Source organism: Phocoena sinus, chromosome 5 (genome assembly GCF_008692025.1).
Source record: "Phocoena sinus isolate mPhoSin1 chromosome 5, mPhoSin1.pri, whole genome shotgun sequence".
Lineage (NCBI taxonomy): Eukaryota > Metazoa > Chordata > Mammalia > Artiodactyla > Phocoenidae > Phocoena > Phocoena sinus.
In genome coordinates this window covers 98,847,535-99,069,814 of record NC_045767.1, presented here as the reverse complement: position 1 = coordinate 99,069,814, position 222,280 = coordinate 98,847,535, and the positions used below count along the sequence as shown (strand labels likewise).

At 43.5% G+C, this 222,280-nt stretch overlaps 1 protein-coding gene across 1 annotated transcript; it reads left to right on the top strand.

The window, feature by feature from the left end:
* Window positions 1–9,730: 9,730 nt before the first annotated feature.
* Window positions 9,731–167,006, top strand: SCD5 (stearoyl-CoA desaturase 5). The gene is made up of 5 exons (XM_032633620.1): window positions 9,731–10,346; window positions 93,880–94,010; window positions 112,624–112,829; window positions 161,227–161,459; window positions 165,521–167,006. The coding sequence occupies exons 1-5, from the start codon at window positions 10,106–10,108 to the stop codon at window positions 165,709–165,711; spliced, it is 1,002 nt and encodes a 333-aa protein (XP_032489511.1). The 5' UTR covers window positions 9,731–10,105; the 3' UTR covers window positions 165,712–167,006.
* The last annotated feature ends 55,274 nt before the right edge of the window (window positions 167,007–222,280 follow it).

Sequence of the window (222,280 nt, the reverse complement as noted above, 5' to 3'; positions counted from 1 at the left end):
GTCGTAAAAAGGAGTGGCTCCTCCGTAGCACTGGTTAGCGTCTGTGCATGCACGCCCTGTAGTGATTATTTGATCCCTCTCTGCCTCCCTACCGGGCTGTGAGTTCCTGGAGCACAGCCGTGCACTCCTCTGTCCGTGGAGCTGAGCTCGGTGCTTCTAGAGGAGGCTAAATCAATAGATGCTTAAGGAAGGACTCTTAATTGATTCAAACTGAAGATAACTTGGAAAGATGCAGGGGGCAGCATGTCACTGACAGGTGGTATCAGAGTCAGGTTTGGCTTGGGTTTTTCAGTAAGTAGACCCTCTCTTGTCTATGAATTAGGAAGTAGGGTCTTCAGATCTGGCTATTTCCAGTGCCCATTTTCCTGCTGCCAAATTGGAGCACTCTATGAAGAGTGGTCAGGAAATGGGGGGGAAGAATCTTAAGCAGTAAGGCTGGGGTTTTGTTAAAAGAAAACCCCTTCCTCTCTTCACATCCAAAGCAATAGAAGCATTCCTTTCAGAGGAACAGCTTCCCCTCATCCACTGCTATAAAATCTTAATGGGGAAAATGTTCCAATCCATTTAGTACAGAAGCAGGGATGACAACTCTTCTGTGATCGAAGGAAGCTGAGAAGACTAATTTTCTAGTATGCCGTGGCATTGCTGTATCTCAAAACTGATCCTCCCATAGTCTTGGAGGCTAACTTCCCAACTTTATGCTCCCCTGAAATCACTCTAATCTAAAGCCTATGAGTGGTTTTCTTACTCTGGGAGCAGAAAGAGGTTTACATTTGAAATTGCTGTCATCCAATTGCTGTCATTCCATGCATCTCATCCAAGAGGCAACCCCCCGACCTTTAATCCACAAGAGCTGCAGAGCTCATTCCTTCCTGAGCCAAAGGAGTTGCCTTAAATGATTACCTCTGATAAAGTAGAGCAGGAGATTTTATTTTATTTCATAGTTCCCTTCAGAGCAAACGAATCCTGGTGCAGCCAGAATTCCTTCCTTCAAGGTCTGAATCCCTCCAGGCCAACCAGGGATGAGTCTCTTCCCAAGTCTGGGGCCCCCAGAAGCATCCTGGTGTCCTGGCCAGGCAGGTTTCGTAACTGCATGGAGTCTATCTTTCTGGTATGATTAAAAACCGATAAAATACCAACATTATTCAGCACTTAAGTAGGTATTAGACATCGTCCTGAGCTCTCTTCCTGTGAGGTAAGGGGTATCTCCATTTAGCACAAGAAAAAAACGAAGTTAGATTATTAGGTAAATTGCACAGAGAGTATTGCCAGCGTGGAGCTGTCTTAATTCTTACGTTATGTAGGATGAAACTGAAGATCTAAGAGGCTGTCATGGTCCCCAAATCACAGAGTACTCAGACTTGCTAATTCAGAGTGGTGCAGCCAAACTGAAACCCAGGTTTTCAGATGCCAAACCTGGATCATTTTCACAACACTGTAGTTCCTGTAGCCAAAATCTAAATTTCCTTAAGAAAACCATAAGCATGAAAATCACTGTAAATCTCTTACTTCAAGAATGGATCTTCGCGGGCTTCCCTGGTGGTGCAGTGGTTGAGAGTCCGCCTACCGATGCAGGGGACGTGGGTTCGTGCCCCGATCCGGGAAGATCCCACATGCCGCGGAGCGGCTGGGCCCGTGAGCCATGGCCGCTGAGCCTGCGCGTCCGGAACCTGTGCTCCGCAACGGGAAAAGCCACAACAGTGAGAGGCCCGCATACCGCAAAAAAAAAAGAATGGATCTTCGCAAAAAATAAATAAATAAATAAAAGAATGGATCTTTTCTTTCTCTTTCCTTTCTCCCCAGAGCTTGCATTTTCTCCCACAAACTTTTTTTTAATTTAATTTATTTACTTATTTATTTGGCTGTGCCGGGTCTTAGTTGCGGCATGCAGGACCTAGTTCCCTGACCAGGGATTGAACCAGGGCCCCCTGCATTGGGAGTGCAGAGTCTTAACACCACTGGACCACCAGGGATGTCCCTCCACAAACATTTCTTATACAATTTTTAAAAATCTTGTATTAACGCTTTAGCTAGATACATTGCCAGGCTCACTCCCATCTCTGAGACTTCTCTGGCACAGTGTTCCAACTGGGAGTTGCTACCAGGTCATTCTATCTTTCAGGGCCTTGTTTGCTGCCACCGTCTCCACGAAGCCCTCCTGACCACATCAGCCCACACACCTCACAAGCAAGTCTCACACACAGCTTTTTTTTTTTTTTTTTTTTTTGCAGTACGCGGGCCTCTCACTGCTGTGGCCTCTCCCGTTGCGGAGCACAGGCTCCGGACGCGCAGGCTCAGCGGCCATGGCTTACGGGCCCAGCCGCTCCGCGGCACACGGGATCCTCCCGGACCGGGACACGGACCCGTGTCCCCTGCATCGGCAGGCAGACTCCCAACCACTGCGCCACCAGGGAAGCCCTCACACACAGCTTTTATAGGTAGTGTTGCCATCCAACATTTTCATCTTCTGTCTCTTTCTCTCCCTACCTGAAGCAACTTCTACTCCGAGGCACATACTATTGGCCAGAACCTAGGCATTTTGGCTATGATGGTTTTCTCCCAGTACATCTCAGAGCTGCCCTTTTGTAGTTTGTGTCTGTAAACTTGTTAACTGTTCATTGACATTCGAGGACTGTTACCTTGTTTAGGAAGCCTCCCCACAGCCCTTGGACACCTGGCTCACAATCTTCTCCAGCTAAACCCATAGGCCTCGCTGTGGGATTTCAGTCTTCTGTGGAGGTGCTGTCCAGATACCTCAGCGTCCTCAGCTCCAGCGACCGCCACCTCCTATATAACTCTGTGGCCTCACCTTGGAGTTTATCATTGGAAACTCTTCGACCACTATAGGTCCTAAATTCTGAATCCCACTCTTGGTGCACAGTGGCCATTGCTTCCTTTATTCTCATTCCCTGACAGATAGAAATCTACCCTTCAACTTCCTCAAAACCTCAATGCCTTTGCTTCCTCCACTACCTGTGAGTCCTTAGCTTCCTTCTGATCACATTTCCTCCCCCTTTCCCCAGCCTGGACTCCTCACAAACTTCTGTCTCACCAGCACCTCAGTTACCTGGCTCTCTCTCCCATCAAGCCCCCATCCCCACTTCAATCTGGAGATCCCAGCCAACTGCCGAGTGAGGCTGTGTCAACATGACTGTGCAGACTGGCGCCTTACGAGCCTGTGGCTTCCATTCTTACTTGGGCCCTTAATTTGGCTCTACAACCTTTTAGGGGTCCTGGTCAGCTTCCTCTCTCATTCTGCTCAACAGCTCCTGGAATCTTTCATCACTTTTCCCCAGCTTTCTACCAAATTCCCACTCTGCTTACCTAGCAGGTGATCTGACCTTCCCTTCAGAGCAAACCAGCCATCACAGCACCCTGCCTCACTTTACTGGCTCACTCTGCAAGCTAAATCCGCCCTCATCCTCATTTCCTTCCAGTGTCAAGAAAAAGCTGTCCCTCTCTTCAAAGTTAAGCCAACCATCTGATCACCTGATCCCATCCTGTCTAACCCCAAACCCTAGGAAAATAGTTCCATCAAGCATCCTCTTTCTTATATTTTTGACCTTTGACCTTTCATTATCATTCCCTAACCCAATAGATATATTCAGATTCCTCAGAAACACACTCAAATTCACCTCTCTGTCCTTCGCCTCTTCATTGCCAAGCTGCTTGCAAATTAATTTACATAGGTATGCCATGCTTGTCTCCTCCTGCTTATTCTTTTTTTTTTTTTTTTTTGCCAAGCCCCACAGCATGTTGGATCTTAGTTTCCCAACCATGGTTCGAACCTGACCCCCCTGCATTGGAAGTGCAGGGTTAACCACTGGACCACCAAGGAAGTCCCCCTCCTCCTCCTCATTCTTTTTTTTTTTTTTTTTTTTTTTGCGGTACACGGGCCTCTCACTCTTGTGGTCTCTCCCGTTTCGGAGCACAGGCTCCGGACGCGCAGGCTCAGCGGCCATGGCTCATGGGCCCAGGCGCTCCGCGGCATGTGGAATCTTCCCGGACCGGGGCACGAACCCGCATCCCCTGCATCGGTAGGCGGACTCTCAACCACTGCGCCACCAGGGAAGCCCTCCTTCTTATTCTTAAACACACCTCTGTGTAAGGTCTGTTCCCATCACTCAATGAAAAGGCCTTGGCAAAGGTCAGCGATGACCTCTGTACGAGGTGGTCTCTTCATTCCCATCCTCCCCAGCCTTTCTGTAGTATTCAAGGTTGCTCCCCCACACTCTGCTGCTTCTTCCCCATCTCTCATCAGTCCTTCTTTGTCCACACCACTGGCTTCTCTTTCTTTGATATTCTCACAAATAGCAGTTCACTAGATGGCTGTCCTGAGTCCTTTTCTTACCTTCCCTGGGCAACTGCTTCCACTGCCATGGATTTTACTAAATTGAACTACCACTAAGTTACTCTCTCCAGCCTAGACCTTTGCTGGGCTCCAGGCCTATATGTATATTTAACAAATGTTGAATATACTGAATATTTCTTCAGTCCCTTCTCAAAAATGATGACCCATGTGATGATGACCATGGTGACTAATATTTATGGATTCCTTACTACATGCCAGATACTGTTCTAAACTTTAGTCACCATAGAAATACCGTACGGAAGGTATTATTATCCCCATTTCACAAAAATGGTAATAAACACAGTACGATTTAGTATCTCAGTAAGTGACATTGTTTTTCACCTGAATATCCAACCCAGAGACCCAAAAAGGATCCTGTACTTTTAATTTCTCCTCCTTCATTTTCAGTCAAGCATCAAATCCTGTTGGTTCTTCCATTTGAGTTCCTCTGGCTTTATCTTCTCCTCTCTAACACATCTTTTCCAGAATCTGTACCTTTGTCTTACTTGATCATCTTATTATGCTGCATAAAGCCAGTCAGTGACTCCCCTCACATGGCTACTTCTGCTGGGCATGAAAGGCACCCACCTACCTTCATGGGCTGCCCACCCCATGACATTTCATCTTCATCTCTCACCATTTCTCTACTTTCACTTTGGATATTCCAGACATCTCTCTAAGTGACAAATGAAAAAGCTTTTGCTCACATTATTTTCTCTGCCTAGGTTGCCCTCCTTCATTTCTTTGTCTAGTAAACTACTCATCCTTCAAAACTGTGCTCTCTAATAGGTAGCCAGTAGCCACATGAAGCTAACCTGAATTAAGATGTGCTGTGCTGTAAGTATAAACACTGGATTTTGAAGACAGTGTGTGAAAAAAAGTATAAATGTCCCAGTAATTTTACATTGCTTACCTATTGAAAAGATAATATTTTGGATATATTGGATTAAGTAAAATATTATTAAAATTTATTGTTTCTTTCTATGTGGCTATTAGAAAATTTAAATTTACACAAGTGGCTTGAATTTGTGGCATGCATTATATTTCTCTTAGACAGTACTTCTTCAAAATCCTTACCCTGTAAACTTAACTGAAGAGGCAAAAGACTTGTACACTGAAAACTACAAAATGATGCTAAGAGAAATTAAAGAAGGCACAAATAAATGGAAAAACATTCCATGTTCATGGACTGGAGAATTAATACTGTTAAGATGTCAATACTAACCAAAGTGATCTCCAGATTTAATGCAATCCTTATAAAAATCTCAGTGACATTTTTTGCAGAAACAGAAAAAAAAACATCCTAAAATTCACATGGAATTTCACTGGACCCTAAATAACTATAATAATCTTGACAAAGAAGAACAAAGTTGGAGGTCTCATACTTTTTGGTTTCAAAACTTATTACAAGGCAACAGTAATCAAAACAATGTGGTACTGGCAAAAAGACAGACATATAGACCAATGGAATGAAATAGAAAGTCCAGGAATAAACCCTCAAGTATATGGTCAAATGATCTTCAGCGAGGATGCCAAAACCTTTCAATGGGGAAAGGAGAGTCTTTTCAACAAATAGTGTTTAAAAAACTGGTATCCACATGCAAAAGAATGACATGGACCCTTACCGTACACCATATACAAAAGTTAACTCAAAATGGATCAAAGACCTAAACATAAAAAATAAAAACTATAAAACTCTTAGAAGAAAACACAGGGAGAGAGCTTCATTGGATTTGGCAATGATTTCTTGAATATGACACCAAAAGCACAGGGAACAAAAGTAAAAATAGGTAAATTGGACTACATCAATATTTAAAACTTCTAAGCATCAAAAACACAACAGTAAAAAGGCAAACTATGGAATGGGAGAAAGTATTTGCAAACCATTTATCTAACAAGGGGTTAAGATCCAGAATATATAAAGAACTCCTGCAACTCAACAACAGAAAACCAAGCAACATCTAATTTAAAAATGGGCAAAGACTAGAATATACATTTCTCCAAAGATGACATGAAAAGCTGCTCAACATCGCTAATCAAAAACCACAACGAGATATCACCTCACACCCATTAGGATGGCTGTAATCGAAAAAAATTAAAAAACAGAATATAACAAGTGTTAGTGAAGATGTGGAGAAATTGGAACTTTTGTGCACCGTTGGTGGGAATGTATAATGGTGCAGCTGCTATGGGAAACAGTATAGAAGTTCCACAAAAAAATTAAATATAGAATTACCATAAAATCCAGCAGTCCTACTTCTAGGTATATATCCAAAACAATTGAAAGCAGATATAACAGTACATCCATGTTCATAGCAGCATTATTCACAATAGCCAAAAGGTGGAAGTAACCCGAGTGTCCATTGATGGATGAGTGGATAAGCAAAATGTAGTGTGTGTGTGTGTGTGTGTGTGTGTGTGTGTGTATGTGTGTGTGTGTATAGAGAGAGGTATATTATTTGGCCTTAAACAGGAAGGAAATTCTGACACATGCTACAATATAGATGAAACTTGAAGACATTACGCTAAGTGATGTAAGCCAGTCAGAAAAAGGCAAATACTATATTATGAGATACCCAGAGTAGTCAAATGCATAGAAACAGTAAGTACAACATGGCGGATGCCAGGGAGTAGGGAGACAGAGAAATGGAGAGTTGTTTGATGTGTATAGATTTTCAGCTTTGCAGGGTGAAAAAGTTCTGGAGATTGGTTACATATCCATGTGAATATATTTAACACTATTGAAGTGAACACTTAAAAATGATTAAGATGGTAATTGTTATGTGTATTTTACCACAATTTAAAATTTTTAAAAATCAAGTCCCCAAAAAAAGAAAAAAAAAAACCCTTACCCAGATATCACCTGCCTCCTCCCCTCTAGTGTGAATTAACTACTCCTTCATGCCTCCACTTAATTCCTGCACATACCTCTAATAGGGTCTTATCACATTTTCGGTAATTCTTTGTTTGACAGGATAAGGGTTACTGTCCCATGAGTGAGATGAATACCCATCCACTTCTAGGGTCTTGACCCGAAGCTAAGAAAATATACTAGGGTCTTTTGTAAGATGGAGAAAAGAGACAGTAGCCCTGACTGCATAATATGCTACAGGGGATATTCAAGCGTATACCTTGTATGTGTAGAGGTGTCACCCTGAGGCTAGATCTGGAGGGGCTAATGTCCTTCAGCCATCCTTCTGGAAGCAGCATCGGAAAGGCCTGAAGAGCATGTCCTCCCACCTCCAACAGATGAATACATCCCCTTCTCTATCATGAGTCCAACCAACTGAAATGATTGGCCACCCCCAGTCTGACCTGTTGGCAGGAAGAGAGGAAGATATTCATTTAAGATAGAGCCAAGATAAAGTAGCTTATGTAACAGATAAGGTACTCTGGGGCCACATAAAGGACTATTTTGCTGCCTCCCCTGAACGCTTTGCCTGTACACTTGATGCCTAACAAGAATATTTTTTTTTTTCTGATAACGGACTGGACCTTCCTGTCCTTCCCAGTTCATAGCCAAGAGGTAACATTTGTTTGATCTTTCATCCCTCCTAGATGAGGAGCTCCTTCAGGGCATGGACCACACCTTATTCGTCCTCGTATCCCCAGTGTGCACCAGTGCTGGCACATAGCAGGACTGGTGCACACTGCCTGCCCAACAAATGACTGAATGGTTAGCGTGAGGGTGCGGTGGGTCATTACAATAACCCAGAGAGAGGCTTTTGACAGAACAACTACTCCACCCCTAGAGAAAGGACAGTCTGAATAGAGAACCACAGGGAATATGTGGGTCTGGTGGCTGTGGGGAGCAGAGGGAACATGAGAAGAAAAAGTGGTTCGTTCTAAAGCCAAGGATGAGCAGGCTGATGAAGTTTATGCCCTCATGTTCTGTTGTCACTGGTCTAACGACAGGGCCGACGTTTATCTGGTGGCTGGGCAAGTGTCCCTTCATTCTATAATTTCAGCTCCAACTGAAGCAACACCACAACACTGGCTCAGTGGCCACCATTCCACAAGCCACATACATTGCTTCAGTTTTAAATTAGGTATTGTTTTTTCTGGCTGATTGGGCTGATTCTGGTCTGCTAACAATGAGATGCTCATGTATGGCCCTTTCATGTAGTCAATTCTTGGTAATTTTTTCCCCTCTCCTGTAATGCTGGAAAGGATTCCTAACAACAGTTGATCCAAAAATCAGCTTTCTTTGTCAACATAATGTTATCCTTTCAAACTCACATTTATAGACTTTGCAAGCTGGAAAGAAGAATAAAGCTTAGTTCCTGGTAAGGAAATTTGTCGCCAGAGGACTGAGTTGGGTCACAGTGAATTAGAAGTAGAATGCAGAGCCCTTAGCTTCCATTCCTTTGCTTCTGCTATCCGCCGCAGGTGCAGCCACAGCTGCTTGGGACACGGCCAGCTCGCCCTCCTCTGCGCTTCTGTACGATCAGGGCTCCCTCTGGATAGTTCTAAATTATCCGCGTTGGGAGGGGAGGAATGAGCAGACACGATTCTTCTGAGGTTAAGTTTCCTTGGAACGTTCCAGGTGATGTTTTTCTAAAGCTCCATCTCAACGGTGCTGACTTGGAGGCTTAGGAGACAGTGCTTGCGCGCACTGGTTAGCAGAGAATTTGCCACAAACAGTTGCGTGGCTGATGAGCCGCGCAGTGGCAGCGCACTACCGTATACTAACAGCCCCCAAATCATTTATTCATCATCTAATAGGCATTATTTGAACACCTACGTTGTGTCTGGCTGCAACCTGTCCAATAAGGAGTTGAGCGGCTCGGGGCTTTGTGACCACCTAGAAGGGTGGGTTAGGGAGGGTGGGAGGGAGAGGCAAGAGGGAGGGGATATGGGGAAATATGTATACGTATAGCTGATTCACTTTGTTATACAACAGAAACTGAAACACCACATTATAAAGCTATTATACTCCAATAAAGGTGTTTTATTAAAAAAAAAAAAAAAGTTGAGCGGCTTCCTGCAACCCCCCACAGGCCCAAGGAGCCATAGAAACCGGGAGACACAGGGACTTGTGATTCTCAACTCAGATTTGGCCTTAACTTGTGTAGCGACCTGGGGCAAGTATTGTAAATCCTCCAGCCCGTAGCTTCAAAGCAAAAAGAAGTCTTTTCAAAACGGAAGGGTATTTCTGGGAACCGTAGAAACACACAACAGTTGCAGAAGTGCTGTGAGCCCCTCTGCAGGCTCCCTGACCTGGGAGCCACAGCTCACCCACCCGCGGGCGGAGGCTGCCCACTGTCTGCCGACCAGGATGCCCCGTCCGGCCCCGGGGAGCCCGGGCAGCGGAGGCCCAGGGGGCGCCTTTCTCTTTAAGAGCCCCACAGGCGATCCTGATTGGCTGTAGCTATGTAGGTCTTTCTTCCCAGCTCCCTCGGAGCGCTCCCTCCTCCGCCGCTTTCTCGGCTCTTTCCACACCCCCTCCCCCCACCGCCCTGCGTCCTCTCCAGCCCCTGGCGCTTGCCTCCTGTTCCTCGCCGCAGAGTTCAGCCCCGGCAGCGGTAAGGGTGACTCGCCAGCAACAGATGCCGGGCGCCAAGATTTGCATCCTTAAGCCACGCTGAACGCCAGAAGAAGAGAGAAGGAAGCAGAGAAGGGTCGGGAAGGCGGGGACGGGAGGTGCGGAAATCCCCTCCTAAAAGGCAGAAGCCGTCGCCCGCCCCGGAGAGCGCCGCGCCGGCTGATCGCCAGCTTGCTGCCGCTGCCACGAGCGCCCGCCTTTCCCCAGCCATGCCAGGCCCGGCCGCCGGCGAGGGGAAGGTCCCCTTCCGCAACGCCAAGGAGGAAATCCGTGTGGGCTTCGGGGTCCAGGGCTCGGAGGGCGGCGGCGGCGGCCGGGAGAAGCCCGGCGCGCGCGGGCAGCGGCAGGACATCGTCTGGAGGAACGTCTTCCTGATGAGCCTGCTCCACTTGGGGGCCGTGTACTCCCTGGTGCTCATTCCCAAAGCCCAGCCGCTCACTCTGCTCTGGGGTAAGTTCCGCCGGCGCCCCCTGCGCCCCGGGCACCGAGGCGAGGCGGCGCCGGGTCGCGCGGGGTCGCGGGTCGCCGCTGGCTTCGGGCGGTGCGGAGCCCCCCTCCGCTCTCTGCTCGCCTCCCCACCACGCGCCCCGGTCCCCCGGCCTGCAGTCGTCCGGCCTTTGGGACAGGCAGGTATTTCTGTGCTGGTATTTTCAACTTCTGCCTCCCCCGCTGTCAGCTTGAGTAGGCGCCTTTGGCGGCGCCTGGATGGACTCGGGGTCCTTCGGCGCTACCGCTGTGCGCAGAGGCACACAGGCTGAACCCGGGTTCCAGGGCGGGGAGACCGATGGGATGATTGTGTCGCCCAGGCGGGTCCCAGGGGCACTCCTTTCTGCGCCCTTCGACTTCTCAGTCTCCTCTGTGGGCCACGGACCTGGGGGGCGAGTTGAGGACAAGAACGGGAGTTGGAGCGGGGGTGGAGAGACCCGGCACCGGATCAGTCTTGATGTTCGCGCAGGAGATGGAAGACACCAGTTCCCTTCCTGCCCCTGCAAGGCCCCCATCCCTGCCCTCTCCGTGATCTTTTGTGCCCAGTTGCACTTCTAGGGTCCCAGAAGTTTCTCGGCGAGCACACCAACCCCGCGGCGAGAGCGCTCTGCCCCCGGCACAAAGCTCAGACCGTGGCCGAGCAGATCCCCTCCGGGACCTATCCCTTCTGACCAGTGCCTGTCTGTCACCGCACCTGTAGCTCTCCCTCTCGCCACCCTCTTTCCTAGCACCCCCAACCCTGCCGGCATGGGAGGGAGCCCAGGACCAGCCCCCTCCAATCCCCCCCCACCTCCCGGGGCCCGGGGGCCGAGTGCCTGCCCTACGTGACTCCGGTGGCTGACCTCAGAACCACTTCCAACACCCCCTGCCCCAGCAACTGGTTTTGGCCTCAGTCCCTGCAGTGGCCACGTTAGCCGAGACAAAAGGCGCTGGCCTTGATATCCTGGGCTGAGAATTGGACGAGGTGATCTAAGAAGCCCTTTCAGCTCTCCTTTCCGAGATCGCCAAGGAACGGGGGCAGGAGAAACACAACCTACTTTTATTCCCAGAGGGAAAGAGGAAGGAAGAAAATAAGAAAACCTCTTTCTGCAAGGTGTCTTATTTAGCACAGTGCCAGCTCCAAATGCCTGGGTTCATAATGGGGCCACTCGGTTCCAAGCCTTCCCCTGAAACTCTGCAGTCCCTGCTCTCGGAAGCAAACTCTTCCAGTAGATGGGTGCCTCTTAGGGGAGTGTGGCTGAGCAGAGCTGAGGAATGATGAGAGGGGCGGGGCGTCTTTGGGAATCTGTGAAGCCTCCCAGAGCCCCCTAAGCTTTGGGTAACCTCCCTGCTCAGCCCTCCCCTGCTCAGTACACCTCCTCAATTCAGTGTCCTTTTCACCATCTTCTTTGCTGTTATGTGTTGGTTTCAGTCTCCCTGTCCTCTTTCTTCCTTTACCTCCAGATGACTAGATTGTGAGATGCTCAGTCATTGCTTCATGGACACACTCCCCCCCACCTGCCAACCAAAACCCTTATTGCCCTGGATCCTCCAGGGAGCTGCTCCCTCTCCACCCCACTCCTCCCTGCAGGGGCAGGACTGTGCCTTTGGACTTCAGAGCTCACCTGCCTCCAGGGGATTGGGGCTTAGCTTTAATAGCTGCAGGGAGAAGTGAGCACTTAAAATATTGTCTTACATGTCTGGAGCTCCACAGACCCACAGGCTCCATCCCTTACAGCCACCCACCCGCTGGTTCTGGCATCCCACCAGGAGCCACAAGGACAAGGCCTCCTCTCCAGGTTTGCCACTCACCTCTGCCCTTTCCAGGCCACTCACTGTGGTGGAGACAGAATCTTTCTTCTGAAAGACCTTGGCCAGAAGACACCGTCCTCGGCCTCAAACTCCTCCAGCTTCCCCGGAGAAGTCAACACACCGCAGGACTCTGGGTTCCCCTTTGTGGGTGATGTTGCCAAGCCCATCCTTGTGCCTTCCTGCATAGTCTTCTGCCGTAGCTACTTTTCATCAGTTCCATTCTCTGAATCTTGATTCACTCCCTACCTGGGTTTCATTGCTCCCCCGCTCCAAAAAAACCCAAACAAACAAACAGAAAAAGAGCCGACAGTGGTGGATATTGTAGTTTCAAGATTCAAACTTATGACTTAGAAACATTCCAAGTAAGTGAATGTTATCTGATGGATATCTTGTGAGAGAAGAAGTGAGGGAGAGAGACAGCTAAGATCAGTGTGCTGATGGCTAGAATCTTTAGGGAGACTGTTGATCAGGGTTATTTTCATTGAAAGCCCTGGTGCCTTGAGCTACAAGTTTCTTCCCACTGGATGCCCTTTTCATCATCTCTCCCACTGGCTCTGTCTAGTGTTAGGACTGAGTTCATGCACCAGTGGGCTGTTCATCCACTTCAGGGACCTGAGTTGTCAAGGCAGTAGGCTTAACTAGCCCATCTATTATTGCTTGCCACCCTCCACCCCAGGTATGGTTGCCCTGGAAACAGGAGGCATCCATGCAGAGCACCCAGCAGAGGATGTTTTAGGTGTTCAGTTGTGCGAAGAGTAATTTGCGTGGCAGTAAAATGTCATCCATGAAAGATCCCATCAAGTTGTTCAGTCCAGACCTCCTCCACTGCCTCGCTCCCCACCTTTTTATGACTCTCCTTGGGCCCAGAGCAAGTTGTTTTCTCTTCTTATCCTTGCAGTTTTCTGAGTGGGCAGGCTGTTAGAACGGAATGCTCTTGGTGCCCACAGGTCCTGAGGGATGAGTTTATGACTTTTGAGGACAGAACACAACCTCCACCTGGAGGAAGGATCTTCACCTGAAGCCTTGAGCTCAAAAAAATGCCTGCTTTGAGGGTTTTTGGCCAAAGGGGCAGTTGTTCATGCCCTGAATCCCAGGATGAGCAGAATAGGGGAGTGAGAGGCAGCAGTTGTGGTGTCGAGGTCAAAGTCCTGTGCTCCTTCCCAGCAGCTTTGCCCTATCTCCAGGCATTCTGGCCATTGGTTTCCAAAAACATGAGGGACTTTTCTAGTTTTCCTTGAAATGTCATCCGAATCCCCTAAATATGTCTTGGTGACATCCTGACAATTTCAGTGACAGTATCAGGTATGCAAAACAGTAATATGCCCTGCTCCCTTCCATCTTGCCCCAGGGCAAATATGACCATTGCTAAGGTAAATACAGGATTCTCTGGTGCCCTTCAGGTTGCTGGAACACAGCCTATGGCGAGGAATCTGAGTGGTGGCAGGAATTGACAAGGCAGTCTAGCAGGAGGGAGGATCAGGAGAGGCTGGGGTTTGGAAGGTACTGGTCCATCAGTCAAATTCTGTCCAATTCTGGGCTTCCCTGGTGGCGCAGTGGTTGGGGGTCCGCCTGCCAATGCCAGGGGACACGGGTTCGTGCCCTGGTCTGGGAGGATCCCACATGCTGCAGAGCGGCTGGGCCCACGGGCCGTGGCCACTGAGCCTGTGCGTCTGGAGCCTGTGCTCTGCAACGGGAGAGGCCACAACAGTGAGAGAGGCCCGCGTACCGCAAAAAAAAAAATTCTGTCCAATTCTGAGAGTTGCCCAAAGATGAGTTGTCTTCGGTCAGGCCTTGGGTAACCTGAATCCACACCTTCGATGGTCCTGATGTCTTTGTTGCGCTTCTTTTTCCATCAAATCCCTAACATTGTTGAGGCGCTCCAAGAATGCGTGGCCATGGACTTCTGTTTTACCTCTGGGTTTTCTAGGGTGAGCACAGCTCGGAAGAGAAAGAACTGAGAATGTGAATCCTTGCTCTCCTACTTACTTACCAGCTGGCCTTGGGCAAATGAACATCTCCAGACCTCAGCTTTCTCACCTGTAAAATGGGTATATCAATACTTCTTGCTCATGAGGTTGTGAGAATTAAATTCAATAATAGGTGTAAACTACTTAGCACAGTGCCTGGACCTTGGCTGATGTCCAGTAATTGTTAGCCACTCTTATTATTGTTGGTCCTGATACTGGCTTTTTTTCTTTAGTAGAAGGAAAAAAGGCCCTCTTGCAGCACAATCAATTCTACAAAGCTGGCACACAACATGGCTTCGTTGCCTCTCTTGCATGGAAAAGGTTGCTTTGGCTTGGGAAACAAGGGTTCTTTCTCAAAGTCTCCAAAGAGAAATGAACACAGATCCCCCGTCCCTCCTCCCTCCCCCATTCCCTTCTCTTTCATCCTCTCTTCCTCCTATTTTCCTCCAGAAGGCCACTATTTTGTAAATAAGAATCTTTTTGTTCAGCTGATAACTCACCTGGTCTTCAGTGTTTTCTTTGGGGCTTTTTGAGCGGAGCCCGTTGCAACTGCTGTAAAAACAGGGCCAAATCATTTCTCCTAAATGTCTTAGGGTCTCAGTTTTGACTTTTTTCCCCTGTTTCTGTCTCTTTGAATCATCTTTTTTTTTTTTTTTAATCTTTAATGCTCAAACTACTAAAAAACTGAAAAACATAAATGAATCTTCCTTTTAAACCTTGTAATTCCCAGCCCATTGTTGTAACTCTTGCATTTTTAATAACCAGGCAAGCACTAAGAGCCCTACCCAAGGCTGGGTGGAGTGCCACGAAACCTGAGAGAATGGAGTGTGCTTTTGCTGGCTTAATAGTCTAAACAAATATAAATATAGGTTGAGGTTAACATTATTAACTCGTTTTTTTTCTAACACTGGTCAAGGTCACTGCCAACTGCACTGTCATCCTGAAATGTGAAGTCGCTCTGCAGAGTAGAAACCAGAGCTGGAATCCCAGCATTGCCACTTAGTTCAACTTCAGGCGGGTCCCTTTCCAGTGTGTGAGCCTCCGTTTCCTGGTCTCTGAAATAGGGATGATAATACTGAGCTGAAAGTTGTTTTAAGAATCAGGGAAAATGTCAAACTGGTGCCAGAGGATGGACACGCAATGGTCTCTGTTACTACCAACCCTACCGTGGGCCAGGCATCAGGGAACCTGCAGGGCTTCCGTGTCTGTTTGTCTGGGACTTCTTGTGGCTCAAATATAAGGCATAGCCTTTACATCCAAATAAATGATCCTGACCTCGTGTAACATTTAGTTCTCATATTATCCTGATTTGTGTATTGTATAAAATCATAATAATTGCTTGGAAAAGTCACTGAGAGATTTACAAAAGGATGACACAGTCATGGCGGTTTCTCTAAATTTTTATAAAAGGCAACATCGTATTTGGTTGGCATTATTCCTGTTGAGCATTTATTATGACGTTCTGTAGTCTCTGGTGTGCAGTCTCGCCATCCCTCTGCTGTGACGTGTTCTGCTTCTGTGGAAGTGCCACCCTGGGGTTAAGAGTATGGATGTTAGAGTCAGAGGATGTGGGTTCAAGGCCTAGCCCCCCAGCTATAGCCTTGGGCAGATCGCTCACCCTCCCTAGCCTCAGTGTCCCCAGCTGCACAGTGAGAACAGCAGTACAACCAGCGGCATGTCGCAGCTGGAGTGAAAGGAAGGAGAGAAAGGAACTTGGCCCTTGGTGCTTCCCTTCACTCCTTCCCTTCCTTTAGCTCCCCCTGTGGTGGCTGGGACTTGTTCCGGCTGTCCCCTGGTTGTCAGAAAGCCGTGGTCAGGGGTAAAGCGGTTGGTTTTCTGACTTTGTTTTCCCTGGCAATGGGTTGGTGGCCACCCCAACAGGGACCCGCTATCCTCCCTCATAAATGTCTGCCGTTTGTTCACTCTGAGTGTGAACGGCCACGAGAGAGAGCCTCACAGTTGCACGTGTAGTCACATATACATTTGTCCACTAATTCATTCATTTTTTTCCTTTTCAACTATTGTCAAAACATATCAGAATCACTTGGAGATCCTTTGAACTATTCAGAAGCCTGGCGCCCCCCCACCCCACCCCGCCGCCAGACCTACTGCACTGGAATCTGTAGGAGTGGGGTCCTGGCTTTTTTATTTTGTTGAAAAAGGCATTAAGGTGTTTCTGATGCACAGCGGGGCTGAGAACCATTATTTAATTCCCTTATCCATATTCAGTTATGCTTATTACTCACCCATTACATGCCAGGCACCGACACCATCCCTGACTTCGAGGCACTTAAGGCCAGTTGGAGAGACAGACAGGTGCACAGGTGAGAACCGCCAAGGCAGCATTAGCTGCAGGTGCCAGCCTGGGGGAGTTGGGGCGGCTTCCCAGAGGAGGAGGTGGCTGGACTGAGCCTCCAGGAGGCCCGAGGCTGGCTGGCCGAGGGGTTTGGGTGAGATGGCATTGTAGCCACAGGCTACAGAGCTCCCGAGGGGAGAGAGGAGAGTCAGTCAAGGACCTGATGGTTCAGCAAGGCTGAAGGTGATCAGGGCCCAGATCCAGGGCAGGAAGATTCAACAGGAACACAAAGACTGGGAGGAGATCAGGCTTTCGGGGAGGCTGCCCTTCAGCCTCTCCCTGCCTCGCACCTCCTCTCACCCACCTCACACACCAGTGGCTCTTGGTGTATAACTTCAAGACCAGACACATGGCAGTGGGATGAGTGAGTCTGAAGATTTTCAGGAAAGACCCTGAGACCTTGCAGCAGGTGTGCAGTGGGACCAGGCACCTCCCTCAGGCTGGCCAGAGCTGAGGGAGAGCTAGAAATAATGTCTCAGCTGGGCCTTTGATCTCACAGATTCAGGGGTATTGTCCCAGGACTAAATTACTAAAAAGCCCCAAGGGTATAATAGCACAGGCACACCAGACCCAGGGCTCTCTCCTCCTCCTGTGTTCCTCTTTCCTCTGTTTCTCAGAGGTACAGGTGTGTAGGGGAGTTCTTCTCACCTCACTTCCTCCCTTGAACCTGAGCTTAAACAGCTGGTTCTCACTACCCTCCTTCTTTTTTTTTTTTTTTTTTTGCGGTACGTGGGCCTCTCACTGCTGCGGCCTCTCCCGTTGCGGAGCACAGGCTCCAGACGCGCAGGCTCAGTGGCCATGGCTCACGGGCCCAGCCGCTCCGTGGCATGTGGGATCTTCCCAGACCGGGGCACGAACCCGTGTCCCCTGCATCAGCAGGCAGACTCTCAACCATTGCGCCACCAGGGAAGCCCCACTACCCTCCTTCTTAATGTCCTGCTTCCCATTTCTGCAGCTTATTTCAGAGGGCTCTGTGGTCCCTGCAGGCTGTGGTCCAGCAACATCACCTGGGAGCTTGTTATAAAGAAAGACTCTCAGACCCCACCCTGGACCTATTGAATCACTACCTGTACTGATAAGGTCTCCAGGTGACCCATCTGCACTGAACTTAGAGAAGCACTCCCTCAAGTCAGGCCACAGGCCGACGGGTCAGAGAAGCTGCTCACGATTGGGAATCGGCAACTCTTTCTTTTTCCGTTTAATGGCCTCCTCCCCTTTGCCTTCCCTCCTCCCCTCCTGCCTCCTTGTAGCTTATTTTAGAACATGTCGGGATCCTGCTTCCCTTGCCAACAAAATGCTGTTGCTAAAATTTTTCAGCTGGCAGCAGTGATGTTTAATTCATGGACTAGAAAATTAATTTTATTTTCATGAGTAGAGCTGGAGGAAAATAACAGGAAGCCTCTGTGCATGGCCCTTGGGAATTCAGCTTGTCTATTTAATAGATGAACTGGTAAAGGTGAGGATGCCTCAGGAAAGGGCCACCTTCCACAAAGGATGCTTTTGGCTGCAAGTAGCACAAAACTCAACTTAGGATGGCATAAAAGATAAGGAAAATTTCTAATTTCACTGGTAAGTAATCCCAAGGTAGGGCACTTGTGGGATGACTCAGTAATAACATCAAAGAGCGGGTTTCATTTCTGCCGTGGTGGCCTTGTGGAGTTTAGTTTTCCTTGTGGTTACAAGATGGCTGCCAGAGTTCCAGGAGTTACAACAATGTCCTACAGAAGAAGAGAGAGGCTGCCCCTTCCTGAAGTCTCATCAGAGAGAAACTCTCTCCTGGTCATCTCACAGCTGATGTCTCCTCAAGTCTCACTTGCAGGATTGTGTCCCAAGTCCCTTGTTAAACCATCGTTGGCAAGGGATTCAGGCTAATCAGGGTTAGCCACTGAGCCACATGCCACATGAGGCGGGGGTTAAGAGCCAAACAAAACCCAGGCTCTGGGGGAAGGGAGAAGAGGGCATGGCTGCTGGGACAGCCAACACCTCTGCTCCAGGGCCTGCCTTTACTCCCTCCCATGACTTTCCCTCTTTGGTGTCACCTCCATTTCCTGGAAAGGCTCTGATTTCATACTTTAGCACGCTCTTCCCCTCTACTCCCTACCCGTTCAGCTTGTCTCCAGTCCTGCTGTCATTTCAGTGAGTTGTAAATGTCTGCCTTTTCCATGAGGCTGTAAGCTCTCCCATGGCACATCTGCCTCCCCAGAACCTGGCAATGGCCTCTGCTCAGCGTACACTGTGCTGGGGGAATGGATGAAGGAAGAGACGAATGAATGAGTTTAATCTTTGTGTGGCCTTTCTTTCTAAGGAAAGTTTTCATGTTGTTTCATAACTTTAAAGATGTTTCTGCCCCTGTAAAAGAACTTTCCATGTGATTTTGGGGAAAGGACTTGGGAGAGAGAAGCCTTTCTCAGTGCCCCAAGAATCTGCATGCCCCTCTGCACCCATGTCCACCTGGGAGACACCCTGACCTCAGTGGGGAGCTTGCAGAATTCTTTATCGCTCTTCTGGGTTTTTATGGGGTGAGACGGGGCTGGAGAAGGTTGCTCTGGGTACAGGGAAGTGTTAAATGCCTTGTGGGAGAATTGAATTAAAAAGAAAAAGATGGACAATGAGTGACTTAGAATGTGTTCTTTTTTTTTTTTTTTGCGGTACGCGGGCCTCTCACTGTTGTGGCCTCTCCCGTTGCGGAGCACAGGCTCCGGACGTGCAGGCTCAGCGGCCATGACTCACGGGCCCAGCCGCTCCGCAGCATGTGGGATCTTGCTGGACCGGGGCACGAACCCGTGTCCCCCGCATCGGCAGGCAGACTCTCAACCACTGCGCCACCAGGGAAGCCCAGAATGTGTTCTTTACCAAGGTTTTCCGTGGACACACTTTCTTCAGACTGATGAATGGTTTTCTTGGCTGGTCATTGTCTTCATTGTTCAGGCGACACAGAACGTCAGTGATGACCTCATGGTCAGATTTCTGTTCTCTTGCCTCAAATTTTACTTAAAAGGGCATTTAAAAGTCCACTTTAAAAAAAAAAGTCCACTTAACCTCACCCAACAGGTACTTTTTTTTTTTTTTAATAAATGTATTTATTCATTTTTGGCTGCGTTGGGTTTTCGCTGCTGCGTGCAGGCTTTCTCTAGTTGCGGCGAGCCGGGGCTACTCTTCGTTGCGGTGCGCGGGCCTCTCGTTGCAGTGGCTTCTCTTGTTGTGGAGCACGGGCTCCAGGCGCGCGAGCCTCAGTAGTTGTGGCACACGGGCTTGGTTGCTCTGCGGCATGTGGGATCTTCCTGGACCAGGGCTCGAACCCGTGTCCCCTGCATTGGCAGGCGGATTCCCAACCATTGCACTACCAGGGAAGCCCTGCCCTTGAAATGGAAAAAAAAAAATCAAATACCAGTGGACTTGGAAATGAAGAGGTACAAGAATAGAGTTTAGAACTCAGGTTTAAATTTGTTTTCTTCCTGTATCACTGTCTGTTGTATGAATACCATCATGCACTCGCAATTTGACTGTATTGGTTTTAGCTTGGTTCCCTAAAGAGACAATGATTGTAAATGCAACCTGTGACCTAAATGAGCAAGGCCATCTCCCAAAGCATCCTCCACTTCATCATCAAAAAACATTTATCAAGCAAGCAATTAATTTCCTATGGTCTTGAACCAGGCACTGTGTACAAAAACAGAGACCTGGTCTCTACCCTCCTATTTTTTTTTTTTTTTTTTTTGTGGTATGCGGGCCTCTCACTGTTGTGGCCTCTCCCGCTGCGGAGCACAGACTCCGGACGCGCAGGCTCAGCGGCCATGGCTCACGGGCCCAGCCGCTCTGCGGCATGGGGAACTTTCCGGACTGGGGCACAAACCCATGTCCCTTGCATCGGCAGGCAGACTCTCAACCACTGCGTCACCAGGGAAGCCCCCTCCTACCTTTTATAACTCAGAGAACAGCTGTAATTTTCCCCAAGTAGTGTATCCAACTTCATGTTCTCTTGGCATGAGTAGAAGTGGAAAATACTCTTACTTCTTTAAAAGTTCTGTGCATGAAATTATAAATGAATTTCTAAAATGTAACTGTTTCCTGAAGTAGTTTGTCGATTCCCTCCTCTAATAAATACATTCATAAGAAGCTTTTGCAGATGGTTACAATGAAGATCGTCTCTGTTCTCAGACTGTGAGTCACTGGAGTGTCCCTGAAAGCATTTGTTTTGCCCTAGAGTCTCTATAAGCAAAAGAAGGTATTTATTAACAAGTGTGAATAATGCCCACATATCTCCCCCTCCCATCTCCCACCCCCAAATCCATTGTGTTTGGCTCCCTAGCTCCTGACAAGTGGGTGAGTCATTAACATTTTTGAGCTCTGCTTGAATTACTCCAGGGTCTTGACTCTATCTGGAGCTCTGGGGAGAGTTGTCACTACCCTCTGAGCATAGACTGGGTACGAACCTAAACTTGGCAGAGCTCCCAGGAAGGTTGGAATAAACCACAGTTATTAGTGCTAGTATTCCTTCATGCACAGAGCTGGTAGTCAGTCAGTGTTCACCCAGTGGTTAAAATCATTGGATAACTGTGCCTTCCCTGGTACTCCTGGAATTCCCAACAATCCAAGAGCTAAAGGGTCAATACCTGGCTCAGCTGCAGGGCTTAAATCTAAAAATAAATCTGTTCTCGGGCTTCCCTGGTGACGCAGTGGTTGAGAGTCCTCCTGCCAATGCTAGCGGACATGGGTTCGTGCCCCGGTCCGGGAAGATCCCACATGCCGCGGAGCCGCTGGGCCCGTGAGCCATGGCCGCTGAGCCTGCATGTCCGGAGCCTGTGCTCCACAATGGGAGAGGCCACAACAGTAGAGGCCCACGTACCACAAAAAATAAATAAATAATAACAGCAAGATATAACTTAAAAAAATAAATAAATAAAAAATAAAAATAAACCTGTTCTCAGTGGTTTTGGTTGGTTGGTGCCCTTGTGGGTTGTCAGTTGTTTTTAATTGAAGTATAGTTGATTTACAATATTGTGTTACTTTCACATGTATAGCAAAGTAATTTGGAGGTGTATATATATATATATATATATATATATATACACATACTTTTTTTGATTCTTCTCCATTATAAGATATTGAATATAGTTCTCTATGGTGTACTCAATTTTTTTTTTTTTTTTTGCGGTACGCGGGCCTCTCACTGTTGTGGCCTCTCCCATTGCGGAGCACAGGCTCCGGACGCGCAGGCTCGGCAGCCATGGCTCACAGGCCCAGCCACTCCGCGGCATGTGGGATCTTGCTGGACCGGGGCACGGACCCGTGTCCCCTGCATCGGCAGGCAGACTCTCAACCACTGTGCCACCAGGGAAGCCCTCAAATATTTTTAATATCATCTCTGCATATGCGTTTTCTTGTTATCATATGATTCATATAATCTTCAGCTTCTATCCTTTTCTGTTTTAACTGAATGAGAACTTTGAAAAAATCAGTCAGTCATTCTGGCTTAAATTTATATCCTAAATCATGCAAGGAAAGGTACTAGGGCCCAACCTAAGTTCTGGGGTTGAAAGTAAATCACCTGTCCTAATAAAAACTTCTTTTTTGATAGAGGCAATGTGTGTCTAAAAGGTGATTTTTATTTTCTAGTTTATAATTGTCTTTATGTAAGATTCCCCCCAAAAGATTTGATATTAATCATCAGAAAAAAATAACATTGGAGAAGTCAGATTGTGAAGGTGTATCGTTAAGTGTTGAGAGTTGGGAGGACAGAACGTGGAGGACCTTATCACTAATCCAGGTGGTACTCCTAGCTCACAGGTCATTGCCTGTGATGTTGTGGATGGTGTCTAGGCTCCCAGCAGCCCAGGGTCGGTGCCACTCAAACCATACCTGAGGCTTGGTACAGGGAATTGTTTTAATGATAGAAAATTTGAAACATACATAAAAGTAAAGAGAACGGAGTCTCTATCCCCACACCCACCCCTCACCTGGGGATTTTTTTTTGGTAACTTTTTATTTTGATATATAATTTCAGATACATAGAACAGTTGTAAGAACAGTACAGGGAACTCCCATATACTCTATGCAGACTGAACAATCTCCATCATATTCTCTATGTGTATATGTATACATATGTGTGAGTACTATTTTTTCTGAGCCATTTAAGAATAAGTCAGAGATATTGTGTCCTTTTATCTCTAAATACTTCAGTATGTATTTCCTAACAGTAAGAATACAACCACAGTACAATGTTCAAAACCAGGAATTTAACCTTGATATTATCTTTTTTTTTTTTGGCCACGCCCAGCAGCATATGGGATCTTAATTCACCCACCAGCAATGGAAGAGGCCCCTGCTGCTTTGGAAGCACAGAGTCTTAACCACTGGACCACCAGGGAAGTCCCAATCTTGATATTATCTAATCCACAGTGGATAGCCAAATGTCATCAGGTACCCTAGCAATATCATTTATAGCTTTTTCTTTTTCCCCTTTCGGATTAGGTTGAAGCAAATTCAAGACAATTGCATCTGTAAATACTTAAGTATCCAGTATTAGTCGGGGTAATTCTGGCTACATCGTCCACATGGAAAACCTCAGGGGCCACCTTTCCCCTATCAACTGCCCCCAGCTCTTTGCGGGAAAACATTTGTGAGGGGCAGTTTTCAGAAGTGAGAAGGGGTAGAAACTGGGAAGCAGACATAGGTAATGAGCGAGACAGTAGTTCTCAGACTGATCTGCAGACTGTGTATTGGGGGTCATCTGAGTTGCTCGTGCAATGTGCAGAACAGGGGGCTCTACCCAGACAGGAGCTCTACCCAGGCCCTACAGGATGAGAACCTCGGGGAGCGACCAGAACTCTGCATTTTAACAGGTGCCACGGGTACCTCTTATACCCTGTGGGCTGGAGGTGCTCTGACCTGGAGGCAGGTGACCTGGGAGTGATGCTGTGTCCCTAGCAGTTTAATGTCACATCCCCACACACCTGCCCCGTCTCAGAACAGGTGCAAGGCTTTTACATTGCCTCCGATTCCACTAGCCCGAGACTCCTTAGGGTTGATAAGAGGCAGCATTTGGGGAATGGGAATACCTGCAGGGGCTCCTTTCTCAGCACACGGCTTCTTACACAGGGCTGAAACCTTTCTTAGGACTGCGGAGGGGACTCAGGTGCGGCAGCCAACTGCGCAGCCTCGGCGCCTCCCTGCCCGATCTTCCCCTCCAGGAAGGCAGCACCAGTATGAGTAGCGGTGGCACCATTATTATCGTTCCCAGGACCAGACAGCGAGTTGGTGCTGGAAATCCACTATATAGATGTGACCGCGTTCAGGAAACGTGTCCATTCAAAAAATGGAGGTCGGTGGAGCCCTTCTCTCGGGCCCCTTTCATCTCTGAGGGTCGGGGCTTTCCAGTCATCTTCATTTGCTGAGGAGCAGATACTTCTTCGACCATGCAGGCGGGGACGCAGTGCAGCTCTGCCAGGGACAAGGCATACTTTAGGGGCATCCTGGACCCAGGCTCCTCTGCTACCTGAGATACAAGGACCCTTGTAAACGATTCTGACCCACCAAGAGATGACGACCACTGGGTTCACTGTGCATCCGATGGGCGGCAGTGGGCTTAATTCTAACCTGCATCCTGTCAATGTGGCCACGTGACACAGGTGACCCCCCCCCTCACCTAGGACAGTAATCCAAGTGGCTGTTTCAGTTCCTCCCGCTGTTGAGTCTTCCTCTCCGTTCTCCTGAAAAGGCGCTGTGCTCTCCAAGTCCTTTTGCATTTTAGCACGAGTGTTTCTCAAGCTGTAGCTCGTGCCAGTTTAGATCTCGGGGCTCATTCAGCCTTGCTCAGGGCAGCCGGGCTGGGTTTCTCTCATTCAGAGATAAGTGTGAAGAGAGCCTTCCAAACCCAGGCAGGCTTGGAGTCTTCACAGAGAAAGAGAGACGTAAAGTCCTGAAAGCAGAGCTCGCGCTGGCGCTGTGCCCAGACTGCGCGACGTGTGGGAGCAGCTCCCAGAGAAGCAAACAGACAAGTGGGCCTCCTTGGCCCCCTGGGGCTGCCAGGTGCTTCTTCAGTCTAAAGGCTGGAGGCAAGAGTCTGGAGTCAGATACAGCTTTGCTGATTAGCAAACGTTCTCATCTCCCAAGTCTCCCCCTGGTCAGGGCCATTCCTAGTGGACATGAATTGGGTTTATGAAAAAAGTATTTGAAAGTGCCAAAGCGGTTCCCGCACCATCGTGATGATGCTGACGAGGCAGATTGATGTTCTGATGTCTACCCGGGCTCAGGAGCAAGTGAGGGAGCACTTCTGGGGTACGCTTTTCCACCTGCTTGGAGACAGGCAGGTGGAGAGATTTAGATGACTAATTAACTTGTATTTTGCACACATTTATGGACATGTGCCCATCATGGGCCAGATGCTGGGAATACACAGGTGAGCAAGCTATCATTCCTGCCCACAAGATGCTCGCGATCTAGAAGAGGAGACAGACCTAGGAGAATTGTAACTCAGTGTGATGGATGCCAGGACCGAAGTGGGCCTGAGGTGCAGGGATGGCTAGAGGAGGTGGGTGTTGTAACTGTTTTAATCCACACAACAATAATCCTACAGGGCCTAAATGTCTTCACGGCTGTTCTGAACAACAGCAAAACTTTGCAAACAAAATTATTTCATAGCTAATGTAGAGGGGAAGCTTAACCCAATGAATGCATTTGGTGGCAAAATCTGACCTAAACTGTTTATCCTTTTAAGTCTGAATGTTCGTATTGATGTGTTTGATGACAGACCCACCATGGGTATTACCATAATGCGTAGGCACTCTATTACCTTTATCACGTCTGAAAAATTCTGAACCTTGAAGCACATCTGACCCTTGGGTTTTGATGAGGGACTGTGGACTTGTCCTGGTATCGTCTGCATTTTGCATCTGCGGAGGCAGAATGCAGGGCGGACTCATTTGCCCAAGATCCAGAGCTGGTAAGGGGCAGTCAGGGCTTGCGGGAATGTCCTTCTGATGCCTGAGCCCTGCTGGGCACCCTCAGGTGACACTGCCTTGAAAGGCACCGACTTACACAGCAGTGGTTTGGGCACCGGACTCGTGGGTGGCTCTGGAGTGGGGATGGATTGGATAGCATTGCCCAGGGATGTACCCAGGTGGCCGTGACGGGGATGTGGGTGTCAGTCTCCCCCTTGGCCCAGGCTCATCCACCTCACGCTGGTGGTAGTCCCTATTTAACAGGGAATGGGGATTTTGTGCCTCTCTGCCCACAAGATATGCTGTTGCCGTGTCAAAATCTGTCCACTGCCACCCCCCGCCCAGGTTATCTCTCACTGCTTCTTGTCTTCATTCCTTGAACATTTTGTTCCCATCACTGGCTTCTGGTCTGTTACCCCTAAGGTCTCTTCAACCAGTGGGAAAGAGGTACTTGTTAATAATTCTGGTGTTTTGTAGGTTGGCCCCAGGATCAGCTTTGTGTACAGGCAGGAAGTAGCCAACAGGGATAAGTGATTTTAGGGACACAGGCCTTTAACAGCCTTCAAACTACCTTCCTTAGCTGTCCTAGCAATTGGAGCAGGGGTTCTGGGCTGAGGCTGGATGCTTCAGCAGTTTCATGAGCCCCCGAAATAGGTTTTGTGTGTGTTGACATTTTTCTTTCATTGGATTCTCAGCAGAGCCTGTGACTTTAAAAAGGTTAAGTGCTGCTGGGCTGGAGTGAGGCTCATTAAACATGTCAGCATTTCCCAAAAGTATAAACAGTAAATGAGTGTTCATTTATATACTCTCTTCCATTATCCTTTCGTGTATCTATAGTCAGTATGATCACTTTCATGCTTTAGTTAATAGCTAGGATAGTTAAGCCTTGATAGGCTGAAGGGAAAACTTGGGAGCTTCTGGATTCAATAGGCCTTTATGGGGTAGGTCTACCTGGAATCTCCCAAATGAGGGATCCCTTTGGATTGTGGCACAACCCAAGGACAAAAAACAAAAGATGTTTTTCATCACTTTGCTTACTTCATAATTTTGCCAGGTCTTCTCATCACGAGGGAAGCAGTGACGGTTCCTCCAAGGGCCTTTCCCTGCCTCAGCTTAGCTCTGCTTGTTAAACACACCCTGGTGATAAGAATCTAAGGAGGTAGTGCATGATTTTCCTCTTGCTGCTGTAACAAATTATCACAAAGTTAGTGACTTACAGCAAAACAAATTTATAAACTTACAGTTCCATAGGTTAGAAGTCCGACACAGTTCTCACTGGGTTACAATCAAGGTGGCAACAGGGCGACATTCCTTTCTGGAGGCTCTAGGGGGAGAATTCTGTTCCCTTGCCTTTTCCAGTTTCTGGAGGCTGCCTGCATTTCTTGCCTCATGGCCCCTTGTTCTGTCTTCAAAGCCAGGCTCTATCTTCGACCTAGAGGGTCAAGTCCCTCTCACATAGCATCACTCTGACCTCCTCTTCTGATTCTCTTCCACTTTTAAGGACCCTTGTGGTTACATTGGTCCCACTTGGACAATTCGGGATAATCTCATCTTTGAAGTCAGCTGATTAGCAACCTTAATTCCATCTGTAACGTTACTTCCCCTTTGACATGTAATGTAACATATTCGCAGGTACCAGGACGTGGACATCTTTGGGACATCATTATGCCTACCACACCCAGACACCAAAGAAAACTAATCTGCATTAATTCCTTTGGTTATTATAGGTACCACCTGGACAGAAACGCTCAGTTATGTATAACCTTCCTTTGAGGAGAGCTTGTCCTTTTGAGAGGCATATCAGAGGGTCACGACATCGCAGGTTCTCTGACCTCATCAGAGATGACGTGTTGATGCTAATGTTTGACTGCCCACCTCTGGCTAGTCCCAGGGGTGACGTATGTTAGCAGAAATTGTCTGGAGGCAGCTTAGGGTCTTGAAACCATCAGATAAACATTTTATTAGGGATGTGTGTGAGGAGAGATTCCTGGCCTGCTTGGAATATAATTTATGATTGTGTGTGCAGTGTGTGAGCAGGGATGAGAGGACAGAGATGAGAAAACAGACCCAACAGTAACATTAGCCACAGAAACAGGTGCAAGTCTATGCAGGAAAATGCAGAGGGGAGAAAAGCCCCTGGTCATTTGACTTGTGTCACACAAAAATGGCAGCAAGACCTTGGAGGGTAGGATGTTCATGGGGGAAAAGGAGTCTCAAGCCGGTAGCAGCAGCTTTCTGGGCAGAGGGGCTTTGTCTTGGTGAGGAGATATTGGCCAATTGCATGGATCTGGGGCTTTTGTTGGTTTTGTTTTGGTTCCAAACGGTGGTCAGAAAAGCGTCTCTTACAGTGACTGTGTGCAGCCCTGGCCCTGCACGAAGTCCTGAGATTGGGGACAGGGAAGGTAGGGAGAAGGTGACCAAGAAACTTTCCCAGAAGCAGGACCAGCTACGTAATTTACAGGGCTGAATGTAAAATAAAAATACAGGGCCCTTGTTCAATGATTATCAAGAATTTCAAGATGGTGGTGGTAGAGTATTTAGCCAAGCATGGGGCCCTCCTACGGCCTTGCGTTCTCACAATGGTCACACACCATGAAGCGTGAAGTGGCCACTGCCCAGGGCAGCATTCCCTGTGTGTGTCCTTGGCTCTGTCTGATATCACGAGTGATGTTCGAGGCCTCTTTCCCAGGGAGTTAGCAGTACCGTGGGCCTTGGCCCCGAGGACTTGCTTTCGTATCATAGAACTTGTCTTGATTGCACTGGATATTTGATGCTGCTTGACAGGTACTTTGCTCCATCTGGGGGGAGCCCACATTCCAGGGGCAGGAAGTAGAGGGGCGAGGAAGAGAAACTTGGACTCTCAGAGCCTTCCCTTCCGATGGTGTGACCTCAGACAAGCAACTTAGATCGTCCCCATCCCGTTTCTTCATCTGTAATGTTACTGACTCCAAAGTGACTTCATGAGGCCCATTGGTTAAGGTGCTCTGAGAGGGGCCTCCAGCCCCCCACCCATCTAACAGGTCTCTGGCCAGAACTAATGGCCACAAAGTCTGCAGAAGAGCGTGGACACAGCCGCTGAGGACCGACCGCATTCAGTGCGGCTGACCTGATGTACTTGCCCCCCTGCTTCCCTTTATCTGCCCTCAACACATGCACACCCACACCTACACCTGTGGAGGTGCTTTCCTCTGCAGGACCAGGGAGCTGCTGAGCCGCTGGCCTGAGCTTCCGCAACCCCAGCCTGCCCAGGGTCCATCCGTCCCAGCCTGAACAAGATGCCCGAGGGAGACTTGGAGTGGACAGGAGAGGGAAGCTGCGTGGGAAGAAAGAGACAGTTGTGGCCCAGTGAACTGGGGGATGGCGCAGACGCATCCCGACCAGTGCTTGCTCCCTCTTTCCCAGCAGTTGGTTCACTGGCCCTGCTGGCGAGAAGCAGCAGCAATGGCTGGGCGTGTCGTCTCTGCGGCCCACCCAGCCCCGGCCGAGCCCAGGCGCTAATTAGCGGTGAGGATATGGGAGGAAGTGGGGAGCCCAGAGTCTGAACTCCTTGGCCTAGAGAATTTGGAACGTGCCAGAGGAAGTATCCACTGCTGCAGAGAGCCGACCGTGGAGAGCCCAGGGCAGCCAGGGCCCGGCCAGGGGTAGTTGGGGCACCTCTGAAGCTTTGCTGGTGGTTGAACGGGCAATTCCTCTTTTCTCCAAGCTGGTAGCCCCACTTTTAATTGGCACCCTGGGAGGACAGGGTGGGTGGAGAAGTGAGCAGGGTGGGAGAGACGCAGCATAGAAACACTTTGCGTCTGGTTAACAGCTTTCCTCAGGCAGCATGGTCCTTTCACCGAATAGGGGAAACAAAGAGTTGGGGCGTGGGGTGAGACCTGAGGCTGCTCTCTTTCTTTCTGAAGACTTTTATTTTACAACTCGTAAATACTTATTCATCGTACACAGGCTAGAAAATACAAGCATGCAAAAGAAAAAAACACTTGTAACTCCCCATTTTAGAGATGCCTGTTGTTAACATTTTGGGCTATGTCCTTCTAGACTTTTTTCTCTGTGCATGACTGTAGTCTTACTGTCTGCAGTTATACTACAATCCTGTTTTGTTACTAGCTTTTGTCACTCGTTGACACATCAGAAACATATTTCATGCCTACAGATGTGGATTTTGGGTTTTATTTTTTGTTGTCTTTTTTAATGGCAGTGGAGTTTTGCAAAGTTTGGATGGACTTAACCCCCGATTGTTGGAAATTTAGGTGGTTCTTTTCTTGCTATTGTTGCTCTTATTAACAGCACTCCATCCTAGTAACTTCATCTTCATGCACATCCTTGTTTTCTCAAGAGACATTTCTGGATGATTTCCATAGGATATGTTTATTTTTTTAATTATTTATTTATTTTTAAAATTGAAGTATAGTTGATTTACAGTATTGTGTTAGTTTCAGGTGTACAGCAAAGTGATTACATTTTATATATATATATATTTTTCAGATTCTTTCTATTATAGGTTATTACAAGTTATTGACTACAGTTCCCTGTGCTGTACAGTAAATCCTTGTTGTTTATTTTATGTAGAGTAGTGTGTATCTGTTCATCCTGTACTCCTAATTTATCCCTCCCCCCTCCATAGAATACATTTCTATATGCATTTTTAAGGCTTTAGACCAGTGGTTCTCAATGAGGGTTGACCCCTCCCTGGCAAGGGGCATTTGGCAATGTCTGGAGACATTTTTGGATGTCACAGCTGGAGCGGAGGTTGCTACTAGTATCTATTGGCTAGAAGCCACAGTACTACTAAACATCCTACAATTAGAGAACAACTCCCACATCAAATAATTATCAAGTCCAAAATGTGAATTAGCATTTCTCAACCAAGGTCTAGAAACTCTGCTTTGGACACATGGCTTTCCGTCTGCCGCCACCCCCCCACCCCACCCCACCAACTTTACTGAGATACAGTTGACACATAAATTGTGTAAGTTTAACGTGTATAATGTGTTGATTTCATCCATCTATATCTTGCAAAATGATCACTGCCATAGCATTAGCTGAGACTTCCATCCTGTCACGTATTTACCATTTCTTTTTTGTGGTGATGACATTTAAGATCTACTTTCTTGGGACAATGAGTTGCCGACTGGAGCGATGAGCAGCCTTGCTGAGCATCAGAAGAGTGACCTAATAGAGCCAATCTGCAAGGACTGGAAAGGAAGGGCCAGATACAGCAACTTATTCATGGCTATAAAAGGAGAGCTTGACATGCCCACACCACTGGACCTCTAGAAACTCTCCTGAGTGAATTACAACAGGAGAAAATCAGACTTCTATGCAGTGGTTCCTTGATGCATTTTTAGAAGCCTGAGGTTGCCACCCAGAATTTAACGAGAAACCAGCAATTAATGGAAGGGCCAACTGTAAAGCAAAAGAGCTGAACCTGACTCTTTTACCAAGATAAAAGATGTACTTCAGAGTCTACAACAAATGCTTCATTGTGGAGAAGACTGTGCTGTATCACTTCCTCTGAAGCAAGCCCAAACACCGAGTTCTTGTCTATCAACACATCCCAGGGAGAGGGAAGCTTCATAAAAATAAAAAAATCTATTCAGAACATCAGAGAGTCCAGGACTCTACAAGACCTGGTGGGACTCCTCACCCAGGATCTCCCTTCCCTTGCTTATGCTTGAAGCCGTGTGGCTCACAGGGTCTTGGTGCTCTGGCCGGGTGGCAGGCCTGAGCATTTCAGGTGGGAGAGCCGAGTTCAGGACATTGGACTACCAGAGACCTCCTGGCCTCACGTAATATCAATCGGCGAGAGCTCTCCCAGAGATCTCTGTCTCAATGCTAAGACCCAGCTCCACTCAATGACCAGCAAGCTCCAGTGCTGGACACCCTATGCCAAACAACTAGCAAGACAGGAACACAACCCCAGACATTAGCAGAGAGGCTGCCTAAAATCATACTAAGTTCACAGACACCCCAAAACACACCACCGGACATGGTCCTGCTCACCAGAAACACAAGATCCAGCCTCATCCACCAGAACATAGGCACTAGTCCCCTCCACCAGGAAACCTACACAACACATGGAACCAACCTTACCCACTGGGGGCAGACACCAAAAACAACGGGAACTACGAACCTGCAGCCTGCGAAAAGGAGACCCCAAACACAGTAGGTTAAACAAATAGGAAAACAGAGAAATATGCAGCAGATGAAGGAACAAGGTAAAAACCCACCAGACCAAACAAAGGAAGAGGAAGTAGGCAGTCTACCTGAAAAAGAATTCAGAGTAATGTTAGTAAAGTTGGTCCAACATCTTGGAATTAGAATGGAGAAAATCAAAGAAATGTTTAACAAGGACCTAGAAGAACTAAAGAGCAAACAAACAATGATGAACAACACAATAAATGAAATAAAATAATTCTCTAGAAGGAATCAATAGCAGAATAACTGAGGCAGAAAAACAGATAAGTGACCTAGAAGATAAAGTAGTGGAAATAACTGCCACAGAGCAAAATAAAGAAAAAAGAATGAAAAGGATTGAGGACAGTCTCAGAGACCTCTGGGACAACATTAAATGCACAAACATTCAAATTATAGGAGTCCCAGAAGAAGAAGAGAAAAAGAAAAGGACTGAGAAAATATTTGAAGAGATTATAGTTGAAAACTTCCCTCATATGGGAAAGGAAATAGTCCATCACATCCAGGAAGTGCAGAGAGTCCTATACAGGATAAATCCAAGGAAAAACATGCCAAGACACATATTAATCAAACTATTAAAATTTAGATACAAAGAAAAATTATTAAAAGCAGCAAAGGAAAAGCAACAAATAACACACAAGGGAATCCCCATAAGGTTAACAGCTGATCTTTCAGCAGAAACTCTGCAAGCCAGAAGGGAGTGGCAGGGCACATTTAAAGTGATGAAAGGGAAAAACCTACAACCAAGATTACTCTACCCAGCAAGGATCTCATTCAGATTTGACGGAGAAATCAAAACCTTTACAGACAAGCAAAAGCTAAGAGAATTCAGCACCACCAAACCAGCTTTACAACAAATGCTAAAGGAACTTCTCTAGGCAGGAAACACAAAGGAAGGAAAAGATCTACAATAACTAGGAAAATGGTAATAGGAACATACATATCAATAATTACCTTAAATATAATTGGATTAAATGCTCCAACCAAAAGACAGAGACTGGCTGAATGGATAGAAAAACAAGACCTGTATATATGCTACAAGAGATCCACTTCAGACCTAGGGACACATACAGACTGAAAGTGAGGGGATGGAAAAAGATATTCCATGCAAAGGGAAATCAAAAGAAAGATGGAGTAACAATTCTCATAAAAGACAAAATACACTTTAAAATAAAGACTGTTACAAGAGACAGAGAAGGACACTACATAATGATCAATCCAAGAAGAAGATATAACAATTGTAAATATTTATGCACCCAACATAGGAGCACTTTAGTACATAAGGCAAATGCTAACAGCCATAAAAGGGGAAACTGATAGTAACAAATAATAGTAGGGGATTTTCACACCCCGCTTTCACCAATGTGCAGCTGATCCAAAATGAAAATAAATAAACACAAGCTTTAAATGATACATTAAACAAGATGGACTTAATTGATATTTATAGGACATTCCATCCCAAAACAACAGAATAAACTTTCTTCTGAAATGCTCATGGAACATTCTCCAGGATAGATCATATCTTGGGTCACCGATAAAGCCTTGGTAAATTTAAGAAAATTGAAATTGTATCAAGTATCTTTTCTGACCACAACACTATGAGACTAGATATCAATTACAGGACAAAAACTGAAAAAAATACAAACATATGGAGGCTAAACAATATGCTACTAAATAACCAGGATATCACAGAAGAAATCAAAGAAGAAATAAAATAATACCTAGAAACAAATGACAATGAAAACATGACAGCCCAAAACCTATGGGATGCAGCAAAAGAAGTTCTAAGAGGGAAGTTTCTAGCAATACAGTCCTACCTCAAGAAACAAGAGAAATCTCAAATAAACAACCTAGCCTTACACCTAAAGCAATTAGGCAAAGAAGCACAAAAAATCCCCAAAGTTAGCAGAAGGAAAGAAATCATAAAGATCAGATCAGAAATAAATGAAACAGAAATGAAGGAAACAATAGCAAAGGTCAATAAAACTAAAAGCTGGTTCTTTGAGAAGATAAACAAAATTGATAAACCATTAACCAGACTCATCAAGAAAAAAAGGGGAAAAGACTCAAATCAATAGAATTAGAAATGAAAAAGTAGAAGTAATAACTGACACTGCAGAAATATAAAGGATCATGAGAGATTACTACAAGCAACTATATGCCAATAAAATTGGCAACCTGGAAGAAATGGACAAATTCTTAGAAAAGCACAACCTTCCAAGACTGAACCAGGAAGAAATAGAAGATATAAATAGACCAATCACAAGCACTGAAATTGACGCTGTGATTAAAAATCTTCCAACAAACAAAAGCCCAGGACCAGATGGCTTCACAGGAGAATTCTATCAAACATTTAGAGAAGAGCTAACACTGATCCTTCTCAAACTCTTCCAAAATATAGCAGAGGGAGGAACACTCCCAAACTCATTCTATGAGGCCGCCATCACCCTGATATCAAAACCAGGCAAAGATGTTACAAAAAAAGAAAACTACAGGCCAATATCACTGATGAACATAGATGCAAAATTCCTCAACAAAATACTAGCAAACAGAATCCAACAGCATATTAAAAAGATTATATACCATGATCAAGTGGGGTTTATCCCAGGAATGCAAGGATTCTTCAATATACGCAAATCAATGTGATACACCATATTAATAAATTGAAGGATAAAAACCATATGATAGTCTCAATAGATGCAGAAAAAGCTTTCAACAAAATTCAACACCCATTTATGATAAAAAAAAAACTCTCTAGAAAGTAGGCATGGAGGGAACTTACCTCAACATAATAAAGGCCATATATGACAAACCCACAGCCAACATCATTCTCAATGGTGAAAAACTGAAACCATTTCCACTAAGATCAGGAACAAGACAAGGTTGTCCACTCTCACCACTATTATTCAACATAGTTTTGGAAGTTTTAGCCACAGCAATCAGAGATGAAAAAGAAATAAAAGGAATACAAATCAGAAAAGAAGTAAAACTGTCATTGTTTGCAGATGACACGATACTATACATAGAGAATCCTAAAGACACTACCAGAAAACTACTAGAGCTAATCAATTAATTTGGTAGAGTAGCAGGATACAAAATTAATGCACAGAAATCTCTTGCATTCCTATACACTAATGATGAAAAATTTGAAAGAGAAATTAAGGAAACACTCCCATTTACCACTGCAACAAAAAGAATAAAATACCTAGGAATACACCTACCTGAAGAGACAAAAGACCTGTATGCAGAAAACTATAAGACACTGATGAAAGAAATTAAAGATGATACAAACAGATGGAGAGATATACCATGTTCTTGGATTGGAAGAATCAACATTGTGAAAATGAGTATACTACCCAAAGCAATCTACAGATTCAATGCGATCCCTATCAAATTACTGATGGCATTTTTCACAGAAGTAGAACAAAAAATTTCACAGTTTGTATGGAAACACAAAAGACCCCGAATAGGCAAAGCAATCTTGAGAAAGAAAAATGGAGCTGGAGGAATCAGGCTCCCTGATGTCAGACTATACTACAAAGCTACAGTAATCAAGACAGTATGGTACTGGCACAAAAACAGAAATATAGATTTGTGGAACAGGATAGAAATCCCAGAGATAAACCCACGCACATATGGTCACCTTACTTTTGATAAAGGAGGGAAGAATATACAATGGAGCAAAGACAGCCTCTTCAATAAATGGTGCTGGGAAAACTGGACATCTACATGTAAAAGAATGAAATTAGAACACTACCTCACACCATACACAAAAATAAACTCAAAATGGATTAAAGACATAAATATAAGGCCAGACACTATAAAACTCTTAGAGGAAAACGTAGACAGAACACTCTATGACATAAATCACAGCAAGATCCTTTTTGACCCACCTCCTAGAGAAATGGAAATAAAAAGAAAAATAAAGAAATGGGACCTAATGAAACTTAAAACCTTTTGCACAGCAAAGGAAACCGTAAAAACGACAACCCTAAGAATTGGAGAAAATATTTGCAAACAAAGCAACTGACAAAGGCTTAAGCTCCAAAATATACAAGCCGGTCATGCAGCTCAGTATCAAAAAAACAAACAACCTAATCCAAAAATGGGCAGAAGGTACTTCCCTGGTGGCGCAGTGGTTAAGAATCTGCCTGCCAACGCAGGGAACACGGGTTTGAGCCCTGGTCCGGGAAGATCCCACATGCTGTGGAGCAACTAAAGTTGTGCACCACAACTACTGAGCCTGTGCTCTAGAGCCTGCTAGCCACAGCTACTGAAGCCTGTGGGCCTAGAGCCCATGCTCCACAACAAGTGAAGCCACAGCAGTGAGAAACCCACACACTGCAACGAAGAACCAACACAGCCAAAATAAATAAATAAATTTTAAAAAACCAAAAAAACAAAAATGGGCAGAAGGCCTAAATAGACCTTTCTCCAAAGAAGATATACAGACTGCCAACAAACACATGAAAGGATGCTCAACATCACTAATAGTTAGAGAAATGCAAATCAAAACTACAGTGAGGTATCACCTCACACCAGTCAGAATGACCATCATCAAAAAATCTACAAACAGGGGCTTCCCTGGTGGGACAGTGGTTGAGAGTCCGCCTGCTGATGCAGGGGACGTGGGTTCGTGCCCCGGTCCGGGAAGATCCCACATGCCACGGAGCGGCTGGGCCCGTGAGCCATGAGCCGCTGAGCCTGTGCGTCCAGAGCCTGTGCTCTGCAACGGGAGAGGCCACGACAGTGAAAGGCCCGCGTACCACAAAAAAAAAAAAAAAAAAAAAAAAAAAAAAAATCTACAAACAATAAATGCTAGAGAGGGTGTGAAGAAGAGGGAACCCTCTTGCACTGTTGGTGGGAATGTAAATTGATACAACTACTATGGATGTTCCCTAAAAGACTAAAAATAGAACTACCATATGACCGAGGAATCCCACTACTGGGCATATACCCTGAGAAAACATAATTCAAAAAGAGTCATGTACCACAATGTTCATTGCAGCACTATTTACAATAGCCAGGACATGGAAGCAACCTAAGTGTCCATCAACAGATGAATGGATAAAGAAGATGTGGCACATATATACAATGGAATATTACTCAGCCATAAAAAGAAACGAAATTGAGTTATTTGTAGTAAGGTGGATGGACCTAGAGTCTGTCATACAGAGTGCAGGAAGTTAGAAAGAGAAAAAAGAAATACCGTAGGCTAACATATATATATGGAATCTAAAAGAAAAAAAAAAGTTCTGAATAACCTAGGGGCAAGACAGGAATAAAGATTCAGATGTAGACAATGGACTTGAGGACATGGGGAGGGGGAAGGGTAAGCGGTGACAAAGTGAGAGAGTGGCATGGACATATATACACTACCAAACGTAAAATAGTTAGCTAGTGGGAAGCAGCCGCATAGCACAGGGAGGTCAGCTCGGTGCTTTGTGACAACCTAGAGGGATGGGATAGGGAGGGTGGGAGGGAGGGAGATGCAAGAGGGAAGAGATATGGGGACATATGTATATGTATAACTGATTCACTTTGTTATAAAGCAGAAACTGACACACCATTGTAAAGCAATTATACTCCAATAAAGATGTTAGAAAAAAAAAAGATCTACTCTCTTTACAACTTTCAAGTTTACATTAGATTCCCCAGAACTTTTTAATCTTATAACTGGAAGTTTGTACACTTTGACCAACATCTTCCCATCTACCCCAATCCCTGGTAACCAACACTCTATGTTTCTCTGAGTTTGACCTTTTTAGCTTTCACATGTACATGAGATCATCCAGTGTTTGTTTTTCTCTATCCTACTTCACTTAGCACAATGCCTTAAGTGTTCATCCAAGTTGTCGCAAACAGCAGGATTTCCTTGTTTCTCATGACTGGATAATATTCCCTCACACACACACGGATATTTTTATTCTTGGTAATATGTGTCGTGCTCGAGCTTCCAAGCCCCCAAGGAAACCAAGGTCAAGGTATTCAACTTAATTGGCTCTCAACGCAAACCAACCCAATCCCATCCTGTCTCCCACTTGCAGAAGGACCTGAGTGCCCACTCCGTTTTGGAGCAGGGAAATGACTAATGTGAGCCACGTGGAGCCTGTCCTTGCATCCAGGAGAGAAAGAGGGGCAGGATGCCCTGGGAGGATGTGCACAAGAGAGAGAGGCAGAGAGAAGAAATGGGGAGGTGGGGAGGTGGGGAGGTGCAGTGTAGACAATGCCATCCTTTTTGCAATGAAAAGAGGATTTGTATGTATTCTTTAGGGGCCTGAAGGCCAGTTCCTGGCACTGAGGACCCAAGCAGGGAGAACACACGGCATTGCAGAGTGCAGGAGCAGGGAGCAGATCAGAAAGCCTCTACTGTCTCTCTGAAGCTGGCATGGGGGCAGTGTGAAGTCCTGTGTCCTGGGGCGGTGCCCAGGGCCCACCCATCAGGAATGGAAAATACCAGCACTCTCCATACCATATATTATGAGGCTGTGAGACCCGAAATGTTATCCTATCATATCCTTTTCAGGCAAACCTGTGACACTCATGGAAACTGGCTACTTCATTTATTCATCTTTGGAATGTGTTACAGTCATCCGTTCATAACAGATATTTCCTGAGCACCTTTAGATGCCAGGCACCATGAGACCCAGTGAATAAAATAGACACAGTCTCTGTTCTCATGGAGCACAGAACCTCTAACAATGTGTCAGGCAGGGTAAGTATTATGAGCGGGACATACAGGGTGGAGCCCAGGGTGGGAGCACCCCACCTAATGGGGACATGGAGGTGGATGAAGGGGGCCTGGTGTTAGGAAAACTTCTCGTAAGAAGTGGTGTCTTGGTAGATACAGGGAACAGAGTAGTGGTTACCAGAGGGGCAGGGGTTGAGGGTGAGGGTGATTTACTGTATGGTGACGGATGGAAACTAAACTTTTAGTGGTAAGCACGCTATAATGTAGTTGTAATACATGAAACATATAATGTTATAAACCAATGTTTACTCAATAAAAAATAAATTAAAAAGTAGTGATGTCTAAGTCAAGAACAGAAGGACCGAATGGAGTTCACCCTAAGCAGAGGAATATAGACTTTTCTCTGGAAGGCTTTGAAAATACAGCGGGTTCTGGTCTCCCCAAGGCCATTTCAGTGCGGTCCTCCATGAAGGAATGCAATTGGACTAAATATGCCTTCAAAAATCAAGCTTCTTTTAAGTCATCTTTTAAAACTATGAATATTTCCATCATATAGAAAAGTGAGTGGGATAATATAGCAAACAGCTTTACTGCTACCATCCTGGTCCAAGTTACCCTGAATGAGTCTCCTCCCACAGAGTCTCCCAGCTGCTGCCCTTGCCCCCTAGTCCATTCTCAACACAGCATGCAGAGTGGTCCTGTTAACATGTACCTCTGATCATGCCTCTTCTCTGTTCAAAACCCTCCTATGGCTGCCATCTCACTCAGTGTATGTGCTGGTCCTGCATGATGCCCCTCCCTGCCCCCATTACCTCCCTGAGCTCATTTCTGCTCCATTCCACTGTTCTCCTTTCCCTTCCACAGGCACGGTCCCATGCGAGGCTGTTCCGCCTACCCTATGATCACTTTGGATGGGGGAGATCTCTAGAAATTCAATAGTTTTCTTACTATACTCTGGAAGTATAGTAAGAGCAGCTGAAGAGCTTTGAACATTGGTTAAGCAGACTCTCAGCCACACCTCTTCAACCTTTAGTTGTTTCAGGCAATAAAGACAAACACAATTAGGGAGGAGAAAGGGGATACTCAAGAGAAAATGATGTGGAGAAAAATGCCAAAAATATCCTCATTTATATTTGGATATGACAGAAAGTTTACAGGAAGAGTATAGGAGGTAAATAAACAAATACACTTTAGTTAGGTATTTTTCTGAGCAGTTTTTTGCTTTTGTAACTATTTTGATATAATTTCAAATTTATAGAAAAGTTGCAAAAGTAGTACGAGGATCTCCTGTGCACCCTTTACCCATATTAATCATGTGTTTACATTTTACCTCCCTCCCTTGTCTCCCCATAATACATATGTATAAATATGTATTTTTAAAAACCATTCAAGGGTAAGCTGGAGACGTTGAGTGCCTTTACCTTTAAATACTTCCATGTTTATTTCCTAAGAACAAGGATGTTATCTTATACAAACATAGTCAATTATTTCTGGGCATTTTAAATCACTTTTGCAGTATTTTCAAGTGACTTCCTACTAAGGATACCCTTTACTAAAAAACATGTACCAAAATGGGTTGAATTGATGCCGTTGTTTTACCCAGTGAGATACTGAAACACAGGTTAAGACTCACAGACCTTCCAAAGTCTACTGATTTTATTTCAGTCTGGAAAAAAAGATCTAATCCTCAGTAAAGTGGTGAAACATTTATTGGCCTTGGAAAACACTGCCTACTTGGCTAATATCCTTTTCCCTTAATAGTCTGCTTCAATGCAATGGTATTTTATTAATTTATTAGCCATCAGAATCCTATTAAGAGACAGTGTTGGAGGTGGAAGGGATATTAGAGATTCTTCCAGCCCTACTTTACAGTTAAGCAAACTGGGGACCAGAAAGACACAGCCCACTGTCTCAGGGCAGTGCTTGGGACTGGAGTCCAGAGATCTAACTCTAAACTTGGAAGGCCCTTCAGAGAGGACCAGTCTAGTGTGTGTGAGGGGGAGCCCATGGTGCTCTTGGGAACCCACAGGGCTCTAGAGGTGGTATGGTGAGTGAGGGGAGCCAGACCCCAGCCTCCAGCCCCTGTCTGAGAACCCTGCTTTCTCCTTTGTTTCATATATTGAGCTTCTGCATAAGATTTTCTGTGAAGAAAGGCCTTACTACTTAAAAAAATAGGACTTAGTGAGGTTTAAAGATGGGCTCAGTATTACCCAGCAAGTGGATGTCAGAGCCAGGGTGAGGACCTGAGCCTCCCCTCTCCATCCAGTGGGTGTCCTGTTCCACCCTCACACCACAGAGCTGCCTCTCAGCCATCTTGCTTCGCTTCTTCTTTTCAATCATTGCCCTGGGGGAACAAGGAGCAAAACATTTTAGAAAAGGATTCATCTTATCAAAGGATGACTTCACTTCTCCAAAGCCCTCTCGCTACCATTCATTCCTCTCCCACATGTACCTTTACTCTGACACTGATCAAAAGTCCCAGGACATGCTTCTTACTCCCCCAGATTATCACAATGTTTCCATAATAATACATTTCATTGCAGATCACTCACATAACTACTACTCTGATTTTTTTTAATATAAATTTATTTATTTATTTTTGGCTGCATTGGGTCTTCGTTGCTCTGCATGGACTTTCTCTAGTTGCAGTGAGCGGGGGCTACTCTTCATTGTGGTGTGTGGACTTCTCCTTGCAGTGGTTTCTCTCGTTGAGGAGCGTAGGCTCTAAGCGTGTGGGCTTCAGTAGTTGTGGTACTCAGGCTTCAGTAGTTGTGGCTCGTGGGCTGTAGAGCTCAGGCTTAGTAGTTGTGGCACATGGAGATTGGTAGCACAGCAATGTGAATGTACGTCATGCTACTGAACTTTTACTAAGATGGTAAATTTTATGTTATGTGTATTTCACCACAATTAAAAATAAAATAGTCCCCACAAGAAAAGGAAACCTCAAAAAGACTAAACTATTTCCAAGTAATGTAACTGCATCCTAGAACAAAGCTCAAGAGTATAATTATAGCGTGTAATTTTAGAATTATAGGATATAATTTATAAAATAATAATTTCTATGAAGAAACACAAAAATATCTAGCACCGAACAAGGAAATATTCACAATGTCTGACATCCAATCAAAAATTACAAGGCATGTAAGAAGAAGGAAAAATACAACCTATAATGAGGAGAAAAATCAATCAAAAGAAACAGATCCCCAAATGACACTTATGATGGAATTAGTAGACAGGAACACTAAACCTATATCCCATATGTTCAAGAATTTAGAGAAAAGAGTGAACATGAAAAGTAAAGACATGGAAGACATTTTAAAAGACCCAACTCAAACTTTTAGAGGTGGAAAATACAATATCTGAGATAAAAAAAATACACTAGGTGGGAGTTATGGCAGACTAGATGCTGCAGAAGAAAAGATTAACAAATTTGAAGACACCACAATAGAAATTATCCAAAATGAAGCATACAGAGGGGGAAAAAAAAAAACTGAAAGAAAAGTAAATAACAGCATCAGTGAGCTGTGAGACAACTTCAAGCGACCTAATATAATTAGAGTGTAATTAGAGTCCAAAAAGTGGGGATGGGAAAGGAAATATATTTGAAGAAATACTGGCCAAATTTTTTCAACTTTGATCAGAATGAAAAATCCACTGGTTCAAGAAGTTCAGCAAAGCCCAAGCACAAGAAATATGGGGGAAAAAAAACCCAAACTACATAAGCATCACAATGAAATTGCTTAAAACCAGTGATAATGAGAAAATCTTAAAAGCATCCAGAGGGAAAAAAGCACATATTACATACAGAGGAACAAAAACAAGGATGAGAGCATATGTCTTGTTGGGAACAATGCAAGACAGCAGACAGTGGAGCATCTTTAAAACACTGAAAGAAACAAAACAAAACTGTCCATTGAGAATTCTGTATCCAGCAAAAATATCTTTCAAAAATGAGAATAAAATGAAGGCTTTTTCAGACATACAAAAACTAAGAGAATTCATTGCCAGCAGACCTGCATTAAGAAATGTTAAGGGCTTCCCTGGTGGCGCAATGGTTGAGAGTCCGCCTGCCGATGCAGGGGACATGGGTTCGTGCCCCGATCCAGGAAGATCCCACATGCCGTGGAGCGGCTGGGCCCGTGAGCCATGGCCGCTGAGCCTGCGCGTCCGGAGCCTGTGCTCCGCAACGGGAGAGGCCACAACAGTGAGAGGCCTGCGTACCACAAAAAAAAAAAAAAAAGAAAGAAATGTTAAAAGAACTCCTTCAGTTAGATGGAAAATCTACCAGTCTGAAATATTGATAACATAAAGGAATAAATAGCATCAGAAGTGTAAATATGTTTATAAATCTAAAAGATTTTTCTAATTCTAAAAAATCTTTAAAAGATAATGACTATTTAAAGCAAATATAATAACAATGTATTTGGGGGTTTAAAACATATGTAGAAGTAAAATATATTAAAATAATCACACAAAGGCCAAGAAGTAGACTGTTGTAAGATTCTTATATGATATGTGAAGTGGTATAAATAGTACTTGAAGGTAGATGATAAGTTAAAGATGTATACATACTATTAACCCTAAAACAACCACTAAACAAAACAATTATCACTAGTAAGCCAGCAATGGAGATAAAATGGAATCACGAAAAAATGCTCAAGTAATTCAAAGAAGACAGAAAAAGATGAAAAAATGAACAAAGGGCAGTTGGACAAATAGAAAATAAATGGCAAAATGGTAGATTTAACCAGCTATAATAGCACCAAATGTAAATGATCTAAAGCAGGCTGCCCAATAGAACCATCTGTGATGATGGAAGTGTTCTTTATCTGTATTCACTAATACTCAGTCACGTGTGGTTATGAAGCACTTGAAATGTGGCTTGTGAAGTGAGTTTTAACTTTTATTAAATTTTAGTTAAGTTAAAATAGCCACATATGTCTAGTGGCCTATTAGACAGCATAGTTTTAAATACCCCAATGGAAAGGCAAAGATTGCTAGTTTGGTAAAAGAGCAAGCCCCAACTATATGTTGGCAAAAGAAACTCTTTACATATAAAGAAACAAATAGATTAAAAGTAAGAAGATGGAAAAAATATATCATGCAAACATTAGTCAATAAAGGCTGATATATTTATATCAAAGTAGTCATCAAGAGGACATAACAACTCCTCTGAAGACAAAAAATTTATTTTGTATTACGTTGTTGCTGGTGGGGGCAGCTGAGGAAAGAAGGATGGTATATTAGTTTGCTAGGACTGTTATAACAAAATACCACAGACTGGGTGGCTTAAATCAGTGGTCCCCAACCTTTTTGGCACCAGGGACCCGTTTCGTGGAAGACGATTTTTCCACGGACCGGGGAGAGAGGACGTTTTCGAGATGATTCTAGTGCATTACATTTATTGTGCACTTTATTTCTATTATTAATAATAGAAATATAATAATATTTATAATGTAATATATTATAAGTATACAACTCACCATAATGCAGAATCAGTGGCAGCCCTGAGCTTGTTTTCACTTGCCACTCACTGATAGGGTTTTGATATGAGTCTGCAAGCAGTTGATTTATTATGGTCTCTGTGCAGTCAAACCTCTCTGCTAATGATAATCTGTATTTGCAGCCGCTCCCCAGCGCTAGCATCACTGCCTCAGTTCCAGCTCACATCAGGCATTAGATTCTCATAAGGAGCACACAGCCTAGATCCCTTGCATGCTGGGTTCACAGTAGGATTCACACTCCTATGAGAACCTAATGCTGCCGCTGATCTGACAGGAGGCGGAACTCAGGCGGTAGTGCAAGCGATGGGGAGTGGCTGTAAATATAGAGAAAGCTTTGCTTGCTCGCCTGCCACTCACTTCCTGCTGTGCAGCCCAGTTCCTAACGGGGCTGGGGGCCCCTGGCTTAAATGACAGAAATTTATTTTCTCACAGTTCGGGATGTGGAAGTCCACAGTCCAGCAGGGTTGGTTTCTCCTGAGGCCTCTCTCCTTGACCTGCAGCTGGCCTCCCTCTTGCTGCCTCTTCACCTGGTCGTCCCTCTGCACATGCACCCCTGGTGTTGCTTCTTTGACAAGGACACCTGTCATATTGGATTAGAGCCCACTGTAATGGCCTTATTTTAGCTTAATCACCCCTTAAAGGTCCTGTCTCCAAAAACAGCCATATTCTGAGGTAATGTGGATTAGGGCTCAACATATGAATATTGGGGTGGGAGGGAACACAATTCAGCCCATAACAGGCAGGGACATTATTTATCACAGCTGTCCTCACAAGAACAGTGTCTCCAGGCTTCCATGGTGCGGTATAATTGTCTGGGAACAGACAGTGCCCTCCCCCTTGTGATGACCATGAGTCAGGGACAAACCCAAGAGAGAGGAGGGCCCAAGGTTGGGGGGCTGTGGCTCACCTCTTAAGAGAGTCATGGAGGAAGATAGACTGGGGAGGAAGAGAACCCTTGTCCACCCAGACTCTTGTGTGACCTCTATTGTTTTTATTTTTTTTAAGGGATGGGAGTGGGTTTTTTAAAAATAAATTTATTTATTTATTTTTGGCTGCATTGGGTCTTCGTTGATGCGCACGGGCTTTCTCTAGTTGTGGCGAGCAGGGGCTGCTTTTTGTTGTGGTGGCTCCTCTTGTTGCGGAACACGGGCTCTAGGCACGCAGGCTCAGTAGCTGTGGCTCGAGGGCTCAGTAGTTATGGCGCATAGAAGAGTCCGTGGCATGTGGGCTCTTCCTGGACTGGGGAATTGAACCCGTGTCCCCGCATTGGCAGGTGGATTCTTAACCACTGTGCCACCAGAGAAGTCCCATGACCTCTATTCTCTATGACCTTCTGACAACAAATTATGCTTCTCAGATATATCTTTTTTGTTATTTGAAATGTTACTCTATATTTTTTCATTTTGAATTAATGAAAGGAAAACTTCAGTTAAACAATGTTGTTGCTTCTGACGTCAAGGAGAAGAAACAGCTGAAAATGCTGACCCTACCTTAAGCCCACCAACTCTCCTCACCCACAACAAGCACCTTTGGTTGCCATGGCGACATTCATGTGGCGGTGCTAGTTCTGGCTTCGCTTTGTTAATGTTAGGAGACTGGAGCTAGTTCATCAATTTAGCCCCTAAGGTGCAAGGTTTCTAGGTAAGGCTTGAAATTTGGAAGAGAGGAAAGGGAAGGAGGCTGCAGGTAGGTCCTGTGGGAGTGAAGGCTTTAGGGGCTCTGCTACATGATCTGTGAAAGAAGTTAGAGCAGGTCTCTAGAACAATTTGAAAACAGATGGATTTCCTGAGATCACCACTGTGTTTCCATGGCAACATCTCAGCTGACTCTGTCAGTTACTATAAAGTGTTCTCCCTCTGTGTGGATAGAATCTGGGTGTCAGTTGGAGGGAGGGGCCCCAGAACAGGATAAATTGGAGTAAGCTTAGAAGGGTTAGAAATTTGGGTTAACTATTAGGGCCTTGGGAAAATTCTCCTGAGAGTCCGGCCTCATGTCACCAGGGAAGATGAGAGAAGTCTCCTGCCCTAATGGTTTTTATGGGAATGGTGGCAGCAGTTCTTGGGTGGAATGGTTGTGGCTCCTTCCTGCCTGCCTCTAGGCTTTGTTAACCAGAGGATACTCATCAACCTGTAATTTGTTCATTTGGTAAGATATTTATAGAGTGTTCCTCATTGAATTCTGCCAAAAGCATCCATCACACTGGTGAAAGGCATGCCCATCATGATGAGTGTCAGTTGCCTATATCCCCCTGTGATAGATCTGCAACAAATAAAGGCTAATATTTTAAATCCTCCAAACAGTCAGCTGCTTCTTTACACCCACACTTGTGTGTGTGTGTGTGTTATGCTTAGGGCACCATGTTAGGTGTTCAAGTTACAGAAAGGAATGAAACCAGGCACAGGCCCTGCCCATGGGAGGCTTACAATCTAGGTGGGATGACAAATATTTTCATGACAAGACAGGGTGGCATATGAATGGTGCAGACAGTAGGCTCCATAGGGATTCGAAAGAGGAGCCTTTCTTCCAGGGCTGAGGTGATCAGGGAGAAGTTTACAGAGCGGGTGGGACTTGAACAGTGTTTGAATAAAGGGCAGTACTTGGGTAACAGGAAAGATCTTGAAAACAAATAAGCAAGGGGAATGGCAGGAAAAGAAATACTGAGACAGGAGTCAGTGTGGGTGGTTGTTTAGGGGAAGGGAGCAGACTTATTTGAGAAGAAGGGTTCATGGCACAGAGGGTGGAAAATAAGATTGGCAAGGGAAAGTCAAGGGCTCCAGTTGTCAAGATTCTGAAGGGCATGACAGGGTGTTTAGACTTTCTTCTATAGGCAGTGAAGGGTTTTCAAAGGTTTTGGAGAAAAACAAACAAACAAAAAACTGTAATAATGTAGTAGGATGCTTAATCTGGTAGCTGTGTATAGGATTAAGGAGGGAAGAAAGAGCTAGAAAGATTGAATGGAAAACTGATTGAAGGGTTAGGATGGCTGTTGAGGAAATGGAAAGAGAGGGGATGCTTGGATGCATGGGTGGACTGGATGGATGGAATAGAGGGACCCCAGAGATAGAGAAGGAATAGACTGTAACTGATTGGCTCTAGCAGAGCAGGCGAGACTGTAAGGTTTGGGCTGTAAGGTTTGGGTCAGTGGAAAAGCAGTTTATACCTTTAAAAGAAATGATGCTTATGAAGCCCTGTGTTAATCAAAAACATAAGAGGAAAATTCTTGCCTAAGTAACAACCAAGTAGAAGAAGACAAGTGTGATTAGAGGCGCTAGGATGGCAACATGTACAGAGTACAGGGAGAGGCTCACAGGAAGGAGTGGCCCTCGATTCTGGGGAGGAGGAGGGGGGTTGTCAGGAAAAGGTTTATAGGAGATGCCCTTGAGCTGAGGGTTGAAGGGGAGTTTGAGGAAGAAATATGAGGCGTTAAGGGTTATATTTGACTTCACAGTTAATGTTGAGGTGAAGCAGAACATCTAAGTGGGAAGCGTTCGCTCATTCTATTTATTGTTACAGAGGGACCTCTGTATGAGGCTGCCCTTGGGCAGGAATAAAGAGATGAGTAAGCCTTGCTCCCCACCTTCGAGGACCTGCCCGTCCAGTGGGGGGAAGGAGCATTCACTGTATCATTCAAAGTTATGTGTGAAGACCCTGAACCAAGCGGGTGCTACCGGGCTGCTGGGAACGCAGGAGTGAACAGAACGGACTAGATTCCACCTCTCACAGAGGCCACGTGCTAGTAAAGAACTTTCTCATAAACAGGCAGAATTAGGCTAAGTAGGAAAGGACAGGTTGAAGGGAAGTGCTGGGGGTGCAGAGAAAAGGAGTAGTGAGTTCTGCCTGGACCATTGCCATCGCGCGGAGGCTGGGGCATCAGGACGTGAGGGCCGACCGATGGGTGCTCTCATTCATAGCAGCCGGAGCCGTCAGTCTGTCAGTTGGGGCTGAGGTTGGGGCGGGAGGGACCCCAACGTTGTGTGAGCCTCCTGGTTGCGAGGATGGGGTTGTTTCCCCGCGGAGACAGCTTTGTAGCTGTGACAGCTGAGCTAGGCATGCGTGCCCTGTGTGTTTTGTGCCAGCTGGGACGACCCACCACCACCCAGTGAGCAGTGTGTTCACCTGCTCCAGGCCCACGTCCACGGAGCCCTGCCACCAACGCCCACAACTGTCACACGATCCGAGGCTCACTTCCTAGTTACAGAGTGGTCTCTGGAGAGAGAGTGGGTGTTATGGGTTCAGTTGTGCTCTCCCCGCCATTCACATGTTGGAGTCCTAATCCCCAGGGCCTCAGGAGGTGACTGTATTTGAGATAGGTCTTTACAAGTTAAGTTAAAATGAAGTCATTAGGGTGGACCCTATTCGAGTAGAATTGCTGTCCTTATAAAAAGAGGACATTTGGGCGTAGACGTGCTCACAGGGAGACGCCAGGTGGAGAAGAAGGCAGGGGTAGGGAGTGGTGCGTCTATAAACTGAAGAGCACCAGAGGCGGCCAGCAAACGAGTGGCACGGGGAGAGCCCTGGAACCGATTCTGCCTCAGAATTCTCAGCTGGGACCTACCCTCCCACACCTTGATTTCGGGCTTCTAGCCTCCAGAACCATGAGAATAAATGTACATTGTTGAAGCCACCCAGACTGTGGGACTTGCTATGGCCACCCTCGCAGACTCATACAGAGGGTCAGTCACTCTGAGCTCTGTCAGATCAGGAGCCTGTGGGACCCGGTCCCCTGGGGACCGAGGCCACGCTGTCACAGTCCCTGAGGTCCCTTCCCCACCCAATGCTCTTGAAATCCATGTATTCCTTACGTGCTCAGAGAGTCTCTGTCAAAAGTTTTGTTGTGACTGACTGGCTTCAGCCCCTTCAGAGAAGCAGTCAACATATGTGCATGCCCATCTTTCCTGACTCGTTTATTTTTCTGAGGATTCTTATTACTAAAAGCGGCTAAGCCTCTGGGTGTGCTCTGTGGGACAAGTGTTAGATTTGTGAGGAGGTCAGTTAACAAAGAAAAAAATTAATACGTGTTTGTGGTGGCGTTTGGCAGGAGTTACAAGGCTATATAGCATTTTACTGAGCTGAGAGGGTTTCCACTCCAATTCCTGGCATGAAGGGCAGGGAATCATTTCCGATCACCTTCATCAGCCAGTGGCTCTGCTGGAGCTGAGGCACAAGGAAGTCATGGAAACAGAGATTGGTTAAGAGGGTCCTCTGGGCAGCGTGGATCAATAACCTGTTGTTAGAAAGAGTTTTGGCAAAGCTCAGCTCTGGGGAGTTTATCTGCTCCTGCAGAGACTGGCAGGAGGGTCTGATGTTCTGTTGGTCTCCCCTCCCCTCCACTCCCTGGCTTCTCCTGCAGGGGGTGAGCAGCTTGCTCAGGATTCACCATCGTCCTCCAGAATTCTTCAGGGTGTCTCTACTGATTCCTCACAGCGCTGCTCTCACTAACCCAGTCTCTCAGGAAGGGGGCATAATCACTCCACCTGCTGATTCAACTCTTTTCTCTCGCTTACTTTTTTGAAGTCTCAGAAGCAGCCGCATGAACATCATATCCAAGATTATCTTGGCATAGCCGTTAGTGAGTTCTGCCTAGGAAAGTGTTTGAAGCTAGTGGCCATACTTTTTTTTTTAAACTTGCATTCTATTGCTGTTTTTCATTTGTCAGGACTTTCCTCTCTTGAAGTTTATACATGTCTTTAGGATGTGCCAGTCACCAAGCTAAAGACTGTATGTTAATTTTGCTCTTTCTTCACAATACCTCTGTGAAGGAGGTACTGCAGTCATCCCCGTTGTACAGAGGGGCCATCACAAGGTAAATGACACGATCAAGGTCGTATAACCAGTAAATGCTGGAGCTGGGATTCATGCCCGGCACTCGGATTCTAGAGTCCCTGCCCTTAACCGTCGCGTCACACAGTAATCTATTTGGGCCCGAATGGCCGTGTTGGGGGTATAAAGGTGCTTGGGATGAGTCCCACTCTCAAGGTCTGGAGAGTTTCAGTACGACTTGGTGGCTGCGGAGCAGGAGAAATGCACAGGACTTTGGGAACCCAGAAGGAGGAGTTCGCCCAGGCTCAGGGTCCTGGAAGACTGTCTGAAGGAAATGATGACTAAATTGGAAGCTAAAGAACTTTTCCGTAGATGAATCACACAAACAAAGGCATGGAGGCTTGGGTCAGCAAGATGGGGGATGAACAGCAGCTCAGTGTAATGGGGGTGAAAGGAAAGGAGATGGGAGAGGAGTGGCTGAAATGGAGCTGGAGAGAAGGGGGAGGGGCAGGCTGGGGGAGGCGCAATCTGACACACCAAGAAGTTTGGATATTCCCCCTGTGTAGGGCGAGGTGCTGCTGAAGGGTTTTGAGAATGGGTGAAATGTTTAGTTTTGTGTTTTAGATAGATCAGTGCTGTGGTTCTGTGGAAGATGGATTTGAGGGAACAAGAGTACAGACAAGGAGACCAAGGAAGGCTACGTACGACAGGAAAGGGGATGGGGATGGAGAGGATTTTGAAATTGGCAGGTCCTGACAATTGAGTCCATGTGGGCTTGAGGACCAGGAATTTTAGCCAACACTGAGCGCTGAATATGTACCAGGTCTGGTTCTAAGTGTTGGACATATTTTAACTGAGGGGTCCCCAACTCCCCCACCACAGACTGGTTCTGATCCATGGCCTGTTAGGAACCAGGCCGCACGGCAGGAGGTGAGCTGCAGGCAGCAAGCGAAGCTTCATGTGTATTTACAGCCGCTCCCCATTGCTTTCATTACCGCCTGAGCTCCGCCTCTTGTCAGCATTATGGTGAGTTGTATAACTATTTCATTATATATTACAATGTAATAATAATAGAAATAAAATGCACAATAAATGTAATGCGCTTGAATCATCCCGAAACCATCCCCACCCACACCCTGGTCCGTGGAAAAATTGTCTTCCACGAAACCGGTCCCTGGTGCCCAAAAGGTTGGGGACTGCTGTTTTAACTCATTTATGCCCACCACAACCTTCCGAGGTTTTACGGATGAGGCCACTGAGGCACGGAGAGGCTGGGTGACTTGGCCCAAGGGCGCTCTCATGACCAGTAAGTGACAAAGTGAGATTCACATCAGGTGGTCTGGCTCTGTCACCTCCTCTCTTCATGACCATGCCGCACCTCTCCTGAGTGAGCTCGGGGGCAGAGGAGGCATCTAGCTGACCCTCCCTTCCCCTCACCATCGCCTCCCCTGCCGACGACCAAGTGCACAGAGGTGCCATTGACCAAGGGCTCTGGAAGGGAGAGAGAAAGATATGGGGCTCCGTATTACATGTTTTTAGGGGGCGGTGCTTGGGGAGCATTGAGTGGAAGCATCCAGCTTAGTCCCTTCCTCCTGGAGCCTCTTGTCACTGAGCCCTGGGGCTTCTACACCTACACTAAATCCTTACACAGCTTTACATCTAGATGACAGATAGATAAGAAAAAAAAAATTGGTGGTGCAGGGTCTAAAGTCTCTCAGACTCTGAAGTGATTCTTCTCTGTTTCCAGTTCACTGACTGGATGGCAGATTATAATGTGAAGGCTTGACAAAAACATAACGTAGCTGTGCCAACCTTCAGGGTCTGAGGCATAAAACTAAATTTAACATTGTATTCCCGTTTGAAGACTTGTCATCATACGGCTGGCCAGACAAATATGATTTAGAGGGTTAGGTTTTGAGAAATGAGTAGGAGAAATAAAATATGGAATAAAGGGATAGTGGAGATAACACATTTAAAAAAAGCATATCCGATGGTAGTAAGCAGTCCTGTCTGATGGCATTGTTTAATATCGCTTCCTCTTTTGCCTGTTTGACCAAGGGATTCTGCTATGTTGCACAGGTTCTCCTACTGAAGTCTGGAAATTCAGTCACCCCTTTACCTCATCCTGACCACCTTTTTCATCTCCGTCTCCTCTCCTAATTCTCTGTACACCTCCTGCTAATTCTCTCCTTTCCTGGGCTTTTGGTCCCTGCCCCTATATTTTTCTTGCCAGCTGCACGGTTCAGTCCGGCTGTGGACTAATTTCCAAGCTCTGAAGGTAAAGCTAAGATGCAGATCTCTCCCTCCAATCGACCTGAGTACACCCCTTAGATACCACAGCCCCTTCTGTTTTAGCCCTGGTCTCTGTCCATGGTGGGGTCTGGTGTCTTACTGCCGGTGCTCCTCTGTGAGAAGTCTTCAAAGGGCATCTGCTGGGTCTGTGTCCTGGCCTTCGAGGCTTGTCATTTCTGTCAGTATTAGAAGTGAAATATAGGTCAGCCCCACAGCTCCCACTGTTAAAAATAAAAGCTTTCTCCCCAGGCTCTGCGCGTTTGTAGATGGGCACAGGTTCCCCCCTTCCCAGCAACCCCACTTCTCAGTTGCTTCTTGGAGCTTGGTTGATGCTGCCCTCCATATAAGAGGGAACCTGAGAATAGAAGAGGAGCTGAAATGATCTCCCTCGCAGACTCCTTTCCACAACGTGAAGATTGCCTGATGGGAAGTTGTGAATAGAAGCACTGAGCAGGCTTCCTCCCAGTTGTGGGGTGAGGCGTGCTGGCTGCTGGTAATCGAGGAGAGAGGCTTCCGTCCCATTTTCTGTAAAAGTAGGTCTTGGGGTGGAGCCTGGCAGGAGTCCCTCTCCCTCCAGGGCCGCCCAACACAGCTCTCCTGCCGCAGCCACGTGACTGGGCAGTGGGCTGCCTCACGATGTTGCTGCCAGGACCTCCCATCTCACCTTGCTCATTCGTAGTGCCTGCATTTGCACCATCTCAGAAGACTCAGCCCTTTTTCTGTGATAATCTGAAAATTGAGGAGGTGAAAGCAGAGCCTTTTAATTTATTGTTAATGACTGCACACTTCTCTCCTCCTGCACTGTTTTCTTCTTCTGTCTCTCCTTCTAGTCTGATTTGCCCCTGATGTCCTTTCACCTTCATTCCATTTTGCCCTTCAACTCCTGCAAAACTCGGAGATAAGTTTTCATCCACATAAAAAGCCACGGGCCTCTGAGACTCCAACTCTTTGAATAGATCCTCACCACCCCCCACCACTGCTGTTCTCCGCTCTCATTTCTCAGGCTAGTCTGTGCTTGACGAGGGACTACAGTATCTGCAAGGGGACTCTAAAGAGAAGGATGCTTCGACTTGTGGGGTTTTCCTAAACCGTGTCTGCAATGTCCCAGCAAATCTTGAAACTCACTCTTGCCTTCCTGCCACAGCTGGTAGCAATGTTGCTTTTCTGGTGGAAGCTGGAAGGCCTGCATCAGCCTCGGATCTAAGCATTTTCCAGGGCTTCAAGGAAGTGGCACATATCCTGACTTGTCTTTTAACCCTTCTGAGTTGGATTTTCTCAGAGATTTCTATTGGGGTGCTGTGTGTGTTGGCTGCTTTCCCTAGAAATGGGAGTGAGGGGAGGGGGAGAGGAAAACAACTAGGAGGGGAGACAGGCAACTATGAATGCATTTAACGCACATACGGTGGTCAAGCAGAAATGTTATGGTTACATAACATTTCTAAAGTGTACTCCAGGCCAGATTGAATGATTCCTTACGGAGTAGAAGAGGGCTTCAAAAAGAGTGATTTGGAGGACGCTCTGCGAACATAGCCTTCTTGCCAGCCCAAGAAGAGCCAGACTCCTGAGGGCACAGGGAACAGACACGCCCACTGTTGGAGTCCACCCTCTGGAGGAACCCCAGGGCACATCACTTTATGGGTTCAGCCCAACCACTGATTTACTTTGTGACCTTGGCAAATCACTAGGCCTTTCTGCAATTCCATTTCTTCATCTGTGAAACAGGAGGTTTGGCCGGGAGCAGTGCTACTCAACTCTGGCTGCAGAACAGAATCGCTGGGGAGCCTTTAACCACCACAGCATCCACAGATGCCTGATTAATTTGCTCTCAGGTGAGGGAGGTCTGGCTTGGCTAGCTTTTAAAGCTCCCCAGGTGATGCTCCTGAGTAGCCAGGCTGAGAAGCGCTGCCTAGCTCAGTGTCTCTCAGATTGGATCATGCATGTGAATTACATGGGTCTTGTTAAAATTCAGACTCTACTTCTGCAAGTTCTGGTGGGGCCGGAGGCCCTGTCCTTTTAGCAGGCTCCTGGCAGGGCTGGTCCTCAGGCCATGTTCTGAGCAGCAAAGGCAGGGATGGTCTTCAAGGTCTTTGCCTCTCTGATATTATAGACTTCCTTAATTATTTTTTTTTCAGGGAGAGGGCTGGCAGTAAGTGAGACATATATTGATGGTGTAGCAGGGGTAAGTTCCCTTTCTTCACTGGGGCAAAGTGATGTCTTTGGGAAAATGTGACAGTATTTGGTGGGTAGGGTTCAATTTGTATCTGTTTTCAACACTGAAGTTGGCTTAATTAGGGAGAAAAAGGAAAACAGATGTACCTGTACGTGTGTGTGCACGCATGAGAGAGAGAGAGACAGAGAGACAGAGACAGACAGAGAGAGAATGAGGGGGAATGAATGAATGCATGAGTGCTCATAGGGTGAATATTCTGAATAAATGAATCTTAGGGAGGATCAAAGGGCAACACATGTGTAGCTTCTCCAGGTCCAGTTATGGTGAGGAGACTAGAAGAGGGGGCAGATTTTTTTTTTCTTTTTTGCGGTACGCGGGCCTCTCACTGTTGCGGCCTCTCCCGTTGCGGAGCACAGGCTCCGGACGCACAGGCTCAGCGGCCATGGCTCATGGGCCCAGCCGCTCCGCGGCATGTGGGATCTTCCCGGACCAGGGCACGAACCCACATCCCCTGCATCGGCAGGCGGACTCTCAACCACTGTGCCACCTGAGAAGCCCTGGGAGTACTAATTCTTCCTCACCTGTTGTGAGGATCAGGCGAGTAAAAGTTCTGAAACCGATGCTAAGGCGTCAAGTATTATTCACGCCTTCTCCTCCTTCTTCCCTTCCTCTAATTCTTGTTTCTTTCTTTGCCTCAAATACATTAGCTCCTGGCCTCTTTGGCACTTGGATCAGTCATTAGGTCATTCAAGAAACAACTTCCAAGCACTTATGAGAGCGGCCTTGTGCGAGGCACCGAGAATGGAGCTGAAAGACCATCTTTGTCCCCCAGGAGGACATGTGGGAAGGTGACCAGGATATTAAGTACAGGATAGCAGGTTGGATTTTAAAGGAGGGGTGCCCAACTAAGCCTGGCTGAGGATGGGAGGAGGTGGGTGTGGAGGGCTGGGCAGTCAGGGAAGGCGTATAAAGAAGAACAATAAGTAGGAGTTAGCCAGCCAGAGTGAACATGTGGCTTCAGCAAACCAAAAATAGTTTGGATGGTTCTTGTGGGAACCAAACAATCAATAATGTGATTTCTTGCAGGTAGGATTGAGTTTGTCTTTCATGTGATATGAGTGATTTTCTGACCCACTGTGGCAGGATGAGTATTTTGAATTATTCTTTTTGCAAGAATAAGGGATTTTCTCATTCCCATGGACGTACCTCTGTGAGAGGGCTGCCAAGAGTTAGCCATTCACTCATGGCTCAGAACATCAGAGCTAACGGACCTCGGTGGGGAGCGAGCCCCTGACTGTGGTTCCATTAGCCCAGTGCTCTATCCAACTGAGAAAGCTCATGCAGGCTTCTCATGTTGTTTTCCATGACCTTAGAATTTGATATTTGCAAAAGGTAATCCTTTATAGCAAGATCTTTCAAACTGCAGGTCACAACCCATATTTCATATTATGTGGGTTAGAAAATCAGTAGGTTGCAAACAGCATTTTAAACAATGAAATAGAAGGGGAATAGAATATCAGGATACATCTCACAAATAAGGGCTAGCATTGTTTAGTGAAACCTTGTGCATGTACTTGATGCAAAAGGCCTTTTTTTTTTTTTTTACTGTGGATCATGGAAAGGAGAATTTGAAATACTTTAGAGTGTATACTCATAGGCCAAGGAGGCAAAGATATTTCATCTTGTATTCCAACTCAGTTGATTTGTAGTGGCTGGCTGGGGTACTGTATTTGAAAACAGTTCAGAGGTGGCTAGACTCAGAGAGAAGGTGTCATTATGGATCAGCAGTGTTTAATGTGGACTTACAGCAGGGGCCGTGGGCCATGTCGTCTGTGCATTGGCCATCCCTGTGGAAGGCTCTATATAGACATTAAAAGTAGCTGCCAGTAGGTGAATTACAGTGCCTGGTTGTAACTAAATGGCCAGCAGGCATGGCTTTCCTGGGTGTGACTAAACCTCCTCCAAGAGATGGGAGATATACATATGGGTGTGTTTATGCATGTGTGTGTGTGTGTGTGTGTATATACACATATACATATATATGTAGGTACATATACATGTATACATACACAGATATATGCATATACTTTATTATGTTTCCTTTAACAAGAAATCTCATTATAATAAATAGTGTAAATAGTTATTATTTACTAATGACATAGCTTAAAACATTTTAGTCTATTAAATGGTTTGGAAAGATAACTTTTGGGCTAATGTAGTTGATTTCCTCTTAGAAAGTAAAAAATTCAAAAGTTTGATTTGGTTAACCCATGTGCCCTGAGGCAGACGTTTGTAACTTGACAGTTGAATATATAGGGAAGCTACCTCCCTGACTGGTGTTCATAGGGTCTGGCTTTTCTCAGTCCTATGAAACCCAAAGGCTTAGTGAAATATAAGGAAACGTTTAAAGCCGTACCACCAATGGCCCATGAAACGCAGAACCAAGCATTTGGTCCTCCAGCTCCTGCTCTCCTGCACTTGTTCATGGGCTCATTCATTTAGTCCACAAATATGTATGGTGGGTCTGCTGTATGCTTTGTGCTGCACTCACAGAGCTCTTTGCTAAGCACTCGAGATAGAGCGGAAGCTGAAAACAGACTTGGCCCCAGTTCTCGTGAAGTTAGTTTGCAGGTGGTGAGGGAGACAAGCAGAAACAGAGGTGAATGCCTGCATGCAGGAGGAAGGGACCCAGATCTCCGAGCTTGGAGCAGGCTCACCGACCTAGACTGTTTCTCTCCAGCCCGGGGCTTCTAGGGAAGACGCTGGCTTTGGTATTTGCTGCAGAACTTGAGAGGATCTTTGTGCCACAGAGCCCTTGGCAGACAGGTTTCACTTGAGCCTTCAACATGGACTTAGCATGGCATGTGAAATGGGCTTCTGAACCCTCCCTACCTCGTCAGCCCTCAGACCTTTTGGTCAGAGCTTCCTCTTCTTCCCCTCAATACTTTCTCTTAAAGCAGACATAATTACCTGCCTTTTGAATCCCACAACTTTTTTTTGCCACCAGTAGATCTCTGGGGGCAGGCAGAAACAAAGATGTATTTTCTGAGATTCAAAAGGCTCTTCACAACTTCCCTGGATCTTTAAGAACATTTTTCTAGAATTGATTTTATTAGCCTTGAAGAACACTCTCATCCATTGTCCCCATCAATCTTTACGAAGTGGGCTTATTTGCTTCTAACTTCAAATTTCTTTCTATCACCTCTTGCATATGTGGACCAATAATTCTTTTATTAATCAATATTTTTTTATTGAAGTAAAGTTGATTTACAATGTTGTGTTAATTTCTGCTGTACAACAAAGTGATTCAGTTATACATGTATATATATATATATATATATATATACATTCTTTTTTAAATATTCTTTTCCATTATGGTTTATTGAATATAGTTCTCTGTGCTGTACAGTAGGACCCTGTTGTTTATCCATTCTATCTATAAAAGCTTACATCTGCTAACCCCATCCTCCAATCCATCCCTCCCCCAACCCCCTCCCCCTTGGCAACCACCAATCTGTTCTCCACTGGACCAGTAATTCTTTAAAAAATTTTTTTTATTGGAGTGTGGTTGATTTACAATGTTGTGCTAGTTTCAGGTGCACAGAAAAGTGAATCAGTTATACATATACATATATCCACTCTTTTTTAGATTCTTTCCCCATATAGGCTGTGACAGAGTATTGAGTAGCGTTCCCTGTGCTATGCAGTATTGACCAGTAATTCTTAAGCAGACGTATTGGATGTGATATTTCCCCATGCGTTGCTCCTTCGGACTGTTAGGTGCCTCTTCCCTGTCTCTAGTCTGTGTACTCACCTGCCTTTAAACACTGAGAATGGGGAGGTGGGTCTCAGAGTTATCAGTGGGGGAGACCCTGGCTGTGCAGTGCCCCGGCCCCTTCCAATGGCAATCTCACACCAACTCTGGCCGTCAGCCACCTTGGTGATAATAGTCATGAAAGCAAACATTTTTGTGGGCTGACTATGTGCCATCCATTGAGCTACAGTACTTTAGGTACTATTTTATGTAATCCTCACCGTGATCATACGAGGCAAATATTATTATCATTCCCACTTACAGACGAGGAGACCAAGGCTTAGAGGCATTAGGTAACCTGCCACAGTTACGCAGCTGAAAAGTGTAGAACTGGGATTTGAACCCAGGAAGTCTGTTCCGAAGTCCTTACTCCTAGCCGCTATACTTATGTTGCCTTCCTAAGTAAATATAAAATATGCTTAGGGGTGTAAAGCCTAAAGTCATTTCAGATGAATAACTCCCAAGTCAGCATGAGGCTCAAGTTGACAATTTTAAACAGCACATAAGGGCAGTGATTCTTCTTGTCTTAATATCACAGCTCTCCTTGAAACGTGAGTCTGTGGCATGGTTGGATGACCTAGAGTGAAACTGTATTATGTTGGCACTTGGGGCTCTTTCTCTGAGTCTAGTATCATGGTGTGGCTTCTGCAAGATGGATGTATTTTTGTAATATGAAGATGCTCAGCAGTTTCCAAGAATGAAACATTATCCATTTGACCCAGTTTGTGTCATTATTTATTTTTCTGTTTATGTACATGCTTTGTTTCCTTAAATAAGACCATAAGCTTCTTGAGAACAGTGTCCTTCAGTGACTCACACATTGTAGTGAATGATGCTTATCGATGGCGGTGGTAACAACAGAAGCTACTGCTCTCTTCTCCCTCTGACCTTTTCCAGTGAAGAGTGTTGTTCTCTGAGTACATGACTGGCTGCCCACTAACTCACCCCAGTTCTGCAGTATCTGATGATAAATTGAGCATACTGAATACTCTTTGTTTCTTCCCATTTTGTTTTCTTCTTCCACCAACCTCTGTAAATTCACTTGTATTGTTTCTTGGGTCTCAGAGTTGTTTGGAACCCGCTACAGAATAGGGTCCAGACTATATGCTATACCCAGCCACCTGCAGACTTAATAACATATTTTAAAATTCCACTTTGCTGGAATAATAAAGATGCTTTGCAACTTTCTTCCCTATGTACCTCAGGGATTGCAGCAGATGTGTTAATTCTCAGATAGGCAGGTGTTAAAAATAAATGTCACTGCCTATGGATTATTTAAACTTGAATTTAAAATCCTGGCATCTTTAGCCTGGCAATTAGAAGTACACACAGCTGAATTTGATGTCCTCATCTAGTTAATCCCCCCAAAAGACGGTGTGTGTGGAAGTAACTGTTCATTTTTGTGTCCTGCGACCCTGACTCCCTCTGCTGTGCCCTGTGCTTACTGAGTTAAATTAGCTCTTAGACCTGAGCCTGGTAATTTCTTCCTTCTGGTTTCTGGACAGTGGATGGACCCTGCTTATCTTTTCCCTTCCCATAGTCTGACTCGCTCTAAATTCTAGTTCCTATTTAAGACTTTGGAAGTTAAATCCTTCTCTTTTAGGTTAAAATGGGGCTCAAGAAACTAATTCAATTCTTCCCAACCCTAAATCCTTTGCTGTTCTGTGGGGTTACTTCTTTGTGCAGCAAAATGAGCCAAAGCTTCCACTCAAATCTCCAAATGATTCTTCTTGCCTTCTACAATTTATTGAATTGATCTTTTTTGAGACCGATTCAACTGTGGTCTCAAACATAAGCTCTTCCTTTCTCTCTTCCCAATTCCATAGGCCTGAGCTAAAACCTTTCAGTGGTGCTGGTTTCCTTATTTTACCCTGCTTCTCCACGCGTTTGCCCTCAGTGGTGTCTTGTTTTCTCCTTGTGCCAGGGGCAGGAATGCAGTGCCATGGGAAATGCCCTTACAGACAGGGGTCCAAAGACAGTTGGCCAAATGGCACATTGCTGGCTGGCCTGGTCCAGTGATTATCCATCCATATGTAAAGTTGACAATTGTAGGCCAGCCTTGCAAGGGCTGGCAAAACAATAGTGAGAGTTGAGAGTTATTACTATATGCCAGCCACGATGTTAGATACTTGAATAAACGTTTCATTTAATTTTCACAAAATCTGGTGAGGGAGCTACTATTATCACACCCATTTTATGTATCAGGAAATTAAGTGAGGTTTGGAGAAGTTAAATAGCTTGTTAGTGGTACAGCTGGAATTTAGACCCAGTGGGTCTAGTTCTAAAACCCTTGCAGCGTGCTAAGTGAAAGGTATGAGCTTTGGAGTCAAGGAGTCTCAGTTTGAATACTGGCTCTCACATTTACTAGCAGTGAGACTCAGGCAGTCCCTTACCTTCTAAGTGCCAGTTTCCTTACTTGTCATTGTAATTAATATCATCTATCTGTCAGAGTCATTGTGAAAATTCAGGAAGTGCTTAGCACTATGCCTGGTGCATAGTAAATACTCAGTCTATGGTCAGTATTATAATTATGCTTACTTCTGCTTGAATATTATTACATCTCTCCCATTTACTCTATCATATCTTTGGAGAAGATGTTTTAGTTTAGAAAACATGTTTTAGTCTCTTGCCTCTCCCTTATCAGTCACCTTCTATTTGTCCAGATTTTTGTGGAATGCGGAAAAATATATGAAAGATGGACCTGTGGTATCAGGTGGAATAATCAGTCGATACAGCTGCTACTCTTAAAAATTGAGCTGAGAACCTGACTGATCTGAACAGAGGAAATTCAACTGTAAACTTGATGAGCCATTCTAGTTCATCAAAATATGTCATCATGGTCTCAGAGGAAAGCCAAAAAGAAAGAAAAAAGGCGAAGTGTACATCAGAGAATGAGAACTCTCTCCAAGAAAGAGAGATTTGCAGCACCTCATCTCAACAAAACCACTTTCATCTTCCTCCACTGAAAAGCACTCCTCAGCTTCCGAATGCTCTAGCCCGGTCACCTGGGATTTCCTTTTGGATAACTTCCTCTGGTTCTCGTTTTCCTTCAGTCTGGTCTTGCTTCCATAATTCTCTAATTCCAATACAAGGGAGACCACTCAGTCGGCCAATTTCTCTCGTGTCCCGCTCGGCACATCTGGCTCCATTTGTCCTATAGGAACTCGATGCTGGTATCTCCAGTGTGGGCAATAGTTTCACCGAGCAATTCTTCCTAGTAATGAAAACTCATACAGCACCTACTGCGAGCCAGGCATGGCTCTCTGCCCTTTATAGGTATTAAGGCATTTAATTTTCACAGCAACCTTAGGAGGTAGGTACTACTATCATTCCATTTTTGCAAACAAAAGAAACTGAGGCATAGATTCAGTAACTTGCCCAGGGTTGTATGCCGGGTATGTGGCCAAGCCACGGTTTGACCCTACGTAGGCTGCATTGAGTGTGTCTGTCCTCTTAACCACCGCTCTTTACTGCCTTTTACCTCTCTCAGTTACATGCGGTACTCTTCGATATTTTCTACTCTATATTCTATTTTTTTTTTTTAATGGTGTCTGGATGTGACTTGCAAAATGATTTCACAGCTCTACTGGGTACTGACATGCAGCTTGAAAACCATTGGCTAGACCGTCTCTACTGGGAATGGACACATCAGGCTGCCTTAGACTGGCGCCCAAAACATTCCATTGACGTTTCTCCTTGTTTGGATATCACGCTGACCCAGCAACCCGGTGCTTAGGATTTAGCCTCCCATAAACATCTACCCGCTGGGAAAGAATTCATTGGTTATGTGGACTTTGAGTATCCCCGCGAATTAGTAAATTGTCTCTCTGGTTTAGGCTGTGAGGCTGAATGATGTGATTCTGCCCCCAGGAAGTGGAGTTTTGAGAAATGGAGTCATCAGATCAGACTTCAGTGCCAGGAAGGCTGAGGGTTGTGCCCTGGACCTTGACAAAATCTTCACCGTCCACCCTGTGATGTCTTTTTCAGGACAGCCTGCGAGATTTCTTCCTGGGGCGGTGATTCCCAGCTTTGAGGAGGGACTGCGGGAGCATGATTTAAATTTCCACGGCTCTGAGCCTCATTTGTTCTGCAGTCAGAAATAGAGCTGTGCGCCCTTGTTCCTTGTCTAACATACGTCCTCACTGACTCACGTAGTCAGAAAAGAATGGATGCTCCTTTCCCACCTCACTTGATTATGCGACATGAATAAATGCAACACAGAACCTGCAAATAATTGATTGAAATGCGATCCCCCTTTCCCTCTCGCTCCAGCCGGTCTCTCTCGGAAGATGGTCTCCAGTGGGGTCAGGTCTGCATGCATTATGCATCTCTGTGATTATGCATTGAATTCTGGAGAACTAGCAAGCGATACCTAAACTCTTCAAGCATGTTTGGTTATGCTAAATAATTGATTGCATCTTTTATTTATAAAAATTTACTTGCTGGAAATTCAGGCATAGGTTTTGCCAACCCATCTCCTCTATTAGATTGCAACTTCCCGGCATGAAATCCAAAAACTCACCTACAGATTTCAATCTTTGAAAGCTCTTAGGCAGGTCGCCAGGATGAAGCTTGCATTCCAGACAAGTGAGACTGGCCTGAAGCCAACAGACACCTGTCCTGACTTCTTCCCACGGTCGGTTGTGGGGATAAAGCTTGCCAAGGCCTTCAGTGCTTGGGGAAACCTATTTCCAAGTTTATACCCTCAGTAGCTCCCAGGTCTTAAATGGCAAGCAGCTAGGGACTTTCTGGATCTGGACAAATGTAATCATGTAATAAGTTATAAGCCCACCTAGGTGGTCTGAGTGGAAGGGTAATGTGAGCAAAAAGAACTATGGGTAACTGTCTGGGGGAAAAGAGAATTGCACAAAGAGGATGTTTTTTGTCTTGAAAAGTATATTCTGGAGGAATGGGGAATAGAATAAATGTAATTAGCATTTCCAACAAACACAGTTAGTGATGTCTCCCTGTTGCCCTTTTAAATTTTATTGAATAGAGGAAGATGGATGTGAAAAGTCAGCAGGCCTGTGACTTTTCAACTCGTTCTTAGGAAATAGTCCTCATATCATTCTAAGTTGCACTCACTCTGTCTCAATTCAGAAATTAGAATATGAGAATCAAACCTTTAAACTTGATTTAATGTCAGCTCTCCTATTCAATTCCCAATCTCAAGCCTGCATCAGGCTGGGAGTCGGCTGTGGGAGGGGTTAGTGGGTAAATGACAGCATCTGTGGTCTCTGCATTATGCTTTTTCCCTCCCCACAATTTTCAGTTTGCTAGCTAGTTTCTGAATCCCCCAGGATTGGGTGGGCAGGTTAGGGACAAGGGACTCATAAAGGTTGGTTTCCCACTGTCTGAGCCAGGCCAGTGTTTGATGGACTCTTTCCCTTGTTGGGCATTGTGGTAGGATCTTCAGAAACCTCCATTATTGGCCCTCTCTCTCCTTCAGTTCTCTGGGTATAGGGAGGTGCATCTTTATTCCGGGAGATCCGTTGGGATTTCTTTCTAAGATCCTATCAATCCAGTGCACGCCTCCACTTTCTTGCTGCTGCGGTCTTTCTGCCCCTGTAGGTAGTCCTACAAGACAGGATCCAAGCTGTCTCTTCAGAGTGACCACATTTGGTCCACAAGACACACTTTACCCCGGAAACCCCACAAGAGCATACCAGCCCCCCACCCCGTTCCCTTCTCTCCTACTGTCACAGCCCTCTCTGGGTGTAGAAGGCGCGAATCTAGGACCCATTATGTGTGCTGTTTCCCAGCTGTATTTCAAAATTCTCCATGTGGTCCACATAAGCCCACTTCACTGGGCTTGAGATGAAGGAGATACAGCTCTGTCCCGTTTCCCTGGGGGCATTCAGGGGGATGCTCACAGCTCATTAACAATTCTTTCTAAAAAAGCTGCTCTTCACCTATCTCTCCTGCCCTTCCCTTTTATATTCTCGATTTGAATGAGGCATCCAAGAACAGTGGAGCCAGGTCTTGATAATTTCCTTTGTGAATTCTGTATAAGGGGGTTTGTTTCCAATTCACGTGAGTATCTGATATCCGTCGTATTGGTGCCTCAGGAAAAAGAGAGGCAGAAAGAATCCTCTGTTTATTACATAAACAATAGAGAAAAAGGTAAAAGTATACATTTCAGTTATCGCTTGTTGAATAACACCCTGCCCTGCAACTGAGTGGCTTAAAACAAGAGTGATGCGTCCTTTCTCCTGGTTCTGGGGGTGGCTGGGCTGCTTCTCTGCTGGTCTCACCTGGGCTGGCTCCTGCCTAGCTCAGCTGGAGGGGCAGCTATCACTCACACTCACATGGCTGGCACTTGGCGCTGACTGTTGGCTGGGCGCCTCAGTTCTTTCTCAGGGCTTCTCACTCTCCAGTAGGCTAAACCGGCTTCCTTTCTTGGTGATCCGGGCAGCGTTTCAAGAGACCAAAGCAGAAACTATAAGGCTTAGGCTCTGGAAATCACACAGCATCACTATCCTACGTTCTGTTGGCCAAAGCCAAATCACAAGACCAGCCTAGATTCAAGAGGTGGGAAAAAGACTCCGCCTTTAGCATTTCTAGCTTTTGGCTGTCCTCAGTTCACTACAGAGAATTCCGCCTCTGCCAGCTCTAGTCTTTTTCTGAGCAGATTTGGAGTAAAGGATTAGGGGAAGAATGAAAAATGAGTTTATATTGGTTTTATTCAGCTTACATTTGGAAGAGTAGAAAGGAAGAGAAAAGATCCAGAAGGTGGGAGAAGTGGGGAGAAAAAGCAGAGGCACTGTGGCTGGCTTTGGGCAAGCATGGCGGGGGGTGGGGGGGTGGGGGGGGGTGGGGGTGGGGGCGGGGGGCGGGCGCGGGGGCGGGGAATGGACCACAGGCTGGGAACTGGGAGCCCTGCGTTTAGAGAACAGGCCAGACTGGTTTTTCTGTTCATGAAGGTATGAGCAGGTCACTATCTCTGTGTGAATTGGAGCCTATTGTGAAATAGACTTCATCACTGATTGGTTTCCTCTTGCGGCCTGGCTTAAGTGGATACCATGGGATGCTATCCTGATACTGACTCCTTAATGCCCAAACCCAGCACTGGTGGCCTCTCCTTCCACCTGCCCCCCTGGACACACACCTCCCACTCAATCCTTTCTCTCCTCTGACCTTGTGCTCACAGGGAAGGTTAGCATCAACAAAGAGGGGTGCAGGGTGCTGGCAAAACAGCCCCAACTTGAGGTGGGGTTTCAAGACCAGGTGAGTGGGAGAAACAAGGGGTGATTAGCTGAGGGATGATTAGCTCCATTGCTCTGCTCTGCTGTGGGCTGCAGATTCAAGACTCAGGGTCTGTCATTAAAAAACAAACAAAATTTCTAAAGCCTTTAGAAGTGGTTTAAAATGGTCTTTTAAAAAATAGTGAATGCTTTATGTGTGTTTATCTGGAGTCTAAGTTGAAAGGGCCCTTGTTCCCCAACAGATGTCCACAGGAGGAAGGGAGGGAAGGCTGGAGACCTGCGTTGCTGAGCAATGAAGTGCCCGGGGCTTGTTTTCAGCCTGCAAAGGTGAGCAGGCTCAGATGGCAGATTGTTGAAGCTGACAAGCACCCTTAGGGGGAAGCTCAGAACCTTTACGTGCCTTATATTGTAAATGAACACACAAAATCTGTAGAATAATTTATTTTTCACTTTCAGAGAATAGATGTACACCTGCCTTGAAGAGAATATTTCATGCTTAAAAAAAAAAGCATTTTTTAATAATTGTGGCTTTTCGTTAACAAGGCTGAGCACAGCGGCCCCTGACCTCCACCATCTGACTCCCACCTAAATTATTCTATAATCCGTTTGTCCCCTTTGAAACCTTTGCCCATCTGAATCCTAAGCACGTTTCTTTCAGCACACAGAGGGCTATATACATTTTAGAGCGGGGCGGTGAGTTGGGAGCGCCCCCAAATCACTTTCCCCTTTGCTAACCTTCCACACGGTCTCCACAGCCGGGCCACCTCTGCAGCGGGACCAGCAGGCTGAGCGGGTGACCACGGTCTCACTGCCCGGAGGCTGCCGGTAGGGGGAGCTGTGTCTGCACCTCCAGGCACCAGTGCAATGACACTCCCAGGCGTCATAAATTGTTAAGACGTTTGAAGCTGGAGGGGATGCTTTCTCTTGCCCATGCAGAACCTGTGGTCCAGACAGGGGGGTTAGTGGTGGGAGTAGGGCTGAAATACAGGCCTCTTGACTTCCGCCCTGGGATCCCCACCCTCCCATCTTCCTCCTTCGCACACTGTCACCCCAGACCCCTTGCCTGACGTCAGTTATCTTGCAGGCGTGGAGGGGAAGATGACTTGCATGTGGAACTGTTAGAAAAGAACAGAAGATGGTAAAGTGCTTCCTGCAATTTGCCTGGGAAATCACAGTCTCGGACTTTTGCATTTGACCTCACAGGAACAGTCAGTTGGGAACTAGTAGGGATAAGATTAAAGTGTATTTTCTTTTGATAGTCCAAAATAACACACTTGTGGAAAAAGTTACAATTGATTACAAATCATCAAAAAGAGGTAATACCATGAGGGGCAATATGTTATGGTGTCCATCCCCAATTCTGTTACTACTAAGTGGGCGATCTTGGCTAAGTTTCTAAAATTCACTTTGTCTCATCCATAAAATGGGATAATATTGTTGGTGAAGATTCAATGAGATAGGCATATAAAGTGCTCATCTGAGCTCATGGCCCATTCTAAGCACTCAGTAAGTGCCAACAACAACAGCAATAATAACAATAGCAGCTAATTGGCATCTATAACTTGGACCTGCAATGTAGTGTAGTCCAATGGAGAAAGGCCTCTTCTCCTCACCAGTTGGGTATATAGCTCTTCAGAATAGCTTCTCTGCCATCTCCCTGTAGCCTCTCCAGAGACCAAAGTTGTGGCCGGGAGTTAGCGAGGGTAAGGGAGTGGGGAGTGGGTGTGGTGGGGCAGAAGGGGTGAATGTGTGGCTCTATAGTCGAAGTTTGTAAGTCAGAAAGAACTGAGTGAGGGAGGAAGCATGCTGGGGTGCATGCTTCCCCAACTGGGGATCCTTCATCTAGGCAAGGGAAAAAAAGGCCAAGAAATGACTTTTTTAAAAAGTCATTTAAACATTTTTTAAAAGTCAACAGTGACTTTTTTAAAAAAGAGAAATCTTTTGGCCATTTTTTATCAAGTAATTTGATAAATGTTTAGCATTTTTTGTACATTTCTTAGTTTTTGTTGTTGTTTTACCATCTCAGGGGGTGCCTGCAAAAGGGAGATGTATTTCTAGATAGTGGGTATTCTTGGAGCTAATTAAATTGACCTTATGTCCATTCTATAACATGTTTCAAATACTTAAATTAAACATTTTTTAATTGAGATATAATTGACATATAACATTGTATTCGTTTTAGGTGTACAACATAATGATTTGGTATACATGCATATTGCTAAATAATCACCACTGGAAGTCTAGTTAACATCCATCACCTCACATAGTTACAATTTTGTTTTCTTGTGATGAGAGCTTCTCAGCAACTTTCAAATATACAATGTTACTAACTATAACTACTCTTACTCTCAAATACTTAAGCTTTGTTTCAGTTTGTTTAATTTAATCTTACCTTGTCCATGACCTTGTTTTCCTCCCCAGCCCTCTACTCCATTATGCCCTTGATAACATCTTGACTGGTTCTTTTTTCTCTTTTCAGAGTCTGACCCAGTCAGACCCAGTCTGACTGTGTAGAATGCATGGAGACCGCAGTATGTAAATGCTGCCTTAGTAGAAAGGCATACTATAAATCAGAAAGGCAAGCGTGAAAATACCTCCCCTGATTGTTTTCCAGTAGCACGTTATGCAACACTGAATAATTGCTGGGTATATTTGACAAATCAGGAATACAGTTCATTAGGGAGCTGGGGAACTCAAAAAGCAGGATGCCTTCAGGAAAATTTATGAGGGGATTACTGTGTGCAGCCACCAGTAAATAGGGCGCCAGGAATCTGAGCTGAACTGATGATCTTCCGCCTGAGTGGGACCTGTGTCCACTGAGCAAAACTTTCTTGAGTCCAAGTGACTTAGGGGAGAAATTGTGATAAAAAGAACGGATAAAAAAAGGAACATCCAGAATCTCTAGGGAATGGAACCAAATCCTTAAGAGCCATATTACCTCTACTACATTCATGGTCAAAACAAAACAAAACAAAAAACCAGAACATGTCATTCACACAAGAAAACAAACCCTTGGAAAAGGATTCAGCCTCACTAGTAATCGTGGAAACTTAAAGCACAAAATCATGCAATGCCAGCGAAACTGGTAAAAGTACATTATAATTACAAAATCAAAATCTGGCAGGCTTTTGAGAAAGCTGTATTGTCTACTGACATAAATTAGCACAATATTTCTGGAAAGTGACATGGCAGAGTGTAGTGAGCCATGCGGACTGTCACATCCTTTGGCCCGATAAACATGCGTTTGAGACCATATCCTGGAGAAATAACTCAAAAAAAGAAAAATAAAGGAAAAGAAACCAGAAAAGAAACCCCCAAATATCTAAAAGTCATAAAGTAAAAAACTATGGTATAAAAATGAAATATAATATTACTATTAAGAATGATAAATTTGTATATTCTGAAAACAAATAGAAAAGTTGATATAAAATAATGCTAAGTGAAAAATAGTTTGAGCTCAAATCTTATGAACATTGACTCTAGGTATATTTTAAAAATGCCCAAGCAACAATAAAGCTAAAAAGAGATGATTCAGTTTTGTTACATGGCAGGGTGAGAAGTGAATTTCAGTCTTCTGTTGCTTTGGTGTTGTGTTTAATCCCTCATTACAAAATTGGTTAAAAACACAGTTTTATAGGCTGTACTGTATGTTGATACTTATCGAGGACAGCAAAGAGGTAAATCCTTCCATCTCCATCTTGTGGTTTCTGACAGCTGCACAGATCGTAAACATGAGCTGGAATCACACAGAAACGGCATTCTGGGGCTGCACAAATTCCCTGCTGATTACACAGAGAGAGAACGTGTGATTACCAAGAGCCTTGAATGGCTGTAGGAGCAAATCATATCGGATTAGCTATCTGGTTGGCTCATCTGATGCCAGAGCTTTACCTCCCTCGGATCTGGTGCTTGCATTACTTGGGGTTTTTCTGAAGTGAGGGAGGCAAAGTGTTGGCTCCTTTCTCCCCTTGTAAGAATTTCCCCCTTCATTAAGCCAATACCACATTTCCCCATCATAGGCCTCCTTTTTCTTCTGGTCTGATCCTTCTTGCCCCACAAGCTCGGCATCCTCTGATGGTTATTTTTCCTCCTATCCACCTCTAACAGAAACAATAATCCTAATAAAATATAGTCACACATTTCCTCGAAGTAGCTAGATGTTCTTAATTAAGGGTTGAGACACAGACGTCATTTTATTTAATAGTGGCCGCTTTTCTTTTCGTCCTTACACACGTGTAAGCAGGCACTAAATTTCGTCGGTCTCTCCCATATTTGCTTCTTTGCAGCAGCAGAGATACCTGAATCTCTGTACTTTGACACAGAATTCTGCTTACATCAGGCAGTTCTCAAAGTCAGAGAGGGTGGCGGGCCTCTTCAACCCCATCTGCTTTCACATGAAGATTAAATATGCGCGTGAGACCCGGAATGGAGAAATTCACGTTTCCATCCGCACGTGCACAAGATGCTTCATTAGCGTGTGCTTCCCAAGCAGACGAGAGAACGGACAGAGACCTTCATGACTTTTTACCTGAGAAGTTGTTACAGAGTTCTCAGACTGTTGTTTCTAAATTCTTTCTTCCCTCTCTTCCCTTTCTCGTATTTTTCTTCCTTTTTATTTCCTCCACAAATGAGAGGACTTTGAGATAATAATGTAACACTTATTAAGCATGTGCTCTGCATCAGGCATACTTACATATATTAACCTATTTAATCTTCACAACCACCCTATGAGGTAGTTGGGGACAGTTATTATCACCATTTTATTTATTTATATTTTAATTGACATATAGTTAATTTACAATGTTGTGTTACTTCTGGTGTACAGCGAAGTGATTCGTATATATATATATATATATATATATATATATATACATACATATTCTTTTAAAATTGTTTTCCATTATAGATTTACAAGATATTGAATACAGTTCCCTGTGCTATATGGTAGGACCTTGCTGTTTATTTTACATATAGTAGTGTGTATCTGCTAACCCCAGACTACTTTCTCCAGATCCCCCCTCCCCCCTCCCCCCTCCCCCCTCCCCTTTGGTAACCCTGTTTGTTTTCTATGCCTGTGAGCCTGCTTCTTTTTTTTTTTTTTTTTTGCTGTACGCGGGCCTCTCACTGCTGTGGCCTCTCCCGTTGCGGAGCACAGACTCCGGACGCGCAGGCTCAGCGGCCATGGCTCACGGGCCCAGCCGCTCCGCGGCATGTGGGATTTTCCCAGACCGGGGCACGAACCCGTGTCCCCTGCATCAGCAGGCGGACTCTCAACCACTGTGCCACCAGGGAGGCCCAGCCTGCTTCTGTTTTGTAAATAAGTTCATTTGTATCATATTTTAGATTCCACATGTAAGTGATATACGATATTTATCTTTCTCTGACTGACTTCACTTAATATGATAATGTTTGGGTCCATTCATGCTGCTGCAAATTTCATTCTTTTTTATGGCTGAGAAGTATTCTGTTGTGTATCTATACCACATCTTCTTTTTCCATTCCTCTGTCTATGGACACTTAGGTTGCTCCATGTCTTGGCTGTTGTAAACAGTGCTGCTGTGAATATTGGGATGCATACATGTTTTCCAATTAAAGTTTTCTCTGGATATATGCCCAGTAGTGGGATTGCTGGATCATATGGTAACTCTATTTTTGTTTTTTTAAGGAACCTCCATACTGTTTTCCATAGTGGCTGCACCTTACATTCCTACCAAGAGCATTTCTGCACACCCCCTCCAGCATTTGTTATTTGTAGACTTTTTAATGATGGCCGTTCTGACTGGTGTGAGGTGATACCTTGTTGCAGGTTTGATTTGCCTTTCTCTAATAATTAGTGATGTTGAGCATCTTTTCATGTGCCTATTGGCCATCTGTGTGTCTTCTTTGGAAGACACTTAGGCAGTTTACTTAGGCAGTTTACTTAGGCATTCTGCCCATTTTTTGATTGGGTTGTTTGTTGTATGAGCTGTTTGTATATTTTGGAAATTAAGCCCTTGTAGGTTGCATTGTTTGCAAATATTTTCTCCCAGTCCGTAGCTTGTCTTTTCATTTTGTTTATGGTTTCCTTTGCTGCGCAAAAGTTTATAAGTTTGACAAAGGTCCCATTTGTTTATCTTTACATTTATTTTTATTGCCTTGGGAGACTGACCTAAGAAAACATTGCTATGATTTATGTCAGACAATGTTTTGCCTATCCTCTCTTCTAGGAGTTTTATGGTGTCATGTCTTATATTTAAGTCTTTAAGCCATTTTGAGTTTATTTTTATGTATGGTGTAAGGGTGTGATCTAACTTAATTGCTTTACATGTAGCTGTCCAGCTTTCCCAACACCACTTGCTGAAGAGACTGTCTTTTCTCCATTGCATATTCTTGCTTCCTTTGTCGAAGATTAATTGACCATAGATGTGCGGGTTTATTTCTGGGCTCTCTTTTCTGTTCCATTGATCCATATGTCTGTACCAATATGATGTTGTTTTGATTATTATAGCTTTGTAGTATTGTCTGAAGTCTGGGAGGGTTATGCTTCCAGGGTTGTTCTTTTTCCTCCAGATTGCTTTGACAGTTCTGGGTCTTTTATGGTTCCATATACATTTAGGATTATTTGTTTTAGTTTTGTGAAAAGTGTTGTAATTTGATAGGGATTGCATTAAATCCCCTATCCCCATTTTATGGCTGAGGAAACAGTCACCAAGAACCTAAGTAACTTGTCCGAGTTCATGACATGGTAGAAACAAGCTTCAAACCCAAGCAGTTGGCCCAAAGTGCAGGCTCGGGACCACTGAACTTCACTGCCTCGTGACAGTGAACCAGGCCTAGCTTACCCATGCTCTGGGAAGAGAAGACCAAAGTCAGAAAGAGGAGTGAGGTAAAGGGGTGTGTGTGTGTGTGTGTGTGTGTGTGTGTGTGTGTGTGTGTGTTAGACAGACGTGTTGTTCTCTCATTTACTCTGTGATTACACCGAGTTGCTTAAGCTCTCCATTTCTTAGTTACCTCATTTGTAAAATTGCAGGATTTATTAATAGTACTTAACCAGTCAGAGGGTCGTTGTGATGACTGAATGTGTCATAAAGTTCTTAGAATCGGGGCTAGTGCAGAGTGACTGTGATTAATCAGTGTTAGCCATTATCATCCCCGTCATCATTCATGCCAGTGTTTGGGGGCCACTGCTCCACCTCTTTCTCCTAGGCTGATAGCGATGCAAATAGTGTTTCTAACAAATTCCGGTGCCACTGCTGCTTCTAGAACCACACTTTGAGAACCACTGAGGAAGAAGATCCAGAGCTCTCCTATCCAAGCCACACGAGTCCTATTTCTTTCTATGAGCTCTGTTGGAATATTTTCATTTTCTAGAGTGAGGGGACCCAGGGACTGTGCCCCAACATGCAGGGCTGTCAAAAACCCGTGAAAAATGCCATCTCAGAACCTAGCCAGGGCCTGAATTTCATCAGGATCTGACAAGTGGAGAAGTTTCAGCCACAGGGAGACACAAGCCAGTGAGAAGACTGGGGGTAGCAAATGTTGAACACAAAATAGGCAGAGAAACACATCTGGATGGGTGGCTCCATGTTTAAAGACAGCAGATGATTTTGGAAGTAATGGGAGAGGAGAGAAAAGAATCTTCCTCCCCTAAAAAAAATGGCCTTTGAGCAAAGATGGAGGTGATAAAGGAAAGTGAGGAGAGGAGGGGAGGGACCCTAATGACAACATTCATGGTTGGTATTGTAGGGCTTGTAAGAGGTAAAAGCCTGAGGCACCTGGGTCTGGCCCAGGCAGGTGACGACTTGCCTTTTCCAACGTAAAAGATGAGATTATGTAAATGAGAAAAAAGTGGAAAGTACAGTCATTTTCCTACCTCTGGGGAGGAAGGGGAGTGAGGAATAAGTCAGCCTGTTTGGGGTCCTGACAGTTTTGTGGCTGCCAGTTTCAGCGGTCTGGATTCTCTCTAGCTCACTCTCTGTCTTAGCAGGTGGAGTGTGATGGGGCTCCTTGTCCAGGGCTCCAAACCCTAGAATCCACACTCGTCAGAACTACGCTACATCCCAGCACCTGGAGAGGCTCTGTGAGGGATGCAGATAAGCTCTGAAAATAAGGTTCCACTTCCAGGCTGCAAGCACAGAGCTGGGATGTGACTCTAAGTCCCCAGCTCTGAGCCCCTAGATGTCTATACTGTAGTCGCTGCGGTGGTGATGGTGGCTGTTTCCAGGGCTTTCACAGCCCCAAGCCCTGTCCTGGAGTGGCTCATAGCAAAGGCTGTGAGGAAGCTACTCTACGTTGTGGGGAGGGAGAAGGAGGGAGCTGGTGGCCCGCTCTGCCCTCACCCACCCTGCAAGCTCCTCAGAGCTGTCCTAGCCAGGCTGGGCACGTGCCAGGCCTCGGTCCAGCAGCGGCATTCTGCACCTTGGATTCCTGACAAAGACAAAATAATTGCTGCTTCCAGCTACATCCAGCTGACTACCAAGACTAAGCACGGGGAAGAACTCTGCTGGTACCCTCCACACCCCACATCCCCGGCTTTCTGCTGTCAAGGATGGCAGACTTGGCTGGTCCTCTGCATATCAGTCATCAAGTTGAGAACGAAAATGAAATGAAAGGAGTTGAAAAGCACTAAAACATCTAAATGTCCATCAACAGATGAATGGATAAAGGAGATGTGTTGTGTATATATATACACAGACACACATACATACATACATACATACACACAATGGAATATTACTCAGCCATAAAAAGGAATAAAATAATGCCATTTGCAGCAACATGGATGGACCTAGAGATTATCATACTAAGTGAAATAAGCCAGACAGAGAAGGACAAATATCATATGATATCGCTTATATGTGGAATCTAAAAGGAAAAAAAAATGACACGAATGAACTTATTTCCAAAACAGAAAGAGACTCACAGACACAGAAAACCAACTTACGGTTACCAAAGGGGAAAGCGGGGTCAGGGGAGGGATAAATTAGGAGGCTGGGATTAATATACACACATATATACATACACATATATTTCATACTATGTATGAAATAGGTAACCAACAAGGACCTACTGTATAGTACAGGGAACTATATTCAATATTATATAATAACATATAAGGGAAACCTATCTATCTATCTGAATCACTGTGCTATACACCTGAAACTTACATGATATTGTAAATCAACTATACTTCAATAAAAAGTTTTTTTAAAAAAAGAAAAGCACTAATACACCCTGGTGGGGTGGAGCGGGCCGGTTTGGTCTTTGATGGGTCTTGTGGTGGGAGTCGGGGTTTGGAGGAGTGAGGAGCTGGGAGGGGGGCTTCTGTATAGACAGAAAGGTTGACTTGCTTGGAGGCTGTCAGCTCTTGACTGGAACCTTCCCTGGAAGAAGCAATTTTTCAAGAGCGTATGCTCTTTGTGTTCAAGAAGATGATGGTATATTTAAAATGCTTTCTCCTAAACATATCCCTTCCACCCCTCCCCGCCACTTCCATGAATTCCAAGAATGTTTACTATTCCACTGACAAACTCTTCTTTATTCAGACTTGTGGGATTCAGAGCTGTGTGCTGGTGCTCTTGGTGGTGGGGTGAAAGCCAGAGCTGATGGCTGCTCTCAGAGAGCTTACAGATGAGCCTATCAGGCGAGGCATAAATACAAGAAAAGGTAACTGACCTTCTGCAGGACCCTCAGTAATCCCAACCTGGTGTTCAACAGCCATGTGCCTGATCTCCACCTCTGGCCCAGCCTCCGTGCTCCCCCGACAGCCCCCTTGGCTCTGTCACCACCTGCAGCAAGAAGAGAAGAAGCTTCTCTTCTCCACTGGCAAATGCTGCTTTCCACTTCCAGCCCAATCGTATCCCTCTGCCATCTGAACAGGAACCAACTTGCCTCCACAGACTTGGCAATCTACCCCAAGCCTTTGGGATGGAAACCTCTTGGTAACTTGGATTCTTTAATTTCAGGGTTACCCTTTTTAGCTTTTGAAGACTCAAAGATGGTTCCCTCACGTATGAGGTAGATGGGTGAGGTATAGATGAAAAAGCCGTGGCCTTGGCCACACGGAATTTCTGGCACTTCTCGAAGCACTTCCATGCCTTTCTCCCCGCCTCTGCCTGGGAAATCCCCATTCCTTCTCAAAAACCCAGGTCAGAAACCACATCCTCTTTGCAGCTGTCCGGACAGATGCAGCCACAACTTCTGTAGCTCTTCATCTCCCTCTTGGTTTGCTAGCTTCCTCCTGGGCCCTGAGGTGTCACCATCAGAGATGAAATCTCCCTCAGTATTTCCTCCTGGGGCTGCAGCTTCCAGCGCTGGTGCACTAGTTAGGTCCCCTTTGAGATCCTCATATTCGTGTTGTGCTGGGAATAACAGGCTTGATTTTGATTTAAAAGATGATTTCTTGGCTTACGATGTAACCTTTGCAAGTGACCTTCCTGGACAGTGAGGACGGAATGGTTTTGAATCCAGAAGTCGGAGCATCTGCTCTCCTACTGGTTGAAGAAGTGTCTTAAACATGAAACCTGCTGTAAATGGGAATAATAAACAGTGGTTCTCAACCTTGCCTACACTTTGGAATCACCTGCAGAGCTTTAAAAATACCAGTGCCGGGCCCCACCCCCAGAGGTCTGATTTAATTTGTCTGGGTGCATCTGTGGCTCCAGAGACTTTTGAAAGCACCCTGGGTGACCCTGGTGTGCTGCCCAGGTTGGGAACAGCTGTGCCGACAGCCGCCTGATGAGTCTCTTCAGGAAGGAAGAGACCCTTAATTGGTAACTCGGGGGACATGCAATGCCAGGGAAGAATTGTGAGAACTAAAATATGTTAAAGGAAAAAAAAAAGGACAGGTAGACAAAAACAGGACCTACACAGGTAAATTCAGAATGATGATTCTTAAATGGCTTAACCTACTGGACTAGAACAAGGTGGGAAAAAGATGCAGAGGGGATAAGAGAGTTGCTCACGGAAAAGCTCCAGGCCAAAGAGGAGAAGCTGAGAGCAGCTGAACTTTCCCAGACCCAGGGAAATGCCACTTGGTGAGGGATTTACCTATGAAGTCAGAACAGTTTTGACTGGCTGTTGGGAGGTGTCTAAGGGGCAGGCAGGAAAGACCATTAGTTCTCAAAAACACAAAAAGGGAACCAAAGTCTAGAGCAGCCCCTGTCCCTGGGAGATGAAAGAACATTCACAGAGGCTGGGGGTGCGTGTGAGCCATGACTCCTGATTTGGGGAGGCTGGGGGTGAGGCCTGGACGCTCAAAGAGGGTGAGGATGAGTGCCTGTCTGAGCACTTGGCTGCTGGGCCAGGGTGCACGCTGCAAGGGCACTGCTCTGGGAGACTGGCATCCCTTCCAGAGACAATGCAGGTGGTACCCTTTGCAGGTGGGCAGCACTGTGGCATGCCCACTTCATGTCGTTGCACCAAAATCCCCACGTCCTATCGTCAAGTTTGGGGTTTCCATTGAATCCAAGGATGAAGAGACATGAGTTGAGAATCTGATTGGTCTTGCTGGTGGGGAAGGCTCTCTGCCCTTGGCTGGGAACCCAGGAGCCTCAGACATGAGATAGGGTGGCCCCTTCTATAACACACCCCTCATTTATCTTGTGATGACTGTAACGAAAAATAGGTCCCACTCCATTAGAGATGGGTCAGCCTCCACCCCGTAGGACAAGCCTGGGCAGCAATGATGGGTGCCCTTGAGAACTTTGGAAGTGTGGAGGAAAAAGAAAAGCTGTCTTGTTTTTCTTGACCCATCAAGATTGATTCGTGGCAGCTCCTAGGGAAAGGGACCAGATGAGCAGGGTTATAGATGTGACAGGAACGTGCCACGAAGCATAGGCTTCGTCCAGCCTAGTATATTTCAAACTGCACATTGTAACCTAGTAGTGGGTGTGAAACACTTTAGTTTGCATTGTGACCATTATTTTAAAAATAATCAAATAAACAGACAATATCAGTGCACTGCATATAGTAAGGATTAAGGATTGTTTAATGAAAATTTTATTCAGTTATACTTGAGTGTGTGTTCAACATTGCAGTGTGTAATATATTTCACTGCAAGTCTCCATTAAATAAATAAATAAACAGCTGCCTCCGTAACAAGCAGAATAAAAATAACCAGTTTTTTCCATCTCAGCGTGTGGGTAATTCAACTCTGCCTGGTTGGGAAAGTTCTATTAGCCTTGCTGTGAAAACTCAGGGTTACTTTTTTAGTAACAGACGTGCTGGTAGCAGAAAGTAGTTGCCTGTGCCTCTAAGAGCCTTTGGGAAGGATGCTGTCCCCACTCCACTGCAGGCCCTTGAGGGCCTCAGAAGCTCGTCATCGCTCCAGGTGGCTTTTCCTCGCTTCTTTTCTGTGACTCATCTTGTCACTTGCATGCTACTCCCCTTAGGTTTGGGCCAAAATCAAATGCTTCTTTTTAGGGCTTTATCTTCACAAGGCATCATGTCTTAGAATTTTCATGGATGAGCTAAAGCTGTCACAATAACAAATGGGAAAAAACACAAATACCAGTGCCACCCAAAGCTGTCATTTTTGTTTGCTTGACGAGACTAAAAGGTGCCACTGAGGTGCTGTGCGTAGTTGATGGTGAAATGAAAAGAAAACTCAGGTTTGGGTTTTACCCTCGGAAAGTTAGTGTTGGCTGATGGGGAGTGACAGCTCTCTTGGGGTTTGAATTGAACTCACATTCAAGGTTTTATTCGAAACACGAAAAAGCCTTTGTCCTTCAGTTCCTTCAACACTGAGAATAGCCTAACATCTACATTGCATATGAAGTGGCAAGATTTCTTTCTTTCTAAAGCTCAGGGAAGTTATTTTTCTAAAGCAATAAAACATTCCAAGGTCTTGACATAGGTCACAGGAGAACTTTGGCCTCCTTCTTGTGGAACTATCCTGACTTGGTTTTTCTTTTTTTGTTAAAATAGGCCTTCAAGAAACCCCTCTTGAATTCTTCCTGATTATTATCCTAAATATGAAGTGCACCATCTGATATGTAAACAAAATGTGTCCCCAGTTTTCTCTGCATGGGAGAGGTTACCTTTATTGTGCTCATTGGAAGAAAATGCCACGTATAGTTTCTCTCAGAGGCCGTACAGCCCAGTACCGCCTGGAGCAGCGGTGCCCAACATTTTTGGTACCAGGGACCGGTTTCATGGAAGCCGGTTTTGCCGTGGACTGGGGGTGGAGGAGAATGGTTTCGCGATGATTCGAGTGCATTACATTTTTTGTGCACTTTATTTCTGTTATTATTACATTGTAACGTATATTGAAATAATTATTCAACTCACCATAAGGCTGACAGGGGCGGAGCTCAGGAGGCAATGTGAGCAATGGGGAGCGGCTGTAAATACACATGAAGCTTCGCTCACTCGCCCGCGGCTCACCTCCTGCTGTGCGGCCTGGTTCCTAACAGGCCACGGACCAGTACTGATCCGTGGCCCAGGGGTTGGGGACCCCTGAGCTGGAGGACAGGCTCTGGGGCCAGAATGTCTGGGTTCTTACCTTCCTGCTGCCACTGGCTGGTGCCACCACTCACAGTCACAATAATACCAGCAGTTCTGAGGCTATTTATCACCTATCTACTGTGGGTCAGGCACTGGACTTTCCTCATCTCTAATCCTAAAAACAGGCATTCCAGATTTGTTTTATTCTCCCCACTTACAGATGTGGAAACTGAGACTCAGAAAGGACCAGAGAAGACAGAAACATAGCCACATGTATATCTTTTTACATTATTTCTTTTTTAATCTGACTTTGTCTTTCCAGCTTATTTTAGGGCCTACTTAATTGTGGGCAGGAAGAAGTATGCATATATTTCATCCCTTGAGTATCATAAAGCCAGCACAAAGCAAGGTTTAACCCATATTCTTACGTGCTGGTCCTCTGTGTTCCACTGGTTGGTGTTTTTAATGTGTGAAGCAAAAGAAGAAAGGTGAAATTTAGTATCTGTGTGTTGACTCTCAGTGACATTTGTTTCCTGCAGACTTTTAATCTGAACATTTTCAAACACAGAGAATTCCAAAGAATAATACAGTAAACACCAGCACATCTACTACCAGATTCAACAATTATTAACATTTTACCACATTTGCTTTATCTACAATTTTTTCTCAGTCATTTAAAAGTAAGTTGCAGATGTTATGGCCCTTTATTCCTAAATAATTCCACATGTATCCTCTTAAAATAAAGACATTATCATAACTTAGTAACAATCTGTCTAGTTTAAATTCAAATTTCTCCAGTTGTTCTCAAAATATCTTTTATAATTGATGTTTTTGAACCCATATTCTGTCAAGCTTATTGCATTGCATTTGACTGTTATTTGTTCCCCGTCTTTAGAACAGACTCTCACCTTTGACACTGACATTTTGAAGAGACCAGGCCAGTTTTCCGTAGAACGTCCCACATTTTGAATTGTCTGATTTTTTCCTTTTCTCCCTTATTTTCTGTATACTGGGAGCTGGTATAAAAGCATATTGAGATTAAAGTTGAGCATTTTGGGCAATAATTTCTCAAGGATGATGTGATGTGCTTCATATTTATCACATCAAAGGGCACCCAATGTCAAGTTCTTCCACTATTCCTGATGCTAAATTTCATCTCTGGTTAAGTGCCAGATTCCTCCTTTGTAAAATTTTATTTTCCCTTCTACAATTAGTAAGCAGTCTGGGGGATGATGCTTTGACATCTTGGGGATATCCTGCTTCCCAACAATCCTTTGACCTAATGAGTTTAGTATCTGTATTAGTTTGCTAGGGCTGCTGTAACAAAGTACCACAGACTGGGTGGCTTAAGCAACAGAAATTTATTGTCTCACAGTTCTGGAGGCTAGAAGGCTGGAATCAAGATGTTGGCAGGGTTGGTTCCTCCTGAGGGCTCTGAGGGAAGGATCTGTTCCAGGCTTCTCTCCTTGGCTTGCAGGTGGTTGTCTCCTGGTGTACCTTTACATCACCTTCCCTCTTTGTGTGCCTGTGTGTCCAAATTTCCTCGTCTTCTAAGGACCCAGTCATATTGGTTCAGGGCCCACTCTTTACAGAGTCCATCTGTAAAGACCCTATCTCCATAAAAGGTCACATTCTGGGGGCACTTGGGGGTTAGGACTTCAATACATGAATTTTGGGGAGACACAGTTCGACCCATAACAGCACCCACTGATGGTCTTGCCAGAATCCATTATTCATTTATTGGGGTCTTAGGTTGGGTTCTTTGGGAAACAGATTCTGAGAGGCAGATTCGTGTACTAGTATATCAGCAACTGTGCTTGGTAACATCTGGAAGAAAAGGGGAAAAGCTATGCTGCAATGCTGGGGCCTCAGCCTATGCTTCAGGCAGCTCCGGAACTAGATGGTCCTTCAGAGATGTTGCAAATGGTGGCAAAGGGCCAGGCCTTTGTACCCCTTTATCAGCTAAGCATTGGTTGCAGGCTGCCCCCAGGGCGGGGGTGTGTTATAACTGTGGGCTGGGCAGCTTTGTTCCTTGGGAGAAGGAAGACTCAGCTGTGAGCTGTTAGGTACCAACAGTTCCAGTAGTTGGAGAAATGAGTGCCTGGGTCCTAGAGGGAGGGTTAGGGGTGTTGTGCCCACCACGTAGCACATGGGGTAACCGGGGGTTGCAGAATGCTGGTTTCCTCCCCAAATCTACATTTGTTAGCTGGAACTCTTTTGAAAAGAAGCGCTTTCCCTCATCAACTGGGAATGAATTTTTTTTTTTTTTTCGGTACGCGGGCCTCTCACTGTTGTGGCCTCTCCCGTCGCGGAGCACAGGCGCCGGACGCACAGGCTCAGCGGCCATGGCTCACAGGCCCAGCCGCTCCGCGGCATGTGGGATCTTCCCGGACCAGGGCACGAACCCGTGTCCCCTGCATCAGCAGGCGGACTCTCAACCACTGCGCCACCAGGGAAGCCCCCTGGGAATGAATTTTAGTTCTTTCTAAAAAGACAGAGTAAATGCTTAAACCTTTCCCTTTTAATCACCAGTTTTCCAAGTCAGGAGTTGATGTAACTCAGCTATACTTAGCGAGTTACGATTTTTGCCATTGTGGGCCCCTTCCGCCATCAAAAAAATTAGAAATTATATCTTACACCTGTGTGGGTGCAAAGACAAATATAACCTCGGCTGGATTCATTATTATACATTTACTATTATATTTGTTTTCCTTCCAAAGAAAATGTATTGTGGGCTTATCAGTTCTGTGTCTTCAGTGCCTAATGGACAAGGCCCTGGTTCTGCCCCAGCTCAGGGGCTGGGCGGGTGATAAACAAAGAGGGTTGATCCTAGTGTGTACCTGGGTACGGGGTGAGTGGGGCGAGGTCTCAAGGGAAGAGCATTTAGCTCCGGTAAAACGTTACCACTCAGGAAAATGAGGTGGCCTGGTGTTGCCAGGTCTTTCCATCTTTCAGGAGAAGCTAGAAATAGAGATTTTAAATCTTGGAATCCTCTATTTTTAACTGTTGGATCAGTTTTTCAAAATACCTGTGGGCTGATGGTGGCCTGAGGGCTGCCAGTTTGTCTGTGAGGCTCCTGGGGAGGGATGTTGACCATTTGCATACTGGGTACCTTACAGACAGCCGGGCACACCGAAGGTGCTACTACATGCTTATCGAGGAAGGAAGGAAGGAAGGAAGGAATGGTGATATTTTGCTAAGGCAACTCATAAAATTAGGTTGGATTTTTTGCTTCAAAACCTGTGAGGATCAGAAAATCAGGCCCTGGATTTTGCTGCAAAGAAAAAAATCTGCCTTGGGCTATTCACAGCAACTTACAGAGACTTGGCAGGAATAAAAACGTGTGAAGGAAGCCCTTGAAACCGGAGTTCGTGAACTAGGTCAGGCTGCCCCGATGATGTGGTCCCCAATCAGAGAATCGAAGAGGATTTCTTGGTATCTTGATAGAATGCTGTCTTATTAAAATTGTAACTCTTTTCTTCTATTTAAGACAGAAACATTAGTGTGGTAAAAACAACGTTGGAAGGACTGTGTTTTGTCAATTTTCCCTTTGGGGGCACCAAGGCACCTCACTGCCAAACGTGTTCTATCTCTGTCCTTGGCCTGCTCTGCTCCATGGGGGATGTTTGTTCCAAGCCCAGTGTGTTCACACGGAGCCCCGGGGAGGACCCTTCTCTGGTCAGAAGAGGCGGGAGGAGGGAGAGGAAATCCTTGAGGAGGAAGAAGACAGAGAGAAAGCTACGCCTCCCAGGACGTTTCCCCTCCACTTCATTTTAATTCCCAGCCCTTTAAAGGGCTCAGACATCAAAGCAATATTGGTGCTTTGAGCTTCTCCTGTCAAACTTTCCTCCAACACACGCCTCCAGGGCTCAGTGCTCAGCCCTCTGAGGGCCTGGGTGACACATCTTCATGCTTCACTGCTGCTAACAGGCCTGCTGACTCCTGCCTAAACCTCTGGGCCGGGCTTCAACCATTGGCTGTCCTAATTCTATTAGGGAAATTGCTTGTTAGAAGAGAGAGAGAATGGTAACTCATAAGTACCCAGATAATTCAGATGATAAGGGCAGAAATCCTTCTTTTTTCCACTTCCCCCAAAATGACCAGTTTGGGTGCTGTTTCTAAATTTTAGTCTTCCTTCAGCGAGACTGTCATTTTTGATATTGCAGTTTCCCATTTATGGTCAGAGACGTTAATGAGCATACACAATATGAAGCATATCTATAACAATATGAAGAATATGAATTCCTCTCTCTCTCGTCTCTCTCTCTCACACACACACACACACACACACACACACACACACATACACATTTACTGCCCAAGAGAAAAATCACAACTGAATAATTAATGGAAAAGGAAATTCAGTGTGCCCATAGTGCAGTGCATTATTCTCTTTGTATTCAATTATCTCTAATTCTGATTTTGATAGTTGTGTCTTGATCTTGATTGTGAGAGAGGGAGACAGAGAGGATGATGGGAGTTATCCTGTATCATGAACCGTGCTCACTCTTCCCAAATTCACCTCCAAGAACCTGGGAGGGCTGAAGAGGGCTAAGGAGGGCTAAGGAAAAGAGTTGCTCTTGAGACCTGGGGCCTCCTTTCCTCTGAAGACCCTGCTTCCTGGTCTCCCAGCCTCAGTCTGAAAATCTTTGCCTAGTGATAAGAATAATGGTGTTTTCAGTAATGTTTATTAAGATACTACTCTTTGCTAAAACCTTATATATATATTTTCATTCGTCTCATGGTAACCTTTTGAGATAGTCTTTTGGTTGTTTGTGTGTTTCATAGATAAGAAAACTAAGACTGAGTAAGATGGTATTCTCCCCCACCAGCTAGGAAAAGATAGGCAGGCAACTCACCTGTGAATTCACTGATTTACCTGTGCACCTCCTCACTCCTCTGTGTAAGAAGCCAGTGTTCTCCGTGAGCTGTTCCAGCGAGCTCTGATTCCCACGCCTAATAAATGATCACCCCCCCCACCCCCCAGAAGCTTTGTGTCATTTGAGGGAGAGAAAGAGGTTTTGAACAAGGAAGTAAGAAGGCATCGAGGGAGCTGGAAGCCACACTGGAAAGATTCCAGTCTGAACTAGTTTATGCTCTGGAATAGTTATCTCTCAGGGGCTTGCTTTAGTGTAGTACTGAAGGAATATTGATAGATCATAAAATAATAAAATAACTTTGATTTTTGTTTGTTGCATTTTTAGTAAAATGTTAAATGATCGACAGCTCCAAATATAGCTCTTCTCATACGTGTGGCCACTTTCATTAGATGCCAAATATTTTTAGAAGTGGACTGGACGCAGAGCAGTGTTAGTCTTTGACATTTTCTTAAGAACAAAAAGAATAAACTCTTCCACTCCCTTCCCCTAACCATTCAGTTGTCAACACCATTATGTAATGATTACGGACTCTTAAGGTTCTGTTTAACAAATTCTTATTCCTATCAAGGGACCCTTTTTTCTTTAATCAGACCTCTTCTCTCACCAAGGTGTGAAGGTGCCGCAATGCACAGATGGTCTTCAGCCACAGTTCTTTTATTTATTTTTATTTTTTAATGCCTTTATTGGAGTATAATTGCTTTACAATGGTGTGTTAGTTTCTGCTGTATAACAAAGTGAATCAGCTATACATATACATATATCCCCATATCTCCTCCCTCTTGTGTCTCCCTCCCACCCTCCCTATCCCACCCCTCTAGGTGGTCACAAAGCACCGAGCTGATCTCCCTGTGCTGTGTGGCTGCTTCCCACTAGCTATCTATTTTACGTTTGGTAGCGTATATATGTCCATGCCACTCCCGGCTTACCCTATCCCCTCCCTGTGTACTCAGTCTACATCTGCATCTTTATTCCTGTCCTGCCCCTAGGTTCTTCAGAACCATTTTTTTTTCTTTAGATTCCATATATATGTGTTAGCATACGGTATTTGTTTTTCTCTTACTGACTTACTTCACTCTGTATGACAGTCTCTAGGTCTATCCACCTCACTAAAAATAACTCAATTTCGTTTCTTTTTATGGCTGAGTAATATTCCATTGTATATATGTGCCACATCTTCTTTATCCATTCAGTCTGTCGATGGACATTTAGATTGCTTCCAAGTCCTGGATATTGTAAATAGAGCTACAATGAACATTAGCCATAGTTCTTTTAGCAGCTCAGTTCTTGTGTTTTTATATTATAGAATTGTTTTTGCGATGTTTTGAAGGCAGCCCTTTTCTCATCTTCTAAATTTAAAAATCTACGTGAAATAAACTTTTTCACTCTGTGCCTGAGAAAAGAAAGAAAGCAGGAAGAGAATGTAGGAAGAGCAAGCATAGGAAGGAGCCATTGGTGCAGCCTATAGTGGCCAGCCTCCTAGGGCACAGAGCAGCATGAGGAGGGAGAGTATGTGTCTGCAGGGGCTCATGGAGACTATCTAGCGCAAGTGATCATTTCAGCCCACTAGAATCCATCTAACACAACACTTTCTGTTATTCTAAATTTGATCATGTAACATTCTTTAGTGGTACCTTCTTGTCCTCAAGATCAAATATCTCTTTTTAGTGTCACATATATGCCTTTCTGGTCTGGCCTCTGCCTGGTTTTTGCATTTCATTTCACCCCACACCCGCTCCCAGGAGTCAGACCCAAACACTTGGCAGTGCTCCTCCCAGGAACCTTCACACCTCCATGCCTTTGCTCACACGTCACCTCTACCTGGAATGCCAGTCCCTCCTTCAGGGACTCCTGTAGCACCTCTGTCTCTCCTTCATTGTGTTCATCACCCACATAATGATTTGCTTAATATCCATCTAGAGACTGCCCACAAGGAAAGGGACCACATCTGTCTTGTCTGGACCTGGATAGGAGCAGTTTTGATTGGGGTGGGGATGAAAGAAGGGCAAAATCCTAATTGAATGGGCTTAAGAGAAAATGGGAAGTGAAGACCTGTTATTCACAATTAAGAGACAATCCATTCAATGAATTGTGTGTAAAGGGAAGCAGAGAAATGGAATAGGATCTAGATAGGGAAAGGGCGTCAAGAGAGGTTTTTTAATTTTGTTCTTTGAAATGAGAAAAATAACAGCTTGGCTATAGGCCACAGGAATAACATGGAGGGAGGATATTGATGATGCAGAGAGAAGGGAAATGGCAGAGCAATTGAGTAGGATGGAGGGGATACGATGCACAAGGAAGGGCCAGCCTTAAAGGGCATGTGGACTGGCCATCTGTAGGAATGCAGGAATGGCAGGGTGCACAGGCTCGGATGCTGGAGGGTGACTAGAGGTGGTAGGGCCTGAGGAGGTTCTGCTATTCTCAAACAGAAGCAAAGTTATCAGACGGGGAGGGGGAAGGAGATTTTGGGAGGTGAGGTGATTGGAGCAGGTATGAAATAGACATCTAGGAGAGTGGGAGAACATATGGACCAGGGGAAAGTACTATGATTTCTGGGTAATACTAAAGCCCAGTTAAGGTTAAAGGTTCATGAATTTTAAAGTGAAACCAATCAGCATGGTTGCATATTTTTCTCCAGCTAAGTTAGTTTCACAGGTGCCAGCTGAGAATTCGTGGAAGGACATACATGATCCCTGCCGTCCTGGACATTATGGTTTAGATGGGAAGATGGCATTAGATGAACAATTCCTTATTTCATTACAAAGTGATGATTGCCATGTTGGAAAACACAGAGGGCCAGAGAGCATCTAACAGGGATTCCTGGTCTAGCCTGAGTGCCTGAAGTGAGACCTGTGGATACAGAATGAGGTCGTTTAAAAGACCCGAATTCTTCCTTGGTTTTTTGTTTGAATTATAGATACTGCAGTGCAACAGCAGAGCGGTAACATGCTATAATTTTGTGGTTGTTAGTGATCTGCTGTGGCTTTCATTCTAAATGTCATATATGCTGTAAATCAACCCGGAAAAGTAGGATTTGCCCAGGACTTCAGAACAGTCTAAGTGGACCTGACTGAAGGCAGGAAGGATGCTTGAGGAAAACAGGCAGTACCTGTAAAATGCATGAAATATATCTTCGCCCTCCTGTTCCATTCCCTTTCCATTGAATCTTCCTAGAAGATGCGAGCACTTCCAGAACGGAGCACCTATCTTCCTGAAGCCCATGTGCAGCACAGCAGAAGGGGGCAGAGTGGAAGGGGGTGGAGATTGCAAAGAGGGGCTGTTGGTATTGCTACGTATGATAGAATTACTAAGACAACATTGTAAGTCAACTCTACTTCAATTAAAAATAAAAAGATAGAATTTAGCAGGTTTTAATAGTAAAAAGAAACCCTTTGCTTCTAAGCCCACAGTTTTCAAGAGCCTGAAAATGTTCTGATTTCGAGTGAAGTGTTGAAATAGCACCTAGGAGGAAATGGCCTCGGAATCTCGAACTTTGTAAACCCAAACCTTTAACGGGAGGACATAAGGTCTAATTGCAATCCTTTGTAACACCATCTCATGAGAGGGCCTTGCCCTGTGGCTGCAGTCCCTTGTCAGTCCTTCTTTCTCACATCTGGTGGGTCAGCTAAACACTCAGACCCTGGACCAACAACATCAACAAACCTGCAAACTTGTTAGAAACAAATCTCGTGGGTCTCTCCCCAGACCTACTGAATCTCTGGGAGTAGGGCCCAGCATCTGCATTTTAACAAGGTCCCCTGGCACTTTAAAGTTCAGGAATCAATGACTTAAAATATTATTGCTCTTTCTTCCGAGTTCTTTGTTTTCAGCTTGTTTATGATATGATATGCTATGCTTTGCTGAGCTATGATATATGATATGATATATGAGATGTGAGTTACTCCTACAGCTCCCCCATGAAACCAGAGAGTTGTGAGGAAGCAAGGCCAGTGAAGTCACACCAGATTTCAAGAAGAACGTTCCCAAGAAATCAGAGCAGGATTCTCTACCTCGGCACTGTTGACTTTTTGGTAGTGGTACCTTTTTGTTGTAGGCAGCACCTGGGCACTGCAGGGTGCTCAGCAGCATCCCTGGCCTCCACCCACTAGATGCCAGTAGCACCCTTCATGTTTTGCAGTGTGACAACTAATAATGTCTTGGAGACTTTGCTAAATGTCCCAGGAAGGGGAGCAGGCAAAATTGCCCACCCGCTTGAGAACCTCCGGCTTAGAGTAATGAAAAGCGTGGGAGTCTTCACAGGGGGTTAGCTAGGAAAGGGATAGTTTACCCTTGGGCGTAACCAGGCATAACCAGGGCAAGAACATATGCTAATGCTGCTTGTCAGGCCTGGCTAACATTTTATGTGCATTACTTCTTTCTATCCTTACAACAAGCCCATAGGGCAGGTACTATTTTCCCCACTTTATGGATGAAAAAAACAAGGTTTAGAGATTAAGTCACACTGATAAGTGATACACCAGGGATTCAATCCCAGGTTCATCTTAACCATTATGACATATGGCCCATCATTTACTTATATGTATCTCTGTATCTCTATGTGTATCTGTCTATCCATCTATGGCTCTGTCTGTCTTTCTGCATTTATCTGCCAAATCTCAGAAGGACTGGAGAAGAGAAACAGTCATTTGTTGGCCAGAGCCCAAGTGTGACTTTGAAAACACTGAAGCTGGCGGGAAAGGCAGATATCTAAGTGCGTCGTCTTCTCCCACACAGGCTCCACCCCACCCCCCATGTGGCCCTGTCCCCAGGAGCCTTGGCCCTCTGCGTCCTTCCTCTGCCTCGCCTCTTCCCTTTCCTCAGTGGAAGACAGGTCCGCGCATGTTTTGTGCTTCGTATCCTCCTGTCGGAGCCCCCCTGCACACCTGCCCACCAGCCCGGGGCTTGGATATCAAAGACTCCTCTGTGGAGGGCCTGGCGAGCAGCTCGCACCATCAAAGGGAGCCGCCAGGAGAAGAGTGCAAACGGCCCGAGTTCACACAAAAGGGCAAGCGGGTCTCTCCTGATCTGGAGTTGCTTAGCATTTACGAAGCCCCGTGGGAGTCAGCTCGGGGTGGTGGGCTGGGGGGTGTTGGAGGGAGCACAATACACTCTGGATCTGGGTTTCTCCATCTGTAAATTCAGGGGATGGGACCAGATGGTCTCTAAGGGAGGATGTACCTTACAGGGCAGCGGTTTCTCAGGCCCGGTAGTGCATCAGAATCACTTGTGGAGAGAGGCGCCCGCTCTACCGGCCCTCATCTCTGATTCACTGGGCCCCATGGGCCTCGCGGCTGTTAAAGATGCCAGATGACTGCAATGCGCCGCCACGGCTGAGGACCACTGCACCAGAGGAGAGGGCTTGGGGCTGCACTGAGCTGGCCTTTGGGCCCCAGCTCTGTCGTTGTGAGATCCAGAGGCATTTACTTAATGGCTCTGGGCTTCAGTTTTGCCCATCTGTAAAATGGGGATTAGGATATCTACCTCATAGGAATAAAACAATAAAATTAGATATATTGGTAAAGTGACGGTCTGTGGCAGGCATGCAGTGAGAGTAGGCTCCCTTCTCCAGCCTCCTTTCTGACACTGTTATGCAGTGTGGTGCATTTTTCTTTTTTTAATTGGACTTTTACTGTGCACTGGTTTAAGAAAGCATGGGAACCAACTTCTTTTTGCACTCTGTTCCCAAATACCGATCTTTTCATTTTATCACTCCCGTAATAGGGATTGCAATGATCTTATGTGTGCAAAGTATTTGAAGGTGAATGAAAGGTTATTTTAAGAAGTATTATACACACTACTATATATAAAATAGAGAAACAGCAAAGACCTACTGTATAGCACAGCGAACTATATTCAGTAGCTTGTAATAATCTATAATGAAAAAGAGTCTGAAAAAGAATATGTATATATATTCATATATATATGAATCACTTTGCTGTACACCAGAAAGTAACACAACATTGTAAATTAACTATATGTCAATTAAAATATAAATAAATAAATAAAATGGTGATAATAACTGTCCCCATCTACCTCATAGGGTGGTTGTGAAGATTAAATAGGTTAATATATGTAAGCATGCCTGATGCAGAGCACATGCTTAATAAGTGTTACCTTATTATCTCAAAGGCCTCTAATTTGTGGAGGGGAAAAAAAGGAAGAAAAATATGAGAAAGGGAAGAGAGGGAAGAAAGAATTTGGAAACAACTCACCTATTTAAAGCGTGCAATTCATTGGTTTTTAGTATATTCGCAGGATTGTGCAACTATCACCAAAATCAATTCCCAAACTTTTTTTTTTTTCCTGCAGTACGCAGGCCTCTCACTGTTGTGGCCTGTCCCGTTGCGGAGCACAGGCTCCGGACGTGCAGGCTCAGTGGCCATGGCTCATGGGCCCAGCTGCTCCCGGATCTTCCCGGACCGGGGCACGAACCCCATCCCCTGCATCGGCAGGAGGACTCTCAACCACTGCGCCACCAGGGAAGCCCAATTCCCAACCATTTTTATCACTCTTTACCCCCAAACCCTGTACCTGTTAGCAGTCATTCCCCACTTCTCCTCCTTGTCCCCAGCCCCATGCAATGTGAATCTACTTTCTGTTCCTGTAGGTGGCAAACTCTTCTTAAACTGGGATTTAAACTGTGCCTTCCTTCCCTCGAGGGAAGTCTCCTACTTAAGTCTTGCATTAGTTACTTATGGCTGCAGAACAAATTACCCCAATATTTAGCAGTTTAAAACAACATGCATTCACTTTCTCATAGTTTTTGTGGAGCAGGGGTCCAGGTACAGCTAGGCTGGGTCTTCTGCTTCAGGATCTCTCGTAAGGCAGCAAAGTGTTGGCCAGGGCTGTGGTCTTAACTGAAGGCTCAGCTGGGGAAGTAACTACTCCCAAGCTCACTTACACCATTGCTGGCAGGACTTGGTTCCTTGAGGACTGTTGATCTGAGAGCCTCATTTCCTCACTGGCTGGTGGCTGTAGGAAACCCTGAGTTCCTTGCCATCTGGGCCTTCCTGACATGGCAGCTTACTTCACCAGGCCTAAGGGAAGAGAGCATCTGCTAGCAAAACAGAAATCATATCTTTTGTAACCTAATCATGGAACGGATATTCCCTCAATGTTACTATGTTCTTTTGGTTAGAAGCAAGTTACTCAAGGGTAGGAGACTACACAAGGCTGTGAATGCCAGGAGGTGGGGAGTGTTGGGACCAGCTTGGAGGCTGTGAACAAAAGCCCTATCCTGCAACCTTCCCATGAGTTCTGTAGGCTACTCAATATCTTTTTCTTTTTTTTTAATATTTGTTTATTTATTTATTTGGCTGCACTGGGTCTTAGTTGCAGCACGTGGGATCTTCATTGTGGCAAGCAAACTCTTAGTTGCAGCATGTGGGATCTAGTTCCCTGACCAGGGATCAAACCTGGGCCCCCTGCATTGGAAGTGCACAGTCTTAGCCACTGGACCACAAGGGAAGTCCCTACTCAATATCTTTTTAATACATTTCTTTTTGGCTTCAGATAACTAGAATTGGTGACACTTATTTGCATACAGACCAACATGTTTGTTGCTTACTGTTCTGTAATTTTGTGATTCTGGTTTCTGTTGCTTTAGCACCTTTCTCTATGAGGTGAAAGTCACTTGGTAAAGTTATTGGCACTGTTTATTACTCTTTTTTTTTTTTTTCCCGAAATCATCACTTCTCTGTCTGAGCACTTTAATACCTTAGAGCCAGCTAGGCAGCATTCATCAGAACTTGTTTGGGTATTAATTTCCACAAGCATCATAGAAGACAGGTTAAGAACCTCTTAAATTAGCCCTGTCAAAATAGGAAAACTGAGTCCTTTTAATGGAACAGGCCATAAAGCCTCACATCCAGCCCAGGGTTTTTGCAGTTTATCCTCATTTGGACTATGAACAGAAGGTTGCTTTCTTTCCTAGAGATTCTGCAGAATTTTAGTATCAGAAATCCAGTGCAAACTGGCTTAAGCAAGAAAAGGGAATTTGTCGGCTCACATCACTAGGAGAAATACTGGGGAGGCCCACAGGATCAAAAGAAGAGCTATAGAACTCCAGGGCCTGCAACCAGTGACTCAATGCAGGCAGTTATCCTTCTAGCTCTTGTGGAGCTAGCTCTGTCCATCATCTTCATGAGTTGCTTTCTGGGCCTCATTCTTTACTATTACAATCATGCATTGGTTTGTGACCTTTAGTCTTTAAGCCAGAAGAGAGAAAAGTTGGGTCAGGTGTTTATTCCCAGGACAAGGGAGATGGGGTATAATGCTAGGCCAGCCCTGGGTCACACAGCCACATTCCTGTTGCCAAAAGAAGGACCATGAAAAACCAATAGCCACTACTGCCCAGTGCAGGCTCTGACTCGAGCCCATTGTCAGTGGCCCAGACATGCACAGACCAACCATGTAAATGACCCCTGAAATATTGGCGATCCTAAAAAGGACAAGACAATGCCATAGTCCGTGGTAAGGCCCTGTCTGGGAACCATGGATTGGAGGGATTCCATTTGGCCAATATATTTCATGGAGTCTGGGAATTCATCTTATTATAGCCAAGGTCCAGTGTCTTAGTTCACTGGCAAAAAAAGGGTCACCTTGAATTTTTCCATTATAGATTTCACTTGTTCCCTAACTGCTTGACAGTTGGAAAAAAGTTATTAGCAGAGCCATGAAAGCCAGGGATGACATGGAAAATAGCTGTCCATTTCATGGACTCATGACCAAAGTTAAATTACAATAACAAAAAAGGTCAGAGCTTTTTATTTACTGCTACTTTCTGTGATTTATGGGCAGATTGTTGTTTTTTGTTTTTAACCTTTCAAAGAAGGAATGATATGTCAAGTTCATGAAAACCACATGTACTCATACTCATTAATCTTAATGCCGAGGGTGAGTCTAGTTCTTAGACCATATACATATGGATTGAGATCAAGATTAGTCAGACTTGACTTTTGGAAGATGTAACAGTGTTCTCCCTGTAAATATGTGTATCGACACTGATGTTACCCTAGTAATTCTCCCAAAGAAGTCCTATGGAGGGTTCTGTAAGAACTTGGCCTGGGTACCATTCACAACTGCTCAGGGATGTACTCACAGCTGGTCACTTGGTCTTTGGTACTTCTTTATGGAGGGCCTTGTATGTGCTAAGTGCCAGAAGAAATTGTGTAGGATTGTGTGTAAGCCTGATCCTGCCTACATATAGCCTGGTTTAGGGCTCTCCCCTCAAGTAAGGAAGCAGCTCACATTTAAATTTAAATTGAGATCCAATATTAAAGGTGTAGGGTGTAGAAAAGTGAAGATAAAACTAACCATTTACCTGGTTGATGTCTCCCTGAGACAAAGGAGAGTATAGAGGGCAAGTACTCTGCTCTTGGTTCAGACAGACTTGGGTTTGGCTCTTAGCAAAGACACTCCGTAACCTTGTGACACTGGGAAATTAGTTAACTTCTTTAAACCTTTGTTTTCTCAACTGTAAAATGGTCCTAATAATAATACAAACCCTATAAGGGTTGTTTGATGTGTTTTAATAAGATAATCCAAGTAAGACATTTAGCGTTGTGTGGGAACATTGCTTTAAAACCACTAGAGTAGTTGTAATAATCTTAAGAGTCGTGATTTTTTTGGTCCCTTGGGGACTCCTTCCTACCGCGCACTCAACCTTTCCCAAGTGTCGTACAAAGAGCAAATCAACACCACCACCTAGGGGCAACATGGGCAGAGGCTTTAGAACTAGGCTAACCTGGGTTTATATGCAGGAGTTAACTCTCAGAGAGCCAGTTCCTCAACTGTAAAATGAGATGCTAATACATTTTATGAGGATTAGAGATAATATATTTAAATGTGTGACAGATAATAAGCTCCACTGTAGGTTGGCTCTAAAAAAATTCCCCCCTGGCCATCTTTACCAGCTCAGTCATAGTGATGGTATAAGTGAGGAGCTCTAGAAGACAAATCTCAGCTGTCCTTGGTGTCAGTTTTAGCCTCATTCTTACTGGCCCTGAGCCGGACTTCATTGCTTTAAGTCTGGCCTGAGTTCCTTCAAACCAAGGAAGCCCTGAAAATGGGCACTGAAAACGGGCACTGTTGTTTAGAAGTACACTCTTCATAGAACTCATCCTGCCATGGGTGCCAATTAAGAAGTAAGATAGAGAGCTATCTCAGCTCCACCAAGAGTGGATGCATAAGAATTACAAAGGCACACTAACATGGTTGTGATTTTGTATCCAGACTGGCAAGAAACATTTGCAAATAGAAGATTCCTTTGATATAGAAAAAATGATGTTCCAAGGTCAAAGTTTCTTGAGGAAAGTTCTCTCCACTTCCACCTGTACTGGAAAGCTACAAATCAATAAAAAGTCTGCATTTCCCCAAGTTACTGATTCTTCACATGGCAGATTCTTCCCCTGATACCATTTCACACAGGTTCCTATTCAGGAGAGAAAAAAGTTGGGGAACGTTTAAAAGCACTGACATCTGCTGACATTCTCCCTGCTTGTGTCTTGCAGCCTACTTCTGCTTCCTCCTGACTGCTCTGGGTGTGACAGCTGGTGCCCATCGCTTGTGGAGCCACAGGTCCTACAAGGCCAAGCTGCCCCTGAGGATATTTCTGGCCGCTGCCAACTCCATGGCTTTCCAGGTGAGGATGGAGGGTCCTTGCTGCCGTAGGGACCTAGAGCAGGTGGCAGTGTGGGAGGAGGCATAGATGTGCTCCCAGTGGGGTGGACATCCTCCATGCCCACTCTAGGCCCAAGCACTCCCTGCCTGTGTCAACTTTTTATCCTTGTAGCTTTAGATACTATAAAATGTTCCTGGGGGACATAACGTCACTCGGGGATCACAGTTCATATTATGAATATCTACCGGATAAACCAAGGCATGCTAAACTACAGAGGAGGAAAGGAAATTCCTCCCTCCAGAGTCCATGCCCTAAACATGACCCGAAACCCTCAACATCTGTCTAGCTCTGATGAGGGCCAAGTTCTGTGCTGAGCATGCTCTATGCATATCACCTTTGATCCTCACAGTAACCCCACGAGCTAGGTGTTATGCATGCCCCCATTTTACAGATGAGGAAACTAAGGCTTAATGAAGTTAAAGAACTTACCTAATTATCTGGCTAAAAATGGTACATCCAGGGCTTCCCTTGTGGCACAGTGGTTGAGAGTCCACCTGCCGATGCAGGGGGCACGGGTTCATGCCCCGGTCCGGGAAGATCCCACATGCCGTGGAGCGGCTAGGCCTGTGAGCCATGGCCACTGAGCCTGCGCGTCCGGAGCCTGTGCTCCGCAACGGGAGAGGCCACAGCAGTGAGAGGCCCGCGTACCACAAAAAAAAAAAAAAAAAAAAAGGTACATCCAGATAGGCAAACACAGTTCTGACTCCAAAGCCACTGCTTCTACAACACGTATTCCTGAGGTCACCCTTTAAGATTGCGGTGAAAAGTCTATTATTCAATGTGGATTTGGAAGACTCAAGATTTAAGTCTTACTCTGATGGTTGCTAGCTGTGACTCACTCATCTCCAGTTTCTTCATCTGTAAAAATAAGAATATGACTTTATTTTCAGAGTTGTTATGAAATCATGATAAAAATGTAAATGGGGTCACAACTGTACTAGGATTGGGCCATATCCTTGAGGAGTGTGCCAGTCCTAGGCCATTTCCCACCACCTTGGGCACTCTCTGAGCAGCTGGAATTTTGGTTTGATCATGAATCTCTGTTTTCCCAATTCCTCATCTGATCCAGGCAGGGTGGGTGAGAACAATTTGTTTTCAAAATTTCTGCCAGTGTTATGAGGGCAGATGATTCAAGTCCTGTGTATTTTCACCCATTAGGAAGAAATGGAAATTCCCAAAACTGCTTTAGGGTCCAGGGAAACAGGCGACTCAAGAGCCTCTCTGTGACCCTCAGACGTGCAGGTCAGGTGGTCACCTCTGCAACAGGCCTCCCATCCCTACAAGACAGCCTGACCCTGAGCATTTGTCTAAGTTGCCCTGTGTCTAAGAATTCATTTCCCAATTTTAGGCTTCCCTCCTGTCTGAGCATTCATAAAGCAAAAAGGATCTAGCACAATACATCACTCGGGGATCACAGTTCATATTATGAATATCTACCGGATAATTCAAGCACAGGTGGGAATAGGCACCAGGGTCCTAGGAGGAAGCTGTTTGCACAAAGGAGCAGCTGGCAGATTCTCGTTTTCATGTTCTTTTGTTGGCAATGGGAACTATGCTGCACTTTATTTTGACTTCAACAATCTTAGTTCAGTGTTTTGCTTTATTTATCATGACAATTGATTATGATAAGTTAGAAGTTCATTAATTTAGGTCTTAGATTCTATTTAGGACTTAACTCGGTAATTTTCACTTATTTTGTTCAAGCAATTTATTATTTTTAGCCTTCAAGTACATGCTCATGTAGTTATAAAGCACCTCTATTACCAGAATTTTTTCCAACATATATAACTTGAACTTGAGAACCTAAACCTCTTTTCCAAATGAAACTGTTTGTTTATAACTTAATTTTTGAGAACCTAAGTTTCCTTTACAAAACATCACATAACAGAACATCACACTGTGATTTTAAATTTATTTTGGGGGGAAAGTATATTGTGGAGGAAAGTATCCAGGTCATTGAATAAATTCAGGCCATTTGCTGGATGTAGGCTTTTGTGCACATCTTTGTTCCTTCATCTGCAAAAATTGGGGGGAGCTAATAATATTTACCTCACATGGTTACTGGGAGGATGAAATAATGAATAATACATGCCTAGCTTATTCACTCAGTGAATATCGTTCCCCTCTTCTTTATGAGATTTGGCATACCACCTCATTCCTTTCTGTATTTTTGTGCCTATCATATAGAAAATACTCAGTGATTGTTAAGTGAATGAACAGTTTTATAAAGTATTTTCATAAATCATCAAATTTGAACTAAGCGTGCTTCCTCCAGGCCCACATTTGTAGTGGATTTTTTTCATTAATTCAGCAAATATTTATTGAGCACCTACTATGTGGCAGGCACTGAATTAGGCATAGTGGGCACAATGATTTGCAAACACAGTCACATCATTACCTTCATGGAGGCTTCCATCTAATGGGATATTAGATTTTCCACAGTTTCCCAGTGGAAATAGTGCTTTATGGGTCTGCAGTTTTATAACAATGTCACTTAGACCTAGATGAGAGGTATCTGTAAGATCAACAAAGGGCCAGCTTCCATACAATGCCTGTATCAGAGGGAAATAATTCAGTCAATTCAGATCATTTAACCCTAGGAAGAGAACCGCCTGGGAAAGTAAAAAATGTGCTGTGATCTGCCAGTCTAGGGTACTGACCTACAACCCTGACTTAATGCAGAGTCATTGATTCAGGTTACCTTTGGTATCCCCTTGGGTTTTTTAAGATAGTTTAAAAGGTTCTCTTCCACTTTCTTCCATCAGAATGGTCATGCCTTTGGCCAAAATGGACCAAGTCATGCCATGGTTATCTCTGAGGATCAGCAGGGCTTTTGCTAGCTGCTGCAAACAAGATCTTGATCATTAAGAGCAGTGGTCTTTTTGGCACCAGGAACTGGTTTGTAGAAGACAGTTTTTCCACAGATGAGGGGGAGCGTGCATGGTTCAGGTGGTAATGCCAGCAATGGGGAGCCATGGGGAGTGGCAAACGAAGCTTCGCTCGCTGGCCCCCTGCTCACCTCCTGCTGTGTGGCCTCATTCCTAACAGGCTGGGGACTGGTAGCAGTGGATGGGGACCCCTGATTAAGAGCAGTTTTAAAATTGTGACTGAAACATTTGAACTTCCCTTTTCTCTTTGTTCTGTAGAGGACGTATGTATGGCTCAGAGGGCAATAGTGGGCAAGTTGAGGTACTTTTAGTATGAAAAGATGATGATGGGGCAGGAATGCCAGACAAGGAGCTGTAATAATCCTCTTTCCCCTCCACACCCTTGCATTCAGCAAAGACCTCCTGAATTCCTCTCTCACCTGTTCTCCTTCCTTACCAGTAGGTTGCAAGTCAACCCGAAAGCTGCTTGCAGACTTCTTGTAATTTTCTCCTAGTCAAATATGGACCCAGGTAAGGGATTCCTGCCATCCAGTGGTCTCCAAGAGTTCAGTTTTCAGAAAGTAGCCAGGACTTTGGATTTGTGTTGTCATGCTCATGCACACACCCCTGCTGGCTGCAGCTGGGTCTCTTGTGAAGTCAGTCCAACCAAAAGCACCAGTAGATGCTTCAGCCTCCTCCCTTACTGTCCACATTTACTCATCAGATCCTAGTAAAGAGGCATTGGATTTCAAGCTGTAAGGGAGCTAAAGAAATTTAGTCTAAGTCCCCTTTGTTTTACAGAAGGATAAAGAGAGGCCCAAAGAATGTCAGTGACTTGTCAAAAGTCACACAGCTAGTTAGTGGATAGAACAGACTGAAACCTAAGTCTCCTGACCACAGCCCCCCACCCCCACCCCACGCATCTTTTGGCTTACCCATGGATGTTCTTATGTGATGCCCAACTGTGTGATTTGTAGACAACTTTTAATTTGGTCTTGTTCTTTATCCACCCTGACATCCCTGTCTTTAACTGGTGTACTTAGACCATTCACATTTAAAGTGATTATTGATATAGGTGAATTAATATCTACCATGTTTCTGTTTGCTATTCATTGCCCTTGTTCTTTGTTTTTTTTTTGTCTTTCACTCTTTTTCTGTCTTCACTGGTTTTATTTGAGCATTTTATATGATTCTATTTTCTTTCCTCTCGACATGTCAATTATACATCTTTTCAAATTCTTTTTAGTGGTTGCTCTAGAGTTTGCAAAATACGTTTAGAACTAGTCCAAGTCCACTCTCAAATAACGCTGTACCACTTCAGGTACTGCACTAGTATTCCCACTTCCTCTTTCCTGTCCCTTATGACATTGCTGTCATTCATTTCACATATCCATAAGCTATAATCACCAAATTCATATTTGCTATTATTATCTCAAGCCAACTGTTATCTATTAGATCAATTAAGAATAAGAAACTTGAAGATTTTATTTTACTTTCATTTATTCATTCTCTAACACTCTTCTTTCTTTATGTAACTCTAAGTTTCCAACCTATGCTATTTTCCTTCTCTCTAAAGAATTTCTAGTGACAGCCTGGAAGGGTGGGATGGGGAGAGTGGGAGGGAGGGAGACGCAAGAGGGAAGACATATGGGAACATATGTATATGTATAGCTGATTCACTTTGTTGTAAATCAGAAACTAACACACCATTGTAAAGCAATGATACCCCAATAAAGATGTTTAAAAAAAAAAAAAAAAAAAAAAGAATTTCTATCATTTCTTGCCAGGCAGGTCTACTGGTGACAAATTCCTCAATCTTTGTTTGTCTAAGAAAGTCTTTATTTCTTCTTCACTTTTGAAGAATAACTTTGCTGAGTACAGAATTCAAGGATGTGTGTTTTTCTTTCAACATTTAAAATAATTTACTCCACTTTCTTCTTGCTTATATGTTTCTTAAGAGAAATCTGGTGTAATTCTTATCCTCACTCCTGTATAGGTAAGGTGTTTTTTTCTCCCTTTGGTTTCTTTCAAGATTTTCTTTTTGTCTTCAGGTTGGATATGATATGCCTAAATATAGATTTTTAGCTATTTATCCTGCTTGGTACTCTCTGACCTTCCTGGATCTGTGGTTTGGTGTCTGTCATTAATTTTAGAAACATTTCTTTCAGCCGTTATTACTTCAGATATTTCTACTGTTTGTTTGTTCCTCCTTCCCTCTTGCCCACTCTCCTTTTCTCTCTCTCTTTCCCTCCCTCCTTCTTTCTTTCCTTCCTTCCATACTTCTTTCTTTCTCCTTTGGGTATTCCCATTACACACAACTTATACCTTTTATAATTGTCCTACAGTTCCTAGATATTCTGTTCCATCTTTTCTCTTCACATTTCAGTTTGGGAAGTTGCTATTGACAGCAACTTAGTCTTCAATTCAGTGATTCTTTCCTTAGCCATGTCTAGTCTAGTGATGAGCCCATCAAAAACATTTTTCATTTGTTACAGTTTTTCTGACTTCTAGCAGTTTCTTCTCATTCTTTCTTAGAGTTTCCATCACTCTGCTTATATTACCCATCTGTTCTGGCATGTTGTCCACTTTTTCTATTAGAGCCCTTAGCATATCAATCATAATTGTTTTTTTTATTTATTTTTAAAATTTATTTATTTTTGACTGCATTGGGTCTTCGTTGCTGTGCGCAGGCTTTCTCTAGTTGCAGCAAGTGGGAGCTACTCTTCATTGTGGTGCACGGGCTTCTCACTGAGGTGGCTTCTCTTGTTGCAGAGCATGGGCTCTAGGTGTGTGGGCTTCAGTAGTTCTGGCACGTGGGCTCTGTAGTTGTGGCTTGCAGGCTCTAGAGCACAGGCTCAGTAGTTGTGGTGCACGGGCTTAGTTACTCCATGGCATGTGGGATCTTCCAGACCAGGGCTTAAACCCATGTCCCCTGCATCGGCAGGCAGATTCTTAACCACTGTGCCACCAGGGAAGTCCACCATAATTGTTTTAAATTACCAGTCTGATAACTCCAATATCTCTCTCGTATCTGAGTCTGGTTCTGATGCTTGCTTTTTCTTTTAAGATGGTAATTTTTTTGCCTTTTGGCATACTTTGTAATTTTTTGTTCAAAGCTGGACATGATGTACTGGGTAACAGGAACTGAGGAAATAAGCTTTAGTGTGAGGTTTTATGCTTATCTGGCTAGAAATTAGGCTGTGTTACCTTGTGCTATAGCTGTAGTGGTTTCCTCTAGTGGCCTTGTTTTTGTCCTTCCTTCGCTGTCTCTGGGCTTTCCTAGAGGCTTCTTCTTAAACAGGAGTTAAGGCTTTTAGTTCTTTCAGTCAAATCCCCTGTTATTGTACAGGAGCCCTATTGACATGGAGGTGAGGGGGAACATCCTCAGTCCTGTGACTAGGTCTCAGTCTTTTGTTGAGCTGGAGCTGAGTATTTACCTCCCCCCAGGTTAATCAGGCTTTGGTAAAACCCCAGTTGATTAAGCTCTGGTAAAATCATTTCTCTTGAGGACAGATCTTGCTAAGGGGAACAGAGAGATCTGCCTTGAATTTCAAAATGGTTACTTTTCTCCCCCTCCTGCTGGAAGAGCAAGGGGATTTTTGTCAGTTGATCATAGTGAGAACCTGGTAGGGATCCTGGAGGTAAAATTCATGAAAGTGTCGGGGTGCCTGGACTGCCCCCTAGGAGCTTTTAACTCTCAAGCTCGTCCATACTAAACCTCCAGCAATTCATCAATTACACCTTAAAGTATTCCTACCCATCCTGGCACCAGCTGCAGACTTTTCCTCTTGGACCTCTGCTCCTGCTAGACTGTGATTCTCCATAACTGCCTGTCCATCTCTCTAGTTTTTGGTGCAGCAGTTTGCCCCATGACCTCAATTCTCTGACAGATCTAAGAAGACTTGTTGATTTTCAGTTTACTTGGCTTTTTTTTCTTGTTGCAAAGATGGAAGTAAATACTTCCAAGCGCTTTACATGTCAGACTGGAAAATGGAAGTTACCGTGTGATTCATAAATACGTCAAGTGAAACACAGGGTCATGGGCCATGAACTTTGGCAGGTATATAACAACAAAACAGCAACAATTATTGAGCCCTAACTACATACCAGCACTTCATTATGTATTTCAGTGATCTGACAATACCCGTACAAAGTAGATACTGTCATTTTCCTCATTTGATAGATGAAAGAAAGAGACTACGTAACCTGTCCAAGGACATACAGATTTAAGACTAAGACATATAGAAGGGGGATGCACGTGCAGGCAGCTTGACTCCAGAGGACACACTCTCACTGCAATGCCCTAATGCCTGTCCCAGGATCAAAGTGTCTATTTGTCTTTTCATTTGGTAAATACGTGCATTAAGCATCATTCCCAGCACTGGAGAAAAAGATGGACAAGGTCCTTATCCTCATTAATGTGTATATTCCAGTGGGAGAGAGAGCAAATAAATAAGCAAACAAATAAACAAGTTTATTGAGAGAGAGAGAAGAAGGTGAAGAATTTTTTTTTTTTTTTTTTTTTTTTTGCGGTACACGGGCCTCTCACTGTTGTGGCTTCTCCCGTTGCGGAGCACAGGCTCCGGACGCGCAGGCTCAGCGGCCATGGCTCACGGGCCCAGCCGCTCCGCGGCATGTGGGATCCTCCAGGACTGGGGCACGCACCCGTGTCCCCTGCATTGGCAGGCGGACTCTCAACCACTGCGCCACCAGGGAAGCCCAAAGATGAAGAATTTAAACACAGTGATAAAGAACGCCAGAGAGGGCGGCTTCTTTAGAGAGGATGATCAGGGAAGATGTTGTCGCTGAGGAGGTGACATTAGAGCTGAGATCTAAGGGAGGGAACAGGTATGGGAAGAGCATTCCAGACAGAAGGAGGAGCCGGAAGTGGGAACAAGTATGTTGCGTTCAAGGAGGAGCAAGATGGCCCGTGTGGCTGGTCCAAGGGAGTGAGGGAGAAGATGGTCACAGGAGAGGCCCGAGAGCGGGACATGGCCACACCAGTGCAGGGCTCTGTCAGGCATAGCAAGCAGTTTGCATATTATTTTAAAAGTCCTGGAAAGGAACTGCAAGATTTTAGGCAGGGGAGCGACATGCGTCATGCATTTCAATGGCAAAAGTGAGCCTCAGACCACCGTCATGAGACCTGGGAGATGTTGTACCAGATTCAGGATGGTGGACCCACCCCCAAGGCTGGGTCTCCATGGGGAGAGCCTGTTGAGGAGGGAGACTGCATGTTGAGGCAGTGCCCTCGAGTACAGCTCAGGGTGTTAGCAGCAGCGTGGAGTGGCAGTTGGTTAGAAGGAGAAAAAAACATGCCGCGGACTCAAGAATCCTTGCATGGCATCCCGTGCAGGTCTGACTCTCAGGGCAGAGATCCTGTTTCAGGGTGTGCCATCTTCCCTAACAACCACCCTAAGCTTCAGATGTACAGCCCTTCTTCCGCATGGCAGAAACAGGTTCACCTTCCTCTGGCAAGATGGGTGGATGTGGTTGGTTTCCTCCTGCTGTGTCAACAGGCGGCGGCAGAAGTGGTCCTGACCCTGATGCCCCGAGAAGTCTTCCTGGTGTGGTTTTGGAAGATGACTTGCACACCTGCCTCACATCATATCCTTCCACAGCATCTTGCCCTCCTGGGCACCTTTGGAGTCAAGTAGAAAGGACAAATAGCTTGGCTGTCTCTGAGCTCTGGTGATACCTGGATTCATCAAAGCGTTGTTGTATACATGCTGCTTTGTGACTCCATCAGTATTGCGGGATACTCTGACAGATGACGGGGTGGAGGTGGGAAGCAGGAGAGAGAAGAAACTCTCCCGGGGCTGCTGCATGAGGCCCAGCATTTTCCCTCTGTGCCTGCCTGGTAGGATTAACCACACTTCCTACCAATAAAAATGTCCCTTTTAAAGTAGAGATTAAGATGGTTCCACTCCCCTAAGATGCTTCACCTCCTCCTTTGTTGTGGGTCTAGGTCAGTGGAAGCAGGTGACGTGAGTGAAACCACCTCAAGGGAATGAAAAAGTGATAGCCTGGGGTGTCCTGAGAAGAGAGAGCAATTCTGTAGATGGACATGACAACCATTAGGGCTAGTCCCTCTCTCATGTTGCCCTCCCCAAATATAACAGAGACTCTTTATACAAATCTTACCCTCTTTGTAGTACAATGGATGAATTCCTTGATTAAATTTAATCAAGGTGATTAAATTTTGTAAACAAAAATGATATACTTTAAAGGCATTCAGAGAGTTTTTATTGAAAGAAATACTTGGTAGATAAAGTCGAGGGTATTTTTGCAAACAAATAGCTACCAGATTTTTATATGTTAATTTGGTTCCACACCTATATTGGATGAAAGTAACTCTTATTTAAGATGAATTCCACCTGCAGTCCTGTCAATTTGGAATCTATTCTGAAACATATTATCAAGCTAAATGTTTCATCCTGCCTTCTTTTCACACAGAAGATGTTTAGTAGCGCACAGGCAGGGCATCCCCTTCCCCTTATCCGTGTTCTTCCCTTACTCCCCCCAGCCCCCTAAATCCCTGCTCCCCCACCAGTCTCTCCTGGAACCACAGAAGGTTGGAGCTGAGGGACCTTAGAAACTAAGTCTAATCCCTTTTCTAACAACTAAAAAAACTAAGGGCCAAATATCTGTGAATATTTTTGTTTGTTTATTTTTCCACACTGTCTCCAGAAATGCTTATGGGAGTTGAAGGAGACTGTGTCACAATGCAATTCCTTGACAAGCTACTTCTTCCTGTACCTGCCACCAAGTATTTGGGCTGAGCTAGCACGTGTCACTGCTTACTCTTCATTCCACTGCTATCCTGCCAGACACTCTTATGTTGCTGCTTTCTAGGTTTCCCAACCCACTGATTATTTTGCATTTTGGATGATTTCTCTCCCAGCTGCCTTCATTTGCATTTTTCCTAAATCAGATCTCATTGTGATAATTTCTATTCATATTTCTAACCTCTTTAGATCCATTTGTGTTATTTCTCTGTCCTCAATGATGTCTGCAGCACCTCCTAACTTGGCACCAACCAAAAATGTTATTAAATGTGTACACCTTGTTCCCAGTCATTAATGAAGGTGCTAAATAAAGCTAGATCTAACAGATCCATTGGGGCCTTCCATTAGCTGCCTCCTCCCACCCCATCCCCATAGATATTGAGCTGTTTTTCATCTTTGGTTCTTGTTGATTAAGGTTCAAGCTTTTCAGTCATCCTGTCCTAGTTCCTACTAGCACCAACCAGAGCTCTTGTCACACAAATGTTTCAAGGATGTTTTTTTACATGCTTTATTAAACTCTAAAGGTACGATAGCTATAGAAGTCATTGAATCAACAATTTTAATTAACGGTAAAATTTATAATTTCATATGCCAGAGGAAATTTTTAGCCTGCTTTTAAAAACTCTTCTAGAAAGCAGACACATTTGATTGTCTTTATATCTCCTATTTATTCTTCTATAGCTTTTTGTGTAAATCTGCTGGTTAATTCTCTTTGAATTTAAAGGTGCATAAACCATTATGTGCTTGTGAGGAACACAAGTGATATATATGAAATGGCCCTTGTCATGAGGAGCTTATGATCAGATAGAGCAGGCTAGACCTAAGTATAATGAGGAGGGACTCTAACCAGACAATGTGGAGTTAAATTGCTTGAAAGCTTCATACTGATTCTTAGGGCTGCAAAAATAGGAATATGAATTAGGATGTTAAGATAAAGCCTAATGCAGAAGGGAAGTTTTGAGCTGAAAACTCAAAAGGTAAAAAGGATTTGCATAGGCAAGGAAGAAGTGGGGGAACATAGGGAAACATCTGAGCTAAGGTAGAGAGAGAGGAATGATCGTGACATCCTGTGTGGGGTCTCGGAGCAGTAGAAAATCAGTCTGATTGAAGAAAGAATCTGACTGGTGTAACGTCAGTTTGCAAATCCAGTTGACTGTATGTCTCTTAGGCATCTCAAAATCAGTGTGCCCAAAATTAAAGTTGTGACTCTACCCTCTCTCCAAACTACTTCTCTCCTAGTTTTCCTCACCAGAAATATGGGTGTCATCCATGTTTTCTCTAGTCCCCTAATCACCCCTCATCCAATCTTTTATCCAATCCCTTTAAGTTCTACTGCTCAATTATATCTTGAAACTGAATAATTCTCATTTCTGCCACTCTCTAGTCCAAGCCATGACTGTTTCTTGCCTGGACTACTACAAAAACCGAGCACTTGCCCCTTTCCATATTGCAGCCAGAGAGAACTTACTGAAAACTAAACCACTCTCTAGCAAGAAAAGAAAATCTTTCAGTGGCAGAGCATTGCCTTTGGAATGAAGTCCAACCTTGTTATCATGGCATAGAAGCCCTGGTGTGATCAGGCTTTACACACCAGTGCTCTGTTTCCACTCCACATGGGTGTACTTCAATACAATTGTAATACTAACCATTTGAGTTGGCTTCAGATCCACAAAGAAAAGCGCCAGTCCTCCACATGGATGCCGGTGCTTCAGATCCAGCCATGAGCAGGGGTCTCCAGGCCCCCCGTATCTACAGACTCAGGGCTTCCCACAATTCCCTCATGTTCAGTACTTCGCTAGAACAACTCACAGAACTGAAGAAAGTGCTATACTTACTATTACAGTTTTATTATAAAGGATACAAATCAGGACCAACCAAATGGAAGAGACACACAGTGGGAGGTCTGGGAGGATCCCGCATCCAGAGTTTTCTCGCCTCTCCCTGTGGAGTCAGCTCACCTCACCTTCCCTGCACATCAGTAGGTTCATCAGCCAGGGAGCTCCTCTGAGCCTGTGTCCAGAGCTTTTGCTAGAGTTTTATTAGAAAGGTGTGATTGATTAAATCACTGGCCATGTGACTGAGCTCAATCTCCAGTCCCCTTCCCCTACCAAAGGGCCGACCCTCTAATCACATACTTGGTCTTTCTGGTGACCAGCCCCAATCCTGAAGCTATCCAGGACTCCCTGCTGAGTCATCTCATTAGCATAATGATGTCACTCAGGAAATTCCAACAGTTTTTGAATCTCTGTACCAGGAACCACTGGGGACAAAGACCAGGTATATCTTTATTTCACCACAAAACCTCCCAGACCTCATCTTGCACCACTCTTGCCCTCCATGCACAGACATGCTGGTCTTCTCTTAGCCCCTGGACTGTGCCACGTCCTTCCCTGTCCCTGAGACAATTCCCTTCTCCCTCTCTCACTCCCACCCAACTCCCACAGCCTAAGATTACCTGATCAGAAAGTCCTTGCCTATCTCAATGTCGCCCTTGTATCTCCCCATACTTATTTGCTGCATAGCACCTGATTTTATCTGTTTGTCCCCTCCATAGAATATAAACTGTTTGAGGACATAGCCTTGTTGTCTTGTTCCTTCTTTATCTTCTAGCACATACCAACATTCAGTACATATTTGTCAAATTAAAGAATAAATAAAGTGGGAAAGATAAGAATATTAATGCCATTTGAAGCTATTTGATTGTTAAGAAGAAGAAATGTTTAGGCTTGATGAGAAAAGTAATACAGAGAGGTTGTCAAATCAGAAGCAAGAGAATGATAGGTTTGGGGGCATATGAATATGGGGAGTATGATTGCAGTGTACCAAATGTATTGTGGAGGGGAAAGGACTAGAGGCAGGAGGCTTTAGAAGACTATTCCGTTGGAGCAACAAAGGCAACAAAAGCCCGTGTGCCATAACTACTGAGCCCGTGTGCCACAACTACTGGAGCCTGCGCTGTTAGAGCCCATGCTCCGCAACAAGAGAAGCCACTGCAGTGAGAAGCCCTCACACCTCAACGAAGAGTGGCCCCCGCTCGCCACAACTAGAGAAAGCCCACGTGCAGCAACGAAGAGCCAACGCAGCCAAAAATATAATTAATTAATTAATTAAAAATATAAAATAAAAATATGTCTTACTCAAATACATTCTCGTTGTAAGAGATAAATACTGGAGTAACAAAAGAAAATATGAGACCCCCTTTCTTATTTTGCAATCTTTTTTTTTTTTTTTTACTTTGCAATCTTTAAGTTTTGTCAACAAACACTTTTTTAAACTGTTAAAGTTGGCTTTTCAACATTTGCCTGGCTCCTAAAACCTCCCCAGGCTGAGTGGCACAGGAGGACTAGGCAGCAAGTGGGGACTTTTTCTCTCGAAACTGCAATTTGCCAGGTGGTGAAGACTGCTGCCAGGCTTTTCTTGGGGACTTTCTGGGCTCTTCTTACAGATTGCCAGTATTATCTGGAGGGAAATCAATACTGACCCAGTATCAACAGTGGGGAAAGCACCGAATGTTCTTCACTGTCTGAATAGTACAATGTTGGCATCTGAACTGGGGGAGATTAAATTCAGACCCCAGAGACTGAGATAAAGTCTATTTCAAATGAGCCTTAGGGTCCCTAAAGAGTGGAGGACACAGCATCTTTCCCTCTTTGACCCCCTTGAGAAAACGACCCTTTTTCTCAGACAGGGCATCATTACTCATAAGACATGCAAACATGCACACACACACGCATATACACACGTTCTACTCTAAAACTTGCCTATTGAAGCTAACATGTTGGTCCTAGTTTCTTTTTCACTACTGACTGAAAACAAAGATGTATTATGAATACAAGTGGAATTCCCTTTGGCTATGATTTGAAGCCACCTGGTAAACTTTCCCTTTTGGAATTTTAAGCAGCCACACAATTGAATTAGGGGACAGAACAACCACACTGGTGTCTGGTCAGAAGCAAGCAACTGTTTGCAGCTGTGCTAGGGGAAAGCCAGTCACTGGTTCTGCTTTCAGATCTGTTGACTGGGACAAGCTAAATGCTGTTTAACTTGGCCTTCATCTTGCTACCCAGAGCAAATTACGTGGGCCTTAAAAGACAGTTTCCCCTACTGCCATTTAAAGGACTTGATTCAAGAATTTATTCTGAACATAAAAGGAAGTTGGGGAAGAGTAGTTTTGACAGAGTGGGTTGCTTCAAAATCTGCTTCAGTGGAGCTTTTGAGATTGATTACCTTTGCTCAAGTCCCAGAGAATACACAAAGGCTGTGCTTATGGAGAAAAATCACCACATGATCAATTTCAATTTCTACAGTCTCAGCAGGGATCCCATTTAGGGATATTATCTATGATGGAGAGGGAAGTCATAGAGGTACAACACAAAGGATGGGTTTAAGTGAGGGCACTGTCACCCTGGTTGCGGTGTGATTGGTTGGTTAGTGCTAATAAGAATGAAGATAGGAGAAGGGTGACATAAATACACTATCATGTGTAAAACAGATAGCTAGTGGGAACCTGTGGTATAGCCCAGGGAGCTCAGCTTGGTGCTCTGTGATGGCCTAGATGGGCGGGATGGGGTGGGGGATGAGAGGGAGGCCCAAGAGGGAGGGGATATATGTATACATATAGCTGATTCACTTCATTGTACAGCAGAAACCAACACAACATTGTAAAGCAATCATACTCCAATTAAAAAAAAAAAGAAGACAGAAAAGGTAAGAGAAAAGAAAAAAGATATATCACTGACTGGATTACTAGATGAATATTACGGCTTCATAGTTTTTCCTAACCTGGGGCTGATGGCAGAAGCTGGGTTATTTTGATTCTGGAGTATAGAAATTTAAAAATAATGTTTCCCTCATATTACAAAAGAAAAACTTGATCATTATAACAACGTAGAAAATACAGACAAACTGAAAGAAAAAATTAAAAATCATCCACTGCCCCACTCCCTACGGAGAACAACTGTAAACATGTTGACTTATACTTTAAAATTTTTCTGTGCTTAAATACATATTTTTATTAAGAATACATTCATTACTGCATCTTTTATTTTGAAAACTGTCTTTCACTTAACTACCTTCTACCTCATCTCTCCATGTCAATACTACAATATCCCTTTTTGTGAGTTTTTAAATACAAAACCAACAGATGCTCTTGTTAAAAATTTCTGAGTATAGAATAAAATGTAAAAGTATTTCTCCTACCTCCCAGTCTTACCTCCCCTAAGGTAACCCTAAGACATTTTCTTAATATTTCACACACACACACACACACACACACACAGAGTATTCAATTAACTAATGTATCACAAGGTACAAAGTCAAATCCTGTTATGTGGAAATTCAGGGTTTTTCCAAGTTTTCACTTCAATGAGCATCCTTGTGATTAGATATTTGCACACAGCTATGATTATTTCCTTAAGATAAACTCCAGAAAACGAATTGCACAATTTTAGCGCTTTTAATACATGCAGCACATTTGCCCTTCACATGGTTTGTGCCAATTTCTCCCTCCCACTCATACTCAACGTTGAATTTTTAAAAATCTTTAAAAGTATAACACATATAGAAAAGTGTCCAAACCATGGGTTAGCCCTGTCCAATATGGTAGCCACCAGCCACATGTGGCTACTGAGTACTTGACATGTGGTTGGTCCAAGTTGAGGTGTGCTGGAATTGTAAAATACAAGCCCAGTTTTGAAATATGGGTACAGAAAAATATCATATAAAATATATCATTAATGATTTTATGCTAATAATATATTGAGTGATATTTTGGATGTAGTATGTTAAGGAAAAATATATGATTAAAATTGATTTTTTACTTGTTTATTTTCACTTTTTTAGTGTAGCTACTAGGAAAATTTAAATCACATATGCAGCTCACAATTGTATTTCTCTTGGACAGCACAAAGTAGGACGTGGTATGGCTTCTTGAGTAATGAAACCTGCCACTGAGGGGTATACACCTGATTGGCTGTCTTCCTCTTCCTCTCCTGTTCCCCGACCCCACCCCTGCCTGTGCCTCAGTTACAGCTAGCGCTCTTAGAGCTAATGTAGCTCCCTTCACCACAACAATTCTTTCTCAGGAGTGATCAATAAACACAGGGCGAGTGTCCACTATTGAAGGCAATGGGGTATTAAGAACGTGATCTACCAGAACCGACCATTAAGTACAAACTCGAAGTTGCAAGTTGAATCATTTGTTAATTGATTTGTTAGAAAGTGTACGTACTTAGGCTTCAGGAATTGCTGCTGAGTCCAGCATCACGCCCCTATTAAAATGTGCACGCAGAGCATGGACAGACGGAATACGCACACTTGACAAGTCAGTTCGTTGATGGAAGGTCACCATCTCTTGTCGGCCCTCAGCTTTCCCTTCCTCACACATTGACTGTACTAAACACACCCTCGGTACACACACCTTTTCATCAAACACAAATGCTCTTCCCAGGTTGGCTTCCACACCCAATCACTTCAGGGTAGAAGCAAAATGCAGATAAGTAGGAAGAAGAGTGCCCAGAGACGACCATGTGAATCTTACTTCCTTTCTGCCCTATTGTTGTCTTACATCTTGTTCTCTGAGTCACTTTTTCGCTGGACTCAGCTTTAGAGTTTAAAAAAAAAAAGATTTTTTAAAGTACATCTTAAAGTATTTTTGGCTCGATTGTATGCTCGACTATTTGGAATGTGGCCCAAATCCTTGCTTCATTCCACTGCTTCAGTCAAAGTAGCTTCTGTCTGGAAGGCATTCAGGTAAGGGGGATTAAAATAAAGAAATGTCTCTGTTCCATCTTGTCTTCATCATCATTCTTTTGTTGTTCTATCATGCTTAATTTTATGAGAATAATGTTTCTAGCCCTTTGGAACTCTCCACTTAGAGTTTTCTCTTTAAAAGACTCTCCCTCCCCTAAACTGGAAGAATAAGGGAAATATCTTGTGGAAACGAGTGTGAACTAAGAACCGAAGGAGCACCATCTTTGTTCCGTTATTGGTTTGACTTACTAGATGAACTTGAGTACATGTCTTCTAAACCTTAACTTTGCCATCTGTGGACTAGGGACAGAGTGTTCCCCCTCCTTCCTATGTTTAGTTGGGTTTGCAATAAAAGCAATAAACTGGATGCAAAAGTAATAAATTATTCCTTGGGCTGCAGTGGTCTTGACATTTGAAATTCCTTCCAGACTCCAGATTCTGTGATTATAAATAATAAATGCTTTCACTCTTTCCAACCACTGTGTTTCAACACACTGGTAAAATTTAAAGACCTCTTTCTTATCGCAGTAAGCCAGGCTACAATTTTTACCTTACACAGATTGCTAAGCACATTTTTCCCTCTTTATATTCAAAGCTGAGCATATACTTCTTAAGGTCTTTCTACCTTCCCTCTTTCTGTCCCATTACCCAAGGGTTAAGCAAATTTTAAAAGTTTTCAATGGTGCTATAAAATGAACAAGGTTGAGTTGCCTTCCAGCAGCACTGGTTGAGCCAGAGAGACAAAAAACTCCATGAAATATTTTTTGGTTAAAAGAACTGTTAAAACTTTGAGGATAAAACAGTTCTCTCTCTTCTCATCAGCATGAAGAAGCCAGTATCTGTGAAATGGCAGATTCCTAATGAAAGCATGACTAAGTACTGAATAGTATGGTATAAAACATTATTACCTTTTTTTTTTAAAAAAAAGAGCTTATACACTATATATATTTATTTTTATTTTCAGATTATAGTTGGCCCTTTGAACAACTTGGGGGTTAATCCATCTATAGTTTATCATTGGCCTTTCCTATCTGCAGTTCCTTTACATTCTCAGATTCAACCAACCTCAGACCATGAAGTACTATTGAGAAATATCCGTGTGTAAGCGGACCTGCACAGTTTAAACCTGTGCTGTCCAAGGGTCAACTGTAATTTTCCTACCAAAAGCACTACTTCCCAACCTAATTTGTCATCTCAAAGCTTTGAAAGCATTATCAGATAAAAACAAATCTGAGTATACATCGAAAGTTTATAGGTCTCATTGGCCCATGGCTATAGCTAAGATTTCATTAACAGTGTCAGCTGAAATGCTGCCCTGATAGCTCACGCAGGTCCTCCAGCTCCTGTCACTCTCTCCCGTCACCAGAGGGTCAACAGGCTGGTCCCCCATGTGTGCCTGAGCCCCACCCTGTCTGTGGGTTTGGCAGAGTCTGCTGGACTCTGATGCTTCTCCTTCCTTGGGCACCAGAGTCTCTCTTGGGATTCCAGTGAGTGCAGCCTGCCCCTCAGGCATTGCTGCTTCTCCACGTTGTAGATTTGGCCAAGTACACCAGATTCCACAAGGAGCCTAAGTTCCCTCCCCTCCGTTCTGTGACACACTGTTAGAGCAGTCCTCAAACATTATTTGTGCCTCGGTATTTTGCAAAGATTTTGTGAAGTACCTCTTTGCGTTTTTACTTACTGACTTCCTCCTTGCTGTGTGTTGGACATGAACTCCATCAAAGCGGGGGAGGGAGGGCAGAGAGAGCCAGACCAAGAACTAACCCCCTTCCATACTCAAGGTTACACCTCTCCTCTGACCACCAAAACTTGAGGGCAGATGTCTCTCTTCTTGACATGAACGATCTCCTAGGAGACTTCGGTAACCAGAACTTTCTTCGGGTTTCCCCACTAGTTCACTCAACAAGGCTGAACCTCCTGCAGTGGGCACATTCCAAAGACAAGCTAAGATCCTCACTAAGTGAGGATATACTCTTGTTTGGATGAAAACCACCCCAGACCAACCCCCAGCGATTGAACTTGAGGTTGAGAGATTGCGGTTGAGGGTGGGAGCAAGTATAAATCAGTGAGGAGGTGAGGGGGTGGGGCGGGAGGAGGGGAGGCTGAGGAGCTTTGGGGAAGGTGCCAGGGTGTTTTAGCCCTTCACTCAGGTCTGCATTCTCTCTGCAGAATGACATCTTCGAGTGGTCCAGGGACCACCGAGTCCACCACAAGTACTCGGAGACGGACGCTGATCCCCACAACGCCCGCCGGGGCTTCTTCTTCTCCCATATCGGGTGGCTGTTTGTCCGCAAGCATCGGGATGTTATCGAGAAGGGGAGGAAGCTTGACGTCACCGACCTGCTGGCTGATCCTGTGGTCCGGTTCCAGAGAAAGTAAGTGAACGGATACCATCGATTGTCCCTGCCTGAGCGACAGGACCTGGAGTGCAGTAATATCCCCAAGCAGTTCTCCGCATAGCACTTACCCTGACGATTGTGTCTTCTTGTTAGGATTGCCGTCTGTTTATTCATTCCTTTTTATTTATTTTAATAATATTTTTTATTATATATATGTATATTTTTAAATTCATTCCTTTTTGATCATTACGTTTTCCCCTGTTCACACATTTGTTTTGAATTTGAACTTGATTTTGAAATGGATTTCCTTTAAGCCCACTTGTCATTTCCTTCAGACCCACCTGAACTACTGATTTCATGGAATGTTTCTGTAGTTGTCCTCGCTTGCGCATTCATGTTTCCCTGGGGTAGCGAGGAGGAAAGAGGGGACTTGCTTATTTTAGTGACACACTTGACTTCAACAGGACTGGACTCCCGCCAGGTCCCCTGCTCTGTTCTCCCTGAATTCTCTTGTAGTGGGGCCTCCTCTCCCCCTCCCCTTGGAAATGGTAACCCCAGTAGGTTTCTGTGCAGGGAAAACGTGACCATGTAACAAAGAGCCTCAAAATGGTTGTGTGCACTAATGGTGTCAGCTGAGCATATTCAGTCCGTCAGCATTTGCAGGGTGGATCTATGTTCAACAAGCACATGGTGAAAGCTTGCCTGTTATCATGCTGGCAAGTGGAGGGCAACCATGGTTCACGTTTTAACTAGGGAGCTGGCCTGGGCTCTATCCATGTTGGTCTGGATCTGTAAAGTTGGCCACAACGAGAGCATTTATAAATGGGCTCGTTGCCCCAAAGTAATGGATTTATGTGCAAAGAGGGACAATTTTGGGATCACACTCTGGTGAGAGCCTTGAGATAATATGGTGGACAAGTGGTCACTGGACACCGGACACCATCTCCACTGACAGGCAGGAGTCATTTGAGGACTCATTCCAAACAGAATCTCCCAATAATGGAAATGGAGGCTGTGCCTTTGACACAAGAGATCCTTGCACGAGAGGAAGTATGGCTGAGAAATGTGCTCATTTTCCCCTCAGTGGATGGTGGGACAGGTTGCAAAGGCTCACACTCGCTCTAAGGCTCAGTTTCAGCTGTAAAATGGGACTAACAGTAGTACCTATCTCTTATAGCTTTTATGAGGACATAATGAAAAAAAATGTATGAGAAATGTCTGGCATTTATATAGTAAGAGCTTAGATCCATGATGTCTCTTATTCCACAGGCAGCGGCAACTCCAGAGGATTCCCTGTCTTTCCACCCCCTGCTTCTGTTGGCTTCACCATAGGGTCTTCTCTGTGCTCCGCCATACAGCTCTTTCAGGTGGACGCAACCAGTATCAATAGCCAAAATTTTATAGCAGATGTTTTCAATTTACAATTAAATGATTTGTTGATTTTGATTTTTCACCATGAGAGTAAAAGAGGAAAATCTGCAAAATTCAGAAAAGTAGAAAGAAACTCATGTGCAGTCCTAACACACAAACACAGCCACGGTTCAGATTCTGTAGTATCTCCTTCTATATTTTATGTGTATATTTGACATGTTTTACATGATGGCAGTCATACTGCTCATGTAATTTTATGTCTTGACTTTTAACTTCAGATTATCTTGTAAGCACCATTATCAAAGGCTGCATGGGTTCACCATTTGAGTGTCATAGTTTATTTAGCCATCACTCTGTGATGGGATACGTATGTCATTTCCAATTTTGTGATATAAATGATGTTGCTATACAATTAGTAATGCTTTGGGACAATCAGACCTTAGATTAATTTGAAGATCTCAGATGAAGAGGCAGAGGATCTTCTGTTTTATTCCTGAGAACGAAGCTGAGAATAATAGTCTGGGTTTCTCTGACCAAAAAAAAAAATGGAAGTTTTTTTTGCATCTTTTCCCTTTAAAAAATATGGTAATCTGATTCATTAGGTGTATACTCATGGTACCTACATCCAAAGACTATTACTAAATGCAGGCAGAAGAAAAAAGGCTATTTCGGCATGTTCCTTGAATAGTTATCTGAGAACATCTTTCATCTCCAGTCCAGTAACCAAAGGAGATTGTAGCTATCAGAAACCACTCACTCATATTATCATCTCTTATATATCATTGAGCTCCTGCTAGAAATTGGTGCTGAGGATACGACCTTAAAGATTGGTCTCAGTTCCCCCGGAATTTGCAGTCTAGCAGGGAACCCACAAATTAACTTACAGACAATTATGCTTTAGAGAGAAGAGTGCTATAATAGGGTAGAATAGATGGGGAGGAGGATATTTATCATGTCTCTCATTTCATAGAACTATATAGAGCCATTGAACTTTGGAGCTAGGAGGGACCTTAGTTAACCCATGCCTTCCATCTTTCCTATGAAAAAACTAATAAACGAAATTTAAATAGAAAGTTGGGGATAGAAGTTCTGTCAGTCTGTTTGGGCTGCTATAACAAAAATACTATAGCCTAGGTGGCTTACACAACAAACATTTATTTCTCACAGTTTTGGAGGCTGGGAAGCCCAAGATCAAGGCACCAGCAGATTCAGTGTCTGGTGAGAGCTCTCTAACTAGTTCATAGATAGCCGTCTTCTGGCTCTGTCCTCACGTGGCAGAAGGGGCAAGGGAACTCTCTGGGTTCTCTTTCATAAGGGCGCTAATCCTATTCATGAGGGCTCCACCGTCATGACCTAATCACCTCTCAAAGGCCCTCACTGCATTGAGAATTAGGTTTCAACATGCAAATCTGGAGGGGACACAAACATCAGTCTATAGCAAGTACCTACATCTCAGATTATTTGCTCAATGTCCTTTGGATTATGCCTCGTTTTCTGAAAGGAGCTACAACAGTTCTCTGCAGTGTGGGTGGACACTCATGTCCTTTGGTAATTATCCAGCCTAGAGAACGTGGAGATCCGTAATCCAAAATGAGGCTTAGAATTACTGAACTAAAGGAAGAGAGCTTCCAAGATACACAACGATACTGTGGCCATTTGGGCGTTTTTTGTGTTCATGAAGCCAGGTTACCAGTCCTGACAGTCAGACCATGTGGAGGAGATAAATTCCTTAAGGAATAAGTCCTTGCACATAGGGGTGGGAGCTGGAGTGGTCGATCCTATCAGCAGTGGCACTGTCATATCAGGTCTCAGTCCCTGCTACCCTAGGCTGAGTGGGGGGCTTCCTGAGAAACAGAGAAACGTGCCCAGCTCATTTGGGACCCAGTCCTGGGCCATTTCAGTGGCACCTCTTAGAGAATCCCTCTCCTGGTCACAATTCCCATCCGTTTCTCTGTAGTCCTCCTAGGGCAAAAGTCCCTGTTCCAGTTTTGGTGGCCGGGGTTTGTTGCTGATTCCACTCCCTCCTAGGGAGCAATGTTTGTACAAAGGGACCCAGGTAAACACTTGGAGAGTTTCCTCAAACAGGCAGATGTGTAAATGAGAAGGACCCAGGATCTGGAGACTCCTCCTTCAGTCAGAACGCCAGCACCAGTATTGCAGTTGCTTGATCCACAGTGCGTGGCCATCCTAATGACAGCTCACTAAAGACAAGCTTGCCTGAGAGCCAAGCTTGATCAGCTTTCCATTATACAGTCTCATAAAAGAGAGAAGATAGCAGCATTAAGGGTAACAGGGAAACAGCACAGTTCAAGCTATAGTTCCAGGCTTTTCCTCTAAAAGATAACTTTACCAAGGCTGTTACAAGTAGTTAACTGGACTACTTCAGGTTTCTCTCTATTGTCAAGTTGTGAATGATGAAAAGGCAGGCATTAGGAGGTGAGAGGGAGAGGAGCCAGTGGTATCACATTTAGACTGTAGCATTTCGGGTCCCTGCCCTGGGCCCTGTGCCTTCAAGGGCCATGCTTCTCCCTGCAGGGCGAAGAGATCACAGGGCAAAGTTGCATGCCACCTGGAACCTCCTCCCACTTCTAGACTGTGCCTTAGGGTCCTAGGATCCTAAAATTCCCTGCCCAAGTGGCTCTGAGCTCACTTTCAGAGCCTACAGCAGCCTTTCCCAGGCTCTGTCCTCCTAGAGGGAAGTGTGTGTCCCATAGACCCGAAGAGTGGCCGGGGGCAGTGTTGGCCTGGGGATGAGCTTAGAAGCATGGGCTTGGATGTCCACACAAAGCAGACAGAGCTGGGTTGGGAAGAGAAGGGATTGGGCTACAAGCTAGGGGCTCCCACCTCTGCTCTTGGCCTAGGCCCTGCAAACGTTGGGGGTGAGCCTAGAAGGGCCTACTTATAAGGTTGACAGTGGGTCTATCAGTTGGGAATTGTGTTTGGCTTAAACAAGATAGAAGTTAGTTTCTCTCACATGTAAAAGAATCGTGGAGGTCCAGGTTATGGCAGCACAGGGCCAGTAGAGAACTGGATTCGTTTACTTTCTTGCTTCTTGAGGTAGGCTTGTATAGCTATAAACTTCCCTCTTAGAATTGCTTTTGCTGCATCCCATAGGTTTTGGATCATCGTGTTTTCATTGTCATTTGTCTCTAGGTATTTTTTGATTTCCTCTTTGATTTTTTCAGTGATCTCTTGGTTATTTAGTAACGTATTGTTTAGCCTCCATGTGTTTGTGTTTTTTACGTTTTTTCCCCTGTAATTCATTTCTAATCTCATAGCATTGTGGTCAGAAAAGATGCCTGATATGATTTCAATTTTCTTAAATTTACTGAGACTTGACTTGTGACCCAATGTGTGATCTATCCTGGAGAATGTTCCGTGCACACTGGAGAAGAAAGTGTAATCTGCTGTTTTTGGATGGAATATCCTATAAATATCAATTAAATCTATCTGGTCTCTTGTGTCATTTAAAGCTTCTATTTCCTTATTTATTTTCATTTTGGATGATCTGTCCATTGGTGTAAGTGAGGTGTTAAAGTCCCCCACTATTATTGTGTTACTGTTGATTTCCCCTTTTATAGCTGTTAGCAGTTGCCTTATGTATTGAGGTGCTCATATGTTGGGTGCATATATATTTGTAATTGTTATATCTTCTTATTGGATTGATCCCTTGATCATTATGTAGGGTCCTTCCTTGTTTCTTGTAACATTATTTTAAAGTCTCTTTTATCTGATACGAGTATTACTATTCCAGCTTTCTTTTGATTTCCATTTGCATGGAATATCTTTTTCCATCTCCTCACTTTCAGTCTGTATGTGTCCCTAGGTCTGAAGTGGGTCTCTTGTAGACAGCATATATATGGATCTTGTTTTTGTATGTATTCAGCAAGCCTGTGTCTTTTGGTTGGAGCATTTAATCCATTCACGTTTAAGGTAATTATCAATATGTATGTTCCTATGACCATTTTCTTAATTGTTTTGCGTTTGTTTTTGTAGGTCTTTTTCTTCTCTTGTGTTTCCCACTTTGAGAAGTTCCTTTAGCATTTGTTGTAGAGCTGGTTTGGTGGTGCTGAATTCTCTTAGCTTTTATTTGTCTGTAAAGCTTTTGATTTCTCCATCAAATCTGAATGAGATCCTTGCCGGGTAGAGTAATCTTGGTTGTAGGTTCTTCCCTTTCATCACTTTAATTATATCATGCCACTCCCTTCTGGCTTGTAGAGTTTCTTCTGAGAAATCAGCTGTTAACCTCATGGGAGTTCCCTTGTATGTTATTTGTCATTTTTCCCTTGCTGCTTTCAATAACTTTTCTTTGTATTTAATTTTTGTCAGTTTGATTACTATGTGTCTCGGTGTGTTTCTCCTTTGGTTTATCCTGCCTGGGAGTCTCTGCACTTCCTGGACTTGGGTGGCTATTTTCTTTCCCATGTTAGGGAGGTTTTCAACTATAATCTCTTCAAATATTTTCTCAGGTCCTTTCTCTCTCTCTTCTCCTTCTGGGACCCCTATAATGCAAATGTTGTTGCATTTAATGTTGTCCCAGAGGCCTCTTAGGCTGTCTTCATTTCTTTTTTCTTTATTCTGTTCCACAGCAGTCAATTCCACCATCCTGTCTTCCAGGTCACTTATCCATTCTTCTGCCTCATTTATTCTGCTATTGATTCCTTCTAGTGTAGTTTTCATTTCAGTTATTGTATTGTTCATCTCTGTTTGTTTGTTCTTTAATTCTTCTATGTGTTTTTTCTGTATTTCCTCTAGGTCTTTGTTAAACATTTCTTGCATCTTCTCAATCTTTGCCTCCATTCTTTTTCCATGGTCCTGGATCATCTTCACTATCATTATTCTGAATTCTTTTTCTGGAACGTTGCTTATCTCCACCTCATTTAGTTGTTTTTCTGGGGTTTTATCTTGTTCCTTTATCTGGTACATAGCCCTCTGACTTTTCATCTTGTCTGTCTTTCTGTGAATGTGGTTTTTGTTCCACAGGCTGCAGGACTGTAGTTCTTCTTGCTTCTGCTGTCTGCCCTCTGGTGGATGAGGCTATCCTCTTTTATCTTTCTGCTCCACCATCCTTAGCATGTGACTTTCAGTCTTTCATTCTGAGGTCCAAGGTTACCCCTAGAGCTCCACGCAAAAGGAAGGTGGGGTTGGGGTGGGGTTACCACTGCTCAATTGAGTCAGTTTCCTATCAGGAGCTTTCCCAGAAGACACTCACAGCTGATCCACCTAACTGTATTTGCACTCAAGGGAAATTGGGAAATGCAGTCTCTTGGATGATGTATTGTACCCCTGAATAAAATCCTGGTTTTGTTTCTGTGGAAAAAAGGGTGAGTTGATATGGAGTAAGCAGTTAGTCTCTGCCATAGTTATTTAATTGTTCTGCCTTAAGCAAAATGATTGGCCGTCACAAGTTACTCAGTCTTATAACATTTTGTTATTAAGCAAGTGAGTAGCCTTTCTGTCTCCATTTAGTGAGCAGAAACTGGAATCTCAAATAATTTTTCTGAGATGGCAGAATGTGGATAGAGTCCAGAGGCTGTTTCTCCTAATGCTTTTCTTATCCCATTGATTCCCATCTTAGATGAGAAACTCCTCTAGAAGTAACATGCAGACACGTGCATTTTTGAAGTAACTGACAAGGATGCCAGTTTAGTCCAGACACAGGAAAATAAAGTCCTTGCCTCATCACCATGGTGATGAGATAAGCTAAGAGAAAATGGATGGAATGATACAGAAGAGTGAAGCACTTGTTTTGGTGCCCTTGGAAGAGATGAAAATGTGTAAATCTTGTCATTTCAGGAAGAAAGGCACTGAATGGCTAGAATTTTTGAGACCGATTTCACTTCAATTTGTCACCTGATCTGTTATCATTTGTCTTTATTTTTTCTCCGTTTTCAAGGGCAAGCACCAAATCTCTCAGTGATACCTTCCTCCTTATGACTTTGTGTCAGTCCTGTCTGTGTAAACTCTAAGTGTATTTCTCTGTTGGGGACGATCACATAGCCAGGATAGAGCATCCAGACAAACCTACAACTGACTCATCTTCACTTCCCTACCCTCACAGCTTCATCTCCCACTTGGGGGATCCCCTAGGGGGGATGGGATGAGTCGTCTGGGGACTTACAACCAACTTGACTCCATCTCTGTTGACCAAATCCATTGCTCTTTGATCCAGGTTCCATGTTGGGTCTTGGGGAGTCTCTCCCTACTCTGAGTTCATTTGCCTTGGGGCCCTACCCTAACTGTTGCTAGGTTAGTACAACAATTCTTGTCTAGAATTTAGTGACTTTGAATGGTTGAACACATTGGTTGGCTAATTGTATCTTGTGGAAAACTCTATAGAAATAACCCCCAAAGGAGAGGTTCTGGATAATGAGACGTTCAAACATCTAAACATGTGGAGGAGATTTGGGGACAGACATGGAGGTGGGGCCTTTCAAGCACAAACACCCTCTGCCAACTGCCTTGCTCATCAGTTACTCTTGGTTTGACCACTTCCTGTTTCGCTTGGGTCCTTGATGGTCCTTCAACAGCTGAACCAAACTGTCCTCAGGGTGAGCATCACTCAGCCATGCTGTACGTAGAGCCCAGCTCTTTGGCATCCTCTCTGCCCACTCACACCTCAATAATGGAAGCCATGAGGTGCATGGCGTTTCTCAGGGCATCCAGCTTTCTTTCCTTTTCTGCATGTATCACTTTTTTTTTTGCGATATACGGGCCTCTCACTGTTGTGGCCTCTCCCGCTGTGCAGCACAGGCTCCAGACGTGCAGGCTCAGCGGCCATGGCTCATGGGTCCAGCCGCTTCACGGCATGTGGGATCTTCCTGGACCGGGGCACGAACCTGTGTCCCCTGCACTGGCAGGCGGACTCTCAACCTCTGCACCACCAGGGAAGCCCTGCATGTATCACTTTTAATTCAACAACTGTGTTTTGAGCATCCACTACATACCAGGCTCTAGGTGCTGGGGATGGAACAATGAACAAGAGAACCAGATTCTGGATGGTGCTTTCTTTTTCTCTCTAGAGCCCCCATTTGGGTTTGGGAATGTGAGAGAGGAAGCCTCGCCAGGCATCTGCCCCAGCCTGACTTGTTCTGTCTCTCCTGGATGGCTTTCCTGCTCCCTGTTCCATCTGTCCTGTTATTCAGTCCCTGTCCCATGAAGCTGTTTTTGGTTCACTTCCTCTTGTTGATTTGCCTCTTGTCTCTGCTGTCTTTGTCTCTTTACCTGCCAGAGTGCTTTGTTCCTCCCTGTACCCTTCTCTGCACGAGGACATTTTCCCTCATCTGTCATACAGTATTCTCCAAGCCTTGATGTTCTCCATGTCTTCCTCTCCCTCAGCTTCTTGAGAGAACAAAAGCCATTCAGCCTATTGCTTAGGTGTTTTTTTGATGGGGAGATGAGTGTTCTTTTTCCTCTTGTATTCTCCCTCACTCCATCATCTTGCTCTGGTTTATTCTTTTCATACATTCATTGTATATGTAAACATTCCTTCTCCTTGAATCTTCTCTTTTATTTGTGAGGGATAGCCTACCCTTGGTTAACAGCTTGAGCCCTAGAATCTTCTGTCCTCACCTTAAAACTGTCACATCTTATCCTGGGCTCTAAAAATTTTGAGAATGAAATACTTTTTTTCTTTGAATAATTTTCTCTGCATCCAGCTGTAGTTGACAGGAGTTAAAACTCTAAATTTCTGAGGTCCAAGGACTTGATAAAAATCAACGGAATAGATGTGAGCTGTGTTCAATTAGATCCCTTTTGTTAAAAGTGAACGGAAGAGGTAAAATATTCCAAGCTAAAATTTGGCCTTTTCAAGGAGACTGCTGTAACCAAACAGCTGAATGATACTCTGGGATATAGGACAGAGATGATTCAATATTGAGGTGGCAGCACCAACACCAGAATTTCCCTATTTTAGTGGCTAAAAACTTGGGCAAGGGAGAAACCAGTATGGCACATAATTCAAGAACTCATCTTGACTTTTTAAAAATTTCCAAGTCAAAATGTCATTTGTTTGCCTCTGTAAGAGGTACTTTTCCTAATAGGACTTTGGGAGAAGTTGCCTCTGTGTCTGTGTGTGTGTGTGTGTGTGTGTGTGTGTGTGAGAGAGAGAGAGAGAGGAGAGAGAGAGAGAGAGAGAAAGAGAGACAGAAAATACATCAACTTCATTAGTATCATTTTTCTTTCCCCACATTGACCATCCATTTCTATGTGAGAAATTCCCCTGGCAAGATGAGGAGACAGTTTCTCAAATGTCTGGAATCTGAATACTTCAAACACGAGCATGTTAGACATATTAATCAATAGGTGTCAATGAATTCTTGAACTGTTGTTTGTAAAGTGTTATCTTGGCTTCATTGTTGATGGCAATAAAGGCATCCTCATGTATCTTCGAGTCACTTCAGTAGCCAATAATAGCTGCCATTTATTAACTGCCCACTATGTACTTATATTATGTCTTTACACACGTTCTTTCTGATCCTTTCAATAACTCTGTCATGTAGATGATGGTACCTGGATTCTGGACTTGAATTCTAAAGATTCTGGCTCCGCATGGCCTTGATTAACCAAGTCAAAAAAAAGTAATATATGTTTGCACTAAATTATTCTTTCCCTAGTAAAATATTACTTTACTACCAAAACTGAGAAGAAATCTTAGCTAGTTTTCATGTAAATTTTAAATAATTACATAGAAGTCAAAGCAAGATTCGAATGACATTTGAAAGATTAGATTGACAAAATGAAAGACATTTTGGTGCAAGTAGATATCAGTCTCACTAATATTTAGACATTATCAATTCCTGGCTCTCTTTCTAGACCACATAGAGAATAGTGTTTTAATATTTTTTCAGAATAAACAGTCCTTCAAGTCATGTATAAGGTTCCATCCCCAAAGCTTCAGCCAGTAGACAACAACCCTTATAAGAAACTTCTATTTAATCCTTATCTATTCTCTAAAAAGTTAGATCTATTACAATTGGCTTATGCATCAGAGAAAAAGACTCCTTTTGCCTTTTCTTTGTCTCTTCTTTACCATATAATAGAGCAAAAAAAGTGGAAAAAGTTTTTCATAACAGAAAATTCATTTTCTAGTTATTATTTCTTTAACAAATTACCTTATAAAATTTCTCTAATCTCTGAGCTCTTGAAAATTAGTTAAATTTTTGATGTATAACCTTCTAAACTTTTTAAAATGAATCATGCTATGTTTTCTTTCTACAAAAATATATTCATACTCTATATACTATTAAAATAAGAAAACCATATTTAATATTTACCTTAATTATTTCCTTTCCAGCCTCTTTATTATGTGTGTGTGTGTGTGTGTGTGTGTGCATATCCTAATTTCCATCTGATATCATCCTGCCTGAAGAACTTCCTTTACCATTTCTTGTAGCACAGGTTTATCGGCAATAAATTCTCAACTTTTGTTTGTCTAAGGGTCTTTATTTTATCTTCACCTTTGAAAGGTATTTTTACTGGACATAAAATTCTGGATTAGCAGGGTTTTTCTTTCAGAATGATAAGATGTTAATCTTGCCTTGCATAGGATCTGAGGAGTCTGCTGGGATTCTTAGCATTATTCCTCTGCATGTATTGTTTCTTCTCACTATGTTCAAGATTTTTTTCTTTATCTTTGGTTTTCAGCACTTTGACTCTGAGGTTTGTTTGTTGTTGTTTTTTTGAATTTTAGAATTTTATTTTATTTATTTCTTATACAGCAGGTTCTTATTACTTATCCATTTTATACATATTAGCATATATATGTCAGTCCCAATCCCCCACTCATCACACAACCACCACCTACCCCCACCACTTTCCCTCACTGGTGTCCATACATTTGCTCTCTACATCTGTGTCTCTATTTCTGCCCTGAAAACTGGTTCATCGGTACCGTTTTTCTAGGTTCCATATAAATGTGTTAATATACGATATTTGTTTTTCTCTTTCTGACTTACTTCACTCTGTATGACAGTCTCTAGACCCACCCAAGTCTCTACAAAAGACCCAATTTCGTTCTTTTTTATAACTGAGTAATATTCCATTGTATATATGTACCACATCTTCTTTATCCATTCGTCTGTCAATGGGCATTTAGGTTGCTTCCATGTCCTGGCAATTGTAAATAGTGCTGCAATGAACATTGGGTGCATCTGTCTTTTTGAGTTATGGTTTTCTCCAGGTATATGCCCAGTAGTGGGATTTCTGGATCATATGGTAATTCTACTTTTAGTTTTTTAAGGAATCCCCATACTGGTCTCCATAGTGGCTGTATCAATTTATATTCCCACCAACAGTGCAAGAGGGTTCCCTTTTCTCCACACCCTCTCCAGCATTTGTTGTTTGTAGATTTTCTGATGATGCCCATTCTAACTAGTGCGAGGTGATACCTCACTGTAGTTTTGATTTGCATTTCTCTAATAATTAATGATGTCAAGCAGCTTTTCATGTGCTTCTTGTCCATCTGTATGTCTTCTTTGGAGAAATGTCTATTTATGTCTTCTGCCCATTTTTGGATTGGGTTGTTTACTTTTTTAATATTGTGCTGCATGAGCTGTTTATATATTTTGGAGATTAATCCTTTGTCCATTGATTCATTTGCAAATATTTTCTCCCATTCTGAGGGTTGTCTTTTTGTCTTGTTTATGGTTTCCTTTGCTGGGCAAAAGCTTTGAAGTTTCATTAGGTCCCATTTGTTTATATTTGTTTTTATTTCCATTACTCTAGGAGGTGGATCAAAAAAGATCTTGCTGTGATTTATGTCAAAGAGTGTTCTTCCTATGTTTTCCTCTAAGAATTTTATAGTGTCCAATTTTACATTTAGGTCTCTAATCCATTTTGAATTTATTTTTGTGTATGGTGCTAGGGAGTGTTCTAATTTCATTCCTTTACGTGTAGCTGTCCAGTTTTCCAGGCACCACTTATTGAAGAGACTGTCTTTTCTCCACTGTATATCTTTGCCTCCTTTGTCATAGATTAGTTGATCACAGGTGCGTGGGTTTATCTCTGAGCTTTCTATCCTGTTCCATTGATCTATGTTTCTGTTTTTGTGCCAGTACCATATTGCCTTGATTACTGTAGCTTTGTAGTATAGTCTGAAGTTAGGGAGTCTGATTCCTCCAGCTCTGTATTTTCCCCTTAAGACTGCTTTGGCTATTCGGGTTGTTTTGTGTCTCCATACAAATTTTAAGATTTTTGTCCTAGTTCTGCAAAAATGCCATTGGGAATTTGATAGGGATTGCATTGAATCTGTAGATTGCTTTAGGTAGTAGAGTCATTTTCACAATGTTGATTCTTCAAATCCAAGAACATGGTATATCTCTCCATCTGTTGGTATCATCTTTAATTTCTTTCATCAGTGTCTTATAGTTTTCTGCATACAGGTCTTTTGTCTCCCTAGGTAGGTTTATTCCTAGGTATTTTGTTCTTTTTGTTGCAATGGTAAATGGGAGTGTTTCCTTAATTTCTCTTTCAGATTTTTCTTCATTAGTGTTTAGGAATGCAAGAGATTTCTGTGCATTAATTTTGTATCCTGCAACTTTACCAAATTCATTGATTAGCTCTAGTAGTTTTCTGGTGGCATCTTTAGGATTCTGTATGTATAGTATCATGTCATCTGCAAACAGTGACAGTTTTACTACTTCTTTTCCAATTTGTATTCTTTTCTTTCTTTTTCTTCTCTGATTGCCATGGCTAGGACTTCCAAAACTATGTTGAATAATAGTGTCAAGAGTCGACATCCTTGTCTTGTTCCTGATCTTAGAGTAAATGCTTTCAGTTTTTCACCATTGAGAATGATATTTACTGTGGGTTTGTCGTATATGGCCTTTATTATGTTGACGTAGGTTCCCTCTATGCCCACTTCCTGCAGGGTTTTTACCATAAAAGGGTGTTGAATTTTGTCAAAACGTTTTTCTGCATCTATTGAGATGATCATATGGTCTTTATTCTTCAATTTGTTAATATGGTGTATCACATTGATTGATTTGCATATATTGAAGAATCCTTGGATCCCTGGGATAAATCCCACTTGATCATGGTGTATGATCCTTTTTATGTGTTGCTGGATTCTGTTTGCCAGTATTTTGCTGAGGATTTTGCATCTATATTCATCAGTGATATTGGTCTGTAATTTTCTTTTTTTGTAGTATCTTTGTCTGGTTTTGGTATCAGGTTGATGGTGGCCTCATAAAATGAGTATGGGAGTGTTTCCTTCCTCTGAAATTTTTTGGAAGAGTTTGAGAAGGATGAGTGTTAGCTCGTCTCTAAATGTTTGATAGAATTCCCCTGTGAAGCCATCTGGTCCTGGCCTTTTGTTTGTTGGAAGACTTTTAATCACAGTCTCAATTTCAATGCTTGTGATTGGTCTGTTTATATTTTCTATTTCTTCCTGGTTCACTCTTGGAAGGTTATACCTTTCTAAGAATGTGTCCATTTCTTCCAGGTTTTCCATTTTACCTGCAGAGAGTTGCTTGTAGTAGTCTCTTGGGATGCTTTTTCCTGATGAGTCTGGCTAATGGTTTATCAATTTTGTTTATCTTCTCAAAGAACCAGCTTTTAGTGTTATTGACCTTTGCTATTATTTTCTTTGTTTCTATTTCATTTATTTCTGCTCTGATATTGATGATTTCTTTCATTCTGCTAACTTTGGGTTTTGGTTTGTTCTTCTGTCCCTAGTTCCTTTAGGTGTAAGTTTAGATTGTTTATTTGATATGTTTGTTGTTTCTTGAAGTAGGATTGTATTGCTATAAACTTCCCTCTTAGAACTGCTTTTGCTGCATCCCATAGGTTTTGGATCATTGTGTTTTCATTGTCATTTGTCTCTAGGTATTTTTTGATTTCCTGTTTGATTTCTTCAGTGATCTCTTGGTTATTTAGTAACGTATTGTTTAGCCTCCATGTGTTTGTGTTTTTTACGTTTTTTTCCCTGTAATTGATTTCTAATCTCAGAGTGTTGTGGTCAGAAAAGGTGCTTGATATGATTTCAACTTTCTTAAATTTACTGAGGCTTGATCACCCAGGATAGATCACCCAGGATAGATCACCCAGGATGTGATCTCTCCTGGAGAATGTTCTGTGCACACTGGAGAAGAAAGTGTAATCTGCTGTCTTTGAATGGAATATCCTATAAATATCAATTAAATCTTTCTGGTGCGTTGTGTCATTTAAAGCTTGTGTTTCCTTATAAATTTTCTGTTTGGATGATCCTTCCATTGGTGTAAGTGAGGTGTTAAAGTCCCCCACTGTTACTGTGTTACTGTCGATTTCCTCTTCTATAGCTGTTATCAGTTGCCTTATGTATTGAGGCACTCCTATGTTGGGTGCATATATATTTATAACTGCTATATCTTCTTTTTGGATGGATCCTTTGATCATTATGTAGGGTCCTTCTTTGTCTCTTGTAACATTCTTTATTTTAAAGTCTATTTTATCTGATAAAATTTTACCTATGTATTGCTATTCCAGCTTTCTTTTGATTTCCATTTGCATGGAATATCTTTTTCCATCTCCTCACTTTCAGTCTGTATGTGTCCCTAGATCTGTAGTGGGTCTTTTGTAGACAGCATATATATGGGTCTCGTTTTTGTATCCATTTATCAAGCCTGTGTCTTTTGGTTGGAACATTTAATCCATTCACATTTAAGGTAATTATCGATATGTATGTTCCTATGACCATTTTCTCAATTGTTTTGCGTTTGTTTTTGTAGATCTTTTTCTTCTCTTGTGTTTCCCACTTAGAGAAGTTCCTTTAGCATTTGTTGTAGCGCTGGTTTGGTGGTGCTGAATTCTCTTAGCTTTTGCTTGTCTATAAAGCTTTTGATTTCTCCATCAAATCTGAATGAGATCCTTGCCGGGTAGAGTAATCTTGGTTGTAGGTTCTTCCCTTTCATTACTTTAAATATGTCATGCCTCTCCCTTCTGGCTTGTAGAGTTTCTTCTGAGAAATCAGCTGTTAACCTCATGGGAGTTCCCCTGTATGTCATTTGTCGTTTTTCCCTTGCTGCTTTCAATAATTTTTCTTTGTCTTTAATTTTTGTCAGTTTGATTACTATGTTTCTCAGCGTGTTTCTCCTTTGGTTTATCCTGCCTGGGACTCTCTGCACTTCCTGGACTTGGGTAGCTATTTCCTTTCCCATGTTAGGGAAGTTTTTGACTATAATCTCTTCAAATATTTTCTCGGGTCCTTTCTCTCTCTCTTCTTCTGGGACCCCTATAATGTGAATGTTGCTGCATTTAATATTGTCCCAGAGGTCTCTTCCACTGTCTTCATTTCTTTTCATTCTTTTTTCTTTATTCTATTCCGCAGCAGTGAATTCCACCATCCTGTCCTCCAGGTCACTTATCTGTTCTTCTGCCTCAGTTATTCTACTATTGATTCCTTCTAGTGTAGTTTTCATTTCATTTATTGTATTGTTCATCTCTGTTTGTTCTTAATTCTTCTAGGTGTTTATTCTTTAATTCTTCTCGGTCTTTGTTAAACATTTCTTGCATCTTCTTGATCTTTGCCTCCATTCTTTTTCCGAGTTCCTAGATCATCTTCACTATCATTATTCTGAATTCTTTTTCTGAAAGGTTGTCTATCTCCACTTCATTTAGTTGTTTTTCTGGGGTTTTATCTTGTTCCTTCATCTGGTACATAGCCCTCTGCCTTTTCATCTTGTCTGTCTTTCTGTGAGTGTGTTTTTTGTTCCACAGTCTGCAGGATTGTAGTTCTTCTTGCTTCTGCTGTCTGTCCTCTGGTGGATGAGGCTATCTAAGAGGTTTGTTCAAGTTTCCTGAAGGGAAGGACTGGTGGTGGGTAGAGCTGGCTGTTCCTCTGGTGGGCAGATCTCAGTAAAACTTTAATCCTCTTGTCTGCTGATGGGTGGGGCTGGGTTCCCTCCCTGTTGGTTGTTTGGCCTGAGGCGACTGAACACTGGAGACTACCCGGCTCTTTGGTGGGGCTAATGGTGGACTTTGGGAGGACTCATGCCAAGTACTTCCCAGAACTTCTGCTGCCAGTGTCCTTGTCCTCACGGTGAGCCACAGCCACCCCCTGCCTCTGCAGGAGACCCTCCAACACTAGCGGGTAGGTCTGGTTCAGTCTCCCCTGGGGTCACTGCTCCTCCCTCCGGGTCCTGATGTGCACACTACTTTCTGTTTGCCCTCCATGAGTGGAGTCTCTGTTTCCCCCAGTCCTGTTGAAGTCTTGCAATTCAATCCCACTAGCTTTCAACGTCTGATTCTCTACGATTTCCTCCTCCCATTGCCGGACCCCCAGGTTAGGAAGCCTGTTGTGGGGCTCAGAACCTTCACTGCATTGGGTGGACTTCTTTGGTATAATTGTTCTCCAGTTTGTGAGTCATCCCCCCTAGCAGTTATGGGATTTGATTTTATTGTGATTGTGCCCCTCCTACTGTCTCATTGTTGCGTCTCCTTTGTCTTTGGATGTGGGGTATCTTGTTTGGTGAGTTCCAGTGTCTTCCTGTCAATGATTGTTCAGCAGTTAGTTGTGATTCTGGTGCTCTCTCAAGAAGGAGTTAGAGCATGTCCTTCTACTCCACCGTCTTGAACCAATCTCCTCGAGGTTTGGTTCTTTTCATTTGGAGTGGAGCAGGGACAGTGCTATCCTTCTTGAGATTCTTTGGGTTTCTTGGAACTGTGAGTTATCTTTCATTAATTTTTGAAAATTCTTGGTTGTTATCTCTTCAAATTATTTTTGATCTTTTTTTCTCACTCTCTTCTTCAGGCTATCAGTGTTTGTGGTGGGGTGGCAGAGGTTGGAGGTAGAGTCCGTGAATAAGATGGTGAGCTGGGTTTGGGTTTTGTTGTTGCTATGATTACCTTCAGTGCACCACAGACTTCAGTGGATGGCACCTGTTACTGCATGTGTGGAGTGCCTGGGGTGCCAGAGGAATTTTCTAAGCATTTATGCTTTACCCTCAGCTTTCAGCTGTCTCTGCACACCTGCACACATAGTAGATCTCTCTCTGCACTCTGTCCCCAAGGCGTGGGGGAGGGGGGAGAGCACTTCTGTTGTTTGTTTCTCTGGGCATGGCTTGTGGTAGGGGTATGGGGTTTCTTTGTTGTTCTGGCCTTGTATCAGTCTTAGGCCAGCCCTGAGTGCCTGAACCTTGGGGTTAAGGCTTTCTGAGCATTCCTGCCTCTCCCCGCAGTAGGAGACTTGCTTTGGAGCAGTGCAGGATCCTGGGCATAAGCCAGTGGGCAGAAGTTTTTTGCTTCCACCTTTCCCTCATCAGCAATGAGTCTTTGCTTCTGTCTGGGGTCAGAGAGTTTCCTACTCCTCCCTCAGAGACAAGCAGGTTTTGCTTCTATTCTTCTCCCAGAAGCAATGGACTTTTGTCTGGCCCCTGGGGGCCAGAGGGTTTTCTGCCCTTCCCCAGCTGCTTAAGATTTTTGCTTTTCAAAAGGAGGCTCTGGGGAAGAAGGCAAGGCTGGCTTGTCTCCCAGCAGCAGCTGCATGTCTGTGTCACCTCCTGCATGTCTGTGCAGTGGATGGGGCCTCTCTCCAGTCTGTTACTTTACCTCTAACCTTTTTTTGTGAACACCCAGTGGACGTCTGTAGAAAAGAGCTTGAGAGTGGGTGCAAACTCTCTGTGTCTGAGGCTCTAAGCTATTCCACATTGACACACTAACCCACACTTGGCCTTTAAGGATGTGTTAAATGTTTAGCTACTTATATGGTGATCACCTCTCTGGCTTGTGTTCTGCCAAAAGTGAGGCAGCTCATGGATGGACTTATCACTCCTTGGAATTCAGTTTACCTGGTTGCCTTGTGACCTCACTCTCTGATGGGCTCAAGAAAAATTATTTTGTAAATACTCAGCTTTTTCTCATCATTCGGATGGAAACACCATTCTCTTAGGACTTTCTACATCCTAAATAGAAGCAGAACTCTGCCTCTTATTTTATAATCTGCAGTTTTCACTTAAGAGAATACTATGAAGTCTTTCCAGTTTTAATGCCTGCTTAGTATCTCATTGTGAAGATGTATCATAATTATTTCTGATGAACAATGAAGGATTTCCACCTCTTTAAAAATTATTATAACAAAGCTGTGAATAAACAACTTAGTGCATAAATCTTTGACCATAGCTATGATACTTTCCTTTGACTAAAGTCAGAATTACTGAGTCAAAAAATATGTAAAACTCTCAGCTTTTGATACTCATTGTCATAATGAATTTGCAAATCTTTGATTACTAGTGAGGCTATACATGTGTTCATTTGTTTTTGGCCAGTTGCCCTTTAAGAGAGACATACAATTATTTTCCCCGTAACTCTAAATCTACCATTGGCCAAATAACAAAGATACCATCTCTTCATCTCTCTTCCTTTTTTTGTTGCTGAAGAGAGATATCTGACAAAGTGAGGTGACAAAGCCTACTTTTCTTTCCAGAACCCTCCTGCCTCTCATGGAACAAGAAGGTAGTACAGTCACAAATGAATCTGATGTCTAGACAGGCAAATTAATGCATGAGGCATGTTACATATGTCTTGTTCTTACTCTCCTCAATGGTCTGAGCTGGGATATATTATGACATAGATAATAATAGTCATTTTAGTGCTGTTTTGCTTCATGCACGATTCTCTAGCTATTACTCCAGCTACTTTCCATATTTATTTGGAGAGTAATATTAAGCTAGAAAGAGAGTAACAAAGGAGAAGCTCCTTAAACAAGAGGCCTCTGAAGCCACCAGTGCATATATTGAAAGTGCTCCGCAACAAGAGAAGCCACCGCAATGAGAAGCCCACGCACCGCAACGAAGAGTAGCCCCAGCTCGCCGCAACTAGAGAAAGCCCGTGCACAGCAACGAAGAGTAGCCCCCGCTCGCTGCAACTAGAGAAAGCCCGCTCGCAGCAACAAAGACCCAACGCAGCCAAAAATAAATAAATTTAAAAAATATATTTATGAGGTAAGAAATAGACTAGTTAACTGGAAACAGATCCATTACTTACTGTCCAACTGGTAGTTCTTGCCATGAAATGATTTGCAAAGTTTATGTTCTTGTGACAGCTATTTTGTAAAAATTTTGAATGAGGCTGACTCCCTTTTTAAGATCAAAAGAGTGTGATGCATACATATTTGTGAAATTCAAGTACATTTTCTCTCTTACTGATACAAACTGCTGATGGTAATGGATTATGGAGACCCCTTATCAGTTGACAGTTGAAGTGAAAATATTGCCTTAAGTAATGAATTTGTTGGTAGCTGTTCCATTACCCAAAATGAATATTTAGATTAGTCATTATAGAGTCTATCATGTCAGAGCTACCAGGGAGCTTTTCCTTTGACATAATTTATTCTAATTCCTAAGTCCCCATCTCACCATGTTATATCCTATTAAATGTGTCATAGAATGATTAGGTGGAGAGATATGAGGTTATGCTATTGACACAATTTACACAGGAGCACTGGAGAAATTAAACCCCTGCTGAACAAACCTGAGTTGAACTCTCAGCCATTTTCTCTGTTCTTTATCGGTACAAAGGATGTCCAGAGACAAGGAAGGGCTCTCAACCACGACGCTGCACTACAGGGTGAGTTGCATCAAGGATGCATATTGAAAAGTAACCCTCACGTGGTGTGCTGTTTGGCTTTGTTATGTACTCATTGAAACCACTCCAAACAGTGCTTCTCGATGCCCCATGGCCCTCCTATGTCCCTGGAGGTATTTTGAAGGTCAGAAGAGAAACACACAACAGTGGGACTTGTGATATTACATAAAGTAACAATGGTGATATTATATGTATTATATGTATTGACGACATTATATAAAACAACAGACATGCATTGAGAAACCAAGCCATTTTTAACTGTGTGAAACATAGGCATAATTATGGTCTATGTTAGCACTGGATTATTCATTCATTCATTCAGTCAACACAAGGAGGCAGGAATAGAGAGGTAAAATATAGTCTTGGAATCAAAAGATCCCATTCTCTGAGATTTGCCATTCTCTGAGATTCCGTTTCCACACCCATAAACTGGTGATAGTGGTGATATCTACCTGACAAAGTTATTGGGTGAATAAATTAGTTAATTTATGTGAAAGTGTTCATCACAGAGGAGATGTGCAATAAATATTTGTGTAATTAACTACACATACAGCACTCTATGAAGCCATTCTATTTATGAAGACCTTAAGTTCTACAAGCCTATTCGTATGTCCCATTTTCTCATAAGTCCAAAGTGACGTTTGAGCTGCCAGTCTCTAGCTACATCTCCAGAAATAAAAACATATGTGGGCCCCTCAAAGCTTTAAAACCAGAATACTTCTCTTCCTTACATTCTATTCAACATTTTCCCCCAAATGTGGAGTTCCTATGTCTATAGTAACTTCGTTTGCCACACCTGTCCAGCCATTTGATGTTTTGCTGATTTGGATGGGCCCTGACCTGTGGAGCCCCCCTTGCCTTCCAGCAAACTCATCCACAGCTTTCAGCATGCTTAAGCTCAAGTTCACTCATAAACTCCTGGCCTTCACCAGAATTAACAAAGCTTAGGCCAAAGACCACTGTCTATTGCTGCTAACATTTAGCCCAACCTCTAATAGTTGCCTTTTTCCATTTCACCAATCCTTGTTCTTTCCTTTTTGATCACTGTTCAGTCTTGGGCTTCAAGAATTCTTCCTGCTCTGCCACAAGCCCTCTGCAACATTTGGCCTCCTCTCACCACTTTCAGTTTTGAAAGATCATTTCTACTTTTGTTTCCATCATAATTGTGTGTCTCTTTTTTGAAGCATTTTAAAGATACTCACTCCTTTTACACTTTTCAGACTGAGGGTGTTACTGATGTTCACAGAATATCACAGAACGGAGCACGAGCCCAGCTAACCACATACCCCCAACTAATGAACAATGTGTGGCAGAGTGATTGCTCTGGCTGCTGATACAGCTGCTGGTGGTGGGCAGTCGACGCCCTTCCCGCCCTGCTTTGTTCATACCCGCAACATCATTAAATGGAAAAGTTGTAAATAGAGATAGTCCTTGCTTTTATTTATCTTATCATTTAACTGGGAAGATACATACTCATAAAATAGCCAGAGACTTCCAAGTCCATATATGAAAGTAACACTGTGGTAGATGATTATATTAAGAGATGAGGGAATTCACGATAAAGGAGGGCAGAAAGAACGAGATCCTTGATGTCTGTATGGAAGTGTTGGTTCTTTATAACTGGCAGGGTGAAGGCCTTCTGCTGATGCTCCCATTCTCCAGGAACAGAGTCTCTCCCTTTGTCACCACCTACTTCAGTTTTCTACATATAGATCTTGTGTGTTTCTTGTTCAGTTCATTCCTAGACATTCTATAATTTTTGTTGTTATTGTTAACAGCATCACTGAATTTGTATCCCAGGGACAGGGAGTGGATGCCCAGACCTTAACTTACCTCCCTATAGACCTCCCAGGTCAACGGAACCGTCAAGTTGCCTGGCCTTTTTTGCAAAACGCCTCTGGGGCCCATACCTGGAGAGGATGTCAAGGTTGTTGCCCAAACACGTGCTGGCCAGAGACAGAGGGCTCCAGCCCAGAGCCACCATCGGGATGGCTGGCTTCCTCAGCCTTAGAAACCAAAAATTCACCCTCCTTCCCTCCTTGCTTTCCTTAAAGAAAGGCTTTCATGGATTCAGAACATTTTAAAATGAATGAATGAGTTGAATGAACGAATGAGAACACAGGCTAATCCTCCCTGCCTGGGAAGTATACCTCATGGTAAAGGGTGTCTTGTGGGATCTGACCACCAGGGATGGAACCCAGGCCCCCAGCAGTGGAAGCACAGAGTCCTAACCACTGGACAGCGGAGCAAGTCCCTAAGAGCTAAACTCTTCGTGTAAAATATGAAATCACAAAGATCAAAAAGCATGAATTCCCAGGGAAAGAAAGACCAAAGAAATCACTGTCAGCCCATCCACCGGCCGAGGAAACCCTTGTCAGGGATCGGCTTTGAACTGTCTCCCTGTCCAAGTCACTTCTTTCTCCTCACACTGCTTATTTTCATATAAAACAATAACCGATCTGTCACACAGTTACAAAGACTCTTACCTGAGATAATGTGATTTGTCCAAACATGCTCATTGACTCCGCTGAAGTGTGCTATCTCTTCTGACATTTGGTCTTCTCTCATAAACCTACTCTTATCTTGCCTTTCATTTCAAAGTAGAGAAAAACAATTACTCAGATGTCCCAACTATCGGGAGATTTAGACAAACCCCGCATATGTATTTTTTTCAAGGTAAGTAAATAGGCTTTCAAATTCTGCCCAACTAAGAATCTGTGTTTTTAGGATGGTGAAAACTGTCATTTACAATCAGAGAGCCAATACTTGCTCTAATGGGGTGAGAAAGCATCACATCGTATGTGACTGCAGTAGCTAACACTTGAAGACCGGAAGGAGACATTAAGAGTCTCAGAATCCCAGGCGGTGGGGAGGGAATTTCTGGATCCTGCAGGCCAAGTGTCTACAGAGAAAAAGGACTAGAAAGACCTTCTAGTCGGGGTGCTCAGGCAGAGAGAGTTTTAGAACTGTGATGGCTGTATTTAATATGCATAACTTTTTTTCCTCTGTGCCCTTTGTGTTTTGCTCATTATTATCTGCATAACTACCAGGAAACGACAAGGGGGGGAATCTAAGATTTAAACCTTTAAATTCCGTATTGTAAGCTTGGGTGCCAAGTTGTATTGAATAATTAACGTGGGGCCTGAGGCCCTTTTCTTCCAACTTTCATCAGCATCTAACGTGTCCCTCCTCCTCCATTATTGAGGATAAACGTGGGCTGACACTCACTGCTTGGCATGTAAGTAGAAAAAACTTTTAGGTGATTCCCCTCTGGTCTTCATTCTGAATTATTTTGCTCTTGAATAAGCAAAATTCTTAGGCTCAATTGTCTTGTTTCAAGCTTACATCTAATCTGAAATAACAACAATAGCTTCCAGTTGTTATTTTTAAAATCATCTCTATAACATTTTTTTTTTAATATATTTGGCTGTGCCGGGTCTTAGTTGTAGCACATGGGATCTTTAGTTGTAGCATGTGGGATCTAGTTCCCTACCAGGGATTGAACCTGGGCCCCCTGCATTGGGAGCGTGGAGTCTTAACCACTGGACCGCCAGGGAAGTCCCTCTATAACATTCTTTAACATATTGATTTCAGTGTATTGAGTACCTACTATGCTCCAGACTCGTTATCTGTGCGTGTAATTCATATCTCTTTACATGTGGTGGGATCTGAAGCTCTGAGAAGTTGACTCAGTAACATTTTGAAAATGGCAAAGCTAGAATTTAGACAAACTCAGTCCTAATCCAAAGCACATGCTCTTTCCTCTAAACTCTGTTGTAATGATATTCACAGAGAATATTATCTTTCTTTCTTCCTCCACTTCATCCTATTGCCTGCTTACTCTGCTCATATGTTTTCTATTTATTGCAGTTCTGAGTTATTCACAAAAAGAAATTGTGTCCATGTGAGCCAGACTTGTCTCCTGCTTAAAACCTTTTCATGGCTTCCCCATGGGAAGAGTTACAACTGTCATCTCCGTGACCGAGCCTGCTTCCCGTATCTCTTGGAACTTCCTGCCTTGTACCAGGCTCTCCAATCATGCTGTTCCCTCACACTTCAGGCTGTTCCCTGACACTGTGCCTTTTTTTTTTTTTTAGTGTCACTATATATATATTTTTAGAATTTTTGAATTTTATTTATTTTTTTATACAGCAGGTTCTTATTAGTTATCCATTTTATACACATCAATGTATACATGTCAATCCCAATCTCCCAATTCATCACACCACCGCCCTCCCACCCCCCGGCACTTTCCCCCCTTGGTGTCCATACATTTGTTCTCTACATCTGTGTCTCAGTTTCTGCCCTGCAAACTGGTTCATCTGTACCATTTTTCTAGGTTCCACATATATGCATTAATATACGATATTTGCTTTTCTCTTTCTGACTTACTTCACTCTGTATGACAGTATCTAGATCTATCCACGTCTCTACAAATGAACCAATTTTGTTCCTTTTTGTGGCTGAGTAATATTCCATTGTATATATGTACCACATCTTCTTTATCCATTCGTCTATTGATGGGCATTTAGGTTGCTTCCATGACCTGGCTATTGTAAATAGTGCTGCAATGAACATTGGGGTGCATGTGTCTTTTTGAGTTATGGTTTTCTCCAGGTATATGCCCAGTAGTGGGATTGCTGGGTCATATGGTAATTCTATTTTTAGTTTTTTTTTTTTTTTTTTTTTTAATTATTTATTTATTTACTTTTGGCTGTGTTGGGTCTTCGTTTCTGTGCGAGGGCTTTCTCTAGTTGCGGCGAGCGGGGGCCATTCTTCATCGCAGTGCGCGGACCTCTCACTATCGCGGCCTCTCTTGTTGCGGAGCACAGGCTCCAGATGCGCAGGCTCAGTAGTTGTGGCTCACGGGCCCAGTCGCTCCGCGGCATGTGGGATCTTCCCAAACCAGGGCTCGAACCCGTGTCCCCTGCATTGGCAGGCAGAGTCTCAACCACTAGCACCACCAGGGAAGCCCCTATTTTTAGTTTTTTAAGGAACCTCCATACTGTTCTCCATAGAGGCTGTACCAATTTACATTCCCCCCAACAATGCAAGAGGGTCCCCTTTTCTCCACACTCTCCAGCATTTGTTGTTTATAGATTCTCTGATGATACCCATTCTAACTGGTGTGAGGTGATACCTCATTGTAGTTTTGATTTGCACTTCTCTAACAATTAGTGATGTTGAGCAGCTTTTCAGGTGCTTCTTGGCGATCCGTATATCTTCTTTGGAGAAATGTCTATTTAGGTCTTCTGCCCATTTTTGGATTTGGCTGTTTGTTTTTTTAATATTGAGCTGCATGAGCTGTTTATATATTTTGGAGATTGATCCTTTGTCTGTTGATTCATTTGCAAATATTTTCTCCCATTCTGAGGGTTGTCTTCTCATCTTGTTTGTAGTTTCTTTGCTTTGAAAAAGTTTTTAAGTTTCATTAGGTCCCATTTGTTTATTTTTGGTTTTATTTCCATTACTGTAGGAGGTGGATCAAAAAAGATCTTGCTGTGATTTATGTCATAGGGTGTTCTTCCTATGTTTTCCTCTAAGACTTTTATAGTGTCCGGTCTTACATTTAGGTCTCTAATCCATTTTATTTTTGTGTATGGTGTTAGGGAGTGTTTTAATTTCATTCTTTTACATGTCTCTGCCACTTTTCCCAGCACCACTTATTGAAGAGACTGTCTTTTCTCCATTGTATATCCTTGCCTCCTTTGTCATAGATTAGTGGACCGTAGGTGCGTTGGTTTATCTCTGGGCTTTCTATCCTGTTCCATTGATCTGTATTTCTGTTTTTGTGCCAGTACCATATTGTCTTGATTACTGTAGCTTTGTAGTATAGTCTGAAGTCCAGGATCCTGATTCCTCCAGATCTGTTTTCTTCCCTCAAGACTGCTTTGGCTATTCGGGGTGTTTTGTGTCTCCATACAAATTTTAAGATTTTTTGTTCTAGTTCCATAAAAAAATGCCATTGGTAATTTGATAGGGATTGCATTGAATCTGTAGATTGCTTTGGGTAGTATAGTCATTTTCACAATATTGATTCTTCCACTCCAAGAACATGGTATATCTCTCCATCTGTTGGTATCAACTTTAATTTCTTTCATCAGTATCTTATAGTTTTCTGCATACAGGTCTCCCTAGGTAGGTTTATTCCTAGGTATTTTATTCCTTTTGTTGTAATGGTAGATGGGAGTGTTTCTTTAATTTCTCTTTCAGATTTTTCATCATTAGTGTATAGGAATGCAAGAGATTTCTGTGCCTTAATTTTGTATCCTGCAACCTTATCAAATTCATTGATTAGCTCTAGTAGTTTTCTGGTGGCATCTTTAGGAGTCTCTATGTATAGTATCATGACGTCTGCAAACAGTGACAGTTTTACTTCTTCTTTTCCAATTTGTATTCTTTTCTTTCTTTTTCTTCTCTGATTGCCATGGCTAGGACTTCCAAAACTATGTTGAATAATAGTGTCAAGAGTCGACATCCTGGTCTTGTTCCTGATCTTAGAATAAATGCTTTCAGTTTTTCACCATTGAGAATGATGTTTGCTGTGGGTTTGTTGTATATGGCTTTTATTATGTTGAGGTAGGTTCCCTCTATTTCCACCTTCTGGAGAGTTTTTATTATAAATGAGTGTTGAATTTTGTCAAAAGGTTTTTCTGCATCTATTGAGATGATGATATGGTCTTTATTCTTCAATTTGTTTATATGGTGTATCACACTGATTTGCATATATTGAAGAATCCTTGGATCCCTGGGATAAATCCCACTTGATCATGGTGTATGATCCTTTTAATGTGTTGCTGGATTCTGTTTGCTAGTATTTTGCTGAGGATTTTGCATCTATATTCATCAGTGATATTGGTCTGTAATTTTCTTTTTTTGTAGTACCTTTGTCTGGTTTTGGTATCAGGGTGATGGTGGCCTCATAAAATGAGTTTGGGAGTGTTCCTTCCTCTGAAATTTTTTGCAAGAGTTTGAGAAGGATGAGTGTTAGCTCGTCTCTAAATGTTTGATAGAATTCCCCTGTGAAGCCATCTGGTCCTGGACTTTTGTTTGTTGGAAGATTTTTAAACACAGTTTCAATTTCATTACTTGTGATTCTTTTGTTCATATTTTCTATTTCTTCCTGGTTCACTCTTGGAAGGTTATACCTTTCTAAGAATTTGTCCATTTCTTCCAGGTTGTCTATTTTATTGGCATAGAGCTGCTTGTAGTAGTCTCTTAGGATGCTTTGTATTTCTGCAGCGTCTGTTGTAACTTTTCCTTTTTCATTTCTAACTTTATTGATATGAGTCCTCTCCCTCTTTTTCCTGATGAGTCTGGTTAATGGTTTATCAATTTTGTTTATCTTCTCAAAGAACCAGCTTTTAGTTTTATTGATCTTTGCTTTTTTTTTCTTTGTTTCTATTTCATTTATTCCAGCTCTGACCTTTTTGATTTCTTTCCTTCTACTAACTTTGGGTTTTGTTCCTTTAGGTGTAAGGTTAGATTGTTTATTTGAGATTTTTCTTGCTTCTTGAGGTAGGCAAATTGCTATAAACTTCCCTGTTAAAACTGCTTTTGCTGCCTCCCATAAGTTTTGGATTGTCATGTTTTCATTGTAATTTCTCTCTAGGTATTTTTTGTTTTCCTCTTTGATTTCTTCAGTGATCTCTTGGTTATTTAGTAACGTATTGTTTCACCTCAATGTGTTTGTGTTTTTTTCCCTGTAATTTATTACTAATGTCATAGGGTTGTGGTCAGAAAAGATGCTTGATATGATTTCAGTTTTTGTAAGTTAACTCAGGCTTGATTTGTGACTCAAGATGTGATCTATCCTGGAGAATGTTCCGTGCGCACTTGAGAAGAAAGTGTAATCTGCTGTTTTTGAATGGAATGTCCTATAAATATCAATTAAATCTATCTGGTCTATTGTGTCATTTAAAGCTTCTGTTTCCTTATTTATTTTCATTTTGGATGATCTGTCCATTGGTGTAAGTGAGGTGTTAAAGTCCCCCACTATTATTGTGTTACTGTCGATTTCCCCTTTTATAGCTGTTAGCAGTTGCCTTATGTATTTAGGTGCTCCTTTGTTGGGTGCATATATATTTGTAATTGTTATATCTTCTTCTTGGATTGATCCCTTGATCATTAGATAGTGTCCTTCCTTGTCTCTTGTAACATTCTTTATTTTAAAGTCAATTTTATCTGATATGAGTAGTGCTACTCCAGCTTTCTTTAGATTTCCATTTGCATGGAATATCTTTTTCCATCCCCTCACTTTCAGTCTGTAAGTGTTCCTAAGTCTGAAGTGGGTCTCTTGTAGACAGCACATATATGGGTCTTGTTTTTGTATGTATTCAGGAAGCCTGTGTCTTTTGGTTGGAGCATTTAATCCATTCACGTTTAAGGTAATTATCAATATGTATGTTCCTATGACCATTTTCTTAATTGTTTTGGGTTTGTTTCTGTAGGTCCTTTTCTTCTGTGTTTCCCACTTTGAGAAGTTCCTTTAGCATTTGTTGTAGAGCTGGTTTGGTGGTGCTGAATTCTCTTAGCTTTTGCTCGTCTGTAAAGCTTTTGATTTCTCCCTCGAATGTGAATGAGATCCTTGCTGGGTAGAGTAATCTTGGTTGTAGGCTCTTCCTTTTCATCACTTTAAATATATCATGCCACTCCCTTCTGGCCTATAGAGTTTCTGCTGAGAAATCAGCTGTTAACCTTATTGGAGTTCCCTTGTATGTTGTCATTTTTCCCTTGTTGCTTTCAATGATTTTTCTTTGCCTTTAATTTTTGTCAGTTTGACTACTATGTGTCTCGGTGTGTTTCTCCTTTGGTTTATCCTGCATGGGAGTCTCTGCACTTCCTGGACTTGGGTGGCTATATTCTTTCCCATGTTAAGGAAGTTTTTGACTATAATCTCTTCAAATGTATTCTCGGGTCCTCTCTCTCTCTTCTCCTCTGTGACCCCTATAATGTGAGTGCTGTTGTGTTCAGTGTTGTCCCAGAGGTCTCTTAGGCTGTCTTCACCTCTTTTCATTCTTTTCTCTTTATTCTATTCCGTGGCAGTGAATTCCACCATTCTGTCTTCCAAGTCACTTATCAGTTCTTCTGCCTCAGTTATCTACTATTGATTCCTTCTAGTGTATTTTTCATTTCAGTTATTGTATTGTTCATCTCTGTTTGTTCTTAATTCTTCTAGGTATTTATTCTTTAATTCTTCTAGGTCTTTGTTAACATTTCTTGCATCTTCTTGATCTTTGCCTCCATTCTTTTTCCGAGGTCCTAGATCATCTTCACTATCATTATTCTGAATTCTTTTTCTGAAAGGTTGTCTATCTCCACTTCATTTAGTTGTTTTTCTGGGGTTTTATCTTGTTCCTTCATCTGGTACATAGCCCTCTGCCTTTTCATCTTGTCTGTCTTTCTGTGAGTGTGTTTTTTGTTCCACAGTCTGCAGGATTGTAGTTCTTCTTGCTTCTGCTGTCTGTCCTCTGGTGGATGAGGCTATCTAAGAGGTTTGTTCAAGTTTCCTGAAGAGAGGGACTGGTGGTGGGTAGAGCTGGCTGTTCCTCTGGTGGGCAGATCTCAGTAAAACTTTAATCCTCTTGTCTGCTGATGGGTGGGGCTGGGTTCCCTCCCTGTTGGTTGTTTGGCCTGAGGCGACTGAACACTGGAGACTACCCGGCTCTTTGGTGGGGCTAATGGTGGACTCTGTGAGGGCTCATGCCAAGTACTTCCCAGAACTTCTGCTGCCAGTGTCCTTGTCCTCACGGTGAGCCACAGCCACCCCCTGCCTCTGCAGGAGACCCTCCAACACTAGCAGGTAGGTCTGGTTCAGTCTCCTATGGGGTCACTGCTCCTTCTCCTGGGTCCCGATTAGCACACTGCTTTGTGTGTGCCCTCCATGAGTGGAGTCTCTGTTTCCCCCAGTCCTGTTGAAGTCCTGCAATCAAGTCCCACTAGCCTTCAAAGTCTGATTCTCTAGGAATTCCTCCTCCCATTGCCAGACCCCCAGGTTGGAAAGCCTGCTGTTGGGCTCAGAACCTTCACTCCAGTGGGTGGACTTCTGTGGTATAAGTGTTCTCCAGTTTGTGAGTCACCCACCCAGCAGTTATGGGATTTGATTTTATTGTGATTGTGCCCCTCCTACTGTCACATTGTGGCTTCTCCTTTGTCTTTGGATGTGGGGTATCTTGTTTGGTGAGTTCCAGTGTCTTCCTGTCAATGATTGTTCAGCAGTTAGTTGTGATTCTGGTGCTCTCTCAAGAGGGAGTGAGCGCACGTCCTTCTACTCTGCCCTCTTGAACCAGTCTTGACACTGTGCCTTTGCTCCTGCTTTTTCTCTGGCTTAGATCTTTGCTACTCAAACTGTGGTTTCTGGGACAAGCAGCATCAATATAACCTGGGAGCTTGTTTGAAATGCAGGATTAGAAATGCCCCATCCCCAGATCCCAAGTGATTTGGATGCACAGTGTTTGTTTGAGGAGCACAGACCTAGAATGTCCTTGTCTTGTCATGTTTTTCACCTTAACAACTCTTACTCATTCTTCAAAACTTACCTCCAGTGAGCTGAGGTCAGCAGTTCAAGGTTCCTCTGGGTGGGAGGTCCCCAAGCATGTAAGTTTTATACGTAGCATCTAAGCTCTTACTTTTTAGGGGGTCTGTGAGGTTCCCCCCTTTCCAAGTGCACAGGTATATGAGGCAGATTTTCTTCAGAGATGTCAACCAAAGCAATATATTGCAGCAGACCGATTGCAGAAGCAGATGTGTCAATCCAGCTGCCTCTGTTAAGCCAGACATTAAAGAGATTTGCGATTATGTAAAATGAGGACATTCTTCACACCAAAACTTTTTTTCTGTTTTGGAAAATAGTTGCTTTTCATCAAAATATGTTATTTATGTTAGCATGTAATAGGCTTATTATTGTTATTTTAATGAACTGATCAATTGAATATTTATTTTATGACATTAACAAATACATTAATATATTTTATATGTAATTTTACATTATTGACATATATTAATATTTAATATTTACTGAAATAAGAAGACATTTCTCAGTTTTAATTTCCCTTATAGTAAATGTTAATAGATATAAACCACATAAACAAAAGCTCTTTGGAGTTCTCAATAATATTTTAAAAATGTAATAGGGTCCTGAGGCCAAAGTGTTGTCCTAGGGTGAGCTAAGTGCCCCTCCTCGGCAAGTCTTTAGAATCATGGATTTATTTCCCTTTTTTGCTTATCATGTTATATTAAAATGACCCACTTGGGGCTTCCCTGGTGGCGCTAGTGGTTGAGAACCTGCCTGCCAATGCAGGGAACACGGGTTCGAGCCCTGGTCTGGGAAGATCCCACATGCCGCGGAGCAACTGGGCCCGTGAGCCACAACTACTGAGCCTGCGCGTCTGGAGCCTGTGCTCTGCAACAAGAGAGGCAGAGACAGTGAAAGGCCCGCGCACCGCGCACCGCGATGAAGAGTGGACCCCGCTCACCGCAACTAGAGAAAGCCCTCGCACAGAAACGACGACCCAACACTGCCAAAAATAAAAATAAATAAAAATTAAAAAAAAAAAAAAATGACCCACTTGTATAGCTCTCTCATTTGACCATAAGCTCCTTGAGGACTGTAACTATGTCCTATTCATCTCTCTATTTATTGAGACTAAAGAAACATCTAACATCCTCCCTAAATACTTTTGGAACTGAGGACTGTGTTTGCTCTCTGGTTTATAGAGAGTCCTGGACAACCTACAGCTGAGAACCAGCTTCAGGGATGATGATTTCTGTATGATGCTCTAACGCTCAGTTGCTGAAGTAAGTGATACATGGACACCACCACTAGCCCTGGTGGCACTACACTCCCTCAAAGTATGATTCAGCAGCCTGGAGTCCCACCTCCCAGGGGGAGGTAGGGAAGTGCCATTCGCAGCACTGCCCATTTGCGCACAGCCTCATCACACCAGCAGTAATCTTCTCCAGTGCCCGTGGTGCCTCTGACCCTCAAAGGTACAGTGAGAGGACTACAAAAACATAGATGGAGCAACAGGAGACCCATTTGGCCGTGTCTGCTGGGAACTGACTCTGGCCAACTCCAGTGTGAGAGGAGGAGGAAAACGATGGTTCTTCCCTACAACAGAATCCCACATCAGACCAAATTCTACCACAATTAGGGACAAAAATAGCCATGCACCACATATGTAAGCTTGATGAAGCCCTGACTCCTGCCCTTTTGGATACCCCAAAAAGCCCCTTGCGTGGAAGGCATGATGCAGTCGTATCACCTTCCTGTCAGAATCCAGCAACAGAATTCTGTCTGTGGCTGCACACAGGATGGAGCAAAGCCTCAGGCGATGCCACTCAGAAGAATTTATCCTGCTGGGAGGTAACTGTATATTTCTAGCCAATTCACATATTTCGACCACTTATTTTACCAGTGAAAATTTATTTCCCTTATCCTAATTACAAACTCTTTAGGGCTGCTTGGAGATAAAAATAACTGAAGTCTGTAATAGACCTCTGATTTATGAACTATTAGAGTTTGTCAAACGCTAACTAAGCATGCCTGAAGAGTGGATTCCTGATGAGGGTACTTCAGATGTTAATGGACTTCCCCTTGGGTGGAGAAGAAAACACACACACACACACACACACACACGCACACGCACCCCACCTCACACTGTTTATGCTGAAGTATCTTCAAGTGAATCACAGGCAGCATAACAATATCACTAAGTTCAAATACACATAGTGTAGTGAAAATTAAATATGGTAGAGTCTCACTTATCTGAAACTCAGAGATCCCATCATTTCATATAACTGGAATAAAGTCAAGAACCTGTGAATAAACAAAGAGAATCATCATGGTAGATGCTCAGTTCCAGATTCACCTTATTGCATGGAATCCTCTAACCTCCAAAGTGCATGTTTCCCCCCTACCTCCATAGAGAGAGATCTTTGAATAAATGTCATACTCCTAATAATTCTGCATTTTTAGTCTCAGCCCAGAGGCCCCCCTTCAGCTTTCACTCAGAGCCTGTGTGTGCTTCATCTGCACACAAATTCGAATTCAGCTCTCTAGGTAGTATAGTCATTTTCACAATATTGATTCTTCCAATCCAAGAACATGGTATATTTCTCCATCCGTTCATGTCATCTTTGATTTCCTTCATCAGTGTTTTATAGTTTTCTAAGTACAAGTCCTTTGCCTTCTTAAGTAGGTTTATTCCTAGGTATTTTAATCTTTTTGTTGTGATGGTAAATGGGATTGTTTCCTTAATTTCTCTTTATGATTTTTCATTTTTGGTGTATAGGAATGCCAGAGAATTCTGTGCATTAATTTTGTATCCTGCAACCTTACCAAATTCACTGATTAGATCTAGTAGTTATCTGGTGGCATCTTTAGGATATTCTATGTGTAGTATCATGTCATCTGCAAGCAGTGACAGTTTTACTTCTTCTCTTCCAATTTGTATTCATTTTATTTCTTTTCCTTCCCTGATTGCCATGGCTAGGACTTCCAAAACTATGTTGAATAAGAGTGGTGAGAGTGGGCAACCTTGTCTTGTTCCTGATCTTAGTGGAAATGGTTTCAGTTTTTCACCATTGAGTATGATGTTTGCTGTGGGTTTGTCATATATGGCCTTTATTATAGATTCAATGCAATCCCTATCAAACTACCAATGGCATTCTTCACAGAATTAGAACAAAAAATCTTACATTTCGTATGAAAACACAAAAGACCCCGAATAGCCAAAGCAATCTTGAGAAAGAAAAATAAAGTTGGAGAAATCAGGCTCCCCAACTTCACACTATATCACAAAGCTACAGTAATCAAGACGGTATGGTACTGGCACAAAAACAGAAATATAGATCAATGGTACAGGATAGAATGCCCAGAGATAAACCCATGCACGTACGGGCACCAAATTTACGACAAAGGAGGCAAGAACATACAATGGAGAAAATACAGTCTCTTCAATAAATGGTACTGGGAAAACTGGACAGCTACATGTAAAAGAATGAAATTAGAACACTCCCTAACACCATACACAAAAATAAACTCAAAATGGATTAAAGACTTAAATGTAAGACCTGACACTGTAAAATTTTTAGAGGAAAACATAGGAAAAACACTCTTTGACATAAACCACAGGAAGATCTCTTTTGACCCACCTCCTAGAGTAACAGAAATAAAAACAAAAATAAACAAATGGTACTTAATTAAACTTAAAAGCTTTTGCACAACAAAGGAAACCATAAACAAGATGAAAAGACAACCCTCAGAATGGGAGAAAATATTTGCAAATGAAGCAACTGACAAAGGATTAATCTCCAAAATATACAAATAGCTCATGGAGCTCAATATCAAAAAAACAAACAGCCCAATTAAAAAGTGGGTGGCAGACCTAAATAGACATTTCACCAAAGAAGACAAACAGATGGTGAAGAGGCACATGAAAAGATGTTCAACATCACTAATTATTAGAGAAATGCAAATCAAAACTACAATGAGGTATCACCTCACACTGGTCAGAATGGCCATCACCAAAAACTCTACAAACAATAAATGCTGGAGAGGGTGTGGAGAAAAGGGAACCCTTCTGCACTGTTGGTGGGAACGTAAATTGATACAGCAACTATGGAGCCAGTATGGAGTTTCCTTAAAAAACTAAAAATAGAACTACCATATGACCCAGCAATCCGATTACTGGGTGTATACCCTGAGAAAACCATAATTCAAAAGGATACATGTACCCCAATGTTCATTGCAGCACTATTTACAATAGCCAGGCCATGGAAATAACCTAAATGTCCATCGATAGATGAATGAATAAAGAAGATGTGGCACATATACACAATGGAATATTACTCAGCCATAAAAAGGAATGAAATTGGGTCATTTCACATAGAGATGTGGATGGACCCAGAGTCTGTTATACAGAGTGAAGTAAGCCAGAAAGAGAAAAACAAATATCCTATTAACACATATATGTGGAATCTAGAAAAATGGTACAGATAAACCTATTTGTAGGGCAGGAATAGAGACATAGACATTGAGAACGGACATGTGGACACAGCGGGGGAAGGGGAGGGTGGGACGAATTGGGAGGTTAAGTTTGACATAAATACACTACCATGTGTAAAAATAGATAGCTAGTGAGAACCTGCTGTATAGCACAGGGAGCTCAGCTTGGTGCTCTGTGATGACCTAGATGGGCAGGATGGGGTGGGGGACGGGAAGAAGGCCCAAGAGGGAGAGGATATAGGTATACACATAGCTTACTCACTTCATTGTACAGCAGAAACTAACACAACATTGTAAAGCAATTTTACTCCAATAAATAAAAACACTGAAAATAAAAAGTCATTATAAAACAAAGAAAAAAAAAGTTCAGCTCTTTGGTTTTCAAACCCTTGGCAGATTAGGAGGAATGAGTTAGAAGGAGACAGAGAAGCCACTGAAGGTGGGAAAACTAACAGAGGTGGCAGCTTATCCGTGTGTCTGAAAATAAAGGTGGAATCAGCAAAATTTAATACGTAAACATAAGAAGTCAGTTCTTATAGTGACTGAGTCATACAGTGAATCACTTAGTCAAGGCCAAGAGCTGTTTACACCTCAACAGACCCTGTGGGCCGAACAGAGTCTAAAGTTCACACTTATTTGTATCAGACACCCATTAGGCAACATTGCAGACTGTCTGGACCTTCTTTGTCCTGGTGCTGTGGCCACTCATTCTCTGCAGTTCTCTGCACTCCAACTGGCTTCAGGTAGGTTCATCCTGACAGCGCCCTCCTCACGCCTGTGCCTCCTGCCTTGGGGCGTCTCTGTTGGTGCTGGAGCCTGTGACACCTCTCAGCACCCACGCTCACAATCCCGAAGTTTGTGTGTGGTAGTGGTGGGGATGCAGGCAATGCAGAGGGGAGCTGGTAGATGCACTCTTCCTTTCCTCCTCCCAGAGGCAATGTTCTGAGGCTCCATCACCCAAATGGCCTCTTGGAAGATGGCCCCACCAGTGTGAGGGATCAAGCCAGGGCCAGCTGAGTAACACACTCTCCTATTGGCCCCCCGATCTTCCCTGCTTTCCACATTCTGTTTCCCAGGGACTCAGCCCTCTTTATAAAATAATATTGTAGAACCTTCTGTCTTAAGCCTTCCTTTCAAGAAACCCAGGCTAAGACACTCATCACCATCATGGAAAGTCAAGTTATTTCCATAAACTCTCATTAAGAAGGACCAAAAATGGATAATGATTTCCACATAATATTTCTTTATTTGGCCCACAGAAATTTCCATTGTTTTTAATGGGGTATAATTGACACATTATATTAGTTTCAGGTGTACAACATAATGGTTCAATATTTGTAAATATTACAAAATGATCACTGCAAAAAGTCCAGTTAACATGCATCACCATACATAGTTACAAATCTTTTTCTTGTGATGAGAACTTTCAAGATCCATTCTCCTAGGTACTCTCAAGTATGCAACACAGGTACACAACACAGTATTATTAACTATCGTCACCATTCGGTATATTACCTCCCCAGGACTTAATTCATTTTGTAACTGGAAATGTGTACCTTTTGACCCCTTTCATGCAGAAATTTCCATTTTGATTCGATGAAATGTGTCCATCTTTTCCTTTGCCACATACAATTTAAAAGAAAGTTGGGGTAATTGAACACTTGTACTCCCAGCTAGCAGGAAAACTCAGCTGTCTAAAATGGTTGTCTTCTTGAGTCTTGACAGCACAGTTGTACTGAAGGGATGTTGAATAATGCAATAAGCACAGGTGAGAGGAGATTTATCAGGGTAGGCTTTCTGAAGGAAATCAGTCTTGAGCTGAGTTTTGAAGGTCTGGGGAGATTTGAAAAGACAGTGCAGCTTGAATTTAGGAATGGAACCCATGGGCTACAAAGCATGCATTGTGCACAAGGGCCATTCCTCTTACATGCGAAATGAAGAAACTGTGTTAGGTCAGCCTGTTCATTTTTGCCCTCAACAAGGAAAATGGTCAGCCTACCTGATCAATTCAGCTGCAGCAGTTCATAATTATTATGAAAGTGACCAAAATGACTCCACTGGCTCCTTTCCTGCACAGAGACTGGCTGCTGGTGAGCAGCTTATCATTGATAGAGTTTTGGAATTAACAAAAATAAAACAACCCAATTAATTTTGTCCCCCCTTGGGTAGGGGAGGAGGGTTGTAGTCTGTCACTTGGTGATTGTCCTTTCAGCACAGGAGCCACATGTGAGCACACACACACACACTGCTGTCTACACATGCACACACTGCTATCTACTATCACTAATTCTTTTAAAATTTTTACTGCTGAAAAAACGGAGGACAATCTCATTTTTAAAAGGACCACTCCAGGGACTTCCCTGGTGGCAGAGTGGCTAAGAATCCGCCTGCCAATGCAGGAGACACAGGTTTGAGCCCTTGTCTGGGAAGATCCCACATGCCCGCGAAGCAACTAAGCCTGTGAGCCACAACTATTGAACCTGAGCTCTAGAACCCGCGAGCCACAACTACTGAGCCCATATGCTACAACTACTGAAGTCTGTGCACCTAGAGCCCATGCTCCGCAACAAGAGAAGCCACTGTAATGAGAAGTCCACGCACCGCAACAAAGGGTAGCCCCCACTTGCCGCAACCAGAGAAAGCCCGCGCACAGCAACAAAGACCCAACGCAGCCAAAAATAAATAAATAAATTAATTAATTAAAAAAAATAAAAAGGACCACTCTCTAAAAAAATAGAAGGACCACCCTTTAAATTGAATTAAATTTTTCTTACTTAAATCTTAGGCCAGATCCTAAAGGAAACAAAATCAAAGTTAAACAACAGCATCATCAAAGAGAAAAGTAGTTACCTTACTAATATATTGGGCTTTCATTCTTTGGGAATTGACTATCTCTTTGAGAATCTGATGAAAGCTATGGACTTTGAACCCCAGAAAAATGGGAATACACAGAAGAGTTTGCATACAACTTCATGGATCCCAGATTAGGGAAAATGGTTATGTTCTCTCCTGTGATGCTCAGTTTATCTCAGATAGAGTCAAAGTGGAATGCAGTTTTAAGTGTGAAGTTTTAAGAGAGAAAGTGGACATGCAGTGACTTTGTTTAAAAATTATTTTGTAAATGATTGAAGTTGTTCACTTTAGTCATCCTATCCTGCATATCATCAGGAGTTAGTCTGTCGTTCCTATAACTTACTGAGAACGATTGATAACTAATCAGGAAGGGAGGGAGAAGAATGGGAGGGAGGACGGGCAGACAAAGAATCCTCAAGAGAGACCCAGAATGACATCCAGTCAAATCAACTTAAATTTCTGGAGAGGATTAGAGAAGCTCTAAATATCAAACAATTACAAAGGTGAACTGACGCAATTGCTTTGGCCAAAGACAGATGGATGCTCATCATGCAAGTCAACAATTCAGCTACTTGGCACCTGCTGAGTTAACCAGCATTTTGTGTTCAAGGAACTACGAATGATGTGAATTAGATCAAGACAAATCCTGTCCTCAAAGAACTTGTCCTGTGCATATTATGATAGAATCAAAGCTATGAAAAGGGAAAAGTCCTTTTAACCTTCCTTACACGATCTTAGCAATCAATGTATGCCTGGGCATTTTTCTTCAAGCACTTCATTGTTAATGAGGTAGGAATAATGCTCTTTTATGCTAAAATTCTGGAACGATTATGTTTATCTTTTGAACCGCTGCCTAGTGAATTCATGCAAGCTGTTTGTACAAAGACAGATTAAACTCAAGTAGATGGATGCAGCTAACCTCCACATTCAGACCTCAAAAGCGAATAAAGCTGAAGCCGGAGAGAAAATATAAATATGCCTTTTTTTCCCCACGCATTGCAAGTTTCCGAAGGAGATGCTTTCATGGAGCAGCCGTTTGCCATCTCTGGTTCCTCCGTGGAAGAAATTATCCAGAATATGAGGATTATGCATCTAGCTAGTCTAATTAAAGATTTTCTTCTACAGGAATGCTTATCATGAAATAGCACAGGGGAAGTGATGTCAAGACTAATTGAGGGTCAAAGACAAATCTGGAGTGATTAAGATTTTCTGAGAGTACTTCAAATGCGGCCATCATGAACACTTTCACTTAAAGACACTGAAGCACCGGAGAGGCAGACTCAAAGACACAGCCGCAAAGCCTGTTTTCAACTGAAACAATTCAAAGAATCTGGAAGATTTTCTGAAAAACTCCAAAGAGCTTCCCTATCAGCAGGCTTCCATCTTCAGATCTGCATCCAAACGAATCACATATTCTACCTCCTGTGGGTGATAACAGAGGAGAAAAAAGAAGAAGGAGAGAATGGTCCATGCATTTACAAGCTGCCAGGGCGGATCATCTGTCCTCTAATGTTTATGGTAAGCACCCAGATAATTTTGGCTGGTCCCCTACAAGATGCAAAAACTGTAGGCAAGATGAATTTCTGGCTCGGCTGTAAGTGAAATCACAAAACCAAACATATTTAATCAAGATGCTAGTGACAGCTCATCGCTCATCATTACGATACATTTGTGGGCTATCATTTCCCTCTCACCCATTGTATTTGCTTCTTTCCACACTTCCTGAGGCTAGCCCTGCTTGGAAGTTGGCAGGTCATTTCCCCTTCCTTCATACTCTAATCGATTTCACTCTCAAGATCTCACACACCAGCAGCTCCGGACTGCTGTGCTTAGGGTTAGTTAGTCAAGCAACAGGAAATGCTTGCAGACAGAGAACAGCAATTTCTTTTTCATCTAAAGAAAAATGAGAGTTTTAATATGCTTATCACACCCGGGTTTGAAATATATATATATTTCATATATATATGAAATCCCAAATTCTTTCTTCTCCATAGAACAAACTTTTGGTCTCAAGCCTGTCTTTAATGTTTCATGTGATCCAGTTTATTGGAATAAGCATATTCTTCAAAGCATTGAAAGGTTGGGGCCCATGTCAATATCTGTGTCCTCTAATCAAAGCTTACTTGGATGGGGGCATGGTGTGATGGCATTTGATTGTGTGAAAATGGACTTCTTATCTTCATCTAAATGCTGAAAACGATCTTCCCGCTGTGGTATTGGTATCGTGAGGAATTGTGAAGTGGGAATTGAAAGGTTTCCAACACCCTGTTCTTATAAGCTGTCACCTTAAAGCTCTAGGAAACTGCTCCAGAGTTACCTGTAAGGTGAGCTTGAGTGCTTTGGCTTTTGTGATTTTGGCTTAAACATGTGGATCTCTGGTTTCAAATCTGTAAAGGAGAGCTACACTTCCCTGTGTCGTTCTCAGCTTCATACCGCCCCTTCTCTCTTTCTTTACCCCTTTCTTTTTCTTTCTTGCTTGATAATTTCAGGAGGCTTCTTCTATCTCCTATCTTTCCTATCAGATAACTCCCATCTGAGTGTTCACAGAAAGGAAGAAGCCACTCACATTCCAAACCAGGACCAAACCTGTTAGACTGGCTGTTAACCTTAAATACTGCCAAAAATTTACCGTATTTGGCAGCTCAGAAAATAACCTAGCAGCGCGTGCTCAGAAATCATTCATTTAAACTGGAGGGAGGTAGCCTCACAGTGAAACCTGTTGGAAGCTGGGGGTTGGGTCGCAATGAGCACAAATGTCTTTCTTCGAGGTGTTGACTTTTATATACACAATTAAAAGCAGGTGGAATGTTTATTGTGCAGTTTGTGGGGTTTTTGTTTGTTTGTTTGTTTTGGGAAACCTTGGCATCTTATCTCTCATACTCTGAGCCCTACTGAAGTCACTGTAGTGTTTTTATTTTCCTGAGAAGCTGAGAACTCATCATTGACTAACCATTCAGAAAAAAGAAAAAAGGATCATTCATGTAATCATTCCACAAATATTTAGGAGTGCCAGCTATGTGCGAGTCTCTGTGCTAGACTCTGAAGAGTCTGGCTTTCTGCTGGACCCTGCAGGCCCTGCAGTAGATCCATGTGGCAAGACAGGTTACCCAGAAGCTGCCTCCAAGATGGATGTTACATTGTAGAAACTTTACTGGAGAGTACTGGAAGGGTCATTGGGGTCAACACCTGTGGAAGAAGGGACCGAAACAGGGTTGAGCAAGGGAAGAAGCTGAGCCTCAACTGATCTCAGTGGAGGCTTCAGCCAACCCTGTAGGGGCTCTGAAGTGGAGATGACTTTCAGAGTCATGGTGAGTTGGGGCAATGGGACCCGGCCTGGGTAGTGGACTACTGCCCTTATAGGTCAGTCACTGGATGGGGTTGTTGGGAGAGGACGTGACCTAGGGCAAGGCAGAGGCAGCACTGCCATCCACTGGGAGATGAAGCCCTCTGATCCTGAGAGGAGATCTGGATGGCACATCACAGTGTCTACTACGTTATACCAGAAGGCTTTCAGCTACCCCACAGGAGATCTTGACCCGCCTGGCTTGTCTCAGACTAAGATCTCAGGGATAAAGCCACTCAGGTTGGTTAGTTTTGTGGCTCAACAGCATATTCAAGAGCCTTTCCATCTTTCTGCTCTGTCAACCTAAGGGGTCTACTTTTTTCTGAGCCTTCTTCCTGTCAATAGTCACGCATGGCTGGAGCAGGGCCAGGAGTCACTGTGAAAAAAGAGATGCCATCTTTGCCTCTGAGCTCTTTCTGTTATCAAGGAAAATATTCCTTCATCTCTCTCTCTTTTTTTATTGCCGTAAAATATACCCAGCATATAGTATTTATCGTTTTAACCACTCATAAGTGTACATTTCTGTGGCATTAAGTATATTCACAATGTTGTATAACTATCACCACTATCTATACCCAAACTTTTTCATCATCCCCCAAAAAACTCTATACCCATTAAGCAATAACTTCCTTCTTCCTTTCCCCTTCCCTCCAGTTCCTGTGACTTCTAGTCTACTTTCCCTTTCTATGAATTTGCCTATTCTAGGTTCCTCATATGAGTGGAATCATAAAAATATTTGTCCTTCTGTGCCTGGTTTATTTCATTAAGCATGTTTTCAAGTTTCATCCATGTTGTAACATATATCAAAAATTTGTTCCTCTTTATGGCTGAATAATGTTCCATAGTATGGATAGACAGCATTTTGTTTATCCATTCGTCTATTAATGGACACTTGGGTTGTTTCCACATTTCGGCTATTGTGAATAATGTTTCTGTGAACATTGGTGTGCTGATACCTGTTCAAGTCCCTGCCTTCCAACCGTCTGAACAGATACATAGGAGTGGAATTGCTGGATGTTTCACCTTCTGAGAAACTGCTTTATGCAGCAGCTGCGCCACTTTACATTCCCACCAATGATGCTAAGCTTCCGATTTCCCTACATCTTCACTAACATTTGTTATCTCCCTTTCAAAAAATTGTAGCCATCCTTTCCCTCATACCTTATTGGCCACTATTGCCCAATTCCCAAATTTATTATTGGCAAAGTGAATGAGATCAACGTTGACTGCCTGAAACCAATCAGGACCCATGTCCCCAGAGGACATGGCTGCAGGGAGGACAGTTGGGTATCTGAACAATATCAGGGCATTTCAGCAGGAAAGAGAGGGTGGGGTGGATTATAGGGAGGCCATGATCAATGTTTGCAATGGAGAGGCTTTAAAACTATCAGTGCCCAGGCCACAAATTTGGATTCATTTGGATTCTGTTGGTCTACAGTGAGTTCCCAACATCAGTCGTTTTTAAATGTTCACCCAGTTGATTCTAATGTGCAGTTAGGGTTGAGGCCACTGGTCTAGCAGGTGAGACTGCCCGCTAAGCCAGCAAGTATTTAGGAATACTGAGAGTTGAGAAGTACAACATGCTGAGGCACCTTGCCTGGTCCAAGGGGACCATGGAAATCCCCCAAGAGGGAAGAACATTTAGACTGATAACTGAAAAAGTCAAGTCAGCCAGGCTTGGGGAAGAGTGTCATAGATACAGGGACAGAAAGAAGGTGGTGCCCAAGGAATGGGAAGAAGCTCAGTCTAGCTGGAGTGGACAACGTGTCTATTTCTGACCTTGAGGAGACAGTATTTTTACTTAAAGATGTGCAATTCATGAGGCAACAGCTAGATTACACACTCCAACCCAGTTTACCTCTCCCCTATGACCTTTTCCTGGTAAGCTGAGTAAGTAGCAGGTTATACTTAGAGGGAGCAGACAATTAGGTTTAAGAACTGAATTTGAAGCCTGCCTATGTTCTGCACAGCCAGTGCGGCCTTGGAGAAGTCTCATGACCTCTTTGGATCTCCGTAAATGTCCTACAAAGGTGAGGTTATGGGCTTCCCTGGTGGCACAATGGTTGAGAGTCCGCCTGCCGATGCAGGGGACACGGGTTCGTGCCCCGGTCCGGGAAGATCCCACATACCGCAGAGCAGCTGGGCCTGTGAGCCATGGCCGCTGAGCCTGTGCATCCGGAGCCTGTGCTCTGCAAGGGGAGAGGCCACAACAGTGAGAGGCCCACGTACCGCAAAAAAAAAAAAAAAAAAGATGAGGTTATAAAAAGTATCTCATAGGACTATTGTGGAACTCAAACGAGAAAAAATATATATGTATATATGTGAGTGGCATGCATTCATATACTGATGCATTCCAAATATCTCTTCCCATCAAAACCTATCTCTGGATAACTTCTGAACTCCAGACCTGTCTGGTGAGCTGCGCATTTGACATTGCCCCTTGAGTGTCTAATGGGCATCTGCCCCTTGAGTGTCTAATGGGCATCTGCCACTTGACATGTCTAAGACTGAGCTCCTCCATCCTTCCCCATATCAGCTAATGGCATCTCCATCCTTGGTGTCACCCTTGATTCCTTTCTCTCCAACATCCAGTCTGTTAACGAGTCCTGTCACTCTACTTTCAAAATATATCCAGAATTTGACTGTTTCTCACACCTGCCACCACTATCCTGGTTCAAGCCAATGCCCTGTCTTGGCTAGGCTTTGTAGCAGCCTCCTAATTGCCTCCTTGCTTCTGCCCACCCCTGCAGTCCCTTCTCCACACAACACTCAGAATGATAAGTCCAATCACAGCACTCCTTTAATCAAAACCTGACCAGGGCTCCATCTCAGTCAAAGTGAAGGGTGAAACCCTATGATGACCTACAAGCCCTTCCATGATGTGGTCCATCATTATTCTGTTATCTCCTATAGTTCTTCCCTTTGTTCATCTGCTCCAGCCCCAATGCTCCTGCTCTTCCCAGAATGTGCCAGGAACATTCCTGCCTCAGGGCCTTTGCACTTGTGGTTTCCTCTGCCTGGAATCCTCTGTCCTATTTAGCCACACGTCTAACTTCTCACTTCCATCAAGTCTTTACTTAAAAGCTACAGTGTGAGGAAGTCCTTCCCTAGACACCCTATTTAAAATTTCAACACCTGCCCTTGATGTCATATGCTCCTTCTTTGCTTTATCTTTTTCTTTAGTATTTACCAATAGCATGCTCTATATTTTATTTATTTATATTGTTTATTAGCTTTCTTTCCTACCAGAATATATATATGCTTATGAGGAGATATATATATATATTCATATATATATAAAATCTCCCTACCAAAATACCCCTGCTCCCCAAAGGCAGGGATTTTTGTTTTATACACTTTATATCTCCAGTGCTAGGACAGTACCTGGCCCATAGTAGGCACTCAATAAATTTGTCAGTACCGCATTTTACAAAAGAGAAACCTGAGGTTCACTGTGATTAAATAATTTACTCAAGATCACACAGAAGGACAGTGGCAGAGTTGGGTAGTTACGTGTTCTATGATGCTTTACAACATAAGAAGCCCATTTAGCAAAAAGAGCAGTATCAGTGGCCTCTCTCCAGTCTTCCTCCCTACCACCAGCTAAAGAAAGAAAATATTTCAATGAGGAAGGATTAGGGGTGGAGACTTTGTGGTGTTGCCCTGTGGACCCTTGGCTAGGGCGCCCAGATTTGAGTGTTCTTAAGCAAGGAAGCAGGGGAGCCATCTCAGCACTTGTTCTGAGGCAAGAAGGCCAGTGACTGTAATTAAACGAAGACAAGGGGGAAGGGGTACTCGGCTGCACAGGAAGATATGCTGAGTCCATTTGAAATGGTTGGGGAGATTTTTTTACACAGTTATCAGCATCAAGCCCTGTCTCACTGGCAATGCCACCCAGACTCACTGTGCCGCCTAAAAATTCCTTCCTCTTCCATCCATCACATTGAATACACAAAGAGAAACCCTAGCAGAATACAGGCCGAGCAGTCAGAGAGCAACCCTATAGTTAGATCTGCTAAAGCTTTGTTGGAATGAGGGCAGTGATTTTTAAAGAGCATCTTGTTTTGAGAAAGAGAGAATTTGGTAGGACAGTGGTTGTGTTAGCAGGCAAGGCCTTTTTCGCCTCCCACTTGGGAAGCCCCATTGCTGGCCCTCTCCCTCCATGGGGACCCAGCCCCCTCTGGGAAGTGGAGCTTCTAGAACCAGAGCCCAGGCAGGCAGAAGGCTTCCCTAACAGTTCAGAAGGTGGAAGCAGTGGCAGGGCATGAGTGGAAGCCAAAGCCTGCAGGCTGCAGTCAAACCAGAGGCGGCGGATTCCATAGGGTCGGGGCAGAGCAGAGTCAGAGCAAGGGCCGGGGGAACCATGGCCCCTCTGAGCTACAGCATCCTCATTGCCTGAGCGCATCCATCCTGAGTCTGCGGTGAAGAGTGAGAGAAAGCCTGTGGCATGCTTAGCCCGGCATCCAGCACCGAGCTAGCTGTCAGCATGTGATTTCTGTCTCCTTTCCAGGGGCAAAATGAGGACTAACAGAGGCTCTTTGCAAAGGTACTGGGTTGCAGCCCAGAGAGTGGAGGAAGAGAAGGAAGCACTTAAGTTGCAGAATGCCTCTGTGGGCAACGTTCAGCTGCTTCCTGTGCTCCTTAGAGGTGCCCTCGAGGAGCAGCCGCAGCAGGCCGTCGCCTCTGGGCTTCCCTTCAGAGCCTCTGCCTCTTCACAGGCACTCACACCAGTTCCCAGGGCCCTTGGTCAGGGCCCGTGTGCTTCACCCAGATCCCCTCTTCAGCTGATGTCCCCAACCCTGGCTGCTGTCCTTTCTAGGGCTTGCCCTTGCCCACATGTTCACCCAGCCCAGGAGGCACCCTGAGGCCAGTGGCGGATGATGAGGTGATACCTTACAATTTGGGACAGCTCTAAAAGAGCAATCCAGCTCTACTGGATCTGCTGGAGCTCACTGTGGGTGAGCTTCTGCCTGGGCCCATCCTGCCTTCCTCCCTTCCTTGTAAGCATCTCCCCAAAACACGCTCCAAAAGCCTTCTGCGCGGGACTCCCGGGAGCCCAACCTCAGACCACCAGTCCCTCCACTGTCTCTTGTCTTTGCCCCTCCAACCACACCCTCTCCTCTGACCTCCTGGGCACCCTCCTTCCACTAAAATGCAGTCATATTGTATGCCAACGACTGGAAAATGGGTGTTGAGGGGTTAATATGTTGCCCAATAAAAACAGTGATAATTATATGGGAGCCAACCTTCACATGCAGCTAGCAATCTGCAAAGCACACTTACATACATGATTTTTTTTTTTTTGCAGTACGTGGGCCTCTCACTGTTGTGGCCTCTCCCATTGCGGAGCACAGGCTCCGGACGCACAGGCTCAGTGGCCATGGCTCACGGGCCCAGCCGCTCCGCGGCATGTGGCATCTTCCCGGACTGGGGCACGAACCCATGTCCCCTGCATCGGCAGGCGGACTCTCAACCACTGCGCCACCAGGGAAGCCCCTACATACACGATTTTATTTGCAAAGCAGAATAGCATGATAGTCTCCGAAGTGCTTCTGCCTGGACTTGAATCTTGGTCCTACTACTTATTAGTCTTGTAACCTTGGCCCATCTACATAACCTTTCCAGTGCTCAATTTCCCCATCTGTAAAATGAGGATATTAATGGTCCCCTCCTCCTAAAGTTTTTGTTAGAATTAAATGAGCCAGTACATGGACAGGTTTCGGAATAGCCATGACACATAGTAAGCACATAGTATGCATTAGTTATTAGTATTTGATCCTCGCAAGAACCCCAGGAGGTGTTATAGTTACTGCCTGTGTTGGACACCTCTCATGCACACCTCGTACTCTCAGCCCACCTTTTCACTCCAGCTGATCCTGCAGCCACCTGGTGGCACAGGTGTAACCCAATGGCACCTTGCTCAGCTGTACTGCTTATTTCTTACTTCCTGCCCTGACTTCTCTGCCACCATCACTTGAGATGCCCGTGGACCACACTCAGCCATTCTGACCCAAGCAAACTTGGAAGTGTGAGAGAGCTGACATCCCATGGGGACCCTTGGACCAAGGAAGAGTTGGAGCCAATGGGAAAACAGTGCCTTCTCTCATTCTTTGAGAGAATAATTCTGAGGTATAATGTGTCCCATCAAGGTCCAAGTTCAGTTGCCTGTAGCAGTGGGCACCCCCATCTTGACTTTCCCTCCTTTCATTTCCCACTTCCCAGCTGCCTATTCCTGTTACTTGAGCTCAATTTCCCCAATAAACGACCCACATAGAAGCCCTTGCCTCATGCTCTGCTTTGGGGAACCATCTAGCTGTGAACAAGAGGAGAGTGAAAGAATAAAAAGAGGCTTGTTTTGCATCCAGAATCAGATCTGGGCTCAAGGCCAAAGCCTTCCACCTCCCTAGTCTCATTTCCTCACGCTGTGCTCCCTCCAAGTTCATACACGTGCATCTTAACAGAGGCCTCCCAGAAGCTTGGTCACTTGAAGGCAGGTCAGGGAGGACTCAGCTATGAACGGGCAGCTTTGGACATTTTCATTTCAGAGCCCCTTTCCTGTCCCTACTTAGAGCTGGTCCTACACAGCTGGAGGTTTCACCTGACTGGGGCCTGGGGCAGAGACTGTGTCAAATTTGTCTCTGTACCTCTAGTACTCAGGGCCTGGCCTACAGGAGGTGCTCAGGGAACGTTTGCTGGATGAACAGACCCAGGAATCCAACTATTGATGGTTTCTTTATAATTTTTACTTTTTATGTGGCTGTGCCTGTTCCTATACTTAGTTTATTTTTAGCTGGTTTGGAATGTAATCTCAGAGGGACAGAGAACATTTTAGGGAAGGGGTTGTTTACCTTTTACCAAGCTAAGTTAGTACAGAATCATGTGCCAGAAAATTATTCAAGGAATACAGGAAATTTCTTGAAATTATTGAAAAAAACCTGATTGTCAGGTTGACTGACTGATGGAAGAAAGAAAAGGCTGTTAAAAAGCTGTCCTCCTGCGGCTTGGAGGACAAATGCAGCTTTAAGATGCATGGGTTTCATGGTTTTATATTGAAATTCTGAAGTATGCTGTGGGTCCTTCCACTTCCTATAGCTTCTGCCTGTCCTAATCCTTAAATTTGTGTTACCTGCCTAGCCCTTGTAGGTATCTGGGTTTGTGACCCCCATACAGAGTGACACACAACAGGGCACAAGAGCTGAAGGAGTTGAGCAGTGCCACTGCTGACTTTCCCTGCAGCTTACTCACCTATCCCCGCCACCATCAACAGGTGCCCAACGATAGCATGACATCCTGCCTTCCAGGTACTACAAGATCAGCGTGGTGCTCATGTGCTTCATGGTCCCCACACTGGTGCCCTGGTGCATCTGGGGAGAGAGTCTGTGGAATTCCTACTTCCTGGCCTCCATCCTCCGCTACACCATCTCACTCAATGTCACCTGGCTGGTCAACAGTGTCGCCCACATGTATGGAAACCGGCCCTATGACAAGAACATCAGCCCTCGGCAGAACCCGCTCGTCACCCTGGGTGCCATCGGTGAGTATGGGGTGGGAGCCGGTGGGGGGAGTGGCAGTTCAGATCTTCTAGGCTTCTCAGTGGTTTTGTGGAATCTGTAAAGACAGGCAATGGGGTGGAGTAAACTGGGATGAACTTGGGCTTTGGCGTTAGAATCCGAGCCACTTACTCTCTCTGATTTACAGTTTTCTTACCTGTGAAATGGGAACAGGAATGTCTGCTTCATAGGGGTGTTATGAGAATTAACTAAGATACTATACATAAACTGCTTAGTACAGTGCCTGGTACATAGTAGGTGATCAATAATTAGTAGCTATTTATTTTTACCGTGGAAACTTTCCTAAAGGAGGAGTAGCAGTTGATGTCTCTCTCAAACTGCCCTGACCGCTATAGCCTCAGCTGTCCATCATTTGGCTGACCTTAAAAATAAATTAATTAATTAAAAGGCCTGCAAACAGAGGGATGGGGAGAATCGGGACCTTGGCATCTTGCGGTACCATAGAATGGTTAAGAGCAAGGCTTCTGGAGTCTGACAGGTTTGGTTGAGCCTTGGTTCCTCCACCTACTCTCTGGGCAAGTTATCTAGCTCCTCCATACCATGTGTTCTCATCTGTAAAGTGGGGATAATATATAGTAGCATTGACCTCCGCCTGGGGTCGCCGGAGGGTTAGATGAGTTAATACATACTGTTTGCAGCAGTGCTTAGCAGAAAACAAGCCTTCGGGGATGTTGTTTTTCTTACTAGCCGTATGGTCTTAGGCAGGTTACTTGTCCCTTCTGTGCATTTCCATCCTCATTTTAAAATGGGGATAATCGGGCTTCCCTGGTGGCGCAGTGGTTGGGAGTCTGCCTGCCGATGCAGGGGACACAGGTTCGTGCCCCGGTCCGGGAAGATCCCACATGGTGCGGAGTGGCTGGGCCCGTGAGCCATGGCCGCTGAGCCTGCACGTCCGGAGCCTGTACCCCGCAACGGGAGAGGCCACAACAGTGAGAGGCCCGCGTACCGCAAAAAAAAAAAAAAAAAAAAATGGGGATAATCATAGCAGATAGCTTAGCTATGTGAGGATTATAGGCATTAATACCCTTTGAAGAACTTAGCATGGTGGCTGGCACACAGTAAGTGATTAATAAATGATAGCTGTATCTTGATAGAAGCAACTCAGTCTCCTGGGTAACCTGAGCCTTGAGTACAGAGATCAAACCCAGGAAGGGAGGTTCCTGCTGTTAAGTTGAAACAGTCTCTGCATCCCTCTGCCATGGGTTTCTGCCATCATGGTGTTAGGGTCACCCATTTATTAAGACCCCAGGGATCTTGTGTTGACAAGAGCAATATAAGGTGGAATAAACACCAAATTTAGCTATGGGAATAACTGGATAAGCAGAGAGAAAAGTGTGAGTTTCCTGATCCCTCCTATTGTTTCCTCCTCCTCTCGCTCTTCATCTTCTATAAGAATTGTAACGAGGGGAGCCACATCCAGTGGTAACTCTGAGAGCAGACGAGAGTGGGCACTCTGGGACTGTTACCATCTTACACAGGGGATGGTGGGCCAGGGAACCCAAAGAATGAGGCCATGACACAGGCCCTGAAGAACTGGGTGTTGGTTTGAAGCTTGTCCAGGTCAATACTGGACTCTCAAATCAGCTTTCTTGATAAAGGTCCTTGGAAGACTCTTATTACACCCACTGTATGATAGATGGGGGAATACATCCAGAGTTCTTAGAACAGTGCCTGTATCTGAAAATAGGGGAAAACTCTAGTACTCTAGTCTAGGAATGAGGGGGTGGAGGGCCAGGTTAGAAAAGACCTAAATTAAACAGAAAATTGCAGACAACAGACTGATCCATCTGGTATACTCATTGTAGAGCAGAATCTTTCAAATGTGGTCAATAGAAGAACTGTATGATGACCAGTAGCCACTTAAGAAGTAAAGGAGGAATCTGGCAGTTCCTTGAATGGTTAAAAATAGTTAGTTACTACATGACCCAGCAACCCCACTCCTAGATTTATACCCAAGAGAAATGAAAATGTATGTCCACATAAAAACTTGCTTATGAGTGTTCATAGCAACATTATTTATTTATAACAGCTAAAATGTGTCCCTCAACTGATGAATGGGTAAGTACAATGTGGTATATCCATACAGTGGAGTACTCTTCAGCAATAAAAAGAAATGAAGTACTGATATCTGCTACAACCTTGAAAACATTATGCTATGTGAAAGAAGCCAGTCACAAAGGATTACATATTGTATGTTTTCATTTATATGAAATATTCAGAATAAGCCAATCTTATTGGCTTAGTATTAGTAAAAGTGAGAAACAGAAACAGTATATGTATAAATATATGCAAATAAATATATACATAATATTGCTCATAATCTCTATATATACATATATACAGAAACAGTAGGATATCTGTATCTATATAAATGTAGATGTATTCTGTTTGTGCATGCGTGTGTGTGTGTGTGTGTGTGTGTGTGTGTGTGTGTGTGTACGACGGGAGGGGGGCGTGGCGGGGAGTGAGCAAGAGAGAGAGAGAGAGAGATTTATTTTGAGGAATTGGTTCATGTGATTATGGAGGCTAAGTCCCACCATCTGCTGTCTGCAAGCGGGAGACCCAGGAAAGCCAGTGGTATAATTAAGTCTGAGTCTGAAGGCCTGAGAACCAGGGGAGCTGATGATGCAAATCCCAGTCAGAGGGCAGGAGAAGATGAGATAGACGTTCAATCAGTGAGTCAGGAAAATGGGAGCAAATTCCTCCTTTCTCCACCACTGATTCTATTCAGGCTCTTAAGGGACTGGCTGATGCCCACTCACATTGAGGAGGACCATCTACATTACTGAGTCCACTGCTTCAAATGCTAATCTCATCCAGAAACGCCCTCACAGACACACCCAGAAATAAAGTTTAATCTGGGCACTCCTTGGCCAGTCAAGTTAACATGTAAAATTAGGGGCTTCCCTGGTGGTGCAGTGGTTGAGAGTCCGCCTGCCGATGCAGGGGACACGGGTTCGTGCCCTGGTCCGGGAAGATCCCACACACACACACAAAAAAAATGTAAAATTAACCAACACAGAGAAAGAAAGAAGGGCTGGAGGGAGGGGGGATGGTTAAGGGCCAACAGCTAAGGGGAGTGGGGTGTCTTTTTAGGTAATGAAAATGCTATAAAATTCATTGTGGTGATGCATGCAGAGCTCAGTGAATACACCAAAAGCCATTAAATTGTATTCTTTACATGGGTGAATTGTATGGTAAATTATATCTCAATAAAGCTGTTTTTTAAAAAGAAAACAAAGAAAGAAGCTGTGAGACTTTTCCTGAAAACAGCTTAGTGGGGGGGAAAAGTAAGGGAGGAAAAGCTATTCACTGTGAGGGGTAGAATAATATATAGGCAGATTTTGGATATTTAAAGATCCAACTCCTTAATTCACTCACCTATCAGAATGATTATCATTTATCTCTTCCAAGCTCTTCCAGGAAGTCTTCCTTTAATTACTTCAATCCACAGAGGCTATTTTCCTTTTATGAACATACAGCAAAATGATGATCTGTTATCAGCCATTTGGCATTTAGCTTAAGAAGTACAGCTCTGGGCTTCCCTGGTGGCGCAGTGGTTGAGAGTCCGCCTGCCGATGCAGGGGACGCGGGTTTGTGCCCCGGTCCGGGAGGATCCCACATGCCGCGGAGCGGCTGGGCCCCATGAGCCATGGCCGCTGAGCCTGCGCGTCCGGAGCCTGTGCTCCGCAAGGGGAGAGACCACAACAGCGAGAGGCCCGCGTATGGCAAAAAACTAAAAAAGAATAAAATTTAAAAAAAAAGAAGTACAGCTCTGAAGTTGTGGGAGCATGTCACCAATCCACAGGGAAAATTACTCTTGATACTTTGTGCTGATTATTGTTATTTTTCTGTTCCTATTGAGTTTGTCTAGCCAACTGAGTGAACGCTTCCTAAGGGCAGACAGCAAGTCTTCTGCTCCCCACTGGAGCCTGACACAGTGTCTTGTAATAAATGAGTGATTTTTAGAAAGCTCTACAGAGAGATGCTGATTGGGTTATTTCAAGCCCACTTTGTCTTCCAGGTGAAGGCTTCCATAACTACCATCACACCTTTCCCTTTGACTACTCTGCGAGTGAATTTGGCTTAAATTTCAACCCAACCACCTGGTTCATTGACTTCATGTGTTGGCTGGGACTGGCCACTGACCGCAAACGGGCAACCAAGCCGATGATCGAAGCCCGGAAAGCCAGAACTGGAGAGGGCAGCGCCTGACCCTGGAAGCGCTATCCACATCCGCTGTCAACGCCTCGGTTCATGGCCTTTGTTACTACACTTCTCTTGTTCATTGGATCGTGGGAGGGGGTACAGGGTGGGGAGGGAACGGAGTCTACGCGGTTTAGGAATTTTTTGTTTGTCTCAAACTAATGTCAAGATACAACTCTCAATGAAAATAAGTTTTTAAAAGTCAGTGTAACTATGATTTAACACTAGAACGTAGACATGTGATTTAATCGCTGTAGCTACAATATGTCAAACATACATCGTCATGTGCTTGTACGAGATGTTAACCCTGACAGGATGAAGGAATTTAATATTCTTTCAGTGCGATTCAGGAGAGCCTTGTTTTCTTTTTCTACCAGTTAACCCAACGTTATTTTTAAACAGGCTATCTGAAGGAGCAGAGAGGCAGGGTAGAAGACAAAAGAGAGGGTCTAAATAGTAAAGAATGTTTGTGTTTTGTAATTACTGTGTGTTTGTGTTTTGTTATTTTTAAGGAAGAGAATTGAAAACATAAAAAAATGAGAGCACAGGAAATGGCTCTCATTTTTTTGCCCTGTTTCCAGCTTGTCAATGCTCCACTGTCTTTGCTTCAAGAGATCTGTTCACTGCTCAGCTAGTTTTGTGTCCCGAGCTGTACACCCAGCTGACCCTATAAGTCAGTGCCTGTTTTAAGTGTTTGATTTTGTTCTCTTTGCTATTGTCATTTTAAGGTGTATAACTCAGAAGTGCCAGACATCAAATTAAGCTCAAATGAAACTCTCATTTAAATGTTTAGACACCTAATTTATATTCTAATTGATCCCAGCCACTGATGCATGTACTTTACCTACTTCTGCTAAATAAGCATATTAATTTTCTACACCAGGCAATCAGATCTTAATAACCAATAGTTATCTAGAACTCAGTGTCTACAAATGTTTCACCTGCATGCAGCCTTCACTGAACTTGCAGCAAGACATAAAGTGACCATTATGTAGCTTCTGGATTTAAGAAAAATTTGTGTGTTAAGTTGCCTTGTAAAGAGCATGCCAAATTAATGGGACAGCGTTCCACTTTGTGTTAGATGTTAGAGCAAAAGAAAGCCTTATAGTGTTGGCATCAGAGCACTTAGAACATAGTGCTTCAAAGATAGGGAAGATGTAGGGTTTAAATTTAAATTTTAAATTTTTGAAAAAGAAGTGATGCCAATAAGAAATTGTCATAATAAAGTACTTCATCCAGCAGGTGTTTTTGCCATTTATAATGTGTAAACTATGAGTGATTTACAATAAATGATTATGAATTCATTGGTGTTCTTGACCAGACACTTAAATCTTTTTTTTTTTTTTTTTTTAATTCGGCTGTGCCACGCGGCATGTAGGATCTTAGTTCCCCTACCAGGGATCAAACCCTCGCCCCCTGCAGTGGAAGTGTGAAGTCTTAACCAGTGGACTGTCAGGGAAGTCCCCGACCAGATACTTATATCTTGTTGGAATGTCCCTCAAGGGTGCCTGATGCTTTATGATGATCACATACTTCACGTTTGAGTTAGGCTCTGGGCTAACAGCAGCCCCTAAGACCAGACCTTTCCTATCCCATCAGCATAACAAGAAGGAAAGTCAGCAAGTTTTATGTGGAATGCAGAACCCCCAGTGGTATCATTTCTCACTCACCAACACTGTCGCTTGTACTGCTTCCAGCTGACCAATGGGAACCCAACACCTACATGTCACTCAAAAGAGCATGAAGAATACTTTCCTCCCCAGAGCCCTGCCAGGCCCCCCAGCAGTGAACAGAGGAGAGGGAGATGGACTCAACTTTCACTCCAACCCCACCTCTCTCAGCTTTGCCCCTCCATGTGCTGCCTCACTCTTTGCCCATCTTTTGTCCCAAAGCAGCTGTGCCCCTGCCATCAGCTATAGACGTCTTAGCCTGTCTGCAGTTGAGCGGGAGTCCAGCCATCGGGGGGTGCCGGACCGGACTTCACTTGTAAGGACACTTACAAGGCATTTTTCAGCTGCTTTTGTGTTCTGGTCACAGATTGCTAAGACCTTGTATGGACTGTTGGTAGAGTGTAGATGTATTCCAAGATGAGTTTGTGTCAGCCTGAACTAAAATGACCCTGACTGGGAAAGTTTCTGTGAACATTTGACCCCTAAAAGTACTAAACTTATTTGCTTGTCCATTAATAGAAAAGGTTACATTTGGAACAGCTATTTGGAATCTTCTCACAAGAGGAGGCTGTTCCACAGCTAATCCAAATAAATCCAGAACCTCACTCCTCTGAACCTGAGTGCCACGTCTTTATCGGCAGTACCCACGAATGAGAGAAGGACGGTGATGATGTTGATGGAGTGGATGAAGTTTAGAGCATGCTAGAGTCTTCCATATTCATATCCCCTGCATGTCTCAGCAGCATCTAAGAGTGCAGTTTTCTCATCTGCAAAGGGAAGGGATGAAACCAGACTGTCTCAGGTGCCACCCAGCCCTAACATTCACTGGCAACAGCAGAGATGGGAATATACCTGCATTCAGATTTCAAACACCTCTCAAGTTACTGCCTTTCTAGGACCTGGGAGGTCAAAATTGAGGGGAAATAATTGAGTCTGAGTGGGAGACCACTGTGTGAGGCCAAAAGGATATGTTCTCGGTAAAAATAGTGCATGTGTCTCATTTATTCCCAAAATATGATGAAGCAATAAAAGTAAATATAATCCATGAAAAATAACTTAATGAAAGAAAGTACTCCAGCTTAGTAAAGTAGTAGAAAGAGCGCTGGACTCAGAGACCTGAGTTAGAATTCTCTTTTTTTTCCAACTGAGATGAACTTGACATATAACATTATATTAGGTTCAGGTGTAGAATTTTGTGATTTGATATTTGTATATACTACAGAATGATCACCACAGTAAGTCTAGTTAACACCCATCACCACACATATTTACAAATTTTTTTTCTTGTGATGAGAACTTTTAAGATCTACCCTCTTACCAATACAGTGTTATTAACTCTAGTCACCATGCTGTACATAACATCTCCAGGACTTATTTAGCTTATAACCGGAAGTTTATACCTTTTGACCACCTTCACCCATTTCCACCACACCCCTCAGCAATCTGTTCTCTTTATCTATGAGTCTGTAGGGGCTACAGACTCATAGATAAAAGATAAAAATTTTTTTCTAAAAAAAAAATTTTTTTTAGATTCTATTATACGTATAAATGAGATCATACAGTAATTGTCTTTCTCTGCCTGACATATTTCACTTAGCATAATGCCCTTAAGATCCATTTACGTTGTCACAAATGGCAATTTTGAATTCTAACTCTTGGTCTAACTTGCTGTGTTTTTAGGCTGACCCACATGGAAGTGCCATTTACTAACCCACTGTGCCTCTCTGAACCTCAGTGTCCTAATCCACAAAATAAGAACAGTAACACTTATGCATCGGAGAAACCTGGATGCCCTGAGCACAGGACCTGGCGCCTCGTAGACCCCCAGGAGACATCCGCTGGGGGTGCGTGGCTGTCCCAGTCACGAGATGAAAACCGAGATGGAACCAAATAACTGCAGACTAGAAATGAGGAGGACCAACTTCCAGTTCTGGTTTTGCTCCTAACTAGCTGGATGGTGAAATGTAGCAGAATATGCCCAAATCTGCCAGTTTGACATAAGATTATTTTGAGTTAAAGCCACTTGAAAAACAGCAGATGCAAGCAGTGCGCTCTGACTTCCTTTTTCCTTCCTAAAAGCAGGAGAGGAAACTCCCGTGTGAAAGATACCCTCTCTGTACCAGGAGGAAAGAAACGTTCTTATCTCCATAGACAGGGAACAGGTACCAAGAGAAATCAGTACAAACAAACCTTGTTTAAACAGCCCTTATCTTGCTTGAGCTTCCCCATATACTTTAGTTACTTGTTCACAATTACTACTCTTTGTTCAACCAAGTATATGAGCATTTAGACCAAACCGCTTTGGGGGGTGGTCTTCATTTTTCTGTGAAGGCTCCCATGTCCATGTAATAATAAAACCTGTACGCTTATCTCCTCTGAATCCATCTTATGTCAACTTAATTGTCAGGCCCAGCCTGATGCTAAGAGGATAGAGGAAAAGTTTTGCCTCCCCTACAATGGCTCTAACCTCTCAGAGCTTCAGTGTCCCCTTCTGTAAAGGAACCGATTGGACTGGGTTATCCCGTCCAGCTCTGCTGTTTCAGAAAGTCTGTCGTCTCTGTGGACAGCAGAGACAGCAGAGGACAGGACCGTAGAGCCTCCGTCCAGCCTGGTGTGGGTCCCTCTGCATCTCTGGCTTCCTTCCTGCACCTTCAAAACCCCATCAGAGGACAGGTCTGGCTTGCAATGTCCTTTATGCTTCCGTCAGCTTCCTCACATGATTCAGAAAGAAAAGACCAGCTGACAGCACCCGAGCCGGCTGGGTTGTGAAGGCTTTGCCCTGAGAAGGTGCCCTTCCTCACAGCACTCGCTGAGGAGGTACCCTTCCTGACCTACAGTTACTAGGGGAAAAGTGACTGTGCCTTCCACCATCTCTCCAGATCCCTACAACTCGGGGTTCACCACATCAGCCTCCCCTCCCCACCTCCCCTTTCCTCCCTTCCTGTCACTGACAGAAATCTCCGAAGTTGCTTTTCTAATAGAAGCGCCAACTTCTGGGCAGTCATCAATCCCTCCCCACCCTGCAGTGAACGAACAGACAAAGCCACTGGGTCCCACTGGATGGAGTGTGGTTGTGTTTTTATTACCAGATTTCACTTAAGCCTGTGCTGACAGGATGTGGATTGCAGAAACACAGGAGCTGTGTGTAGAAAGGTGCTCCTTTCCTGGGCTGTATGAGGACACTGCGTGTGAGGGTAAGGCCCCTACCAGGTACGCGGTGTGATCATTGTGATCATTGGTTCGTGATGACCTGGACTGCTAACTGAGATATCCAAGGTCTCAAAGCAAGAGCGAATGAGCAGTGTGGGCGATGGCGTTCCAGCTCCAGCACACAGGCTTCTCACACCTGATGGGGAGGGGATGGGAAGACCCACATCAGCTCCTTCCTGGCCCTGCAGGTGCTGCCCGTGAACGCATAAACAGCTCCTTGAGAGCCAGCGGGACTCCCTTCTGTGGACTCAAAAGCACTTAAGAGCTCCTGGCATCGTAAAGTGCTCATTCCAGATGTGCCAGGCAACGAGCACATCTATTTGCACTGTTCTCTACACCTCCTGCTAGGCTGAGCTGTTTGTAACACACAGGATCCAAATTCTTAGAGTCAGCTTGTTAGAGTCCATACACAGTCGCACCATAGCCAATGGAGGCAAAACAGGAAAAATGATCTGCAAGTGGATACTTTGGGCTGGATGGTTTCAAAACATTATTTTAAAAGTGAAAACCTTGATTTTGCCCCGAGGTGGGAAATTTTTAAGCAATGATACATTGGAGGCTTTTCCACCACCTGTTTGTTCGGTTTGAAGCCAGGGACCTGGATCTGTTTAAAGACACTGAAATGGACAGGCCATTTCAATGTGGTTTTGTTTAAGCATTGCTTGACTCCTTGGCCCACATTTATACAACCCATAGGTGCTTAGACTGTTAGCTGGGACAGCCTAAGGAAAATATGCAAAAGTTCTGCTTCTTCATCCATAATATGTAGGAGGTAGAACAAATGATTGCTTACATCCCTTCTTAGATCACAAACTACAGGAATCAATGGCAAGCAGGCTTAGGAAACACTAGATTCTGCTTTACCCAAGCAAAAGATGTGGCCAGAAACCATCCTAGCTATGTATCCCTAGAAAAGAAAAGAAGAGAAGAGTCTCAAAGACAGAGCTTCACTCAGAAAACTGACCCTCTGTTGAAGTCCATGTAAACAGCTGTTGGTGGAGATCGTTTTGTTGATATTCATGGGACGTCATTTCGATGGCTAGATATTTCTAAACAATCTTGGGGGGGGTTGTTTTTGTTTTGCTTTGTATTGTTTTGTTTTTTAAGTTTTCATCTAAGAGATGTCCTTAAAATGATCATAACTGTGTACAGGAAATTGCAGCATTATAATACTTGGAAACGGTAACATGCTTCAGGATAAGGTCACCGACCATCACATGCCGCAGTGATTTGGCTGCCAAAGCTCCTCACTCCATGTCAGAACCAGGCTGTGTGCATAAAGCTCAGAGATCATTTAAACCTTCCAACCAACTTGTCTTGGTTAATCTGACTGATATGCTGTCTTTTGTTGTAACAGTGTGTTGTTTTTCCATTTGCTTTAACTTCAGCACTGCCACATAAGAGAGAAAGAGAAGACAGAACAGCTTGAAGAGGTGTAAAAATATAACTACTCTTTGAAAGTATGCATATTTACCTTTTTTTTTTTTGCTACTCTTTTCATTTGTCTTTTCAGCTCTAAATAGGCAAATGCTCCTGGCGCGTGGATATACAGCACTTAAGTGTTACTTCTGAGAAGAACATCCTTTATTACATTTTCTAGGCCAATGATTATCGTGCATTTAAAAAATTTCTTTTGCATCAAGAAGGAAATCAAATGAAAGCACATCAAGCTTGAAAGACCACTGGTGGTACCATAGAACCTTAGCAAACCAGTCTGCAAATGACACCTCGAATCACTGAAATTTGGCTCAGCACATCACCTTTAGAAAAATAATGGGCAAAGAAGGAATAAAAGATAAAGCAATTATACCCCAATAAAGATGTTAAAAAAAAAAAAAAAGAAAAAAAAAAAGAAGGAATAAAAGAAAAAGAAGAAAAAAATCTTCGTGAGAAAGGTATTTTCCCAAACTCCACATAGTTTTGACCACATTTGGCTCAATTTTCTGAATCTATTACAGCTGCAGCTATAAAATGATAGGCAAAGAATTCACAACTCCCATTTAAGAGACATGCAGACCATGCCAGTCTTAATCACCAGTGCTTTCCCAACAGGCAGAACTGGGCCTGAGGTGGGAGGTGATCCATAAATGTTACTGAATGATTGGATGAATGAATGGATGGATGCACGAATGAATGGATGCAAGGCAATGCAATGCAGAGAGAAACTAGTATTGCTGTGCCTTAGGTTTGTAACTCACTCCTTTGTTTGCCCTGTTAAAGGCGAAACCCCAGTCAGGCAGGCGCAAGTCTGTCTTGTGCACAGTTGTATCCTAAGCTCCCAGGAGACAGCTTACCATGTAGCAGGACCTCAACATTTTTGGTTGAGCTGTCATTGTTTGTGAATACAGGTAGGACCCAGCAATCCAAACCTATTAAAAAAAATAACTTAGAAGACAATTATTAATTTTACAGAAGTGTTTCCTTTCATAAGCAGGCCTTAGGATATGTGTCAACTTATAAAAGTCTTCACCAACTTTTAAGAAGCACATAGGCTGGGGGACACAAGATACACCCAAATCTATGAAGACTGTCCAATCACAGAGCCACTTTGAGAGGGTCAGTATTAGAAAGCTGTACTTCCCCTCTGAGATGTCTCACACTAAGCCACGAGAATAAGATTATGCTAAGTGAAACAGGCCAAGACTGTTTTATGGGCTGAGTTTTGTCCCCTCGAAAGCATACATTGAAGTCCTAACCCCCAGTCCCTCAGAATGTGACCATATCTGGAGATAGGGCCTGGGAATTTCCTGGCGGTCCAGTGGTTATGACTCTGTGCTTCCACTGCAGAGGGCCCAGGTTCGATCGCCGGTTGGTGAACTAAGAACCTGTAAAACAGGAGGCACAGCCAATAAATAAATAAATAAATTTTAAAAATGGAGATAGGGCCTTAGAGAGGTGATTAAGTCTTTCTCTGCATTTCACACTATATGCATTCTCCCCAGGTATGAGGCAGTGATTCCACCCAGAGGGCTGCCTTCTTGAACCAACATCCCATTAACTTCCCAACAGAAAACTGCACCAAAAATGTTTTGCCTTTCTTTTCAACAGTCAACAGGAGTTTACTTAGTTCCCACTATGGGGAAAGAAATAGGACTGAGCACATCTGGGAGATAGGTGGGTATTATTTCTGAGTCTTAAGAAGGAAACAAATTCATGTGGAAAGGAAGGAATCAAACCTTCCCCATCTCCCATCCCATCATGCAAATATGATCACATCATTTGGACATTTTTCACAATTACTTTTCTAAATGTGTAGAAAAAGAAGTGACTTAGTAAGTCCTGAGCCTTCACTCAAGGATTTGACCCTGGACAATTAAGTGGGGGGTGGTAAGGGGAGATGGTCGGCATTATAGACAAAAAGAGTTACACACTTTCACTGAAAATAGGCCAAGCATCATCAGACAATTAAATACATTATTTCCCTTTCATAGAAGCTCAAATCAAATGTCTCACTCAATCAAATTAAGTTAGGAGAGAAACCATCTGTCGGCTCCGGGTTCAGCTCCAGCAAGCCTGTTTTGAACACCATTGGCTAAGGCCTGTTTGAATCATTAAAAAATTATCTTAACTGCTCACTGCCGAAAGTAATTTGCCTAGCCTTGTCCATTCGTCAGAAGCAGAACTAATGTTTCCAGTGGTTGTGAATGTCTGTGAAATAACATTACAAGAGAAATGCCTACAGGCAGCTGGAGAGACTGGGCCCATAATGGAAAGGAGCCCTCTGTAGGAAGTGATAAGAAAGACCTAGGGGGCCAAGTGTGCAGATGGCCACAGACCACTCTGCAAAGCAGCAAATCCTCTGAAAGATGGGCCCGTCTGGAGAGTTTGGATTGCACACACAGGTTTACAAGTCGTCTACGGAGTGTGACTGATTTCAGATTCTTGGTCCCTCAATGCCTCATACTCAGATGTAAGATCTAGGAAAGTAGAACAAGGTGTGTGTTGGGGGTGTGAGGGAGTGCTCTCAATCTCTCTCTCTCTTTTTCTCCTCCTCTTCCTCTCCATCACCATCGCCTTCGCCATCCTCTTTCTCCTTGTTCTTCTCTCTCTCCCTATCTCTGTCTCTATCTATCTATCTCTATCATCTCTGTCTCTATCTCTCTCTCTCCCCTCGTTCATCCACTTCCAAGAAATTACTCTTCCCCTCGTTCATCCACTTCCAAGAAATCACTCTATGTCATTTGTCCCTAAGGACCTTGCTTTAGTAAGTGAAGCTGCTGAGGGTTTGGAGACCAATGGTCTAGAATCTGGCCAGTGACCGTGGGATGAGCGCATCTGGGGAGAACACAGCAAGGCAACAGCCTTCCCTGACTCATGCCTTCTCCAAGGCTGGGTTATCTCTCCCTTACAGATTTTGTTGCTCCTCTGTGGTTGCCCTCGTACGCTGGAGGCACTTGTTTTCACCTCCACCCCGCTCTCTGCTTGGGGAGGCTGACAGGCACCCATGATATCAGCAGGCTGCCTGGGAATGGAGAATGGGAGCACCAGCAGGGTGGAGGGAGGTGAGTGAGGGCCAGGTGTTGGTCCCCGATTCCCTCCATGCTGGCTGCACCCTTCAGCCCACAGTCACGATCCTCTCTCTGTCCTTGGAGCTAAGGGGGCTAGTGGTGCCCCTGTCTCTCTAGCTCTGCTCTATTGCTTCTGGTTGTTTGACAATTCCCCACCCCATGCTGGGGATGACAGCCATGGAGGTGCGCCTCTCAAATCTGCTTTCAAGAAGGAACTTGCCATCGAACTGCAAGGCGGCAGCTAACTGACTGCCTTCAAACTTCGCGATCTATTGTTGTTGTTGTTTCACTCTTCCTGAACAGCCCCCTTGCTGTGACCATGCATAGGGGGTACAAGAGGCTGGCCGTTTCTGCCCAACAAGAGGGACTCCACTAACTGGCAGTCTTTGCTCACAGCCTCAGTCAGGTGGGCTAAGACTTTGTCAGATCTGAATCATGCTCTGAGGCACCCCTGCCCAATCCTGCTTCGTCCTCTGTATTCTTCCACAGGGATCAGATTGGCACCAAAGAACAAAGCCTCTCCCTGTTCATTCCTGCTTCCTTCCCCCTTATGTTCCACAGGCTTTACCCCTAACAAGTCAGTTAACTCCGCCCCAGCACCTGTTTCCTGGAGAATCCAGCTAACCCATGTCTTTTTTTGTGTGTGTGTGGTACGCGGGCCTCTCACTGTTGTGGCCTCTCCCGTTGTGGAGCACAGGCTCCGGATGCACAGGCTCAGCGGCCATGGCTCACAGGCCCAGCCACTCCGCGGCATATGGGATCTTCCCGGACCGGGGCACGAACCCACGTCCCCTGCATCGGCAGGCGGACTCTCAACCACTGCGCCACCAGGGAAGCCCCCCATGCCTTTTTAACACTCTCTTCAGATAACCCTATTTGACTGTACCCCCCTCTTCCCTCCTATGCCCCCAACGGACACCCCTTGGTATTCACTGAATGCGTTTCACATGGGTTCACAAACTGACTTGGGAGAGGAGAAGCCCTTGAGTCCCTCCGGGGCTGCCCTGCCCATGACTGTGGACGAAGAGAAATGACACTCTGAGACCCCAGTTCCCGTCACCTCCTGGCTTCCCCAACCTTGTTTCCTTATCATCCACAGCTGTGCTTCCACCCTGGCTCATCCAGGCCTGGGAATAGGATCCCAAGATAACAGGGGGGGAGCTGGAGAGATGGCGAGGACCTGCTGGTACTGTGCGAGGCCAGCAGTGACAGCAATAAGAAGTGCAGGTCTCTGGCTTTTCTCAACAGAACCTTAGAAAAGCACATTTAATCCTAATCAATTGGAAGAAAATGTCCAACGTCATTGAAGCAGTGAGCAAAAAAATAGCACCAGAAAGATCCAAAGTCTACTCATTAATCCTGGCGTCCAAACTTGTTACCTCCTGGGAGCTGGACTATTTGGACTTTCTGGGCCTGATGGGTGCCGTTAAGAGAGGACATTAAGAAGTCAGGGTTCTCTTCAGGCAGGATGATTCTGCATCACTTAGGTTAGGACCTGCGATGTCTAATGCACTTTGGGGAAATACCTAGTTTAGTAATTCCTAGTCCTATTTTTGCAACACTCCACATATTTCCTATTTCTCTCAAGATGCGGTGAGTGTCGCAAAACCTTAAGAACAAAATCAACTTAGTTATAAAAAGTGATTATGTCATAAAGAGCCTACGTTTTAGGAGCAGGTCTAATTTCAAGGATTCCGGCTTATTAACAAAAATACACTTATGATCAGCCCTTATATTTTCTTTGGGGTCCAGAAAATTTGCTCCTGTTGTTCATGCAGCATTTTTAAGAGAGGAAAAGAGATGGAGAAAGAGGAAATATGGCTGCCATACTCCTGAACTTCAGAAATGCTAAGATTCATTCCTATCACATCACACATTGGTTCTTCTATGTAATAAATGGAGTAGTTCTCCACTAGTGACCCCCACCCCCAAATCCATAGATTTGTGATTTTTCCTTGATTTTCTTTTGGCCAGGGTGTGCCTAGGGAAGTACCAAGGGAGGGAGAAAATTTGCCTGTCCCCTGCAGCATGGTGCAAACCCTAATTCTCAGGCACCTCGGCTTTCCGATCCTGAGGTTCTTCACCTGGGATTTTGCTTCCACCTTCCGATTGAGCTGAGACAGGATCAACATTTGTGACTAGGCTCATTCTTGCTGCCGTGCACAAATTTGTCCCTGAGCAGCAGCAAAAGTGCAGGACTTCATCAGGCTCCAGCCCTAGCCCACAGGGCCCTGCTGCCCTCCCACCACACTCCCCTTCCATCAGTCCTGGATCTGACAGGAGATAGATCAGTGGAAGAAACACTGGTGCAAGCCCTTCTCTCTGTGCTTCTATTCTCTGTAATCTTTGGACACTGCCCCCACCGCCAAAGGCAGCCCTCCACACTTCCCCCGGTCCAACCCTCTCCGCTTACCTCAATCTTCTTCTGTGATTTTATTTCCTCTGACTCCTCCCTTCACTTGATATAGCTCTCTTGTCCATTTCAATTATTTTCCAAAACTCTCCTTGGAAACAAACGTTTCCATTTCAGCATTCCAACAGAGAAGCCGCTCCTCTCCGTCACCTCACAATCACTGGGGCCAGGCAGGAGAGGTAAATATTCTCCTACTGGCTGCCTTCCACTGATGTTTCCAACCCATTACTTCTCCACTCTCGTGTAGAAACGTCTGCTCTGTTTTTTTTTGTTGCTGTTTTTTTTTTTTTTTTTGCGGTATGCGGGCCTCTCACTGTTGTGGCCTCTCCCGTTGCGGAGCACAGGCTCCTGACGCGCAGGCTCAGCGGCCATGGCTCACGGGCCCAGCCGCTCCGCGGCATGTGCGATCTTCCCAGACCGGGGCATGAACCCGTGTCCCCTGCATCGGCAGGCGGACTCTCAACCACTGCACCACCAGGGAAGCCCAAAACATCTGCTCTTTTGATCCTCCAACACATTCACATAACTGCCACCGCCCTCTTGATCGTTTCAACGATACCCTCCAAGTCATCCCCCCTTATACACAAAGCGCTTTGCCATCTCGTGTACCTACTTTCTTTCCCTCTACACCAACTACCAGGAGAAGTTCCTATTGTTATGTCTGTATGAACAGTGTATCTGTATTAGGATCAGTTTGGCTGTACATAAAATACCCAAATAAGTGGCTTAAATAATCCAGAGTTCACTCACATAAAACAGGTCTAGAAACTAGGTGGATCGGGGTGAGAATGGTGAACCCATGGTACTGAGGACTCTGTCGTTCTGCTCCACCATCCTAGCCTTGATTTCTGTCCTTAAAGTGGCCTCAGGGGTCAAACTGGCTGAAAGGCTTAAAGAAGAAAAGGGAAAAAGAAATGGCAAATGGGTGAACCTTCCAGGTGATTTCTCACTTCAAAATTTTTCCCAGATCTCCCTCCCCAACCCAATGACTTCTACTTATATTTATTCTTTGGCCGCCCCAACTGCAGAGAAAGCTGAGAATTGCTGTCTTTGAACTGGTCTCAAGGCTGTTCTGAGTAAAATCAGTAAAAACTAACATTCTTGCCTTGTAGTTCCTGTCCAATATCATTGACCTTCACTTCTACTCTGCTTTACCCACCTATTACCCATGACCATTCTTGGTCCTTTGTTACCCCTAAATCCCTCACTTCCTGATCAATTAAGTTCTAATATCCTACTCTCTGACCCTCACCGACTACCCTTGCAATTCCTGTGCTCTCACTTCTGTTCTTCCACCACATGGAGGCATCAAATCAAGTCCCTTGGTCTTTTTATCCCCCGCCCCTGCCCCCTGCATTTGTGTAACTTACAAAATGTTACATCATTTGGGGTCCTTGAAGAGCCAGACACAAAGACGGAATTAGATGTTCTATTGAGGGGAATGCCTATGAAGATAAAGGGGGAGGGAGCAGAAGTCATCAGGGAGAGGCTTTGAGCCATGATGCTGGTGTGACACCTGTGAAAAGAGAGAGGGAAGGCAGGCTTGAGTAGGAAGGGCCTCTGACTGCAGCAGAGTTCTGAAAAAATCTCCGTCAGGTCATTGGAAAGTCCCTGAGCCAAAATTGCCCATTAGAGAGATCCTGTGTTTGGAAGAAACAGCCCAGATCCAGTGTTTCCCCTGCACTCAACTTCCTGCCTTTTCGGTCACCCACGCATTTATCTTTATCATATCCCCTACAATTCCTATGCCTCTCCTAAAATCCCAGCAGAGGCTCTCTCCGCCTGCCTTCCTGTGTCTTTGATCGCCTGCTTTCTACATCCTCCAGGTCTTTGCCTCATTAATTAGTCCATTTGCTCCTGCTTCTTCAATCCTACCAACAAGAGGGAACAGCAGGATCGTAAAACAGCACAGGGGGAGGTCAGGGGACTGCAAGGGGCTGGTAGGGCTGGAGCAAAATGTGTGAGATAGGAAATCCTTCATGAAGTCAGCAAGGGTCACTTAGAGAGGGCTCATGGGCTCTCTCAAAGAGCCTGAACTTTATCACACGATGGGGAGGAGTGAGCCACTGAAAAGAGCTAAATGACATGGAAATGTCATTTAAGGAATTAATCAGGAAATGGCAGATTAGCATTTCATTTGGGTCTCTCTGGGGGCAGCAAGAAGAGAGAATTTCAAGGAACAGAGACCCGAGCTGAGGCTGGGAGAAGACCTGTTAACAGAATATCACAGTCTGCCTGGGAAAGTGAGAATAAAGATCATAACGAAGAGACCCAGAAATAAAAGTGAGGATGTTTGGTTGGCAGTAGGATATGTTTCAGGTGTCCTGACCTCCGGGCTCGGCTTCTGCAGAGCTCTCTTGCACTTCTCCTCAGGCAGCCCCCACTCAGTGTCTCCCAAACTCACAATTTTATCTTCCAGTCTCTTACATCTGTCCTCCCCTGCTTGGGAGTCAAAGTGAACTTCACCCTCCTAGTGCTTCCAGGGTAATCAAGCAGGTCTTTACAATTCAACCTAGCAAACATCTCTAAAGTGTGTTTCTCCCACCTGCTCGCTGGGTGTCCCTTCCTCAGGTCAGGCTTGTCTGGACCACTGCAGCATACTCCTTGACGCTCCCCTGCCGCCACTCTTCCACCCCAATTTACCCTCCACGTTGCTGTCAGCAACTTGCTTTTCCTCTGATGGCAATCTTACAATGGCTTTCATTTGCTACAAGAAAAAAACCCAAGCCCTTTATTATTGTATATAAGACTTTCCACCATGTGGCTGTGTACACTTACACTCAGCCTTAGCTCAGATAAGTCATCAATCTGCAACACCACATGGTCTTTCATTGAAGTGACACTCTTTGTTACAGAGGCTTCCTCAGAGTAAATGGCGGATGGATAGGCGAATGAATGAATGAATGAGTGAATGAATGAACATTAGCTATCTAATTCTGACTTGAACTTAATAGCTCACAGGTATTAGTACAAAGTTGCTGAGCTAGTGCTGTGGTCTGAATATTTCTGCCCTACCCACGAAATTCATATTTTGAAATCTTGACCCCCCCAAAGACGAGAGTATTAGTATTAGGAGGCGGGCAGAAGGTGCTTAAGTCATGAGGGTGGAGCCCTCTTGAATGGGATCCCTCGTCCCTTCCACCATACAAGGAGGCCTATCACCCAACCCTACTCGCACCCTGATCCTTGGACCTCTAGCCTCCAGAACTGTGAGAAATAAATTTCTGTTGTTTACAAGCTATTTTGTGATAGCAGCCCAAAGGGACTCAGCTAAGAAAGATGACCTGCTAATTTCTTACTGTATTGGAAACAATATTATCTTTCCAAGTTCCTCATTTCATAGAGCCAAATAATAGAATATTATGGATTTTCCCTCAACTAAACAAACGAAAGATTATCTGTTTAAAAACCCTCACATTAGAACAGAGTGGCTTAAGCAAAGGAAAATATAAAAGCTGTGCTGAAAGAAACATTTCAAGATTCATATTGAGTGGGTGAGGATTCTCTTAATCCATGAGGCAAATTCATATCAGTAGAAAAATGGAGACTATGAATAATACTTAGATCACAATTTTCATCTTTGTAGAATTGAAAAACTGGGTAATTTTCATGACTCATATTTTTATTAGGACATCATTCTAAATCCACATATGAAAGTCTTTGGGGATGGTGAATTGTAAACAATATTAGTGAATAATTGTTAGGTGGCACATTAATTAAAATCCAGCTGGTGAACAAAATGACGGTATCTTTTTTCAATGCCTCATCACAAAATGTAAAAAAATTTCCCTGTCACGAAGTGATTGTTCATATTAATCGAGATAAAACTATAATAAGCTGCAGACAGAAGCCCCCACTGCACACCCATGCTCCTGGGGAAAGAACTCAGGAAGTGCCTCACAGCCCAGGTTTCCTTGACAACTGCTCCCATAGAACCAGCAGCATTCAAAGATAAACTCCAACCAAGCAACGAGGAAGACTAACTGATGATCAGGCTCCCACGTCTAAGAGGGCCTCGCGATTTGATGGTATCTTGAGAACTATTTCTAAATTTAAATGGAAATGTAGGTGGCTGTGTATTTTAAACCTCACTTCTTTTCTTTCACTGTTATTTTTTTCGTGGAATTCTCCCAGCTTCCTTCTCAGTTCCAAAATAAGACATCCCTTCTTAAAAAGGATAACAATCACAGTTAAATTGCTACCTTGGAAAATCTAACCTAGAAAATAATTCTTTCTCATGTAAAACCAAAACTCCCACCAAAGAGGCAGCAGGAGAGCCAGGCAAAAGTGAGTGGCAAATGGGAGGGAGTTCTGGGAGGTTTAATCACACTATTTAAAAGATCTCCTTGGGACCTCCCTGGTGGTGTAATGGTTAAGAATCTGCTTGCCAATGCAGGGGACAAGGGTTCGAGCCCTGGTCCGGGAAGATCCCACATGCCGCGGAGCAACTAAGCCCATGAGCCACAGCTACTGAGCCTGCACTCTACAGCCCGTGAGCCACAACTACTGAAGCCCGTGCTCCTAGAGCCCGTGCGTGCTCTGAAGCAAAGAGAAGCCACCGCAATGAAAAGTCCGCACACCGCAACTAGAGAAAGCCCGCGCGCAGCAACGAGGATCCAACACAGCCCAAAATAAATAAATAAAATAAATAAATTAAAAGATCTCCTTGTGTGTGTGGGTGTGATGGATGCCTCAACAATCCCAGTGTACTGCCAAACGTTGGGAAATTAGTTCACAGCCCAAACTGTCACAGAAACGCAAGCACACGCTGAGAAAAAAGAAGGCGACAGTTCTACTGAACCAGCCTCTTTCCAATTTGCTTGCAGATGGAGATCAAATGTGTCAGCAAACAATTTCAGGTTCAAGAAGAAACCCTGTGCACACAATAGAAAATTTGAAAAGGGGTGGGGACAGAGAAGTAATGAACAACCTTTGGATAAACAATCCAAAGGAACCCAATATGTTCGAACAAAAGAAACCTTTAAGGTGTTGTAAGAGTCTTATTAAGCCAACTCTGGCCACCCAAAGAAGAAAGACCAGAAATGCAATTACTCCATCCCGGAGGAGTAAATACATAAAATAAGAAGCCAGAGAGAAAGCAAGCCAGAATGAAGACTTAAATTAACAGAAGCACCCTAAGAAGTCACCTTTTTCTTTTCTTGTTTTCTCGGTGATATTTTAGATGCCTTTCCCCAAAGGTGCAATTATCTCAGCAGAAGGAAGTAAGAAATGAAATTGCAGTGTCCATGCGCCAGAGTGGATGAGGGCAGATACAGAAATTGAGGGCTAAAGGACAGTTGCTAAGCGCAAGCTTTGCCAGTCACCTGAGTGGACCATAATGCAGAAAATTCAACAAGTCCTTGAAATACTGAGCCTTAGAAAAGCACTTTGAATTATTTCATCTTAAGTAAAACAAACAACTGTTCCTCAATGTCAACAACGACAGCAAATCCACAAGAAGTTAGAGTCCTTTTATTGTGGGAGGCCAAAGTGGAATGTCCAGGTGGTGAGTCATTTCAGTTGTGTGATTTGACCTTGTCACTCATTTAATGTGGTTTGAGAGACCAGAGATGGGTCTGCCTGCAACACGAGGTCAGGCCGGCTATTAAGCCATTTCAGTGAGAGTGCTAGCTCCCCTTCCCAATATGAGAATGTTATATAGTAACAGATTAGAGCTCACAATTCTTGCCTTCTAAGGGAGGGATTCTCAACTCCAAGATGTTTCTTGTAGTTTGGTCATTTCAGGAAATGACTGATTCCCTCCAAAGAGAAATAATGTGAATTAACTTTCACTTCTAAAATTTTAGGCAATACATTAATTCACTGTTGGTGAAGTTATGGAGAAATGGCTGCTGTCTAAATTGTCTACGGGAAGTATTAATCAACACAAGCTTTCTGGAAGAAAAGGTGGCTATGTGTATCAACATTTAAAAGGAAGTAATCAGACAAGTGGCTCCATCTTCAAAATATATCTGTAATCTGATCTTTTCTCGTCTCCCACTGCCACCTCCCTGGTCCAGGCCACCATCATCTCTTGTCAGTGTTTCTACAGAAGCCTCCAGATTGTTCCCTGTGCTTTCACCCTTGAGCCTTCAGTCTATACTCAACAAGCAGTCAGAGATCATATTACACCTCGTGTCACATCCTCCAACGACTTCCCATCTCTTCAGGATAAAAGCCAAGACCTTACAGGAGCCTTTTATTTCCTACGTCAAGTTCCTCAGTCTCCATCTTCTGCTCCTCTCCACTTTTCTGGCTCCACTCCAGCCAGATTAGCCTCTGTGCTCTTCCTGAACTCAGCAGGCATGCTTCTGCCTCAGGTCCTTTGTACTTGCTGGAAAGCTTGCACCCTCTCTGTCCTACCTCCACCCGCCCTTCACCAACTTCAAGTCATTTCTCAAAAGCCATCTTCTCAGTCAGGCTTTCTTTGTCCAGGCTATTTAACATTACAATGTCCCCTCCCTTCCTAGTCCTCTGTCCTGTTTAACTTTCTTTTTTAAAAAATAAATTTATTTCTTTTTGGCTGCGTTGGGTCTTTGTTGCTGCATGCAAGCTTTCTCTGGTTGTGGCGAGCGGGGGCTACTCTTTGTTGCGGTGCACGGGCTTATTGTGGTGGCTTCTCTTGTTGCGGAGCACGGGCTCTAGGCACGTGGGCTTCAATAATTGTGGCTCACGGGCTCTAGAGCGCAGGCTCATTAGTCGTGGCACACAGGCTTAGTTGCTCCACGAGATGTGAGATTTTCCCGGACCAGGGCTCGAACCCGTGTCCCCTGCATTGGCAGGCGGATTCTTAACCACTGCACCACCAGGGAAGCCCTGTCCTGTTTAACTTTCTCCACAGCATTTACCAACCCATCACCATATGCAACCTGTCACCATCTGATACCCTATGTAGTTGACGATTTTTATTTAAATATCATCTAAAAGAGTGCCCCCCATAACTCTAGAATATCTGGGAAGTCCCCAGGCAGCTGATCTCTGAGTTATACAAACTAATAAAATAATTCATAAGTGTCATTACAAGATCAGTTTTCTTGCTTTTTAATTACCTCTCCCTTTATAAATAGCTATAATTGATATTTATATATGTCATGACTAATATCTCCAGAGGGAAAAACAATTAGCCCCTATGAAAGATAATCATTTGTTAGCTCCAGGTCTGCTTATATATCTTGCTGATGTGGAGCATATCTTAGTGTCAGATGGACGCTGGATCTTTCTGTACAAGTGGGATGTGAGAAGTGTAAATTCTTTTTTGTTGTTGTTGCGGTTCGCGGGCCTCTCACTGTCGTGGCCTCTCCCGTTGCGGAGCACAGGCTCCGGACGCGCAGGCTCAGCGACCATGGCTCACGGGCCCAGCCGCTCCGCGGCGTGTAGGATCTTCCCAGATCGGGGCACGAACCCGTGTCCCCTGCATCGGCAAGCAGACTCTCAACCACTGCGCCACCAGAGAAAACCAGAAGTGTAAATTCTTATGTGCAAATCAGAACATTCTACAGTTAATTAATTTGATACAGGCAAGACATCTTCTCAAAATCCTATCTGATGAATTTAACCATCAGCTTTAGGGGTAACTAAATAGTACAGCCTCAGCCGTGGCCTTAACTCCATTCTGTTAATTTTGCAGTCTTATGATTGATGTATTCTTGTTTATTGCTTTCATTAACTGTAAACTTTTCAAGTCCAAAGCTTATGTGTGTGTGGAGAGGAGTCTTCTATTTCCTTTAGTCTGTGTGGCAGTCAGGAATTTAGTTTACAAATATTTCCAGATGACTCCCTGTGTGTTGATGCTGGGGATGCAGCATTGAACAAGTTGGATAAGGGCCATCCAGTGGAATGGGGAAGACAGAGGTTGCATTGGAGCCATGAGTGTTACAAAAGTGAGCAGAGCAAGCCCTTGTTGTGTGTAACTAAGGGACCGAATTTTGCAGAGGTTCTTGGGGGTGGAGGGTGGGGGAACCAGGGTCAAGAAATACCGCTCTGAAAAGTGGGGTTTTACCTTTAACTTTCTTGGCAAAGTTTGCAAAGAAGGGAGGACTCTTTGGGCAGAGAGAAGAGCGTGTGCAGAGAAAAACCTGGACGTGGCAGAAAAGATGAAATGTTCCAGAAGCAGAAAGAAAACCCGTTAAGACTGGAAAGGTGGACATGGTCTTGGAGTCTGGGTGAGGGCTGTTAGGCTGGATCCTAAGGGCAAAAGAAGACAGTGAAAAGTTTGAAGTCAGGGATACGTTTGCTCTGTGGTCAGTTGATCTCTGCAGCCTTTTGATTTTCTGACCATGTCCTTGCATAACGGCTGTGCTCTCATGCAAGAACAATTCCAGACTCATTTTCCAGGACTTTAAGGAAACTCATTAAATCAATTTTACTCTCTATCATGCTTATTTGTAGGATATAAAATAGATTTTAAATAACACCTAAATCACCTAGTCAATAATTACTTAGAAGAAAAGTTATATTTCATTTGTAGTATCTATACTCTTCCATATTTTTCTAGCAGATGCAGTGCAAACAGTATCATATAGTATTTAGAAGAGCATGGATTCTGGAGCTTGGTTTCAAATCCCAGCTCTGTCCCTACTTCCTTGTGTGAACTTGGACAGATTACTGAATTTCTCTGTGCTTTGGTTTCCTCATTTGTAAGTTGGGGGATAATTATAGGACCTCATAGGTGGATTGACCACATAATTAATCATCCAAACTGGACGTTTTGGAGATGAAGAGGGTTCTAGCCCAAGTCAATGTGTGTAAAGCACTTAGAATAGTGCCCAGCACAGAGCAAGGGTGGTTATTATTGTTATTGAGATGCTTTCATTCATTTCTAAGAAGACTAGAATCACCAACTGATTTTAAACATCAACATGGTTAGAAGGAAGAATTGAGAAACATTTAAAACTCCAGGGGAATGTGGAGTTTTGTAACTTGAGGTTTATCTTTTGACAGAAAACAAAACAAAGAAATAAAAAAAAAAATAAAAGCAAACCATGGCTGTGCTTCGAAAGAGAAATACATTTGGTGGGCAATACTGGTTAAATACCAATATAAGTACTTTTTAAAGTGGGATTTAGAACAATCTGATTTACAGATTTGGGTGTTAATGGGCCAGAAGCATCCATTAGAGGAGTAGTTAATTTAGCTCCAATTAATTAAAGTAATAACAGTTGGTGATAGAAAAATTGAAGAAGAAAAAAGAAGGAAATAAAAGTCATTCATTTTCATACCATTAAAATACCCACCACTAATTTTTGCTACAAGCTCTTTGTGTAATATGCCACTTTTCTGTATGCTTTCCCCTGTGCATTCACATATATGTGCATGATTGATCTACCTATCATTTTTTTCAAAATTATGATCATCTTATAATTGCATGTGCATTCGTTTCCTAGGACTGACAGCCCTAGGACAGAACAAAATACCACAAACTGGATGTCTTCAAGAAACAGAAAGATACTCTCTCACAGTTCTGGAGGCTAAAAGCTCAAAATCAAGATATTGGCGGGGCCCTTCTCCTTTTCAGCACTCTAGGGGAGGATCCTTCCTTGCCTCTTCTAGCTTCTGGTGGGCGCCAGCAATCCTTGGCCTCCTTGGCTTATGGCAGCATCACTCCAAACCCTGCCTCTGTCCTCACATAGCCTTTTTCCCTGTGTGTCTATGTCTCTTGTATGTTCATGTGGCCTTCTAAGAGCACCAATCACTGGATTTAGGGCCCAACCTAGTCCAGTACGACCTCATCCTAAACTATTACTTCTGCAAATACCTTATTTCCAAATAAAGTCACATTCTGAGGTTCCAAGTGGACATGAATATTTGGGGGACACCATTTAATCCAGTAGAGCATGTAGTGAAGATATCTGATTTTACAATGTAAGATAGAATACTATCCCTCCATTCCCTGGTATCCCAAAGAGAAGTATCTGAATCTCCTCTTACCAAGATTCACAGGAAGTCCAGTCTAGCGCCCTTGCATACCTCCCTGCGCACCACCCTAGGAATGTCTGCTTACTTATTTGGGTCGGGGGTGGGGGGATTCTGATGTCATCTGGGGCCCGGGGAAGATCGGAATATCCAATCTCCCTAGAGTCACAGAGACTATGGCCTGGATTTGACCGATTCTCAGTGTTAAGTGTGGCCTAGGCGTTAGGCACCCACCACATGGACCATTTGGTAAAAGGTCAGCACAGGCCGGCACCCCAAGGTGCTGCCCTAGCACAGACTCCTGCTTTCATGTTCACGGGCCTAGAATGGTCGCTGACATGTGTCAGCTCAGGATACAGCAGACCAGCAGTCCTATCTTTTTCCACGCTCAAGGTAATTTTATGTCAAAAGACCCTCTGCCTTACGCAGGGCCCTCTCAATCTGCCCCAACAGAGTTGTCTAACTTTGAGTTTCAGGGATAAGTTATTAGAGTCTCAGTCACTTCCCCTCAGAAGGCCCCTGGGCTCCTTACGCAAATGAGAGCACTTCTCCCAAGAAGGATTTGCACGAAGAAGCACTGGTACAGATAGATTGGCTCAGCCACAGAAAGTATACTGTCCTTCCCTCAGGCATCGGGTACTTAACTGCCTTCTTACATTTCAGAATAAGTTAATGGCTATTAATAATTCTTCTCACAGAAATGAAAGTGTGTGTCAGGAGGCTGGTGGTCTCCTCCTGCAGAGCTAGAGGTCTCTGGCAATATTTCTTTTTTGGGGGTGTGTGGGAGTGACAACAGCTTTATTCTCTGACACACGGTTACATGGTTCCACTTTAGAATTCTGTCTTGGGACAAAGGAGCTCCGAAAGAACTCACTGAACCAAATATTTGAGGAGCTTTTTACATGAAATCTATATCAGTCCCCCAGCATCGCTGCAGGATCCACATTTTCAGCTTTTTTTTTTTAACATCTTTATTGGAGTAAATTGCTTTACAATGGTGTGTTAGTTTCTGCTTTATAACAAAATGAATCAGCTCTACATATACATATGTCCCCATATCTCCTCCCTCTTGCGTCTCCCTCCCACCCTCCCTATCCCACCCCTCTAGGTGGTCACAAAGCACCCAGCTGATCTCCCTGTGGTATGCGGCTGCTTCCCACTAGCTATCTGTTTTACATTTGATAGTGTACATATGTCCATGCCACTCTCTCACTTCGTCCCAGCTTACCCTTCCCCCTCCCCGTGTCCTCAAATCCATTCTCTGGTAGGTCTGTGTCTTTATTCCTGTCCTGCCCCTAGGCTCATCAGAACCATTTTTTTCTTAGATTCCATGCATATGTGTTAGCATATGGTATTTGTTTTTCTTTTCCTGACATACTTCACTCTGTATGTCCATCCACCTCGCTACAAATAACTTAGTTTCATTTCTTTTTTGGCTGAGTAATATTCCATTGTATATATGTGTCTGGCAATAATTTTTTTTTTTTTTTTTTTTTTTTTTCCAGTATGCGGGCCTCTCACTGTTGTGGCCTCTCCCGTTGTGGAGCACAGGCTCCAGACGCGCAGGCTCAGCGGCCATGGCTCACGGGCCCAGCCGCTCCGCAGCATGTGGGATCCTCCCAGACCGGGGCACGAACCCGTGTCCCCTGCATCAGCAGGCGGACTCTCAACCACTGCGCCACCAGGGAAGCCCCTGGCAATAATTTTAAAGTCCCTCCCACCGTGTACTTCTTCAGAAGTTAGTACCACATCATAATTCGTATACTATTCTATCACATGGCTACACTAAAACTTATTTAACTCTTCCCGTATTTTGATACATTTAGATGGTTTCCCATCATAAATCAACTGGGATAAAAATATTCACTTAATGAATATTTATTACTTATCTACTACGTGCTAGTCAATGTTTTAGGTCCAAAGGGTCTTTCATGTTAGTGACAGCAGAGGACAGCAAACAAGCCAATGTAAAATATAATGCTTTCATAGTTACCACAAAGGAAAACAAAGCAGAACCAGGTGCCAGAGTAACAAGCACTGCTGCTCTGCAATAGGGTAAGTGGGAGGGACCTTACTAAAAAGCTGGCGTTTGAGATAACCTGTCCAATCTGAGAACTGGAGAAGGTTCTATATAAAGCACAAGGATGCTCACAGGAAGTTTTGTCTTTTTTGTTTCTGCTGTTTCTTTGTTTGCTAACTATGTCACACATGAATGTGAATAAAATGGAGCTCTCTCCATTAAGTGAAATTGCCACTTAAATCAACCTAAGTGCAATTTGCACAAGCAAATGATGAATAAACTGGATTTAAAAATCGATGGGTGCGCGCTTCCCTGGTGGCGCAGTGGTTGAGAGTCCGCCTGCCGATGCAGGGGACGCGGGTTCGTGCCCCGGCCCGGGAAGATCCCACATGTCGCGGAGCGGCTGGGCCCGTGAGCCATGGCCGCTGAGCCTGCGCGTCCGGAGCCTGTGCTCCGCAATGGGAGAGGCCACAACAGTGAGAGGCCCGTGTACCGCAAAAAAAAAAAAAAATCGATGGGGGCTCAAAAAACTATGATTAGTATTATATCTGCTCCATGAAACATGCATGTTACGAAATGAAGGGATAAATTCAAAACTATGAAAAGTGGCCACCAAATCACATTCAGTTGAGTCATGGCTGCATTTATCTGTAACGTGTTTGTGTTCTTTTTTCCTAAGAGCTTTGACAGTTTTTTGCCCATCGATAGTTTTGTCAAACAAAACTGGTACCAAATGAAGACTAGCAGAACTTCTCAGACTCTGAAAGTCTTTCACAACCTATCATTATCATTTACTTACTAAAAAGACCCAGTCTGCCTTTACAATACTGTCCTGAACTTCAAATACTTAATTTTGTTACATTGAGAAACAAGCTCTTCATAATTTTATACCTCAGTTTAATCATGCTGCAACATTTTAGGTAGCCAGATGTTTAAATGTCTTGCACTTAATTTTTAAAGTGTGTGTGTGTGTGTTCATTATCAGTCTAGTACTGTGTAACAAACAACCCCAAAACTTGGTGCTTAAAACAGCAATCATCTTACAATGCTCACTCCCTGTGGGGCAGGAATTTGAGCAAAGTTTGACTGGGCAATTCTTATGTTTTATGGAGCAACAACTAAGTCACTCAATGGTATCCTGCTGGTCAATGAGCTGAGCTGGTGAGGACGAAGGTAGCTTCATTCACATGCTGGGCTCCTTTGTTGCGATGACCGGAAAGCTGGGCCCCTTTCCCTCTCCACATGCTCGCAAGGCCCTTCCTCATGGTCTCTCCAGCAGGACAGTCAGACAGACTTCATACATGGCAGCTCAGGGCTCCAGGCATGTGTCCCAAGAGAAGCTGCCAGTCTCTTAAGGCCAAAGTCAGCAAACTAGCATAGGGTCACTTCCACTGTATTCTATTGATCAAAACAGCTACAGAGCCCACCCAATTAAGGGGAGGTGACATAGACCCCACCACTCATATAGGGGGAGTATCAGAGAATTTTGTAGCCATCTTTAATCGCTACAATATATACATTTACTTTTATTATGGAAAATGTTAAACATATATAAAAGTAGACAAAATTTATATAAACCTCCATGTCTCCATCATCCAGCTTCAACAGTTTGCAACTCACAGCAAATTTGTTTCATCTATACCTCCCACCTACTTCCTAGACTCCTATATTATTTTAAGTCAAACCACAGACATCATATTAATTCATCCATCAATGCTAATTTTTAAAGTGTTATGGTACCCGGAAGACAGAACAACTTTTAGAGGGAAAATCTATTCATTTCAGAGGCTTTTCTTTTATTAATACCAAATTGTTCTTACCTCTTAGAAGATATCTTCCTTCCAAGAAATCTCTAATTATTTGAACACCAAAGAACAGCCACTTTCCTATGTAGCTTCTGGTGAAGCACACACTGGACTAGGAATCAGGAGAACTGGGTTTTAGGATCTCAGCCACTGACCAGCCATGTGATAGCAGCTTTCACTGAATCTTCACCTGCCACCACATTCATCTTTTCAATTCTATTATTATTCCAATTTCACAGATTGGGCTAGAAAAGGTAAGCCCAAGATCAAAGAGTGGCAGAGGTGGGATCTTAGCCAGATCACTTGGAGGCTGTTTCCTCCTCCATCCCATGGAGAACATCATCCAACTTCAACCTACTTCACTGGAGAATAATATAACAAATGCTCTCGACAAACCACTTTGAAAATATTCCAAATTGTAATCACAAAAGCTTTTGAGTAGGTAATCCGTTTTCATGGCTCAAAGATCCAAACAATAGAAAATGCTGAAGAGTCTGGCTGCCACTCCTGTTCCATTATTTCACTCCCCTACTCATTTTCTCTGTACAAGTAACCATCTAATTATTATTTATTTATGCAAATGCAGCAAATGTGAATAAGTGTGTCACTGTGTGGCCCCTTCTTACACAGCAGGAAACACCTTTATATATTCAATCTCTGTGGGAGTTAGTCCTATGCCAGAAAATAGCTTCCTTGTCCTTTTTGATTGCTGCCTAATTACCTCATCATGTAGACATACTATCGTTTATTTAACAAGTTCCCTGTTGATAAACATTAGATTTTTATCTCCAACCTTTTGCTATTACAGACAATCAAGCACTGAGTTTTATTTTTGTGGGAAAACCAAGGTACGGAGTGCCTACGTGCATATATAATGAGAGGGAGTCAGTAACAGAACCTGGTAGTTCACTGTTTTGTTCAGGGTTTTGATTCTTTAACTGCTTTTGACGTTTAACACAAGAAGTTCATCAAGCTTAACTAAAGACCCTATACATTCTTTTGGAGTCTTTTCATGAGGGAATCCCCAGGGTAGAGCCCATATCATTATCACTGTCACCTTTTACCAATCTTTTCTGGGTTTGCTTCTTTTAAAACGCTGCCTATAAACGAGATCCTTGTGAACATACTGGTCCAAAGTCTGATGTCTTAGAAGAACTTCTTCTCAGAAAAGGTATTATGGGATATGTGTTTCTTTTATCACAGTTTGTGCACTTATAAGCCCACGCTGGATTGACTGAGGACATAACCCAGAGACAACCATGACCGCTGACATTAAAAGAGGAGGCAAATCCAAGGCAAAGAGGGAGGCAATTCATGATTTTAGAAGAATAACATCTCCTTGTTTTCCTCTCTACTTCTCTCCCAGATGAGGAGGTGTGACTCTCAGGCTGATGCTAAGTAGCTTAAGTTTGCTGTGGCCTAAGTGGGTGATATCAAAGATGGCCCCAGATTTCCTTCACCACTCTTTTCTTGTCACTGCCTGAAAGTCTTCACTTTTACTGTTCTTTGTCACTGCCTAGAGTTCCACCAATTACAGATGCATCTGTGTTAAAAGGACTTCATTTAAAAGGTAAATATCTTCAGTCATTCATGCCTTCAAGTAAATTGATTTACTCAGTCACCCTATCCTAACACTCAGTGTGGATCAGCCATGCTGAACTGGACTATACTGAGGGTTGCAGGGAAGTGGGGTGGTGCTTGTGATAACCAGGGAGAAGAAACCAGTGGGAAGGGTGCAGCAGTGGGCAGGATTCTGGGATGCTGGAGTTGGAGAACTCTTATTATTTCATCAGTAGGAGAGAAAGGCAGTAGGGAACAGAGACATGCAGAAGAGAAGTAAGATGGGCCTCCCAAAGAGACATTATCATTTTTGTAATTTCACCCAAGAGTAGCCTTGCTAACTTGGACCTGTTAACCAAGAATGTATCGGTTGTGTAACTCTGGCTCTTTCCTCTGTGTTGTTGGGCCTGGTTTACTATTCCAAATGTAAATTAGAATCTAGAGATGGCAGAACAAGTTACCACCAGCAAGTAAATACTGGTATATATGGTTGTTTGGTCAGTGGTGTTCTCAATGACACTACCCCACCGGCACTGTGTGTTAACCACAGAATATTTTGTTTCATGGTCTGGATTTCAAAATTCTCAAACATATTATTATACCCACACCAAGAACATGAGGAAACTACATAGGCTGGAGCAAAGATTTTTAAGAAAGGATGGAGTGGGGGAAAGAGAAGCAATACACACATTTTCAAAGAACTAAGTTAATTGTTTCCAAAATGATTCGAGAAAAAGAATCTCAGCTTCATGCACGTCTCAGTCCCCCATCCTCTCCTCTGCAAAGACTCCCCAAGTGGTTGAAGTCTTTAACATATGGTGCCAAGCTGTCCTACAAACAGCAAAGCAGCCTAATGTAGCATCTGTGTTTTGACAGATCAACTTCTAGAAATCAGGAAAAAAAAAACCATCTTGTAACATCACAAGCAATGAACCCTTTGCAAGCATGACAGATATTAAGCAATAGTGTCCTACTTCCCAAATGTCTCCTGCCAGGGGTTCTTTCGACATCTGTATATCTTTTCTGGGTCTCCATTTGGTTTTTATTTCACTCTCATTTAAGTGTTTCTTCCTCTCCTGACCACTGCAAATGCTTCCTCCATTCTCTCCCCACACATCATAAATAGTATTCCTCCAGCAATATCCCATTCAATTTCTGTTTCATATTTATACTATACCTCATTCTTAAGCCCCACATGTAAGACCCCATGGCTGAGCTGGGAAACCAGAGGTGGAAAGTATTTGCAGAACGGTCACCTGTGACGCACACAGGCCAGCACTTCAGATGGCCTCTGACCAGGACTGCATGGGTAAACTTGGTAATAGCGTTCCATTTTCCTGTGCCTTTGTTTTCCTTTTGTAAAATAAAATTCTAAAAAAAAAAAATCATATGATATCACTTACATGTGGAATCTAAAAGACTGATACAAAGGAACTTATTTACAAAACAGATTTAGACCCACAGACATAGAAAACAAACTTATGGTTACCAAAGGGGAAGGTGGGGGGGGCGTAAATTAGGAGTTCGGGATTAACAGCTACACATTGCTATATATAAAATAGGTAACAAACGGGGACCTATGGTGTAGCTCAGGGAACTATACTCAATACTTTGTAATAACTTATAAGGGAAAAGCATTTGAATATATAAATAACTGAATCACTGTGCTGTACATCTGAAACTAACACAACACAGCAAATCAACTATGTTTCCATTTAAAAAATAATAATAAAAATTTAAAATATATGATTTTAAAATAGTACTTAATGCATAGCCCTTTTGCTTACACCATCTCATCTGCTCCACAGAAAACCCCATTAGGGTGGGCATTTCTATCCACAAACCAACCTGACTGGGTTTCCTGCAGATGTTCCTGATTTGGGGCACAGTTAGGTGCTGCAAACACTATTGGTTCCTATACTCTCTTCCTTTGTTGCCAGCAGAACTCTGATTTGCCGAGTGTCCCTCCCTCAGGGAAGAAGACCCTCAGCCAGCTCAGCAGTAAAAGCCCTGAACTACCCAAGCCAATCATGGTGACTTTATTCTCTTTGCCAGTGATTGTTTTCAGGCAAATGACCCAGATCTGGCTAATGCAACAGGAGACAAGGTCTGCTGGGGAGATTCTAGGAAAGTCTTCTAGATCTTAGAAAGACACAGGGATGAGACAGTCCTTCGGGACTTCATGCCTGAATTTTTAAATTTTTATTTATTTTTATTTTTTTGCGGCACTTAGGCCTCTCACTGCTGCGGCCTCTCCCGTTGCGGAGCACAGGCTGCGGACGCACAGGCTCAGCGGCCGTGGCTCATGCGCCCAGCCGCTCCGCGGCATGTGGGATCTTCCCGGACCGGGGCACGAACCCGTGTCCCCTGCATCGGCAGGCGGACTCTCAACCACTGTGCCATTAGGGAAGCCCTCATGCCTGAATTTGATGCCTAGAACTGTGGAAGCCATCTCATGACTATGCAGGGAACTAGCCCAGAAGAAGAAAGCCAACAAGTTGGGATGACAGAGGGAAAAGGCAGAAGAATGTAAGACTTTTTTTTATGGGAAGAGCTAACATTTATTCAGTCAACAATCACTGGGTGTCTACCAGGGCCAGACACTGCTGGTGGTCGGGACACAGAGAACATGTGACTAGTCAACATAAAACTCTGTGACGTCAGCCTGCCCTTGTTTTTCCCAGACATCACTGGGTAAGTGACAATATGCACAATGTTTCAAAAATGTAAGACTTTGAGGACATCACTGAGCCACCGAATTAACAAAGCTTAACTTCACCCTACCTTAGGCCTTCATTTAAATGAAGTAATAAATCTCCTTATTGATTATTAAGGTCTTCTGTTCTTTGGAGCTGAACACAACCTATTGTGTCAAACTTTACAGGAATGTTTGAATCTTTTGGCTCCGAAGGGACCACTCAGCTTACACCCACATGAGTTGAGATACTCACCAAATGTCCCAAGCACGGTTCTCAACCTTGCCTGTGCATTAAAATCACCTGGGGATGTCCAAGATGTGTTCATGCCTGGTCTTCACACACAGAGGTTCTGACACAATTGGCCTAGGCTGGGGCCTGAGACTTGATTTTTTTTAAAGCTCCCTGGGCAATTTGAATGTGAGAGCCATTGGTTTAAAAACTCCAAAGGACATGGAAGATACATTTTGGGACACTTTTCCCTTCTTACCTCTGTCCTGCCTCACCTCTCCTCCCACCCCCCCAGATTCAGAGGTCCTTAGCACCTCCCAAACACAGGGTGACCATTCATCTGAGTTTGCCTGGGACAGTCCCAGTTTGTAACCATTGCCATGACGTAATTATCAATAGCAAATCCTTTTACACCTAAAAATGTTCCCATTTGGATGACTGGTTGCCTTACCTAAAAGGAGTCTTAGTGGATCTAGTTTAATCAAGTCCCTGAATGCCATCTCTCCCCTATTTCAGGTGAGTGTATGCCTACCCAAGTGTTTGTAGGAGGCCCAGGTTTGCAGAGGACCCAATCCACTTGCTGGAGTTTTTAATAAGTGCTTCAGTCCCAACCCTAGAGGCTTTAGATTTAGGGTGGAAGATTGTGGGTCGCAAAAGAATCTCAGATGCCTTGTAGAGAGTTAAGTATTCCCTGTTATTTTTATGTGCTAAATTATTTGTTACCACTCTGGTGTGCATGTAGTGTCATCTCAAGTCAGGGGAGTGATCTAGATGATCCCCCCTGGGTTCTCCCCAACCCTAGGATGCCCTCATAATGCATATTCCACTGCAGCCTTTCAGGATTGAAAGAGGAAATTACACCGTGGGAGCTGCTGAAGCAGAAGAGAGCTCTGGATTTAAGATGCTGGGGTGATATCCAACGCAGACAGCTGAAGCATCAGGCAGAAGAAATGGAAAGGGGGGATCATAAAACCAAAGGAAAGATATTGAGTCTGTTTACTATGAGCTAATGAGAGTTTCAGAAGCTTGAGTGAGATTAGTCAGGCACTTTGGATATCATGCAACTATAACTAAGGTATGGGTATCAGAGGGAGCCAGCCATGTCTACTAGGGCAGGTAAGTGGAGTCTTAACTTCACAGAGATCTGAGGAATCTTTTGGGGAAAAATCAAAGAAGATTTGGAGAACTGCTAGTTGGGCTCCATGAAGCTATAATGACGACTTCTAAACAAGAAGGGGTTATCAAGGCTGCCCTCATGCTCTCGGGCAATGCCTTAGATGTTTAGAGAAACTACTCTGTGGGAGGGCAAAGCTGAGGGCCCTCAGGTCTCTCTTGAAGCACTGGTCAGTTGTTGAAGAAAGGGAATACTTTACAATGAGACATTTAAAAGTGCCACTTAAACTTCTGAGTTCTCTGAAACAACTCAAGAAGGAATGTGAAACAGGAAGAGCAAATTTCTTGCTGTTGCCCCAGAGGCAAGATATCTTTCCTCTATCTCTGGGAGAGAAGCAGGGTCAACTTTGGGGATTGTTTCAGTTATACATTGCTGTGTAACACACTACGTATTCCAAAAGTTAGTGACTTAAAACAAGAACCATTTGTTTGCTCACAATTTTGATGTCAGGTCACGATTAAAGCTGGGACAATTCAGCTTTGCTCTATGTAGCATCTGCTGGGACAGCTTGACTGGGATGAGGATTACTCTCAAGTCACCCTCGTCTCATAGCTAGCTGTCTGCTGAGAGCTCAGCCTGGGCAGGCAGCCAGGGGCCTCTATTCTCTTCCACACGGACCCTGGCAAATGGCTGCTTAGGCTCCCTTACAACATGGAGGCTGGGTTCCAAGAGGGACAAAGAGGAAGCTGACAGGCTCAGAACTGGGACAGCATCACTTTCGCTGTATTCAAAGCAGTCACAGTCCCAGCTCCAGTGCAGAGCGGCAGAGAAATAGATCCTACCTCTCTGTGTCAAAAGTGACAAAAAATTTACTGCCATCTTTAATGCGCTATATGGACCATGGGAAAGATCAGCCATAAAATGTCAGAACGAATGGCCATTGAAGTAGAATTTCAAAGTTGTCTGGTCCTACAAGGAGGAAAGGAAGAGAAATTTGGGCAGTTCAACATTCCTGATGATTTGCTGGGGAGGAAGAAGAGACAAAGGCCATTTTCATTTCCTTGCTACTATAATTTATACTCCTAGTTTACGCCTAAATTTGTGCAGCCAGGGGAACAAAACATACATATCTATAGCTGAAAACTGCAAAATTTAAGACTGACATATAACAAATTATTTAATTCAAAAATATTAAGTTAAAATATTTCGTATGTGCAAGATAGTATAATAGGTCTTATAACAATTATAAAGTTTTACAGAACATGGTTTCTGTCCTCGAGGAGCTTTTCACTTGATTTAACAAGCATTTGCCAAGCATGTGTCAAGCACTATCTAGGTGCTACCAGCTAGTGGATGCAAAGATAGGAAACACCACCACCTCTGCCTTCACAGGCAGAGGAGAGAGATGAGCATAAATACATCATGTAACAAGTATGACTCAGCCTCTGTAAATGATAAGTAAGGTATGTGTATAATAGAAGAAAAAATGAAAATACTCAATCCAAAATGTTAATAATGAGATTATGGGTGAACTTTTGTTTTTTCTTTATACTTCAATGTTTTCAAAAATAAATTTTTTAAGATAGAAAAAATTATATATATTAAGCACAAGATGGTGTTGTAATAGAGAAATTTCAGGGTGTTCAGGGAGCTGAGAGGGAGTCCCTAGCTTCTCCTGGAAGGAGGAGAGAGAAGTTTCTATCAACTTCTTAGAGGAGGTGACATCAAAGTATGGCTCAAAGGAGGAATAGAAGTTGTGATTGTCATTTGGGGGGTGTAACCTTGCCTAAACCTCTTATCTGAGAGAAATTCTTTATTGTGTGTGCACTGCTGGGTCTCTAGAACTTTGTCTCCTGAAGGGAAGTCAGCGAGGTAAGAGGCCCCATTTATATTTCTTTCCTTCCTGGAAGTCAGGGCATGAGCACAAGCCCTGGGTTCAGCCTGTCAGACTTCCTGCCCATGATATTGAATCTGGTGTTAGAGGAACAAAGGCAGGATGGATAAAACTCATCTGTAGCCAGTGTGGAGGGGTGTGATGGTGGTGAGAGTACTGGCTAATGGCAACAGTGCCCTGCAGCAGCGATGGCACAACCCTGTTAAAAAAACAGCTGTATTATTGGCCCTTGTCCCTCCTTGGTTCCTTGTTCGTGTCTGTATTCTAATCTTGGTCCTCCAGCTTCCTGTTATTCTGTGAGTCCCCAAAACCCTTCCAACAAATTCCTTAAGGAGAGTCAAGCTTGGGTTAGGTTGTTTGAAGCAACTGACTGATGCAGGAGATGGCTAGGCAAGTGGGGTGCTGGGGGGTAGGGGAGGGAGGGGGTAGGTGAAAGAATCGCAGCACATGCAAAGACTAAGAAAGAGTGCATGTGGTTCTATCTAGAAGGAGAGATAAGATGTACTCAAATATATCCATGGTAGGGAAAAATATCCTTGCTAACTATTCTGGAGGTGCAGAGGAAGGCGCAATCACTTTTTACTGGGTTTATTAGCAAAGATGCGGTGGAAGAAATGGAATTAGCTTGATCATTGGAGAAAAGGAAAGAAAGGGGTAGTTATCCCAAGGAGAAGGAAAAGTATATACTGATTGAAAAGATCCATGTATATTTAGGAATCTAGTAGTAAAGTAAATAGTTCAATTTAGCGGAAGCATGGAGGACTAGCAAAGGAGCTTGGGTGGTTGGTAGGTACAAAATTCTACCGGCGTTTTGTGCTAGGACATAGACTTTGGATTTTATTTGGTACGTAATAGGAAAACACGGAAGGTTTGTGAACAGGGAGTGTCATCATGCAAGTGTTGCTTTAAGATGCTAAATCTGGTGGCCATGGCCAGAATGGTCAGTTAAGGTTACTGCAATAACTTAGGATGAGTTGGTAATGTCCTGAGTTAGGTGATGGCAGTGGGAATGGAAAGGACCAATGCGCAAAATATAAATAAGAATTTGTAACCTGACAGCTCCTCTGTTTTAAAAGAACTAATTTTAGGGCCTCTCTGGTGGCTCAGTGGTTAAGAATCTGCCTGCCAATGCAGGAGACACGGGTTCAAGCCCTGGTCCGGGAAGATCCCACATGCCGCAGAGCAACTAAGCCCGAGCACCACAACTACTGACCCTGCACTCTAGAGCCCGCGAGCCACAACTGTTGAAGCCAGCGTGACTAGAGCCCGTGCTCCACAACAAGAGAAGCCACCGCAATGAGAAACCCACGCACCACAATGAAGCGTATAGCCCCTGCTCGCCACAACTAGAGAAAGCCCGCGGGCAGCAACGAAGACCCAACACAGCCAAAAATAAATAAATAAATACATAAAATTTATTTTAAAAAAACTAACTTTAAACACACATATGCACACACTGTGTTTATAAATGGGCTGTATTTACATATATACAGAGTATAAGACACCTCATATGCTGGCTGTAATTCTCTCCAACTAATAGCATGGTGAATTTATTCCATACATTATGCAAAACAAATAAAACAAATACAGCCAGGCAAAAATGTTCTGCATCATTTCATGAAAGTGCTCGGAGTGTGTGTTAGTGGGGGGGTGTGTATGTGGACTTGGAATGCTGCAAAAAGCTTGGACTATAGATGGACTTCTCAAATTCCTCTGAGGAATCAGGCTGTTTCCTATAACTATGCTCTTAGTGTAGTTGGAGTTGGTGATTAATACAATGTACTATTGCTGAAGTAGACGGGTGTTCCCTGGTTTTGTCTATGGAAAAAACTCTGATAGTTCCAAGGCCAGTGAAGTTTAAAAGGTCCCTTAATAACTAGGATGAGCTAAGGCAATTATGTGATAAACTGAGATTCAATTTACAACCCTCCTTCTATCATCCAGTCATGGATGATAGATTGATAGATGATTGATAGATGATTCTTCCTCCTAATTATATTTGAAATCTATACCTTATTCTCGTCTAATCCCTCACTGTCACCCCAAAACTCAACTCAAAAACACCTTCTTGACCACCGCATCTTTAGTCAGATCCCTAGGTCCCTTGCTTTCCAACAAAGGGGATGCATTCGTCAATTTGTCTGCTTTCAAGATGCCCCCTTTCTAGCAAGGCAGTCCCATGGCCCTTCCTGAGTAGACAGACAGTAGGCTACCTGACCCTGCCCTCAACTGCATCTGGCCCTGACTCAAAGTTCACCCACCACATTCCCTTCCTTAGGACTTTGGAATTGGGACTCGATAACTCTAATTAGCTCTAAGTGTTGTTGGATCTGAAGATCATGCAGAGTCTAGAGCTTGGCACCATTTAAGGGAAGCCAAGGTGAACCATGTGAAAACAGACCAATGGGATGAGTCTGGAGAGAGGAATATATGTGCCAAAGGAAGAGGAGACAAAAGATCCCATTACCTCAAAAGGAATGAAAGAGATAGAGGTGGAGAAAGAGAGAGAAATGGTCAGAGGACTACTTGCTCTGGTCCTCAAGGTATTTCAGATCTAGGAACTGGGGTTTCTGAATCTTGAGGACCCAGGACACATTTCTTCCTTGGGTTCCATGACATTTCCCTACATCCTTATAATGAGCCCTCTTTGATTTCAGCCATTTTGAAGTCATTCCTATTCTTGGCCCCTAACTAACCATCCCACAGCTCCTAGTCCATTCTCTTAGCAACTACCATACTATACTGTCGCTGTTTATTTGCTGTCTCTCTTCCCTGTTGGGCTTTGAACTCCCTTGAGGCAAGAACTTTGTCCTGTTCTTGTTCATCCTTTGTATCTCCAGCACTTAGGGAAGTGACTGGCATATTAGCAGATATTCAGCAAATGTTTAGAAAGTACTTTTAGAGTTAGGGGTCATCCTTTTCACAACTTGCATTGATTCTGCCTTATTCTAACTCTCGTTTCCACTGGGTTTTGACAGCATAGACATTGCATACAAGCAATTGCTTCTGAGCTGTCCTAGGAGTCTCAGAGTGTGGTGCTAGGAGCTGGGAAATACCAGACTCCCAGGCTGAAAGGGACCTTGAGAGACCGTTGTTCTATGAAAACTGAGATAGTTCTGCTGTGAAAGATTAGACACTCTCTTTTATTTAAGAACACTGTTTAACTTCACACACACAAATATTGTAGCAATACTAATGAAAAACTAAAAATTAAAAAAATTTCACCCGTGATGTCATCACTACAATAAAATAACCTGTTTTCGTTAAGTTCATGATGCCTGCCAGTCCTTGTTTGCATGCATTTATATAACTTTTACAGAGTTGATGTCATCATTAAGATAAAAATGTGTTCTCTTTTTCACTTAACAGTTCATCATAATTATTTTTCCATGTTGCTACAAAGACTTTCTAAGTTTTAATAGCTACATAATATCTTAATTGATTAGATATGCTTTAAATTACTTAGATTCTCCTACTATGGACAATCACATTGTTTCTTTCTCTCTTTCTTTCCTTTATTTCTTCCCTTCCTTCCTCCTTTTCCTCCTTCCCTGCTTCCTTCCTCCCTACCTCCCTTCCTTCCTTTCCTTCTTTTTTCCTTCTGCTATTACAACTCTAATCGCATTGGACATCTTTGTGTAAATTATTTTCTTCTTTAGCTTAAGTCAGAATAATTCTTCCCACAGGCCAGTTACTGAGATAAGCCTCTGCTTTCATTTGATGACAAATATTTACTGAGCACCTACTGCTTTAGCTGCTAAATGCTGGGGACCCAATGATGAAAATGATGCCTAGCCCTCAAAAAGCTCTCCTCCTGGCAATGGAGAAACACATTAACAGAAAAGCCAGAATATACCACGGTCGAGCACTGTGATATAGATAAGAACCCATTGCTGTGGAAGCCCAAACGGAGTTTGTCTGGGGGGTGCTTGATTTACCACATTGCTTCCTAAAGGATGCAGATGTTCTCTACCCCAGCATACATGGGTGCAATCTCTCCAGCCCCAATGTCATTACTAGAGACATTCAAAGAAGGAAATCTGTAGCTCTCTTAATAGTAAAACTCATTTACTGAGCTCTTATCATGTTCCAGTGGTTTATGGACCTCATACAATTCCCTCAACAACAATATGAGGTCTTTATTATTATTGTCCTATTTTACAGAATAAGAAATAGAGGATCAAAAGTGTGAAGTAACTTGCCAGCGTCACATAGCTAGAAAGTCATGGAGCCAGTGTGTGGATGCACACAGGTGAGATACAGAATCACACTCTTCATCGCCACACTCTGCCGTGGATAACACAACATGAGATTCCTTTACAAACGAAATCCCCTTCTCAGTGGGGATGCGGCTCAGTTGGGCTCTATTTTCCTTAAATATAATGCCTCCTTTCCAGCAAGGGGCTTACTGGAAAGCACTGTGTTTGTCGTGCTTGAGGCCCTGAAGATGGGGTTTTGAGTCTACTCAAAGTGTTCTCTTTCCTCTTCAACCCACACTAACAGGTTCCTTCCTCTTCAACCCACACTAACAGGTCCTCTTCCCAACCCTCACCCCAACTTTATGGACTAAAGCAGTGTTGATTCAGCAGATGGTATTTGGATCACCATCTGGAAGCCCATTCTGATTTAGCTGTGCTACTAGATTACTTTCATGGATGCCGTGGCAACGAAGAACACATCCTCTTATTATGAGTCAGTATGATCTTCATAGCAGGTAATATCTGTCTCTCCATCTTTGACATGTCTATTTCCATCACTGTGGGAATTGCATACAGAAATATATATGTATATATGAAACTGCCTCTTTGAAAACACATACATATTCTCATAAATGTTTCCTAGGAGAGAAATTATTAGCAAGGAACCTGCATCTAAGTAGAATAAAGAAGTTGTCTTTGGTTGGGTTCCCAAGAAACAGCCCCTGAGACAGCAGTTCATGAGCGAGTGATTTATTGGGGAAACACTCCCAGGAGAAGCCAGTGAGGGAGTGGGGGAAGCAGGACAGGGACGTGGGAGATGCTGAGCAAAGGGACGATTTCAGACGATGTTTCTGCTTCCACCTGATCCCCAGGGGAGCTCTGGTGTGTTAATTATTCCTCGGAGTTTGTCTCAGTCAAAGCAAGGGAGTTGAACTTCGGTACTCCTGTGCAGTGAATCACTGGCTTTGGGCCAGTTTATGGGGATGTAAACTCTGCACACTTTTGGCTCTCTGGGCTATGGCAAAGCAAACCAGTAGCCCTTGGGAGTCCTCTGAAGAAGGTCCCAGGTACGAGATGCTAGATCAGAAGCAGGCAGAAGTGGAGAATGGGCACACAGAACCTGTAAAAAGCATCCTGCTTGGAGTATAGTCCAGTCCAGAAATCTGACTGCACAGAAAGTAAGAGCACAGTCTCTAGAAGTAGATCTGGGTTTGCATTCCGACTCCACTATGCTAGATATGTAGCATGTACGGCTAAGCCTTGGTTCTCTCCTTTGTGAAATGGTAATAGTATCTTCTGGGGGAGGTGTAAAAATTCAAGATATTTTATTTGAAGGATTATTTTGATGACTATAATAAACAGGAACTCAGTAAACCATTAATTCTGATTTAACATAAAGATAATTTTTAAAATGTACTCAGCCCAGCTGGATCAAATACATTAAAATATCCCTTTTCACATCATGAAATGTGCATAAATTATATAGAGAGATGATATATTTTTCCTGTCACTTTACCCGTGTAGAGTATTCCTTCTCTTAGAGAGAGCCATCAGTCAGGAAGTCAAAAATAAGCTTCTTTTCAACATGCAAGCAGGAAGAAACTTTATTCTTGCTCACCAATGCTTTTACTTTTAACTTTTTAAAATGAAAATCTTTGAACAGACACAGAAAGGGAGAAGAGAGCATACAGAACCCCTGGAGAGTATAATGAAACTAGTTTCAAAAATTATCAACTCATGGCCAATCTTCTTTCATCCATACCCCAACATTCCCCTCTCTCCCACATTCTTTTGAAGCAAATACTAGATATTGTATAATTTCAATATGTATCTCTAAAAGGTAAGGACTTTTAATTTTTAAATTAACATGCAGTAAAACTGCCTTTTTGCGGTATGTATAATTCCATGAATTTTAACAAGTGTAGATTCATGTAACCATTATTACAATCATGATACAGAGTAGTCCCATCCCCCAGAGGACTTTTTTAAATCTATAACCGCAATCCTACAATCATGAGACAACTCTCTAATTCACAGAGTCCCTTTTACAAAAGAAATGTTCATGTCTAGGCATTCAGATACACCATAAACAGAATGTGTTCTAAGCATCCTTCCCCCTTCTTTCTGACAAGCGGTCCAAACATGACCCTTTTGTAACAATTCACTCATTTTCTTCTGCATACAATTATCTTCCTGCCCAACACAGATCTCTTTCTCTGATAGATATTTTATAACATCCTCAGTTCTCCCCATTAGCAGAATTATCCACCTTAACATGATTAACCCTTTAGATTTATAGAAGTCAATCAGTTTTAGTTGAATGATATAGTTTTACCTGAAATAACTCAAGTACTGCCTTTGTTTCTTAAGAAAATAGTTTAGAATCTTAGATCTGGAAAGGAGTTTAGAAGCTACTCACTTGGATCCCCTCATTTCATGGATGAGAAAAATCAGCACAGAGAAGTTTTAAAACTTACCAGAGGTACACCGCTGATTAGGAGAAGAGCTGACACCAGAACTGGGTGTCCTGGTCTTGAGGGCTCTTTCAGCCACACCATATTGGTGGTCATCCTTTTTCCTTCATTTTGCTGTCACCTGAGTGTGGGTTTCATTACAATTTGCATATCCATATGCCATGAAAAGCAGTTAGGAATACTTTGTTACCAAAAAAAAAAAACCCCAAAAAGATGTTTTATGAAATGCCCAGAAAAGGCAAATCTATAGAGACCAAAAAATGAAAATCAGTGGTTGCCTGGAGCTGTGGGTAAGAATGGGGATTGACTGCAAATTGGCACAAGGAATCTCTAGGGGGTGAAGGAAATGTTCTAAAACTGGATTGTGGTGGTGATTGCACAACTCTGTAAATTTACTAAAATTGTATGCTTAACATGGGTGAATTTTATGGTGCCTAAATTAAACTATACCTCAATAGAGCTGTTTAAAAAAACAGTTGCAAAAAAAAAAAAAAAAAACAGTTGCATATTGATATTAAATTATCTCTTATAACAAGATGTCTGAAGTAGGTGATTCCCAGCTTGGTTCAGCAGTTTCACAATGCCATCAGACTCATGTTCTTACTGTGTTTTAAGTCTACTATCCTAGTTAGTTAAGTCTACTATCCTATGTTAGTCTAGTACTAACATACTATCAGAACATGTTGGTCTCTGATCCTCACGCTAGTCCTGTCACGGTCCTGTGATGGCTGTTGCAGCTCCAGGATCAGGTCCACATACACAGCAAGAAGAAAAATGGTGTCTGAGTTCTCAGCTCCCGCCCGTCTCCTTTATAAGAGGACGTCCCCCCATCGACTTCTTCTGGTCTCTCATTGGGCAGAACCAGGTCACGTGCCACCGCCATATGCATAAAAAGGCTGAGACTATGAGTAAATAGCAAACGGGAGCGGCGTTACGAAGACTGGCTTAGTGCTGGCGCTGGCCACATCGCCTCGCTGAACCAAAGGGAGGTTCTATTGGCAAGAATCGGGGGTGCAGGGTGTTGAGATGGCTATTGAGTGGGCAGCTCAGAGTGTCTCCCACACCAGGAAACTCAAAATGTGTTAAATACGTTATTCTTTGCTCTGAGTTTTTAGAGCATAAGAGTTAAGAACACAGACTCTGGAGAAAGACTGCTAAGGTTCAATCCCAGCCTCACGTAGCTCACTGGGTGAACTCAGGGGAGTTAGTCAACCGCTCTGTTGACTTTGTTGCCTTCATTGTAAACTGGAGATAATAATTACACCTATTCGGATTTATGTGAGAACTAAATGAGTTAACACATGGAAAGTGCTTAGAACAATGCCTGACACATAGTAAGCACTGCATAAGTGGTATTATGTATGTGTAAGAATGCGTGAAATGTGTTATTTTGGTACATCTTTTATTCAACAAGTATTTATTGACTATTTGATATGTGCCAGGCAGTGAGCTAGACACTTGGATAAAACTATGAACAAGACAGAGTGCCTCTTGACCTTGCTGAGCCTGTATTCTGAGGGAAGAAACCTATAATAAATAAGTCAACAAATACATAAAAATTTAGATTGTGGTAAGTACTATGAAGGAAATAAACAGGGTGAGGAGATAGAGAATAGAAGGAGCAATTGTCTTAATGCAGGAAGGAACAATTAAGCTGAGATCTGACCAGTGGAGTAGTCATAGGAACAACCAAGGCAAGAACTTTCCAGCTAGTGAGAACAGTTAGTGCAAAGGTCCTGGAGAAGGAAAGAGTTTGGCCTATCCTAGACTGTCCACATCACTGGAACAGGGTGAGTGAGGGGTATGGGACCTGGGTGAGGCTGAAGAGAAAGTCAGGCCCCACACCACATAGTGCCTTGTAGGCAGTGGGAAGGTGCTTGGGCTTTAGTCTTAGTGAAGTGAGAAGCCACCAAAGACAGAAATGGCCTGTATAATGTGCTTGTCTTTTGTAGACTTCTTTTTACTGAAGTATAGTTGATTTACAATGTTTCAGGTGTACAGCAAAGTGATTCACTTTTTTATATACATATATATATATATATATATATATATATAGCTGTTATATATATTCTTTTTCAGATTTTCTATTATAGGCTATAAAAAGATATTGAATATAGTTCCCTGTGCTATACAGTAGGTCCTTGTTGGTTATCTATTTTATAAATGGTAGTGTGTATCCCAAATTCCTAATTTATCCCTTTCCCCTTTGGTAACCACAAGCTTTTTTTCTATGTCTGTGATAATGTGTTTGTTTTTAATCACTCTGGCTGCTTTGTGGATTGAAGGGTGACAGGAGTAGACTCTGGGAGACCAGTTGTAAACAACGATAGATTGAATGAGGATGGTGGCAAAGAAAATGGAGAGGAATCCAGGGAACCATTTGTGTGTGTGTGTGTGTGTGTGTGTGTGTGTGTGATAAGGACCATGTGTTCCGCCATCATGCTGGCTCAGTGGAGGATTTCAAACTGTTCCATGTCTTCTCACCTTGGTCAGGGGGCACTGGCTGCCCTCTCATTCTACCACCACTCCTTGATGTATCTAGAGACCACACCTTCACCTCTCACCTCTCACCACCCAGTGCTTCTGGGTGGCCAATAAGGGTCCAGGACTGTTGAACAGGTAGTTGCCCACATGAAGAGGTCAGAGGAGAGGCAAGCATCACTGGCTGAAGGATGGACAGGAGTGTGCTGATCACTGGCAACTAGTGGACCTCAGGGAAGACAACTGGACACTGACCTGGAGGCCACTGGGGCAGGTGAGAAGTGAGGCTTCTTCTGGAAGAAGCTTGACATTTCTCAGACTTAAAATCTTCCTCATTGTCCTTACCCCTTCCTCCTCTCCTCCAGGCCCACAGTAGTGGTGGGAAACTTGCTGTAGAAATGGTCACCTGAATCTCTCTGTTTCACAGGTAGATTTAATAATTGAGTATTTGCAATCTTGGTTTTCTGTTTGTGAAGTGGGTGACTCTATCTATCTAGGGCAGGGGTAGGCTCTCAGGGGCAAATGGGGAAGAATTCCATAAGATGGGGAAGGTTGCATTAATTAATATTTTCAAATAGTAAGGAGACACATACATATATGTACAATAGGAATATGGGTAGACCTGCTCTTACAGAACAAGAAATTGGTTCCATTGCTCTAGTCTGAAAGTGTTGGGACTGGGAAGGGTGGAGCTCCACAGGATGCAATGGTCAGAAAGAAGGCCACAGGATGGCCCCACCAATTGCAACTAAAAAAAGACCCAAGCCGGCCCCACCCCTCTGCCAAAAAGGACAATCGATGGTTATCTGGCAACCATGATTCTCCCTCCCCTTTTAGTATTAGAAGATTTAATTAACCACCCAAAGCTGCTCTTGATGTTATTTCCAATCAAGTTTCATCTGTGTAAACCTGTTAATGGGAAAGGACAGGGTATCCCACAGTGACTTGCCTCTGCTCCATACCGAATGGGTGACACTACATCTATAAAATCATAGTCTAATAGAGAACAGACTTGTGGTTGCTGAAGGGGAAGGAGGGTTGGGGAGGGAAGGATTGGGAGTTTGGGATTAGCAGATGCAAATTAGTATATATAGGATGGATAAACAACAAGGTCCTACTGTATAGCACAGGGAACTATATTCAATATCCTGTGATAAACCATAGTGGAATAGAATATATACATCTATAACTGAGTCACTTTTCTTACAGCAGAAATTAACACAACATAGTAAATCAACTATACTTCAATAAAATTTTTTAAATGAAAAATAAATAAAACAAAATCATAATCTACAAGTCTTTAATTTTACAGCTGAGACCCAGAGAATTTGGCTGGCCCAAGGTGACACAAACAGTCGATGGCCTGAGAATCATCTTGGACTAACTCAGTTCTCTGACAGGAGGTTGTTGGGTGGAGTTTAAATGAATTGGCTTGACCCCAGCAGGGACCTCCTTCTCACCCAGTAAGTGAAAGCCTATCATGCTTGCTTATAATGCAAAATGGCCTCTTGCTACGTTGTGATCGTGGAGTCCTGAACTTAAACTTAGTCTCACTGACTCACAATTAGGGGGCGAGCCGAGTGGAAGCATTTGTAGAAGACTTTAAAACAAGGATAGTTCTGTTACTTTCAAATACTGTATCTATAGTGACAGAAACCGTTAACAAAGAGCAGCCAAGGACAGGTCCAGCCAGCACTCCCAGGGCAAGGATTGGGCCAGCCTGCCTATCTAAGGCTCTGAGCTCTTTGGGTTCGAAAGGGGTGCATGAGGGGAGATTGGAGGGCTGGCACTGTGGAGACAGGATTTGCAGAGGCTAGGGGCCAAGATTGCCAGATGGTCACATTGGATACCTACCTATCAATTAGTGCATTTGAAGGAGCAAAAGGTGAGGGAGATAATTAAGTGTGTATTTGCAGGGTTGAGCTGCATATAAAAACTTGACAGACTCACAGTGGCAGCTGTGGCCTGAGACAGCACCGCCTGGTTCTCAGGGACCTGTTCTTCAGAAACAAACAGCTCAGGTTTGTTAGTAACTTTGTCCTAGGAGATGTCCCAGGTGAGTTTGGAATCCAGGATGGATCAGACCCTGTGCTGACTGGCCCCGTCCATCTTCTTTCACAGGTCACTGTGGTTCAAATGAAGATAGACACAGCCTTTAAGGAGAAGAGGGTAAGAAAAGTTGTTGGAAAAGGAAACAAATAGCCTGGAGATAAAATAGGACTTTGTTAGCAAGAGGCAGGTCCAGCTTTTTGAGGGGGAAGATATGAGCGCTTTTGCAATTTGGTAAGCAATAACTGAGTGCCTTAGATACTGGGGTATCTAAGGTGACTGACATTACTAAGGTGAACAAAGCAGAGGCCCCCCTTTCACTGGCCCACACTCTACTCAAGTGTATGTGTCTTGGGCTCACTTTCTTCTTAGTACCAATTGGTTCTACTCATCCCACTCAATCTTCAGCAGCCTGGGGCCTTCAGCAGCAGTCCCAAAAGGGAGAGATGGAGGTGTGCTGGCAAATTGTAGAATATTATAAAGCTGTTAAAAAACAACTTAGCTCAATTCTCCTTTTTTGAGACCAGATTACCCTGATACCAAAACCAGACAAAAACATCACAAGAAAAGAGCTGTAAACGACCATGCTTTGTTAAAATGTCCTATTCATTTCCAATGTTTATTTCTCTTTTCTTCGCAGTGGTTTATCTTGGCATACATCTAACTTTAAGGATCTAGAATCCATGTTTGTATTAGTTAACATGGCCTCGAATCCCATTTTGTTTAACAAATACTTATTCATCACCACTATACACGGGTGGACTATACAGGTGTCTATGAAAGCCTTTATCACGTCATATCAAAGCCATCTGCTTATGAGTCGGACTCCCCAACTACAAAGCAGTATTCAGGTCTCACTCATGCCTGTGTCCCCAGCACCTCACACAGGCCATTCCCATAGGACTTGGCATTCAATACGTGTTTGGGGACTGTATGTCAAAATGTGGGTATACCTTTAATATGGGGCTGAACCTACATGAGTGCCAATAGAGTGATGGGGATTGGGTGATGAATCTGAGGGAGATTTAGGTGGTGGGGTTGAGGAGAGGGACAACTGTAATGGGAAAGAAGGCTGGGAAGTAGGATAGAATCAGCTCATAGCGAGGCTTAAGGCCCATGCTAAAGAGCTGGAATCTAGTTTTGTATCCAATGGGGAGATTGAAGGGTTAGGGGACAATGAAAGATCATCTTCATATTAGTTTTTAAAAAGAAAATTCTTGTAAAGCCCATATGTGTATCAGTTAGGGAGCTTTCCATTGAGAGTAACAGAAAACCTGACTCTAACAAAGTTAAAAAAGGGAATTCAGTGGTTTGCACAACTGAAAATTCCAGATGTAGGGTAGACTACAGACACAATTTCATCAAGACCCCGGTTTCATTTCTCTATGATTATCTTAGCTTTGTCCTCCTCCATGTGTTGGCATCATCCTCAGACTTGTTTCTCTCATGGTTGCAAGACTGCTGCCACCAGGGCTAGTTGCTATTTCTCCTAACCTTTAATGAAAAGTCCAAACTTTCACTCTGATTAGACCAGTTTAGGTCTCGTTCCCACATGAACAAATTCATGAGCCAGAGCCAGATAAATAGGATTAAACTGATGGCTTAGGCCAACTGAGGCCACCCCCATGGCCAAGAGTAGATCAATCCATCCAAAATGCATGACTACTTCCCAGTAGGAGAGTGATGTTTGGAAAGCTGAGAAGGCAACCAACAATGTTCACTACAATATGACAGAATAAATGCCTAAGAATAAGGAAGGAATTTATGAAAAAGAAGAATGGCAAGGGAGAATTTACCTTACTTTATTAAAATGATGAAAAATAGAATGATATTGGCACAAAGAACCCCAAAATAAATCCAAGTTGATTTTAAAATTAGTCCATTACAAATGTGGCATTTTTATGGTCGTTTAGTTAATGAAAAGTATTGGCATAATTATCAATCAAACTGGAAGGAGATCAAGTTAGATCCCTGGTCCTTGCAACATAAATAAGAAATTCCAAATGTATCGGAAAACCAAAAATAAAAAACAAAACAATAAAAGCATTAGAAGAAAAATGGAAGAAGAAAATTGATTCAGTCACCAATGGCCAATGATTTAATCAATCGTGTCTATGTAATGAAGCCTAAAGAACAGGGTTCAGAAGCTCCACTCCCCTTCCCACACACCTTGCTCTATGCATCTCTTCCATATGGCTGTTCTTGAATTATATCCATTTATGATAACCAATAATCTAGTAAGTAATCTCTTTTCCTGAGTTCTATGAGCAGCTCTAGCAAAGTAACTGAACCTGAAGATGGGGTCTTTGGAATCTCCAATCTATAATTTATTGGTCAGAAGCACAGGTAATATCCTGGACTTGAAGTGGGCATCTGAAGTGGGGAGGGGACTTTCTTGTGGGACTAAACCCTTAACGTGCGAGATCTAACACTATCTCCAGGTATATCTACCTATCAGAATCGAGTTAATAAGATACCCAGCTGGTGTCAGAGGACTGTTTGATGTGTGGAAAACCCACACATCTGGTATCAGAAGTGAAGCAGTGCTGTGGCAGAGCATTGAGACTAGAGGGGACACACAGAAGGAGTGTGGTTTTCCTTCACATTTCTGGGACAGTGGTGGGATTTGCTAGATCAGCCCTGGCTCATGGAAACATGTGGTTTGGGAAGAGAAAGGATGAAAGGGCGGGGAAAAATAAAACTAGGAAAACAGTTCATTTATGATAGCATCAAAAAGTAAAATACTTGTGATTGTCTTTTTTAAAATTTTAGCCATTCTAGTGGGTGTGTAGTGGTATTTCACTGGGGTTTTGATTTGCATTTTCCCGATGGCTAGTGATGTTCAACATAATTAAATAAATTTAACCAAAAAATGCATAACTTATACTCTGAAAACTGCAAAACATTGGTGAAAGTAAGTTTTAGATAAATGGAATGATATCCCATGTTAATGGATTGGAAAACCAAACATTGTTAAGATGGCAATATCCCCTCAGCTGATCTACAGTTCAATGCAGTCTCTATAAAAATAGCAGTTGGGGGACTTTCCTGCTGGTCCAGTGGCTAAGGCTCTGCACTCCCAATGCAGAGGGCCTCGGTTCAATCCCTGGTCAGGAAACATAGATCCCACATGCTGCAACTAGTGTTCCCACATGCCACAACTAAAAGATCCTGCACATGGCAATGAAGATCCCATGGGCCACAGCTAAGACACGGTGCAGCCAAATAAATTAATAGATAGATAGTTTTTAAAAAGATAAAATAGAAGCTGTATTCTTTGCATAAATTGACAAACTGATTCAAAAATTCTTATGAAAACAGAAGGACTGAGAAAAATTTTTTAAATCTTAAAGAAGAACAAAGTTGGAAGACTCACACATCAGGAAGGTGTTTTTAAGATGGAGGAAATATGCCCACATTTATAGGTGAAGGGGAAGAGCCACTTGAGAGGGAGGGATTAGATACCCTTAAGAGAGTCTTGGGATACCTTAAATGTAAATGGATTAAATACTCCCACCAAAAGACATAGACTGGCTGAATGGATACAAAGACAAGACCCATATACATGCTGTCTGCAAGAGACCCACTTCTGACCTAGGGACACATGCAGACTGAAAGTGAGGGGATGGAAAAAGATATTATATGCAAAGGGAAATCAAAAGAAAGCTGGAGTAGCAATTCTCATATCAGACAAAATAGACTTTAAAATAAAGACTATTACAAGAGACAAAGAAGGACACTACATAATGATCAAGGGATCATTCCAAGAAGAAGATATAACAATTGTAAATATTTATGCACCCAACATAGGAGCACCTCAATACATAAGGCAGATGCTAACAGCCATAAAAGGGGAAATCGACAGTAACGCAATCATAGTAGGGGACTTTAACACCCCACTTTCACCAATGAACAGATCATCCAAAAAGAAAATAAATAAGGAAACACAAGCTTTAAATGATACATTAAACAAGATGGACTTAATTGATACTTCCAGGACATTCCATCCAAAAACTACAGAATAAACTTTCTTCTCAAGTGCTCATGGAACATTCACCAGGATAGATCATATCTTGGGTCACAAATCAAGCCTTGGTAAATTTAAGAAAATTGAAATCATATCAAGTATCTTTTCTGACCACAATGCTATAAGACTAGATATCAATTACAGGGAAAAATCTGTAAAAAATACAAGCACATGGAGGCTAAACAGCACACTACTTAATAACCAAGAGAGCACTGAAGAAATCAAAGAGGAAATCAAAAAATACCTAGAAACAAATGACAATGAAAACACAATGACCCAAAACCTATGGGATGCAGCAAAAGCAATTCTAAAAGGGAAGTTTATAGCAATACAATCCTACCTCAAGAAGCAAGAAACATCTCAAATAAACAACCTAAACTTACACTTAAAGCAATTAGAGAAAGAAGAACAAAAAAACCCCAAAGTTAGCAGAAGGAAAGAAATCATAATGATCAGATCAGAAATAAATGAAAAAGAAATGAATGAAACTATAGCAAAGATCAATAAAACCAAAAGCTGGTGCTTTGAGAAGATAAACAAAATTGATCAACCATTAGCAAGACTCATCAAGAAAAAAGGGAGAAGACTCAAATCAATAGAATTAGAAACGAAAAAGGAGAAGTAACAACAGAAACTGCAGAAATACAAAGGATCATGAGATCCTTGTATGCCAATTAAATGGACAACCTGGAAGAAATAGACAAATTCTCAGAAAAGCAGAACCTTCTGAGACTGAACCAGGAAGAAATAGAAAATATAAACAGACCGATCACAAGCACTGAGATTGAGACTGTGATTAAAAGTCTTCCAACAAACAAAAAGCCAGGACCAGGTGGCTTCACAGGTGAATTCTATCAAACATTTAGAGAAGAGCTAACATCTATCCTTCTCAAACTCTTCCAAAATATAGCAGAGGGAGGAACACTCCCAAACTCATTCTATGAGGCCACCATCACCCTGATACCAAAACCAGACAAAGATGTCATGAAAATAGAAAACAACAGGTCAATATCACTGATGAACATAAATGCAAAAATCCTCAACAAAATACTAGCAAACAGAATCCAACAACACATTAAAAGGATCATACACCATGATCAAGTGGGGTTTATCCCAGGAATGCAAGGATTCTTCAATATACGCAAATCAATCAATGTGATAAACCATATTAACAAACTAAAGGAGAAAAACCGTATGATCATCTCAATACATGCAAAAAAAGCTTTTGACAAAGTTCAGCACCCATTTATGATAAAAACCCTCCAGAAAGCAGGCACAGAGGGAACTTACCTCAACATAATAAAGGCCATATATGACAAACCCACAGCCAACATCATTCTCAATGGTGAAAAGCTGAAAGCATTTCCTCTAAGATCAGGAACAAGACAAGGTTGCCCACTCTCACCAGTATTATTCAACACAGTTTTGGAAGTTTTTGCCACAGCAATCAGAGAAGAAAAAGAAATAAAGGGAATACAAATTGGAAAAGAAGTAAAACTGTCACTGTTTGCAGGTGACACTATACATAGAGAATCCTAAAGATGCCACCAGAAAACTACTAGAGCTAATCAATGAATTTCGTAGAGTTGCAGGATAAAAAATTAATGCACAGAAATCTCTTGCATTCCTATACACTAATGATGAAAAATCTGAAAGAGAAATTAATGAAACACTCCCATTTACCACTGCAACAAACAGAATAAAATACCTAGGAATACACCTACCTAAGGAGAAAAAAGACCTGTATGCAGAAAACTATAAGACACTGATGAAAGAAATTAAAGATGATACAAACAGATGGAGAGATATACCATGTTCTTGGATTGGAAGAATCAATATTGTGAAAATGACTATACTACCCAAAGCAATCTATAGATTCAATGCAATCCCTGTCAAACTACCAATGGCATTTTTCACAGAACTAGAACAAAAAATTTCACAATTTTGTATGGAAACACAAAAGACCCCGAATAGCCAAAGCAATCTTGAGAAAGAAAAATGGTGCTGAAGGAATCAGATTGCCTGACTTCAGACTATATTACAAAGCTACAGTAATCAAGACAGTATTGTACTAGCACAAAAACAGAAATATAGATCAATGGAACAAGATAGAAAGCCCAGAGATAAACCCACACACGTATGGTCACCTAATTTTTGATAAAGGAGGCAGGAATATACAATGGAGAAAAGACAGCCTCTTCAATGAGTGATGCTGGGAAAACTGGACAGCTACATGTAAAAGAATGAAATTAGAACACTCCCTAACACCATACACAAAAATAAACTCAAAATGGATTAAAGACCTAAATGTAAGGCCAGGTATATAAAACTCTTAGAGGAAAATATAAGCAGAACACTTTATGGCATAAATCACAGCAAGAACCTTTTTGACCTACCTCCTAGAGAAATGGAAATAAAAATAAACAAATGGGACCTAATGAAAGTTAAAAGATTTTGCACAGCAAAGGAAGCCATAAACAAGATGAAAAGACAGCCCTCAGAATGGGAGAAAATATTTGCAAATGAAGCAACTGACAAAGGATTAATCTCCAAAGTACACAAGCAGCTCATGCAGCTCAATATCAGAAAAACAAACAACCCAATCCAAAAATGGGCAGAAGACCTAAATAGACATTTCTCCGAAGAAGATATACAGATAGCCACAAACACATGAAAGAATGCTCAACATCACTAATCATTAGAGAAATGCAAATCAAAACTACAATGAGGTATCACCTCACACCAGTCAGAATGGCCATCATCAAAAAATCTACAAACAATAAATGCTGGAGAGGGTGTGGAGAAAAGGCAACCCTCTTGCACTGTTGGTGGTAATGCAAATTGATACAGCCACTATGGAGAACAGTATGGAGGTTCCTTAAAAAACTAAAAATAGAACTACCATACCACCCAGCAATCCCACTACTGGACATATACCCTGAGAAAACCATAATTCAAAAACAGTCACATACCACAATGTTCATTGCAGCTCTATTTACAATAGCCAGGACATGGAAGCAACCTAAGTGTCCATCGACAGATGAATGGATAAAGAAGATGTGGCACATATATACAATGGAATATTACTCAGCCATAAAAAGATATGAAACTGAGTTATTTGTAGTGAGGTGGATGGACCTAGAGTCTGTCATACAGAGTGAAGTAAGTCAGAAAGAAAAAAAGAAATACCATATGCTAACACATATACATGGAATCTAAAAAAAAAAATGGTTATGAAGAACCTAGGGGCAGGACAGGAATAAAGACGCAGACGTAGAGAATGGACTTGAGGACACAGGTAGGGGAAAAGGTAAGCTGGGAGGATGTGAGAGAGTGGCATGGACTTATATATACTACCAGATGTAAAATAGATAGCTAGTGGGAAGCAGCTGCATAGCACAGGGAGATCAGCTCAGTGCTTTTTGACCACCTAGAGGGGTGGGATAAGGAGGGTGGGAGATAGACCCAAGAGGGAGGAGGTATGGGGATATACGTATATGTATAGCTGATTCACTTTGTTATAAAGCAGAAACTACCACACAATTGTGAAGCAATTATACTTCAATGAAGATGTTAAAAAAAAAATGTTAGCCTAGGTACCCAACTAACACACACACACACACACACACACACACACACACACACACAAAAGAGAGTCTTGGGAGTGGACAGAATAAAGAATAACAACTAGTAGAGTTAGGCTTCGAAATAAAGTGAGGAACTTCATCTTTGAAGGGGGTGGGGGAGAATTATAGAAAATAAAAAGATATTTTTTGGTGGAGAGAAGTTGAGCCTCCATCCAGGGGTGAAATATAAAATATTTAACAACCAGGGCTTTGTGGGCACCAACAGTCCAGACACCGCTATGGAGGCCTTCTCCGTCCGTGTTAACTCTTTAGTTGCTAGTCAAGGCGAAGTCTCAGGGTAGAGGCTGGGGCAGACAGCAGAGTGGGACCACAAAAACTCTAGGGCTGAAGCAACATCTCCTAGCAAGAACTTTAAAAGACTGAATACAAATGATCTAAATTCCTCAAAAACAGTCACCCGTGACAAAAAGACTATCATACCATAAAAATGATTAATCTTTAGCTCTCTGATTTAGGAGGGATTTTTCCTTCTGTTTTTTTATCAAATAAATAATGATGCCTTTCACAATAAACAGTGCATATTGGCAAAAGGTCCAAAGAGAGGGGATTAATTGAAATAAAAATTGTTCACACTCTTTTGGCTTATTCTCTTGTAGTAAAGGACAGTGTCGTAGTTCAAATGGGGATAATGGGGTTACAGTGAATTTTAGAACACGGAATCTGGTGTTTATTTGAGGTTCTTCCTCTGAGCACCAGCCACAGACCTCTTTCAGACTCTGCTTTCTCACTGGAGGAGAGCGAGATGATAATACCTAGCACTCAAGAGAACACAGTGAAGTGCTCGGGGTTTCCCAGATCACAACTGCCAAGTGCATAATATGGAAACTGTCAGCAAAGAAATCATATTAACCTCAACCACACGTTGGTCTCCAAAGGAAGGCACCACTTTACTTGTCCGTCTGCATTTCAGAAATATTTCTCCCTTATCACTGCAAAGCACTGCAGTCCTCTAAGACCAGATATGCTGGTCTGAGTGCTGCTGGCCCAGTGGAGCAGACCCTGAAGAATTCATTGGTCCCTGATCTAGGGCAGGCTGTATGTGCTGTAGCCTTTTCAAAACGTAGACTTTTCTGACTAAAAGAGACCTTTTATCTAATCCCAGTCCCCTAGATGAGGAAACCACAGCAAAGATTAAACGAACATATAGATCCATTTGGATCTTTTAATCCAGTATCCTTATTTCTTTCTTGTTGGGAAGCTTAAGTTATAATTTATTACACCTGAAGGGAGTTTCTTGACACATTTCACTTATTTGTAATTCAGGTAAGATGCCAGCTTGACACATCCCCAGAGGTTTTAAGGTATAATAGGGAATGCATTATATTTGAATATATAGCTGATATGTTGACCCGGCGGGACTCATGGTATAATCAGAAAACAGCTCTATATTCCTCTGTCATGCCTGTTCAAACCTGCTCTGTGGGGCTAGTTGTTTTCCCACCCCTTGAATAAATTAATGTGTAGGAGCTATGACTTTTGAGGTCACTCTCAAATAATAAAAAAGCCTCTGAGAAAGACAAATATCATATCATATCACTTAAATGTGGAATCTAAAAATGATACAATGAACTTATTTACAAAACAGAAAGAGAATCACAGATATAGAAAACAAAATTATGGTCACCAAAGGGGAAAGGGGGGGAGGAGGGATAAATTAGGGGTTTGGGATTAACATCTGCACACACTACTTTATATAAAATAGTATTACTGTATAACACAGGAAACTGTATTCAATATCTTGTAATGACCTATACTGGGAAAGAATCTGAAAAAGATTCATGTATATGTATAACTGAAACTTTACTGTACACCTGAAGCGTTGTGAATCAACTATATTTCAATTTCAAAAAGAAACACAAAACAAAACAAAAGGCCTCTGGTTATTGGTAGTCAAAACTAGTCCTATATCAGTAATTAATATGTCTGGTCTAGTGTAATAATAAAAAGCCCACACTTCAGTGGCAAAGGCGCATAATGGTAGCCTCTCGCTGTATTTCTGCAGCCTGGCTTCTCCCCTCCTTGCACAACAGGAGGCTGTCTAACTCCTCCAGGACTAAAGTGGGAAAGAGAGAGAGCTAAGGAGGCAACAAGCTGGCTCTAGGTGGGCATGGCTTCCTGCGGCCATGGAGCTGACACTTCCTATCACTGGTGCTATCTCATGGCTTTGTTGGAGCCACCAGCACCCTGCTGGGCAATCTCTCACCACCCAACCCCTTGGCCCACGCAAGTTCATTTTGCCTCTGATGGTTGCCTTAGATTCTTCCGCCCCCGGGGCATCCGGAGGCATACCTCTGGCTTCTATCTGCTGAGGTCTCTTTGCCCTTCCAAGCAGTCCTCTTGGGTAGAGCAAAGTCAAGCCCACACTGTCTTTCTCACTATCTTAGACTTGTCTTCCATGGAAGTAAATTACTTCCCCTACTAGAGTCCCTACCCGCCTGTGTTCAGGCCACTTTTACCAACTCTGGCCCTTTAGATTTCTCAGGCATGAGCCAGACATTGGTCCATGGCATTTCCCAAACTGCAGGGGACACATCTCAAGCTCTCCGAGAGACCGGCCTGAAGTCCCTCTCATCAGACCCAAGGTGAGAGAAGAACACCCTTCACCCTCCCCCTGGGGGCTGCATAGGAGGGGTCTCTTAGAACACCTACAACTCCTTCCATAGAAACCCTTCTTCATCCACAGCACTTCCAACAGCCTCCACTTCAACCCTTTTATACCTTCAAAGCAAGTGAAAGTTCAGGCAACACTCCTTTGCAAGCCCTTCTTGGTGGTCCTGCAACTTGTTTGGAATGTGAGAGTGGTTGGCAACCATGATCTGGGGCCCCTGTCAAAATGGAAATAAAATAATAGCTCCCGTTTAACAACCTGTTAAATGTTTACTTTACAATTACCCCGTGAGGTTTTCTTTAATAGGTAGGTGTTGGTAGAGATCAAATGCCATTTCAATGAACTTTGTATGCTTTTGCTGCTCACCAGAGATGGAACATCAGTTGGATTGGATAATTCAACTGATGAGGCTTGGTAATGATTGGATAAGGCTGGGAATGATTTTGTTATACAGAGATTATTATTACAACGAGATTCACTGCAACTGGACCAGCAGCAGGGATTCCCAGAATCCCAGGAGTGTTATTTATGAGTTGTGCTTCTCAAGTCTGCTTTGCCAGCTGAACAAAGGAACTGATTTGAATCTTAAACAACAATAAAGTGGCTGCAGGGAGAAAGAAAATGAGAGAATATAGAATTTCTTTGTGATTCTAAATGTTCTATAGTGGTTTCAGTTGGGTAACAAGTTCACTTATATCAGAAAAGCCACCACCCCTACTCAGATGGAGGGATACCTGTGCTGTGAGTTAAGTCAGTGGACTTGGTAGATCACCATGGTGTCAGAATCATGGGGCCTCATCGTGATCCTGTGGAATGATTCTATCCCTGCGTACTGATCACCACCCTACCCACCAAGTTTGTGGCTGGCCTCTATTTCCAGGTTTTAAACCCTGTTTGATCTGTACTTGTACCTTTCCTCAAAGCCTGAAGCATTTTGGAACATTGTCAACAGATCATTTTAGAATACAGGATAGATCTTTATATACATTTTAAAAAAAGAGAACCAGCTCCAGAAGAGTATTTTGCTCTTACATCCATACATGATTTACTATATCTAAGATTGTACTGAGTACATCATGGATGAATTTTAACGGATGGGATACCAAGACCAATAAAAGAAAAATCAAAGCATGGATAAACTTATATTTAGTTTGTCTTCAGTTCTCTTGAAGCTTCACTAGAAGTCTCATGACATTAATGGAATCTGTTTAAAACAACCAACTCTCCTTCATGGCTGGGATTTTAACATAATCTTTCAGCTGTCAATATCACTGTCAGGAATGTAATTTATTCCACTCTTTGAGTTTATTTGGATGGACGTTTTAGAGATGAAGGTGACGATGATTTAGCGCTGCTGACAAATGGCACCGAGCCTTCTATCTTCACAAATTCAAGTTTGTTTCTTAAGCACAAGTGGGCCTGGCTCTGCGTGAAAATGAAAATGTTCAAATAAATTTAACGTAGTGCAAGGGTTCTCAGTCCTTCCATAAAGACAAGGAAAAGTAAGGACATTTTACAAATAGGGAACCCCTCTCCCAAGAAAGGCAGTGATTTAGTCACGGGCATGTCAGAATCACCTGCGACTCTTTGTAAAAATGCCCTTGTTTGGATCGCTCCTCCCTGCCCTCGGGTTCTGACTTAGGGGGTCTGAGGTAGATCCAGGCATTTGTATTTTTTAAAGCTCCCACTGGTGATTCAGGTACGCAGACAGAGTTAAGTTCATAATTGTATGAATCCAGAAGTTTTTAAAGAATGGACTGGAAGCAGGTGTAGCTAGAGGGTGCCTTCAGTCATCACAGAGAGAAATGAATGGTAGAGAAGGGATGGAATTGGGGGCGGCGGTCCTCACCTCAGAGCTGAGGTTCATTCACCGACTGGCCTCAAGCAATTCTTAGCTCTGGGAAGTCACAGATCACTGAGGATCTGATGAAAGCAGTAGTCACTCTCCTCGGAAAGAATGGGCATAGGCTATCCTCCACAAAATTCAGCAGAGGATCTAGATTAAAGTTTTTGTTTTTGCTGTTTTAACCAGATGTTTTAACCTGAAGGGAAGGTATACA

Coding starts and splice junctions, on each gene's coding strand:
- SCD5 (XM_032633620.1), top strand. CDS start 10,106: ATGCCAGGCCCGGCCGCCGGCGAGGGGAAGGTCCCCTTCCGCAACGCC. Junction 10,347..93,879: donor GCCGCTCACTCTGCTCTGGG/GTAAGTTCCGCC, acceptor TGTGTCTTGCAG/CCTACTTCTGCTTCCTCCTG. Junction 112,830..161,226: donor GTGGTCCGGTTCCAGAGAAA/GTAAGTGAACGG, acceptor CCTGCCTTCCAG/GTACTACAAGATCAGCGTGG.